The 288,358-nt window shown below is 48.3% G+C and overlaps 1 pseudogene; it reads left to right on the top strand.

Annotated features, from left to right (window-relative positions):
• The first annotated feature begins 163,525 nt into the window (after positions 1-163,525).
• On the top strand, positions 163,526-282,995 carry LOC147111035 (monocarboxylate transporter 2-like; annotated as a pseudogene).
• Positions 282,996-288,358: the final 5,363 nt, after the last annotated feature.

The raw sequence follows: 288,358 nt of genomic DNA, 5'->3' as shown, positions 1-288,358 counted from the left end.
AACTCTATATCCACTGTCACCTGCATTGCTAGTGTAAGATTTGCATAATTTCTGCATTTCCCCGAAGGCTGTTATTAATAAATGGGACCCTGTGTGGATATTTTAAATCAAAAAGGGTACCCAAGATGGCATCCGTGCCTCATGGTAGAAAGCCTGTGGGATTTTAAAATGGACTCTGCAATGCAGACAGCTTGTGGATCGAAACCAAGAGACTTTGTATTTTGAAACCAGACAGGACTCTGAATTATGTATTAGACCGAATTGGAGACAAATCTAAATTCAGTTAGGCCTAAGTTAAGGCCATCAAGCAGTCTACATATATAATCGGAAACAGATTAAGAGAGCCATCGAGGCTGGACAGGCCCATCAAGGAACATTCATGACAATACAAGTCAATTATTGGGCCGGTAGATGCGATTACCGGCCATCTAAAAACAGTTAGTATGGATTGCTACCATTATTTAAAATAGCCCGCCAAGATTAAGACAAAGAACTAACCTGATTTGGCGCGCAGATAAGGGTTTTTCGAAAAGAGTATAATTGAAGGCCCCGGGTAGCAATCTCGCTCTTCTCTCTCTGCTCTTCGGCCACTCGCCCTCGTGGCTGTCGCTCTTTCCCCATCCCGCGCTTAACCCCTGGCCTTTGCCCGTGCCTTTTGCCACTCCATCTGGAAATTGCCCCGGCACTGCATCGGGCGGACACGGACAATTCAGGCCAGGTGAGGCGGGACGCGATGAGGGGAGGAGGGAAGACCACCTGAGGAAGACCAACTGAGGAAGACCAACTGAGGAGATGAACTGAGGGTAGGCTTTGAATCATCGGGCCTTCAGCCTCAGCCAACCTGCGACTATCTTCATGCAAACTCAAACTGTCGGCTGAAGAAGAAGAATCATCCCTGCAAGGTAAAGTACCCAAACAGAGACTTTAACTTTGGGGTACTCGAACCTGGACAACACCCTTGCAGCGCCCGGAGACCACGTGACGACGGCAGGCTCCAGAGAGCACCAAGAGCAAACCCCAAACCCCACCGCTGTTTTGAGTCCAACAAACCCTTTTGATTGGTGAGCATAAATTCTGGCCCCTCATAGCTTAATCTAGTTAGGTATAGGGGGTGGGATAAGGATAAGGGGATTGTTAAGATAGTTGTTTCCCTCGATGTGCCATGTGTTCCCCATTCCCTGTATAAGCATAGTTATTTGTATTTGCCTGTAATGTTATATACTGGTAATTCCTCTAAAGACTGTATTAACTTTTCCTGTTTAATAAAATCCTGAGTTCTGCTTACATCCAAACCACCTGTCTACTCGAGTCTTTTCTGTATCGCTACCTGTACCTAAGTCCGGTGTCGAGAATCTCAGGGGCGTGGGAGCGATTCGAACCACTCACGGGCAGTCAGAGGCATAACCAACTGACCACCACATGCCACCCCCTACAGTAAGTGTATGGTGTTAACTCTATATCCACTGTCACCTGCATTGCTGGACATAAAAGATGCCCTCACCCTTCACTGTGCCACCTGAAATTGTAAGCACACATATGGCAACGATGTCAAACATTCATACCACAGTAATTTATTCCAACAGAATAAAAGAACAGAAACTTAACATTGAATTCTAGCAGAACACCCAAGTGAGTACCCTTGTGATTATTTATAGTCAAATTTCTCTTACGCGTGCTTCTACGTGGTGCTACCCCTGTGGCTTCAGCAGATGTAGAGACAGCCGGCTCACTTCCCTGCTGCACCTGCTTAGACTCCTTTGGCAGTCATACTCTGGGTTTTGGAGCCTGTGAAGGCACGGCAGTCTGCTCCTTTTGCGGCTGCACAGAGGCAGACTCGGTCATTACTGCTTGGGCAGTCATCTGGGGCTCGGACCGACGGGTTGGCAAGGGGATGGAAGTTGGAGCGCTTGGAGAGGAGCCCCCACTTGCATGTCGCCACCCACCATCATCCCTCTCATGGGTCACCCGCACTTCTCTGTTAGCAAGTAGCTGGAGAGGACCTTGCTGCAAATCAGTGGGGCCATGAGGACCCATCTCTGTACTGACAGTCCTCATAACAGGGACCTACATAGACCTCTGGTTCCTCTCCACGATAGATGCCCATCTATCCTCCATAGCTGACCATCTATTTAGAAGAGTCACCATGTTGTTTTGAGTCTGGCGATTTATGTCCTCCATGGAGGTTGCCATCCTTTCCATGGCAGTACCTACATTCGCCATTGCGTGCACCATGGCATTGCTCATGTTTGAGATGGACTCCTCCATTCTCTGCACACTTGCAATCACCATGGTTGCAAACCCAGTCAGAGCCTCCTGCACTTGGTCCTGAAGCTCCAGCACCGCTCTCTTTCTGGATGGCCCCTGAGGCTCAGCGTCTACATGCAGCTGAGCAGAGCTAGGAGCGTCCTGTGGCCTCTGATGCGGACTTTCCAGTGCTGTCCCTGTCTCCACCATCTGCTCTTGCTCACTCGTGAGTTGTGATACACCAGGAAACAACCCACCGAGGTGTGCGTCTCTGCGCTGGTGCAGGGTGCACTCATTTCTGCTGACACTGCTCCCTCAGAGGATGCAGCATCCTCTGAGAAGTCTTCTGGATCTTCCTCCTGGACAGTAGGGAGGGGGGGCTCTTGATGGTCCTATGGGAGAGTAAAGACAGGAGTTAGACATGTGATATGTAGATTGCAGACACACCCCATGTGCACATGTTGAGCATTCAATTTCTATTGACATCAGATTCAATATGTGCAATTCCACAGCAGACCGAGTACTTTTAATAGCAAATATCCATCCACGATTCCCAGATTAACGGAAATTAATCCTGTTATTCTGACTAATATCCAAAGCGAATACCATAAATAAAGGAGCATATTAATATGAAATTCTACTTTGTTTAAAAAAAATTAAATATAACTTTTTCATATCAAACCATGCATGTCCTAATAGAAACATAGAAGATAGGAGCAGGAGTAGGCCATTCGGCCCCTCGAGCCTGTTCCGCCATTTAATGAGATCATGGCTGATCATCCAAATTCAGTACCCTGTCCCTGCTTTCTCCCCATATCCCTTGACCCCTTTAACCTTAAGAAATATATTTAACTCCTTGAATATATTTAATTAATTGGCCTCAACTGCCTTGTGCAGGTTCACCACTCTCTGGGTGAAGAAATTCCTCCTCATCTCAGTCCTTAATGGCTTACCCCTTATCCTTAGACTGTGACCCCTGGACTCTCTCACCATCGGGAACATCCTTCCTGCATCTAGTCTGTCTAGTCCTGTTAGAATTTTCTAAGTTTCAATTAGATCCCCTCCCATTCTTCTAAACTCTAGCGAATATAAGCCTAATCGACCCACTCTCTCCTCATACGTGATTCTTGCCATCCCAGGTATCACTCTGGTGAATCTTCGCTGCACTCCCTCCATGGCAAGAACATCCTTCCTCAGATAAGGTGACCAAAACTGCACACAATACTCAAGGTGTGGTCTCACCAAGGCCCTGTACAACTGCAGCAAGACATCCTTGCTCCTGTACTCGAATCCTCTCGCTATGAAGGCCAACATACCATTTGCCTTCTTAACCGCCTGCTGCACCTGCATGCTTACCTTCAGCAACTGGTGCACAAGGACACCCAGGTCTCGTTGCACTTCCCCTTTTCCCAATCTATTGCCATTCAGATAATAATCTGTCTTCCTGTTTTTGCCACTGAAGTGGATAACCTCACATTTATCCACATTATACTGCGTCTGCCATGCATCTGCCCAATCACCCAACCTGTCCAAATCATACTGGAGTTTCTCGGCATCCACCTCACAGCACACACACCCACCCAGCTTTGTGTCGTCTGCAAACTTGGAGATATTACATCTAGTTCCCTCATCTAGATCATTAATATATATTGTGAAAAGCTGGGGTCCTAGCACCGATCCCTGCGGTACCCCACTAGTCACTGCCTGCCACTCGGAAAAAGACCCATTTATTCCAACTCTTTGCTTCCTGTCTGCCAACCAGTTCTCTATCCAAGTCAGTATCTTACCCCCAATCCCGTGTGCTTTAACTTTGCACGCTAATCTCTTATGCGGGACCTTATCGAAAGCCTTCTGAAAGTCCAAATACACCACATCCACTGGTTCACCCTTATCTATTCTACCAGTTCCATCCACAAAAAATTCCAGTGGATTAGTCAAGCATGATTTACCTTTTGTAAATCGATATTGACTTTGTCCGATCCTGTCACTGTTTTCCAAGTGCTCTGCTATTACATCTTTTATAATGGACTCTAGCATTTTCCCCACTACCGATGTCAGGTTTACCGGTCTATAATTCCCGGTTTCTCTCTACTGCCTTTTTTAAATAGTGGGATTACATTAGCTACCCTCCAATCCATGGGAACTGTTCCAGAATCTATAGAATTTTGGAAGATGACCAGCAATACATCTATTATTTCTAGGGCCACTTCCTTAAGTATCCTAGGATGTAGATTATCAGGCCCTGGGAATTTATCGGCCTTCAATCCCGTCAATTTCCCTAACGCCATTTCCCTACAAATACTGATTTCATTCAATTCCTCCCTCTCATTAGACCCTATGTTCCCCGACATCTCTGGGAGGTTATTTGTGCCCTCCTTTGTGAAGACAGAACCAAAGTATGTATTAATTGGTCTGTCATTTCTTTGTTCCCTGATTTTGACTGCAAGGGACCTATGCTTGCCTTCACCAATCTTTTTCTCTTCACATATCTATAGAAGCTTTTACAGTCAGTTTTTATGTTCCCTGCAAGCTTACTATCATATTCTTTTCCCCCCTCTTAATTAATCCCTTCGTCCTTCTTTGCTGAATCCTAAACTGCTCCCAATCCTCAGGTTTGCTGCTTTTTTTGGCCAATTTATATGCCCTCTCCTTGGATCTTATGCTATCCCTAATTTCCCTTGTTAGCCATGGTTGAGTCACCTTTTTTGTTTTATTTTTATGCCAAACAGGGATGAACAAATTCTGTAGTTCATCCATGTGATCTTTAAATGTTTGCCATTGCCTATCCATCAAAATGGAAAATTCCAGTACTGATTTCAACGGAACCTATTTTCCTCTTCATTGTGTGGGCCTATTCCAGGGCATAATGCACAGGGAAAAGGGGCTAGACTCCTTGTGCCTGGACTCTGCCCCATTTCTGCTTCACGTGCACTTCTGATTGCTGGTTGGGCTGGGGCCGAATCATGGTGCTTCAACCTGGCATTCTAATGCAAATTAAATCTTAAAACACCGAAAAATAGCATCATCAATGTCTGCACATCGATTTCTTCCATTTCTGCTGGTTGCAGATCACAGGGATTTTTAACTTACACCCAATAACTGAGGTTAGCAGAGTGCCCATGCCACCTGCCCAAAGCCAGAATTGACAGGCCCAAATCATTTTCAGGTTCAGGTCTCATCAGCGTAATTTGGACGAGTTGCTGAACCCTTAATGAGCACCAGCGGGCAGCTTGCTGCACCGAGGGCAGGAAAACTGGCAGCTCCATGGGTAGGCCGAGCCAGAAGACAGTTGTAAAAAAAAAAGGAGGAGGTGCACGGTATGTGTGGAGAGGAGGGGGGAGTGGGAAGCCCATCCAGTGGCCGGCAATGGGCCACAATATTTTTGCGGGGGCCAGGAGGAGCTCTCTTTCTCCTCCTGGCCCCACACAAATTCTCCTCCCACAACAACTTCAACACCATTTCTGCAACAGCCTGTAGCTGTACCTTTAAGGACCACTGGCTAGGCTCTCCACCTGGTACAAATGGGCAGAGCATGTGCTGGGTGTTGCTCTATCCATTTGTACTTGAGAATTGCAAACAGGGTCCTAAAATCAGTATAAGACCCCGATAAGCTTTCCGCCCATTTCATTATTGGAATAGAACAATAAGATAAGTTCAAATGAGTAAAAGGTCATATTAGGACTGATATTTGGAAACTCTGACCCAATATGTGATAGAATAGTGGAGGTCAAAACACTGGAATCAATAAAGAAACAATGGAAAAGACATTAGGATCTTTCTGGGTGGATGAATAAGATGAGCTGAATGGTCTTGTACATCCATAATCATCATGTGTGAATTAGTTATGGCTGAATTTGCTATTAAGTCCCAATTAGGTAATTATTAAATGATAATTTTGTATCCTTCTTCAATTCATTGGCTCAACTTTATCAATCTCCTTCACAATTTTGAAACATTCTTTTGCTCAGCCAGTCTCCTCTTTTCCAGTGAGAATACATCCAACTTGTTTGCCTTTCCTCATGGCTTATACCTGTTACCTTCTAGATTGGCCAGTGCTGTGTTCTCTCAAAGTGTAATAATATCCTTCCTACAGAATCCTGATGAGTTAACTCATGCTGCTCTCAGAACAGTGCTCTTGTGCTCCTCTGTGTGGCATTTAGAAGCAGAAAGATTTTATAAAAATACAACCTAGTTCATATCGCTGAGATTGGTAATAATAAAAAATCATTGTATGAAAATGATGGTGGGCTCCATGACCAACAATATGTTGGATACTTTCAATTTGGCCTCGTTGAGCTCTCATCTTCAAGGGTTCTTTTTCAAGATGATACTGTTCCTTTCATTTTGTCAAAAATGACACAATGGCATTGCTGAATTATGCTTGAGATTTGCTTCCAAATCACTATGATAGTGATATTAGTGTAGAGGTCTTTTCCTAAAAGAATGCTTCGTTGAAATGCAGACTATTCTTCCAACTGTCATGAAGCTATGTATTTTTTCAAGCCTACTCTGCTGACCTGTCTCTCAGCACAAGCCATTATTTCTCTCTGAGTTTCATAAAAGCCAAGGTCAGTGCATTAGCATGCATCACGTTCAGTCTGAAACTGAACTACAGTAGTAGGCAGCCAGACCATTAGGACACATACCAATGGATAGCATCACTAAGGATTAACAATTGCTTAGTAGACACAGAGGTAACATAAAACAGTTTACAGCTGAACTGCACAATGCTGGACAAACATTGTCAATTTTTTAACTTTTCCGAGAACATTCAGTTGGAGAAAATATTTGAATAAAGATAACAAAGTCTACTTGTAACATTTGAAAATTAATTGAAATGAAATACATGCATCATGGGTCTCTGTGACATAGTTATATTTTTGCAAAAAATTAGTTATTTCATACATCAACAAAATCAGATTCTAATTGCCCCAATAAATCACTTAGCCTCGGGGTACATAAATGTTATTTTAACTGCTTAGAGACAATACTCTGTATTTTATTTTCAGTAACTATTACCTTCAGCTGATAGGGGAGAGGGCTACAGGAGGACATGAATATTTGCATTTATGTCTGAATAAACACTCAAGTTGGTTTGGCAATGTAATGGCTGCTGTTATTTCAGACTGTTTGGAACATTCTCCTCTTGTTAGAATAAATAATATGAGACCCTGGAGTGTAATTACTGCAGAATGCTTGCTCCCATCTGGTGTTCAGTTACCAAAATGCAAGCACAATACATATCACTTACTCACCAATAACCTGCTCACCGATGCTCAGTTTGGGTTCCATCAGGACCACTCAGCTCCAGACCTCATTACAACCTTGGTCCAAACAAGGACAAAAGAGCTGAATTCCAGAGGTGAGGTGAGAGTGACTGCCCTAGATGCCAAGGCAGCACTTGACCGAGTGTGGCATCAAGGAGCCTTCTTAAAATTGAAGTCAATGGGAATCAGGGGAAAACTCTCCAATTGGCTGGCGTCATACCTAGCACAAAGGAAGATGGTTGTGGTTGTTGGAGGCCAAGCATCACAGCCCCAGGACATCGCTGCAGGAGTTTCTCAGGGCAGTGTCCTAGGCCCAGCCATCTTCAGCTGCTTCATCAATGACCTTCCCTCCATCATAAGGCAGACATGGGGATGTTTGCTGATGATTGCACAGTGTTCAGTTCCATTTGCAATTCCTCCAGATAATGAAGCAGTCCATGTCCACATGCAGCAAGACCTGGACAACATTCAGGCTTGGGCTGATAAGCGGCAGGTAACATTCATGCCACACAAGGGCCAGGCAATGACTATCTCCGACAAGCGAGAGTCTAACCACCGCCCCTTGACATTCAACGGCATTACCATCGCCAAATCCCCCACCATCAATATCCTGGGGGGGTCACCATTGACCAGAAACTTAACTGGGTTCAAGAAGGCAGCTCACCACCACCTTCTCAAGGGCAATTAAAAATGGGCAATAAATTCTGGCCTTGCCAGCAACGCCCACATCCCAGGAACTAATTAAAAAAATTTCCCCCCCACCTGCTCCGCACATCAGAAATTCAAGGTGACAATAATTAACTCCAAAAATATGCCAGTTTAAAAAAACATTGCAACGCGTGGCCCAAAATTTACATCCGTTTCACCAGTGAGCTGCCTGGGGATGCGCAGCAGGCATCTGCAGCTCACCAGTTTGATTTAAATGAGGCCCAAGGCCCAATTTTGAGTGTGCCTTGAGCTTACCCGTTACGTCGCACGGAATATTCCACTTTCAATTTCACCCTCCCCCCCCAGTTTTTTTTTTGCCTATTCCAATGTGTAATGAATCAACCAGCTCCCAGGATGGTGTTCCTGCTCCTAATTCCTGTGGGAATTCTCCCGGATGGTTTCCGAAAGAAGTTGTAAAGTTACCATCTATTGCTCCTGCTGACCCATTGTCAAACCTAATTGAAGATATCCTCAGAGTTAAGGAAACCTCCAAATCATTTGGACTTGTAGATAGTTATGAGTGGTATGGATTATTTTGTTCATCATTTTATTGTATGACATAGTTGTTGAATTTCTTTACTTAATATTAGCCCAGAAATTCGGGTCGGGGGCTTCCCGCAGGTGCAAGCCCCCAACCTGCACTTACCTAGCGCGCCGGCCGTTGAGCTGTGGGCCCGCGTGGGATTCCGATCCTGGGCCTCCTCCAACTGCCGGCGCGCAGTGCTTGCATATCCCAGGGGCGCAGTTAGTTTGATGTGTCCCCTGGGATCATGTGGGCCATGGAGAGCCAATGGTAGCAGGGAATGCTTCATTCATAAGTTTCACAGGAAGAGCTGTCAAACCTATAAATACTATAAGCCCCAAAACATCACTAAAACTTCAAATACATTTTTAAAAAAACATCACATTGTTAAAATAACTATAAATTACATGAAATAACTATTTTAAACAATAATTTAAATTTTTGAAAAAATGTATTACATTTTCTAACGGGGCTAAAAATAAACTTACCTTTCTTTAAAGTATTTAAAAATAATAAACCTGTGGAAAAAATGTTTTAATTTTAATTAATTCACCACTTACCTTGTTAAAAGCAGGCCTTGCGCCTGCTTTTTAAAAGTATAACTCCTGGAGATTTACCCTCCCGGAGAAACCTGCAAAGAAAACGTAAGTTCCATGCGCACGTGCTGCCTCTCCGGCGTATGCGTTCGACCTCTGAACCCTTTCCTTTAAGGGAACAGGAGTTCCGGTTTCCCGCGCAAGTGCAGTGCATGCACGAAACCGGCACTTCCATTGGGCCTACGGGTGAGTACCCCGTGTGTACTCACCCGTGGACACCCGAATTTCTGGGCCGCTGGCAGCAGCCTTCGGGTCGGTACTGGGAGGCGATCGGGAGGGCTGGGAGTGATTGGGGGTCGATCGGGAGGGGAGATGGCGATCGAGTTTGTTATTTGACTTTGATGGTTTAAAGTTGATGTCATGTTGATAAGCTGATAATTGAATAGCCTATCTTTGAATTCTCATTGAAGCTAAAACAGGTTTCCCCTGGTTTTCAGACAATATGAAAGCTTAAAGGATTATGATCAGTATGCAGAACAAAATTACATCTGAATAAATATGTGTGAAATTACTCCACTCCAAATATGATCACAGGGGCCTCATGTTCAATCTGTGAATAATTGGTCTCCGAGGATGTTAGGATATGGCAGGGGAACGCTATCGGTTGTTCGGAGCTATCAGGATATGGGTGGGAAATCACAGCTCCTACTCCCATTTGAGATGCATCAACTGATAAAATCAGTGGCAAATTAGGGTCATAAAGTACACTTGCAATCACGGTCTTCAGTCGTTCAAAACTACTCTGACAGTCCTTCAACCACTCCCATTTCACGTTCTTAAGGAGTCCACTTAACGCGTATGTGACTGTCGACATGTTTGGAATAAAGTTCCAGTAATAATTGACCAGACTTAAATGACTGCAGCTCGTCAACATCAAGTTAGAGTAGGTGCTGAAGTCATTATCTTAACCGTCTTTGCAGATGGTTGAATACCAAACCTGTTAACAATGAAAAAAAATACTCCATGGAGTCTTGAAACAGCAAGAATTTGGATTTATTTAGTCGGAGATCATATTCATGTAAAAGCTTGAAAACCGAATTGTTGGTCACCGCTGGTGAACAGCTATTCACCCTTGGACAGAGAATATTCATGAACATGCAGACTAGGGCACCACAAATTTTTATACCACCATTAGGTTTTACTACAGGCACGATCAGGCTTGCCCAGTCAAGGTGGGCGATTTTCTCGATTTTTGCCCTCTTGCCCCATGTGATCTAATTCTGCTGGCATCCTTTCCTTTAGAGTGGAGTTTAAAATATATATCTGAAATCAATTGGTGCCTGGGAACATAGGAACAGGAGGAAACCATTCAGCCCCTCGAGCCTTATCCATCATTCTATTGAATTGTGGCTAATCTGCATCTCAACTCTATTTTTCTGCCTTTTTTCATATTCTGTGATACCCTTACCTAATTAAAATGTATCTGCCTGCTTTCTGTATGGTGCACTGTGGTGAGAGGAATGGGTTGGTCATTAGTCCATTAAAGTTTGTGCCTCTGCTTCTTGTAAATCTGTCTTCCCTAATTTAATAGTGCCAATTTCTAAAGCAATTTTGTTCAGAGTTCTTGTCTTCCCAGTGTGATTTCAGCTGTTTATGTGTCTCCTAATTGTAGTTACTCAATTGATTAAGAGGATTAGTGTTTCTTCTTTCTCATTGGCTGGTCTGCTGTGTGAGAGCCGTTGCCCACATACTGAAACAGTAAAATCACATGCATGCCATCGGCTTTTTGTATTCCACAAATCCCAAAAGTAACCCATTATTGACCCCTATAAGTTGCACAGCAATTTCTAGGCTTTAATCTTATTTCCATTTGTATCAATTGCACATGTAACCTAACCAGGGGACACACTGGTCAACCAGAGCTCAAAATAACCTGAAACAATGTAGGAAGAAAGGAACAAATTACACAAAGAGAGAGCATTAACACTTTATGATAAATCAACTGAGCTGGCATCTCAATGTAAAGCATGGATTGTGAATAAACATATTTGTGAAAAATAGGTTTTTGGAATACAGACAAGGTAAATGAAGGAAAAACACCTAATTAGATTGAAAGAAAATCTCAAGGAAAGAACAGGTTTAGTGAAAACTGTATTTCTTGTGATTTTGAAAACAGCAGCCCAAAAAGATGGAAATCAGTAACGTTCCTTAAAGAGCACATGCTATTTACAAATCCTTCAGTCAACCTGAATATGAGTTTTCCTACAGAATAACAGGGGTCTCTTCCAGTTAGAGTGACAAAACTGACTCAGGAACAGAGGCTTTCAAATCATATTCTAGACAGGATCAGAAACCTTCTATGAGGCAAAGATTTCTTTCATTCTTATGAATGTTCTTACTGCCTATTAACCTTGTAGACAAGATATTTCAGGCACATATTTATCATAAAACAGTTCAAAATATTGCAGATAACAGATGAAGCAGTGAATTGTTACGATCTGGAATGCACTGCCTGAAAGTGTGGTGGAAGCAGTAACTTTCAAAAGGGTATTGGATAAATACTTGAAAGGGAGAAATTTGCAGGGCTATGGGGAAAGAGCAGGGATTGGGAGTAATTGGATAGCTCTTTCAAAGAGCCAGCAAAGGCACAATGGCTGAATGGCTGCTTTCTTTGTTATAAGACTGAGGGGAATTTTAACCCCCAAAAACGGGTGGGTTTGGGTTGGGTGGGATATGCAAATGTTAAAAGTCTGAAACCCAAACCCAGCATGCCTCGAACTCACCCACTTCCAGTTTTAACGGAGGCGGGATGGGGGGGCGGGCAACTAACGAACTCCCAGGGGGCGGGTTGCTCATTTAAATATTTTAATGAGGCTGCGTGCTTCAAATTTTATCTCCATTTTAAATTTACCCCTGGCTGGCCAGGTTTCCCAGGCCTCGGGAAACCTGGCAGCTTAAGGGAGGCAAAGACTGCTGCGTGGGAGAGGTAAGTGCCTTTCTAACACTGTTTGTGGGCCAGAAGGAGTAGTATTGCTTCCCTCCCCCGTGATTGGAACCCTTCCCCCCCCCGCCAAGATAGGTCCCCCCATGATCACCAACTCCCGGTCTCTGCCCCGATCAGTCTCCGACCCACCATGATCAACCCCCGACCCTACAAGCCACTCTTGTACTCCCCCCTTGCTATCTCTACCCCAGCAGCAATAACTTACCTGCTCCTGGGCTTCCACCTCTGCTGCAGCGTTCCCTGCACGACAAACAGGCTGGCTTCTGAGCGGGGATCACACGCATGCTGTGGAGGAAACCAGGAAATCTGGTTTCCCGACCAGATCTCCACACCATCAGCAACCCCCCTCCCACCGCGCACCCCCCCTCCACCCCAGTAAATATCGGGGCCTATAATTCAGTGATTCTAACAGGGAACTCTTTTTTTTAAACAACAGCTGAAAACCCTTTTTTTTTTTAAAAAACTAAATAATTTCTTTCCAAATAAACCTGTCAAAAATCCTTGTTAAAGAGAGCAACTTGTCACCTTTACGGAAATTTCTTGTTGGTACCACACCTCCCATATCCTGATCAATGATTCTAAAGGAGGTACAACTGATTGTATATCACAGGGAGCTTAACAAGAGAGTAACAGAGGTTACACTTACAAAATTTACTCAAGGGAATTCAGGCACTCCCAAGACCTAACAGTAGCTGTAGCTTCTATATGACATTCAGCAAAGAATGAAGACAGCAGAGAATACAAATAATAGGAAGAGACTGATGGAGATTTAATACATTGCCATGATAGTTGGTGAAGCAGGTTTAACTGACATGAAAAAGAAATTAATAAGTTAGATAAACTGGACCCATCAACATTTCATCTATTAAACTATAGTTTGAATACTCCATTGAAGCACTAAAGATCTCAGAATTTAGTGTTAGGCTAGACTGTTAGATTCTTTTAACCCTGAAACACCATATTACAATATTAAGGAAGCGGAAACATTGAAACTTCCTATTATTTTCTTTAATGACACTAAATCTTGGGACGGGGGCAGAGAAGGGCTCAAACAATAGGAAACAGGCAAACCAAATAAAAAGCAGTTTAGATAGTTTGGGAAGGTGGGCTGATGAGTGACAAATGACATTTAATGCAGATAAATGCAAAGTAGAGAAGGGAAATAAACAGTGTGAATATAACTAAATGGCTCAAGGCTACAGGACACAAAACAGAAGAGGGATCTGGGTTGCTGGTGGATAGCTTACTGAAACCAACAGCATAGCACGTGGCAGCAGTAACGGAAGCTAATGAATCTCGGGTTGTATAGCCAAAGAGAGATAGCAGAAACCTCAAGAGGTGATAATGGTGTAGATTTTTGTTTTTTAATGTCTGGATGTTAAGCATTGCCAAGACGGAGCACAGAAAGGAAAGGAAAATCTGGTGGGAAGGTTTGCACACCCCTAACGGAATCCACCAGATCTTCCTTCTATTACTATCAATGGAAGGAAAATCAGGCGGGTTCTGTTACTGGGGTGCAATCTTCCCCGACGGATATTCCATTCTGCAATGCTTAACACTCAGGCGGTAAAGACAAAAATCTACCCCAATGAATCCACACAAGGCTCTGGTATGGAGTACTGTGTATAATTCTGATCACCATACTAGAACAGGCAGTGCAGAAAAGACAACCAAACTGATACCTAACATAAGGCATCTGAGCTATGAGGAGAGGTCGAAGAGCCTGGGATTATTTACTGTGGGGAAGCGAAGGCTCAGGAGAGATTTTATTATTCAAAGATTCTTAAGGGAACAGATAAATTGAACCCTGATTTGGATTTGGGTGCCGAGCAGGTGCTTCCACTGGGAAGTGAGGCAGGAGGTAGGAAACAACCCCTTCTGCTTCATTTAAATGTTATAGTTTGGGTTATGCCTTATGCAGGTCCTGGCCAGACTCCACCTCCTCCAAGAAAGTTTGGGAATCCCAACACAGCATTAAAAGGACAGAGACACAGCCATTTTGTCTCAACCCCTATTTCGTGGCCCTTGTACACTGGGAACACTCAGTTCTCAGGCTTGTCTGTCTTTTCAGTCAAGGAATGGTGTGTGACACAGAACTACGCAAGGGAATAGAGAAAGTGCTAAATATTTTACAAACACTCCTGCCTCATTACAAGCTTTACATTCTAGTTTTATTGCAGTACTAAGGTTACTAAGCCTTGGATCGCATTACTTTTGGCTACATATGACGAATAAACTTCCAAATAAATATAGATTGCCGATTTAAAATTTTTAAAATACGTCTCCACCAAATCCAAAGTTTGAATATTAAGACACAGTCATAGTAGTGGTTACAGAGTATCAGGGGCTCTGTCGTACATGACCACTAGAACGCCCCAGTCTAGGATGTCTGTAGACTGAGCTTTCAGTTATCAGACACACACAGCTCAATGAGATTTTTCAGAATCACCACGAGCTCAGACAGACATACTGAAGGTTGGCGCTATTGTAAGAATGGAGTATATTTATAATTTTTCCCAAGATGTTTTGATTTCAAGGCGCTCTTTTTCAAATAAACTGGATTTATTTTGCAGTTTGCAGAATATGTGAGCACCTATTTTATTCTTGTATTTCAAATTCTTCAGGCAGTGCTTTTAATCTAATTTGTATTATATCAATATAAAGTGGAAGTGCTACACCTTTTCCTATTCAATAAAGCACATGTTTTTCTGAACAAGCAAGTCTCCTGGAACTACTGGGACTATACTACAGTTCAACACAAAAACTATCATTTTTAACAAGCATCTATGTAGAAGGGTATGGTTCAAGAATCAGGTGACATTATAAACCACCAGCATTTTAAAGTTGTAGTATTTTGTGAATGTGTCCTCAGCCTCAAGGCTGAGTTATGAAATTGCAGTTATGCCAGGATTGTGCCTGGCAGTGTCCTCCCACTGGAGATTGTGGCATCGGTGGGAGGGCACCACAATAGCATGGGAAAGGCTAGCACAAGTGGCACTTTGGGTGCATCTCTTGCTCTCGCTTGTCACATGCTAACTCGGACCTTGTCTTGGCAACCCCTTCCCCAACCACAGAAATTGTCCTGTCAGCCCCCAGAGCAATGGGGGTCGATCTAGTGGAGATTTTTTAATTCTTCAGTGGTCCAGGCTTCTTGCCAGGCCTGAAACCCACTGGTAGGGCCAAGATTCACCCTGGTGGAGGCCAGTACATCTCACCTCACCGAGCACTTCAACCCCAGGTCCTACTGTGGAGGAAACACCGAAATTCCTGGCTTAAGGAGTCTCTACCCCAGCCCCATGCCCTAGTCCATCATTTGCCTTGTAAGGAACAGACGGAAATTCCGCCCCTTAAAAGTCAAGTTGGAAACTGGCAGAGACTCGGCACAACGGGGCCTCCGCCATTTCCCTGGGGCTTCTGCCAGTCTCCTGCTGGAGTTACAGCCATTTTGTAAATGCACACCACTTCTGTTTTTTTTACTAGAATAGAACCATAGAATGGTTACAGCACAGAAGGAGGCCATTTGGCCCATCGAGCCCATGCCGGCTCTCTGCAAGAGCGCTTCAGCTAGTCCCATACCCCCACCCTCTCCTCTTAGCCCTGCAATTTTTTTTCCTACAGGTACTTATCCAATTCCCTTTTGAAAGCCATGATTGAATCTGCCTCCACCACTCTTTCAAGCAGTGCATTCAAGATCATAACCACTCGCTGCGTAAAAAAGTTTTTCCTCATGTTGCCTTTGGTTCTTCTGCCAATCACCTTAAATCTGTGTCCTCTGGTTCTCAACCCTTCCGCCAATGGGAACAGTTTCTCTCTATCTACTCTGTGCGTTGAGCTGTCAGTTGCATTGATGAGGCTGTGCTACGTAAGTCTTAGGGCATTACCGTGGAATGTGATGCAGGGTCTTATGGGATAGCATCAGTGGTATTACAAGTTTTTGCTATGGGAGGATTTTTACCACTGTAACTATATAGCATACATTATCACCACATTTTAATCACAATTCTGCATATTGCCAAACTGTGAATCACAAAAACAATTGAACGAGACAATAGTGCATTTCATGGTTGGTGTTCAGTAATGCAATCTGCAGTACTTGCTAATAAATTTAAAAGCTGTCAGACAAGGTACATTAACTTTATCTTATGTCATTTTATGTGCTCAGTGTTTAATGGTTCATTAGTTTACCCAATTCCATAGAATCATTTTAACTGAATTACTTGCAGGCTGTATTCATAATTCAGTAAGATCTTTATTAAAATCCAGGCAAAGAGTGAGTAAGTGTCTGTAGCACAGGAATTGAAATCTTAGATTTAGTATGAAAGGAGAAGAGGTCTTTATTGTATGGGTCAAGAGATGGAGTTAGTCGTCAAAACTAATTCTTATATTTGGGCCTGTTGTTAAGAATGCTCAGTTTGCAACTAAATTGTTAAGGATCAGGCACTTATCCCAGCAGTAGATCATCAGGGACTGAGACATAAACACCCAAAGGCAGCACTATAGTGAGGGTTGGACAGGACATTCGATACTAAGTGAAAGACTGAAGATACAAAGAATGCAAATTTGTAACCTTTTGTTTTTATGTGTCAGTATAACCTTTGAAGACTCAGGATAGAGTGAACACAAATATAGTGGCCCAGAATTTGCTGTCAAAATAAAGGTGAGGCTAACGGTGCTCACTGTTATTTATGTGCAAATTGCACAGCACCTTCAGGCAAGGGCAGATGTGCAGTTAAACGCAAAAATGCAAGAGTGGCTGTCTGCGATGTGCTGCTCCGTTGTTAGCTTCGTGAAAACGGCATCTTGCTGTCTGGCTCACCATTGAAAGAAAGAAAAGACTAACTTGCACTTATATAGCGCCCTTCAGGGCCACCGGACATCCCAAAGCGCCTCACAGCCAATGAAGTACTTTTTTGAAGTGTAGTCACTGTAATGTAGGATTTCCGGCAGCCAGTTTGCGCACAGCAAGCTACCACAAACAGCAATATGATAAGGACCAGATAATCTGTTTTAGTGATGTTGATTGAGGGATAAATGTTGGTCAGGACACCGGGGATAACTCACCTGCTCTTCTTCAAAATAGTGCCATGGGACCTTTTATGTCCACCTGAGAGAACAGACTGGGCCTCAGTTTAACGTCTCATCCAAAAGACGGCACCTCCGACAGTGCGGCACTCGCTCAGTGCTGCACTGGAGTATCAGCCTAGATTTTTGTGCTGAAGTCTCTGGAGTGGGACTTAAACCCACAACCTCTGACTCAGAGGTGAGGGTGCTACCAACTGAGCCACGGCTGACATGTCTAATGGAATGGCGTAAAGTTGCTGTATTTGCACGGTAGACATGAACTAAACTTGCCATAGAAAGTTAGGGCTTGTCCATTTCAGTTGAAGTACCCTATTAACGCCATGATAAGTGTTAATGACTGCCAACCAAACTTTATGACACTATTACACATATGGAGTCTCATTACTTCAGCTTTTAATTGTTGTTTGAGAATTTTTTAACTTATTTTTTTACTTTATCTGTCTGTCTCTTTCTCTTAATCCAATCTTTCTTTCCCTCCCTTTATTTCTTTTTCTGTACCTGATTTGACATTGAATTCACCATTCTAACTTACACTTCCTTGTTCAGTCCTTGCGCTGTTGATTTCACAATCCTTCAATCTGATTGGTTAAGGAGATACACAGTTGCTTTCCCTGTTCACTCTGATTCCAGATGCTCTGTAGAGGCAACTTACAGAGCAAAATATCGTGGACATTAAACAGGCAAGGGCAAGTCCAACTAACAGCAGGCACCATTCCTTGTCCTGCCACAGCAATTTGTGGGCTTTACTATCCAATTTATCCTTTTTCCATCAAAGAAGAAGGAAGTACAAACAGTGTGGATTTTTCATGCAATAAATGTGATTCCCATTGGTTGTGTGTGACAATATTGTCAGCAGATGAAACTGAGGAGTTTGTGTTCTGTTCTTGTCTCTGACCAGCATCCAGAGCTCCAGAGGATAGGTACAGTTACAGCCCTTGGTGATGAGCAGAATGGGAAGAAATGGGAAACAATGAAGAGAATGAAACTATTTCAAATATATATATATATGTAATACCCACTGGAAATGTTATGTACGCTAAGTATGGTTATCAATCTTTAACTTAGACACTGTATTATCATTGTTATAAATCCCTGGGTTAAAGTTGCCCATGTGAAGGTACGGCAAGAACTTTTAAGGACACAATGTGACTAAGAGCAGACTTTCCATAATTCTGCACCAGTATCAACTGTTGCAGACAGTGAGGCTGCACAGTCTCCAGGCAGAAACCCCAGGAGGAAGGGGTGGAGTCGGGTTTTTCGAGCGGGAAACGGGAGCGACTGGAAGAAAAGAGGGCAGGAGCTCTGAAAAGAGGGCTCAGGAGGCAAATGGCTGCCGCATCCCGTCCCGGGCTTCCAAACTCGGCCGCCGCCCTTCGTATTAGTAGCTCTGCATCCAGAACTCAAAGTGGGATTCAGTGATCGTGAAGAGAATTCAACGAAGGTGTTCGGAGTCGTAAGTCTTGCAGACATTATACATACCATGAGCTCCAACTTAAGCGTGCCAACGAAAGAGTGCACTCGAATTTGGACACAGGGACAGATTCTCCTTTGAATCCATATAAATGGAGAATGTATGTTTATTATGTCTAGATTCATTCTAATGTATGCAAATGTCTAATTTAGGTCATTGACCCGTAATCTTCTTATACTGTCTGACGTTAAAACTATAAAGTAAGATAATTAGAATTAAGCCATTGTAGTAGTTGTTAAGTCTGTGTGTTCTAGTTGTATTTAAGATTAATTACTGACACAGACTACAAGAATAACGTTTCAACAGGTCTTTACTAGTTGGAGGTCAGGGCTATACTAACAGCAATATCACTACACAGTACTTATATACCGGTGGTCACCACCGGTATTACGTATACAGCAGCCAGAGAAAGTAGTACATCTCTTAAGGTGGAACAGGCTTAAGTTCTCTTAAGGTGGAACAGGTTACATACACCACAATCCTCCCTTTTTAGCTTAACAGTCATATCCCCATTTAACATAACATAATAACATATATACATATATAACTTCAGGTATAAACAGTTCAAAGGTTCAGTCTCTCAGGAGGCCTTCTGATTCGGGTTGGATAACGCCTTTCAGTGGTCTCTGATTCTTGTTGCTGAGGTGACTCCTCTAGTTGGTTTCCTATGTATTGGACGTCATCATCAGGTACATTCCCTGCCGAGGTAGATGCTTCAGGTTCATTAACGTCTTCCACAGTTGTCTCTGTCGCAACCATGGGTTCGACCCTTGCTCTTGATTCTACCAGTTGATCCGCATGACGCCTTATCACATTGTTACCAATATCTACTGTGTACATCAGGGGTCCTTGTCTGGCCCGAATTGTTCCGGACTGCCATTTTTTGTTTCCATAGTCCCTTGCCAACACTGGTTGTCCTACGTCGAAACTTCGAGTGGTCTTGTTATTAATATGCCGGAACTGTTTGTTTTCCACTAGCCTCCGCACATTTGGTTTTAACAAGTCCAACCTGGACCGCAACCTCCTGTTATAAAACATCATGGCAGGACTTTGGTTAGTTACTGCATGAGCGGCGTTTCGATATGCCATTAGGAAATTGTCCACCTTGTGTTGTAGCGGAATCTGATCATCGTTCATGGCCTTTATTGCCTTTTTGAATGTTTGGACAAATCTCTCGGCCAACCCATTTGTCGCCGGATGATATGGGGCAGAGGTATAATGTTTCACCCCATTCTTCTTTAAGAATTTTTGGAATTCTTCCGACACGAACTGTGGTCCGTTGTCCGAACATATCTGTTCTGGCAATCCGTTCCTTGCGAATATTGTTCTTAACACCGCAATTGTCTTTTCTGAAGTAGTGGTATTCATCTTGATCACTTCTGGCCATTTGGAATGTGCGTCCACCGCAATTAGGAACATGGAGTCCATGAATGGACCAGCAAAGTCAATATGTACGCGTTGCCATGGGGCTGAAGGCCATTCCCATGGGTGTAGTGGTGCGATCGGAGGTGCATTTTGCACTTTTTTGGCACCCAGCGCAACTTTTCGTCAACTCCTCTATCTGTTGGTCAATACCCGGCCACCATACATAAGCCCTAGCAAGTCTTTTCATCTTAACTCCCCCCAGATGACCTTCATGCAGTTCCTTTAGAACTCTTTCCCTTAACTTGGGAGGAATAATCACTCTTGTCCCGTACATCAAAGTACCATGGCAGATGGACAGCTGGTCTCGCCTTGCCGAGAATGCCGGTAACAGAGGATCACCATGTGTTGGCCATCCCTTCACTGTCACCTCGTAGACTCGGGACAGTGTCAGGTCGTTCCTGGTTTCTCTTTCAATACTTGCATTGGTGACTGGTAAACACTCGATGATGGTCGAATGAAATAACTCAACAGGGTCAACTTTCGTCATCTCTTCTTCTTCAGGTAGTGGCAGGCACGACAGCCCATCAGCATTGCCATGCTGCTTTGTACCTTTGAATTCTATTTGATATTGATGTGCCCCTAGGAAAAGGGACCATCTCTGGAGTCTCTGTGCTGTCATCACCGAAACACCCTTCTTAGGGTTAAAAATGGATACCAACGGCTGATGGTCTGTCAGAAGTATGAATTTATGGCCCTGCAGGTAATGATTAAACTTCTTCACTCCCCATACAAGGCTGAGAGCCTCCCTATCGATCTGCGCATAGTTGCGCTCAGTGGAGGTCAATGATCTGGATGCAAACGCGACTGGCCTTTCCGTGCCATTTGGCAACTTGTGTGAGAGTACTGCCCCAATACCATATGGAGAAGCATCACAAGCCAACCGAATAGGCAGTGTCGGGTTGAAGTGAGCCAACACTTCCTCTGAGGTGATCAATTCTTTGCTTTTGCGAAATGCCTTCTTACAGTTTTCGCTCCATTCCCATGGTACCCCCTTCTGTAAAAGAGCATTCAGCGGGTGCAGTACTGTGGATAGATTCGGTAGAAACTTATGGTAATAGTTAATCAATCCTAGAAACGACCTCAACTGAGAGACATTATCCGGAGCGGGAGCCTTTACAACTGCCTCTATCTTGTCAGGAGACTTATGAAGCCCCCCCCGGTCAATGACATGACCACAGTACGAGATCCGCTTCTGAAAGAACTCACATTTCTGCCGATTAACTCTAAGTCCATACTCTTTCAGTCTGTTGAGCACCAGTTCCAAGTTTGCGAGGTGTTCTTCATCACCATCTCCTGTAATCAGAATATCATCCAGGTAACATTGTGTGCCTGGAACTCCCTGTAATACCTGCTCCATGGCCCTCTGCCAAATTGCTGGAGCCGATGCCACTCCAAAAACCAGCCTATTATACCGGTACAAACCTCTATGCGTGTTGATCGTGAGGTACTGGCGTGACTCTTCTTCAACCTCCATCTGCAAGTACGCCTGCGCCAGGTCTATCTTGGTGAAGTGTTTCCCGCCAGGCAACGAAGCAAAAATATCCTCAATCCGCGGAAGCGGATACTGCACCGTGTGAAGCACCGGATTAACGGTGATCTTGAAGTCTCCACAGATGCGAACCTTCCCTGGTTCTCCTGGCTTGTTGCTCGAAGGACGTTTCATAACAGGAACAATGGGCATAGCCCACTCACTCCAATCTACCTTAGACAGTACATCTGAACGTTCTAGCGCTTCCAGTTCCGCTTCTACAGCAGGTCGTATTGCATAGGGTACCGGTCTGGCTCTGAAAAATTTTGGGTGTGCATGTTCATCAATCTTGATGTTTGCCGTAATTCCTCTCAGTGTTCCCAGTCCCTGCTGGAACACCTCTTTAGCATCATCCAATATTCTGGACAATCGTTTAGGTTTGACATCTGTTTCCCTGGAATCTACCGTTAGTGCCTTTAAGGAGTGCCAGTCCATATTAATTTTCCTAATCCGCTCCCGTCCCAGTAGTGGTGGACCTCCTTCAGGTAGCACATATAAGTCCATTACTTGGCTTTCTTTGCCCTTGTGGACCACTTTTACCTCTATCTTTCCGATGGGGTACACTCTTTGCCCCGTGTATGTTTTCAATATAATCTCCGTATCCCGTAGGGGAATATGTTGGAATAACCTTTTGTAATCTTTCTTATTCATGACCGTCAATGCCGATCCAGCGTCCAATTCCATCTTTACTTGGACTCCTGCTATCTGAAGAGTGACCCAAATTGTCTGGAGATCTGCATCCTTACCAACGTTGTGTACTCTTAAGTTACCCAGTTCATTACTGCTGGCGTCTGAATCTGACTTCTGTTCATTCGAACTGTTCTTTATCACCTTGTGTACATTTATGTATTTTCCTTGCGGGGACTTTTTGTTGCTGGTCTTCTTTCCTGACCGGCATACTTTAGCTATGTGGCCAAGCCTGCCACACGTTCTGCATTCTTGGTTTTTAAACCAACACTGGTTCTGATCGTGCGTTGTCTTTCCACAACGATAACATTTTACAGTACTCAAAACCAATTGATTTGTACTGAGTTCCGGTGACCGTAGCTGCATTACTGCTGTGCCTCTCGCTGCGGCTTCGTGTGATGCTGCCATAGTGACCGCTTTCTCAAGCGTCAGCTCATTCTCCTCGAGCAGTCGCTTTTGTGTATCTTCTTTTAATAATCCACACACAAATTTATCTCTTAGCGCATCTGTTAGTCCCGTTCCAAACTGACAGTACTTTGCTAGCTTACGCAATTCCATTAAATATTCAGCATTGCTTTCATCTTTCAGCTGCTTTCTGCTGTAAAATTTAAATTGTTCCGCTAGCATCAGCGGCGTGGGGTTTAGATGATTTCTCAGGACAGTAACAATCTCCTCGAACGTCTTCTCCGCCGGTTCATCTGGTGATAAAAGGTGTTTCAATTGCCCGTATGTCTTCGCACCCATTAAGTTTAATAAAGTTAGTGCTTTCTCATCATCTGGGATTTTATTTGCTTTACAATAATTTTGTATGCGTTCTGCATACGTGGCCCAATTTTCGATGTCGCTATCAAAGGTATTAATGTTCCCATGTTTAGGCATCATTGCAATTTTTTTTTAGTGATTTCCCTTTTTCCAAGATGGCGGCTTCCTGCTCTTGTCTTCGTCCTCCGCCTACAAAATGGCAGTTTCCTGCGCTTGGCGGTCTTTCCCGCGCTCGCCTTCTTCACCCGCTGGCTGCAATGGCGTTTGGCGTGCCGCTGCTGCTCCCCTTTCCCAGCGGTTAGTAACTCCCCCGACGCTGTCTCCGCTTCACCGCGGCTCCCTCGGGCATTCACGCTTCCCCGATGTTGCGCCTCGCAGCCATTCTTGCAGCCCGGTTATTAGCACCAGCTGCGTTCGCCTTCACCGCGGCTCTCGCGCCTTCAGTCGCCCCAGACGCTGCGCCTTTTTGGCCCGAATGCGGCCCGGCCCTTATCACCAGCCGCGATCGATGTCCCCACACTGCGCCTTTTGGCCCAAATGCGGCCCGGCACTTATCTCCGGTCGCGATCGATCTCACCGCCCTTATTCCTCCGTCTTCCCTCCCCGTCTGTGCAGTCAACGCGGCCGACTTTCTACTCGCGTCGCTGACCGGCTTACCCACCACCGAGGTAGAAGGAAGATAGCTGACTGCCGCTGATGGAGGCTTCGAGTTCAGGATATCTTCTGCACTCCGGGTTCTCGATGCCTGCCGCGCGACGTGTCTTCCAGCAGGGTGATGAGGGTGGATGCCTCTCTTTGACGCCCATTCTGTGGACGAAGCCGCCGTGGATATAAACTGCCGCAGGGTAAGAATCGGACTCGTCACCACTGTTAAGTCTGTGTGTTCTAGTTGTATTTAAGATTAATTACTGACACAGACTACAAGAATAACGTTTCAACAGGTCTTTACTAGTTGGAGGTCAGGGCTATACTAACAGCAATATCACTACACAGTACTTATATACCGGTGGTCACCACCGGTATTACGTATACAGCAGCCAGAGAAAGTAGTACATCTCTTAAGGTGGAACAGGCTTAAGTTCTCTTAAGGTGGAACAGGTTACATACACCACAGTAGTGATCTTCTTACTGGAGTATAGAATACTGTCTACAACAGAGACCACATCTCACATATATCTAGAGAACCGTGAAGGGGTTACATATATAATTAGTTTCCTGATAGCACTGCGCCATACTGAAGAGAAGGTCCCATGTTCGATCCCAGTCTGTACTGAATTTGCTGAATTTATAGGAGTTCAAATAAATCCCAGAAAAATAGCATCCTTCCTAAAGTTTAGTAGGTTTTGGATCTCTTATTAAAAGCCTAGAGTGAGAAATGTTGAATACATACCTCAAATTGTAATGCCAAAATTATGGGTCTAGAATTTTTTTTTTGTCATTAAAGGTGGTCAGGAAGCATGCTCTCATTACGAGCCAGATGTGCCCTGCCTGCCATATTGATAAAGGCCAAAAAATCGGCGTGCAGTGCCCACACCTCAAACAGGCTTTAGGCCCTTTGCACATGCAAATAGGGGTCTTACATCTTTTTGAAGCCCCCAATGCAAGATTGGTTTGTCATGGGGCAGTTGGTGACGGCTGCACTCAGGAAACCCAGGTCTACATGTGGCCTAATGGGCAGTTCTTAAAGGGACTGCCCGTCAGGCCGCAACCAACAAAGTAAGATTTTAAAATATAATTACCTGAATGTGGAGCTGGGAGGAGCAGGGGTGCTCCTCCTGATCCCACAGTCAAAGACTGCGGGCTGCTTTCAACCACCATTCATTCCAACCCCGCCCCCCGCAAATGCTGCTGCTACCTCCCCCACCTAGTGCAGTGTCCTAGGCCCAACCATCTTCAGCTGCTTCATCAATGACCTTCCCTCCAACATAAGCTCAGAAATGGGGATGTTCGCTGATGACTGCACAGTGTTCAGCGCCATTCACAACTCCTCAGATAATGAAGCAGTCCATGCCCGGATGCAACAAGACCTGGACGATGTTCAGGCTTGGGCTGATAAGTGGCAGGTAACATTCACGCCACAGAAGTGCCAGGCAATCGATATCTCCAACAAGTGAGAGTCTAACCACCTCAGCTTGACATTCAATGGCATTACCATCGCCGAATCCCCTACCATCAACATCCTGGGGGTTACCATTGACCAGAAACTTAACTGGGCCAGCCACATAAATACTGTGGCAACAAGAGCAGGTCAAAGGCTAGGTATTCTGCAGTGAGTGTCTCACCTCCTGACTCCCCAAAGCCTTTCCACCATCTACAAGGCTCAAGTAAGGAGTGTGATGGAATACTCTCCACTTGCCTGGATGAGTGCAGCTGCAACAACACTGAAGAAGCCTGACACCATCCAGGACAAAGCAGCCCATTTGATTGGCACCCCCATCCACCACCTTAAACATTCACTCCCTCCACCTCCATTGTACCATGGCTGCAGTGTGCACCATCTACAAGATGCACTTCAGCAACTCGCCAAGGCTTCTTCGGCAGCACCTCCCAAACCCGTGACCTATTCCACCTAGAAGTGTTATGTATTGTGTGTTCTCCTCCCACCTGTGGTGGCGCTGTCACAGCAGATAAATGGTTGGGTGTTCTCTTGGTTAAGTTTAGCTCTCTTTGTTCGGAACTCTCCAGAACTTCCCTTTCCCTTCGAATAAAGCACTTCATGTTTGAATCTCTGAGTTCTGAGTTCTAATTGTGTCTAGGTAAAAAAGGGCACCGACACAACAAAGTGGCGACGAGGAGCGGATGAATCTGCGTACATTACGGGTGCAGTGAGTAAACAGAAATTTAAATTTGAAACGTGAGATGGCTACTATATTAGGAAACATCGGTGATTTTGATGAAAATGTGGAGCAATGGAGCGCATATACGGAACGTTTTGACTATTTTGTCTTGGCGAATGCAATGGCAAACGAAAAGGTCATGCCTACTTTTTTGAGTGTAATGGGATGGAAGACATTCAATTTACTTCGCAGCCTTGTGCAGCCAGATAAGCCAGGAACTAAAACATATAAGCAACTAGTGGAAATTCTTGGAGCACATTTTTCACCAAAACCTCTGGTTATTACTGAGAGATTTAGATTTCACAAATGGAATCAAGAGGAGGGGGAATCAGTGACGATGTTTATTGCTGCTTTAAAAAGGTTGTCGGATATACTGCCAGTTCAAGGAGGTGCTGAATGACACCATTAGAAACAGACTTGTGTGTGGCCTGCAAAGTGCAGCCACACAGAAGCGCCTTCTTATTGAGGACAACCTTACTCTTGAAAAGGCCATTGAAGTTAGTGTCTCCATGGAGATGGCAGAAAAGGAGGCTCACCAGTTGAGTTCAACAGGGAGAGTTCACAAGGTGTTGTCTGAGCCTAAAGGTGCGTGGAACGGCACATGTTATCATTGTGGGAAAACGGGCCATCACGCTAATGACTGCTGGTGTACGGAGCTGGAATGCCGAACTTGTGGCAAAAAGGGTCACATTGAACGCGCCTGTAGAGGTAAAAAAAGAACAGACAGAGCTGGGAAGCATGGAAGCAAAATGTCTGTATTTGAACAAGAGAGGAAAAAGAGTGTTCATTCAGTGCAGTATGATGGAACAAGCAAAACAGAGGGGAGCAACACCTCTGAGGAGGAAGAGGTGCACATACTGACGGTTGCAGGTGGTTCAAATGGCTACTGGGTGTCACCACTGGTGGAGGGACAATCAGTGCGGGTGGAGGTGGACACAGGCGCAGCTGTGTCCCTTGTTTCAGACACTGTCTACAACAAAATGCTAAAGCATCTTACCCTTCAGCCAACAAACATTGTGCTAAAGATGTATACCGGCGAACCTGTGGCCATGAGAGGCGCCATTGAGGTGACAGTTAAATTGAATGGACAGACTGCAAAACTGCCACTATATGTGGTAAAGGGAAATTACCCATCACTACTGGGACGTGCGTGGCTAGAGAAAATCACACTGGACTGGCCTGCAGTCCGCATGATGTCAAAAGGGGAGTCAGGTCTGACTGCAGTGTTAAACAAACATGCAGAACTCTTCAATGGGGAACTTGGGAGCATGAAAAAGATCAGCGTGAGACTAGACATTAAACCTGACAGCAAGCCGAAGTTTCACAAAGCCTGACCTGTACCCTATGCAATTAGGCCAAAAGTTGAAGCTAACTTGGAGGCCTTAGTCGAGAATGGAGTCCTGGAGCCTGTGAGCGTGAGCAAATGGGCCACACCCATTGTTCCTGTCCTGAAAAAGGATGGATCTGTTCGAATCTGCAGGGATTTTAAAGTGACTATTAACCCGGTGCTGTCTGTGGAACAGTATCCTTTTCCCCTCATTGATGATCTTTTTACGGGCCTGGCCGGAGGGCAAAAGTTCAGCAAATTAGACTTATGCCAGGCTTATCTACAAATGCATGTCGATGATAAATCAAAGGAGCTGCTGACAATTGTGACACACAAGGGGCTATACTGGTACTGCCGCCTTCCGTTTGGAATTATGTCGGCCCCTGCTCTATTCCAAAGGGCAATGGATCAGATTTTGAGTGGACTGCCAGGAGTCCAGTGCTACCTGGATGACATCCTTGTCACTGGGACAAATGAGGAGGATCATCTTCTGAACTTGGATGCGACACTACAATGACTGAAAGAGTACGGGCTCAGAGTTTGTAAAGACAAATGTGAATTCTTTCAGTCTTCAGTTGAGTACCTGGGGCATGTGATTGATGCTACTGGCCTGCATAAGGCGCTGTCAAAGGTTAAGGCGATCGTGGAGGCCCCAACACCCCAGAATGTGAGCCAGTTACGTTCATTTCTGGGGCTACTTAACTACTATGGGAAGTTTATTCCAGACTTAGCAACATTGCTGAAGCCGTTACATCAGTTGCTATGTCAAGGCAAAACATGGAAACGGACTGAACTGTGCAACGAATCTTTCGCCCAAGCAAAGAAAGCATTGCTGAAATCGGAGGTCCTGACACACTTCGACCCAAAGCTACCCGTGCAGCTAGCATGTGATGCATCACCATATGGTGTGGGAGCAGTCATATCCCACATCATGCCTTCGGGTGAAGAGAAACCTATCGCCTTCGCATCACGCACCTTGAACAAGGCCGAGAGTAACTATGCGCAGATCGAGCGCGAGGCCTTGGGAATCGTTTTTGGAATTTGAAAATTTCATCAGTACCTGTTTGGGAGAAGGTTCACACTCCTGATGGACCACCGTCCATTGACTTCAATCTTCGGGCCCCACACTGGAATTCCATCTCTCGCTGCAAGCAGGATGCAAAGGTGGGCTTTACTGTTGTCAGGACACACATACGACATCAAATATCGCAAATCAGACTTGCACGGCAATGCAGACGGTCTCTCGAGGCTACCCTTGCCTGGTACTCCCCCAGAGCCTCATCAGATAGACATCTTCTACTTTAGACAAGTGGAGGGAGCTCCTGTCACTGCAGTTCAGGTGCGAAGGTACACCCACAACGATCCAGTCCTGTCTGAGGTAATGGACGATATCATTCGAGGGAGAGCTATAGGAGATTCTCCTAGTTTAAAACCTTACGTTTCAAAAAGAAATGAGCTCTCCGTCCAGGCAGGTTGTCTTCTTTGGGGACGTCGTGTCATCATTCCGCCACCTCTGAGGGAACCTATACTGCAACAACTTCATACAGGCCACAGTGGGATGGTTCGGATGAAGGAAATGGCAAGAAGCTACTTCTGGTGGCCAGGTCTCGATGGGAATATTGAGGAGAAAGCCAAAACATGTTCCCCATGTCAAAGGGTCCGGAATGTTCCACAGCTGGCAACCCTACACCCCTGGGATTGGCCTGTAGAAGTGTGGCAGCGAATACATGTGGACTGCGCCGGTCCTTTCGAAGAGAAGATGTTTATGGAGGTTGTGGACGCTCGTAGCAAGTGGCCGGAGGTCGCTGTGATGAGGTCTACCATGGCAGAGAAAACAATTGAGAAACTTGGTGAGATGTTCAGCCGTTATGGCTCACCTAAACAACTCGTAAGTGACAACGGTCCACGATTTGTATCACAGGAGTTTGCAACCTTCCTGCATGTGAATGGTGTCCAACACATCAGGTCTGCGCCCTATCATCCCTCTACTAATGGCCACGCAGAAAGGTTCGTGCAAACTTTGAAGCACGCCTTGAAGGCATCGCAAGGTCAGGGCTCAATCCACTAACGTCTGAACAGCTTCTTGTTGTCCTACAGGAACGAGCCGCATGCCACAACCAAAACTTCCCCCGCTTCGCTCATGATGAAGAGGCAGTTGCAGACAAGTTTTGACTTACTCAAACCTCCAAGGGCAGAGCAGGTTGTCCATCATCAACAACAAGCCCAAGTTGAAAAGAGAGAGAAAAGAGCCAAGGAGAGACGGTTTCATCCGGGAGAGCACGTCCTAGCTCGAAACTACAACACTGGACCGAAATGGGTTCCTGCTACGGTGATCGCGCAGACGGGCCCTGTGTCTTACATGGTTGAGACTGCTGAGGACGTCGTCTAGAGAAGACACACAGATCAACTGTTGCTAGGAGCAGAGACAGCCACAAAGGCTCCAACGGCTGGTTGGCCTGAACTGTTTCCGGATGATACCGCAAACCAGCATCCTTTGCCACAGTGCTCTTCTCCAACACAGGAAGTCAAAGAGACTGTTCCACCTGTGCAAAGTCCTGACTTTCGACTGACACAGGCACCTTCTCCATCTAGGCCTGTGTCAATGCCTACTTCTGTGGAAGCCAGCGATGACCGCTGGTATCCTGTCAGAGTGCGGTGGCCTCCAAGATGCTTGGATCTGTAGGCTTAGCGACTTACCCACAAGACTGGGACAGAATAAACCCCAGGGTAAAGTCAGGGGTTGAGGCAGTCTACCTCTACCCTAGGTTAGTTGAGTGCATTGAAAGTAACTTACCTGTTGAGGAATAATGTGGACCTTCCATTTAAGAGGGAAGGAATATGTTATGTATTGTGTGTTCTCCTCCCACCTGTGGTGGCGCTGTCACAGCAGATAAATGGTTGGGTGTTCTCTTGGTTAAGTTTAGCTCTCTTTGTTCGGAACTCTCCAGAACTTCCCTTTCCCTTCGAATAAAGCACTTCATGTTTGAATCTCTGAGTTCTGAGTTCTGATTGTGTCTAGGTAAAAAAAGGGTACCGACACAACAAAAGGACAAGGGCAGCAGGTGCATGGGAACACCACCACCCCCAAGTTCCCCTCCAAGTCACACATCATCCTGAGTTAGAAGTATATTGCCGATTCTTCATCGTCGCTGAGTCAAAATCCTGAAACTCCCTAGCTAACAAGTACCTTCACCACATGGATTGCAGTGGTCCAGGAAGGCAGCTCACCACCACCTTCTCAAGGGCAATTAGGGATGGGAAATAAATGCTGGCCTTGCCAGCAATGCCCAGATCCCATAAGTGAATAAAATAAAACCCCGATCGCTGCTGCTACTCCTCCATCCACCAGCCACTGCTACCTCCCTCCCGGCCACTGCTTCCTCCCCAACATGATTGCCCTCTTCTTCCCGGTTGCCCCTTCTTCATCACTTACCTGATGTTAAATCCCGCTTCATTGGCGGGCTGCCTGTTGCTGTCCATAGCTCGCCAGCTCGATGATAATGAGGGTCGGGGCCCAATATCAGGTGCCTCGGGCCTCACCATTCAGGCACAGGAAATGCCCTCTGCAGCCCTTGCGCGCTCAAAAATAGGCACGTCTGAATTTCTAGGCCGTGTTGATTTCCTCTTTCTGCATGAAAAGCTCCACTGAATTATGCCTGGAGTTGACAAGATAATGTAATGACCATAGCTGGGATTCAACCCGTGACATTATTAGTGAAACAATCCATTGAAACTGGATGGTGTAATTTAACATTTAAATTAAATTTGAAAGTATATATTCAGCATTATAAACTACTGAACATCATGTTAATAATGAATTCATATTAGTCAAAATTTTGAAAGTTTCCATTACTATTTAGATTTGAGTTTTAGCCCTGCTAGCTAAAAGTACGATTGTAGTACACTGATTACTATTCATTTTGTGGCCATTTTAGCTTCGCAGTGAAGCAAAATATGGAGGAAGACTGCAGCTGAAACAGTTAGTTAGAGATTTGGTTCCAGGTGTGAGATTGCCTGGAGGAGGTAGTCTTGCATCACTTTTGTTTCTCACTGGCTGCAGTATAACTACAGCTGGCACAGAGCCAACTTTCATAATTTTAAAATTAAAATTTACAAAATTACACAGGTAGTCCACCAGGCTGCCTATGAAAATTTTAAAAAGCTGACAGGGCATTCAGCTCTTTCCAGGCATGAAAAATGTCTCCGCCATTTGGACATTGGGAGGTGGAGCTCTGTGCACTTGCTCTTAAAATAATGTACAGAGCTTTTTCCCAATTTCAGAGCAATGCAAATGGGCTGTATAACTCAGTGCTACTGGCTCTCAGATTTGTAGTGCTGTGTAACTTCACCATGATTGGCCCAGAAATTCGGGTCTCCACGGGTGAGTACGCAGGGGTACTCACCCATAAGCCCAATGGAAGTGCCGGTTTCCTGCATGCACTGCGCATGTGCGGGAAACCGGCACTTCCGTTCCCCTGAAAGCAGGGGTTAAGAGGTCGAATGCGTGCGCAGGAGAGGCTGCGCGTGCACATTGAACTTACGTTTTTTTTGCAGGTTTTCCCGGGAGGGTAAGTCTCCAGAAGTTAGGCATGTAAAAAGCAGTTGCAAGGCCTGCTTTTTACAAGGTAAGTGGTGAATTAATTAAAATTAAAACATTTTTTCCACAGGTTTATTATTTTTAAATACTTTAAAGAAAGGTAAGTTTATTTTTAGCCCCATTAGAAAATAAAATTATTTTTTTCAAAAATTTAAATTATTGTTTAAAATTGTTATTTCATGTAATTTATAGTTTATTTAAAAAAGGTGATTTTTAAAAAAATTAGAAGATTTAGTGATGTTTTGGGGCTTGTAGTATTTATAAGTTTTGACAGCTCTTCCTGTCAAACTTATGAATGGGCATTCCCTGCTCCGATTGGCTCCCCATGGCCCACGTGATCCCAGGGGACGCATCGAACTTACTCCGCCCCTGGGATACGCAAGCACTGCGCGCCGGCAGTTGGAGCAGGCCCAGGATCGGAATCCCATGGGCGCTCACAGCACAACGGCTGGCGCGCAAGGTAAGTGCAGGTCGGAGGCTTGCACCCGCAGGAAGCCCCCGACCCGAATTTCTGGGCCAATGTCTTTACTATAATTGAGTTGAAGAACTCACTCGAGAGGTAGGAAGGATAACTGGTGCAGGCCAAGAAAAGGCTACGCTGGTGCAGAAGTAAATGTATTTCTAAATTGTGGTACATTGTCAGGACAATAGGAATCCAGTCTGGCATCTGAACTATACCTTATCTAATCCATGAAAATCTGAAGCTGTCCATGGCATTGAGCGCAAGTGTTTATTGTGGGGGAATAATGGTTGTCAGACATTCAGGAGAGAATTCACTTAAGCAAAAAAATAAAAGCACACATCTATTCTATTGAATTCTCATTCAATGGTCAGAGTCAGGCGCAATATTTAAGAATATATTTGAATCACACCAGGTATTTCATGTCTGTGTTACAAATCTGAAAGCTAAAGTATAAATAGACCAGCTATGTTCACTATACTGTATATTCCAGGTGTTCACTTATATCTGACCTCCAGAAGTTATTCTGGAACACTTGGACACAATGGGATAAATTTTCATCTGGGTAGTAAGGATTGCCTTGGTGAAGTGTGTAAAGGAACGTTGGACAGCGAGGATGCCACACTTGTTACAGAACTTGCCTGATTATTACATAGAAATACATAGAATATATAGCACAGAAACAGGCCACTCAGCCCAACTAGTCTGTGCTGGTGTGTATACTCGACATGAGTCTCCTCCTATTCTATCTACCTCATCTCAGCCTTTTAGCATATCTTTCTATTCCCTTTTCTCTCATGTAAGAGCCTCAAGCCTGTTCCGCCACTCAATGCGATCATGCCTGATCTGTGGCCTAACTCCATATACGTGCCTTTGCCCCATGTTGTGTAATGCCTTTGGTTAACAGAAATCTATCAATCTATCAAGCTAATCTCCCAACCAGGTCAATAATTTGCCTTCAATTCCATGAGCTTCAACTTTAGCTAACAGTCTGTATTTTTTAGCAAGTAGAGCTCTTGCTCCTTAGGGGTATAAACTGGTGCTGTATCACGTTAAATTCTTTTTTGAACAGCTCCCACTGATCGTCTGTCGATTTACCCATTAACGGATTTGCCTAGTTTACCGTGGACAGTCTCTGTCTCATCCCATTGAAGCTAGCCTTACCTAAATCTAGAATCTTAGCAGCTGTTTCGCATTTCTCCCTTTCAAACACAACATTGAACTCAATCATATTAGGATCGCTATTAGGTAAATGTTCACACACTGTTAGATCGTTAACTAAATCTGGATCATTACTCATTATTAAGTCTAATATGGCTTGCCCCTTGTTTGTCCTAGGACATATTGTTGCAGAAAACGGTTCTGAACACACTCAAGAAATTCGCTACCTTTCTGAGATGAGCTCGTCTGCTTATCCCAAACTATATGAAAGTTAAAATCTCCCATTAAAACCACTCTGCCTTTACTACATGCTTGTCTAATCTCTGCATTTATACAATCTACCACTTCACAGCTGCTACCAGGGGGCCTATACATAACTCCCACTACAGTCTTAAATCCTTTTCTATTTTTTAATTCTACCCATAAAGTCTCCACTGCCTGCCTACCTCTCGTTATATCACCTCTTACCATAGAAGTAATTTCATCCTTGATCCCTAATAATACTCCTCCCCCTCTACCAGATTCCCTATCCTTCCTGTAGACCTTATAACCTAGTATATACAGTTCCCAGTCCTGACCGTCTTGCAGCCATGTCTCAGTAATGGCTTCCATGTCGTACCCTCTAATTTGAATTTGCGCCTGCAATTCATTCAATTTGTTCCTTATACGCAGTGCGTTTGTATAAAGAACACTTATTTGGGACACACCCTAACATGTCCTTCTGCTGTAATGTTGCTTTTCTCACACATTTCTTGTTTCTCTCTCCTGATTTAATTGCTTTACATATTTTAGTTTTCCCTTTACCTGTAGTGCCTAATTTCTGACTATTACTCTACTCTCATCCTTTTCATTTGTTTTAGATTTATTATTTATACTACCTTTTCCACCTGAGCCATCCCCCCATTTACTAGTTTAAAGTCCTTGCGACTGTCCTATTTATCCTTTTCACTAGGACCCTGGTCCCAGCCCGGTTCAGGTGGAGCCCATCCCAACTGTACTGTTCTTTCCTGTCCTGCACTGGTGCAAATGTCCCATGAAATGGAACCCCTTTTTCCCACACCACTCCTTCAGCCACTTGTTAACTTTCCTAATCTAATTATCCTATGCTAATTTGCACATGGCTCCGGTAATAATCCAGACATTATAACCCTTGAGGTCCTGTTCTTTAATTTAGTTCCTGAACAGGACCTCTTGCCTACTCTGTCCTATGTTGTTGGTCCTAACATGGACCACAACTACTGGATCCTCCCCCTCCCTTTCCAATATCCTTTCAAGCTGGTTCAAAATGTCCCTCACCCTGGCACCAGGTAGGCAAAATAACATGTGGGACACTTGATCCTGCTTAAAAAGGATGCTACCTGTCCCCCTAATTATTGAATCCCCTACAACTACCACATTTCGCTTCCCCTCCTCCTCCCTTTGGACAGTCTCCTGCTCCAAGGTGCCATGGTCAGCATTCTGGCAGTCCTTCTAACAGTCTTTCTCCTATCCTCACAGGTAGCAAGTACATTGTAACTTTTGGATAGGAGCAGTTTCTGTGGATCCTCCTTCTCTACCTCCCCTAGGTTCCCCTTACTCAGTAAACTATCAGTCACACCAACCCTGTATGACCAAGATCTGGAGCAAACTGTCCAGGTACTCCTCCCCCTCTCTTATGTATCGGAGTGTCTCCAACTCACACTGTAGTTCAAGGACTCTGAGCCTGTTACATCTGTGTAATAATAAGAAAAGGACTGCAGAGAATGGTACAACAGGTGTTTACTCAACGTGGTTCAAACTGCAACTGAAACAACAGATTACTACTCAGCGTTATATACAGGTGTGGTCACTGCCGGTACTACAGTATACATGATCTGTAAAACATCGTTCCCCCCTTAAAGGTAAATACATTACAATTCCTCCCCTTTTAGATTAACAGTACCATAACACTCATTTAACAATTAAATATCAAACTAATTACAATTAACACTTTTAACATGCAACATTAGCTGAAAATAGTCTATTTATAAATTCAGTCTTTGGGGAGGCTTCCTGATCCTTTCTGGATAGCGCCTTTCCCGAGTGTCTTGCTCTTGGTGCGGAGGCGATTCTGGCCCCCTGTCGTCGGTTGGTTCATCAGCTTCCGATGCAACAGTTTCTGGAGTAGAAGCTACCTGTGCATCGGGTTCATCACCAGGTACGTATGGGCGAGGCATGGGGTTGACTTGTTCCTGTGACTCTAGGGTCTGGTCAGCATGGCGTCTCACGATGCTCTCCACAACGTCCACTGTGTACATTAGTGGGCCCTGCCATGTGCATATCGTTCCTGGCTGCCATTTTTCTGTTCGGTAGTCGCGGGCCAAGACTGGTTGCCCTACATTGAAGCTCCTTGTTGGCTTCTCATGGACGTGCTGGAATTGCTTACTCTCAACATCTCTTCGTACATTTGGTCTGAGCAAATCCAGGCGAGATCTTAACCTTCGGTTAAAGAACATCATGGCTCGGGCCTGGTTGGTGACTGCATGTGTCGCATTCCGGTAGGCGAACAGGAAATTGTCCACCTTGTGCTGCAGCAGAATGTTCTCATTGTACATAGCCTTTATTGCCTTCTTAAAGGTTTATACGAACCTCTCAGCCAATCCATTTGTGGCTGGATGATACGGGGCGGATGTGTAATGCCTTACCCCATTCTTTTTCAAGAACCTCCGGAACTCTTCGGACACAAACTGTGGTCCGTTGTCAGAGCAAATCTGTTCTGGCAAGCCATTCCTGGCAAAAATGGTCCGTAGGACTGCAATAGTTTTCTCCGTGGTGGTGGAGGACATTTTGATGATCTCAGGCCATTTTGAGTGCGCATCCACGGCTATTAAAAACATTGAGTCCATGAATGGACCAGCAAAATCAATATGCACCCATTGCCATGGAGATGAGGGCCACTCCCATGGGTGTAGAGGGGCCTGTGGTGGTGCATTTTGGACTTTCTGGCATCCTGAGCAGCTCTTGGTCAGGTCCTCGATTTGTTTATCGATTCCCGGCCACCACACATAAGCCCTGGCTAGGCTTTTCATTTTTACCCCTCCCAGATGACCCTCATGAAGCTCATTGAGCACTCTCTCCCTTAACTTGGGTGGAATTACCATTCGGGATCCACACATCAAGGTCCCCCGGCACACTGACAGCTGTTCTCTCCTTGTCGAGAATGCTGGCAACAGTGAGTCGCCATATGCTGGCCATCCCTTCACCGTCAAATCATATACCCGAGACAGTGTCGGGTCATTTCGGGTTTCCTTTTCGATACAAGCGTTAGTTACCGGTAGGTATTCAACTATAGTCGAATGGAATATTTCTACAGGATCCACTGCTGGTGCTTCCTCCGCAGTAGGCAGTGGCAGGCATGATAGCCCATCAGCATTTCCATGCTGTTTCGTGCCCTTATATTCAATCTCATAGTGGTGCGCCCCTAGAAAAAGTGGCCATCTTTGTAGTCGCTGTGCAGTCATCACCGGAACGCCCTTCTTCGGATTAAAAATGGAGCCAAGAGGCTGGTGATCAGTCAGCAAGGTGAATTTCTGCCCGTGCAGATAGTGATTGAACTTTTTCACTCCCCACACTAGGCTGAGTGCCTCCCTGTCAATCTGGGCGTAGTTACGCTCGGCTGAGGTTAGTGATCGTGACGCAAAGGTTATTGGCCTCTCTGGGCCGTCCGAGAATTTGTGCGACAGCACCGCTCCAATGCCGTAGGGTGACGCATCACAAGCCAACCGAATTGGTAATGCTGGGTTGTAATGGGCCAATACCTCTTTCGATGTGATTAGTGTTTTGCTCTTCTGGAAAGCTCGTCTACATTCGTCACTCCACTTCCATGGCACCCCAGTTTGCAGTAGGGTGTTCAATGGGTCTAGTATTGTCGACAAATTTGGCAAGAACTTATGGTAGTAGTTTACCAGCCCGAGGAACGACCTCAGTTGTGACGCATTTTCCGGTGCTGGAGCCTTGACTACTGCCTCAATCTTCTCTGGGGACTTATGTAACCCATCTTTATCGATAACGTGGCCACAATACGAGATCTGTTTTCTAAAAAACTTGGATTTGGGGCGGTTAGCTTGGAGCCCATGTTCCTGCAATCTAGTGAGCACCTGCTCCAGGTTAGCAAGGTGATCACTGTCATTTTCGCCCATGACCAGGATGTCGTCCAAATAACACTGGGTCCCTGGGATCCCTTGCAGGACTTGTTCCATTGCCCTCTGCCAAATAGCCGGAGCTGATGCTACCCCGAATACCAGCCGGTTGTATTGGTAGAGACCTTTATGGGTGTTGATTGTGAGGTATTTTTTTGATGCTTCTTCTACCTCCATTTGCAGATACGCCTAGGCCAGATCAATCTTAGTGAAGCATTTCCCTCCCGATAGCGAGGCGAAAATGTCTTCAATCCGCAGAAGTGGATATTGTACGGTGTGAAGGACTGGGTTCACTGTTACCTTAAAGTCCCCACAGATGCGAACCTTCCTTGGTTCCCCAGGCGTGCTGCTCAACGACTTTTTCGTCACAGGGACTGATGTAAGAAAAAGGAGACTTACCATCAAGTAACTTTAAAGTAAGCTTTAAGTAACTTATAAACACACTATATACACAAGAGAGGTCTTTACCATGCCTCTGGTAGAAGCCTCTTACAATACTGAACAGACCAGTATTTATACCAGTCCAACAGGAAGTGACATATGACAGGAAGTGAGGTATGTACACAGTTCATAGTTCATAGTTCATAGTTCACAGGAAGTGATGACATAACTTCCCGGAAGTTATCATTTTTATCACATTCTTCCCTCCTGCAGGATTAGGAGGCTGTGGTCTACCTTTTGGTCCGCAGCCGCCGAACAAGGAAGAGTCGCACCCGTTTGGATTCCCGTCGTAGAGGGTCGCTGGTCCGCTTACATGCGGTTGGCCATTGGTCAGAGTCTGTGTGGCCTGGATTGCCCTGTGAAGGGTCGGGGAGATCATGGCTTCGAGTACGAGCCCCAATAGGTTCAAAGTCGGACTGCCTCTGTTCAGAGGGAGGTGCAGAGCTGGTCTGTGGCGGATCAGTACTTTCATGCGCGGTACTGGGAGGGTCGCAACCTTGAGCACGGGGTTCTACCGGCACCAAGCTAGTTGGTGTCCGATCAGGATCCTGGAGAGGGGTACCCGATAGGTCCCAAGAGTTTCCTGGTGAAATGCCATCACCCGATGTCCCACTAGGTCCTGGTGGGTAGGGAGCCAGATCCCGTAATGATACGGTAGATTCTCGGCCGTCGGAATATCGTATGTTTGCATAGGTGGGGTTGGCATCGGTTAGTTCGACCTCATCTACAAGAGGGTCATTTTTAGACGTCCGAACGTATCTTCAGAGTAATACAGGTCCAAGAGTAGTTAGCCATGATGGGAGTGATGTCCCATGAGATGAGCGACGCTGGAATCCAAAGAACCGCTCATGAGGTGTAGTATTTGTGGCTGTAGAAAGCAGGGACCGTATAGAGTGCAATGCATCCAGAAGCACTGTTTCCCATTGCTGGTCTGGTAGGCCCCGAGATCTTAAAGCGAGACGTACGGAATTCCAGATGATACCGTTATACCTCTCTACCTGCCCATTTCCGATGGGATGGTATGGTGTTGTTTTGCTTGTAGCAATTCCCCGTTCTGAGAGGTAGTCCTTGAGTTCCCTTGACATAAAGGATGGACCCCGATCTGAGTGAATATAAGCCGGCATGCCACAGAGAGAAAATACCTGCTCAAGGCAGCAGATTACTGTGGACGCCAGCATATTGGAGCAGGGGAAGGCAAACGGAAAACATGAATATTCGTCGATCATGGTGAGCAAATATGTGTTCCGAGTTGAAGAGGGCACTGGGCCCTTAAAATCGATGCTAAGTCGTTGCATCGGTTGGGTTGCATGTATGAGTATACCATCTGAGGGGCGGAAGAACTGAGGTTTTAATTCCGCACAAAGCCGGCATTCTGAGCATATTTTCTTTACATCTCCAGTGGAAAAAGGGAGATTCCGTGATCGTACGAAATGTAGCATGCGCGTAACGCCAGGATGACACAAACCATTGTGGACATCCATGAGAGTGGAGGATGACATAGTGGAGCAGAATGCCCGTGTGAGGGTGTCCGGGGCCACATTCTCCTTGCCAGGCCGATAGAGAATGGTATAACCAAAAGAGGCCAGTTCCATCCTCCAAAGTTGTATTTTATTATTCTTAATTTTGGTTCATTTTCGATTATCGAGCATGAAGGCGACTGATCGTTGGTCCGTGATCAATGTAAAGTGCTGGCGAGCTAGAAAATGGTTCCACTTCCGTACTGCCTCTATGATGGCTGTGGCTTCTTTCTCAACCGGAGGATAATGTAGCTCGGCACCTTGTAAGGTCCTGGACATAAATGCTACAGGACGACCTTCCTGATTCAGAGTAGCCGAGATCGCCACCTCCGAGGCATCACATTCAACCACGAAAGGGAGATTCTCATCAATGGAGTGAAGAGCCGCTTTCTCCAACTGTTTTTTGAGAAGGTTAAAGGCTGCAACAGCCGCTGTTCCCAGTGGAAATGATCTAGCATGCAGCAAGGGTTGGATTTTGTCCGAAAAATGAGGAATCCATTTAGCGTAGTATGCAAACAGACCGAGAGCCCGACATAAAGAAGCCGGATTCTTAGGTGACGGGAGCTCTTGGAGCGGGCGAAGTCTTTCTGGGTCTGGCTTAATGATACCATTGCCTACGCAGTAGCCAAGGATGTTGATGGTCGGTTGCGACTCAACAGATTTGGATTCATTCAGGGTCAAATTACGGCGATGGAGGGCATCCCGAAATTTTTGGAGGTTGGAGTCGTGTTCCTGTTGATCGTGACCTGCAATGGTAATGTTATCAAGATAGGGAAAAGTGACCCTTAGGTTTTCCTGCTTAACCAGACCATCCATTGCCCGTTGAAAGACAGCCACTCCATTAGTAACCCCGAATGGGAGGCGACAAAATTGGTACAGCCGTCCATTAGCCTCAAAGGCTGTGTGCTGCTTATCTGAGACCTTCAAGGGTAACTGATGATAGGCACTTTTTAAATCGTAAGTTGAGAACACTTTGTATTCGGCCAGTTTATTAACCATATCATCAATGCGTGGCAATGGGTAGGCGTCCAAGTCGGTATATTGATTGATGGTTTGCGAATAATCGATGCATAGTCGCTGTTTGTGAGGTTTTAGAGGGTTCTTGACAATGACGACTTGAGCCCGCCAGGGCGACGAACATGGTTCAATGATATCCTCTGCTAGAAGTCGAGAGATTTCAGCCGCAATAAAAGATTGGTCTTCCTGATTAAAGCGCCGCGATTTCGTTATTATCGGTTGGCATTGAGGCGGAATACTGGCAAATAATAAGGGTTCATCAAGTGAAGCTGCTGATAATGCACAAAATGGTAATTTAGACGGTATATTAGAAATAGTAAGTCCGGGTTTGGATCCACCAAACTCAATGGTGAGTTTCTTATGCTGTTTTTGGAAGTCCAGCCCTAAGAGGAGATCACTACATAAGTCCTTGAGCACCGAAAGTCGGGTGGAGGGATACATACGACCATGAAGTGTCATACCAACAACACAAAAGCCGGAGATTCTGGTATTAAGTGATGACTGGGCCATCGCAATTGCCTGGTCCGATGGGAAGACATGTAGTTTCAATTTCGCAACAATCTGTTCCTTAATGAAACTATCAGTACTTCCTGAGTCAATTAAGGCATCTAAGGTATGCCCTTTAATTGAAATTTTTGTGGCTGCATGAGACAGGTTCTGTGGGCAAGCAGCTGTAATTGGTGTCGTTGCACAGAGAGTGGCTAAAGCTCTCGGTGTGCTTCTTCGGGAGAGAGCTCGAGAGGAAGCTTGATAGGTCCTAGCTGGAGCATCTTGATAGGCCCTAATTGGGGCAGTTCGGTAGGCCTTAGCTGGATTGGCCCTCGTAGAGGCCCTTGATAGGCAAACTTTAGCAAAGTGTCCTTTTTTCCCGCAATAACTGCAGATTGCATTGCGAGCAGGGCAGGTTTTCCTAGGGTGAAAAGCATCTCCACAAAAGAAGCATTCCTTCCTAGATTGCCAAGAGGCTGCTAAAGTGGGGTCGTCCTCCTCTTCTTCATCAGAATTATCAGAATTAGATTCCCCCATGATAGGGTTCACCTGAGACCGCTTGAATTGTCTGGTTGCAGCTACAGCAGCAGATCGAGATCTGGGCAGCTGATAGAGGTCTGCATTTCTCTTTGCCAAATCCAGTGAACAAGCTAGGTCAAAAGCTTTTTGTAGCTCAAGTGTTTTACTTTCTAGTAGACGCTGGCGTATAAATGGAGAGGCAATCCCGCAGATGAAAGCATCACGAATCATTTCTTGGCGGTACAGCTCAGCTGAGGCTGCCTGAAAGTTACAATCTACGCTGAGCCTGCGAAGTTCTTGCAGGAATTCGTCAATTGATTCCCCTGGCCCTTGTCGGGCTGTGGCCAGTAGATGTCTAGCATAGACCTCATTTGGGGTCTTCGCATACAGTTTCTTAAGTGCCCGAATCACCTCTTCGTAATTATCCCAGTCATCAACATATTTGAACACTTTTGGGGTCACATAATTGACAAGTATCTTCAATTTAGCAGGAGCATCCGCTTTACATTCATCCAGAAAATTCTCAAAAGTACGATACCAATGCTTCCATACCCTGCCAGCTGCTGGTGTATTCGGGTCCAAGTCCAGACGAATAGGTCTAAGGATTTTCTCCATGATGGGTGGTTCCCTGGATCCTTAACTTCCGAGTTTGTCTGAAGGTCTAGTATTTGTCAGTGTAAATATTAAGTTACTTAAATTGATGTAAGAAAAAGGAGACTTACCATCAAGTAACTTTAAAGTAAGCTTTAAGTAACTTATAAACACACTATATACACAAGAGAGGTCTTTACCATGCCTCTGGTAGAAGCCTCTTACAATACTGAACAGACCAGTATTTATACCAGTCCAACAGGAAGTGACATATGACAGGAAGTGAGGTATGTACATAGTTCATAGTTCACAGGAAGTGATGACATAACTTCCCGGAAGTTATCATTTTTATCACAGGGACGATGGGTGTAGCCCACTCGCTCCAGTCTACCTTGGACAGTACACCTGAACATTCCAGACTCTCCAGCTCTGCTTCGACGGCTGGGCGGATTGCATAAGGTACCGGTGTGGCCTTAAAAAATTTTGGGCTTGCGTTTTCTTCAATTTTAATCATCGCTGTCATGCCTTTTAGTGTTCCGAGTCCTTGCTGGAACACTTCTTTCGCGTCAGTTAGGATCTTTGACAGTCGCCCAGGTGTGATGTCGTCATCCTTTTTGTCAGCCACAGTCAGTGCCTGTATGGAATGCCAATCCAGTTGTATTTTCCGGATCCATTCACGTCTCAGTAATGGTGGTCCTCCATCTTGCAATATATACAGGTCTAGTTTTGGTGTTTCCTTACCGTTATATATAACGGTCACCCTTATTTTCCCTTTGGGGTAGACATTTTGCCCGTGTACGCCTTCAAAATAATTTTTGTGTCTCTCAAGGGTATGTGTGAGAATAGCCACTCGTAGTCCCGTCGGTTTATGACTGTTAGAGCTGATCCTGTGTCCAATTCCATCTTTACCTGGACTCCTGCTATCTTGAGAGTGACCCAAATGGTTCGGTGATCCTCCGTTGTGATCACATTATGTAGTTTCAGACAACTCAGTTCCCTGCTTTCGGAGTCATTATCACTCTTTTGTTCATCTGAACTATTCTCCGTTATCTTATGTACCTTCTTGTACTTCCCTTTGGTCGGTTTCTTATTGCTGGTTTTCTTTCCCGACCTGCAGACTCGTGCTATGTGTTTTACTTTTCCACACTGTCTGCACACTTTGTCTTTGAACCAGCAATCATTCTGGTCGTGTGTTGTTCTGCCGCAGCGATAGCATTTCTCTGTTCCAGATGACATTTCGTTTGTGCCATATTCTTGCGGTCTCTGTTGTATCTCTGCAGCGCCCCGTGCTGCTGCTTCATATGATACCGCAATGCTGAAAGCCTTTTCCAGCGTAAGGTCCTTTTCAGATAAAAGCCGTTTCTGGGTTCCTTCACTTTGAAGCCCACACACAAACTTGTCCCTTAAGGTATCTGCTAGTCCCGTTCCAAACTGGCAGTGTTTCGATAGCTTGCGCAGTTCCGTTAAATACTCAGTATTACTTTCATCTTTATGCTGGTTCCTTTTGTGAAACTTAAATCTTTCTGCTATCAGCAGCGGTGTGGGGTTTAAGTGGTCCTGTAGGATTGACACTATGTTTTCAAAATCCTTTTCTACTGGCTTCTCTGGGGTTACTAGGTTTCGTAGTAAGCCATACGTTTTTGCACCCATTGAATTCAACAATACCAGCGCTTTCTTGTCATCTGGCACTTCATTCGCCTTGCAGTATACTTCTATGCGTTCGACATATGTCGTCCAATCTTCGACTTCATTGTCGAACGCTGTGATACTGCCACTCTTCGGCATTTTTGGGTGTGGTTAGACTGGCTTAAAATGACGTCTCCCGCGCTTTCCTTTCTTCCCTGCTGCGGCTTAAAATGGCGTCTCCCGCGCTGCTGCCAACGCCGCTCTCGGCGGTCCTCGTGGCAAATGGCGATGCCCTGTGGGATTCATGCACTGCTCCTTCGCTGCTGCTAATGCCACTCTCTGTGGTCCTCATGGCAATGGCAGCGCCTCCCGTTTTCCTGCGCACCTCTCTCCCCCGTTGATGCTGCTCGGCCCTTGAACACCGGCTGCGCTCTGCTCTCTCTCGTCTCTCTCCCCCGTTGACGCCGCTCGGTCCTGAACACCGGCTGTGCCCTGTGCGCTCTGCCCTCTCTCTCTCCCCTGTCGACGCTGCTCGGCCTTTTTCTGTGCCGCTCGGTCGAGCTCTAGCCCGTCGCTGTCCGGGAAGGGTCTGCGCAGTACCTGTTGCCAGCCCGTTTCGCTGGACCACCGTGACTGGAAAGCCAAGCCTGGCTCTCGACAGCCTCCCCTGCGATGCTCAAATCTCCGCTGGATGACTGGGCGGTTGCCCGTGGTCGACGCCTGTGCTTCTGGACTCGACCTTCTTCCACTGTTCTCCAGGAGCGAATCCCTGGGAGGTGATGCAGAGTTGCAGGTAGGTTCGAACTTGCTCGTCGCCACTGTTACGTCCATGTAATAATAAGAAAAGGACTGCAGAGAACGGTACAACAGGTGTTTACCCAACGTGGTTCAAACTGCAACTGAAACAACAGATTACTTACTACTCAGCGTTATATACAGGTGTGGTCACTGCCGGCACTACAGTATACATGAGCTGTAAAACATAGTTCCCCCCTTAAAGGTATATACATTACAGAGCCGGAGAAATTTGAGGTGGAGTCCAGACACACAACCTGCCCTGCCATACCCTAGTCTATATTTATTTATGGATAAAATTTATATATAGATTCCTTTTAGCTGTAAGGATATTTAACTGTTTAGCTGACACTAAAACACAAACTCTAACCACTAAAGAAAGCAGTAACCACTAAAAACATTAACCAACAAACTACTTACACTAATCACCAAAAACACTAACCAGCAATCTAACTACTTACACTAATCACCAAAAACATGAATCAATAAACTAACTACTTACACTAATCACCAAAAACACTAACCAACAAAGTAACTACTTACACTAATCACCAAAAACACTAACCAATAAACTAACTACTCACACTAATCACCAAAAACACTAATCAATATACTAACCTGCACCGCTGCACACACTGTGCTGACTATGACGGCACTTTTTGCATTTTCCCCTCTGTTTGTCAGGTGTCTGCCACTTTGATTCTCCCAGTAGCCTCTGCTGCTGCGAGCTCTCATGCGCTGTTTAAATCTACCGCTCTGTTTCTCCCAATAGCCTCTGCTGGTACTCGACTAATTTCCTTTTGAAAGCCTCTAAGCTATTTGCCTCAACCACTTCCTAGGATAGCAAGTTCCACATTCTAACCACTCTCTGAGTAAAGACATTTCTCATTTCCCTATTGGATTTATTAGTAACACTCTTGTATTTATGGCCCCTAGTTTTGGATTCTCCCACAAGTGGAAACATTCTCTCCACATCTACCCTGTCCAACCCATTTTAAAGACCTGTATCAGGTCACCTCTAAGTCTTGGGGAACTGGTGAGTGAGCACTTAGAGAGGAATGGTTGGATCACAGTGTTTTAAAGAAACCCATGTGTTCAGCAGGTCTTATAGAACAGGGGTTCCCAACCTTTTTGCTTCTAAGGCCCCCCTCCCATGTTATAAAGATTTCATGTATCCCCTGTAGCACAAACACAAGTATTTTGTCTGTACAAAAATAGTTATACAATTAAACATATATATTTATTATTATTTTTGTTTTACTTAATGTGAGACTTGTTGCTGGTGCTGAGCACCAATTTTGTCAAAACGTGGAGGTATCTTCGACAAAAATGAGTAAAAAGTTGGAGATGATTAACCAAAAAGTCAAAAATAATGTTCAGATACGAAGTCTGAAAGGGAAATGGTTAACCGGTGTGATGAAATATGCCTTCATCAGACCTGCTTGTATTTTACCTGCTTGTATTGTGTGAACCGTACCCTTTTGTTCCTATTGTGTGTATTGGCTACGCCCCTGTCTTTTGCCATATAAAGGTCTCAGGAGCTGTATGAGTCATTCACTACCAGACGAACCTGATGTGGGAAGACCTGCTATGCTGCTATGTTCTTAGTGATTAAAAGCCTTCAGTTGAATCCTTGTCTTTGAGTCATTGATGGCATATCAATTTTAATCACTAAAACACCAAGATGGATCGACTCCTGAAACCAGAGCGCTTGGATCTGGACCCCCATGCCTCAGACGCAGCCACACAGTTCGGACACTGGTTCCAATGCTTTGAATTTTTCATTGCAAACTCATCCACTGCCATAGCCGCAGCCGAAACCGCTACCGGAGACATGAAACTGGGAATCCTGCGAAACTGGGTGAGCCATCGGGTCTCCCCTCTCATCCAAGATGCCACCAGCTATGAGGAGGCCTGCACCATCCTGAAGGCCCACTACGCGCGGCCAATAAACGTGGTGTACGCCAGGCATCTTCTGACTACTCACACGCAGCGGCATGGTGAGTCACTAGAGGACTTTATACTAAACCTAAAAGTACTGGGCAGGGACTGTAACTGTAAGGCCGTGTCTGCCATCGTGTACACGGAGGAGCTGATTCGAGACTCCCTTATTGCGGGCCTCAGTTCAAATTATATTCGGCAGAAACTGTTTGAAAAGGAGGGACTGGACTTAAAACAGGCTATAGATATAGCGCGATCGCTGGATATGGCCCAGAGGAACTCTGAATCCTGTTCCCCAGGCCACGCGGCCCACTTTGCCTCCTGCACGCCATGGGGGCCGCCATCTTGGAAGCCATCTTCACCTCCCAGGTCTCAGGCCAGCCCAGCACCATCGGAGCCCCAGCCTCCACCCAGGAGCCCCACTACTGCCGCGATGCATCGGGGCCCGAAATGCTACTTCTGCGGTCAGGACAAACACTCCAGGCATCTGTGCCCAGCGAAGGGCACCACCTGTTTTAAATGCGGGAAGAAAGGACATTTCAGCAAAGTCTGCAGAGGGAACCCCGCCTCCAACTCCACCACCGCTGCGTGCACGCCGTGGGAGCGGCCATCTTGGAAGCCATCTTGTCCACCCTCATGGAGTCCACCATCTTGCCCCGACTACACGGACCTCCAGGACCCACTGGTGGCCTCGATCACAGTGGATCAATCCAGGCCACATCCGTTGTCTAAATCAATGATGGACATAGAGGTAAATGGGAACAAGGTTAAATGCTTGATTGACTGCGGGAGCACCGAAAGCTTTATTCATCCTAGCCTGGTAAAATGACTTTCTCTAACGATAGTCCCCACACAGGGCAAAATCGCCATGGCCGATAAGACTCATACCTCAAAAATTACAGGTTTCTGCGCGGCTATGTTGTCGGTAAAAGGCAATGATTACAGAGACTTTAAACTATTGATAATGCCAGATCTCTGTGTGAGCGTGATCTTGGGTCTGGATTTCCAGTGCCACCACCAAAGTATCATGCTTACCTACGGTGGGTCCCAGCCGCCCCTCACAGTGTGCGGTCTGGCTACCCTGAAGGTCAAGCCGCCCTCTCTGTTCGCCAACCTCGCACCCAACTGTCGACCCATAGCGACCAAGAGTAGGCGGTACAGCTGGGAGGATAGACGGTTCATTGCGTCGGAAGTAGAAAGACTCAAGCGGGAGGGTATTATCGAATGCAGTACCAGCCCGTGGCACGCCCAGGTAGTAGTAGTTAAGGGTAGCGAAAAGAAGCGGATGGTGATAGATTATAGCCAGACGGTTAATCTATACACCCAGCTAGACGCCTACCCTCTGCCCCGCATAGCGGATATGGTTAACCAAATCGCGCAATACCGGGTGTTTTCCACCATCGACCTAAAATCGGCATACCACCAGCTCCCCATTAGGCCGGAGGACCGTCCATACACCGCCTTCGAGGCGAACGGACGTCTCTACCACTTCCTCAGAGTCCCCTTTGGGGTAACGAACGGGGTCTCGGTCTTCCAGCGGGAGATGGACCGCATGGTCGATGAGAACCAGTTAACAGCCACCTACCCATACCTAGACAACGTCACCATCTGCGGCCACGACCAGCAAGACCACGACTCGAACCTCGCGAGATTTCTGAAAACCGCCCTCAGACTCAATCTCACCTACAACGAGGATAAGTGTGTCTTTAGCACCACGCGCCTCTGTATCCTGGGCTGCGTGGTGGAAAACAGGGAAATTGGTCTGGACCCCGACCGATTGCGCCCCCTATGGGAGCTACCCCTACCAAACACTCCCAAGGCCCTGAAAAGGTGCCTGGGGTTCTTCTCCTATTACGCCCAATGGGTTCCCAATTATTCCGACAAGGCCCGTCCCCTCCTGAAATCAACATCCTTCCCGCTCATAGCCGAGGCCCATGCCGCCTTCAACAGCATTAAACACGACATTGAGAAGGCCGCGCTGCGGGCAGTGGACGAAAACATCCCTTTCCAGGTCGAAAGCAATGCGTCCGACTTCGCTTTAGCAGCCACCCTCAACCAGGATGGGCGGCCCGTAGCCTTTTTCTCAAGAACCCTCCAAGGGCCCGAGATCAGGCACTCCTCGGTAGAGAAGGAGGCCCAGGCCATAGTGGAGGCAGTGCGGCACTGGAGGCACTACCTAGCCGGCAAACGCTTCACCCTGCTTACCGACCAGCGGTCGGTAGCCTTCATGTTTAACAACAAACAGAGGGGGAAGATCAAGAACGACAAAATTCTCAGGTGGCGGATCGAACTCTCCACGTTTGAGTACGACATAATATATAGGCCGGGGGCCCTCAACGAATCCCCCGACGCCCTATCACGAGGGATGTGTGCCAGCATCCAGGGGGACAGGCTACAGGGCCTCCACAATGGCCTCTGCCACCCGGGGGTCACCCGGCTATTCCACTTTATAAAATCCCGTAACCTGCCCTATTCCATCGAGGAGGTCCGGTCTTTGACCAGGGACTGCCGCACCTGTGCGGAATGCAAGCCCCATTTTTTCAGGCCCGACTGAGCCCACCTGATCAAAGCTACACGGCCATTCGAGCGCCTGAGCTTAGATTTCAAGGGACCACTCCCCTCCACCGACCGCAATGTGTACTTTCTCAACATTGTGGATGAGTACTCCCGCTTCCCATTCGCCTACCCCTGCCCAGATATGACCAGTGCCACGGTCATCAAGTGCCTCGGCAACCTGTTTTGCACGTTCGGCATGCCTAACTACATCCACACTGACAGGGGGGCGTCATTCATGAGCGATGAACTGTGCCAATACCTGCTGTCGAAGGGGATAGCCACGAGTCGGACCACTAGTTATAACCCCCAGGGTAATGGGCAAGTGGAGAGGGAGAACGCGACAGTGTGGAAGGCGGTCACCTTAGCACTAAGGTCTAAAGGCCTCCCCACCTCCCGCTGGCAGGAGGTCCTCCCAGACGTACTCCACTCGATAAGGTCGCTACTGTGTACTGCTACTAACGCCACTCCTCATGAGAAGATGTTTGTTTTTCCCCGCAAATCAACCTCAGGAGTATCCCTACCCTCGTGGCTCTCCACCCCAGGGACAGTCCTGTTACGGAAGCATGTGAGGGGCCACAAAATGGATCCCCTCGTGGAGGCAGTACACCTACTCCACGCAAACCCACAGTACGCGTACGTCAAGCACGCCGACGGGCGTGAAGACACCGTGTCCATAAAGGACCTCAGCTCGGCAGGAAGCGACGACGACGACCCATCACCAGCACCCCCAGAAGAACCTCCACCATCCCCAGAGGTATCCTCACCACCCCCAGAAGTACCTGCAACACCCCCAGCACATGGGTATGCCCAGGAGGGCACCACGGACTCCAGGTCGGAACCCGAGGTACTGTTGCGACGTTCAGGAAGGACTATCACACCCCCGGACAGACTATCTGTAGAAGGGGTGAATGTGATGAAATATGCCTTCATCAGACCTGCTTGTATTTTACCTGCTTGTATTGTGTGAACCGCACCCTTTTGTTCCTATTGTGTGTATTGGCTACGCCCCTGTCTTTTGCCATATAAAGGTCTCAGGAGCTGTATGAGTCATTCACTACCAGACGAACCCGATGTGGGAAGACCTGCTATGCTGCTATGTTCTTAGTGATTAAAAGCCTTCAGTTGAATCCTTGTCTTTGAGTCATTGATGGCATATCAACCGGAAAGCAGGGAAACAGTAAACCAAAAACTGCAAAACTTAGTAAATGGTGGGAAATCATTAACTGAAAGTGGAAAAATACCTGCAGAGACCATGTCCGAAATGGGAAATGGTTAACCAAAAAGCGAGGGGAATGATAAAACCACAAAATTTGGCTCCTTAGAGCATGCTGTTTCGGCGCTACAACTGCCGTTTTGGTTCGAAAATGGCATTCACGGCGCACGCGCGCGCTTTTCTGGTGCGAGTCACACCGGACGCCATCTTGGTTAGGGCATTAGCATGAAGGCAGTGCACTTGTGCCGGAAGTATGCAGAGTAGGCAGATCATGACATCAATCAGCTGTCAATTTAGAGCTCAACGCTCCAGCTGATGCCCTCTCTTAAGCTCGCACAGCTGAACACACACTCAGCAGCAGGAAGAACCCCCCACCAGCGCTATTTAAAGTGATCTTTAACTACTTACAGGTTAATTGCTGGTTGATTTCTACTGGCTCCTAGTGTTTATAGAAGTGTTTGGTGGTTTCTAGAGTTCTTTAAATTTGCCAACGTCTACAGGGAGTGGTGTGGCAGGTGCTGAAGGATGTTGTCCTGGCTTCAAGGATTCTGCACAGACCACTTGCTCCCAAACATGGATGCATTAGTAGGCATTCCACTTGGCCTACCGCATGACAGGGAGAATGAGCAGAGATGGCACAGAGAAGGACAAGCTGCTAGAAGAGGAAAAAGTTGGAGAAGGGCTCTCAGCAGGAAGCCATATCTGCCCAGGGTGGTCAGGGAGCCTGAACCTCAGCGAGGAACAGTGTGTCATAGGCCTGCACTTCAGTAAGGACATCCTCACTGAAATCTGCCAACAGCCTCAACTGCAATCTCGGAGCAGGGCGAGGATCGCTTTGCCAGTGGCTGTGAAGGTCATGGTGGCCATGAACTTTTATGCGTCGGGCCCTTTCCACGCTGGAGCAGGAGATATTTGCAACATCTCGCAGTTTGCAGTGCACTGTTGCTTAAGGGAGGGAGCTGAGGCTTTGTATTCCAAGAGAGCTGAATATATTTCATTCCCTCTGGCCAGAGAGCAGCAGGTAGAGCGAGCACACAGTTTAGCGAGGATTGTAGGCTTCCCCATGGTGCAGGGTGCCATTGATTGCATGCATATCGTTTTGCGGGCACCACATGTCAACTCTGAGATGTACCGCAACCGAAAAGGATTCCAGTCCCTCAATGTCCAGCTGGTGTGTGACCATACTCAGCGAATCATGCAGGTCGATGCCTGGTATCCTGGCAGCAGTCGTGATGCCTTCATTCTGAGGCAGTCCACTGTGCTATCTGCATTTGAGCCACCACGACAATCCAGAGGGTGGCTACTGGGTGACAAGCGCTATCTGTTAACAACATGGCTCATGACTATGGTGCGCAACCCATGCACATGTGGGCAGCATGCATACAACGAAAGCCATGCTGCCACACAAAATATCATCAAGCAGACCAATGCTGTGCAGACCATTGGCATGCTGAAGCAATGCTCCCGCTGCCTAAACTGCTCTAGAGGAGCCCTCCAGTACTCGGCAGAGTGAGTGACAAGATTCGCAGTGGTCTGCTGCATGCTGCACAACCTCACCATCATGAGGACACAGCTCTTGCCACCAGCTATATGATGACCAGCTGAGGAGCAGAAGCATAAGGAGGAAGACAAGGAGGAAGAGGAAGGGAGGAGGCAACCCAGAGAGCCCCTTTCTGGCTCGGCAGTCTGTGACCGACTCATCCGGCTGTGATACTAGTAAACGCAACCTTAATTCCACATTCACCAACAAACCCACACCTTACCTTCCCTCTGTTACTGACCATCATAGCATCTTCTTGGCCACAATGCTACAATAAAAGCCAACATAAAAAACCCATTCCAAACCAAATTTATAAAGCAAATCATGCCATATTGCATACAAATATCAACTAATCACCCTTGTGCATTCCCTCAGTGCCTGTCTTCCATGTGCCTTTGCATGTCCTAGTTCTCCTACGCAGTGCTACCCCAGTGGCTGCAGCATTGCTGGTGGAAGGCTGCTGACTTTCAGTGGGGGAGACAGCAGATGGCCTTGGAAACCGACCTCGAGCAGCTCTGAGCCTAGAAAGGCCTGGCTTCAGACTGCACCACCTTGGCCTGGGTGGCAGCAGTCTGGGCTGGCTGACAGGCAACATCAAGGGCACTGGTGGAATGGCGGGGCGGGAGGACGAATGCTGTCATCCTGAGAGGACAGCAGGCTCATGCACCACAGAGCCACTGCCACTCACCCAGGGCTGCGCCTCAACAATCCAGTAATCCATTGGAGGACAGATTGCTGGACTGCTGTGACACCCTGCAAGCCCCTTTGATCACTGGTATCCACAGCAACGATGGCAGCTGTCTGAGCTTGCGTGGCAGTAAGCTGAGCTTGCATGAGAGCAGTCTGAGCTTACATGTCAGCACCCAGCTGTTTGGTGTCTGCTGCTTGTGCTGCAATGGAAGCTGAGACATCGGACATCAGATGCTGCATCGTGGTTGGGTCCACAAGTGTTCTAATGGAGTTGGCCACCGCTGGAAAGGATGGGCTCCAAGCTCTGTGCAAAGCCCTGTGCCAAATTGGTGTCGAACACCTCCATGCTCCTTGACATTTCACGCAGGCTTTCTGGCTGACTTCCCGATGCACCAAGCAGTTCATTGGGCATACCCATCAGTGTTCTTCTGTAGCCCGCCCCATCGAAGTGCTCATCTGAATCCTCTGCAGCAGAACTCATTTGCGACCTCGCCCTCCAGTGAGCTGGCTCCTGCACTACCCTTGTCCCCTGCCCGTGTCTCACCAAGTGCAGATCCCGCCTCTAATCTATCCTCTGAATTATGCGCAGTGTCTGAGCTGGTGACTGCGAGTGAAACTAAGTGACGATGCTGCATTTTCATCATCACTGCCTTCTTCCTCTTCCACCTGTTGCTCTTCCGCTACTGCCAGGCCAGGTTGCAGTTCTTGGGTATCTGAAAGGAGAAAGGCACAAGGATAGTTTAGCGGTGCAGGGAGGGGGGAAAGTAAGAGTTACATGCTTACATCTGCAGCTTTTAAATCAAAAGCTATTGTGGGATGAGCGGGAAGTGGGATGTGAGAAAGAGGATTAGGTATGAGGATACAGTCATCTTCGATGGTTTCAGCCCCCCCCCCCTTTTTATGAAGGGGAAGTCATGTTTGACAAATTTGCTGGAGTTCTTTGAGGAAGTAACATATAGGGTGGATAAAGGGGAACCCGTGGACGTAGTGTATTTAGACTTCCAAAAGGCATTTGACAAGGTGCCACACAAAAGATTATTGCTTAAGATAAAAAAATCACGGGATTGGGGGTAATATTCTGGCATGGATAGAGGATTGGCTATCTAACAGAAGGCAGAGAGTTGGGATAAATGGTTCATTCTCAGACTGGCAATCAGTAACTAGTGGTGTACCGCAGGGGTCAGTGCTGGGTCCCCAACTCTTTACAATCTATATTAGCGATTTGGAGGAGGGGACCGAGTGTAACATATCAAAGTTTGCAGATGATACTAAGATGGGAGGGAAAGTAGTGAGTGAGGAGGACATAAAAAACCTGCAAGGGGACATAGACAGGCTAAGTAAGTGGGCAGAGATTTGGCAGATGGAATACAATACTGGAAAGTGTGAGGTTATGCACTTTGGCAGGAAAAATCGTAGAGCAAGTTATTATCTTAATGCCAAGAAACTGGAAAATACTGAAGTACAAAGGGATCTGGGGGTCCTGGTGCACGAAACTCAAAAGGTTAGTATGCAGGTGCAGCAAGTGATTAAGAAGGCCAATGGAATGTTGGCTTTCATTGCTAGGGGGATAGAATATAAAAATAGGGAGGTATTGCTTCAGTTGTACAAGGTATTGGTGAGACCGCACCTGGAATACTGCGTACAGTTTTGGTGTCCATACTTAAGAAAGGACATACTTGCTCTCGAGTCAGTACAAAGAAGGTTCACTCGGTTAATCCCGGGGATGAGGGGATGGACATATGAGGAGAGGTTGAGTAGATTGGGACTCTACTCATTGGAGTTCAGAAGAATGAGAGGCGATCTTATTGAAACATATAAGATTGTGAAGGGGTTGGATCGGATGGATGCGGGGAGGATGTTCCCGATGATGGGTGAAACTAGAACTAGGGGGCATAGTCTTAGAATAACGGGCTGCTCTTTCAAAACTGAGATGAGGAGGAACTACTTCACTCAGAGGGTGGTAAGTCCATGGAATATGCTGCCCCAAAAAGCTGTAGAAGCTACATCATTACATAAATTTAAAACAGAAATAGACAGTTTCCTAGAAGTAAAGGGAATTAAGGGTTACGGGGAGCGGGCAGGAATTTGGACATGAGTCTAGGTTCGGATCGGTCATGGCCCTGTGGGTAGCGGAGCGGGCCCAGGGGCCGTGTAGCCTGCTCCTGCTCCTATTTCATGTGTCTAATTCAGTTAGATTCAGGAGATGGTTCTGTGATAGTAGATTGGCGGTTAGGATCAGATCAGCCATGATCTTATTGAATGGCGGAGCAGGCTCGAGGGGCCGATTGGCCTACTCCTGCTCCTATTTCTTATGTTCTTATGTTCTTATGACCATGGCCTCAGCGATGGCCACTCCAATGATGGCGACCACCGTCTCCTCCACGGGGTAAGGTTGTGCAGCTGCGCCTGTCCCCCGCTGGTTAGCTCCTGCTGCCTCCGCATATGCGCCAACTTGTCCTGCAAGAGAGAGGGAAGTGTGTCAGTGAATGTGGTACAATGTGTTTGGGTGATGTGCCTGTCATGGTTGAACAGCTGACGGTGTGAGCAAGCTGTGAGATGTGGGTGTGAGGCTTGCAGCAGTGCTAAGTGTGTGAGGGTGAGGTGAAGCTATGAATGTGAGTCATGATTGATAGAGATTGTTGGTCGTTGAGTGATGGGGGTGTGGTGCACCGAGCAGTGTGTGAGGTTAGTGGTGCATATGGCGGGATATGGCATTTGAAGATGAATTCACTGATCTTGACCACTCGTGTGAGGTCAATGAACTTCTTGCGGCACTGGATCCAGGTCCTCGGTGCTTGACTCCTGGCATTGACCATCACGGCTATCTGCTCCCACTGCCTTCACAGTGTTTGTCTGGAGGGCCTCCTGGCCCCCTGTGGAGGACTTCTCTCCTCCTGTCCACCTCCTCCACCAAGGCCTGCAGCGTAGCGTCTGAGAACCTTGGAGCCGCACTCTCCCCTGTTGTGCTATTATTCAGTCTTCTGCTCAGACTCTCTTCCACAAAGAGTTCCAGTACTTGCTCCAGCCAGAATGCACCTCCCCTTTAAAAGGTGCAAGCTGGCTTTATTAGTGCAAGCTAGCTTTAAGTGGTGCTAACCTCGCACAAACTTGGGCCACCTGCTGAGGCACTCAGCTACTCAACAGCACTTTTAGAGTTGGCTGAACACTTCAATCATTCAAATTATCAGGCAGCACGAAGTTTGCATGTTGCCTGCATCGGAAGCAACGAGCACAGCTTAATCGTGCGTTGCCTTCCCCGCACCCGTTTTCGAGTGCTATCGAATTTAGCTCCCTAAGCCTTAAGTGGGAAATGGTTAACCAAGTGCCTTCCTGAAAAAGAGTGCTGCCCTCTGTGGTTAGGTTGCACTGGGCCTGATTGAGCAAGGGAAGAGGGTGAAACGACGACTCCACTGCCGTCTGGGTGTGCCGACCCGGTGTTCTGGTAATAACTTTGGGTCAGAAGATCGCATCTCCGCCAGGTCAACAGCATGTAAAAGGGCTTGCTGAGCTGGGGAGTGCAGGTCCCCCAGGGGCCGTGTAGCCTGATCCTGCTCCTGTTTCGTGTGTCTAACTCTGTTAGATTCAGGAGATAGTCCTGTCATAGTGGATTGGCGGTTGGGATCAGATCAGCCATGATCTTATTGAATGGCAGAGCAGGCTCGAGGGGCCGATTGGCCTACTCCTGCTCCTATTTCTTATGTTCTTATGTTCTTATGTACCAAGTCTGTGTGACTTTGCCGGACGTAATGATAGCCGTAAAGCAGATGACAGCTTTCCGACTGATAAATCCACGGGCCCGTGACCAACAGTCTTGGGTGGATCATTTGGGCTAGCCAGGGTGAAGGAGCACCCAATGATACCGGAACTAACCCAGTCGGTCCCCGAAACCTATCGACGTGGACCTGTTAAAACCACAGGGATCAAGGCTGCCATCTGCGGATGCAGCAGTCATCTTGCCTTGGGTGATTGACTTTCAGTTCACCAGTCGGCACTTCTGGACGCGTTTTGCTCCGGAGTTCCAAGTCTGATTTGGCGGATCCCTTGAAACCTTCTTGCAGAACCCTAGGGGGGCGCAGAACCCGTTATAGAAGCTATCCAATCTCAGACTTAGTACATTATGATAGTCTCCTAAAAAGCAGGATCAAATATTGATGTGGCTTGACCTTTAGCTCTCCAAGGAAGTGATCTATACACTATAAGCAACACAAATGGTGCCAACATATATTTATTAATGAAGTGGAATTGTTCCTAGGGAAATCTGGCCATGCAGTGTGTGGTCATGAGGGACTGTAACTCAAATCACTGGATGAGTCATAGTGAGAACTTCAGCCTTGAAGCTCTGTAAGAGTGAGCCAGGGAAAAATACATAGGCCTTGAAATTATGCGGTGTAATATTAATGTTTGCTAGAATACTGAGAAAACTCTCTGCTCTTCCCTGAAAAGTATCAAGGGATCGTTTATGTCCATTTGAAAAGGCAGATGGGGCCTCAATTTAACATCTTATCCAAAAGACAGCATTCCCTCAGTACTGTGCTGAAGTACCTGCCTAGGTTATGGACCTACGTCCTGGAGTGGGACCTAAACACACAATAGCCTGACTCCGAGGTGAGAGTGTTATCATTGAGCCAAACTAGCACTTAAATTAAACAGCTTAATGCCTTCATTAAAAGAGAGGAGAGAAGAATTTCATGCGCATACATTGGTGCATTAATATCATAGATGGTAATTCCAAGCCCCAAAACAAGAGCACATTCAGCAAAGAGTGGGCTGGATTTTCATTGAGGAAGCATGTAGGAGGCGGGACTACAACTTTCGGGGTTGTAGTCCTGCCTCCATCGAGTTGTGGCCAACCCACGCGATTTTCACTTGATTGACCTTGTTGAGCCCGCCCAGTAAAAGTAAGTAAAACTTCTTTAAACACTTTACACACACCAAACACACTTACCTCTGCACTCATGCACCCATCACTCACCTGAACACCAGACATCTCGACCCCTCCAAGCCCTTCATCCCGATGGCCCGCCTCGCTAACTTGGCATGGTTTGGAGCCGGCGGGAAGCCTACACTTCACCAATAAAAATAGGGATTAGGCTAAAAACTGCCTGTTAACTACCTGTTAACAGGCAGTTAATTGGCACTAACCCCCTTCCCGCCTCAGGGAGGCGGGTCCCAGCACGGGTCGGGTACCCACCTCCTTTGAAAATGGCATGGGGGCGGGTTGGGGGCGGGATGGTTTCGTGCCCCCCCCGATTTCAAGATTTTAACCACCCACATGCCTCCAATCCCGCCTCCATGGCTCAATGAAAATCCTGCCCAGTCTGTTAATTCGTATAGATCAAGAGGGCCGCAGGTTCAGTCCCAGAGTTGTGCTGAGTTAGGTGATCTTAGTCGAGGTAGCAGAAAGGACAAAACTATTGGCCTCAATGTCCTGGAACACAGCAAAGGAAAAAAAAATCATCCAGGGTTCTGAATGTCCAGTGACTCAACTGGAAAGTACCCATGTGAAGGCATCTAATATGAACAGCCTCAATGCCCCCATGATCAAATAGTTTGTGAATATTCAGGAGCTGAAAATCTGCCAGGTTTGCACCTACAAGTGCCCTCCATGGCAGTGTGTAGAATCAGTGGGAGGGCACCTCAGTTGCATGGGGCCAGCTAGCACCCGCACCACTATGGGCACATCAGGGGTGCCATTTACCTATGCTGCTATCTGGCAAATGGGGTGCCCAGACCCTCATGGAGACCCAGCTTTCTGCCCCATTCAGTCCCCTGTGTAAGTTACTTTTGAAAATAAAATGACCATCTTTGGGGGTCCAGGCAACAACCCCAACCCACTTGTGCTCTTCTGGAGGCCAGTATATCTCACCTGACTTAGTGTGCCAGCCCCCAGGGGTACGCTGGTCCTCTTATGGGGCAGGGAAATTGCGAACAAGACCCTTGCCAACCATAAGCTTATTGTGGATGATTGCATCGACATCATGGTCCTGACGGAAACTTGGTTGAGGGGTGATAAGCCTCCCCGCCTGGCTATACCTTCCACCACTTGCCCCGCCCAGACCGCCGTAGTGGCAGTGTGGCTCTCATCACCAAATCACACCTACTCCTCCGGCACTTTCTCATCCTTTGAGTATCTCACCTTATTCCACCCCTCTCACTTAAAATTCTCATTCTCTACTGCCCACCCAAGCACCATAAAATTTTTATTACCGCGATATCTTCACTGCTTTCCTCCCTCAGCCTCTGCACCGAATGACTTCTCATATTCGGTGATTTCAACCTCCGTCTCAATTCATCCTGCAAAGTTAAACTATCCCTCCTCGTCTTTCTTGACATGTCTGCAGCCTTTGACACGGTTGACTACTCCATCCTTCTCCAACGCCTCTCCACCATAAAGCTGGGTGGGACTGCATGCGCCTGGTTCCATTCTTATCTATCTAATCGTAGCCAGGGAATCACCTGCAATGGCTTCTCTTCTTGTCCCTGCATAGTTACCTCTGGTGTCCCCCGAGGATCTATCCTTGGCCCCCTCCTATTTCTCATCTACATGCTGCCCCTTGACACAGCGTCAGTTTCCATATGTACGCAGACGACACTCAGCTCTACCTCACCACCACTTCTCTCGACCCCTCCACGGTCTCTAAATTGTCAGACTGCTTATCCAACATCTAGTTCTGGATGAGCAGAAATTTTCTCCAATTGAATATTGGGAAGACCAAAGCCATTGTTCTCAGTCCCCGCAACAAACTCCGTTCCCTAGCCATTGACTCCATCCCTCTCCCTAACATCCATCTGAGGCTGAACCACACTGCTCACAATCTTGATGTCATATTTGACACTGAAATGAGCTTCCAACCACATATCTGTGGCATAACTAACACTGCCTATTTCTACATCTGTAACATCACCCGTCTCTACCCTTGCCTCAGCTCATCCACTGCTGAAACCTTCATCCATGCCTTTGTTACCTCTAGACATGACTATTCCAACACACTCCTGGCCGGCCTCCCATGTTCTACCCTACGTAAACTTGAGGTCATCCAAAACTTGGCTGCCCGTGTCCTAACTTGCACCAAGTCCCGTTCACCCATCACCCCATGCTCGCTGACCTACATTGGCTCCCGGTTAAGCAACACTTCAATTTCAAAATTCTCAACCTTGTTTTTAAATCCCTCCATGGCCTTGCCCCTCCCTATCTCTGTAATCTTCTTCAGCCCCACAAACCCCCGAGAAATCTGGCTCCTCTAATTCTGCCCTCTTGAGCATCCCTGATTATAATCGCTCAACCATTGGTGACCGTGCCTTCTGTTGACTAGGCTCTAAGCTCTGGAATTCCCTCCCTAAATCTCTCCGCCTCTCTATCTCTCTATCCTCCTTCAAGACACTCCTTAAACCTACCTTTTGAACCAAGCTTTTGGTCATCTGCCCTAATTTCTCCTTCTGTGGCTTGGTGTCAAATTTTTTGTCTTATAATGCTCCTGTAAAGTGCCTTGGGACGTTTTACTACATTAAAGGCGCTATATAAATACAAGTTGTTGTTGTTGGAAATGGCATTTCCCATCAGAGAGAGTCCCTGCCCCGGGCCCCACCCCCATGACTTAGCTGGTCTTATAAGGGGCAGGAAAAGGCTCCACCCCTTACAGTGGGATTTCCCATATCTGGTCAGGACCTGGTGTATCTGAGTCCTGGCCTTTTTTCCAAACCATTTCACTGAACTGTCACCAGAGTTTTGTAAGGAATCTGGTGGAATGGCCAGGAAATTCAAGCCCCCAGTGTTTACGCTCACACGTAAAGCATTGCCACATGGATGAGGTACTGAAGGGTGGCCTGCCCTGTAAGATTTCACAATAATTTCAAAATTTCCTACAGTTCCAAAGATTAATTTTTGATTAAAAAAAATACCTGGGTAGAATATACCTTTAAAAATCCAGGGATCAAAATGGCCATCAGGCCTCGTGGCAGAAGACAAAAGGACAGTCTCTCTTCAAAGCACGGGCTGACAAAGAGGACTGAAAAGGCAGCCTGTGTGTGTCTGTGAAAAAGGATAATCAAAGATGGCTGTCCGACCTCGTGGCAGGAGACACCACACAGACTGTGTGCATATGAAGAGGGAAAATCAAAGATGGCTGACAAAGGATTTAGAAAAAAAAGCAGCCCCTGAAGCAATGGAGTAGTTAAACTGTCAATCAAAGGCAGCTCAGGGAGTTTCCCTCCCTGCAGGACAATCGATGTTTGTTTACACTAAACTGCTACAATGTTGAACCACTTGAGACTGCCAATCAATTGCATTGGGCGTGACCACAGGACAATCAGTTTGTTTACACTAACCTCCAAGGGCTGTTTACTCAGCCATTAAGGAAATAGACATGGTTTTTCAAAATGGGACAGTTTCATTCAACCCATCACAAGAATGGAGATGCATTCAAACACCCATCACAATGAATGGGTGATTCATCCAAAACTCATCACAGTCAATGGGGACAGTTTGGATCCCTTTTGTTTAGCCCAGATGCATCCGGATTTGGGTGGGAAGATTTTGGCCCCAAATGGGGTATATGGTAGCTTCTCAAGAAGCCATCTCTCTCTCTCTCTGCAGCCTCGCCTCCGTGCCCTCTACAACTTGGGAGCCCGCCCAAGGGAGTGGAATACCAGCAGTTACTTTTAAACACTGGGGTATCTCTATCTTTGGGGTGGTGAAGAATCTAAGACCACAAGGGCACGGGGCAGGTGTTCATTGGTGAGCATACTTTTTCTGGCCCATTACAAGGCAACTTAGAATAGGTATAAGGGTGGGAATTAAGGGGAATCTTGTTAAACTATAATTTTAGTCAATTTTCCCTCATTGTGTCCGTTTTCTCCTCCCCTATTTAAGTAACAGTGTTGCATTAAGCAGAAAGGTGCTGTAGTGAACACTTAGTAGTTGTATTAAAAGTGCTATATTTAAGTAACAGTGTTGCACTGAGCAGAAAAGTGCTGTAGTGAACACTAAGGGGTCAATTTTCTGGCCGCCGCCGGGCGGTTTTTCAGGCGGCCGGGGGCCGAAAATCGCTGAAAAAGTGGGTCGGGATCCCCCCCGCCTGATTCCCCACCCCGTCTGACTTTCGGACCGCCGTTTCCCCGCGCCCCGCTTCAGTCCCGGCCGCCGCTGGCGGGACTGTTTGTCGGCATACTAATTACCAATAATCAGCTTGTTGAAGTCGATTTTCGGGGCCTTTGTGACTTTGGGGCTTTCCCCACGTGAAACCCGCCTGCGGGGAACCCCGCTGCTGAGACCAGGTGTGAAGCTGCGATTTAAAGGGACAGCACTTGTATGTTGAAGGACCTTGTTGCTGCAGGTTTGGGGCTACTTCTTCAAGGCTTAGGCACAGCTGTGGAAGGTTGGAGCCTCACACACTTCTCCAATGTGATCTCCTGGGAAGCCCCTCTCGCCACTCTCACTCAGCGCTTCCTCAGCGGAGGCATCTACGAGAAGCATGGGACACCTTTTTTTCCTTCCCTTCTTGCCATTAGAGGATCTCCAGCAGCAGAGGCGGCAGCAGCAGAACCAGAAACAGCATGATGAGCACCAGGAGCACCAGGCTGCTGCTCACTCACCTGAAGCTGCACAGACCAGAAGGGGCCAGTGCTTGGAAGTGGCTTGAGAGCACCTTGCTGCACTTTAGGGGGCCATGGGGACCCATATCTGCACTGGCAGTCCTACTCAGAAGGACTTCCATGAGGATCTGGTTTCTCTGTTCAACAGATGGCCAACGCTCCTCAAGAGATGTCATTCTCTTTTGTGCACTCACCATATTTTCCGTACCCTGGCGAGTTATCTCCTCCATGGAGGTTGCCAACCTTTCCATGGTGATTCATTCATGCACCAATGACTCCACAAAGGGTCTGCTCATGGTCGCTATGGACTCCTCCATTCGCTCCACACTCGCAGCGACACTGGAGACAAAACCTGCCAGAGACTCCTGCATCTGTGCATGGAGATCCATCACCTCTTCTCTTGCGGATGGACCCAGAGGCAGAGGGTCGACATGCAGCACAGCTGAGCTGAGCTGGCAGTGCTCTGTGCCCTCCGACGATGACTCTCCACTGCTGTCCCTGTCTCCAGAATCTGCTGAGGCTCACTTGTGAGCTGTGAAACACCAGGTGACAACACTACTCTATGTCCCGAAGGTCCCCCCGAGGTGTGAGTGTCTGCGCTGGTGCTGGGTGTGCTTACTTCTGCTGACGCTGCACCCTCAGAGGTTGGAGCTTCCTCTGAGGAGTCTGGCTGCACAGCCTCTTCCTCCTCCACAGTGAGGACGGGGGCTCTGGATGGTACTGTGGGGGAGTAAAGGAAGGAGTTAGAGATGTAATGCCAAGGTTCTTCTGATGACTCCCAGCGAGTTGGCATCTGCTGACACCTGCATCCATGCAGCATTGGTCTCAGTGGGAGGCCCCTTCCTCCCTGACCTAGGGAAGAGGACCTCCCTGTGGGCCCTAACCCCATTCAATAATGCCTGCAGTGAAGCCTCGTCGAATTTGAAGGCAGCTCAGGGTCTGGCACTGGCCACAGCTGCTGCAGGCTCCTCTGCTATCCTGTATGGTTCATTTGGAAGCCTCAGAGGATGCAGTGCTTGCTATGGACCTTGAAAGCACCATGAATGATGACATCATACTGTGGTGATTTCTGACTCGAATTGGACAATTAGCAAGGCTTCCCACATGCTGGGAATTAATTGGCCACTTGAGGGAAAATTGCGTGGAGCTGGCTGACACTTTTTTACGTGTGTCAGAAACCCCACATTCGGGGAAACCCGACCATTTCCCACACAAGCCGAAAATCGGGGCCTAAGTAGCTGTATTAAAAGTGCTGTATCTAAGTAACAGTGTTGCATTAAGCAGAAAGGTGCTGTAGTGAACACTAAGTAGCTGTATTAAAAGTGCTGTATCTAAGTAACAGTATTGCACTAAGCAGAAAAGTGCTGTAGTGAACACTAAGTAGCTGTATTAAAAGTGCTGTATCTAAGTAAGAGTGTTGTACTAAGCATAAAAGTGCTGTAGTGAACACTAAGTAGCTGTATTAAAAGTGCTGTATCTAAGTAACAGTGTTGTACGAAGAAGTCGTCGTCGTACGTGTCTTCACACGATTCCCTTTGGGGAACTGTATGAAGTGGTGGAAGGATTTCTGGCCACGTTAACGCTCCTTCCGTGACCGTAACCATCTTCGTACCAGCCATTACGGTGGTTAGTCCTATGGCGGGAGGGTTTTACGGGTTCCCACAACCCATACGAGGGGTGGGAGGCCACCCACACCCACGGACGCAAGTATCCCGCTGGATGTCAACCCAGAATTTAGTGCCGGAGCTCCGACTCCACTTGCTGGGACTGACTGGAGCGGGGTTCGAAACCCTACATCTTCTGGCCCAGCGGCGGGGATGCTACCACTACGCCAAAGGCCCACTCCTACTAAGAAGTAAAGTGCTGCATTTAAGTAACAGTGTTCTATTAAGCAAACGAGTGCTGTAGTAGACACTAAAGTGTACTGTGAGAAGTAAAGTGCTGTATTTCAGCATAGGTGTGCTGTATTGTTTATTTTCAATTTGTTTCTTTTTGTTTCAATAAATACTGGTCTGTTTTGCACCCAACCACGAGTCACGTTTTCTGTCTACATCACTACCGAATAAGTCCGGCGGTCAGAACCAGGAATAGGGGAGCGCTTCAAAACCGCACGGGGGTCCCTGGAGCAGCTCAGAGGCTTCTGACTGGCCAGACAATAACCCCAACCCCGCTTATTAATTCCTACAAAATGACGACCGCAGCAGGATCGTCGGCAACGGTGTGCGATGTAGCAGACGGTGGTTTGGGTCTGGAAAGAGCAGCAGTTATTGGTTTCCTTTTTATCCCACTGGTTTGTTTGTGGTTAGGTGCCCGCAGGCTTGGGGAAGTCACCCGCAGGCTTAGGGAATCTAGAGCAGAGAGTTGGAATCGGGAAAGGGAGGTTGAAGAATACCAGGCCAAGATGGAGCGCCTGGTGGTTCAGTTTAGTGAGGGCAAAAGCCACACGAGGCACGAGTCAGAGTACCTGAAGTGCCTAGTTGCAGAGGCCAAGAGCAATGAGATGAGGGTGCAGGAGGAGAATGCTCGCCTCATACAAGAAATAAAAGAGCAGGAGGAAAAGGTTAGGGAGGTAAAGGCAGCATATAAGCTGGCCTGCGAGCAAGGGTTTGAGGGAGCAGATCATGGCCCCTGTAGGACAGAGATAGAAAGCTTGAATATGGCTTTAAAGAGGGCAAAGGGGATGATATGTCTGATCAGCCTGAAGGCAGGTCAGTCGGATTTGACTGGCAACCCAAGTAAAACCGTCCCACAGGCAACACCCAGGGAAAGGTTGGTCAGGGAATCAGAGGTCCCACGACCGCTACCCACAGCTCCGAGCTTTCAGGAGCTCTGGCAGCAAAGGGGGGTGGAGGATGAGGTGGTAGAGGAAGTACAGCAGGCCCCGCTAGATAGGCCGGGACCAGGACCAGTGTACCCCCTCCGACAACGGAGGTACGGTCCGCCCGTTGATGAAGATGACCCAGGGGCCATCCAGAATCAGTTTCTGGTGCCATATGGCACCCACCAGCTCAGGGACATGGTTAGCCACATCCCCAAGCTCACTAAAAAGGGAGACCCCTCTCTGCACTTCAGGGAGATAGAGTAACCATTTGTGTAAATGACTGCGATGATGCAGAGCAAGCAAAAATGCTGCTGTTTTCCCTGGCAGGTGATCTCCTCCAGTCCCTATCTGGGGAGTGCAAAAGGGGGCAGAGGGATTATGAGGGTCTCAAGAATGAGGTATTGGAGGCCATGGGACTCAATGATGGTAGCCCGTTCGCTCGGGTGGAAAGAACGGTGCAGCTCCCAGGGGAGTCCCCGCAGGCGTTCGCAGACAGGCTGTGGTCAGTCTACTGGAGCGCATGCCCGGGAATGCCAGGGCGGACAGCACTGGGCCTAGTCCAATTGACTCACTGGCTCCGGTGTCTCATGACAAACAGCCTACCCCAGATCTAAGCCCAGGTCATGGCTTGGTTTTACCCCCGAAACCCCCAGACCACCGAAGAAGCGGTGATCCGCTGGCTCACAGTAGCCTTCAGGACCATGAGGGGTATTGAGGCTCCCCAACCCAAGGGAAGAGTCCATGCGGTTAAACCTGGGAGCCAGAGTAAGAAAGAGTGGCACCAGGAGGGGAACCGTCCCTCTCAGGCTAGGTTAAATTGCTACGGGTGCGGGAAAGACGGCCACTGGAGAAAAGGCTGTAAAAATCCTTGGAAGGACAGTGGAAAGGATCCCACAGCCCCAGCCCAAAAGGCAGGGCCAGACCTTCCTCCCGCAGCAATCGAGTCATTTTTGCAGTCCCTATGGTCTCTTCTGACTGGCCAGGGGAGAGTAGCAGCCACCACCGGTGCTTTGACCCCATCTGCCCCACCTCTCTCCCAGCAATGACTAGAGCCAGCGCAGCCTGTTGACCTGTGTCCCCATGAAAATGCTGAGGGGAGCAGGCCCTATGTTGAGATGGGGGTGAAGATGGTGCAGGGGAGATATTCGGTGGACACTGGAGCCTCCAGCACAGTGGTCCACTTGGAAGACCTGACCAATTCACCCCGGTCTAACCAGGTCCCATTTAAATTAATGGGACCCACAGGGAAACAGGCAGCTGGGAGTGAACCTGAGGTCAGAAATCCCCAGCCCGCAGCGGGTACCAGCTCACATGCTGCACAGGCAGGCGCTGTGGCTTGTGTTAGGGGAGGAGCCATTCATGACCAGTGTGAGCTGTTTAAGCAGGGGAACAGGAAAGGAGGGTTCTGGAACCCCTGTAGAGCAGGTCCGGTAGCAACAATCCGGGATAAGGGGGGCACACAGGGGATAGCTTTGGCCCCGGACCAAAAGCGGGTCCAGGCCCAAGACTCCACCTTTAAAGCCGCCCTGGTGAGGGAAAAGGATTTTGAACAGGATTACTGGCAGGCAGCCAGTTAAATCAAACAATGTGGGTTCTTTAAGCAGGGGGCAGGGGAACAGGCAGCTGGGATTGTACCTGAGATTAGAAATCCACAGCCTGCAGCACGTACACACATACAGACTGCTCACGCAGGCGCAGTCGCATGTATGAGAGAAGAAGTCCCCCAGTACTTGGCCCGAGCGATTCCCCCTCTCTTGTGGGACTCAGGGGAGGAGCCTGAACCAGGTGTTAGACCTGAAGGGGAAGGCTCTCGGCCACCGGCAGCCGGTGGCAAAGGATTGCCTGTCCCCAGCCCAGGTTTGGGAAGGGAGGGACCCGAAGGAGGAGGACCCCAGCCAGCAGGGAGTGTGACCCGAGCTAAGGGTCTGCTCGCCGGGGTAGCCCCACCAGCGACACTCCCTAGGAGGTCTCTTCGGGTACCCCAGCCCAAGAAAGTATGGTCACCCACTTCCCAGTGGAGTAGGGTGGCCTCCCGAGTCAGGGAGAAGCCAAAAGGTGGGAGTCCCCAACCAGCAGCCATAAGCTGCGAGGGATTAGAAGGTGGAATCAGTCTAGCCACACCACAGGTTACAGCCTGTGGCAGCCCAAACAGGGATTAGGCTGGCCGCCCGGAGACGGGTGGCGCTTGTATATAGCTTTGTGCAAGTAATGTGCAACTAAAGGATTAAGGTAGTGCGTGTTCATTTTAGATTTTATATTGCAATTATTATTGGTGTATTAGTTTTAAGTATGGTACCGTTCCAGAATTGTATTGTGAATCAAGGTCGCGGGACCTGATTACACTCCCCCCCCCCCGAGCCAGGGGACCTGGCTAGATGTTTTTTTTTAGTCTTTTTCAGAGTTCCGGAAGGCACAGAGGAACAGCGTGTCATTGGATGCTCAAGGAAGGAGCACTCCTAGCCCATGAAGGAAGGGGTCTGCAGGAGGCAGATGCCCACAACATTTAAATTGTTATTGGAAATTCAATTAAGATTAAGAATTTACAAAAGCTTGTTAATTATTTTACTGCTTGTTTGGAGTTAAGGGAACAAATTGCATATGCCTAGGAACTGTTCTGCTTGCAGATGGTGAAAATTCAAAATACATTTATGGCTGAAGAATAGTGCCATTTAATAAAGTGTCAGGCAATTGCATTTTATAAAAAAAGGGGAAGCTCATTTTCTTCCATGTGTATCTTTAGCAGATATGCTGGCTTGGTGATAATCACATTAAAGATGTTGGCCTATAAATTCGGTGACGCCCCGCCAGCACGTTTGCGCCGGAAATTTAGTGCCCGCCGCCGAGCCAGTTGTGCCCGCCCCAATTCACTTTCAGCGCCCCAAAGCGGAAGCGGGCGCTGGTACAGGGTGTGCCCGCCCCGCTTGGGGCGCTGAAAGTGAATTTCAGTGCTGCCGGTCCCGCTGCGCCACCCGATGCGGAGCGGCAGGCTGCTGTACTGCAGGCCTCCCCCTTCTCTTAAGGGGGAGGTGCCTGCAACGGCCGGAGCCCCGTTGAAAGTGCCGGCAAAAGAGCCCGGCACAACGGCGAAGTGCCGGGCTCCACGGAAACCAGCCGGCAATGCCGCGGGGGGGGGCGGAGGAGGCCGGGGAAGGAGGTGCGGGCAGGCGGCCGCCGAAAAAGCGGCCGGCTGCACCTCCGCTTTAAATAGCGCCTCTAAGGCTGCAGCACGGCCAGGTTTTCAAAACGTTGTTAGCGGCCGCCAGGGAAGAGGCGGCCGCTACTGAAGATGGGGATCGGCGTGGTTTCGGGCGGTACCGGGGCGCTGCGCACACCGATGACGTCATCGGTGCCGGCGCAGCACTACCGGCTTATGCTGATTTAAAGGCCCACCTAATTTCAGCGGCGACGCAACTTCTGGCGCAACCCACTCTTGCGCCCCTAAATGGGCGCAAACCCAAGGGAATTTCTAGGCCATTGTATCATGTTAAAAACTATGTTGCAAATGGTGCAGGGGCATTGGACCCCCTCCATGCTTGAATTATAGTGAATACAAGTCATGCAGGGGCATTGGACCCCCTCCGTATATTGATTATTTAATTAATCTTGTTTTTCTGTCAGTAGATGCCTACCGTGTACTGCGATTCTCTCTGGGTAGGGGAGATGGAGGTGTCGGGGGATCGAAGATAGATTTAGATAAGTATTAAGGGAAGGTTGTTTGTGGGGGGGTCAGAAATTATTGCTCACCTTTGGACAGGATACTACAAGCAATTTTAGTACCTGGGTAGAATATACCTTTAAAAATCCAGGGATCAAAATGGCCATCAGACCTCGTGGCAGAAGACAAAAGGACAGTCTCTCTTCAAAGCACGGGCTGACAAAGAGGACTGAAAAGGCAGCCTGTGTGTGTCTGTGAAAAAGGATAATCAAAGATGGCTGTCCGACCTCATGGCAGGAGACACCACACAGACTGTGTGCATATGAAGAGGGAAAATCAAAGATGGCTGACAAAGGATTTAGAAAAAAAAACAGCCCTTGAAGCAATGGAGTAGTTAAACTGCCAATCAAAGGCAGTTCAGGGAGTTTCCCTCCCTGCAGGACAATCGATGTTTGTTTACACTAAACTGCTACAATGTTGAACCACTTGAGACTGCCAATCAATTGCGGTTGGGTGTGACCACAGGACAATCAGTTTGTTTACACTAACCTCCAAGGGCTGTTTACTCAGCCATTAAGGAAATAGACATGGTTTTTCAAACTGGGACTGTTTCATTCAACCCATCACAAGAATGGGGATGCATTCAAAAACCCATCACAATGAATGGGTGATTCATCCAAAACTCATCACAGTCAATGGGGACAGTTTGGATCCCTTTTGTTTAGCCCAGATGCATCCGGATTTGGGCGGGAAGATTTTGGCCCCAAATGGGGTATAAGATAGCTTCTCAAGAAGCCATCTCTTTCTCTCTCTCTGCAGCCTCGCCTCCGTGCCCTCTACAACTTGGGAGCCTGCCCAAGGGAGTGGAATACCAGCAGTTACTTTTAAACACTGGGGTATCTCTATCTTCAGTGTGGTGAAGAATCTAAGACCGCAAGGGCACGGGGCAGGCGTTCATTGGTGAGCATACATTTTCTGGCCCATTACAAGGCAACTTAGAATAGGTATAAGGGTGGGAATTAAGGGGAATCTTGTTAAACTGTAATTTTAGTCAATTTTCCCTCGTTGTGTCCGTTTTCTCCTCCCCTATTTAAGTAACAGTGTTGCATTAAGCAGAAAGGTGCTGTAGCGAACACTAAGTATCTGTATTAAAAGCGCTGTATTTAAGTAAGTGTTGCATTAAGCAGAAAGGTGCTGTAGTGCATACTAAGTACATAAGAACATAAGAACATAAGAAGTAGGAGCAGGAGTAGGCCATACGGCCCCTCGGGCCTGCTCCGCCATTCAATAGGATCATGGCTGATCCGAATCTAGACTCACGTCCACTTCCCTGCCCTCTCCCCGTAACCCCTAATTCCCTTACCTGCTAGGAAACTGTCTATCTCCATTTTAAATTTATTTAATGTTGCAGCTTCCACAGCTCTCTGGGGTAGCAAATTCCATAGATTTACTACCCTCTGAGTGAAGAAGTTTCTCCTCATCTCAGTTTTGAAAGGGCAGCCCCTTATTCTAAGATTATGCCCCCTAGTTCTAGTCTCACCCATCATTGGAAACATCCTCACCGCATCCACCCGATCAAGTCCCCTCACAATCTTATATGTTTCGATAAGGTCGCCTCTCATTCTTCTGAACTCCAATGAGTAGAGTCCCAACCTACTCAACCTTTCCTCATACGTCAACCCCCTCATCTCCGGAATCAACCGAGTGAACCTTCTCTGAACCGCCTCGAGAGCAAGTATATCTTTTCTTAAATATGGAAACCAAAACTGCACGCAGTATTCCAGGTGTGGCCTCACCAATACCCTATATAACTGCAGCAAGACTTCCCTGTTTTTATACTCCATCCCCCTTGCAATAAAAGCCAAGATTCCATTGGCCTTCCTGATCACCTGCTGCACCTTCATACTAACATTTTGTGTTTCATGCACCAGGAGCCCCAGATCCCTTTGTACTGTAGCACTTTGCAGTTTCTCTCCATTTAGATAATAACTTGCTCTTTGATTTTTTTCTGCCAAAGTGCATAACCTCACACTTTCCAACATTATATTGCATCTGCCAAATCTCTGCCCACTCACTTAGCCTGTCTATGTCCTTTTGCAGGTTTTTTATGTCCTCCTCACTCACTGCTTTCCCTCCCATCTTTGTATCGTCGGCAAACTTGGATATGTTGCACTCGGTCCCTTCCTCCAAATCGTTAATATAGATTGTAAAGAGTTGGGGTCCCAGCACTGACCCCTGCGGAACACCACAAGTTAGTGATTGCCAGCCCGAGAATGAACCATTTATCCCAACTCTTTGTTTTCTGTTAGATAGCCAATCTTCCACCCATGCCAGTATATTACCCCCAATCCCGTGATTTCTTATCTTGATCAGTAATCTTTTGTGTGGAACCTTGTCAAATGCCTTTTGGAAGTCCAAATACACTACATCCACTGGTTCCCCTTTATCCACCCTGTATGTTACATCCTCAAAGAATTCGAGCAAATTTGTCAAACATGACTTCCCCTTCATAAAACCATGCTGACTCTGTCCTATTAAATTATGTTTATCCAAATGCTCTGTTACTGTTTCCTTAATAATGGACTCCAACATTTTGCCAACCACAGATGTTAGGCTAACTGGTCTATAGTTTCCAGCTTTTTGTCTACTTCCCTTCTTAAATAAGGGTGTTACATTAGCAGTTTTCCAATCTGCCGGGACCTTTCCTGAGTCCAGGGAGTTCTCGAAAATAATCACCAATGCATCCACAATCCCTACCGCCACTTCTCTCAAGACCCTAGGATGTAGGCCATCAGGTCCGGGGGATTTATCCGCCTTAAGTCCCATTATTTTACTGAGTACCATCTCCTTAGTGATTTTAATCATCTTTAGCTCCTCCTCTCCCCCATTGCCCCCTGTTTGTCCAGTGTTGGGATATTTTTAGTGTCCTCTACTGTAAAGACTGATACAAAATATTTGTTCAGCATCTTTGCCATCTCCATGTTCCCCACCACTAGTTTCCCGGTCCCATCCTCTAAGGGACCAACGTTCACTTTAGCCACCCTTTTTCTTTTTATATAGCTGTAGAAACTCTTGCTATCTGTTTTTATATTTTTTGCTAGTTAACTTTCATAATCTATCTTCCCTTTCTTAATTAATCTTTTAGTTATTGTTTGCTGGCTTTTAAATGCTTCCCAATCTTCTATCCTCCCACTAGATTTGGCTACTTTATATGCCCTTGTTTTCAGTTGGATACTATCCTTTATTACTTTACTAAGCCACGGATGGCTGTCTTTTCTTTTACTCCCCTTTTTGCTCAGTGGAATATATTTATCTTGAAAGATGTGAAATACCTCCTTGAATGTAGACCACTGCTCTTGTACCGTCTTACACTTTAATCTGTTTTCCCAGTCCACTTTAGTCAATTCTACTCTCATACCTTCATAGTCTCCTTTATTTAAGCTCAGTATGCTGGTCTGAGATCCAAATCTCTCACCCTCAAACTGAATTTGGAATTCAACCATATTATGGTCACTCATTCCAAGGGGATCCTTTACTAGGACATTTTTTATTAATCCTGTCTCATTACACAGGACCAGATCTAAGATTGCCTGCCCCCTGGTTGGTTCAGTTACATACTGCACAAGGAACCCGTCCCTAATACACTCTATGAACTCTTCCTCAAGGCTGCCATGCCCAATTTGATTAGTCCAGTCAATATGAAAGTTAAAATCCCCCATGATTATAGCTGTTCCCTTATTACAAGCCCCAACTATTTCCTGATTTATACTCCGACCAACAGAGTTGCAACTGTTAGGAGGCCTATAGACTACGCCCACTAATGACTTTTTCCCCTTCTTATTCCTTATCTCCACCCAAACTATTTCACTATCCTGATCCTTTGACCCAATATCATTTCTGACTATTGCAGTGATTCCATCCTTGATTAACATAGCAACCCCACCTCCCTTTCCTTCCTGTCTGTCCTTCCTAATTGTCAAATACCCTTGTATGTTTAGTTCCCAGTCATGATTATCTTGCAGACATGTTTCCGTAATGGCCACCAGATCATACCCATGTGTAGTTATTTGTACCGTCAACTCGTCAATTTTGTTACGAATGCTGCGTGCATTCAGATAAAGAACTTTCAAATATGTTTTCTGACAATTTATTCCTGCTTTTACCCCTTTTACTACTTTACCTTTATCATTATACATTCTGTCCCTTCTTGACATGCTCTGGTTTTTAATTCCCCCACTGCTACCTTGCTCTATTGCCTTCTCCGCTGTCATTTTTATTTTTAGCTCTCTTAAAACCTCCCCCCCACTAATTAGTTTAAAGCCCTCTCTACAGCCCTAGTTATTCAATTCGCCAGGACTCTAGTCCCAGCACTGGCCAAGTGAAGTCCGTCCCAATGGAACAGCTCTCTCCTGTCCCAGTACTGATGCCAGTGTCCCAGGAAGCAAAACCCATTTCTCCCACACCAGTCTTTGAGCCACGCATTTAACTCTCTAATTTTATTTACCCTAGCCAAATTTGCATGTGGCTCAGGTAGTAATCCAGAGATTATTACCCTTGTGGTTCTGCTTTTTAATTTGGCCCCTAGCTGCTTAAACTCCCTCAGCAGAACCTCCTTCCTTGTCCTATCTATGTCGTTGGTACCAACATGGACCACGACAACTGGATCCTCCCCCTCCCACTCCAAGTTTCTCTCCAGCCCAGAGGAGATGTCCTTAACCCTGGCACCGGGCAGGCAACACAGCCTTCGGGAATCTCGCTCTCGGCTGCAAAGAACTCTATCTATCCCCCTAATGATACTATCCCCTACCACTACAACATTTCTTTTATCTCCCCCCACTTGAATGGCCCCCCGCTCCACGGTGCTGTGGCCGGGTTGCTCATCCTCCCCGCAGTCCCCGTTCCCATCCTCACAGGGAGTAAGAGCCTCAAACCTGTTGGACAAGAGCAAGGGCTGTGGCTCCTCCAACACTACCTCCTGGATCCCCGTACCTGCCTCACTTCTAGTCACACCATCCTGACCCTGGTCACGGACTACATCTGAATTAATTAATCTAATTGGTGTGACTACCTCCTGATACACAGAGTCCAGGTATCTCTCCCCCTCCCTGATGTGTCTCAGTGTTTGAAGCTCGGACTCCAGCTCTTCAACACGGAGCTGGAATTCCTCGAGCAGCCAACACTTACTGCAAATGTGATCACTGTGAGCATCAATGGTGTCCACCAGCTCCCACATATTGCAGCAGCAACACATCACCTGATCTCCCATTCTATGTAATTAATTAAATTTATTAATATTATTCTTAAATACCCTCTGCCCCGATTCTAGATGATGAATATTGCACCTTAGAAACTATAAACCACAGAGTTTAAGCTTAAAAAAGAGAGAAATACTCATCAACCAATCACTTACCCGCTTTCTGGTGACGTCACACTTGGATTACTTTTTACCTCTCTCCTTCCCTCTGAGGTCTGAGACTGGAGACTGGTATGCCTTACCTGGTCTCTGGGGCCTTTTTAAGCTTCCCACTCGCGCCTCCCGCCGACACCCGTGGTCTGAGGCCTTACCTGGGTCTCTGAAGCCTTTTTAAGCTCCCCACTCGCGCCTCCCGCTGATACCCGCGGTCTGAGGCCTTACCTGGGTCTCTGAAGCCTTTTTAAGCTTCCTGCTCGCGCCTCCCACCGATACCCGTGGTCTGAGGCCTTACCTGGGTCTCTGAAGCCTTTTTAAGCTTCCCGCTCGCGCCACCCACCGATACCCGCAGTTTGAGGCCTTACCTGGGTCTCTGAAGCCTTTTTAAGCTTCCCGCTCGCGCCTCCCGCCGATACCCGCGGTCTGAGGCCTTACCTGGGTCTCTGAAGCCTTTTTAAGCTTCCCGCTTGTGCCTCCCGCCGATACCCGCGGTCTGAGGCCTTAATACCCGCGGTCTGTATTAAAAGTGGACACTAAGTAGCTGTATTAAAAGTGCTGTATCTAAGTAACAGTGTTGCACTAAGCAGAAAAGTGCTGTAGTGAACACTAAGTAGCTGTATTAAAAGTGCTGTATCTAAGTAACAGTGTTGTACTAAGAAGTAAAGTGCTCCAGTTAAGTAACAGTGTTCTATTAAGCAAACGAGTGCTGTAGTAGACACTAAAGTGTACTGTGAGAAGTAAAGTGCTGTATTTCAGCATAGGTGTGCTGTATTGTTTATTTTCAATTTGTTTCTTTTTGTTTCAATAAATACTGGTCTGTTTTGCACCCAACCATGAGTCACGTTTTCTGTCAACATCGCTACCAAATAAGTCCGGCGGTCAGAACCAGGAATAGGGGAGCGCTTCGAAACTGCACGGGGGTCCCTGGAGCAGCTCAGAGGCTTCTGATTGGCCAGAGACAATAACCCCAACCCCACTTAGTAATTCCTACAGCCCCCATGGAACCACATTCCAGAGTGATTGAGCACGTTCAGGAAAGGAGAGCAAAACTTACAAAAGTTTAAAAGCTTCTCAAGTCAATTTCACCAGCATGTAGGAGCATCAGTGGGTTAGCACAATTCAGCACTGAAGGAGTCCATAATGGAGTAAGCCAACTTCTCACTTCTCACCTTCAAGTATCGAGCCCATATGTCCTGAATTACCATGATAAATAACTTGTACGCTGTTAATAAAGGTATGGTGGAGCTCCAAATCAAAGCTGTTTTGACACTGTTACTAATTCAAAGGAGCTTAAGAGAAAGAGAGGGGATGGGCGATTAATGATTAATCTAGAACAAAGTGATGGGCCTGAAAGTAATGGTAGAAGTCACTCTGGCTTATCCCATAGGAGGTGTCAGCTACTAAAAAATTCAGAAGAGAAGTCTCTTAGGAGGTCTGATTCTCTGAATGCTCTTCGCATGCCAAACTGAGGGATAACATTGCCAGGCAGGAGGGCTAAATGGCTTGCCAGAGAGAATTAGCAACTAATGTCCCAAAGGATGTTGCAATATTTGTGCAGGATCCCAAATCTCTAATGTAAATTGAACAAACTGGTGAGAGGTAATCTTGGGAAAGGCTTGAGTGAAATCTGTGAAGAAAATTAATGCCAGTTGCAGTAGATGGGATAGGGGATTCTCCAGGAATAATCACTGGCAATCTGGTGGTTTTAAACACCAGATGGTCAAGTGGCAGAGCTGTGATGCCCAGTAATACTGTTAAAAATCCGGCATGTTAAGGCCTCCCTGTTATCTGTAAACTCATTAGCTACAATTCTCAGTCACTTGTGCTCCAGATGAATTAAGTGTAAACATGGTTGCGATCCTTTGAAACAGCTGTCACATACATGAAAGGAATATTTATTTTAATAGAACTAGTGTGATCATACCAAGAGAAGGGAAACAGATTCCATCGCTGGAAATTAGTTGCAAGGTAGATTCAGTTTTTTAAATTTTCTACATGTGTCTAACTGGAGTTTTAATTGGTTTGGTAAGGAGGATAGTTGGGGAAACTAAAAGCTGACATGCCTAACATTTTTTGAATACGTCACTTCAAAAAGTAGTCCTTTATTGGACTTACCTGCCTCATTTGAAATAATCCCACTATCATTCTCCTTACCTATAAAGTAAGTAAATGAGTGTTCTTCCTTTATCCAATGCTCTCCTCATTATTGAATAATTCCTTTAAAATGTTTTCTTTTGTGGACTATAACGATGCTCAATCATTAATTGAATTTATAGCTTTCCACTCAAAGAAATTCCATCTTGCCCCTAATCTTAGGTGTATATATTTCTTTTGATTATTATTAGATCCTCTTTAACAGCAGTACTACATGTATCCTGCTCCAACAGTGTAAGGGGTTTTAGATCGCAGAGGTTTCTCTCTCTAGAGGCCTCTCTCTCTTGCACAGTAAACCGTGAGTGGTTCGACCCACTCGCCCCTTAGATTCTGTACTCTGGACTTTGGGGCAGGAACTACAACGTAGAGAAAACTCTTGTAGACCAAGTTTGATGAAACGAAATGGAATTTTATTGCATAATGTAAAACAAATCAAGATGCAAGCAAATGAGAAGGTACATGGGAGGGGAAAACACAAACAAATCATAATGGGCCAGAAATTCCAGGCCAGAAGCGTGAGTACGGTCGGGTTACTCACGCATCTGGCCGTTGGAAATGCCGGCGTTCAGCAGGAACAGCGCATGCGGGGAACGCCGGCATTTCCAGACCCGAGGTCTATTCACAGCGCGTGCGACTGCACAGGCAGCGCTTGCGCAGTGAACTTTGTAGATTTCACTGATGGATTCAGTGAGGGTAAGTCCCTAGAACTTGCACTTGAAAAAAGCAAGTGTAAAGTTGTTCATTGGCTGGGGAAGGAGATATATTTTATGGAGGAGCTTGTGAAATGCAATATTTAGGTTTGGGAAAGGGAGGGAAGTTATTTTAAGAAATTTCAACTAAGTTTTAAACTTTAATTTTTTTTTTTTAAACGGGTTTTCAGAACGGTAGGTAGAAGGAGCAATTGTGGCTGTGTGAATGGAATGTGAGAATGAGTTATGTATGTATGTCCACATATATTCCTTTACGTATATGTATGTATGTTTTATATTCCTTTACTAATGTGTATGAATGTATATTTTTAATTATGATTTTCCAATAAGTTACTTTCTCTGAAAGTCATAATTAAATAATACATTCATACACATAAGTAAAGGAATATATACATAACACGCAAAGGAATATATACAGACATACATACTTTCAGAAGCTCCACGATAAGAAATATCTTTCTCCGCAGCCTCTGGAGCAACTGTAACCATGCTTTTTTCATGTGTAAGTTGTAATGACTGGACCTCACTGAAAGCATTAATGAAAGCGGCGAATTATACTGCGCACGCGCTGCCTGTGCAGTCGCACGCGTTCTGCCTCTGAACCCCTTCGTTCAGAGGACAGGAAATGCCGGTTTTCCCCACATGCACTGTGCATGCTGAAAACCGGCATTTCATCCGGCCAGATGCGTAAGTACCCCGACCGTACTAGCGCATTTGGAAGGGAATTACTGGGCCAACATTTTACATGTCAATAAAATAAAAAATTTAACAATTGCACAACTTGCCCCCTCGCATCTGCGACTGAGGGTCCAAGGAGGTGCATTGCACAAGAGGTCATCATCGTACGTATCCTCACACTGTTCCCTTTGGGGAACTGTATGAAGTGGTGGAAGGATTTATGGCCGTGATTAACGCTCATTCCGTGACCGTAACCATCTTTGAACCAGCCATTAGGGTGGTTAGTCCTATGGCGGGCGGGTTTTACGGGCTCCCACAACCCATCTGAGGGGGGGGAGGGCCACCAACACCCACGGACGCAAGCATCCCGCTGGATGTCCACCCAGAATTTAAAGTTGGAGCTCCGACTCCACTTGCCGGGACTGTCTGGAGTGGGGTTCAAAACCCTACTCCTACTGGCCCAGCGGCGGGGATGCTTACTGCTAAGCAAAAGGCCCACTCCGCACAAAAGGTGACACCCATACGTTTCCTGCGCCTTTTCCCTCCCCGTGACTGGAGCCCTATGCTGCCATTTCACGTTGCTAATTGGATTGGGCCTTTGTCATAGCGGTCGGATCCCCGCCGCTGGGCCAGATCAAGGTAGGGTTTCGAACCCCGCTCCAGACAGCCCCGGCAAGTGGAGTCGGAGCTCTGGCTCTAAATTCTGGGTTGACATCCAGTGGGATATTTGCGTCCGTGGGTGTGGGTGGCCCCCCCTCCTTGTATAGCTTGTGGGAGCCCGTAAAACCCTCCCGCCATAGGACTAACCGCCCTAATGGCTGGTTCAAAGATAGTTACGGTCACGGAATGAGCGTTAATCATGGCCATAAATCCTTCCACCACTTCATACAGTTCCCCAAAGGGAACAGTGTGAAGACACGTATGACGACGACATTGCTAAATAAATAAATGGAATTAAAAAAATTCTTTTAGGGCTTTTAAAAGTCTTTAAATTGCTTTAATTCTCTTTAAAACTACTTCAGATTACTCAAAATAATGTAAACATTTTAAAAAGTTTATAAAAGTTACCAAAATCTTCAAAAAACTTCCAAAAACCTATTTAAACTGCTGCTTTGCATGTAAAAATCCTTAGCAGCTTGACAGAAACATTGGGGGCGTGTCCAGTGAAACTGAGACCTCAAGGGGCGTGTCTCACTTACACTGCACGCTCCTGGCTTCGCGCTGGCTGCACTCCTGGGCGGCGTGACGTCATACGCTGCCCGGGAATGTGCTTTCTATTTCTGCAAGTTCAGGCGTCCCAGAAGCTGATCGGCACGAGCGCGGGGTAAGTGCAAATACGGGGCTTGCACGCGCTGCAAGCCCCGTTCTGGAATTTCTGGGCCAATGACACAGTACTAACTAAGGCAAATACAGGCATATTATACTCTACAAAGATCATCATGAAATGGGGAAAACACACGGAACATCGAGGGACAACAACTCATGTTAATTATACCCTTAAATGTCCACCGCCTTAAACCTATCTAGATCTGATTATGAAGGGCCAGAAACATGCTCACCAATCCACCTAGGAAGTGCAAGGTTTTGAAACAGGTCTGCGTTTGATCCTTTCAGGCGTCCCGTCTCCATGTGGTTGTTGGAGCCCCCAGCGAACTGCGCCACACCTCTCTCCTGAGGTGGGGGTCGGGGACGGCTGGACACCGGCTGGTCTGGATGTCGGCGGGGTCGGGGATCGTTTGCTCGACCCCGGTCAGAGGAGCCTTGGGCTGGCCCCCATCATCTTTTCTGTAGTTTTTTCTTATCTCTTCTCCCGAGCCGGAGCGGGTCGATGGCCTCTCATTTTGTCAACGGCCCGGGGTTGGTCGATGATCTCCCGATGTTTTACCCCGGGGCGGGACGCCGGCTTGAACCATCTTCTTCTTCTTCCTCTCCGATGATGGCCGCTCCGTTTATGGCTTCCTCCCGTTTTCCACGATGCCTTCTTTCGATGACTTCTTTCTACCTCTGGGTTCCCAGATATACTTCTCATCAGAAGCCCTTATCTCGCGCCAAATCAGGTTAGTCTTTTGTTTTAATTTTGGCGGGCTGGGAGCACAATGGGGTAGTTATTATATTTTAAACTGTTCTTGGATGGCCGGTAATGGGCCATCTCTGGTCTGGAATGACCTTCATTGTTTTTAATGTCCTGGTGATGTCCTTAACGGGCCCTTGATGCTCTTCTCATGAGTATGAAACTGTTCCCTTTTGTCTGGTTAAACATTTAGATGGCCTTTATCTACAGGCCGATCTTGACTGGATCTGCATCCAATCTATATGTATATGTGGGTGTCTGGTTTCGTTCTCTCAGAAACGGCTTCCAGAACTTACTGTGAGCTGAATCCACAAAGCTGTCTGAGGACTGCAGGAACCATTTTAAAGTATCCCAATAAGTTGGTCACGGGGTCTGGCGGCCATTTTGAATGCTCCTTTTTTCTAGGCTTCTTTTAAAACAGTCTTTAAAATCATGGCCTCTTCTGCCATTCGACCCTTTATAATATAAAGTTCAATTTTGTGAATCCTACACTCCCCCCTCATGATATTGTAACTTGCTTGAAGTATCATAATTCTGGGTGAGCAAAATTTTCTGACTTTCCATAATCAAACCATCCCCAGTATTTACCTATCTATGACCCCACGACACATGCATTTCCCATTTCAGAAAACCTAGTGTACATTAAGCATCTATAGATGGCAATACTTCAGATGTGAAATTTGACATACTCACTTCCAGGCGTGGAGGGGGGCCTAATACCCCTACATCACCTGGTGTATACGCACTGGCCTAGAAATTGAGTTTTGGCTTAGCCAGGGCTTTAGCGCCGGAAGTTAGTGCTGGCGCTAAGTCCCCCTGCGCGTGCCAAAAATTCAGCAGGGCCGCGCCCAAACGGCTGCCGGCGCTACTGAAGGGTCTTTGCGGCGGTAAATCGGCGCTAACTGCCGTTTCGCGCCGCAATTCCGGCGCTGCGGCACCCGATGCGGTGCGGCAGGCTCAGGAAGTGCAGGCCTCCTCCTTCCCTTAAGGAGGAGCTGCCTGCACCCGGCCGCGGCCCGCGAAAATCTTTTAAAAAATGAGCCCGGCACCTCGGACAAGTGCCGGGCTTGCTTCTGTTCCGGGGGGGGGGGGGGAAGTCCGGGGAGGGAGCTGCGGCCAGGCGGCCGGCGGGAAAGCGGCCGGCCGCCGCGGGGCCTTTAATGCGCCGGCACAAAGACTTCTAAGACTCTGTTGCCAGAGTCTTAGTTGCGGCTGCCACGGGCGAGGCGGCCGCAACTGAATTTCGGCGCTGGGGCCCGTCGGCATGGCAACCGGGACGCTGCGCACACCGATGACGTCATCGGTGCCGGCGCAGCGCTACCGGTCTACCGCGGCGGAAGGGCCCCAGGCAATTTCGGCGCCGGCGCCAATTGCAGCGCTAGGCCCTCTAGCGCCGCAAAATCGGCGCTAAGGGCACTCAATTTCTAGGCCACTATCTTTTAATAATAACAACACATCTAATAAACTTCAAGAATAAAAAATAAAGTACACACACACACGAAAAATCAAATGCACATGAATACATATCAAAATAATACAGAGGAGGGAGGGACAACTTTAACTTTATACAGAGCAGCAAAAATCTAAACGTGTGTCTCTTCTTCTACCCGCACATAATGCTCCCTCCATTCCCCTCCGTTCTCATACTTTTGCGAATGTTTGACCTTTTTACAGTGTACAAACAGTAAATAAACTACAATGATAACCTGGCACACTACAAGAATGTGGGAGGCTATCCTAATCCAAGAAGGGACTTCTATATTAGTGAACAGGTCCCACCATGATGGGGTCACTATCTCCAATATGTCTGCCCCTATCTCTAAAGTCTTCTGCTCCAGTGTATAGAAATGTTTCTGTGAAACAACAACGGCTTTTAATATCTTGGTGAGGTGTTCAGGGAGAGGGGGAATGATATATCCAAAATGTGCAACGAAGCACTACAGATCAGTGAAATTCTCTTTAACAGTGATGTGAACCATGGAAGGTTCAGGAATGGGGACAATTCACTCTTGGGCCACTTGAACTTCTGCCCTGGGCTTGAAACAGAAGCTGCTGTCACTAACCGGACACCAACCATGCTGTCCATGTTGGTAGTGGGGCACTGCAGTGGTGTCACAGTATGTCCCACCTCCTATATATGCCACCTGCAGGGGTACATGGCCTTGTGCCATTGCCTCCATGGTGCGATTTATAGACTCCGCGCCAGCAGTTCTGAACCCGCACTGTGGTTTTGAATGGGCATTCAAGTGCTGGGGACACAGGATGATGTGTGCTCCCCGGCTCCGGCACCCCGAGAGGTCGGCACCCGTCATTGCATGCTCCCATCGAATGATGTAAGGTGGACCCCCGTGTAGCGAATGTGCGCACCCCCCTGAATGACTCCAATGTTCTCCACCCTGTATACCGGGGTGGGTTTAGCTGTCTTTCCCATCACCGGCATTCTTACCACTATACCCATAATGGTGTGATTAGACCATCCATAGTCCACTGGGACTGGGTAGGCTTCTGAAGCTAGTCTGAGCTGGCACGGACTCAATGCATTCGCAAAAGGGTGGAGGGCTGCGAGGTGCTTGTTGCTGATCCAGGAGGGGACTAAACCTTGTTTCAAATTCTCCAGGTTACTGCGGCCCTTGCCCAGTAACCACGCCCCGTACAGTGCACAAGCTTCGTTCTTCGCAGCCTGATCGGACGCATTCCGATCCTCCCTGATGAGAGCATTTACCGTTCTGGCGTGTTTTTCCAGCTCACCTATAATCTCTTTTAGGTGTAGTGTCATGGCCTGGTCCTCATGTAACTCAGAACCCACTACCTTGGTCTCGTCAGTCAGTATCTTTCTTAACTGTGTTTTCAAACCATTGATCTGGGTTTGCAGCTCCACGTCATCCAGTGTGTTGATAACAGAAGTTCCTGTATTAAAAGCTTTGAAAATATCATTTACTGCACCCCTTCTTTGCCTCCCTATCCTGTCCAAGACCTCATGTGGTGTGGTGTACAATTCGGCTCTGTCGACATCGGCAAAGTCGAATTCGTAAAACTGTTTAAACATGTTTGTTAACAGGACCTGGTACAATTGTTCCGTTTCCTTGGGGCACCACTCAGGCAAACGCACCTCGGTGAGGTTTAAAATCACCGAAGCCACAGCGTAATGTAACCCTTGGTACAGCACCTGACCTGTGGGTGCTAATACCAATCCGTTCCAGGGTCCCTTGGTAGTGGTGGGGCACCCTTCCTTGCGGACTTTGGCTACCGGAATCTGTCACCAGAGCACCCATACACCGTGGAGTCCTTAGTGCGGCCCCGATAGGCCACACTGTACCCGATCACCACGGCCACGACAAGGATCCTGCTCATCTTTCTCCTGGTTCCTGCAACAAAATTAAACAATGCCGCCAGGCTCCTGAGAGATTCTGGCTTAGGTGAAGACGTGATCGGGTCTTCCGACCTCGATCCAAACAAACACATGTACTGGGCAGACTCAGAACTACTTATAACTCTAAACACTTTAATATTTACACAACTTAAACTTAAAACTTAAACTTATGTACAGCGCCGCCCATCCCCGAGCGGCTTGCCTAATCCCTGATTGGACCACAGCTTGCCGCTCCCTGTGGCGGGGCTGCAGTGACCTGTGGCTTGGGTTCCTCGCAGCCTTTTGCTGTCAACTGGGGACTGCGTTCTGCCAGGGGTTTCCCAAGTCTGCGTTTACTGAAGGTGGGGGGATCGGGCCAGGGCTTCCTTGGCTGGGGCGCTCGAGGCGACCTGCGAGGGGGTGCCTTTGGTGAGGCTCCCGTAGCGAGTAGACCTTTGGGTGGGACCTTGGCTCTCACAGCTCGTGGCTCTTCCATGACTGCCGGCTTCGGCTCCCTTCCCTCAGGCTCCGCCCCTTTGGGATTTGGGTCTGTGGCAGACAACTCCTCCTCACCTGTCCTTACAGGTGGAGGATCTCCGCCCCCAATTTCTACCTCCCCCAAACTTGAGTCGAGGGCGGGTCCTCCGACTCCACCTCCTCTAGAATCGTATCAAGGGCGTGGCCCAGCTGTTAGGGCTCCTCGGCTCCGATAGCGTTCGGATCAGGGGGAGGGCCTTGATCTTCGGGCTCCTCCTCGTCCGAGTCCCAGACCATTGGGGAAACCTCCCCCCAGGTAGGCGGGACAGCTTCTCCTTTCAAGCAGGCTACAGTTCCAGCTTGTGTGGCCTGTGACTCACTGCACGCCCCAGGCTGAGGATCTTTACTCTCAGACCTGGCTTCGGTCACTGGTTCTTTTGCACCTGGTTTAAACAGTTTGCACTGATTATAAACCATTTTAAAAACCCTTAGCTGACCCTCTAAACTGCCAGCCCTCGCTGTTAACCTAGCGTTCTCCTCCCTTAAAACCTGCTCAACTAACTGAGCCTCCGCAACCTGGCACCGCAGGTATTCCTCCATTTTACAGGAGGTCTCTTCCTGTGCATGTCTTTCTAGAGGACACAGGTCGACAGGCTGCGCTGGCTCTAGTCATTTGGGCACAGCGGTCGGGGTTTCGGGAACGACAAGACCAGTGGTGACGGCTATCTTGCCCTGCGAAATCATAAGAGACCGCATTGTCTCTAAAATTGATTCAATCGCAGCGGGATCCATAGCTGCACCAACTCCTTGTGCTGGGGCAGGAGCTACAGCTTGGGTTTGGGCTGGTGCTGGGGCAGCGGTCTGGGCTTGGGCTTGGGCTGTGGGAAATTTTCCCTTATTATCCTTCCACGGATTTCTACAGCCCTTGTGCCAATGTCCATCCTTCCCACACCCGTAGCAATTGAGCTTCGCTTGGGCAGGGCGATTCCCCTCCTGACGCCACTCCTTCTTGCTTGGAGCTGCGGGTTTTGCCTCATGCACCTTTTCCTTCTGGGGAGGTGTTTCCTGACCTCTACAATTCTTATACGCAATGTTGAGCTGGCGGAGCACCATCTCCTCCGTGACACCGGGACATTGGGGATCAAACCAAGATCTGGCTAGGGCCCGTATCTGTGGCAAGCTGTTGGTAACCAAGCAACGGAGCCAATGAACACACTGTTCGTCGTTCATTGCAGCCCAGTCAGGCATGCCCGGACAGCTGCGTCGATACACTGGCCACAGCCTTTCTGCGAAAACCTGTGGGGGTTCTCCAGATAGCTGCACAGTCCCTTCCACACGGTCGAATGGACTACCGTCGTCCACTCCCATTACTTCTAAAACTTCCTCCCTGAGATCCGCATACCCTTTCCGTCCGCTCTTACTCTCATCTGAGAGGCACTGAAGGATTGTGCAATCCAGGGAGAAAAGCAACATTTTTGCTTGTTCCTGATCATCACAGTCATTAATGGCTGCTGTCTCCTCTATCTCCCTGAAATGAATCGAGGGATCTCCCTTTACTGTGAGTCTTGCAAGGTGGCTCACCATGGTCCTTAATTGCTGGGTAGCATAGGGCACCACGAGCTGGTTCTGGTGGGGTCCGGCATCGCCATTTGCGGCGTTGGGACCGAACCTCTGGTGCCGAGCCGGACACATTGGTGCCGGCTCCGGCTTTGCTACCAGTGGCTGTTCTTCCTCACATTCCACCTCGGCTACCTCCTCTTTTACCACCCCCTGATTTTCCGACCAAGCCTCACTATAGCTCGGCGGTGCTGAGGGCTCGGTGGCTGGTACCACAACTACTTCGGCTGGAATCGGCTGTTTCAATTCCTTTAAAATGTCCATGTGACTGGCTTTCGGGCTGACGAGACACACCATGCCTTTTGCCTTAACCAGGGCCATTCTTAGGTCCTCTATGGTCTTTTGGCAGGGGCCATGGTCTGTGCTCTCAAACCCGTGCTCGAGGGCTACCTTGTAAGCTGCCTTAACCTCCACTACTCTCTCCTCCTGCGCTCTTAGCTGTTGTGCGAGGCGGGCGTTTTTCTCCCGTATCCTCATTTCATTGATCTTTGCCTCAGTAACCTGGCACTCCAGGTACTCTATTCTAGCCTGATGTTGACTAGCTATTACTTGGTGTTCCTGATTCAGCGCGTGAAGCGCTGTGATGAGTTTTTCCCCACCCATGGCCTTTTCCTCTATCTCTGCTGCCTGTGCAGTGATCCTGGCTGCCTGTGCTGCAACGACCCGGTCCAAGATCTGGACTTGCTTCTTGTAACACATCAGCCACACTGTCTTCTCCACTGACTTCTTATGCTCTTTGCTCTCTGTCCACCTGATGGCTGCATCCACCGGACGCCCATCCAGTAAGAGATCAGAAATCCACTGCTTAGTGAGATTTACCTTGCCAAAGACATAATCTGCTATCCTCTCATCCATTGCATTTCGGCCATTCAAACTTGGATCTACTACATTGCAATCCTGCTGCCAGAGTCCTGCCGCGGTCGCCATTTTCTGTAAGGGGTTTTAGATCGCAGAGGTTTCTCTCTCTAGAGGCCTTTCTCTCTTGCACAGTAAACTGTGAGTGGTTTGACCCACTCACCCCTTAGATTCTGTACTCTGGACTTTGGGGCAGGAACTACAATGTAGAGAAAACTCTTATAGACCAAGTTTGATGAAACGAAATGGAACTTTATTGCATAATGTAAAACAAATCAAGATGCAAGCAAATGAGAAGGTACATGGGAGGGGAAAACACAAACAAATCATAATGACACAGTACTAACTAAGGCAAATACAGGCATATTATACTCTACAAAGATCATCATGAAATGGGGAAAACACACAGAACATCAAGGGACAACAACTCATGTTAATTATACCCTTAAATGTCCACCCCCTTAAACCTATCTAGATCTGATTATGAAGGGCCAGAAACATGCTCACCAATCCACCTAGGAAGTGCAAGGTTTTGAAACAGGTCTGCGTTTGATCCTTTCAGGCGTCCCATCTCCATGTGGTTGTTGGAGCCCCCAGCGAACTGCGCCACACCTCTCTCCTGAGGTGGGGGTCGGGGACGGCTGGACACCGGCTGGTCTGGATGTCGGCGGGGTCGGGGATCGTTTGCTCGACCCCGGTCAGAGGAGCCTTGGGCTGGCCCCCATCATCTTTTCTGTAGTTTTATCTTATCTCTTCTCCCGAGCCGGAGCGGGTCGATGGCCTCTCGTTTCGTCAACGGCCCGGAGTTGGTCGATGATCTCCCGTTGTTTTACCCCGGGACGGGACGCCGGCTCGAACCGTCTTCTTCTTCTTCCTCTCCGATGATGGCCGCTCCGTTTATGGCTTCCTCCCGTTTTCCACGATGCCTTCTTTCGATGACTTCTTTCTACCTCTGGGTTTCCAGATATACTTCTGATCAGAAGCCCTTATCTCGTGCCAAATCAGGTTAGTCTTTTGTTTTAATTTTGGCGGGCTGGGAGCACAACGGGGTAGTTATTATATTTTAAACTGTTCTTGGATGGCCGGTAACGGGCCATCTCTGGTCTGGAATGACCTTCATTGTTTTTAATGTCCTGGTGATGTCCTTAACGGGCCCTTGATGCTCTTCTCATGAATATGAAACTGTTCCCTTTTGTCTGGTTGAACATTTGGATGGCCTTTATCTACAGGCCGATCTTGACTGGATCTGCATCCAATCTATATGTATATGTGGGTGTCTGGTTTCGTTCTCTCAGAAACGGCTTCCAGAACTTACTGTGAGCTGAATCCACAAAGCTGTCTGAGGACTGCAGGAACCATTTTAAAGTATCCCAATAAGTTGGTCACAGGGTCTGGCGGCCATTTTGAATGCCCCTTTTTCCTAGGCTTCTTAAAACAGTCTTTAAAATCATGGCCTCTTCTGCCATTCGACCCTTTATAATATAAAGTTCAATTTTGCGAATCCTACAACAGTGTAACACGTCAATACTATACCAGTGCAGATTTTTTCCCACTTTTTCCGCAATAGCCATCATTGTGGCCTAGCTGTCAATTGAGTAGTGCCCATTAACCCTGAATTGTGTACTTGTACCATCTGAGAACTGAACAGAAATTCTCCAAAACTTCACAAAGGACCTTTGGAGCAAACAGTGAGGAAAATACTATGAACCATTAGACTAAACTGGAGTCAAATCCCAGTTATAATTGTGTAAAGACACTCAATGGATAAGGCGTGGTTCAGATCAGGAGCTCAGTGTGGGGCTGTGGGTCCAAACCCACATCACATCTCTTTTTCACACTCTGGCATGATGTGTTGGTGTTTCAAGATACAGGACCAGTGTGTCATCCTACTACCTTGTTTCTTAACATCTGGCAGTTTCTAGCTGTGCATCATTCATTAGTTGCAATAGTCCTGTGTGAGGTGCAATAAAACAAAATCATGGGTATGGTATCAAAGTGGTTATGTTACTAGACCTGTAATCCAGAGGCCTGGATTAATAATCTGGAGTTCAAATCCCAGCATGGTTGTTTGTGAATGTGAATTCAGTTAATTAAATAAAAACATCTGGAATAAAAAGCTATGAAGATTGCATAAAAACCCAACTGGTTCACTAATGTCCTTTAGGGAAGGAAATCTGTCATCCTTACCTGGTCTGGCCTATATGTGACTCCAGAACCACAGCAATGTGTTTGACTCTTAACTGCCTCTGAAATGGCCTAGCAAGCCACTCAGGTGTATCAAACATCTACAAAAAGGTACAAAATGAATAAAACCGGACAGACCACCTGGCATCGACCTAGGTATCAGATCCGAATGCGACAAAGGCACACCCAGCACAGTCGAACCTGAAAAGTTATCCTCACTAACATCTGGGGACTTGTGCCAAATTTGGGAGAGTTGTTCCACAGACTAGTCAAGCAACAGCCTGACATAGTCATAGTCACTGAATCATACCTTTCAGCCAAAGTCCCAGACTCCTCCATCACCATCCCTGGGTATGTCCTGAGCGGCACTGTGGTATACAATCAGGTGGGAGTTATTATGTCCGTGTGTAATTGAGGCACGGACTGCAGGAGTTGGTTACAACAGGTGTTTACTGAGTGGAGACAAAACTGGAACTACTATGCAAAGTTACTACACAGGCTTATATACAGGGGTGGTCACTACTGGTACTGCAGTATACAGGGGCTGCAGAATATAGTTCCTTCTGCAAAGTACATACACTACAATTCCTCCCCTTTTAGCTAAACAGTACATCACATTCGATTAATAATTAAATAACATATTTACAATTACAGTTGCTATATACATTAGCTGAAGTTAAGCAATTATAAGTTCAGTCTTTGAGGAGGCTTCCTAATTCTGTCTGGATAACGCCTCTTTGGGGTATCAGGTTCTTCTGGCAAAGTTGATTCGGGATCAACGTCGTTGTTTGGGTCGTCTGCTTCCAATATCACCGATTCTGAGGTAGATGCAATTGGTAATTCGGTTTCATCACCAGGTGTACCGGATCGTGGTGTGGATTTGACGTTTTCCAGTGACTCTAGAATCTGGTCAGCATAGCGTCTTACAATGCTCTCTCCAACGTCCACGGTATACATTAGAGGTCCTTGCCGTGTGCAGATCGTTCCTGGCTGCCATTTCTCTGTGCGGTAGTCCCGGGCTAAAACTGGTTGACCTATCTTAAAACTCCTGGTCGGCCTTTCATTCATATTCTGAAACTGCCTGTTCTCCACATCTCTTCTGATGTGTGGCTTAACCAAATCCATGCGGCATCATAGTCTTCGATTGAAGAACAACATGGCTGGAGTTTGGTTGGTAACCGCATGTGTCGCATTCCGGTAGGCAAACAAGAAGTTATCCACCTTGTGTTGCAAGGGTATGTCTTCATTACACATTGCCTTGATAGCCTTCTTAAATGTTTGAACGAACCTCTCAGCCAATCCATTGGTGGCTGGATGATATGGGGCGGATGTGTAATGCTTAACACCATTGTTCTTTAAGAACCTCCGGAACTCTTCAGACACAAACTGTGGTCCATTGTCGGAACAAATCTGTTCAGGCAGCCCATTTCTGGCGAATATGGTTCGTAAGACTGTGATAGTTTTTTCTGTGGTGGTTGAGGACATTTTTATTACCTCTGGCCACTTTGAATGTGCATCCACCGCAATTAAAAACATCGAGTCCATAAATGGACCAGCAAAATCAATGTGCACCCTTTGCCATGGAGATGAGGGCCACTCCCATGGATGTAGAGGGGCTTGTGGTGGGGCGTTTTGGACCTTCTGGCATCCTGTACAGCTCTTGGTCATCTCTTCGATTTCTCTATCGATTCCCGGCCACCACACAAATGCTCTGGCTAAGTTCTTCATTTTTACCCCTCCCAGATGACCCTCATGAAGCTCATTGAGCACTCTATCCTTCAATTTGGGTGGAATTACTACTCTGGAGCCACACATCAAGGTTCCTCGGCACACTGACAGCTGTTCTCTTCTCGGCGAGAATGCTGGCAACAGTGGTTCGGCATGTGCTGGCCATCCCTTCACCGTTATATCATAGACCCTGGAGAGTGTCGGGTCATTTCGTGTTTCCTTTTCTATGTTTGCATTCGTCACAGGTAGACATTCAACTATGGTCGAGTGGAATATCTCCACAGGATCCACTGCAGGTGCTTGTCCACCGTCGGCAACGGTAGGCGCGACAATCGATCAGCATTCCCATGCTGTTTAGTTCCTTTGTACTCGATGTCATATTGGTGTGCCCCTAGGAAAAGGGACCACCTCTGTAGCCGTTGTGCTGTCATTATCGGGACGTCCTTCTGAGGGTTGAAAATGGAGACAAGAGGTTGATGATCAGTTAGTAGAGTAAATTTCTGACCGTGCAGGTAGTGATTGAACTTCTTCACCCCCCACACCAGGCTGAGGGCCTCTCTGTCAATCTGGGCGTAGTTACGCTCGGCTGCAGTTAACGAGCGTGACGCAAAAGCTACCGGCCTCTCTGAACCATCAAGGAATTTATGTGACAGTACCGCTCCAATGCCGTAGGGAGACGCATCACACGCCAGTCTTATCGGTAGTGATGGGTTGTAGTGAGCCAATACTTCTCTTGAAGTGATTAGGTCTTTACTCTTCTGAAAGGCCCGCTTACATTCATCGCTCCATTTCCATGCTACTCCAGTTTGTAGTAGGGTGTTCAGTGGGTGCAGAATTGTGGACAAATTCGGCAAAAACTTATGGTAGTAATTCACCAATCCGAGGAATGACCTCAGTTGTGACACATTTTCAGGCGCTGGAGCCTTAACTACCGCTTCAATTTTGTCAGGGGACTTATGTAACCCCTCTTCATCAATCACGTGGCCACAATATGATATCTGTTTCTTAAAAAACTCGCACTTGGGGCGATTGGTTCGTAGCCCGTGTTCTCTTAGTCTAGTGAGCACCTGCTCTAGGTTGGCAAGGTGTTCACTGTCATTTTCACCTGTCACTAGGATGTCGTCCAAGTAACACTGAGTCCCCGGAATCCCTTGCAGGACTTGTTCCATCGCTCTTTGCCATATCGCCGGAGCTGATGCTACTCCGAATACCAGTCGATTATACTGGTAAAGACCTTTGTGAGTGTTTATCGTGAGATACTTCCCAGAGGATTCTTCAACCTCCATCTGCAAATATGCTTGTGCTAGGTCAATTTTTGTAAAACGCTTCCCTCCAGATAGTGAAGCGAAAATATCTTCTATCCTTGGGAGAGGATACTGTACTGTGTGAAGGATTGGGTTCACAGTCACCTTGAAGTCCCCACAGATGCGAACCTTCCTTGGCTCCTCAGACTTATTGTTTAACGTTTTTTTCATGACAGGAACGATGGGTGTCACCCACTCGCTCCAGTCTACCTTAGATAACACGCCTGCATTCTCCAGATTCTCCAGCTCTGCCTCGACGGCTGGGCGAATTGCATACGGTACCGGTCTTGCTTTGAAAAACTTGGGAATTGCATTCTCTTCTATTTTTATCGAGGTGGTTACGCCTTTAAGAGTTCCCAGTTCTTGTTGAAATACCTCTTTAGCGTTAGCTAAGATTTTTGACAATCGTCCAGGTGTGACGTCGTCATCCTTTTTACCGGCCACAGTCAGTGCCTGAATGGAGTGCCAGTCTAAACTTATCTTTCTGATCCATTCACGTCCCAATAATGGTGGTCCACATCTTGCAGTATGTACAGATACATTTTCTGTATTTCCTTGCCGTTGTATTTGACAGGCACCCTTATTTTCCCTCTGGGGTATACTTTCTGCCCCGTATACGTTTTCAAGACAATGGATGTCTCTTTCAAGGGTATGTGTGAGAATAGCCGCTTGTAGTCTCGTCGATTCATGACGGTCAGGGCTGATCCTGTATCCAATTCCATTTTGACTTGGGACCCTGCTATCGTGAGGGTGACCCAAATGGTTTGGTGATCCAAATGGTTTGGTGATCCTCTTTTGCGATTACGTTGTGAAGTTTGAGACAGCTTAGTCTCTTGTTCCCGGATTCACTATCGCTCTTCTGGTCTTCGGAACTACTGTCCGTCATCTTTTGTACTTTCCTGTACTGTCCCTTAGTAGCCTTTTTGTTGTTGTTAGTCTTCTTCCCAGACCTGCAAACTTGTGCAATGTGTCCCATCTTTCCGCATTGCCTACATATTTTGTCCTTGGACCAGCAGTCCTTCTGGTCATGGGTTGTTCTGCCGCAGCGATAACATTTTTCAAATCCCCGTGTCATTTCATGGGTGCCGTATTCCTGTGGCTTTTGCTGTATTTCCGCAGCTCCCCTTGCTGCTGCTTCGTATGATACTGCCACGCTGAAAGCCTTATCTAGCGTCAGCTCTTTCTCTGAGAGTAACCTCTTCTGGGTTCCTTCACTCAGGAGTCCACAGACAAATTTGTCCCGTAGGGTATCTGCCAGTCCTGCTCCGAACTGGCAGTGCTTTGATAGCTTGCGTAGTTCCGTAAAGTAATCAGCATTGCTCTCATCTTTATGCTGATTTCTTTTGTGGAATTTAAATCTTTCTGCTATCAGCAGCGGTGTAGGATTTAGGTGTTCCTGTAAGATATCAACAATTTTGTTAAAACTCTTCACCATTGGTTTGGCTGGAGTGATCAGGTTCCGCAATAGGCCGTATGTTCTTGCGCCCATTAAGTTTAGTAGTACCGATGCCTTTTTCTCATCGGCTACTTCGTTTGCCTTGCAATATACTTTGACTCTTTCCACATACGTGGTCCAGTCTTCTATTGCATTATCGAAGGCAGTGATATTGCCAGTCTTCGGCATCTTGGAAATCTAAGATGGCGCCTTCCGCGCTTTGCCTTCTTCCCCGATTGAACAAAATGGCGCCTCCCGCGCTTTGCCTTCTTCCCCGTTGGATTAAGATGGCACCTCCCGCGCTTTCTGTCTTCTCCGCTGCTGCTAGCGCTGTTGCTGGTGTTTTTATGCTTTGATGGCGACGCCCTATGTTCTTCGCGCACTTCCCCCCCGCGCTGCTGCTAACGCCGCTCTCCTCGGTCCCCGTGGCAAACTGCAGCTCGTCGCGGCTTTCTGCACTTCTAATTTATTTTATTTTCCCGTCGTCAGAGCAAACCCTACGGGACACTTTCCTCCTTCTTCTCGGGTCTGTACGCTGCCCGGCTTCGTAGCACCGGCCGCGCCCTGTGTGCTCCACCCTCTCTCTCTCTCTCCTCTTCCCAACAACGCTGCTCGGCCCTGTTGAAAAGCCACCCGATCGAGCTCTAGCCCGCCGCAGCCCAGGAAGGATCAGTGTACTACCCGCCACCAGCCCGATTAGCTGGAACACCATAGACAGGATAACCAAGCCCCGCTCTCGACAGCCTCTCCTGCAAATATTCAACTCCGATGAATCAGAGGCGGTTGCCCACGGTCGACGCCCGTTTCTTCTGTTTGTTTGTTTTTTCTTTCTTCCTTCTGGCCTCGACCTCTAACAACTTCGCTTCAGGGATGGATCCCCATGAGGTGGTGCAGAACTGTCGGTAAGTTCGGATCTGCTCGTCGCCAGTATTATGTCCGTGTGTAATTGAGACACGGACTGCAGGAGTTGGTTACAACAGGTGTTTACTGAGTGGAGACAAAACTGGAACTACTATGCAAAGTTACTACACAGGCTTATATACAGGGGTGGTCACTACTGGTACTGCAGTATACAGGGGCTGCAGAATATAGTTGCTTCTGCAAAGTACATACACTACAGGAGTGGCCCTGGGAGTCCTCAGCATTGACTCCGGACCCCATGAAGTTTCAAACATAGGCAAGGAAACCTCCTGCTGATTCTACCTACTGCCTCCTTCATAGAAACATAGTAACATAGAAGTTAGAAGCAGGAGTTGGCCATTCGGTCCTTTGAGCCTGCTCCGCCATTTAATGAGATCATGGCTGATCATTCAAATTCAGTACCCTGTCCCTGCTTTCTCCCCATATCCCTTGATCCCTTTAGCCTTAAGAAAAATATCTAACTCCTTCTTGAGTATATTTAATGAATTGGCCTCAACTGCCTTTTGTGGTAGAGAATTCCATAGGTTCACCACTCTCTGGGTGAAGAAATTCCTCCTCATCTCTGTCCTAAATGGCTTACCCCTTATCTTTAGACTGTGACCCCTGGTTCTGGACTCCCCGCCATTGGGAACATCCTTCCTGCATCTAGTCTGTCTAGTCCTGTTAGAATTTTATAAGTTTCACTGAGATCCCCTGTCATTCTTCTAAACTCCAGTGAATATAAGCCCAATTGACCCAATCTCTACTCATACGTCATTCCTGCCATCCCAGGTATCAGTCTGGTGAATCTTCGCTGCACTCCCTCCATGGTAATAGCATCCTTCCTCAGATAAGGCGACCAAAACTGCACACAATACTCAAGCTGTGGTCCCACCAAGGCCCTCTTTGGCGTACCGGTAGCATCCCCGCCGCTGGGCCAGAAGGAGTAGGGTTTCGAACCCCGCTCCAGACAGTCCCGGCAAGTGGAGTCAGAGCCCCAGCTCTAAATTCTGGGTTGACATCCAGCGGGATACTTGCGTCCGTGGGTGTAGGTGGCCCCCCCCTCATATGGGTTGTGGGAGCCCGTAAAACCCTCCCGCCATAGGACTAACCACCCTAATGGCTGGTACGAAGATGGTTACGGTCACGGAAGGAGCGTTAATCGCGGCCAGAAATCCTTCCACCACTTCATACAGTTCCCCAAAGGGAACAGTGTGAAGACACGTACGACGACGACCAAGGCCCTGTAGAACTGCAGCAAGACATCCTTGCTCCTGTACTCGAATCCTCTCGCTATGAAGGCCAACATACCATTTGCCTTCTTAACTGCCTGCTGCACCTGCATGTTTACCTTCAGCGACTGGTGCACAAGGACACCCAGGTCTCGTTGTACTTCCTCAGCTGATGAATCAGTACTCCTTCATGTTGAACACCACTTGGGTAGCAAGGGCACAGAATGTACTCTGGATGGGGGACTTCAATGTCCATCACCAAGAGTGGCTCTGTAGCACCACTACTGACCAAGCTGCCTGAGTCCTGAAGGACATAGCTGCCAGACTGCACTTGCGGCAAGTGGGGAAAGAGCCAACACGAGGGAAAAATCTACTCGCCCGCACCAATCTACCTGTCGCAGATACATTTGTCCATGACAGTATTGGTATGAGTGACCACCGCACAATCCTTGTGGAGATGAAATCCCGTCTTCATATTGAGGACACCCTCCATCGTGTTGTGTGGCACTACCACTGTGCTAAATGGGATAAATTCAGAACAGATCTAGCAGCTCAAAACTGGGTATTCATGAGGCGCTGTGGGCCACCACAATACCACTTCTGTGGAATTCCACCACAATCTGTAACCTCATGGCCAGGCAAATCCCTCACTCTACCATTACCATCAAGCCAGATGACCAACCCTGGTTCAATGAAGAGTGTAGAAGAGCATGCCAGGAGTAGCAGCAGGCATACCTGAAAATGAGGTGCCAACCTGGTGAAGCTACAACACAGGGCTATATGCATGCTAAATATTGGAAGCAGCATGCTATCGACAGAACTAAGCGATCCTACAACCAACGGATCAGGTTAAAGCTCTGAAGTCCTGCCACATCCAGTCCTGAATGATGGTGGACAGTTAAACAGGAGGAGGAGGAGGCTCCATGAACATCCCCATCCTCAATGATGGTGAAGCCCAGCACGTGAGTGCAAAAGACAAGGCTGAAGTGTTCACAACCATCTTCAGTCAGAAGTGCTGAGTGGATGACACATCTCAGCCTCGTCTTGAGGTCCCCACCATCACAGAAGCCAGTCTTCATCCAATTCAATTCACTTCATATGGTATCAAGAAAAGGCTGAGCGCACTGGATACAGCAAAGGCTATGGGCCCAGAAAACATCCTGGCTATAGGTGCTAAAGACTTGTGCTCAAGAACTATTTGTGCCTCCAGCCAAGCTGTTCCAGTACAACTATAACACTGGCATCTATCCAACAAAGTGGAAAATTGCCCAGGTATGTCCTGTCCACAGAAAGTAGGACAAATCCAATCCAGCCATTCACCGTCCCATCAGTCTACTCTCAATCATCAGCAAAGTGAGGGAAGGTTTTGTCGATGGTGCTATCAAGGGGCACTTACTCACCAATGACCTACTCACCAATGCTCAGTTTGGGTTCTGCCAGCACCGTACAGTCCCAGACCTCATTACAGCCTTGGTACAAACATGAACAAAAGAGCTGAATTCCAGAGGTGAGGTGAGAGTGACAATAAGGCAGCAGTTGACCGAGTGTGGCGTCAAGGAGCCCTAGTAAAACTGAAGTCAATGGGAATCAGGGGGAAAACTCTCCACTGATTTGAGTCATACCTAGCACAAAGGAAGATTGTTGTGGTTGTTGGAGGCCAATCATCTCAGCCCCAGGACATCGCTGCAGGAGTTCCTCAGGGCAGTGTCCTAGGCTCAACCATCTTCAGCTGCTTCATCAATTACCTTCCCGCCATCATAAGGTCAGAAGTGGGGATGTTCACTGATGACTGCACAGTGTTCAGTGCCATTCACATCTCCTCAGATAATGAAGCAGCACATGCCCGCATGCAACAAGACCTGGACAACATCCAGGCTTGGCAGATAAGTGACAAGTAACATTTGCACCGCACAAGTGCCAGGCAATGACTACCTTCAACAAGTGAGAGTCTAACAACCGCCCCTTGACATTCAATGGAATTACCATCGCCGAATCCCCCACCATCAACATTCTGGGGTCACCATTGAGCAGAAACTTAACTGGACCAGCCACATAAATATTGTGGCTACAAGAGCAGGTCAGAGGCTGGGTATTCTGTAATGAGTGTCTCACCTCCTGACTCCCCAAAGCCTTTCCATCATCTACAAGGCACAAGTCAGGAGTGTGATGGAATACTCTCCACTTGCCTGGATGAGTGCAGCTCCAACAACACTCAAGGAGCTTGACACCATGCAGGACAAAGCAGCCCATTTGATTGGGACCCCATCCACCACCTTAAACATTCACGCCCTCCACCACCGGCGCAAGGTGGATGCAGTGTGTACCATCTACAAGATGCAATGCAGCAACTCGCCAAGGTTTCTTTGACAGCATCTCCCAAACCCACAACCTCTACCACCTAGAAGGACAAGGCCATCAGGCACATGGGAACACCGCCACCTCCAAGTTGTCCTCAAAGTACACACCATCCTGACTTGGAAATATATCACCGATCCTTCATCGTTGCTGGGTCAAAATACTGGAGCTCCCTACCTAACAGTACTGTGGGAGTACCTTCACCACACGGACTGCTGTGGCTCAAGGCGGTGGCTCACCACCACCTTTTGAAAGGCAATTAGGATTGAGCAATAAATGCTGGCCTTGCCAGTGATGCCCACATCTCATGAATGAATAAATAAATAAGTAAAAAAATGATACCATGTTTGTAAATTCATAAATCTGTTGAATTGCCTGTCCAGCGTTACACATGAAGAGTAGACACTTGGGCAAGATATTAGAGGGTGTTCAGCACCTGTACAACGATACCATAACAAAAAAAACAGAGGACACGGGGAAAAAGACTGCACACTGTAAACTGTTATCTCAAAATGAGGACAAATCTGTTAATAAATGTAACACTAATTTATGAATGTATACTTTTATCTTTGGTATGAACCAAATACTGATTGAGGAGCAGTGGGATATTAGCCTAGAAATTCGTGATTGCCACAAAAGCTACCAGTGCCACCATGGGTGGATGTTCACACCCACCAAAAATGGTGGTGCTGGCAGGACCGAAAAATTGGCAGTGGGGACTAATTAACATTAGCCCAGCACTAAACTCATAGTGCAACGTCATCCTGGTGGTGTTCATCCAGGCAGGAGGCCCCAATGTAGCGTGGCCATAGAATCATTGCAGCAAGAACAGGCTCTCTGAAAGCGAGGCTCTCATTTCAGAAAGCTTAAAGGGGAACTGCCTTCTGAAATGAAAAAAATAAAAATCGTGCAAAAATAGTCAGTTAACATAGAAACATAGAAAAATAGGAGTAGGAGTGGACCATTCGGCCATTCGAGTCTGCTCCGCCATTCATTATGATCATGGCTGATCCTTTATCTCAATACCATATTCCCGCTCTCTCCCCATACTCCTTGATACCTTTTGTGTCTAGAAATCTATCTATCGCCTTCTTAAATATATTCAGTGACTTGGCCTCCACAGATGTGTAGGGGGTTTTGGTTTGGGGTTTGTGTCTGGTCAGTCAGTCGTGTGTCTGAACTGCCCCAGCCCCGTGCGATTCGAATCGCTTCCCCTTTGGTTCTGACCACCAGACTTATTTACAAGTAGCGATATAGACAAACGAGACCAGTGGTTCGGTGCAAAGAAAACCAATGTTTATTAAAATAGAGAACAATTACTATACAGAGAAAATCACTATGGATGCAGCACAATTACACTTAACGGGGGAGGAGAAATGGACACATCGAGAGAAAATGACAAAAATGACATTTTAGCAATTCCCCTTAACTCCTACCCTTTACACCCATCTAGGTTATCTTGTGATGGGCCAGAAAATTGATGCTCACCAGTCTAGTATGTTGAAATGCCTGCTCCGTGCCCTGTTGCCTGCCGATGTCTTAGGTTTTCACCACCCCAAAGCAGAGATACCCCAGTAATTTAAACATAACTGTGGGTATTCTACTTCTCTGGACGGGCTCTTCGTCGACGGTCCTTTTTGCTGGGTTGATGGTAAGGCAGGGCACCGGAGGCGAGGCAGGAGAGAGAGAGAGAGAGAGAGAGAGAGAGAGAAATGGCCTCCCAAGGGACTAGTTATACCCTACCCAGTAGCCCTTATCTCCCACCAGATCAGCTCATTTCTTTTGTCTAATCTGGACATATTGAAACTCATACAAAAGGTACCGATCTGGGCCCATTGACCTGGATGGCCGGTAATCGGTTTTACTGATCTCATCAGTGTTCCCCTTTGTCTGCCTGGTTTTGTGATGGGGCCATTCCAGACTGAATGTCCCGTTGATCATTTGTAAACAGTGATGATGTTCTCTAAACGAAGGCCTGAATGCAGCTGAACTTGTCCCACTACATTTTCAATAGGCCTTGTCTGCTTTTGATTGTTTGTGCAAACAACCTTGATGACTTTTAATCAGAGGCCCGAATGCCACTGGGTTTGCTTCTAATGCATAAATGCAGAAGGTCTGTCTGCATTCGAGTTCTGGAAAGTTCCTTCTCACAGTCATCAGAATACAAGCTGTCAGTCCAAACTGAAACTTACAGGCCTTTTGCCATGAGGCTGACCGCAGCCTTCTTGTTGTGCCCTGGATTTTCAACTCAGTCCAACCAGGGTTTCTTTAATAAACCAAAAGTAAACCTTCGGGGGAGACATGAAATTTGCAAATCCTTTCAGTCCCCCCTAGGATACTGAAACTTGCTTGAAGTGTCCAATCAAGGTGAGCAACATTTCTGACCCCCCACAAACAACCTTCCCCTATATTTATCTATCCATGATCCCCCGACACATACATTCCCCTTACTTAGAGAGAAAACCGCAATGTGCGGCAAGCATCTATCAATAGAAAATATGATCTGTTACAATAATCCAAGCACGGAGGGTGTCCAATACCCCTGCACTACTTGGGACATCATAAAACTTTATTACAACACACAATCATTAATAAAATTAACATCAGGCCAAAACCATATTTATTAAAAATAACGAACGGAAGGAACGAGCTTTATTAAAAATAACAAACGGATCTGCCATCACTCGGCAGTGATATGACACAAAGCTCACATGGGTGTTTCTTCTTCCACCCGGGCATGCCGGTCCTTCCACAACCTTTTCACTTTAAATTCTACCTCGGGACCCTTTCTCCTACACTGGACACAAACCAGGTAGAGGACGATCCCTAGCTGACAGACTACTAAGATGTGGGATACAATACGAATCCAGGAGGGACCTCTATACTTTCAAAAGCGTCCCACCAGGGTGGGGTCGTAATATCTAAAATGTCAGCCCCTATCTGTACAGTCTTCTGTTCCAAAGTGTAGAAGTGCTTTTGTGATACTAGAATGGCTTTTAATAATTTGGTAAGGTGCTCTGGGAGAGGGGGAATCGGGTAACCGAAGTGGGCGACATATTTCTGGAGGTGGGTAAAACTCTCCTCCACAGTGAGATGAACAGTGGACGGTTCAGGAATGGGCCAATTCATGTCTGTGCCACTTGAACTTCTGCCTCGGGTTTGAAGCAGAAACTGCTGTCACTCACCGCGCACCAGCTGTGCTGTCCGTGCTGGTAGTGAGACGCTCCTGTGGTGACGCAATATGTCCCACCCCCTATATATGCTACCTGTGGGGGGACATGGCCTTATGCCATGGCTTCCATGGTACAATTTATAGGTTTCGCGTCAGCAGCTCTGAACCCGCATTGTGGTTTCGAATAGGCATTCAAGTGCTGGGGGCAAAGGATGATGTGTGCTCCCCGGCTACGGCACCCCGAGAGGTCAGTACCCATCATAGCATGCTCCCACTTTATGACATAGGGTGGGACCGCTGCAAAATGAATGTGTGCACCCCCTTGAATGATTCCAATGTTCTCCACCCTGTATACCGGTGCAGGTCGGGCCGTCCCGCCCATGACCGGCATTCTTACAACTATCCCCATGACGGTGTGGTTGGACCGCCCACAGTCCACTGGGACTGGGTAGGCCTCAGAAGCTAACCAGAGTTGGCACGGGCTTAATGCGTTTTCAAAAGGGTGGAGGGCTGCGAGGTGTTGATCCAGGAGGGGACTAAACCTTGCTTTAAATCCTCCAGATTGCTGCGGCCCTCGCCCAGCAACCATGCCCCATACAGCACGCACACCTCGTTTTGTGCAGCCTGATCAGAAGCATTTCTGTCCTCCCTGATGAGAGCATTTACCGTCTTTGCATGTTTTTCCAGCTCCGCGATGATCTTCAAATGGAGAGTCATGGCCTGGTCTTCATGCAACTCAGAACTCACCACTTTATTCTCATCAGTTAAAATACCCTTTAATTGCGATTTTAGACCATTAATCTGGGTCTGCAGCTCGATGTCATCTAAACTGTTGATGACCGAGGACCCCGTGTTAAAACCAGTTAAAACATCATTAAAAACACCCCTTCTTTGCCTCCCAATCCCGTCCCAAATCTCGTGGTGAGTATACAATTCGGTCTTATTGACCTCCGAAAAGTCAAATTCGCGGAATTTTCGAAACATCTCTGTTAATAGGGCTTGATACAATTTGGCAGTCTCTGCGGGGCACCACGTGGGCAAGTGTACCTCAGTGAGGTTTAAAATCACCGAGGCCACCACGTAATGCACCCCTTGGTACAGCACCTGGTCTGTGGGTACTAGCACCAGGCCGTTCCCTGGTCCCTTGGTGGTGGCGGGGCATCCCTCTGCTGCTGTCCGTGACATCGGAGTCGTGGGCAGGGGCCGTCGGGGGCGGGTCACTAGTTCAGTGGCATTAACCGAGATTGGGGAGTACGGGATCGCGCATGCGTCCAGGTGGGACTCCCAGTCCATCCCCCTCCCGTTATTTTGCCACCGGCTACAGAAATGATGGAAACGCCTGTGGGGCAGACTTTCTCTGATCCCCACACACAGACGTAGATCCCCTGATCCGGTTCCCACCATTTATCCTAGCACACACTTAACCCTGTCTGGGTCCCTGTAATGGTCCTGTGAGTGTCATTCCCTAACCTTTCCCACTCTACCCTGGGGTTCCCCATGTCTTTGCTTAACTTTCTGAGCCACCACCACCTATCCAGGGGAACGTCCCCTTTACACGTCAAACATATTCTTTTGCCCACGGTGACGCTAACCCTTGGGGTGACGATTCGTATCCTCAGGCACTGGAGTGAGGCCTCCCCATACGTGAAGCCGGTCTCACTAGAATACTGGGTTGAATTGGGTCCCAGCCATCCTGGCCAGCTCCCCTCGTGGACATACGAGGTGATTTCATCCGCCTCCCGTAGACCACTTCCATCGTGTGCTAGGGGCGCTCTCTTCCCCGAGCATCCGAAGATATAATGGTCCTCGACATCGCCCCTTCTCGCGAGACTCAGCCCGAAAAGGGCGAGCAGGATTATGCCTCCGCACATTTCGAAATTCTGAAAAAGACATAGAAGCATCTAGCCAGGTTCCCTGGAGGCTCCCTGGCTCGGGGGAAGTGTGATCGGGTCCTGTGAGCTCAGCTCACGTAGACAGCACTCTGGAACAGTTCCATACTTAAAACTTATAGACTACTGGTTCCTTACATAGAATTAAATTAAAACACCCTAACTTAACCTTATACACATTACTAAACTTAAACAAAGCTATGTACATCTGCCGCCCGTCTCCGAGCAGCCAGCCTAATCTCTGTTAGGACTGTTGCAGGCTACTACCTGCGGCGAAGCTGGACTGATCTCCACTTCTGGTCCCTCGCAGCTTATGGCTGCTGGCTGGGGTTCTCTGCCTTTCGGCTTCTCCTTGACTCGGGAGGCCGCCCTTTTGAACTGAAGATCCGGTGACCATATTTTTCTAGGCTGAGGTGGCCGAGGAGACCTCCTAGGGAGTGCTACTGGTGGGGCTACCCTGGCGAGCGGACCCTTGGCTCAGGTCACAGTCCTCGCTGGCTGGGGGCCTTCTCCCTCGGGTCCCTCCCCTCCCAAACCTGAACTGGGGATGGGCAATCCCTCGCCACCGGCTGCCGGTGGCTGAGGGTCTTCCCTTCCAGGTTCAAAACCTGGTTCGGGGGTGGGGCCATCTGGTTCGGGCTCTTTCTCCTCGGAATCCCATAAGAGAGGAGGAGTGGTCTGGACAAAGTGCTGGGGAACTTCTCCCTTGATGCCGCGACTGCGCCTGCGTGTGCGGCCTGCGTGCGCGTACCCACTGCGGGCTGAGGATTTCTAACCTCAGGTTGGATCCCAGCTGCCTGCTTCTTCGCCTCCGGCTTAAACAACTTACATAGATTCACATGGAACCATTTTGTGCGTCGGGGCATTTTTACTGCGTAAACCATGGGGCTGGCTTTATCGACTATGCTATAGGGTCCCATGTACAGTGGCTCTGAACTCCCCACTCGGGCGTAGTTCCTAACCATCACTTGGTCCCCTATCTCCCACTGGTGACTCTTGCTAGGCTCGAGCAGCAACCGGTTGTTCCGATGCTGCTTCCCCATGCTACCTGCTGCCTGTTCGTAAATCTGTTTCAGGCGCTTGAGGAGTGTTCGGGTGAATTTATCCCGATTTACCTCCCGAAGCTGCCCTTCAGTAAGAACTGGGGCTAGGACATGGGTGGGGGTCCTCATAACCCTACCGGTCATGAGTTTGTGCGGGGAATACCCTGTGCTCTTGGACTAGCTGGCCCGGATCCCCATGAGGACTAGAGGCAGGACCTCCGCCCATTTTTGGGGCGAACCCACTCTCTCCTTCCTCAACTTTTCTTTAACGGTGCGGTTCATGCGCTCCACAATCCCTGAGGACTGTGGATTGTGGGCTACGTGCCACTTCCCCTGAATCCTGAGCAGCGTAAGGGTGTTCTGCATGACCTGGCCGGTGAAGTGGCTTCCCTGGTCGGACTCCACAAACTAGGGTAGTCCCCACCGCGAGAACACCTCTCGCACAAAGATCCTTGCAGTCCCCAATGCTGTGGCCGTTTTGCAGGGGAAGGCTTCCACCCACTTGGAAAACACGTCTACCAGGACGAGGCAGTATTTGTAGCCTCCCTGGGCAGTGGGCAAGGGCCCGATGTAGTCGATCTGGATCGACTGCCATGGTCCCTCTACCCTCCTAACGTGTCCCATGGGCACCTTCTTTCTGTGGGGGTCGGGGTTGTTTGCAGCACACACAAGACAGCTAGCATAGAATTCGCGGACGTCTTCCCGGAGTCCTGGCCACCATCCCGCCTGTTCCACCCATTGCCAGGTGGTCTCAGGCCTGGGGTGTCTCGCTCCCGGACCCTCATGGGCCAGTTGAAGGAACTCCCTCCGGTGTTGCTGGGGTACTACCCACTGTTCTTTGAACAGCATGCCTTCCCTTATGGAGAGGGCCGCTGCGCCGTTAGGGCCTTCTACCTTCCTGCCCTCCATTACTGCGCTAATGACGGTTTTCAGGACAGGGTCCTGGGCTTGGACCGTTTTAAGGTCCGGGGCTAACACTACTCCTAAGCTCCCTTGGGTCCCATCCCTGCTTCTAACTGCCGCCACGGGCCCGGACTCATATGGGTCCCAGAAAGTGCCTGTGCGTGCACTCTCTTTGGCCAGCATGTCGGCTTGCTGGTTACCCTGGCTGCGGGGTTCTGTGGAGGAATGGGCCTTCACTTTGTGGATGAAGACCTCGCCTTCCTCCCCCACGGCTGCCAGGATTTTCTCCAGCAGGGGCTTTACTGTTAAGGGCTTCCCATCAGCGGAACCAGATGGCCAGGTATTCCGTACACGAATTGCAAGTGAACATGCTGCCTGAGCAAATCGTGTATGGGGTGGGGAAGATTTCGGGGTGGGTAACCACGTACACCACCACGGACAGTTCAGCCTGTTGGGCGCTCATGGTGCTGGGGCGCTTGATCGCCAGGGCAATGTTTGCCGTTGGGTCATAAACACCACAACCCGTCAGTCGTTCGCCAGCAGATACCATGCTGGAACCGTCTACATAGATTTCGCGGCCTGAGGGATGTATCCCGGCCTGTAAACCTACGTTCACCTCCCATACCCCTTCTATGGAACACCGATGGGCTGTTCCAGGATATACCATATTGGCCGTGAGCTTTGGCTTGCAAAGGCCCCTCACCTTCAGATCCATCTGCGAGAGGAGGAGGGTCCAGCGCGCAATGCGTGCACTGCTGACTGTCCCATCTTTAATCCTCCCGTCCAGAAGCATCTGGGTGGGTGTGTGGTGTGTGAGGAGGGTGTTGGGAGAGGTGCCTGAGAAGATCAAGGATTTTTTCATAGCCCAATACGTGGCCAATAGGTGCCGTTCGCAAATTGAGTAGCTCCTCTCCACATCAGTGAGTACTCTGGAGGAGTAGACCACAGGCCTTAGCCTGACGTGCCGCTCCTGGAGCAGCACAGCACTGAGACTATCCCCGCTGGCCGCTACCTCCAAGAAGAACTCTTTCCCCCCATCTATGGCTCCTAGGGCTGGTGCGGTCTGCAAGTCTCCCTTGAGCTTGACAAATGCTACCTGGCAACCCTCATCCCAAGACCACTCCACTCCTTTGTGTAGGAGTCGGAGCAAAGGGGCTGCTGTGGCTGCATAGTCTTCAATGAAGTCCCTGCAGTGTCCCGTTAACCCTAGGAATGACCTCACACCTCTCACTGTGTTGGGGACCGACAACTCTTGGACCACTTCCCTCCTAGCCTTGTCTATGACTCTCTCCCCTGCGTGGACGGTTAGGCCCAGGAATTTAACTTCCCGCTGGCCAATCTGCGCCTTTCTCGGGTTGACTTTGAACCCTTTATTCTGTAGCAGCTCCAGCAGTTCGGCCAGTAGCGGGCCATGCTCCCCGACTGAGTCGGTGAACAAGAGCAGGTCATCCACATACTGTAGCAACTGGGTGGGCTGACTAAATTCCTTTAAGCTATCCGCCATACACTGGTGGAAGATGCTGGGGCTGTTATGAAAGCCTTGTGGCAAGCAGTTCCAGGTATACTGTTGCCCCTTAAAAGTAAAAGCGAACTTATATTGGTCCACCCTCCTCAAGGGGATGGACCAAAACCCATTTGAAATATCCAGCACCATGAACGTGGTTGCGGATGCTGGAATATTCCCGATGAGGTCGGCCACTGCTGCCACTGTGGGGGCGCACGCGGGGATATTGCTGTTGAGCACCCGATAGTCCACCGTGGCTCTCCATGAATTGTCTGGTTTTCTGACCGGCCAAAGCGGAGAATTAACGTGGGTGGCTATGGGCCTCAACACTCCCTGCTGTACTAAAGAGGACATGGCTGCCTCCATGTCGGGCTCTGCTTCTCTGGGGAAGTTATACTGCTTCTGGGGCCGGGCCATGAGGTCCCCGTCCACACTGACCTCAAACCCGGTGACCCTCCCGCAGTCGTGTTTGTGCGTGGCAAACGCAGCTAGGTTAGCCTGCACAAATGCTTGAAATTCCCCCGGGACACCGTCAACCATGAGCCTGAGGTTGTAACCTTCTTTCGGCTTCACAGTGCATAGGGTCCCCTTCCCTTCCTTGCTTGGGATGACTACTACACCTCCCTCTTTACCCGTGTTGGCTCCCCAAAGGCAATGATTGCAGAGATCCACGAGGATCCCGTGGCCCACGATGAAGTCAGCCCCTAGGATCCCCTTTCCTCCCTCCGCTTCCCACCTTGCCAGAATGCACGTCCACTTGGTCCGGAGCATGCCCAGGCGGATTGAGAGCAGCTTGGAGAATGCTCCCGCCTGTTCCTTACTGGTGAACCCCGATAGAACGTATGGAACCCCGCTAGACAGAGGTGAGGTGGTGGGATTAGCTGCATGGATCACGGTGCATGATGCTCCCGTATCCAGCAGATAAGTCCCTTTAACCTTCTCTACCTCCATCTGCATGAGCAGTCTCTCCCATCCGTCATACCAGATAGCACACAGGTAGACAGGCTGCGCAGGCTCCAGTCATTGTGGTGCGTCAAAGGGGGCCGAGGGAACCACCACACTGGTGGTGGCTGCTATTCTCCCCTGGCTGGTCAGGAGGAGAGACCGTAGGGACTGTATCGACTCCAAGAGTGGCTTGATCGCAGCGGGAGGGATACCTGGCTCTGCCTTTTGGGCTAGGGCTGATGAATTCTTCCCCTTATTCTCCTTCCAGGGATTCTTACAATCCTTTCGCCAGTGGCCGTCCTTCCCGCATCCGTAACAGTTTAACTTAGTCTGGGAGGGACGGTTCCCCTCCTGGTGCCACTCTTTCTTAACCTGGCCCCCAGGTTTAACCTCATGGACCTTTCCCTTTGGTTGGGGCATCTTGATACCCCTCATATTTTTAAACGCTACCGTGAGCTGGTGGATCACCGTTTCTTCGGTGGTCTCGGGGCTTCGGGGGTCAAACCAGGCCGCAGCCTGGGCTCGGATTTGGGGCAGGCAGTTTGTCATTAGACAACGGAACCAGTGGGTCAATTGGACTTGGTTCAGTAATGTCCGCGCTGCCATTCCCGGGCATGCGCTCCGGTAGACTGGCCACAGCCTGTCTGCGAATGCCTGTGGGAACTCCCCTGGGAGCTGTACCGTTTTTTCCGCCAGGGCGAACGGACTACCGTCATTGAGTCCCATGGCCTCCAATATCTTGTTCCTCAAATCCTCATAATCTTTCTGCCCCTTTTTACATTCATCAAATAGGGTCTGGAGGAGATCACTCCCCAGAGAAAACAGCAGCATCTTAGCTTGCTCTGCATCATCGCAGTCATTAATGCACGCTGCCTGTTCTATCTCCCTGAAGTGCAGAGAGGGGTCTACCTTTTTAGTGAGCTTGGGGATGTGGCTAACCATGTCCCTGAGCTGGTGGGTGCCATACGGCACCACAAACTGATTCTGGATGGCCCCTGGGTCATCTTAATCAACGGGCGGGCCGTACCTCAGTTGTCGGAGGGGGTACACCGGTCCTGGTCCCGGCCTATCTAGCGGGGCTATGGGTGGCGGCCGTGGGACCTCTGATTCCCTAGCCAACTTTGTTCTGGGTGCTGCCTGTGGGACGGTTCTGTTTGGGTTGCCGGTAAAGTCCGACTGGCCTGCCTTTGGGCTGATGACGCATACCATGCCCTTCGCCCTCGATAAGGCCATGCCCAAGTTTTCTATCGCCTTCCTACAGGGCCCATGATCTGTCTCGTCGAACCCCCGGTCACAGGCTAGCTTGTATGCTGCCTTTACCTCACTTACTTTCTCCTCCTGCTCTTTTAATTCTTGGGTGAGGTCGCAAATCATGTCCTGCAGCCTTATCTTGCTACCCCTCGCCTCTCTGACCTGGTATTCCAAGTGCTCCATCTTGCGCCTAGCGCTGGCTTTACTTTCAGTGGTCTGGTATTCCAGGCGCTGTACCCTTGCCCGATGATCCCGTTGCACTTCGCCGGCCCGGGCCTCCAGACGCTCTACCTTTGCCTGATGTTCCCATTGCACTTCGCCGGCCCGGGCCTCCAGGCGCTCTACATTTGCTTGGTGTTCCCGTTGCACTACGCCGGCCCAGGCCTCCAGGCTCTCCACCTTTGCCTGGTGTTCCTTTGCTGTCTGCGCTCTTTCTTGGCTTAACGCCTGAAGTGCCACTAGCACTTTCTCTTCCACTAAAACCTTATCCTGCATTTCTAGGGCCAATTACTTGAGTTTGGCAGCCTGTGCTGCTACAACACTGTCCAGCACTAGGACTTGTTTCTTGTAACACATTACCCAGACTGCCTTTTCAATTGCCCTCTTATGCTGTTTACTCGCCGTCCACTGGGCGGCGGTGTCTATGGGACGCTCGGCCTTTAACATAGCGCCCACCCATTTCTTGGCGATATTGACCTTTCTGCACACATAAGTGGACAACCTCACTTCCATTGCAGTTTCATATCGCATACTGTCGCCGATGCTCCTACCTGGCTCGACATTTCTGTAGGGGGTTTTGGTTTGGGGTTTGTGTCCGGTCAGTCAGTCGTGTGTCTGAGCTGCCCCAGCCCCATGCAGTTCGAATCACTTCCCCTTTGGTTCTGACCACCGGACTTATTTACAAGTAGCGATATAGACAAACGAGACCATTGGTTCGGTGCAAAGAAAACCAATGTTTATTAAAATAGAGAACAATTACTATACAGAGAAAATCACTATGGATGCAGCACAATTACACTTAACGGGGGAGGAGAAATGGACACATCGAAGGAAAATGACTAAAATGACACTTTAGCGATTCCCCTTAACTCCCACCCTTTACACCCATCTAGGTTATCTTGTGATGGGGCAGTAAATTGATGCTCACCAGTCTAGGATGTTAAAACGCCTGCTCCGTACCCTGTTGCCTGCCGATGTCTTAGGTTTTCACTGCCCCAAAGCAGAGATACCCCAGTAATTTAAACATAACTGCGGGTATTCTACTTCCCTGGAGGGGCTCTTCGTCGACGGTCCTTTTTGCTGGGTTGATGGTAAGGCAGGGCACCGGAGGCGAGGCAGGAGAGAGAGAGAGAGAGAGAAATGGCCTCCCGAGGGACTAGTTATACCCTTCCCAGTAGCCCTTATCTCCCGCCAGATCAGCTCATTTCTTTTGTCTAATCTGGACGTATTGAAACTCATACAAAAGGTACCGATCTGGGCCCATTGGCCTGGATGGCCGATAACCGGTTTTACTGATCTCATCAGTGTTCCCCTTTGTCTGACTGGTTTCGTGATGGGGCCATTCCAGACTGAATGCCCCGTTGATCGTTTGTAAACAGTGATGATGTTCTCTAAACGAAGGCCTGAATGCAGCTGAACTTCTCCAACTACATTTTCAATAGGCCTTGTCTGCTTTTGATTGTTTGTGCAAACAACCTTGATGGCTTTTAATCAGAGGCCCGAATGCCACTGGGTTTGCTTCTAATGCATAAATGCAGAAGGTCTGTCTGCATTCAAGTTCTGGAAAGTTCTATCTCACAGTCATCAGAATACAAGCTGTCAGTCCAAACTGAAACTTACAGGCCTTTCGCCATGAGGCTGACCGCAGCCATCTTGTTGTGCCCTGGATTTTAAACTCAGTCCAACCAGGGTTTCTTTAATAAACCAAAAGTAAATCTTCGGGGGAGACATGAAATTTGCGAATCCTTTCAGCTGTCTGTGGTAGAGAATTCCACAGGTTCACCATCCTCTGAGTGAAGAAATTTCTCCTCATCTCGGTCCTAAATGTCCTACCCCATATCCTGAGACTGTGACCCCTCGTTCTAGACCCCCACAGCCAGGGGAAACATCCTCCCTTCATTTCCTGTGCTTCTTTAGTCTTGACAAAGGGGTTTTCACCCAAAACGTTGACTCTATTATCTCTCCACAGATGTTGCCTGGCCTGCTGAGCTTTTCCAACATTTTCTGTTGTTATTTCGAAACATCCTCCCTGCCTAGCCCTGTTAGAATTTTATACGTTTCAATGAGATCCCCTCTCATTCCTTTAAACTCTAGTGAATACAGGCCTAGTCGACCCAATCTCTCCTCATACGACAGTCCTGCCATCCCAGGAATCAGTCTGGTGAAACTTCGCTGCACTCCCTCTATGGCAAGTATATCCTTTAAAATGGAGAGTGAAGTAGTTGACTCAGTGACTAGGGTCCTGAATTTAAATAAAGGAAACTACGATGGTATGAGGCACAAGTTGGTTAGGATGGATTGGGGAACGTTACTTAAAGGGTTGACGGTGGATAGGCAATGGCAAACATTTAAAGATCACATAGATGAACCACAGAATTTGTTCATCCCTGTTTGGCATAAAAATAAAACAAAAAAGGTGATTCAACCGTGGCTAACAAGGGAAATTAGGGATAGCATAACATTCAATGAGAGGACATATTTGTGGTAAACCACTGTTTGTATTCCACTGTGTACATGCCTGTACATGTCTCGGCTGACTCCTCCCACGAGTCCAGGTATAAAGGTGACTGCTCCACAGTCCCTCTGTATTCTGGACCGGTCGACCACTCCAGGCACACCTTCATTCTCTTGTTAATAAAAGCCTGTTAATTACTCGCTTAATCTCAGTCTTTTGAGTTATTGATAGCGCATCAATTTTATTAACAAGATTTTTATAATGGAGAAGATCCTCACACCAGCATGCCTGGACTTAGATCATCGGGAGGCGGACTCATCCACCAAGTTTACTCACTGGCTTAGGTGTTTTGAAAAATTTCTGATCGCCTCCGCTGAAACGGTCAAATCGGACGAGGACAAACTGGATGTCCTGACCTCCAAAGTGAACCACCGAGTGTACTCGGTCATCCAGGACACGACCTCGTACGCGGATGCTATCAAGCTCCTCAAGGACCAGTACACGCGCCCAGTGAACGAGATGTACGCTAGGCACCTCCTGGGGAGTCGTAAACAACAACCTGGGGAATCGACCGAGGAATACCTTCAGGCACTGTCTGTGCTTGGCCGGGCCTGTGGTTGTAAGGATGTAAAGGCCGCCGTGTACACAGAGGAACTTATCCGGGACGCTTTTGTAACGGGCCACAGGTCCAATTACACCCGACAGTGACTGTTGGAGCAGAGTGACCTCGATCTCAACAAGGCCTCTGAACTCGCACTATCATTGGACGCAGCCTACCGGGGCATGGACGCCTACTCCTCTGCACCGTGGACGCCGCAGGGAACGACAGCCTGGGACATGGTAGGACCATCTCATAGCGCCGTGCCACCCCAGCCACATCCCAGCAACGGCCCAACTACCACAGCAGTGTCCCAAGGCCAGACAGCAGTGCCCCAAGGCCAGAAATGCTACTTCTGTGGCCAGGCCAAACACCCCAGAGCGCGCTGCCCGGCGAAAAATGCGATCTGCTCGGGCTGCGGGTAGAAAGGACACTACGCCAGTGTCCGCAGGGCCAAAGCCACCCCGAACCCCAGCAGCGCCACGTGTGGGCCGCGCGGGCCGCCATCTTGGGCCTCCCCAGCCATGTGCAAACCACCGGAACAGCAGCCATTTTGGACGCCTCCAGCCACATGGGGATCATGGACGCCGCCATCTTGGACGACAGCCGGGACGCAGCAGGCCCCCAACACCGCCTCATCTGATACCCGCAGCGACACACCGACCCCTACGCTGGCCTCCGTTATGCTGGACCAAGCGAGACCGCACCAGCTGGCTCGGTCCACAATGGACATTAAGGTAAATGGTCACGAAACAATCTGCCTTTTTGACTCTGGGAGCACGGAGAGCTTCATCCACCCCGACACGGTGCGGCGTTGCTCTCTCCCAGTCCTGCCTGCGCACCAGCAGATTTCTATGGCCTCTGAGTCCCAGTCGGCGGACATTGGCGGCTACTGCGTGGTGACACTCGTAGTAGACGGGACTGTGTACGATAATTTTAAACTTCTGGTCCTGCCCCACCTCTGCGCTGCCGTTTTACTGGGGTTAGATTTTCAGTGCCACCTTAAAAGTGTTACGATGGCGTACGGTGGACCCCTCCCCCCACTCACAGTCCGCAGCCAGCAGCTTCCAAATTGCCCGCCGCGCACCAGGTGCAACCTCTCCACACTCAGATTCACCCCCCCCCACTGTTTGCTAACCTCACCCCCGACTGTAAGCCCATCGCCACAAAGAGCAGGCGATACAGTGCCGGGGACAGGGTTTTCATTAAAACCGAAGTGGAGCGGCTCCTGAAGGAGGGGATTATTGAGGGCAGCACCAGCCCCTGGCGAGCCCAGGTTGTGGTCGTTAAGACCGGCGAGAAGCAGCGCCTGGTCATCGACTACAGCCAGACAATAAATCGCTACACCCTGCTGGACGCTTACCCACTCCCCCGTATAGCTGATATGGTCAACCAGATCGCGCAGTACCGCGTCTTCTCGACCATTGACCTGAAATCAGCGTACCACCAGCTCCCTATCCGCCCTGAGGACCGCCAGTATACTGCCTTTGAGGCAAACGGCCGCCTCTATCACTTCCTTAGGGTTCCCTTTGGCGTCACCAACGGGGTCTCCGTCTTCCAAAGGGAGATGGACCGGATGGTCGATCAAAATGCGTTGCAGGCCACCTTCCCATATCTGGACAATGTGACCATCTGCGGCCATGACTTGCAGGACCATGACGCAAACCTCGAAAAATTCCTCTGCACCGCCAAACTCCTCAACCTGACGTATAACAAGGAGAAGTGCATATTCCGCACAACCCGCCTCGCCATCCTTGGCTGTGTTGTGGAACACGGAGTCATCGGTCCCGACCCCGACCGGATGCATCCCCTTATGGAACTCCCACTGCCCCACTGCCTCAAGGCCCTGAAGAGGTGCCTAGGGTTTTTCTCTTATTACGCCCAGTGGGTCCCCTACTATGCGGACAAGGCCCGTCCGCTGATCAAGTCCACCTCTTTTCCCGTGACGGCAGAGGCCCGCTTAGCCTTCCACCGTATCAAGGAAGACATTGCCAAAGCCACCATGCACGCAGTGGACGAATCCATCCCCTTCCAGGTGGAAAGCGACGCGTCCGACTTTGCCCTGGCCGCTACCCTCAATCAGGCGGGGAGACCCGTGGCCTTCTTTTCACGAACCCTCCAGGGCCCGGAGACCAGACACTCCGCTGTTGAGAAGGAGGCCCAGGCTATTGTGGAGGCTGTGCGTCATTGGAGGCACTACCTGGCCGGAAAACGATTTACCCTGCTCACTGACCAGCGTTCAGCTGTGTTTATGTTTAACAACAAGCAGAGGGGCAAAATCAAAAACGACAAGATCTTGAGGTGGAGAATCAAACTTTCCACCTACAATTACGAGATCTTGTACCAGCCCGGGAAGCTCAATGAACCCCCGGATGCTCTATCGCGTGGCACCTGCGCCAGCGCGCAGATCGATAGACTGCGGGCCCTCCACAATGACCTCTGCCACCCGGGGGTCACCAGGTTCTTCCACTTCATCAAGGCCCGCAACCTGCCTTACTCCATTGAGGACGTCAGGACCATGACCAGGAACTGCCAAGTCTGCGCTGAGTGCAAACCGCACTTTTATAGACCAGACAGGGCTCACCTGATAAAAGCCACTCGCCCCTTCAAGCGCCTGAGCGTTGATTTTAAAGGGCCTCTCCCCTCCTCCGACCGCAATGTGTACTTCCTCAACATTATTGATGAGTACTCCCGTTTCCCGTTCGCCATCCCCTGCCCGGACATGACCAGTGCCACGGTCATTAAATGTCTGAACGACCTCTTCACCCTGTTCGGTTTCCCCAGCTATATCCATAGCGACCGGGGCTCATCGTTTATGAGCGACGAACTCCGTCAGTACCTGCTCGCTAGGGGTATTGCCACAAGCAGGACCACCAGTTACAACCCCCGGGGGAACGGACAGGTGGAAAGAGAGAATGCGACAGTTTGGAAGGCCGCCCTGCTAGCCTTAAAGTCTAGGGGCCTTCCGACCTCCCGCTGGCAGGATGTGCTCCCCGATGCGCTCCACTCTATTCGGTCACTGCTCTGCACTGCCACTAACGCCACCCCTCATGAGAAAATGTTTGTCTTCCCAAGGAAGTCCACATCGGGGACATCGCTACCGCCATGGCTGACGTCCCCAGGGCCAGTCCTACTGAGAAGACACGTGAGGACCCATAAAACGGACCCCCTGGTCGAAAGGGTCGACCTCCTCCACGCCAACCCCCAGTATGCTTACATTGCGTACCCGGACGGGCGGGAGGACACAGTCTCCATACGAGACCTCGCACCCTCGGGGGCCGCAGTAACCCACTACCCACTACCACCCCCCCCCCCACGACCCGATATCCAGCCCCAGCAGACGGCGGGCCTGGGCCCTGCGACCCGCTCGACACCTACGAGGACTACACACCAGTGCCCCAGCCTACGCGGAACTCGACGCCGGAAGCTTCACTACCCCTGCCGTCGCCACGTCGATCACAGCGGCAGACAAGACCTCCGGAGAGACTCCAATACACTAACTTTTAATACACTTCACCCCGCCGGACTCATTTTTAAACAAGGGGTGAATGTGGTAAACCACTGTTTGTATTCCACTGTGTACATGCCTGTACATGTCTCGGCTGACTCCTCCCACGAGTCCAGGTATAAAGGTGACTGCTCCACAGTCCCTCTGTATTCTGGACCGGTCGACCACTCCAGGCACACCTTCATTCTCTTGTTAATAAAAGCCTGTTAATTACTCGCTTAATCTCAGTCTTTTGAGTTATTGATAGCGCATCAATATTATTTGGGCAGAAAAAGCAGCAAACCTGAGGATTGGGAGCAGTTTAGGATTCAGCAAAGGAGGACAAAAGGATTAATTAAGAGGGGGCAAATAGATTATGAGAGTAAGCTTGCAGGGAACATAAAAACTGACTGTAAAAGCTTCTATAGATATGTGAAGAGAAAACGATTGGTGAAGTCAAGCATAGGTCCCTTGCAGTCAGAATCAGGGGAATTTATAATAGGGAACAAAGAAATAGCAGACCAATTAAATACATACTTTGGTTCTGTCTTCACAAAGGAGGACACAAATAACCTCCCAGAGATGTCGGGGAACATAGGGTCTAATGAGAGGGAGGAATTGAATGAAATCAGTATTTGTAGGGAAATGGTGTTAGGGAAATTGATGGGATTGAAGGCTGATAAATCCCCAGGGCTGTTGAAGTTTCGACTGTTCAATAAGACTCTGTGAAACAAAGTGATCGTCAAAGGCAGACTTTATTTAATTACTTGCTAGCAAGGGGAGCTTCACGTAGGCAAAGGCTATCGTGACTTCTCCGAATACATGGACAAAAACACCTCTTTTTATACACAAAGATCAAAACCTTTTATCACATGGTATAGTATTGAGAGACACAATTAATAACATTAAAAAGAGATGAGTAAGGAATGTTTAAGGTCAACAAGAAGATGACTAAAGGGTCAGCAGAGCCTCGGTGTCTTAAGATAAGGTTAGCCAATAGATAATCAAAAGTCATGATGCAGGAATACCTTTAGATAAAGTTAATTAATTTTATACAATGGAGACGGTTTGTCTCTCACTTTGGTTCTGGACATTCATATGAATGTTTACAGTACATGTCCTTCGGTTATCATTAATTTGTTCCGCTAAGCTTATCTTGTTTATGGAACTGTCTAGCCTGCAAGCTACAAAGGAGTCACATCCTCTTCCTTAAACCGCTTCCTAATATGGGCCTGCCTGTTTCCCCCTTATTTTGTACTGTGTGAAGCCATTTTGGCCTGCTGAACGTTCCAGACTCCATTTTAATATAACAGAGTATGTGTGCTTATTTTATACTAATATGTGTGGATATATATATCTATGCTGATGCACTTCTACATTCCCCCATTTTGTCCTACCTAGGACAATATAGTCCATATTAATTCTTTCAGTCCCTTTTGTCGGTCCTCGTGCCAAGTTTAAATTTTGGCCTAAGGATACCGACTTCATTTCCGTTTTGACCATCCCCGGGATAATACCTGTATTGATGGCTGACCTTATCTAAGATCGTCTCTCCTCTCTTGTCTATCCTAATTGTTAAAATCGTATTTTGTCCAACCGTATCATCTCTTCACGAAAGGGATTGTCCTGATCCCCCTCCATAAGCGGAAAGCATCGCCAGCCCATAGCGACTTACTGGTTTTATTAAACACCTTGGTCCATTCTAGTAAAAACGTTCCCTGCTTGGTCAGACCAGGAATAGGTGGTTGCCACGTGACTGTTTGATTGCAGGAACTCTCTCCTATTCTCTGTCCAACCTTCCTCCCTACCTTGACCTCCTTTTTAAAGCATAACGACCCTTGCGGTCTGCCAACTCCTGAGGTGTTAGTTAAGGAGAGGAAGGTGTCGCTCGAGTATGGTTATAATTGGGTTGATACCATCCCTGGAAGGTGGTCAGATTATAACCTGCTGATCTCCACTGAATCATATCCATGGTTCTGTCTGGGTTGCCTGAACTATTTCGCCTTATGATCCATTCTGCTGTTTCAGTAATATTAAAGGGAATAGATCTTAGTGGGATTCCTCCTGTGGTGTGAATGGGTATATAGGCACAGACCCAGCAACTAGATCTACCACTATCCTTAGCATGCTCGTAAGCCATATACAGAAAAGTGTTAACATGTAATTCTCGTTTCTTTCGGGGTTCTTCAATATATCTCTGACAGTTTACGTATACCATCTCAATGAGCACATACAGCGTAAACAATAATTTCATCGTCTCAAGTCTTTTTTTTTTAAATGTCCCCGTCTGGTGCTTTCTTGCAATGGGATGCGTGTATCCAGGTCGGTCTTTCCTTGTTTTTAACAGCTGTGTTCGTTGTCAGGAGTACTTGGTATGGCCCTTCAAAGCGTGGTTGTAGTCCGTTCTTTCTTTTGAAGACCTTTACGTATACGTTATCTCCTGGTTCCAAGTTATGGCACCTTCCTTCCGCTGGTTCCGTTTGTGCCTCTTTTACCTGCTGGTGAAAGCTGGAAATACATCTAGTTAATGCAATACAATAGTTTAACATGTTCTCATCCATTTTATGGATGTCCATTTGCTTAACCGTAAGTGACGCTGAAAATGGCAGTCTTAGGGGTCGTCCCATAACAATCTCTTGTGGCGATAGTCCGGTTGTCCTGTTAGTTGCTGCTCACATTATCATCAATGCTAGGGGTAATAGTTCGACCCATTTAAGTCCAGTTTCATTGCAAAGTTTAGAAAGTTTATTCTTCAGCATACCATTATATTTTTCTACCAGTCCCGCTGACTGTGGATGATAGCTGCAGTAGAAGTCCATTGTCACTTGAAAGTTGTGCAGGTATACCAAATCGTGGTACAATTTCTTTTAACAAACATTTTGCAACAGTAACTGCATCATTTTTTTTTTTTTACATGAAAAGGCTTCAATCCATCGTGAAAACACATCTACAATAACTAATACATACTTAAATCCTAAACATACCGGTAATTCAATAAAATCCATCTGTAAATGTACAAAGGGTCCTGTTGGATTTGGGTGGGAGGCAGCCTGTACCTTTTCCGTTTTACCTGGGTTCATTGTTTGGCAGGTAATGCATTGTTCACTAATTTGTTTTGTAATTGTCACTGCCTGGTGAATACCAAGTTTGTGTGATATAGTCTGCCATCCCCCCTTTGCCTGCATGTGAACATGTGGACACATCAGGCAATCCATGGGAGTATTGACTTGGAAGCCACCATGCGGCCGTCATGGTAGACCCATACTCCTTCAGGTGTTTTAAAACAAGAATCATTCACCCAAGCTAACACTTCGTCCGGACTGGCCTGTAATTGATAGGCCAAAACGTCATCAATTGTGGGTGGGGGATTGTCTGGATCTTGATTTCTAAGAACATATGCAGACACTTGTGACCCTGTATCAGAAAGAGCAGCAGCCTTAGCTGCTCGATCCGCCCTATCATTGCCCAAAGAAGCCTGGTCTTGATTGCCTGTATATGCTTTGCATTTAATAACAGCAATTTTTGTAGGACACTGGAGAGCCTTTAAAAGGTTATCAATTTGTTCAGCATTTTTAACTGTAGATCCTGATGAAGTCAGGAATCCTCTAAGTTTCCAAATTTGACCATAATTATGAGTGACTCCAAATGCATACCGAGAGTCAATATAAATATTCACTGATTTTCCTGTAGCTAAAATACATGCTCTTGTAATGGCAAACAGTTCTGCTTGTTGTGCTGAAAAGAAAGATGGTAGTCAGCATACTTGGATAATTGAATAATCATCGGAAATGGCATATGCACTTTTTGCCGAGCCCTTTTCGTCTCTGAGGGCTGATCCATCCACATAAAATATAAAATCGCTATTGTCCAGAGGAGTTTCTACAATGTCTATACGAGGCTTAGTGATAAGCTGAGTCACTGATTCACAATGCCTCTTGGGTAGGTGATGCAATTAGCAGGTCGTCTACTTACTGTATGAGGGTTAACCCATCGGTTAAGACAATGTTCTGTAAATCATGTTTGAGGCACTGCGAAAAGAGAGTTCAGCTTTCTGTATAGCCTTGTGGCAGCCTGGTCCATGTGTATTGGGTTCCTTTGAACGTGAAGGCAAACAGGAACTGGGAATCTTGGTGAATAGGAATGCTGAAGAAGGCTGAGCAGAGATCAATGACCATATAATACCTTGAATTAGGAGGTATACTGGTCAGGATGGTGGCTGGGTTTGGGACCACCGGGTAGGCAGGGAGAACAGACTCGTTAACTGCTCTTAGGTCTTGAACCAACCCTGACTTATTCTCCACTCCTGTTGAACTGCAGCTTTTGATAGGCGTAGGACCATCTGTCCTAGATCAGAAGGTTTGAATTCATGCGCCACTGCTAGTGTACAGTGTGGCTTAGAGTCTTTTACCCTGAATAATTCCCATGCTGTTTGGGTCAACAAGATTGGTGACGCTATTCCTTCTTGCCCAATTAAAATTCTTCGGATTTTAAGTGAATATTTCTGATGCAGAAAGGGCTTGTAATTAATTGCCACTTCTAGATCTTCTCCCGTTTTGTCATAATAGGCTATACAATGCAATTTATCATGCCAATGTCCCAAATTAAACTGCTTCTGGTATTCTGATACTGATCTTGTGGCATACTGCAATGCTCCCACAGCCATCAGTAATTGTTTACTGAGGTTGTCATCATGATTAGTTCAACAATACAAAATAGGAGAATTGTGGACCTGCAATGGGTACATCCCACATCTGTCAGTTGGAACATATACCTTCAGTCCTTTTTCCATACATGATATCACTGCTTTCATTTTACACAACAAATCTCTTCCTAATAAGTTGATGGGAACGTCTTCAGATAATAAGAATGCATGCTGTTCATGAAAGTCTTTCATCTGTACATCCAATGGAATCGGCCATACCATAGTCTGGGTTGTTCCTGAAAGTCCTACACACTTGACACTCTGATTGGTACAAGGTGCTCCTACTGCATATTGTTTAGTCAAGACCGAATTAGTTGCTCCAGTGTCTACCAAAAAATGGAACTTGTGTTCCATTCATATTTAAATTTATAAATGGCTCTTCTTTAGAATTTAATGATACTGCAGGCAATTGTACCACAGCCTGTTGTTCCTGGGCAATGTCTGGGGTGGGCTCTAAGTAACGTCATGCTGAACAATTTGGATTTTGTCCAAACTCTTCGTTTGGGCCACTTTGATTTCCCCAGGGATTGCTAGTTGTCCAATTAGTCTGTGGACGAGTGTTAACCTGGGCTTGGGTATTTCTGTTTCCGGATAAATTTTGTGGACCCTGCCAACCCTGATTTGTTTAACTTTTTGTTGTTTATTCTGTTCCTGATTAATCTCATCCCTCTTTTTTATTATGTTTACTAACTTCTATACTTCGTTCGCGTCGCCTCTCTGCTTCCTTTTTCCAATCTGAGAAGGCTGACCAATTTACTTCTTTTTTTTTTCCTTTTCTCTGCGGGTCTCTAGTTACTAGGCAATTTTCTAGACATGTTATTCTGTCTAAATTAAAGGTTCCGTCTATAGGGAATGGGTATTTGTCATTCTTGGTCCAATTAGACCATTTAGGTAAATCATTTGTGGATGATCGGCCACAATTTTGAAAAATATGGAAAGCTGGGGTTCCCCTCTCGGGGACCTTGCTTTGTGCAGCTCCCACCCTAGTTAGTTTTCAATTTCCACTAGCTGCACTTGTTCTGGGTCGCAAGTTTTACCCTCAACCCTCTTACGACCCCTACAGGCTGACCAAAGTGCTGACAGCGATGAACAATAACATACAATAATAACAATCAAGAAAATACTAAGGAATAACTTGAAGGTCCAAACAGGTACACAAAACAACTCAGACATAAAATAACGTAAGTACAGTTATGCAGGCTTTCTACAAAAGCTAAATTACAATCCGACAGTTTTCTCGATCTGCGTGGTACGCTCTACAGATCGAGGCCTTATTTTACAAGCTTTTAACAACTAATGACTGAGTATCACGATCCTAAGTGCCTTTATGCCTCTCCGCCCACTTCAGGGTCCTGACCTTCGCGTGGGGGATTTCCCCTCTTAACAACCGGTCTAAGGCTGCGCGTTTGAGACAGGCACTTCCTTGTCCTAGTCGATCAACTCAGTCACTAACAGTTTTCCTTTAAATCTTTACAAATTTTACATATGCATATAAGCGTTACTTTACAAAACAGTTGTGTTTTATTTCTGAATCCTTATTCTATACTTATCCTTACTCTAACTGCCTACCTATCCTTCGGGATTACTAGGTAGTCCCTTCACAGATTACGTCACTGTGCACTCTCTGCCTATCCTTCGAGCTAGTCTCTTCACAGGCTCTCTGGTACCCTTATTTCTTTCTTTCTGTGTCTATCCTTCAGGCTAATCCCTTCACAGTACACTCACATATATTCCGGAACTCAACCTGGTCGCGACCTTTCTGTTGTCTCCCTTTGTCCGATAGTTTTGAAACCCGAACCGGCAGTATCCTCCTCCTTTTAATGTCAAAAAGAAGCCAAAGGTTACAACAAGTTAACTCAAGTTCCAAACACACATGAGTCTTAACCGATCGCAGTGCTCCCGTCGGAAGTGACAGACTACACCTACTATGTATCTAAAGAGAAATCCTTTTCTGTGAGAAAACCTCACTTATGGCCATTCAGGATTTGTCGTTAGCAAAGTATGGTGTCCTCGTCCGTGACTTACCAAAAGGCAGCAAGCGATCTCGGTGGAACCTCCAAGAAACTGTCGAAGTTTCGACTGTTCAATAAGACTCTGTGAAACAAAGTGATCGTCAAAGGCAGACTTTATTTAATTACTTGCTAGCAAGGGGAGCTTCACGTAGGCAAAGGCTATCATGACTTCTCCGAATACATGGACAAAAACACCTATTTTTATACACAAAGGTCAAAACCTTTTATCACATGGTATAGTATTGAGAGACACAATTAATAACATTAAAAAGAGATGAGTAAGGAATGTTTAAGGTCAACAAGAAGATGACTAAAGGGTCAGCAGAGCCTCGGTGTCTTAAGATAAGGTTAGCCAATAGATAATCAAAAGTCATGATGCAGGAATACCTTTAGATAAAGTTAATTAATTTTATACAATGGAGACGGTTTGTCTCTCACTTTGGTTCTGGACATTCATATGAATGTTTACAGTACATGTCCTTCGGTTATCATTAATTTGTTCCGCTAAGCTTATCTTGTTTATGGAACTGTCTAGCCTGCAAGCTACAAAGGAGTCACATCCTCTTCCTTAAACCGCTTCCTAATATGGGCCTGCCTGTTTCCCCCTTATTTTGTACTGTGTGAAGCCATTTTGGCCTGCTGAACATTCCAGACTCCATTTTAATATAACAGAGTATGTGTGCTTATTTTATACTAATATGTGTGGATATATATATCTATGCTGATGCACTTCTACAGGGCCTGATAATCTACATCCTAGGGTACTTAAGTAAGTGGCCCTAGAAATAGTAGATGCATTGCTGGTCATCTTCCAAAATTCTATAGATTCTGGAACAGTTCCCATGGATTGGAGGATAGCTAATGTAACCCCACTATTTAAAAAGGTTGGTAGAGAGAAAACGAGGAATTATAGACCGGTAAGCCTGACATCGGTAGTGGGGAAAATGCTAGAGTCCATTAAAAAAGATGTAATAACAGCGCACTTGGAAAACAGTGACAGGATCGGAAAAAGTCAACATGGATTTACAAAAGGTAAATCATGCTTGACTAATCTACTGGAATTTTTTGAGGATGTAACTGGTAGAATAGATAAGGGAGAACCAGTGGATGTGGTGTATTTGGACTTTCAGAAGGGTTTCCATAAGGTCCCGCATAAGAGGTTAGCGTGTAAAGTTAAAGCACATAGAACTGGGGGTAAGGTACTGTCTTGGATAGAGAACTGGTTGGCAGACAGGAAGCAAAGAGTTGGAATAAACGGGTCTTTTTCCGAGTGGCAGGCAGTGACTAGTGGGGTACCGCAGGGATCGGTGCTAGGACCCCAGCTATTCACAATATATATAAATGATCTAGACGAGGGAACTAAATGTAACATCTCCAAGTTTGCAGATGACACAAAGCTGGGTGGGCGTGTGTGCTGTGAGGAGGATGCAGCGAAACTCCAGTATGATTTGGACAGGTTGGGTGATTGGGCAGATGCATGGCAAATGCAGTATAATGTGGATAAATGTGAGGTTAGCCTCTTCGGTGTCAAAAACAGGAAGACAGATTATTATCTGAACGGCAATAGATTGGGAAAAGGGGAAGTGCAACAAGACCTGGGTGTCCTTGTGCACCAATCGCTGAAGGTAAGCATGCAGGTGCAGCAGGCAGTTAAGAAGACAAATGGTATGTTGACCTTCATAGCGAGAGGATTTGAGTACAAGAGCAAGGAAGTCTTGCTGCAGTTGTACAGGGCCTTGGTGAGACCACACCTTGAGTATTGTGTGCAGTTTTGGTCGCCTTATCTGAGGAAGGATGTTCTTGCCATGGAGAGAGTGCAGCGAAGATTCACCAGACTGATACCTGGGATGGCAGGAATGACGTATGAGGAGAGATTGGGTCGATTAGGCTTATACTCGCTGGAGTTTAGAAGAATGAGAGGAGATCTCATTGAAACTTATAAAATTCTAACAGGACTAGACAGACTAGATGCAGGAAGGATGTTCCCGATGGCGGGGAGTCCAGAAATTGGGGTCACAGTCTAAGGATAAGGGGTAAGCCATTTAGGACTGAGATGAGGAGGAATTTCTTCACCCAGAGAGTGGTGAACCTGTGGAATTCTCTGCCACACAGGGCAGTTGAAGCCAATTCATTTTAAATATATTCAAGAAGGAGTTAGATATATTTCTTGAGGTTAAAGGGATCAAGAGATATGGGGAGAAAGCAGGGACAGGGTACTGAATTTGGATGATCAGCCATGATCTTAGTAAATGGCGAAGCGGGCTCGAGGGGCCGAATGGCCTACTCCTGCTCCTATCTTCTCTCCTTTCTTAGGTAAGGAGACCACAACTGCCCACAGTACTCCAGGTGTGGTCTAACCAAGGCCCTGTATAACTGTAGTAAGACATCCTTGCTCCTGTACTCAAATCCTCTTGCAATGAAGGCCAACTTGCCATTTACCTTCCTAACTGCATGTTTGCTTTCAGTGACCGATGTACAAGGACACCCAGGTCACCTTTAAATCAACATTTCCCAATCTATCACCATTTAAATAATAGTCTGCCTTTCTGTTTTTCCTACCGAAGTGAATAACTTCCCATTTATTCACGTTATACTGCATCTGCCATGTATTTGCCCACTCACTCAACTTGTCTAAATCGCCTTGTTTTTGGCCCTTACAGCTCAACTGCCTTCTGAAAAAAAAATTACCTTGAAAAGAATTCCCAAATGGGAGTCTTCGGGGGGAAAATTGGGTATCGCCCATTTTGGGACATTAATATCAGTCAGACGCAAATTTTAGCGCCTGCCGCTCATTATTGCCTCCAACTGCAAAATTCGCCTTTATCGCCCCTGGAGGTGATTTGAGCGCTATATCAAGTGCTACACACCTCTCTTAAGGCACTGACGTCAGGGAGCGAGGCGTTGTCTCAGAACGCTACCAAAGCTCAGGCGATGTCAGTTACCATGGAAGCCAGACAGACTGGCGCCATCCAATTCTTAAAGGGGAGGGGCCATCTTGCTGGGCAGCCACACCCTGCTCATTGCAGCCTTGAATCTCGACCTGGAGAGACCTCTAAAGCAATTGTTTGGAAGCACTAATAGATTGGCCCAGGGAAAGAGCTCAGCGGTTAGGAATCTCAAAAGTGGTGCTGAGGACCAAAGCTCCTTAGGACAGTGTTAAATCTTTCCAGACGTCTCTCTCCCTCTCAACCTGCATGCATCCAAAATTTTGCCGACAAGAAAATGCAGGAAGCGCCCGCCTTTAAATAGCGCTCCCCCAGCCCCTTCCCGACTTGAAAACATTTCCCTCTACCTGTCATTCCTAGCGGCAGGCACTAAGGCAGGGGGCGCAACTCAATATACGGTCTGGGGCGCTATCGGGGTGTTGCACGCTTGCGTGATGTCATGATCTGTGCGTGCAGGAGATCGTGGTGGTAGTATTTAGCACCAGCGCAAAATGACAGGTCAATTTTGCGAGCAGTGCTAAAATTGCCGTGCTTGGGCGCTAAGTTGCTAGCATCCCGTTAGCGCCCCTGGAGGCGCTAACGGGAGGTGCTAACCAAACAAATTTGTCCCCCTTCAGCTCTTAAAGCTGAATTCCCTTCCTCACCTAAAAATACAGGAAAAGTGCTTCAGCACTAACACAAATGGCTCAGCAAGTCAGGGAAGGGGCACCCAGGGTCTCGCACATGAACTCAGACCAGTGGTCAAGGTCAGTGAATGTATCTTCAAGAGGCATCTCCTACCAACTGCAACACTAGCCTCACACATTACTCAATGCATGATCCGCCCCCACCCCCCCCCTCACTCACCTACCAACAATCTGTACCAAACACAGGGCACACCTCCCATTCTTAGCTTCACCTCACCCCCTTGGAGGAGGCGGTGCTGACCATTCTTGGCAGGGGCATAGCTGAGCACTTGGCCAGTGGCAGGGCTGAAAGGATACAAGACATTATCCTCCTTCTCACATGCACTTCTTGTTTTCCCGCCCTCCCCTCACCACAACTCCTCCCTTGTGCCTTCTTCATTCCACACACCCAAGAAATGCACCCTGCCCAGCCAGGGAGTGACCAAAAAGAGGAGGAAGAAGAAGAGGAGGAGGAGGAGGTGGAGGAGGTGGAGGAGGAGGAGAAGGTGGAGGTGGTGGTGACGGTGACTCGATTTCACATTCCCAGCCACCAGCTCCTGAAGGTTGACCTACAAGGCCAATTGCAGTCTTCTGCACTGAAAGTCAGCAGCCTTCCACCAGCCATGCTGTAGCCACTAGGGTAGCACTGCGTGACATCGCTAGGATAGGCAAAGGTACACGTAAGACAGTTACTAAGGGAATGTATAAGGGTGATTAGTTGATTTCTTGATGTCATATTTGATGGATAGATGTATAAAGTTGGACTGGGAAGTTTGCTTTGTGGTGGCTTTTGTTTCAGCATTGTGGCCAAGAGGACGCTGTGATGGTCAGTAACAGAGGGAAGGTAATGTGTGGGATAAATGTTGAAAGGGAAATTGGGGCTGTGTTCACTGATACCGCAGGCGGATGATTCCATCCCGGATATCCTGGCCAGAAAGGGGCTGTCTGGGTTGCACCCTTCCTTCTGCTTCCTCCTCTTCTGCGTCTCCCTTTTCTGCCTCTCCTTCTTCCCTCTGCGAGCGGATGCTGTAACTCTGAAATAAAGCAGAAAATGCTCGGAATACTCAGCAAGTCAGGCAACATCTCAACCTGAGACATGAACTCTGTTTCTCTCTCCATGGATGCTGCCTGACCCGCTGAGTATTTCCAGCATTTTCTGTCTTCTCGGAGGCCTTCCTTGACCATCTGAGGCCTTGCAAGCATCCAGCAGCACTCCCTGAACACTTAAAAACTTTCAACATGTATTGCACCAAGCCATTACTTCAATAAAATTTAAAAAATCCAGTCCAAAATCTTGAACACAAACTTACCTGAAAGATGTGTGTGTTCCTTTAAGAAGTGCTGACAGCACTTCTGTCATTCTGCTGAACGCTCACTTTTCAGAGCGAGCTTAGGACCCAGCGCTAAATTCAGTGCTAAGGTCAAAGTTCGCAGACATTGCACGCCGACTTATGTCATGCTCTCTTCATTTACATTTCCAGGGCCAGCGCTGCTGTCGGCAGCACTAAGGCCCTCACCAAAATGGCAGCCGCCGAGTCCCGTGCCAGAGAAGGGCGCTGGAGTGGCAGCTGCCATTTTTTGACAGGACAGCGGCACAAACGGGTGGTGGTAAGCAGCCCAATTTCTAGGCCACAGTGTTTATTTCATTGATAGGGAACACCTTCAATAACCCATATGTGACTTTAATCCTAAAGTCAAAGGTTATGTTTTCTTAATAATGGAATAAGCTTCATATTCCAGAGGACTCTGATCTATTTTATGAGAATGATTAATTGCTCATTCTTATCAGCCGCTATTTCTCAAGTAACAAATAACAGATTAGAAACTGCACTTTTAGAGAATCTTGTATTTATTTTACATGAATTAGAACTTGTGGCATTTATTTGAGAAAAGCGACCATAGTTGAATATGGAGCTTGAAAAACTGTCCCAAGTTGGTTTGATAGTAGGTTGAGAAATGACCTAAGGTGATTTCACTCAGATTAAACTGAAGCAATTGAAAGGGAAATTTAATATACTCTATTTACTCGACAACCCAGGGTGATGACATCAGCCTGACCTACAATCCTCCCCTTAGATGGTTCCATGCAGCATGTGAAGTAGATTGAATTAATCTGATTTTTGACTCCATGTATAAGTCGGGTTTTACATTATAATTGTTACTCCCATCGGAGGTGTTCTGATGATTAATGATGCATACATTCTACCATTTTATAGTGAAGTAAGGCAGAAAAACTAGAAAATGAACTCCAATGTGAATATGAGGGATCATTGTTTAATCAAGTATATTGGGGGAGAAATTGGCTAACCCCTGGAAACGGGTGAGGGGATCGCGGTGCGTCATTAATCCGTGCCTGTTCATTGAGTTGCAGGTAGAATGGTAGATTTGCTCTGCCTGCTGTTTTGAGTTGCATGTGGCCCGTGCTACCCATGCTGTTCATTGGCTGCACACAGCAGCAGGGGGCTCGATATTGCAAGTGGCTGGCGCTACTTAAAGGTAGCCTGCACCTCTTAAAGGGGAGTGCATTGTGGCTACAAGAAGTGGTGGGAGTCATTTGAAAACTGATTCTGTGCTCTGATACTTTGAGCAATGGTTGAACATACGAGAGAGCGCACACCAAGGTTTTCAGACACTGCAATGGAGGTCTTGGTGGCAGAGGTGGAAATGAGAAGAGATGTTTTGTATCTGCACGGGACAGGAGACCTTCCAGACATATGCTCAGGAGGCAGTGGGAGGTCAATGCTAGGAGCGTTGCTTCAAGAACAAGGATGCAGTGCAGGAAGAAGTTTAGCAATCTCATACAAGTTGTCAAGGTCAGTGAGTTCATCTTCAAATGACATATCCTACCAACTGCACCGCTAGCCTCATCCACTGTTCAATTCGCTACACCCCTATCACCCATCTACCAGCAATCTCTATTAATAAGTACATATGTTACAATCTTCAATTCACATGGTTTACCTCATCCTCATGCACTTAGCACTGCCGCAAGTCTCACACTTACAACTCTCAGCTCGCACACACTGGCAGCTATTCAAGCATGACAGCCACATCACCCAAACATATTGCAGGACACTCACTGAAATACTTCCCTCTTTCTTGCAGGAGAAGTGGTGCAAAACAGCAGGCAGCAGCAAAGAACCGGTGAAGGACAAGTGCGCCTGCATGTTTTAATCTCCATGGAGGAGACAGTGCATGACATCATGGGAAGGGACATCGCTGAGGCTGTGGCCAGTGGCGGGGCTGAAGTGATTGATGATGATGATGAGGGTATCCGCATACCTAATCCTCCTTCTCTCATCCCACTTCTCCCTCATTCCTCCATCTCATCTGAGTGAGAGGCTGCAGAGGATGTAAGCATGCACTTCTTACCTTCTGCTCTCCCCTCACCACAACCCAATCCTTTTCCCTTTTTCATTTCAGATACCCAAGAAAGGAGCCTCCTCAGTCAGTGGAGGAAGGGCAAGAAGGCAGTAAAGATGGAGAGACACCATCACTTGATCTTACAGTCGCAGCCACTAGCTCAGATACTGATACTGTGCGTATTTTAAAGGCTAGGATAGAGAAGGGATCTGCATGTGGTGAGACATCGGACACAAGCAGGAACTGGGGCAGGGGGGAAAGGATATCGAAGGAGCCAGTTCACCAGAGGGCTGCAGAGAACTCAGATGAGAACTTCAATGGACCAGGCTACAGAAGAAGGCTGATGGGTGCACTGGAAAGATCAAATGCTTGGTGAACTGGGAAGACTGCCAGAAAGCTACGTACACTGTCAAGGAAGATGGAGGAGGCCAGCACCAACTTGGCACAGGGCTTTGTGCAGAGCTTGGAGCCCATCCTTTCCAACATGGAACTGGCTGTCACCTCTATCAGTACACCTGTGGAACCCACCATGATGCAGCATCTGATGGCCGATGTCACGGCTTCCATTGCAGCACAAATAGCTTACATCAAAGATCTGACTGCTGCCTTGGAAGCTCAGACTGCTGCCCTCATGGGTCTGGATACCATTGTTCAAAGTGGCTTCTAGGGCCTCACAGCAGTTCATCAATCTGTTCTCCAACAGATCAGTAGGAATGCTGAGGCGCCACCCCGGGAGAGTGGCAGTGGCTCCATGGAGCATGAACCTCCCTTCCTCTTCCTGTTCCTCCACTTCCTGTTGCACTTCCTCCTCCACTTCCTCCTCTTCCTTCTCATGCTCTTGCTCCACAGCTTCTCGTCTGATAGGTGGTGGCAAGGGCTGTTCCCTCATAATGGCCAAGTTGTGCAGCATGCAGCATATTACCACAAATCTTGATACCTGCTCAGCTGAGCACTGCAGGGTTCCTCCAGAGCAGTCCAGGCAGCGGAAGCATTGCTTGAGGATGTCGATAATGTGCTGAATAATGTTCCTTGTGGCAGCATGACTCTCATTGTAGGCCTGGTGTGCACGTATGCATGGGTTCCGGACTTGAGTCATGAGCCATGTCCTGAGTGGCTAACCCTTGTCGCCCTGTAACCAACCTTTGACTTGCCGCAGGAGTCATGACTACTGTCAGGATAACAGGCATTCACCTGCATGATACGTTGCCTGTGGTCACACCCCAGCTGCACATTGAGGGAGTGGAATCCCTTGTGGATCATGAAAATGGACGAGTTCAGACGGGGAGCACACAAGGCAATGTGCGTGCAGTCAATGGCACCCTGCACCATGGTGAAGCCTGCAATCTGTGCAAACCCTCGTGCTCGCTCCGCCTGCATGTCTTTGGCAGGAGGGTACGAAATGAAGCTGTCCCTCTGTGTATAGAGCACCTCAGTGGTGTCCCTTATACAGCAGTGTACTGCAAACTGTGAGGTGTTGCTTATAACTCCAACAGCAGCCATGAACACCTTGACAGCCATAGCCAATGTGATCCTTGACTTGCTTTGAGGTTGCAGTTGAGACTACAGCACTTGGCAGATTACAGTCATGACATCTTTAGTGAAGCAAAGATGTCTCAAGCATTGGTCGTCACTGAAGTTGAGGTAAGAGAATTGCTCCCTAAAGATCCTCTGCAGATATGGTCTCCTGCTGCGAGCCTTTCTCCTCCTCCTCCTCCTCCCTCTTCTAGTAGCTTGTCCTGCTCTGCGTGACCTCTCTTCATTCTCCCAGTCCTGCATCAATTCCAAGAGGAAGGCTTGCCAGGCAGAAGCTTTTAAATCAACTAAAGAATACTTCAGCACCAGCCAGACCACTCCCTGTACACTACTGATATTTTAGACAAGTATAGAAAATCTCCAAAAATGCTTACAATTGCACCGGCAACCAGAAGAAATAATCCAGCAACTAACCTGTAAGTAGTTTATGGTCCCTTTAAGTAGCGCTGGTGGGGGCTCCTTCATGCCGTTTAATGTCGTGTTCAGCTGTGCGAGGTTAAGACAGGGCAGTGGCTGGAGCCTGGCATCGAAAATGGCAGTGCTGGCATCAAATCAGCATTGCACACTGATTAACGTCATAATCTGTCTGCTCCGCATGCTGCCAGCGGTCGTTAGGTGCGTGCGCACAAACTCCTTTATCAAGCCTAAAAAAAAGCCCAATTTTTCCCCCATTTTTTCTGCAAAATGACAAAGGATGGATAACATGCTTGTCAATGCTTCGACTACCCATTTAAAGATGAATCATTAAAGGGCTATTAGTTCCAAAATATACCCTACTTATTAAGCTAGTATAGTTAAAGAAATATTTTCTTCAGATTGACTTAAATGTATGGCATGCAAATCAAAAAGAGTGTTACAGAATAGACATACACAAGTAAAATACTTTTTTCAAATAAATATTTGTGCAGAATGCAATGCAGGCTACTCCACTTAATAGCAAATCTAATCCATGCAAAGATCCCCTTCCCACCACCAATTTGTCTCATTTGTTTAAATTCCTGCTAAGAGCAAGCTTTCTGCATGATGTACTGAAATAAACACTGGTTACTGATGTTAGAAGTGTCTGTGTGATTATGAGATTTATCTTTTGAAAATTAATTTGTGATATAAACAACTTGGTCGTTCTTGTTTTCCTCAAGAACATCCCTCCCCCTAAAAGAAAAGGATCTGAGCATTCATTCCTCCTCTGTCCAAACCGAGAATAGCTACCAGTAAATCATAACCTCTGCATTCTGAAAACGTAATTAAATATGAATCTGAATGCCTATTGGGTGTAGATACCACAAAGTTTGATGATGGATCAGTATTTGTCTTAAATGTGGAATGTAGAAGTAGATCCTTTCAGAAGTACGCTCTTGCATCAGTAAATAATGGGCTGTCCACTACGTAAAACTGGAAGTTCCCAATAGAGACCTGCAGTGAAGTGGTGAGTTTAATTCTTGATTTTAAACCTGCCCACCCGGTGGGAACAGGGCGGGCGGGGGTTAAAATGACAGTCAATGCTACCTGCTGCATTCCATACGCGTTTGCGACCTCTGACATTTTAACTTGCGTTTGCAACCTCTGCCATTTTATCTCTGTGATGAAATAACTCTGTGTTCTGGCATTTGTGTTGTCTGTTGTTGTTGTACTTGCTAATGTCTGGAATGTTCTACAGATGTAACCACTAATGCTCCTCCCTAGCCCCGCCCCTCTGGATCCTCCGGATTGGTGTGAGTCTTACTCATAAGGGCTGGGTCAGTGATGAATGATGGCTGCCTTGTGTTAACTCGATGCCATGTTCTTACTTCATAAAAGCCTTTAGTTTTAAGCTTTAACCTTTTGGATTCAGGCAGTTATTTGGCACATCAATCTCGCAGGTTTTCGGCAGCGTGAGACCACCCACCACAGAGAGCCTCATTAATATTTATATGTCAGGGTCCGGCGACATCAATGTGATCTTAACTGCTGATTGCGACAGCGACGTTCAGTGCCTCAGCCGTCAGTGAAACCTGGTAGCAGGCAAAAGCATGCCCAGAAGAGGCCTGGGTAAGTATTGGCCCAGAAATTCGGGTAAGAGGCTTCCCGCGGGTGTAAGCCCCCGACCTGCACTTACCTTGCGCGCCAGCCGTTGAGCTGTGGGCCCCCGTCGAATTCCGATCCTGGGCCTCCTCCAACTGCCGGCGCGCAGTGCTTGCGTATCCCAGGGGCGCAGTTAGTTCGATGCATCCCCGGGATCACGTGGGCCATGGGGAGCCAATCGGAGCAGGGAATGCTCCATTCATAAGTTTGACAGGAAGAGCTGTCAAAACTTATAAATACTACGGGCCACAAAACATCACTAAATCTTCAAATAAATTTTTTTTAAATCACATTTTTTAAATAAACTATAAATTACATGAAATAACTATTTTCAACAATAATTTTAATTTTTGAAAAAAATAATTTTATTTTCTAATGGGGCTAAAAATAAACTTACCTTTCTTTTTAAAAATAATAAATCTGTGGGAAAAATGTTTTAATTTTAATTAATTCACCACTTACCTTGTAAAAAGCAAGCCTTACGACTGCTTTTTAAATGTGTAACTTCTGGAGACTTACCCTCCCGGGAAAACCTGCAAAAAAAACCTAAGTTCGATGCGCACACGCAGCCTCTCCTGCACACGCGTTCAAACTCTGAACCCCTTCTTTCAGGGGAACGGAAGTGCTGGTTTCCCGCGCATGCAGAGTGCGTGCAGGAAACCGGCACTTCCATTGGGCCTACGGGTGAGTACCCCGTGCGTACTCACCCGTGGAGACCCGAAGTTCTGGGCCATTATGTTTGTAAAGATGTCCTTGTGTGCCAGGAGGAGTAGGAATGTTCCGCCCAGCCCCACAAGGAAACCTTGGGCCTCTCCTGACCCAGGCTTCCTTTTCCCTCCCTCAACCTCGATCGCCTCAGGACCCCACCTTATGCACTTAACTTATTTCGGGAACTGTCCTTTTGGGTCCTTAGTGGGATCCTCCTGCCATCCGCCATCCTGCACCTGACCACCGGCCTCCGCGTCATTTCCACTGACTTCGGGCAGGCGTTTGATGATACTTTCACCATTGCTTCTAAGGAAACATAGAAAATAACCAGTGACCATTGGACATCCAACAGATACCTAGGTACAAAAACACCTAGGGGCCAAAAATCTGCAGGCCCCCTATCCAGTACTTATATCAGGAATCTGGCAGACCTTCTGAGATCAGTGGCATGTTCCCTCACTACCGTGCCCCCTGACAATTGCATCATGGTGCTGGGGAGACTAGAAAGTCCAGCCAACAACTGGACTGGGCACCCCCAGGGAAAGACTGGAGCTGTCCGTCGAGCTATCTCAGGGGGCCTGCCTAAAAATTTGCTGCCCGAGTAAATGGACCCTCCTTATCAGTGGTCCAGGCCATGCCCTGGAACCCCAATGTGGGGCCCACACCTGCCAATTGGGAGGGCCTACTCCTCCAGGTCCCTCAGAGGCTGGTAACGCGGGGACTCCTGATGCAAGCAGTCCCTGCACCAGACGCAGGCCCAGCCCCGCCCCCTCCCGCATCAATGGCCCTGTTTGAGGTAGGGGGAGGCTCCAACCTACCCAGAGAAGGCAGAAGCTCCAGGGTAAGGTATGCACCTGGTGTATCTGGGTCCTGACATAATTTGCAGCCCTTCCACCGCACTCCCATGCTGGAATTTACAGTGGGATTGCACTGGAACGGCTGCAGATTTTTAGCCCCCTTGCCATTAGATCCTGATTATTATTGCATGTAGAAAGTCCACGTTACTTCAAAAGATATTAAAATGTAACATTTTAAAAAGATTTTAAAATGGAACTGTATAAATAGAATCATTTCTTCAACTTGCAGACCTAACATCATAATGCAATCGTGATTTTGTCATTGATGCATTATTCAGTCAGATCCACTCATTGGATACATATCATATTCAGTGGGACCACAGTGTGAGCTGACAAGGGTTTACAGCTAGGTGTGAAGGAACGCCAGAAGATTTTCCACAAGCCCAACTGTTCTAGTTCAAGCAAATGTGGCTTTGCGCAAAGCAAGCAGATGTTCCCACCAGACTAAAAATAAGGTTTTTGAGCACTTCCTGTGGTATGTAAATTATGAGTTACATTATTGGAGCTTTCTTTAAAATGGAAATCTTCTTAATTTCTATGTTTATTAGGCAGTCATGGTACCAATTTAATATCTCCAGCTGCCGGACGATTGACTTTCCCCACCATACTTTCTCCTTAATGTTCACATCTCACCTAGTTCTGTGAAGACATCTTAAGCAAAATGAAAAATAAGTCCACATACTTATTTTCCATAGCATATCTTTTACATAAAACTGCAAAGTACCTAGAACTCTGGAAACAATATAGACTCACTGTAAAATAAAGAGCAGGTAAGTCTTACACATTTAATTTATGACTGGGCAAACATTTAACATAGAAACATAGAAGATAGGAGCAGGAGTAGGCCATTCGGCCCCTCGAGCCTGCTCCGCCATTCAATGAGATCATGGCTGATCATCCAAACTCAGTACCCTGTCCCTGCTTTCTCCCCATATCCCTTGATCCCTTTAGCCTTAAGAAATATATCTAACTCCTTCTTGAATATATTGAATGAATTGGCCTCAACTGCCTTCTGTGGTAGAGAATTCCACAGGTTCAACACTCTCTGGGTGAAGAAATTCCTCCTCATGTCTGTCCTAAATGGCTTACCCCTTATCTTTAGACTGTCACCCCTGGTTCTGGACTCCCCGCCATCGGGAACATCCTTCGTTCACCTAGTCTGTCTAGTCCTGTTAGAATTTTATAAGTTTCAATGAGATCCCCTCTCAATCTTCTAGACTCCAGCGAGTATAAGCCTAATCGACCCAATCTCTCCTCATACGTCATTCATGCCATCCCAGGTATCAGTCTGGTGAATCTTCGCTGCACTCCCTCCATGGCAAAAACATCCTTCCTCAGATAAGGCAAACAAAACTGCACACAATACTCAAGGTGTGGTCTCACCAAGGCCCTGTACAACTGCAGCAAGACATCCTTGTTCCTGTACTCGAATTCTCTCACTACGAAGGCCAACATACCATTTGCCTTCTTAACCGCCTGCTGCACCTGCATGCTTACCTTCAGTGACTGGTGCACAAGGACACCCAGGTCTCGTTGCACTTCCCCTTTTCCCAATCTATTGCCGTTCAGATAATAATCTGCCTTCCTGTTTTTGACACCAAAGTGGATAACCTCACATTTATCCACATTATACTGCATCTGCCATGCATCTGCCCAATCACCCAACCTGTCCAAGTCATACTGGAGTTTCTCGGCATCCTCCTCACAGCACACACGCCCACCCAGCTTTGTGTCATCTGCAAACTTGGAGATATTACATCTAGTTCCCTCGTCTAGATCATTAATATATATTGTGAATAGCTGGGGTCCTAGCACCGATCCCTGCGGTACCCCACTAGTCACTGCCTGCCACTAGGAAAAAGAGCCGTTTATTCAAACTCTTTGCTTCCTGTCTGCCAGCCAGTTCTCTATCCAAGTCAGTACCTTGCCCCCAATCCCATGTGCTTTAACTTTACATGCTAATCTCTTATGCGGGACCTTATCGAAAGCCTTCTGAAAGTCCAAATACACCACATCCACTGGTTCTCCCTTATCTATTCTAACAGTTACATCCTCAAAAAATTCCAGTAGATTAGTCAAGCACGATTTACCTTTTGTAAATCCATGTTGACTTTGTCCGATTCTGTCACTGTTTTCCAAGTACTCTGCTATTACATCTTTTGTAATTGACTCTAGCATTTTCCCCACTACCGATGTCAGGCTTACCGGTCTATAATTCCCCATTTTCTTTCTACCACCTTTTTTGAATAGTGGGGTAACATTAGCTACCCTCCAATCCATGGGAACTGTTACAGAATCTATAGAATTTTGGAAGATGACCAGCAATGCATCTACTATTTCTAGGGCCACTTTGTGCATTGAGTGCTGCTGGAGTTTTGGTAAGTGGGAGAAAAATCATTTAAGTGTATTTTCTGAATTTTAGTGTGTTAAGAAGTCAATTATTTGAAGTAAGTTTCATTTTTTAAGGGTATATTAAACTATTGGGCAGTTTAAACCGGAAGTAGAATCCGGGTATAAAAGGGGAGGGGCTAGTGCTGTGCACGGAGTGCATTGTGCATTGAGTGCTGCTGGAGTTTTGGTAAGTGGGAGAAAAATCATTTAAGTGTATTTTGTGAATTTTAGTGTGTTAAGAAGTCAATTATTTGAAGTAAGTTTAATTTTTTAAGGGTATATTAAACTATTGGGCAGTTTAAACTGGAAGTAGAATCTGGGTATAAAAGGGGAGGGGCCAGTGCTGTGCACGGAGTGCTTTGTGCATTGAGTGCTGCTGGAGTTTTGGTAAGTGGGAGAGAGTTCGGGCAAGTGGGAGGTGAGGGTGTGTTTTTTGCTCTGTTATTCCCCCCACTCCCAGGCTTAGACAGCACTGCGGAGGCGGAGCAGCAAGACGAGTCAACCAAACAGGCCCCACAGTCAGTATTCAAGGAGGAGGTCAGTGATCAGCTAGTTGGTTGGTTTTCTTCCTTCTCTTCTCTTTTATACCTTTAAGTTGGTAAGTCCTATTGAATAGTGGTGTGATATTATCATCTATATTCGGGCAGGGTCTTCATAACTAATAATAAGAAATTTAATTAATTATATAGAATGGAGCAGGTGATGTGTTACTGTTGCGAGATGTGGGAGCCGGTGGACCCCATTGAGGCTCACGGTGATTACATCTGCGACAAGTGTTTGCTGCTAGAGGAACTCAAGTTCCATGTTATAGAGCTTGAGACCGAGCTTCAGACACTGCGACACATCAGGGAGGGGGAGAAGTTCCTGGACTCTATGTTTCAGGAGATGGTCACACCTATGAAGTTAATTACTGCAGATGTAGTCCGTGGTCAGGGTCAGGATGGTGTGACTACGAGTGAGGAAGGTACAGGGATCCAGGAAGTAGTGTTGAAGGAGACGCAGCCCTTGCTCTTGTCCAGCAGGATCGAGGTTCTTACTCCCTGTGAGGGCGGGAGCGGGGACTGCAGGGAGGATGAGCAACCTGGCCACAGCACCGTGGTACAGGGGGCCATTCAAGTGGAGGGAGTAAAAAGAAATGTTGCAGTGGTAGGGGATAGTATCATTAGGGGGATAGATAGGGTTCTCTGCAGTCAAGAGCGGGAGTCCCGAAGGCTGTGTTGCCTGCCCGGTGCCAGGGTTAAGGACATCTCTTCTGGGCTGGAAAGAAACTTGGAGTGGGAGGGGGAGGATCCAGTTGCCATGGTCCATGTTGGTACAAACGACGTAGATAGGACAAGGAAGACGGTTCTGTTAAAGGAGTATGAGCAGCTAGGGGTCAAATTAAAAAACAGAACCTCAAGTTAATAATCTCTGGGCTATTACCTGAGCCACGAGCGAATTTGGCTAGGATAAATAAAATTAAAGAGTTAAATGCGTGGCTCAAAGACTGGTGTGGGAGAAATGGGTTTTGCTTCTTGGGATACTGGCACCAGTACTGGGACAGGAGGGAGCTGTTCCATTGGGACAGACTCCACTTGGCCAGTGCTGGGACTAGAGTCCTGGCGAATCATATAACTAGGGCTGTAGAGAGGGCTTTAAACTAATTAGTGGGGGGGAGGTTTCTAGAGAGCAAATAATAGAAATGACAACAGAGAAGGTCATAGACTTAGGTAGCAGTGGGGGAATTAAAAAACAGAATGTGTCAGGAAGGGACAGAAGGTATGGAGTAAAAAGTCAAGTACTAAAAAGGGAAAAAACAGGAACTAAGTGTTACAAAACATATTTGAAAGTTCTTTATCTGAATGCACATAGCATTCATAACAAAATGAATGAGTTAACGGCACAAATAACGACATATGGGTATGATCTTGTGGCCATTACAGAAACATGGCTGCAGGGTGACCATGACTGGGAATTAAACATACCAGGTTATTTAACAATCAGGAAGGACAGGCAGGAAGGGAGAGGAGGTGGGGTGGCTATGTTAATAAAGGAAGGAATCACTATAATACAGAGAAATGATATTGGGTCAAAGGAGCAGGATAGTGAAACAGTTTGGGTGGAGATAAGGAATAATAAGGGGAAAAAAACACTAGTGGGTGTAGTCTATAGGCCTCCGAACAGTTGCAACTCTGTTGGACGGAGTATTAATCAGGAAATAGTTGAGGCTTGTAATAAGGGAACAGCTATAATTATGGGGGATTTTAATTATCATATCTGGACAAATCAAATTGGGCAGAGCAGCCTTGAGGATGAGTTCATTGAGTGTATTAGGGATGGGTTTCTTGAGCAGTATGTAACTGAACCAACCAGGGGGCAAGCAACCTTAGATTTGGTCCTGTGTAATGAGACAGGATTTATTAAAAATGTCCTAGTAAAGGATCCCCTTGGAATGAGTGACCATAACATGGTTGAATTCCATATTTAATTAGAGGGTGAGAAGGTTGGATCTCAAACAAGCGTGCTGAGCTTGAATAAAGGAGACTATGAAGGTATGAGAGCGGAATTGATTAGAGTGGATTGGGAAAATAGATTAAAGTGTAAGATGGTACATGATCAGTGGTGTACATTTAAGGAGTTATTTTACAACTTCCAAAAAAAATATTCCACTGAGGAAAAAAGGGTGTAAAAGAAAAGATAGCCATCCGTGGCTAAGTAAAGTAATTAAGGATAGTATCCGACTAAAAACAAGGGCATATAAGGTAGCCAAATCTAGTGGGAGGATGGAAGATTGTGAAGTCTTTAAAACAGCAAAAAATAGCTAACAGATTGATTAAGAAAGGGAAGATAGATTATGAAAGTAAATTAGCAAAAAATATAAAAACAGACAGCAAAAGTTTCTATAGTTATATAAAAAGAAAAAGGGTGGCTAAAGTAAATGTTGGTCCCTTAGAGGATGAGACCGGGTAATTAATGGTGGGAAACATGGAGATGGCAAAAACATTGAACAATTATTTTGTATCAGTCTTTACAGTAGAGGACACTAAGAATATCCCAACACTGGACAAACAAGGGGCTCTAGCGGGGGAGGAACTAAATATGATTAAAATCACTAAGGAAGTGGTACTTGGTAAAATAATGGGACTCAAGGCGGATAAATCCCCTGGACCTGATGGCTTGCATCCTAGGGTCTTGGGGGAAGTGGCGGTAGGGATTGTGGATGCATTGGTAATAATTTTCCAAAACTCACTGGACTCAGCAAAGGTCCCGGCAGATTGGAAAACTGCTAATGTAACACCCTTATTTAAAAAGGGTAGTAGGCAGAAGGCTGGAAACTATAGACCTGTTAGCCTAACATCTGTGGTTGGTAAAATGTTAGAGTCCATTATTAAGGAGACAGTGACGGGACATTTGGATAAACATAATTTAATAGGACAAACTCAGCATGGTTTCATGAAGGGGAAGTCATGTTTGACAAATTTGCTTGAGTTTTTTGAGGAAGCAACATACAGGGTGGATAAAGGGGAACCAGTGGACGTAGTGTATTTAGACTTCCAAAAGGCATTTGACAAGGTGCCACACAAAAGATTATTGCTCAAGATAAAAATCACGGGATTGGGGGTAATATTCTGGCATGGGTGGAGGATTGGCTCTCTAACAGAAAGCAGAGAGTTGGGATAAATGGTTCATTCTCAGATTGGCAACCAGTAACTAGTGGTGTTCCGCAGGGGTCAGTGCTGGGTCCCCAACTCTTTACAATCTATATTAACGATTTGGAGGAGGGGACCGAGTGTAACATATCAAAGTTTGCAGATGATACAAAGATGGGACGGAAAGTAGTGAGTGAGGAGGACATAAAAAACCTGCAAAGGGACATAGACAGGCTAAGTAAGTGGGTAGAGATTTGGCAGATGGAATACAATACTGGAAAGTGTGAGGTTATGCACTTTGGCAGGAAAAATCATGGAGCAAGTTATTATCTTAATGGCAAGAAACTGGAAAGTACTGAAGTACAAAGGGATCTGGGGGTCCTGGTGCACGAAACTCAAAAGGTTAGTATGCAGGTGCAGCAAGTGATCAAGAAGGCCAATGGAATGTTGGCTTTTATTACTAGGGGGATGGAATATAAAAACAGGGAGGTATTGCTGCAGTTGTACAAGGTATTGGTGAGACCGCACCTGGAATACTGCATACAGTTTTGGTGTCCATACTTAAGAAAAGACATACTCGCTCTCGAGTCAGTACAAAGAAGGTTCACTCGGTTAATCCCGGGGATGAGGGGATGGACATATGAGGAGAGGTTGAGTAGATTGGGACTCTACTCATTGGAGTTCAGAAGAATGAGAGGCGATCTTATTGAAACATATAAGATTGTGAAGGGGCTTGATCGGGTGGATGCGGTGAGGATGTTCCCAATGAAGGGTGAAACTAGAACTAGGGGGCATAATCTTAAAATAAGGGGCTGCTCTTTCAAAACTGAGATGAGGAGAATCTTCTTCACTCAGAGGGTGGTGGGTTTGTGGAATTTGCTGCCCCAGAAGGCTGTGGAAGCTACACCATTAAATAAATTTAAAACAGAATTAGATAGTTTCCTAGAAGTAAAGGGAATTAAGGGTTACGGGGAGCGGGCAGGAATTTGGACATGAGTCTAGGTTCGGAATGGTCATGGCCCTGTGGGTAGTGGAGTGGGCCCAGGGGCCGTGTAGCCTGGTTCTGCTCCTACTGTGTTCTAATTCTGTGTTAGATTTCAGGAGATGGTTTTATTCCTGTTCCTGGCTGGGGTGGAGATCGCCTTCACAGAAGGTAAGTACTGTAGAAAATATAGGGACAGTGATCTCCTGGAAGAATTTCGATCGCCTAGATGGGTCGGAGAGGAATTTCCCAGATTTCTTTCTCCCAAATTGGCCATTGGGTCTTCATCTGGTTTTTCGCCTCTCCCGGGAGATCACATGGGTTCGGGTGGATGCAGAGTGATAGAAGATTTGAGGTTAGGATCAGATCAGCCATGATCTTATTGAATGGTGGAGCAGGCTCGAGGGGCCGACTGGCCTACTCCTGCTCCTATTTCTTATGTTCTTATGTTCTTATGTTCCTTAAGTACCCTAGGATGTAGACTATCAGGCCCTGGGGATTTATTGGCCTTCAATCCCGTCAATTTCCCTCACACCATTTCTCTACAAATACTGATTTCATTCAGTTCCTCCCTCTCATTAGACCCTATGGGCTAGATTTTCAGTATAGACAGTTTTGGGGCGCTAACCTTAGCGCCCGCCCGAAGTTAGCGCCCGCCCCAAAGTAGCGCCCCGTTGCCGGAAATTCAGTGGCTTCGCCCTAAGAGGTTGGTGGAGCGCTAAAAGAGGTGTTCCACTACTATCTTTAGGCGCTAAGCCGGCGGAGCAGAGCGCAGCGCCCGAGCTCGGGCGCAGCGCACGGCAGACACTCTGGTGCCAGTGAGCTCTTAAAGGGGAAGGGTGCATGTGTTTTTTTAGGAGGAGGAGGAGGAGGAGGAGGAGGAGGAGGAGGAGGAGGAGGAGGAGGAGGAGGTCGGAAACATAAATACACCATTCACAACAACACACTGGATCCTTCCACACAACACATGCAGACTGCCGTTTATAGTGCAGGAGGAGTGCCCTTTAATTTGCGCTCCCCAGGGTGTGTTGCGTTCCATTTTACAAACGCTCTGGACGCCAGCCGCACAACGGGGCGGTCCGACTGAAGTTTGGATTCGGGGCGGCCAAAGGGCGTTGCACGAGGATGTGACGTCATTTTCTGCGCGCGCATCCGGGCGGCCGCTAAACTTTGCGCCGGCGCTAACGGGCAACTTAATTTGGGGCGGGGCGCAAACTGCGCTGCGCCCGGGCGCTACACGAATAGCGCCCGAAAATCACTTCTCTTAAGGCGCTAACTGCTGGCGCAAGCAACTGAAAATCTAGCCCTATGTTCCCTGACATCTCAGGGAGGTTATTTGTGTCCTCCTTTGTGAAGACAGAACCAAAGTATGTATTTAATTGGTCCCTGATATACCTATCAATTCATCCAATGAAAAGCGACGAGTTAAGAAAGTAACTATAGGTTTTTATTGGCTAAATAACAGAGCCCACCCTCGTGGGTGATCGGATCCAACAAGGAGGAATACCAGCCAGTCGACCACCTTTATACCTGGGCAGGTAGGTGGAGCCGTGGGCGGAGTCAGCAGTGGTCAGCCCAGGTATAACAGCGTGACAAGAGGCGACCTCATGTAGTGATACAACAGTGTAACAGTGATAACCATAGTGTAACGATATAACAGTGGAAAACATAGTGTAACGATAGTGAACGATAAAAGTGGTTTACCACAGTCCCCATTATAAATTCCCCTGATTCTGACTGCAAGGGACCTACGCTTGACTTTACCAATCTTTTTCTCTTCACATATCTATAGATATATATCTATAGATATATATATATTTATATGATTCTTTGTTAGTTCTGTCATTTTTAATGGTTCCAGGTTATTTAGTGTCTGTTAAATCTATTCTATCTTCAGATTTCATGTTAATTTGAAGGAGGAGTGTTTCTGTGTATATTTAGCTGACTAAGTGGACCAAATTGTGTAAATTGCATATCTCTCTGGTTACAGGTTTGAATGTACGCAGAAATCATTAAACAACTATTGTTACATAGGATTTGTGTATTGCTGGTAACTTTAAATGAGCCCTTTCAGAAGTACTGTAGCACTTCTGCATAACCCTCATAATAGCTAAAAAAATATAGAGCAGAAAATGTTGCAATTTTAGAATTCCTTTAAATCCACTTACTCAGAATCCACTTACTCAGAATAAGATATTTATGGAAACTAATTTGCATGCATCTGATCAGATGTGTGTTTTAGACAAGATATTCAACGAAAGACAATGAAAATGTACCACTGAGAAATAAAAGCCCGCAAGAAAGCTGAGCCTTTTATAAACCATTGCACCACATCCTGCAGCAGGTTCCCTGGGCAGCAGAATACAAGCACCGGAGGAGAGAAAGTAGATCATTGACAGGCAGACTGATCATACAGCAAGAATGTCAGCCCCTATAGCATAATTGGCTTCTGTAGGATAGGCCAACCATAGATGAAGTATACCACACAGTGCTTCACTAGCTGGATAGCTAAGCTCACAGGCAACCCATGGCCTGAGGGTCACAGGTTGGGAACTCCTGCTGTATCACAGGTGCTGTGGAAACGTGGGATATTCTGAAGTTTCAAGTGAGCTTTTTTCTCCAACAGATTTTACTGGTGCACAGGTGGGTTAGAGTGAATCAGACTGAGAAATAGGCTGCAAAGAGATTGACAACAGACAGCATAGTCAGAATGGACAAAAGAAGGATACCAAAGATATGAGATAAGAAAGAGAATTAATTAATAGAAAGCGAAGATAGGAGTAATTTTTTTAAATTAAATATCCTGATGTCGGAAATTGTTCAAAGTGTCTGAAATTGATTCTGGTCTATTTCCCTCCCACACAGATCTGAAACATTTCAACTGTTACAGAAATCAATTAAGGGTCTGACAATTGTGCCAAATGATATATGAACCATAGTAATCCCAACAGGAAATAAACTACTCTATTCCAGTCCTCGCATCTTGAATTATCTGTCTTTCAAAAATTGATGAAAAGATAGAGGCCTTGAAGCATCAACCTGGAAAACATTCATAGCTCTCAGACAGAGGTGACCACTCATAGGGACCACATGTATTGGGATTGCATTTTTAAGGTGCCACAGTGCAGAATGACTAACTTACTCTCCTCCAGCCTGTACAGGAGAGTGACATTAGAAAAAATATTAATGTTCTGATTCTTTTTGTCATCCAAACTTTTGCATAGCAACTGCTAATATTTTGAAACAATTATATTTTTGTGCCGCAGCTTAAATGTTTAGGTTCCATTCCTTACCTGTTTATACAATGTTTTAGATAGCATCTTCAAAACTGTCCAGAAGTATAATTACAAAAGTAACAGAGGCCGCAATGATGTTGGATACCCCTCATTTGATCCTGTTGAGTTCTCTGCTTGCAAGATTATATAATCCCTTTAAAGTTACAGATTTAAAAAATGAAAATAAAAATGTGATGCTGAAAAGAATTGTTGCCCACTGGTATTGGGATTATGCAGCAGTCTACAATTCAGATCACAACTAGTATGGTGACAATTTGGCAGAACTTCCGGGTGTAGACAACAAGACTGAAATCAAGCCTGGGTTCAAGCTTTTCCCTATTACTGATACCCTGCTGTAGTACAATTAGAAGCATAAGGAAGCTTCTCAAACAGATATCTATATAAGACTATGCAACAATAATAATTAAATAAACAAGAAAGAAAAACAGCTCTTAAAACTACAATTTAATTATCAAATCATGAAAACAACAGTCTAAAGGCAAAAGACCATTCATGTTGAAACATAAGGAATATCTACAAACCCTGCTTGGGTGTGGCTTTCTGGATCTACAGTCCTCTTACAAATTTAAGTAAACACTTCAGGGAAAATATTTCTGGATGGAGGGGTTTAATTAACTGATCCAGTTTCATTCTCACTGTGCCTGAAGGTTTCTGACAGAGGTACCATGCTCCATGTGTACTGCTTGGAAACAACTCAGAGACTAATTACCCCGTTAGCAGAAGATGTGAGGGCAGAAGATGTGAGAAGTAATTGGCACTGAATCTAAGCAGGTGTCTCACTTGCACTTAGATGTCCTGTTAAAGCTGGATTGTGTGTGAAAAGTCATTTGTCCTATTTATTTTTTAGAAACCTTGGCCTAGAAATTCAGTTGGTTGCGCCAGCCGGTAGCGCCTTAGGAGGAGGAGATGTTGGGCGCTAGGCGGCTAGCGGCCGGGCGCAGCGCGATCTGCGCCTCTCCCCAACTTCACTCATGGTTTAGCGGCGGCGCAAAGTCTTTGCGCACGCTCAGCTGCGCGCGCAGGTCCTGACGTCATTTCCTCGTGCAACGCCCTTTGTGCGCCCCAAACCGGAAATTCAGTCGCAACGCCCTATTGTGCGCCTGGCGCCCCTAGCGACTGGTAGAGGGGAACGGTTCTCAGTCGATGCGGGGCGCGGGGGGTGCAAATTAAAGGGCACTCCTCCTGCAGTAGAAAAGGCTGCCATTTCGCAGCACTCCTTTTTGAGAGACGGATCTTTGCAGAGAGACAAAGGTAGAGAGCTTTCTGCTTTGGCTAAACACTCGGACAGGTACTTGTGGCTTCAGGCCACAGCTTTCCACTTGTCTTTGTCTTCAGTGTCATATCATTGTTTGCAAACATATAATGGGGGCTGCAATGGGTGCAAACGCTGGCCTTCTCCATTGCATCCAAAGGGCTCACAGACGCCGTGAGAGAGTGGCAGTCCTGGCTAGACGGAGAGAGGGCAACAGGCGTCGGGGAAGGAGGCCTTACCCACCCAGGGTATACCGCCAGCAGTTCTCCTATCTGAACATGTCTGACGAGCAGTGTGTTCGGAGGCTGCGGTTCTGAAGGGCGGTGGTCACTGAGATCTGCAACCTGCTTGGCGGTGATCTGCAGCCACATCTGAGGAGCAGGACGTCTCTGTCGGTGGCAGTGAAGGTGACGGTGACTCTCAACTTCTATGCCACCGGCTCCTTCCAATCCGCTACTGGGGACATTTCCAACATCTCCCAGTTCGCCGTGCATTGCTGCATCCGCCAGGTGACCAATGCCCTTTTCAAAAGGAGACGTCAGTTCATCTCCTTCTCCATGGCCCTTGTCAAGCAGCAACAGCGTGCAATGGGCTTTGCAGCATTCGCGGGCTTCCCCATGGTGCAGGGCGCCATTGACTGCACGCATGTGGCTTTGCGGGCACCTCTGGAGAATGCCGAGGATTACCGCAACCGGAAGGGCTACCATTCCCTCAACGTTCAGCTGGTGTGTGACCACAGGCAGCTCATCCTAGCTGTCAATGCCCGCTTTCCAAGCAGCAGCCACGATGCCTTCATCCTGTGCCAGACTTCTGTGGCAGACATGTTCCAGGCCCAGCCTCACCCACGAGGATGGCTTCTCGGGGACAAAGGCTATCCTTTGTGTACCTGGCTGATGACCCCGCTCCGTGTGCCCAGCACCCCTGCTGAAGAGGGATACAACGACAGCCATCAAGCGACCAGGAACATCATTGAGCAAACAATCGGCGTCCTGAAGCAACGGTTCCGCTGTCTGGATCGTTCTGGTGGAGCCCTACAATATTCGCCGGAGCGAGTCTCCCATTTCGTGGTCGTGTGCTGCATGCTGCACAACCTGGCTATCCGCAGGACTCAGCCACTGCCACCAGAGATTGGAGGACCATCTGAGGAGGAGGAGGAGGAGGAGGAGGAGGAGGACCAGCACAGGAGGGAGGCAGAAAGTGCAAGGGCCGCCCATCGGTGGCTTATTGAACGTCGGTTCTAGGCCCCCTCTCAGGGAATGGCTTGTGCCAATGTCACCAGATGAATGTAGCCACTCCACAAGCCCTCAGCCGAGCAGGGCAACCAGGACTTGGAAAAAAAAGCATGCACAGTGCGATTTAAGAACATTTATTTATTGGAAAACTCTGCCCTTCCCACATTACAACCTCATGGAGAGAAGTCCCCTCCAAAAACACAAAACGAACAGTCTCGGCCTTACAAAACAAAGAAAGACACCAGTCTCGGCCTTACAAAACAAAGAAAGACACCAGTCTCGGCCTTACAAAACCACAACTACACCAGTCTCGGCCTTTCAACAAACACAAAGCATTTGGCCAGACCTTCTACTTTTTGCCCTGCGAGGGCGATGCCTTTTGCATCCGTGACTGGCCCCTGCCCACCCTGCAGCTCCTCCTCAATGGGACCCCAGTGGCTGCAGCAAGGCTGGGGGAAGGCTGCTGAGGGTCAGATGGCGAGACGCCAGGTGCCCTTGGGGGTCGGCCTGCACCAGCTCTGGCCCTGGAGGGTCCGGCTGCTGACTGCTCCAACTCTGCTTGGGTGGCAGCAGTCTGTCCAGCGGCTCGTGGCAGCTGCAATGGCGGAGTGGCAGTGTCGGCTGCAGGAATGGTGCCAACCTGACAGATCACAGGTGCTCCCTGGTCGCCTGAGACATTGGCACTCGCACGGGCCAGCACTGCAGCATGCGCAGCAAACAGCTGAAGAACAGACTGCTGGGCGGCGAGTGCCCTGGCGATGCCTGGCCGATCCAGCGAGGGTGGCAGCAGTTAGTGCCCGTGTGGCCCTGGTCTGTGTCCGCATGACACCAGCCAGTGAATGAACGGCATGACTGAGCACTTGGCTCGAAGCTGCCTGTGCTGCCGCGAAGTCCTGCAGACTCCTGGCCTGTGCTGCACTGAATCGTTCCAGACTCCTGGCCTGTGCTGCACTGAATTGTTGCAGACTCCTGGCCTGTGCTGATCCGAATTCCTGCACACTCCTTGACAGAGACTCAATGGAGTCAGGCATCCTTGCCACTGCAGCCATGAGCTCATTGTGCCTGCGCTCAGCCTGGACGGCCATTTCCTCCAGGAGCCGCAGCTCCTCTGCGCTCACCATCACAGGACTGGAGGCCGCACTCACCCTCTGGGGAGAAGTCCGCCGAGCTTCCCCACCCCTCCCACATTGCTGCAGGCCGCTGGGCCCCGGAGCTTCACTCTCCTCCGACCCTTCCCCCCGGCTCCCCTCCAGGGAAGACGTGTCCCCTTCATCGCCATGGGCTGGCGCGGCTGAGGGTGGCACTGATGGGCCGGCTTCCTCTTCCTCCTCCTCGAATTCAGAATCGCTGACAGTGGCAGCTTGAGGGCCCGCCTCCTCACCTGGCGATTCACCATCTGAAAGCAGGGAGGCACAAGAGTTGCTTTAGAGTGAGGACAGGGCGGCAGCGAGGGAGGCATGAGTGCTGCCATGCACTGCATTGGTCGGTCAGTGGCAAAGGATGCTGATCTGAGGCGCAAGTGGAAAGAGAGAGGTCAAAAAGGTGATGCCCTCACCATTGCTGCCCAGAACAGGGTCGGCATCTCCACTGGCGACGGGGCCAATCAGCCATCCTGCCATAATGCGCTCCACACGCTGGTCGAGGTCGGAGAACTCTTTGACGTCAGGACGGCCTCCCCCGGTCTCACGTTGCTTCCTCCGGTTGTGCGCCACCTTGGCCTGCAAGAGATAGGACGGCCTCTAAGTACAGTGTGAAGCCCTGACCTTGTCTGCACTGTCTCCCATGGTGGACTGGCCCTGACAGTGTGAAGCCCTGATCTTGGCTGTACTGCCTCCCATGGTCGAATAGCTTGTACAGTGTGTAAAGTGCTGAATGTGCAAGTGGTTTTCATGACAGTCCCATAGCTGCTGGATGAGGGCTGGCCCTTAGGGCTTTCAGGTCCCTTTGCCCATAAACTGAGGTGCACATGCAGGGATGAGGAGGACACTGGAAAGGGTACTCACCCTGACAACCCGAGTGAGGTCGTTGAACTTTTTCCGGCATTGCACAGGAGTCCTGGCAACCACGCTGTTGGAAGTCACCCTGTTTGAGACCTCCCTCCAGGCTTTCCGGTAGGCGCTGGGCAGCGGCCTTCTGCCACCCTCTGGGAACAGAACATGGCACCTGCGCTCCACTCCGCCAACCAGCACCCTCAGGTCACCCTCGCTGAAGCGCTGCGCTCTCTCCCTGGCCTTCTCCATAGCCCTGGGCATTGCGCAGATGAAGCAGAAGTGGTCAGGCCTAGCTTGAGGGCTGCAGTGTGCAGGGCGTTGCAGGCAAACAAACCCACCCTCCCCCTTTAAGAGCTGACCGGCGCCAGAGTGTCTGCCGTCAATCAACAACTCTCCGCACCTGCGCTGCGCCCGGCCTCGGGGGTATCGCTCAGGACCGCCGGCTTAGCGCCTAAAGATAATAGTGCATCACCTGTTTTAGCGCAGCAGCAACCTCTTGGGGCGATGCGACTGAATATCGGCGAAGGTGGCGCGAACTTGCGCCGGGCGCAAACTTTAGCGGCCGCCCGACTTTAGCGCCCCGAACGTGGCTATACTGAATTTCTAGGCCCTTGTTTTTCAGTCAAAGGGAAGTAGCTTTTATATGATTCAGAAAAACAATTAGCTCTATGTTGCAATACAACCAAAATCAGTCAACTTAGAAAGAGTTTGCACCCTCTCTTAGCAGAAAGTAGGCTCAGCACTCCCACTGATCTGTGTGAGAAAAGGTCTTAATTAATAGTTACTGGTTCTTATGCTTTTTGCATCTCCAGCATTAAAGCTTGGTTGGGTTCTGTAGAAGGGTTTCAACCCAAAATGTTGACTCCCTCCACGGATGTTGCCTGGCCTGCTGAGTTTTTCCAACGTTTTCTGTTGTTATTTTGGTTGGGATCTGACAGCTTCAGCACAGTGGTTGACTGAAGTCATTGAATAGTTAAGAATAGCATGTTCTGCAAGCTTCTATCAATGTGCACAATCTTAGCTGTACATCTTATCTTAAGTACAGGTACATGGAAGTTTTTGTAAACAAAGTGGTCTTCTTAGATTTCACTTGAAGTTAAAATGGAAAGGATTATAGAAACAGACACAATCAAGATCCAGCACTAATCATGCCATTGTATATACCTCAGTTTCAAACCCGATAACAGGTTTCCATAGAATCATGAAAGAGTCCATTTAGGGCTAGGGGCTAGGGTCTCGGGGCTAATCTGAATAATCTACTCTAATTCTATTCTCCTGTGATTTTCCTGTACCCTTTTTCAAGTATTTATCTAATTCCTTCTTAAATGTCATCATTGACTTGGTTTTAATGGATGCTTGTGGTGATGCAATCAATTTTCTAATAACTGTTTCAGTGGAAAATAGCATTCTAACCTCCCCCAACTTATGCTTCTATTTTGTAAGAGTGTAGGAATGGCTAGATTCCTAACTAAAGGACTGGGGTCGAGTCAGTCTATCAAACAAACGATGTTTAATACTATTCAACAGAGTTTAACACGAAAACACAGGAGAACTAAATTACAGGTCTGTACTCTTTGCTGGCTCCACGAGGACTGGCTAGGGCGGCTCCCCAGCCTGACGTCATGACGTCATCACGTTTTCACGTTTTCCCGCCGCTGGAGGATCACGTGATCAACGTGATGACGTCATCGCGTTTGATCTCATTCTTAAAGGGACCCCGCTATGTACATGCAATAATATGAACAAAGATACAGATTCATTCTGTAGCTAATAATTTGTTAAAGATAATTATGTACATTAGATCAGAGTCCCCTGGTGGCTCTGCCACATGCGCCCCCCCAGAATTGTCTTTAACAGTAAAAGTCAATCGACTAGGAGGTCTGACAAGCCTGTCAGAGCGACTCCTGTATTCTTAGAGTGGACGTTGTTGAACAGCTGGCAGGCTGGTGGATGGAAGCCTTGGGTCTGGCGTGGATGCAGCGGGAGGTCGACCACGTCGTGATGGCTGTGCGGTCTCTACTGGCCGGTCGATGTCCAGGTGTGCCGGTTTGAGACGGTCAATGGATATGTGGTCGGGTTTACCACCGATGTCTACAGAGAAACTCTTGTCGCCTGTCTCCAGTACGCGAAAAGGGCCTGTGTAAGGGGCCTTGAGTGGATCCCTATGGGCATCATGACGAATGAATACAAATTCAGCATTCTTTAGCTCCGCTGGTACGTGTGAAGATGGAAGGCCGTGATGCGAAGTTGGGATAGGCGCAAAAGCCTTGGCTGTTTCCTGGTGGTTGCTGAGTTGGTCGGCTGTGGACCATAGCTCAGTTGGAAGCAGCACGAAATCTCCCGGTACGCGGAGTGGCTGGCCGTACACGAGCTCCGCGGCGGACGATTGCAGGTCCTCTTTGGGTGCCATGCGAAGACCCAACATGACCCACGGAAGCTTATCCACCCATCCGGCGCCTTGGAGGCTGGCCCTCAGCGATGCCTTTAACGATCTGTGGAAACGTTCACACAAACCGTTTGCCTGCGGGTGATAGGCCGTGGTACGGTGAAGCTTGGTGCTGAGACCCTGGGCCACAGCGTTCCAGAGCTCGGAAGAGAACTGTGGACCGCGGTCTGAAGAAATGTCCGCCGGAACGCCGAAACGTGCGACCCACGAGGAGAGGAATGCTCTGGCGACATCAGCGGACGTAGTAGACACCAAAGGAACTGCCTCTGGCCATCTAGTTGTACGATCGACCATGGTGAGGATGTGTGTGAACCCCTGTGACGGTGGAAGCGGCCCGACGAGGTCCACGTTGACATGGTCAAATCGACGTTCTGGTACTGTGAACGTGGCCACTTTTGACAGACGATGCAGGTGTTAGCCCAGTCGTGGATATCCTTACACATTCCTCTCCAGACGAACTTAGCCGACATTAATTTTTGAGGTGCCTTCACGCCAGGATGGGAAAGCCCATGTATGGCGTCAAAAATTTTGCGGTGCCAGGCAACTGGAACGATCGGGCGGGGATCTCCCATGGAGACATCGCAGAGTAACGAGGTGCCTGCTGCGTGGAATTGCACATCGGCCGGTTGGAGGCTAGAGGTGTCGGTGCGATACGCCTGTGTTTCAGGGTGGGATGCCTGATCGGTGGCCATGAGGGCATAATCGATGCCCAGCTGGACCGCCCGTACGGTCGCGTGAGAAAGGCAATCAGCTACCAAGTTGTCCTTGCCAACTACGTGTTGGATGTCTGTCGTGAATTCTGAAATGAAAGTTAGCTGTCACTGCTGTCGAGCCGACCATGGTTCAGCGGTCTTGGCCACGGCGAAGGTCAGTGGTTTGTGATCTACAAACGCAGTGAATGGACATCCTTCTAACAAAAAACGGAAATGGCGGGTAGCCAGGAACAGCGCCAGTAACTCCCGGTCGAAAGTGCTGTATTTGCGTTCATTGCGCCGGAGTTGGCGGCTGAAAAACGCCATTGGTTGCCACGTCCCGTTGACCCACTGTTCCTGTACGGCGCCTATAGCATAGTCGGAAGCGTCGGTGGTAAGGGCGATGGTGGCACCTGGCAGAGGGTGCGCCAACATAGTTGCACTGGCTAGAGCAGTTTTTGTGTTGTTGAAAGCGTTGTCCATTTCGACCGTCCAGGCTATTGTATCCTTTCCAGCCTTGCCTTTGAGGGCCTCGTAGAGGGGCTGCATGAGTTGTGCTGCCTTCGGTACAAAGCGGCGGTAGAAATTCACCATGCCCAGGAATTCTTGAATAGCTTTGGTGGACTGCGGCCTTGGGAATGCCGTAATTGCTTTGACCTTTGATTGCAGCGGAATTGCGCCCTCCAAAGTAATGCGGTGGCCCAAGAAGTCAATCTGCTGTAGGCCGAACTGACACTTGGCCGGGTTGATTATGAGGCCATGTTGGCTGAGGCGCCGAAAGAGGGTGCGTAGATGGGAGACGTGTTCCTCTTTGGTAGAGCTGGCTATCAGGATGTCGTTGAGGTAGACAAATAAAAACTTAAGATCCTGCAGGACCGAGTCCATTAGTTGCTGAAAAGCCTCTGCAGCGTTCTTGAGCCCAAATGGCATCCATAGAAACTCGAACAGTCCAAAGGGAGTGATGACTGCAGTTTTCTGGATGTCCTGCGGGTGTACGGGAACTTGGTGGTAGCCACGGATGAGGTCAACCTTGGAGAAGATTGAGATTCCCGCCAAATGGGCGGAGAAATCCTGAATATGCGGGATCGGGTACCGATCGGGAGTAGTGGCGTCATTAAGGCGTCGGTAGTCCCTGCATGGCCGCCATCCACCGCCAGGCTTCGGGACGATGTGGAGAGGCGAGGACCAGGGATTATTTGACCGGCGAATAATCCCCAGCCATTCCATCGTGGCAAACTCTGCCTTCGCAGCCACAAGCTTGCCGGGTTCCAGGCGCCGAGCTCGTGCGTAAACTGGAGAGCCAGTCGTAGTAATGTGGTGTTCGACACCATGCTTAGTGGCCGAGGAGGAGAAAGTGGGCTTGGTCAGCTCCGGGAATTCACCTAATAGGCGAGTGAACTCGTCCGGTGAGGGCAACGCGCAGGAGACAGTGTGCGACGTTGCGGATCTGCGGAAGCAAGGGATGGAGTGAAAGGTGGCTGCGTTAATCAATCGACGATTTCTTACATCCACCAAGAGGCTGTTGGTGCATAAGAAATCCACACCGAGGATGGCTTGCAAAACCTTGACTGTGATGAATTCCCACTGAAACCGTTGCCCGCCGAAGCACACCTGGACCCGCCGTTTGCCAAAGGTACGAATGGCTCCGCCATTAGCTGCTTCGAGGGAGAGGCCATGCCTCCCAGACTGAATATCGAGTGCTGAGGCAGGAAGGATGCTACACTGCGCCACGGTGTCGCATAAAAAGCGCCAGCCCGAGAGGGAATCTAGAATGTAGAGGAGCTTCCCGGAATTTCCAATCACCATCGTAGCCACGGAACGTCCCTCAGACTCGGTCCTCCTTTTCTGGAGTTGCTGCTGGTGTTAATGTTGGGTTTTTTTTAGGCGCGAAACTGCAGGGAGGGCGGCAGCCTCTGGCTTTCGCGCCAAAACGGGCGTGGTAAAAGCACAAGCCGGGGGATGGAGGCATCGGGGCAGCATTCGCGGGGGAGGGGTGCCTCATGGCGGCGCAGGATTGCTGCGTGACTGCATAAATCGTATCTGCTTCTGCAGCAAGTGCTGCGCAATCTGCGGCTTCCGATCTGGCGAGGGCAGCCTGAACCTGCTCGGGTAGTTGACTCAGGAATAACTCCCGAAAGAGGAAACATTGTGGTTCGGAGCCAAAGAGTGTGAGCATCTGGCTCATTAACTCAGATGGCTTGGAATCGTCAAGCCCAGGCATAGCGAGCAGTCGGCGAGCACGCCCCGTCTTCGTGAGCCTGAAGACCTGTATTAACCGCGCTTTAAGAGTATCATACTTGCTGTCAACTGAGGGGTTTTCGAGCAGGCTGATGATCCATGAGGCCGTGGAGCTGTCGAGTGCGGAGACCACGTAAAGGTAACGGGTCTGATCCGCAACGATGTTTCTGAGTTCGAATTGTGCTTCTGCTTGTACGAATCAGGAGGCCGCCTGTTGTTCCCAAAACTGTGGGAGCTTCAAAGCCACGGAGTTCGCTTCCATGTTTCGTTTCGCTTCGCTTCCTCCGCGAAAATTGTTCACGAAAATTCGGGGTCACCACTGTAAGAATGGCTAGATTCCTAACTAAAGGACTGAGGTCGAGTCAGTCTATCAAACAAACGATGTTTAATACTATTCAACAGAGTTTAACACGAAAACACAGGAGAACTAAATTACAGGTCTGTACTCTTTGCTGGCTCCACGAGGACTGGCTAGGGCAGCTCCCCAGCCTGACGTCATGACGTCATCACGTTTTCCCGCCGCTGGAGGATCACGCGATCAACGTGATGATGTCATCGCGTTTGGTCTCATTCTTAAAGGGACCGCGCTATGTCACAGAAATCACAGAAACCCCACAGTGCAGATAGAGGCCATTTCGGCCCATCGAGCCTGCACTGACACATATCCCACCCGATCCCCGTAACCCCTACACCAACACATATCCCACCCTATCCCCGTAACCCCACATATTTTAATCCCCCTAACACTAAGGGTCAATTTTTATCATAGCCAATCAACCTAACCTGCACATCTTTGGACTGTGGGAGGAAACCGGAGCACCCGGAGAAAACCCACGCAAACACGGGGAGAATGTGCAAACTCCACACAGACAGTCACCCGAGGCTGGATTCGAACCCGGGTCCCTGGCGCTGTGAGGCAACAGTGCTAACCACTATGCCGCTATGTACATGCAATAATATGAACAAAGATATAGATTCATTCTGTAGCTAATAATTTGTTAAAGATAATTATGTACATTAGATCAGAGTCCCCTGGTGGCTCTGCCACAAGAGGACAGTATGATAGTTAGGGACCATAACTGATTACTGGTTAAATTGAGTCTTTACCTTTTCAAGGATCACAACATAATGGGCTTTGGGAATGTCTGAGTCTAGCTGATGCCTGGATTAAAATTCCTTGTTTTCTGCTTTGGCATTTGCAGACCTCAATAGCTAGGATGATTATTTTTTTGAATTAGAAAAATATATCTCATACTTTCTTTTGAGTTGCAATTCAAGACCTCACTAGAACTACCCTTGTATGAAAGGAGACTCTGAGGCTAGTTAGGGAACTACACCGGGATGCTGAGCTACTTTGTCAAAAACACATACCACTCAGTCATAAGATGGTGAATAAGTACAGCAATGCTCTAAATATAGAATTGTTTATTCACAGACCTGCATTCACTGAATATTGTCTTGGCTCGCTCTGAATAAATAATGATAGAAGTGGGTGAATTACATACTGATATTAACTAGCTGGTTGACTTTTAGGTTAGCCAAAAATGTCCATCAACATCAAACATTGGCATTATTAATTAATCCCCACTGTCCAAATGTATCTTTCAGTTATAGTGTATTTTACCAGTTTATTATTCTGTCAAATAAAAGAAAACATTGCTAAAAAACATTTTATATATGTTTCAGTACGAATATCCAAACACAGTGGGCCAGATTTTGCTGTGAAACTAATGATGAAACTAACAGCGCTCACCGTTATTTATGTACAAATAGGACAGCAATTTTCAGCGACCACACATGTGCAGTTAAACACAAAAATCTGGAAGTTGCTGTCTGAGATGCGACGTTGCTCTGTAAGCTTCCCGAAAATGGCATCTCGCCGTCTAGCTCGCCATTCAAATGTATTGAACGGCATGAAGTTCCTGTACTGACATCATAGATTTGGACTAAACTCGCCACAAAAAGTTAGGGCTTGTCCATTCCAGTCTAAGTACCCCTTTAACGGTGTGATAAGTGTTCATTACTGCCAAACAACCTCTCTGGCACTGAAAATTATCTTTTACAAGTATGGAGTCTCATTCCTTCAGCTTTTAATTATAGTTGGAGATTTTAAAAATGTAAACAATTTTTCTAACTTTTTCTTTCTGTCTCTTTTATCTCTCTCTCATTATCCAATATTTCTTTCCCTCTTTATTTTGCTTTCTGTACCTGATTTGACATTGATTTCACTATTCTAAATGACACTTCCTGGTTCAGACTTCTCTGTGCATTAATGATTCTTCAATATAATTGGTTACGGATATACACAGTTGCTTGTCCTGTTCATCCAGGTTGCAGATCCCCTGTAGAGGGTGTTTGGCTGATTGGGTTACAGCAAGTTGCCATGCAAAACCCCATAGAAAGTCTATGGGCAAATGCAAATCTAATGAACGGCTGGTCCCGTTTGTTCGCCGCTCACATCAAAATCTGGCCCCATGTTTCTTTCTGATGATTAAATGGAGAATTTAAACAGTGCCAGCATTGATCATATGTAAGCAAGGCATAGTAGGGAATGCAGATATCTGGACACACTTCAGCAGCATTGACCTTGATAGAGTTTAGCAATTTAACCTGCATCTCAGAGAACTAAAATCATCCTCTCAGCAGCGGTTCATGGGGAGGAGTCCTCTCTACTAAGAATTAGGTTTGAACTTACGATCCTTGTCATTCATCTATATGTCTTTGATGTTCAGCCTCCATTGGTGTAAGGGACTGTCTGTAATACTCTCAGTCAGTGCTCTTTTCTCAAAATCCTTAGTGTATCTGATATAATGTTACATACTTTCAGATTAAACTGTGTTACTGCGCAGTTCAGGTCTGAGCGTTTAGACCCACACAGTGTAACACACGGCATGCACGTACACTGCCAAAAAGAACATCTTTCATAATTAAAATCAGTAACGTAAGAATTAACTCAAATTTCTCGTTTCATTACAATTCCAAAAAATCCATGATAAATTTAAAATCATGATGAAGGGAGTCTGAAGAGAAACTAAAACCCTGTTTTTGAAACTAGATTCCAATTTCTGGTCACTAATTTCTGATAAGAAAAAAGATCTTATACTTTTTGACACATTTATTGTGCTTTTTTAAAAGTAGCAAGCACCATTGAAGCTGAGAGCCTGAACTGGACCGCATCTAAAGCTTCGGGATATACTCCATGAGTGGGATAAAGCTTCCAAAGGGAAAGATGAAAGTGTACTAGAAGTATTAATTGACTTGCTACTCACTGGAAGTAAAACTCAACATGAGCAGAGGCACAAACAGTCAGTAGCGGATTGGCTGCCCAATATACACCCTACTCGATTTACCTTTCCATTGAGGTGATCACATGCTCCAAGGTTGACTGCAGAGTGTCGATGCCACGTGCGGGAAGCCACAGAAGGTGGTAGTGGACTTCTCCACACTCTTTGATATGTTGCAGAAACTCCATGGCAGTCCAATGCATTCAGCAATTGCTGGTGCACAGAAAGCATTTTTCTTTTAAGTCTGCATCTTTGTCCTCTTCAGCAGAGCTAGGACCTAAGCGTGCCCTCCAGTGAGCTCTTTCCTAGATGTCCTTTTACATGCACTTGCTCCTGTTACCTTGTGCTTGGTGAATCACCCAGTGCAGACCCATCTAGATCACTATGCCACAGGGCCTGCTAACTGCTGTGCTGGTGCTTGGAAGGGTCAGCACAAGTGATGGTGTTCTCCCCCTCTGCCTCTGTGGCTGCCTGGCTCAAGTCATCTGAAGTGTTAGATCCGTGATTCTGAGAGTATGATGTTTTTCAATAACTACACGGATACTGTAACTTAACAATCAACAGGTATATATTGGAGTAGGGTAGTCTCAAGACTGGGGGTACAGAGGCATGCTCAAGGCTTATATACAGGTGTGGTCACTGCCGGTACTACAGTATACAGGAGCTGTAAAAGTAGTTCTCTCTTAAAGGTACATACACTACAATTCCTCCCCTTTTAGATTAGCAGTACCCATAATATTCAAATAACAATTAACACTTTAACATGTACATTAAACAACAATAGTCCATTTATACATTCAGTCTTTGGGGCGGCTTCCTGATCCTTTCGGGATAGCGCCTTTCCTGAGGTTTTTGTTCTTGGTGCGGAGGCGATTCTGGCCCCTTTTCGTCGGTTAGTTCATTGGTTTCCACTGCTACTGGTTCGGAGGTAGATGCTACCGGTATGTCGGGTTCATTCCCAGGTACGCGAGACATGGGGTTGACTCGTTCCTGTGACGCTAAGATCTGATCGACGTGGCGTCTCACAATGTTCTCCCCGACAACCACTGTGTACATTAATGGCCCCTGCCTTGTGCATATCGTTCCGGGTTGCCATTTCTCTGTTCGGTAGTCACGGGCCAAGACTGGTTGTCCTACGTTGAAGCTCCTTGTTGGCTTCTCATTGATGTGCTGGAATTGTTTATCCTCAACATTTCTTCGCACATTTGGTCTGAGCCAGTCCAGACGAGATCTCAACCTTCAGTTAAAGAACATTATGGCCGGGGTCTGGTTGGTAACTGCATGTGTCACGTTTCGGTAGGCTAATAAGAAATTGTCCACCTTATGCTGTAGTGGAATTTCATCGTCGCACATGGCCTTTATCGCCTTCTTAAAGGTTTGTACGAACCTCTCAGCCAATCCATTTGTGGCTGGATGATACGGGGCGGATGTGTAATGCCTTACCCCATTCCTTCTCATAAATTTTCGAAACTCTTCGGACACAAACTGTGGTCCATTATCAGAGCAAATCTGCTCTGGCAAGCTGTTCCTGGCAAATATGTCCGTAGGACTGCAATCGTTTTCTCTGTAGTGGTTGAGGACATTTTTATCACCTCAGGCCATTTCGAATGAGCATCCACTGCTATTAAGAACATTGGCCTAGAAATTCAGTGGGCCTTGTGCCCACTTAGCGCCTAAAGAGGTCTTTTGCGCCGACGGGGTGGTAGCGCGGAAATTGAGTGCAGCGGTATTGGCGGTGGTAGCCGTTAGCGCTGCGCCGGGACCGATGACATCATCGGAGTGCGCGGTGGCCCGTAACGCCCCGAAACCACGCCGATCCCCATATTTATTTGCGGCCGCCTCCTCCGAAGCGGGCGCAAACAGCGACCAGAAAACGGGGCCGTCCTGCTGCCATAGTGGGGCGCTTTAAAGCGGAAGGTGCGGCCGGCCACTTTTTCGGCGGCCGCCTGCCCGCACCTCCTTCCCCGGCCTCCTCCACCCCCCCCCGCGGCATTGCCGGCTGGTTTCCGTGGAGCCCGGCACTTCTCCGTTCTGCCGGGCTCTTTTGCCGGCACTCGCGATCGGGGCTCCGGCCGTTGCAGGCACCTCCCTCTTAAGAGAAGGAGGAGGCCTGCAGTACCGCAGCCTGCTGCACCGCATCGGGTGGCGCTGCGGCAACTAGCGCGCCGATATTCAGTTGCAGCGCCCCAAACGGGGGCGGGCACACCCTGGTATAGCGCCCGCTTCTGAATTGGGGCGCAGAAGACGAATATATGGCGTGCGCTAATGCCTCCCCACCCAGCGCTAACTTTTGGGTGCGAGCGAGCTGCCCGCGCCCAAGTGAATTTCTAGGCCATTGAGTCCATGAATGGACCAGCGAAATCAATATGCACCCGTTGCCATGGAGAGGAGGGTCACTCCCATGGGTGTAGAGGGGCATGTGGTGGTGCATTTTGGACCTTCTGGCATCCTGAGCAGCTCTTGGTTAGGTCTTCGATTTGTTGATCGATTCCCGGCCACCACACAAGCCCTAGCAAGGTTTTTCATTTTCACTCCCCCCAGATGACCTTCATAAAGCTCATTTAGCACTCTCTCCCTTAACTTGGGTGGAATCACCACTCTGGATCCACACATCACTGTCCCCTGGCATACTGACAGCTGTTCTCTTCTGGATGAGAATGTTGGCAACAGTGAGTCGCCATGTGTTGGCCATCCCCTCACCGTCAAATCATATACCCGAGACAGCGTCGGATCATTGCGGGTCTCCTTCTCTATATCCGCGTTCGTTACTGGCAATCGTTCAATTATTGACGAATAAAATATCTCGATAGGGTCCACTGCGGGTGCTTCCTCCACAGTAGGCAGTGGCAGGCGCGATAGCCCATCAGCGTTTCCATGCTGTTTCGTACCTTTATATTCTATTTCATATTGATTCGCCCCTAGAAACAGGGACCATCTTTGTAACCGTTGTGCAGTCATCACTGGAATGCCCTTCTTAGGATTAAAGATGGAGACAAGTGGTTGGTGGTCAGTCAGCAAGGTGAACTACTGCCCATGCAGATAGTGGTTGGATTTTTTTACTCCCCATACTAGGCTGAGGGCCTCCCTGTCAGTCTGGGCGTAGTTGCGCTCGGCTGAGGTTAGTGACCAAGACGCAAAGGCTACTTGCCTCTCCAACCCGTCTGGGAATTTGTGCGACAGCACCACTCCAATACCATAGGGTGATGCATCACATGCCAAGCGAATCGGTAGTGCTGGGTTGAAATGGGCCAACACCTCTTTTGATGTGATCAATTCTTTGCACTTCTGGAAAGCTCGTCTACGTTCATCATTCCACTTCCATGGTACCCCTGTTTGCAGTAGGGTGTTCAGTGGGTGTAATACTGTGGACAAATTTGGTAAGAACTTATGGTGGTAGTTTACCAGCCCGAGGAACGACCTGAGTTGTGACACATTTTCCGGTGCTGGAGCCTTGACTACTGCCTCAATCTTTTCAGGGGACTTATGTAACCCCTCTTCATCGATGACGTGGCCACAATACGAGATCTGTTTCTGGAAAAACTCGCACTTGTGGCGATTAGCTCATAGCCCACATTCCTTTAATCTGGGGAGCACCTTCTCCAGGTTGGCGAGGTGATCACTGTCATTTTCGCCCGTGACCAGGATGTCGTCCAAATAACACTGGGTCCCTGGAATCCCTTGCAGGACTTGATCCATCGCCCTTTGCCAAATAGCCGGAGCTGATGCTACCCCGAACACCAGCCGGTTGTATTGGTAGAGACCTTTATGAGTGTTGATCGTGAGGTATTGTTTCGAGGCTTCTTCTATCTCCATTTGCAAGTACGCCTGGGCTAGATCAATTTTGGTGAAGCATTTACCTCCAGATAGCGAGGCGAAAATATCCTCAATTCGTGGAAGCGGATATTGTACCGTGTGAAGGACTGGGTTCACTGTCACCTTAAAATCCCCACAGATGCGGACCTTCTTTGGTTCCCCAGGCATATTACTCAACGACCTCTTCATTACAGGAATGATGGGTGTAGCCCACTCGCTCCAGTCTACTTTGGACAGTACTCCTGAACGTTCCAACCCTTCCAGCTCTGCTTCGACGGCTGGTCTGATCGCATAAGGCACTGGTCTGGCCTTAAGAAACTTTGGGCTTGCATTTTCCGCTATTTTAATCGTTGCTGTTATGCCTTTTAGTGTTCCGAGTCCCTCCTGGAACACTTCTTTTGCGTCAGTTAGCATTTTTGACAGTCGTCAAGGTGTGACGTCGTCATCCTTTTTGGCCTCAACCTTCAGTGCCTGTATGGAATGCCAATCTAATTGTATCTTCCGGATCCATTCACGTCCTAGCAGTGGTGGTCCTCCATCTGGCAATACATATAAGTCCATTTTAGGTATTTCCTGGCCTTTGCATATCACTTTCACCCTTATTTTTCCTTTGTGGTAGACTTTTTGCCCCGTGTACGTCTTCAAGACAATCTCTGTAGCTTTCAAGGGTATATGTGAAAATAGCCACTTGTAGTCCCTTTGGTTTATGACTGTTAGGGCTGATCCTGTGTCCAATTCCATTTTCACTTGGACTCCGTCTATCTTGAGTGTAACCCAGATAGTCTGGTGATCCTCCATTTTGGTTACCTTATGTAGTTTCAGACAACCCAACTCCTTGCTTCCGGAGTCTGTGTCACTTTTCTGTTCGTCTGAACTACTGTCCATCACATTGTGTACCTTTTTGTACTTCTCCTGTGGAGATTTCTTGCTGTTGGTTTTCTTCCCAGACCTGCAGACTCTTGCTATGTGTCCTGCTTTTCCACACTGTCTGCACACTTGGTCCTTGAGCCAACAATCCTTCTGGTCGTGTGTTGTTCTGCCGCAGCGATAACACTTCCCTGTTCCATAGGACATTTCATTGGTGCCATATTCTTGTGGTCTCCGTTGTATCTATGCAGCGCCCCTTGCGGCTGCTTCATGTGATACTGCCATACTGAAAGACTTGTCCAGCGTAAGATTCTTTTCTGATAGAAGCCGTTTCTGGGTTCCTTCACTTTGAAGCCCACGCACAAACTTGTCCCTTAACGTATCTGCTAGTCCCACTCCAAACTGGCAGTGTTTCGATAGCTTGCGCAGTTCCGTTAAGTACTCAGCATTGCTTTCGTCTTTGTGTTGGTTCCTTTTATGGAACTTAAATCATTCTGCTATCAGCAGCGGTGTGGGGTTTAAGTAGTCCTGTAGGATTTCTACTATGCTTTCGAAATTCTTATTCACAGGCTTCTCTGGGGTTATTAGGTTTCGCAGTAACCCATAAGTTTTTGCACCCATGGAATTTAACAAAACGAGTGCTTTCCTAGCATCTGGCACTTCATTCGCCCTGCAGTACACCTCAATACGTTCCACATATGTCGCCCAATCTTTGACTTCATTGTCGAACGTAGGGATACTGCCACTCTTTGGCATCCCTGGGTGTGATTTAACTGTCAAAAATGGCATCTCCCGCGCTTTCCCTTCTTCTCCGCTGGCACAAAATGGCGTCTCCCGTGCTTTCCTTTCTTCCCGCGCTCACCCTTCTTCTCCGCTGCGGCTTCTAAAAATGGCGTCTCCCATGCTCTTCCTTCTTCTCCGCGGCTCAATGGCGTCTCCCGCGCTCTCCCTTCTTCTCCCCGTGGACACTGTTCAGCCCTTGAGCCCTGGCTGTGCTCTGCGCATTTTTTTTTCTGTGTGCCTTTCCCGTTTCCGCCGCTCGGTCCTGAACCCGGCTGCTGCTTTACCCTCTCTCTCTCCATTATGTTTTTCCTCGATACCGCTCGGTTTTCAACCCCCGGCTGCACCCTGTGCGCTTCACCCTCTATCCTACCCCGTCGACGCTGCTCGGCTTCTTCTCTGCCGTCGGTCGGCTCCAGCCGCCGCTGTCCGGGAAGGGTCTGTGCTGTACCTGTCATCAGTCTGTTGCTGATCGTCGTGGCTGGGGAACCAAGCCCGGCTCTCCACAGCCTCCCCTGCGATGCTCACTCTCTGCCGGACGACTGGGCGGCTGCTCGTGGTCGACGCCCATGCCTCTGGCCTCGACCTTCCTCCACCGCCCTGCCGGAGCGAATCCTCGAAGGGAAATGCAGAGCTGCAAGTAGATTCGAATCGACACTTGTCGCCACTGTTAGATCTGTGATTCTGAGAGTATGATGTTTTTCAATAACTGCACGGATACTGTAACTTAACAATCAACAGGTATTTACTGGAGTAGGGTAGTCTCAAGACTGGGGGTACAGAGGCATGCTCAAGGCTTATATACAGGTGTGGTCACTGCTGGTACTACAGTATACAGGAGCTGTAAAAGTAGTTCTCTCTTAAAGGTACATACACTACATGAAGGACCTAATTCAAAAACACTGCATGCAAGTAATGACAATATGCAAGTAGAGGCTACACTATTTGATGGCAGTGAAATAGAAAAGTTGTTACCATGAGTTAGTAAGACAAATGAAATTGATCGCATCATTTGCATTGTAGTGTTAAGAAATAACATGAAGTGCTTTGCATAGCTTTTAATCTTGCCTTTACCATTTTATTACAGGTTTCAGCCTATCTCTGAATATTCAGCCTGCACTCACCATGTTTGTAATGTATTTTGTAAATTATCGACCAATAGCAAATGGCCTTACCAGGGCAGGAAGTCCAGTTCTTCTCAGCACACTTGCCCCATTCTGCTAGGTCCTATTCAACAATTTTGGCTGGCTGGGTAATTTCTTGATCCTGGGTGAAATATTGCTCAATTGCTACGTGGCTGCAACACTCCAAACCTCTAGGCCTGCTCCTGGCCGCATCAAGAAACAGCAAGACAAGGAGGTCAATGGTTCAGGCAAATCCTCCACTAACAGTGGCTCAGTGGAGATGGTGACTCCAGAGGCTGTGGACCTATTAATTGGAAAGCAAAAGAAAGGCTGCAGTCAAAAATATCACCAGCATCTAGATCTATCATTCTTCAAACACAGGGGTTTCCTCCTCTAGCTCTCAGGAAAAGTTCTCATGTTCTTTGGTACCTTTGCTCCAGTTGTATTTCTGACTGCCTATGAAAAATATATTGGTATTGATGAATATTCAGCAGCATTCCTTCTTTCTGTTCTTGCTATTGTTGATATGATTGCATGACCTAGCACTGGGCTTATTGCAAGTATTGAACCCCTTCACCCCAAATTACACAGGCCTGGTTGTGTATTCCACCTTTTTTGGAATGTCACATGGCATGATCTGTGCAATGTTGTTTGAAACTCTCATGGACCTTGTGGGTGCTCCTTGTTTCTCCACTGCCATACGATTTGTGATCATTGTCAAATGTTGCCCAATGCTACTAGGACCGCCCATTGGAGGTAAGCTATTCTCTGCATCCAGTACAGGAATTCTGTTCTGTGAATACAAAAAAACACATACAAATTATAAGCAATTAGAAAAAAGTAAGACACTGTAATGAGATATCTTACTAGAGTGAGATCTTAAATACTTAGTGGATGAAGAAATTAAGCAGTGTAAGAGCTAATAAACCTAAAATCTACTCAGAAAAATCTAAATTATGGGGAAACTTTCCTCTGTGCATAGGCTGTAGTGAAATTGTAAACTTGTTTTGTAAATAATACATGTACAATTACACTACACCTAACACATAGAAGAAATCTTACCCCATGAGCATATCACTTGATTCCAATCGAAGCAGTATTAACTTATATTTGACTAATTATTTCTGGGAAATCAAACTCAAGTGAACATTATAAATGTTAGATCAAAGTGACTTTAAGGGCTCGATTTTGCCAGGCCCGAGGAGGTGGGATTGGGGGCGTGTGAGGTGGTAAAATTGCAAAAAATGGCAGGCGGGCCCAATCCCGCCTCCGAGCAATTTTCCCAAATGCGTGTTTTCTGACCCCATTTCCAACCCGCCTCCAAGAGGCGGGATAGGCCCTTAAGGCCCTTAACAACCACTTAATTGCCTCTATAAACCCATTTTGAGAGGCCTTTCTGATTTAACCACTTTTCCCACCTGCTGCACATCTCCTCTGGAACACGCCAGTGTAATGATATCAGCAAATAGAGATGGTATTTGCCTGTTCGATTATGATGCCTTAATAGCATGATTGCATGTATTGATTGCTTGTGCCTGACCAGCAGAGGGCATGTGACCGAGAGAAGCAAGGCAGTTAGTTTAGTTTCGGTTTCGTTCTAGATGCATCACAGCATCGTGTCTCCTGTAAAAGCTGTATAAAAGAGTTGAACAGACTTTAGATTAAAACTCATTCTCTTTCATAAATGTCTCATCATTGAACCCACAAAGAAATCAATACATGGTGTCAGAAGTGATTGAAAGAGATGAAGAGAAAATATCTGAAGTTAAATCAGCTCTCCACAAATTAGCAAGCCAAAAGAGAACATCGTTGCTTACCATTGGAGAATAGCTAACGAAGTGAAAAATGGAAGGTTTACACCCACCGGCGACGCTTCAGTTGACAGGTAATGTGGCTGAAAATTGGAGGAGATTCAAACAACGTGTGGGGTTGTATTTATCAGCAATCGGAGCTGACCAGAAAAGTAATAAAGAGAAATCGTCAATGTTCTTACATGTCGTGGGTGATGAAGCACTGGAGGTGTATAATAACTTCACATTCGCTGCTAATGGAGACAAAATGAAACTAGATAAAATAATGGAACAGTTTGAGGCCTACTGCATACCTAAACGTAACGTGACGTTTGAGAGGCACAGATTTTTCACATGTGTACAGAAAACGGGTGAGACTATTGATCAGTATGTGACTGAACTGAGAAACAGATGCAAATCGTGTGAATTTGGGGGACTGGCAGACTCGCTGATAAAAGACAGACTGGTGTGTGGTATTCCGGATAATGGTCTAAGGGAAAGACTGCTAAGAGAGCAAGATCTAGACCTGGGAAAAGCCATAGCACTGTGTAGGGCTACAGAGACTGTGAAGTTGCAGGCAAAGGAGCTGTTCAGTGACAATAGCTGCAACGTGGATGCAGTGAGAAAGAACGGATACAAACCGTTTAACAAAACGAGCGCCAATGTGAAAAAAGAGGCGTGGCCAGCGAACGAAAATGAAAGGGACAATCGAAAGTCATGTAGTCGATGCGGTACACAGCATCCACCAAAAAAGTGTCCAGCATATGCTAAAACATGCAATAGTTGCAACAAAAACAACCATTATGCCCGTTGCTGCAAGAACCAAGTGCAACAAAGCAAGGTCCATGCAGTAGGTGAAAGCGACATAGAGGAGTTCTATGTAGATGTTGTGTCTGAAAACAAACAAGAAGAAAGAGACTGGATGTTGACACTAAAAGTGAATGACATACACATTCCATTTAAATTGGATACTGGAGCACAAGTTAATGTAATATCAGAGATTGATTTTAAGAAAATTAGACCCAGACCAAAGATACATGGAATAAAAGTGAAAGTGACAGGATACTCAGGTACTGATATACCAGTGAAAGGAAGATGCATTGTCAAAGTAACACACAAGGACAGAGAGCATACGCTAGCATTAATCGTGGTGCCAAAGGATGTGCAAGCCATACTAGGTTTAAAAGCCTGTGAGAGACTGAACCTGGTAGAGAGAGTCCTCGTTGTGGAAAGCGAAGGAGAGACAGTCTATGATGAACTGAATGTTGCGTACACACCGGGTAAGCTGATGTATACAGCAGACACGTTGTCCAGAGCTGTTGACCCAGGAGAGCCCGCAAACACAGTGAAAAGACTGAACTACAAGGGAAAAGACAGTGGAACTGACTTCTACCAAAGCATGCTTGTATACCGCACAACGTCGCTCGAGTGTGGTATGTCACCAGCCCAACTCCTGATGGGACGTCGGCTAAGGTCAAACCTACCCATCCCGGAGAACCTCCTGAAAACAAAAGAGGGGGAGAAAGTGAGGAAGTTCAAAGAACAACAGAAAGAAAAGCAAAAGTACTACTATGACAGAGGAACACAAAACCTACCTGAACTCCACACTGGTGACCAAGTAAGGTTCAAAGGCAAAACAAACACATGGACTCAGAAGGGAACTGTCCTGAGTGAAGTTCAACCAAGATCATACACCATTCAGACAGATGAGGGTGCTGTTCTGAGAAGAAATCGTCGAGATCTTCTCATGGGACCAGCCACAGCAGGTCAAGAGACTGATACTGTTGAACAACCTGATCACACAGCTGAGAACACATCATCTGAGGCAACAACTCAGATTCAAGGACAATCAATCAGAAAATCCTCAAGACACGTGAAGCCTCCTGAGAGACTCATTGAGCAAATTTAAGGACTATTGTTATAGAAGGAAGTAATGTTATCTTATTCTTTCTTCAAGTTCTAGTGTATTGACATATTTCATGTGAACACACAAAGCAAGGTTAAAAAACCTTGATCATGATAATGATATGTAAGTTCATTAAGTGTTACAGTTAAAATGCAGATTAATACAAAGAAAACATGTTGTTAGTTAAAAGTAAAATACTTTTGTTTTAAGAAAAGGAGATGTAATGATATCAGCAAATAGAGATGGTATTTGCCTGTTCGATTATGATGCCTTAATAGCATGATTGCATGTATTGATTGCTTGTGCCTGACCAGCAGAGGGCATGTGACCGAGAGAAGCAAGGCAGTTAGTTTAGTTTCGGTTTCGTTCTAGATGCATCACAGCATCGTGTCTCCTGTAAAAGCTGTATAAAAGAGTTGAACAGACTTTAGATTAAAACTCATTCGCTTTCATAAATGTCTCATCATTGAACCCACAAAGAAATCAATACAGCCAGTGAATCCTGGCGGCCTCACAAGTGGACTGCTTACTAACAGCTGCAGCTCCACCAGCAATCATCATTTGCAGGTGGCAGAACTTTGTTGTCCCAGGTCTGGGAAAACTTTTAGCAGGCATACCCATTGTTGTGGAAGTTTGGAGCCTGACACCCATCTCAAGTGTGACCTCCTGGGAACACCTCTCGCCACCTTGACTGTGCGCTTCCTCAACTGAGGCATATAGCAGAAGGAACCATTTATTTCCTTGCCTCCTGGACATCAGATTCGGATGAAAACCAGCCGTGGCGGCAGCAGAACCATCTGCTGATGCTCACTTGTGAGCTGTGGTACACCAGGTGACAACTCTACTCTATGTCCTGAAGGGCCCACCGAGGTGTGAGTGTCTGCACTGGTGATGTGTGTGCTTAATTCTGCTGACGCAGCGCCCTCAGAGGTTGCAGCTTCCTCTGAGGAGTCTGGAAGCTCAGGCTCTTCCTCCTGGACAGTGGGGACGGGGGCTGTCGATGGTCCTGTGGGGGAGTAAAGGAAAGAGTTAGAGATGTGAGGTCAAGGTTACATGCATATTTAATAGTGCAGCTGATCATAAGTTAATCTGTTAGAGCATCAGATTCATTATCAGTGACTCATGCAATGTCAATGAGAGATGCCAAACTATTCTGTCACCAGCTTGCTGTGATGCGCCTGCCTGTCCGTCCCCCACATGGGAATCCTCCTCGTTCCCGGCAATTTCCAGGGCCGCCTCCTTTGAGGTGGTGAGCTGGGCTACTGAGGGTGGCCCTCCTCCTGTCCTCACTCTTTCCCTCTTACTGTGGGCTCTCTTTTCCTGCAATGAGGGACACAAGTGGAGTTTGAGTGAGAATGAAGGAGTGAATGTAGAGATTCCATAGCATAGATGCTTAGAAGGAGACAAAGGGCCCTCCCTGTGTGTTGTAAGTTGTCATTGCATCACAGTGATAGAGAGTGTGAGGGCTGCATGGTCGAATAGTTAAGTGAATGTGACCATAGAGAGGGATGTAAGTGTCAAGTGGGATGTGGAGGAAGAGGTTGGCAAAGCAGAGTGCTGGTGAGGAGAGGCAATGAGGATCAGATTGAGGGTCATGGAAAAGTCATACTCACTTTTCCTTTGCGGAGAAGGTCATGAAACCTCTTCCTGCATAGCAGCCAGGTTCTGCGGCACATAGACATAGAGTTGACCTTCTCGGCCACTTGCAGCCGCACAGCTTTAGCCTGCTGGGGTGGCTTTTTTCTCCCTGAAGAAGGGACGAGCACCTCCTTATTAGATCTTGCTCCCTGCACCAGAGCTTGGAGGGAGGGCTCATCAAAGCGAGGTGCACACTTTTGCTTGATGGTGGACATGGTCGATAAATGAATTCCTTCATACAATGTCCAAAGCGTTCCCAGTCTCCAGAAGAAGCAAGCCTGCTTGCAGGCCTTAAATTCAGCAGCACTGATGATGTCATCGGAGGCGACTTTCAGGATGGAAAGACTAATTGGGCCAGGGGTTCCCACACGCTGGAAATCAAGTGCCCAATTAGGGGAAAATCGCACTTTTGTCCCACTTCACATCGGAGTCGGGTTCCTGACATGAAAACCACCTGACACACCCCCAGCCCGCCCCAATGGCAAAATCCAGCCCTAAGTATATTCTAAAGCCCCCTGGATTTTTTAAATTTACTCTTTTAACATTATTCTACTTCTACAAAATCAAAACAGTCAATGTTGACAATCCTATCTAGCGAATTTTCAGTTACAAGCCATATGCCTGAGGCATCCACTTGCACCAAAGTCAAAAGCATGGCTAACAGTGTCTGCCAAATGTACTGCATGGAACGGCCCAGTGGCATTAATATATTCTTCTCTCCTCTTTCTAATCCTCTTGATTCTGTTTTTCTCTATTTCTCTCTTTTCTGATACAATTTTGACTGTCTTATACAATATTTTCTCTCTTTCTCTCTAGTTTCACATGAATTTATGTAAGTAGATCTAATCCGCTGCGATCTGGAAACTGTAATTTACCCTTGCAGAGTTGTATAACACATTTAGCTTTTAACCCATTCATTCTTTTTAATCAATCATTTGGAACAGATACTGGCCCCAAAATTGCTCCAGCTGTGATGACATAGAACCTACAGCACAGTAACAGGCCATTCGGCCTAACTGGTCCATGTCGATGTTTTCACGCCACACTCCCACTCTAATGACCTTTTCCCACCCTGCCCCCATATCCCTCTATTCCCTTCTCCCTCATGCATTCCCCTTAAATGTGTCAATGCTCTCTGCTTCAATCACTCCATGGGCCCATGAGTTCCACATTCTCACCACTTACTGTATAAAGAACTTTCTCCTAAATTCTTTATTTGATCCGTTAGTGGCTACCTTATATTTATGACCCCTTGTTCTGGACTCACCCACAAGTGGAAACTGTTTCTTCACATCCACCCTATCAAATGCCTTAATCAGGTCTCCTCTGAGTCTTCTCTTTTCCAGAGAAAAAAGCCCCAGCTTGCTCAATTTTCCTTGATAGTTGCATCCTCTCAATTCTGGTAACATCCGTGCAAATCTTTTCTGCACTTTCCCCAGTGTTTCAATAGCCTTTTTGTAGTATGGAGACCAGAACTGCACACAGTGCTCCAGGTGTGGTCTAACCGAGGTTCTATATAAATTGAACATTACCTCCCTGCTGGTTTTGTATTCTATTCCTCTAGAAACGAATGCCAGTACTTTGTTTGCACTCTTTACAGCCTTATCTACTTGCATTGCTACCTTTAATGATTTATGTTTTTGTATTCCCAGATCTCTTTGCTCCTCTACCCTATTTAGTTACTTACCTTACAAAGAATAAGTGGCCTCATTATTCCTCCTATTAAATGAACCACCTCACACTTCGCTACATTGAATTTCTTTTGCCATTTATCCACCTACTCTGCAAGTCTGTTTATGTCTTCCTGTATTTTGGTGCAGTCCTCCACACTATTAGCTATACCCACAATTTGGCATCATCTGCAAATTTCAACACCATTCCTCCAATTCCTGAGTCCAAATTATTTTTTTATATGGTGAACAACCGTGGTCCCAGCACAGATCCCTGCTGGTCACCATTTCCCACTTTCTGCCAGTCTGAGAACCTTCCCGCAACTCCAACCCTCTGTTTTGTAACCATCTCTCAGTCCTTTCTGCTACCTGGCCACTGGAGTATCACTGGCTCCACATGCCATGACTTTTGTTATGAATCTCCTATGTGTCACCTTATGGAAACCTTCTGAAAGTCCATGTGTACTACATCAACTGCAATGCCCTTGTTTACTCTTTCTGTTACTTCTTCAAAGAATTCAATGAGGTTTATTGTGACACTTACATGGGATTGCACCCACATAGTTGGCAGGGTCAGTGGGAGAGCATCTATTTGCAATGGAGAAGGCTCCACTGTGGGCATATCTTCAGTGCTTGCTTGCCCCACGCAGTGGGAAAATCTGGTGCCTGCCACCACATTTACAAGCAGAGGTGCACCTACTTGGCAATTATTTTGGAGAACTGGCTACAGAGGTTCCAAGAGGCACACACAGCTGTGCCATCTGCTGCAGGGACACCTACAGCTAACGTGTCTCCTAGGGCAGGCACTGCCAGTAGCAGTAATGGCAGGTTGTGTCCTCAATTTTGCTTACTCAAACTCCTTCAGGCATGCTGCCATGTTGTCCTATGGGGAGCATGCCCTAAAATAGAAAGCAGTGTCATACTCCTCACTACCACTTCCTTCTGTACCACCCCCACTCCACCAGTCACCAAAAGGTAGGGAGGGGATTAGGATGTTTCACTGCTGCATCACTCAGACTACAGACTCAGCAACCTCCATGCACATTCATTATGCCAGCCACTGGATTTACCATACATTTTGGTACACCAAACAACCTTTACAAAGGCTGAAATACATACTAAAAACATTGGTAGGCTTTGTAATTTCTATCAACTTTTTTTTATCCCCATATGCAATCACCACTTACTTTTAAATGGTCACGCTACTTTAAATTTACCCATCATCTCTTGTACGCTAAGGGCAGGATTTTCATTGGGCTGTGGAGGCGGGATTGGAAGTGTGTGGGGGGTTAAAATCTCAAAATCGAGGGGCACAAATCCATCCCACCCCCAACCCGCCTCCATGCCAGTTTCAAAGGAGGTGGATACCCGACCCGTGATGGGAGCCGCCTCCTCGAGGCGGGAAGGGGATTAGTGCCAATTAACTGCCTGTTAACAGGTAGTTAACAGGCAGTTTTTAGCCTAATCCCTATTTTTATTCCTGAAGTGTGGGATTCCCGAGGGCTCCAAACCATGCCAAGTTAGCGAGGTGGACCGTCGGGCTGAAGGGCTTGGAGGGTTCGAGATGTCCAGTGTTCACGTGAGTGATGGGTGCATGAGTTCAGGGGTAATTGTGTTTGGTCTGTGTAAAGTGTTTAAAGAATTTTTACTTACATTTACTTACCTTTACAGCCTTCCTTCCTTCAGGTCTTGGGAGTCCCTCATCTCACCGGCACAGAAAGCAGAATGGCCGCAAACTGTCAAAAGTTGCAGCATTCAGCTTTCTGTTCTGGAGAGATCTCTAAATCAGCCTGAGAGGAAGGAATTAACTTGGAGTACAGATTGTCAGTGTTTAACAGCTTCAAACAGCTGTCAAACGCTGATATTTCATCTGTCAAAAGCTTTTGACAGATGAAATATCAGTCTGTGATGTCACCTGTTGCCGGGTGGCCCTTAATTGGCCTGCTGAGCCCGCTGGGCGGGCTCAACAAGGTCAATCAAGTGAAAATCGCGTGGGTTGGCCACAATTCGATGGAGGCGGGTCTACAACCCTGAAAGTTGTAGTCCCGCCTCCTACACGCCTCCTCAATGAAAATCCAGCCCTTAAATGTTTCCTACCCAAGTCCTGCACCAAACACCTGTCCCATTATGGACCAAAGGCTTACCAACAGTATGTAAATTAATCTGTCTCTATAAAATCTGGTGTGGTCTGCACACTGACAGTTGAGTGCATGCTGATAATGCATCGCCCCAACTAATACCTAGTCTAAAAATCTGCCCCAACATGTCAGTCCAGAAAGAGAAGTTGAGGGTTTGCTTTCCTTGGTGACTATGTTAAAGAGCTCAAAGTAAATCAACCCTGAGTAGATAAACATGAGAAAATTCATGTAATATGTATTTTCATAGATAACCCCAATGAAGTTCCCAGTGAGCAAGGAACTAGAAAGAAAAATCAAAACACCTTTAACAAGAGTTGTTTGAAAAGCTCAAAAAGGATTTAGGAAACATTTCTCAAGGTTGAGGCGCATTGTCAGTACAATGTATACATGGCACTTTGAACTGTATTCAATTTACGTCACATCAAGAAAATCTTTTTCTCTTCTGCTCAGAGAAATCTGGCTTTAAACCATAAATTTGTGGCGATCAAGTTTTTATCGGGGCTTAACCGTGTTTCTCCATTTTATTAAATGTACGTTTATGGGTTTGCTTCTCAGTGCAAAGTGAAAAATGTGACAATTTGCAACGCTGCCATTGCGAGGGAGAGAGAGAGCCACAGCGCAGCGGGAGGCTATACATTGATTTGCCAATTTAAACTTGCTTCACACTACTAATGATTTCCATTAAACAGCTGCCTATGAAATAGTTGGAAATGGTAAACATCATCAATGGTTCTGAAAGCCTTTCTGCTTTTCACATCACTCCACCTACACACAGTGATTACTGGCAGGAGTGCTTGCATTTTGGAGAATGGAGGCAGGTATCAGACCCAGCTGTGGAAGCAATCTGTGGGCAGAACGCTGTATTAGTGCAAGAGACAAAAAAACAGCACCCAGGCTAAAAATAGCCATGTTCATGAGGAGAATTGTATTATCCTGATTACAATTAATATTTACCATGTGGCTTCATTTTTTTTCTTCATTTCTTGTATAATTAATCTGCACAGTACTGAAAGTAACAGATTAATCACAATTTTGGTCAAAAGCTCCTGGGAGGGAGCGGGTAGGGTCCGGGGCTGGGTAGCCACGACTTTCTTGCAGGGACAGCAGGAGCACTCCTGTTCCTCCTGGCCGCACAAAGGACTGGAGGCCCTCTTTATCCTCCCACCAGCTGCTGGCCTGCCTCACCCTGCCATCATATTGACATCATAGGACCCCAATGTGCATTTTTGTATCAGGCTCCCACCTGAGTCCGACCAAAACCTCATCCGCCGGGTGAGGCATTACAATCAGAATCATTAACGGCAAAGGCTTCCATTCCATTGATGCACAGCTGGTATGTGATCATCAGTCACATAGAAACATAGAAGATAGGAGCAGGAGTAGGCCATTCGGCCCCTCGAGCCTGCTCCGCCATTCAATGAGATCATGGCTGATCATCCAAACTCAGTACCCTGACCCTGCCTTCTCCCCATATCCCTTGACCCCTTTAACATTAAGAAATATATCTAACTCCTTCTTGAATATATTTAATGAATTGGCCTCAACTGCCTTCTGTGGTAGAGAGTTCCACAGGTTCACCACTCTCTGGGTGAAGAAATTCCTCATCATCTCTGTCCTAAATGGCTTACCCCTTATCTTTAGACTGTGACCCCTGGTTCTGGACTCTCCCACCATCGGGAACATCCTTCCTGCATCTAGTCTGTCTAGTCCTGTTAGAATTTTATAAGCTTCAATGAGATCCCCTCTCATTCTTCTAAACTCCAGCGAGTATAAGCCCAATTGACCCAATCTCTCCTCATACGTCATTCCTGCCATCCCAGGTATCAGTCTGGTGAATCTTCGCTGCACTCCCTCCATGGCAAGAACATCCTTCCTCAGATAAGGCGACCAAAACTGCACACAATACTCAAGGTGTTGTCTCAACAAGGCCCTGTACAACTGCAGCAAGACATCCTTGTTCCTGTACATGAATCCTCTCGCTATGAAGGCCAACATACCATTTGCCTTCTTAACCGCCTGCTGCACCTGCATGCTTACCTTCAGCCACTGGTGCACACGGACACCCAGGTCTCGTTGCACTTCCCTTTCTCCGAATCTATTGCCATTCAGATAATAATCTGCCTTCCTGTTTTTGACACCAAAGTGGTTAACCTCGCATTTATCCACATTATACTGCATCTGCCATACATCTGCCCAATCACCCAACCTGTCCAAATCATACTGGAGTTTCTCGGCATCCTCCTCACAGCACACACGCCCACCCAGCTTTGTGTCGTCTGCAAACTTGGAGATATTACATCTAGTTCCCTCGTCTAGATCATTAATATATATATTGTGAATAGCTGGGGTCCTAGCACCGATCCCTGCGGTACCCCACTAGTCACTGCCTGCCACTCGGAAAAAGAGCCGTTTATTCAAACTCTTTGCTTCCTGTCTGCCAGCCAGTTCTCTATCCAAGTCAGTACCTTGCCCCCAATCCCATGTGCTTTAACTTTACACGCTAATCTCTTATGCGGGACCTTATCGAAAGCCTTCCGAAAGTCCAAATACACCACATCCACTGGTTCTCCCTTATCTATTCTAACAGTTACATCCTCAAAAAATTCCAGTAGATTAGTCAAGCACGATTTACCTTTTGTAAATCCATGTTGACTTTGTCCGATCCTGTCACTGTTTTCCAAGTACTCTGCTATTACATCTTTTATAATGGACTCCAGCATTTTTCCCATTACCGATGTCAGGCTTACGGTCTATAATTCCCCGTTTTCTTTCTACCACCTTTTTTGAAAAGTGGGGTAACATTAGCTACCCTCCAATCCATGGGAACTGTTCCAGAATCTATAGAATCATCTACTATTTCTAGGGCCACTTCCTTAAGTACCCTAGGATGTAGATTATCAGGCCCTGGGGATTTATCGGCCTTCAATGCCATCAATTTCCCGAACACCATTTCCCTACAAATACTGATTTCATTCAGTTCCTCCGTCTCATTAGACCCTATGTTCCCTGACATCTCAGGGAGGTTATTTGTGTCCTCCTTTGTGAAGACAGAACCAAAGTATGTATTTAATTGGTCTGCCATTTCTTTGTTCCCCATTATAAATTCCCCTGATTCTGACAGCAAGGGACCTACGCTTGTCTTCACCAATCTTTTTCTCTTCACATACCTATAGAAGCTTTTACAGTCAGTTTTTATGTTCTCATAGAGTCATAGAGTCATAGAGTAATACAGCACGGATAGAGGCCCTTCGGCCCATCGTGTCCGCGCCGGCCATCAAGCCCTGTCTAATCTAATCCCATATTCCAGCATTTGGCCCGTAGCCTTGTATGCTATGGCATTTCAAGTGCTCATCCAAATGCTTCTTAAATGTTGTGAGGGTTTCTGTCTCCACAACCCTTTCAGGCAGTGAGTTCCAGACTCCAACCACCCTCTGGGTGAAAAAGTTCTTTCTCAAATCCCCTCTAAACCTCCCACCCTTTACCTTGAATCTATGCCCCCTAGTTATTGACCCCTCTACTAAGGGAAAAAGCTCCTCAGCATCCATCCTATCTATGCCCCTCATAATTTTGTACACCTCAATCATGTCCCCCCTCAGCCTCCACTGCTCCAAGGAAAACAAACCCAATCTGCCCAGTCTCTCTTCATAGTTGAAGCGCTCCAGCCCTGGTAACATCCTAGTGAACCTCCTCTGCACCCTCTCTAACGCGATCACATCCTTCCTGTAGTGTGGCGACCAGAACTGCACACAGTATTCCAGCTGTGGCCTGACCAGTGTTTTATACAGCTCCATCATAACCTCCTTGCTCTTATATTCAATGCCTCGGCTAATGAAGGCAAGTATCCCATATGCTTTTTTTACCACCTTATCCACCTGTTCCGCCGCCTTCAGGGATCTGTGTACTTGCACACCCAGATCCCTCTGACCCTCCGTCTTGCCTAGGGTCTTTCCATTCATTGTGTATTCCCTTGCCTTGTTAGTCCCCCCAAAGTGCATCACCTCGCACTTTTCCGGGTTAAATTCCATTTGCCACTGTTCCGCCCATCTGACCAACCCATCTATATCGTCCTGCAGACTGAGGCTACCCTCCTCGCTATTTACCACCCTACCAATTTTTGTATCATCCGCGAACTTACTGATCATACCTTTTACATTCATATCCAAGTCATTAATGTAGACCACAAACAGCAAGGGACCCAGCACCGATCCCTGTGGTACCCCACTGGCCACAGGCTTCCAGTCACAAAAACAACCTTCGACCATCACCCTCTGCCTTCTGCCACTAAGCCAGTTTTGTATCCAATGTGCCAAGGCACCCTGGATTCCATGGGCTCTTACCTTCTTGACCAGTCTCCTGTGCGGGACTTTATCGAAGGCCTTACTGAAATCCATGTATACCACATCCACTGCGTTACCCTCATCCACACACCTAGTCACCCCCTCAAAAAATTCAATCAAATTAGTCAGACATGATCTTCCCTTGACAAAGCCATGTTGACTATCCCTGATTAATCCTTGCCTCTCCAAGTGGAGACAAATTTTGTCCCTCAGAATTTTTCCAATAATTTTCCTACCACTGATGTTAGGCTCACTGGCCTGTAGTTCCCCGGTTTTTCCCTACTACCCTTCTTGAATAATGGTACTACATTAGCAGTTCTCCAGTCCTCTGGCACATCCCCTGTGGCCAGAGAGGTCCTGAATATATGTGTTAGAGCCCCCGCAATCTCTTCCTTTGCCTCACACAGCAGCCTGGGATACATTTCATCCGGGCCTGGGGATTTATCCATTTTTAGGCCAGCTAAAACCGCCAATACCTCCTCCCTCTCGATGTTAATATGTTCGAGCATATCACAGTCCCCCCGCCCTATTTCTATGTCTACATCGTCCTTCTCCATAGTGAAAACAGATGCAAAAAATTCATTTAGAACCCCTCCTACATCTTCCGGCTCCACACACAGATTGCCACTTTTGTCCCTAATGGGCCCTATTTTTTCCCTAGTTATCCTCTTACCCTTAATATACTTATAAAACATCTTCGGATTTTCCTTTATTTTGCTCGCCAGTGTTATTTCATGGCCCCTCCTTGATCTCCTAATTTCTTTTTTAAGTATCCCCCTGCACTTTTTGTACTCCTCTAGGGCTTCCTCCGTCTTTAGCCTTTTGTATCTACCAAAAGCCCTCCTTTTTTTCCTAATCCATTCTCGTATATCCCCTGACATCCAAGATTCCCTGTGGTTTTTGGAACCACTCTTGACCTTTACGGGAACATGTTGCCATTGTATGATCTCAATCTCCCTTCTGAAAGCCTCCCATTGCTCCGATGCGGATTTTCCTACAAGTAGCTGATCCCAGTCCATTTTGGCCAGATCCTGCCTTATCCTATTAAAATCGGCCTTCCCCCAATTTAGAACCTTTATTTCCGGCCCATCCCTGTCCTTTTCCATGACCACCTTAAATCTTACCATATTATGGTCACTATCACCAAAGTGCTCACCTACTAGCACTTTTTCCACTTGGCCGGCCACATTCCCTAGAATTAGGTCCAGTACCGCCCCCTCTCTTGTAGGACTTTCTACATGCTGGCTCAAAAAGCTCTCCTGGATGCACTTTAAGAATTCTACACCCTCTGAGCCTTTCACACTCTGACTATCCCAGTTAATATTGGGGAAGTTGAAATCCCCCATTATTATTACCCTATTATTTGCACATTTCTCTGAGATTTGCCTACATATCTGTTCCTCTATCTCCCCCTGACTGTTTGGAGGCCTATAGTACACTCCCAGCAAAGTGCTTGCCCCCTTTTTGTTTTTAAGCTCCACCCATATGGCCTCATTAGAGGACCCTGCTAATATATCATCCCTCCTTACTGCAGTAATTGACTCCTTAATTAATATTGCGACACCCCCTCCTCTTATACCTCCCCCTCTGTCTCGCCTGAAGATTCTGTACCCCAGAATATTGAGCTGCCAGTTTTGCCCCTCCCTCAACCATGTCTCCGTGATAGCAACAATATCATACTCCCATGTGTTTATCAACACCTTCAGTTCATCCACCTTATTTGCAAGACTCCTTGCATTAAAATAGATGCCATCCAGCCTTGCCCTTATATATTTGCCCTGTCTACCAAGCTGACTTGTTTTATTCTCTATAATTGGCAGCACATCACCCCCTATTTCAGCTCCCCTCTGTATCCCATCCCCCTGCCAAGTTAGTTTAAACCCCCCCCCAACAGTGCTAGCAAACCTCCCCGCAAGGATATTTGTCCCGTTCTGGTTCAGGTGCAACCCGTCCGACCTGTACAAGTCCCACCTTTCCCAGAAGCAGGCCCAGTGATCCAGGAAAATAAAACCCTCCCCCCTACACCAACTCTTTAGCCACGCATTCATCTGCTCTATCCTCCCATTCCTATACTTACTAGCACGTGGCATTGGGAGTAATCCAGAGATTACAACCTTTGAGGTCCTGCTTCTCTGCAAGCTTACTCTCATACTCTATTTTCCCCCTCTTAATTAATCCCTTTGTCCTCATTTGCTGAATCCTAAACTGCTCCCAATCCTCAGGTTTGCTGCTTTTTCTGTCCAATTTATATGTCCTTTCCTTGGATCTTATGCTATCCCTAATTTCCCTTGTTAACCACGGTTGAGTCACCTTTTTTGTTTTATTTTTATGCCAAACAGGGATGAACAAATTCTGTAGTTCATCCATGCTATCTTTAAATGTTTGCCATTGCCTATTCACCGTCAACCATTTAAGTAACATTCCCAAATCCATCCTAGCCAACTCGCGCCTCAGACCATCGTAATTTCCTTTATTTAAATTCAGGATCCTAGTCTCTGAGTCAAATACTTCACTCTCCATCTTAATGAAGAATTCTATCATGTTATGATCGCTCCGCCCCAAGGGGCCTCACACAACAAGTTTGCTAATTAATCCTTTCTCATTACATAATACCCAGTCTAAGATGGCCTGATCTCTAGTTGGTTCCTCAACATATTGGTCCAGGAAACCATCCTGTATACACTCCAGGAATTCCTCCTCCACAGTATTGTTACTTATTTGGTTCACCCAATCTATATGTAGATTAAAGTCACCCATGACAGCTGCTGTGCCCTTAATGCATGCGTCTCTAATTCCCTGTTTAATGCCATCCCCAACCTTGGCATTACTGTTTGGGGGTCTGTATACAACTCCCACCAACATTTTCTGCCCCTTGGTATTTCTCCACTCTACCCATACAGATTCCACATCATCAGAGCTAATATCCTTCCTTACTATTGTGTTAATCTCCTCTTTAACCAGCAATGCTACCCCACCTCCTTTTCCTTTTTGCCTGTCTTTCCTGAATGTTGAATACCCCTGAATGTTGAGTTCCCAGCCTTGGTCACCCTGGAGCCATGTCCCATAATCCCAATCATATCATATCCATTTACATCTATTTGCGCAACTAATTCATCCACCTTATTATGAATGCTCCTTGCATTAAGACACAAAGCCTTCAGGCTTGTTTTTTTAACACTCTTAGAACTTTTAGAACTATTACTTACTGTGGCCATGTTTGATTTAAACCCTTGACTTCTCTGCCTGCCACTTTTGCTTTTCTCCTTCCTGTCTTTTGCTTCTATCCTTGTTTGCCATTCCTCTGTCTCCCTGCACAGGTTCCCAACCTCCTGCCATTTTATTTTAAACCCTCCCCAACAGCACTAGCAAACACTGCCCCTAGGACGTCGGTCCCAGTCCTGCCCAGGTGCAAACCATCCAGTTTGTACTGGTCCCACCTCCCCAGAACCAGTACCAATGTCCCAGTAATTTGAATCCCTCCCCCCTTGCACCGTTCCTCTAGCCATGTATTCATCTGAAATATCCTTCTATTTCTACTCTGACTAGCACGTGGCACTGGTAGCAATCCTGAGATTACTACCTTTGAGGTCCTATTTTTTAATTTACCTCCTAACTCCCTATATTCAGCTTTTAGGGCCTCGTCCTGGTTTTTACCTATATCGTTGGTACCTATATGCACCACGACAACTGGCTGCTCACCCTCCCCCTCTAGAATTCTCTGCAGCCGCTCCGAGACATCCTTGACCCTTGCACCAGGGAGGCAACATACCAGCCTGGAGTCTCGTTTGCGGCCGCAGAAACACCTATCTATTCCCCTTACAATAGAATCCCCTATTACTATAGCTCTCCCACTCTTTTTCCTCCTGTCCTGTGCAGCAGAACCACCATGGTGCCAGGAAGTTGGCTGCTGCTGTCTTCCCCCGATAAGCCATCCCATCCAACAATATCCAAAGCAGTATATCTGTTTGAGAGGGGGATGGCCACAGGGGACCCATTCCCTTCCTGCCTGTTCAGCCTTTACCTGTGGTGTGACCAACTCCCTAAACGTGCTTTCCACAACATCCTCAGCATCGCGAATGCTCCAGTATGTATCCATTCGCAGCTCCAGCGCCGCAATGCGGTCTGCCAGTAGCTGCAGCTGGATACACTTCCTGCACACATGGTCGTCAGAGACACAGGAAGTGTCCCTGAATACCCACATAGTGCAGGAGGAGCATACCATGGCACCGAGCTGTCCTGCCATGACTTACCCTTCAATTAATTTAAATTAACTTAAATCAAATCAATACCACCAATTACACTACAATTAAATGATATACTCAAGGGCCCTTGGTTACTAGCACTAGAAAGTATAACCACAAAAAAATGAAGACCTTCTAAACTTTATAAACTATGAACATTCACTGTCAAACTATAGAGTAGTATAAATACTCTCTGGCTGTACTCACCCAATCAGCTGCTCCCTCCTGCTCGCATCACATTTTGAATCGTGATGTGCTCTGGAATGCCGCCGCCGGTTTGAGATTGGTAAGCCTCTGAAAAGAAAGCCTGCGAAAGTGAGTTTAAATATTCACTGGGTCTCCGGTCTCACTGCTCCCGACACCAGCCTCTGTAAAGAAAGCCCGTGAAAGTGAGTTTAAATACTCACTGGGTCTCCGGTCTCACTGCTCCCGACACCAGCCTCTGTAAAGAAAGCCCGCGAAAGTGAGTTTACATACATACTTACTGGGTCTCTGGTCTCACTGCTCCCGACACCAGCCTCTGTAATAAAAGCCCGTGAAAGCGAGTTTAAATACTCACTGGGTCTCCGGTCTCACTGCTCCCGACACCAGCCTCTGTAATAAAAGCCCGCGAAAGCGAGTTTAAATACTCACCTGGTCTCGGGTCTCACTGCTCCCAACACCAGACTCTGTAAAAAAAAAAGCCCGGGAAAGTGAGTTTAACTACTCACTGGGTCTCGGGTCTCACTGCTCCCAACACCAGCCTCTGTAATAAAAGCTCGGGAAAGTGAGTTTAACTACTCACTGGGTCTCGGGTCTCACTGCTCCCAACACCAGCCTCTGTAATAAAAGCCCGGGAAAGTGAGTTTAAATACTCACTGGGTCTCCGGTCTCACTGCTCCCAACACCAGCCTCTGTAAAAAAAGCCCGCAAAAGTGAGTTTAAATACTCACTGGGTCTCCGGTCTCACTGCTCCCGACACCAGTCTCTGTAAAGAAATGGTGTGGAGATGCCGGAGTTGGACTGGGGTGGACAAATGTAAGAAGTCACACAACACCAGGTTATAGTCCAACAGTTTTATTTGAAATCACAAGCTTTCGGAGCGCTGCTCCTTCATCAGGTGAAGTGGAGAGATGCATAAAGACACAGCTTATATAGTCAGAGAATAAGGCCAGATGATTACAGGTAATCTTTTTAACTGCCGAGGTGTGATAAATGGCAGTTAGAAAGATTACCTGTAATCATCTGGCCTTATTCTCTGACTATATAAGCTGTGTCTTTATGCATCTCTCCACTTCACCTGACGAAAGAGCAGCGCTCCGAAAGCTTGTGATTTCAAATAAAACTGTTGGGCTATAACCTGGTGTTGTGTGACTTCTTACATCTGTAAAGAAAGCCGGCGAAAGTGAGTTTAAATACTCACTGGGTCTCTGGTCTCACTGCTCCCGACACCAGCCTCTGTAAAGAAAGCCCGTGAAAGTGAGTTTAAATACTCACTGGGTCTCCGGTCTCACTGCTCCCGACACCAGCCTCTGTAAAGAAGGCCCGTGAAAGTGAATTTAAATACTCACTGGGTCTCCGGTCTCACTGCTCCTGACACCAGCCTCTGTAAAGAAAGCCCGTGAAAGTGAGTTTAAATACTCACTGGGTCTCCGGTCTCACTGCTCCCGACACCAGCCTCTGTAAAGAAAGCCCGTGAAAGTGAATTTAAATACTCACTGGGTCTCCGGTCTCACTGCTCCCGACACCAGCCTCTGTAAAGAAAGCCGGCGAAAGTGAGTTTAAATACTCACCGGGTCTCCGGTCTCACTGCTCCTGACACCAGCCTCTGTAAAGAAAGCCCGTGAAAGTGAGTTTAAATAGTCACTGGGTCTCCGGTCTCACTGCTCCTGACACCAGCCTCTGTAAAGAAAGCCCACGAAAGTGAGTTTAAATACTCATTGGGTCTCCGGTCTCACTGCTCCCGACACCAGCCCCTGTAAAGAAAGCCCGTGAAAGTGAGTTTAAATACTCACTGGGTCTCCGGTCTCACTGCTCCCGACACCAGCCTCTGTAAAGAAAGCCCACGAAAGTGAGTTTAAATACTCACTGGGTCTCCGGTCTCACTGCTCCCGACACCAGCCTCTGTAAAGAAAGCCTGTGAAAGTGAGTTTAAATACTCACTGGGTCTCCGGTGTCACTGCTCCAGACACCAGCCTCTGTAAAGAAAGCCCGCAAAAGTGAGTTTAAATACTCACTGGGTCTCCGGTCTCACTGCTCCCGACACCAGCCTCTGTAAAGAAAGCCCGCGAAAGTGATTTTAAATACTCACTGGATCTCCAGTATCACTGCTCCCGACACCAGCCTCTGAAAGAATGCCCACGAAATTGAGTTTAAATACTCACTGGGTCTCCGGTCTCACTGCTGCCGACACCAGCCTCACGTATCATGCAGGTCTGTGGCGCCTTTTCTCACCGCTGCCATGATACTTTTATCCTGCAACAATCCTTTACCCCAATAACTGTTTGCCCCTGCTCAGCAAGTAAGGGACTGGCAGCTCTGGGACAAGAGGTATCCCTTGCATATTTGACTCATGACTCCTCTCAGAAACCTGTAGTGTCCGAGAATATAAATAATACACGGACTGCAGGAGAACAATAATAACAGGTATTTACTGAACAGAGGGTACTCTTTTTGTTTGGACCCAAAAAAAAACCAATTGGACTGTAAATTTACAAAAGTTCAACTAAAACTTAACAAATCAAATTAAAATTTGGTTTTCCGGGTTGATAATGCACTCCAGTCCCCACGGCGCCCACCGGTTGTGGAAATACTCAAGCGTGCCTGTAAAGTCTGTGGGTTGTTTAGTTAATTAATACACAGACTACCAGAGTAACTTAAAACAGGACTTTACTATTCGAAGGTCAGGGCGAATCTGCCAAATAAATCCTGACACAGCACTTATATACCGGTGTGGTCACCGTCGGTATTACAGTATACAGAAGCCAACAAAGTAGTGCCACACCTAAAATAGTTCTCTTAAAGGTGAACGGTTACATACAATGGTTTTCTTAAAGGTAGACGGATACATACACTACAATCCTCCCTTTTTAGCTTACAACATACTTAGCCCCCCATTAAACATAACATATATTCAACTTCATGTAAAACAATTCACAGGTATAATCTATGCAGGAAACAGTTTACAGATTCAGTCTCTGCGGGAACAGTTCACAGATTCAGTCTCTGGTCTTGACTCGGTCCGAACAACATCTCTGTGGTGTAGCCGGTTCACATTGCTAGCGTGACTCATCCAATAGTCTTTCCCTTGACTTAACAGCTTGAACTTCCGTCCTGCTGAACCAGCAGTGCTGACTTTTACAAACAGCTGGACTGCCTTGGTAATGTTTCCTACTTGCCAACTGATTTGGCTCCCTTCGTAGGGCCCACGTACATGATCTGGTAGAAGTGATAATGATTTAGATGGTTATCACCTTCTGCTTCGTCTTTTTCTTTTCTGCTTCTTGGAGACTCTCTGGGCTCCCTTATCAGCTGCCAGCTGTAGCGCCGCCATCTCCCTATGTTCCTTAGACTTTAAGTGCTTCATCCTGATTTCTGCACCTTGGGAGTTTTCATCACAAGCTGGGCAGACCAAGTCCTCGTAATATTCCGTGTCACTCAACAGGTCATGGTAATATTCGGTGTCGTCCTGAACTAGTCTAGCGAGAGGGCCTGCTACTTCTTCCTTACCCAACTGGACGTTAGCCGACGGTTGTTCCCTCCCTAGACATCTTTCCTGAAGAGACTTCTTCATGCGTTCATATTCATCCCGCTCTTCCTGGGTTTCCTGCAAATCCTTCACTAATGACCTCATTTGTGATTTCAATACTTCCCCTTCCATCGGGGATTGATTGATCGGGCTATTCAATCCTTCTACTGGAGCAGCTGTTTCAACATTCTGTTGTTCACATAGACATGATTCAGCGTACTTTTGGCATCCCAGTAAAATCTGTGTTGCAACCTCAGCTATTTCCATAACTTTTGAGAGCTCCGAACTCCTTCCCTTTGAAGATTGAAGCTTGTGTTCAGATTGTTCCCATTGCAGAGTCTTTTCCCTCAGCATATGAAGGAGTTGGCTGACCATTAACTCTTCCACGGGAACACTGTGGATCAGAGTCTTCTCCATTTCATCCACCTTTTCCTCCAATGCTTTCACCTTCTTTTCCTCTTGTACTTTGGCTTTCAGCGCTCGGAGAAGTTGCGCCTTGATGCTCTCTAGCTCATGTTCAGGGGCCATTCTTACAGTCTCTGTGTTTCTTACAGTTTCCTTTTCTTCCACTGAAAGGATTCCCAGTTGAATCTGTTCTTCAAGTTGTTGAACCTCGGTCATTGCCGCCTCATATTTGTCTTGGGTTTCCTTCAATATTTTTATGAGTTCTTGGACATCTTGTCTTTCATGTTCTGCCTTGTCTTTCACCTCTAATTTCTCATCTATGGATGGAACTTCTACCGATGAGTCTGTCTTGGCCTTGAGCTCATCAAGAATTTCCTGCAGCCTTTGGACTTCTTGCTCATGTTCAACTTTTAGTTGCTCATATGCTTCTACTGAAACTAGCTTTTCGGAGGTTGCCGAGTTAATCCCCTCCAGGATTGTAGCCTGGGCCTGTTCATACTGTTCCTTCAACTTCTCAAACTCTGCTTGTAAGGAGTCGTAGAGAAGAATGGGAATAAAATCCTGGCTTCCTGAAGATTCCTCTTCATTTGCTCCTTCCTGCAAATATTCTAACTCCTGAACAGCATAAGGGAGATGTGATCGGTAATTGGTCACAATGGCTCTATGGTCGCTCTCTGCTTGAGCTAGCTGCTTCTGTTGTCTTTCCAGATTCTCCCATTCGGTGTCATAGAACTTTTTCATTGTTTTCATCTCTTGTTCGAGACGGTAACTCACTTGTTCTACTTGCTGTCGTAATTCGAAATAAAGTTGAGTCTGAGCTCGGTGTTCGTCAGTCATGGATATGTCCGTAAACTGAACAGACTCAGAATTCTCTGTCAAACTATGTTGTCGTTGTTCGGTGGAGTTCTGTTCTGAAACTTTGTTCTTCTCTGGAGCATAAGCCTTTGTGCATGCCTTCGTTCTTCCAACCTTAGTCGGCCAGTCCATTTTAGCCTTGTCTTTCATATTTGGGTTGGTCTTATCGTCATCCGTTTCAGAATCTGAGCTGATTGTCTGCACCGAGTCCTCACTCGTTATGGCTTTTAGATAGTGCCATTCCATGTCTATTTTCTTGATCCACTCCCGTCCCAGAAGTGGTGGTCCTCCCTCAGGTAGTACGTATAAGTTCATTCTTGGGTGTTCTTTATCCCCATCTCTCACCTTGACTCTTATCTTCCCCATGGGGTATACTTTATGCCCCGTGTATGTCTGCAATACGAACTTGGTATCTCTTAAGGGTATATGTGAGAATAGCCGGTGGTAATCCCTTCGATTTATGACTGATAGAGCTGATCCAGTGTCCAACTCCATTTTCACTTGGACTCCAGCTATTTTTAGCATGACCCAGATAGTTTGTAGGTCAGCTTCCTTACTCACATTGTGAATTCTCAGACTGCCCAGCTCCTGGCCGTTTGGGTCTGAGTCCGAATTCTGTTCGTCTGAACTCTTCTCAGCCACCTTGTGTACCTTGTTGTACTTTTCCTGTGATGGCTTCCTTTGGTTGTTGGTCTTCTTCCCTGACCGGCATACCTTAGCTATGTGACCCAGTTTGCCACATTTCCTACATTCCTGGTTCTTAAACCAGCATTGGTTCTGGTCGTGTGTTGTCTTCCCACAACGATAGCATTTTGTTGTACTCGAGGTAATTTGATCCACACTGAGTGCAGCTGCCTTTAGCTGCATTTCCGCAGTTCCCTTCGCTGCGGCTTCGTGCGATGCTGCAATAAGGACAGCCCTGTCAAGTGTAAGGTCGTTCTCTTCGAGTAGTCGCTTTTGCGTTCCTTCCTTTGACAACCCACACACGAACTTGTCTCGCAATGCCTCTGTCAGATTCCCTCCAAACTGGCAGTGTTTCGCTAGTCTACCCAGTTCGACCAAGTATTCTGCGTTGCTTTCGTCTTTCCTTTGCGTTCTCGCATAGAATTTGAATCGTTCCGCCAACATCAACGGTGTGGGGTTCAAGTGATCCTTCAGAACAGTCACAATATCATCGAACGTCTGATCCGCCGGTTTAGCTGGTGCTAGTAGATGCTTCAAGAGCCCGTATGTCTTTGCGCCCATCGAGTTTAGCAAGGTTATAGCTTTGTCATCTTCTTCTATTTTATTGGCCTCACAATAGATCTCAATGCGTTCCACATACGTGGCCCAGTCTTCTACCTCGGAATTAAAATCGTTGATGTTACCATGCTTAGGCATCTTCCTCTCTTCCTGATAACACCACGAATTATTTCTTCAAATTTTCTTTTCTTTTTTTTCCCAAGATGGCGGTTCCCGCGAAAATGGCGGTTTCCCGCGCTTATCTTCTCTCCCCGCCCACTTCAATGGCGGTTTCCCGCTTCTGTCTTCTTCCCCGCCTAATGGCGACTTCCCGCATTTCTTCCCTAGCGGGAGGGGTACACTTTCCCCACGGGCGACGGCCGCTGGCTTTCAGGTTCACAGCCTGCGCGTCGGCTTCAGGGCTTTCCCTTTTCTCGGCAGGGCAACCGGCGCTGGGTACACCCCGTTGACGGCGAACAGTTTCAGCCGCTGGGCTGGCTCTCGCTCAGTTCCCCTTGCTTGGGCTCTGTCTCTCTCCCGCTCGCTCGGCTCTACCGGCGCTGGGTACACCCCGTTGACGGAGAACAGTTTCAGCCGCTGGACTGGCTCTCGCTCAGTTCCCCCTTGGTCGGCTCTGCCTCTCCCGCTCACTCGGCTCGCAATCGCGCCTCCCAGCCCTCTCGCAGTCCGGTGCTTCCCTCCCCGGCTGCGGCTGAGTTTATCTCTTCCCGCGCCTACGCTCCCGGTCGCAGCGCTTCGTGGCTTCGGTCGCTGCCCGGCCTTTTTCGCCGGTCGCGGTCTAGCTGTCTCACGACGCCGTTGCATCCCCCAGCCTGTCTGTACCGCGGCTTCCTTGCTCCACGCGGCCCCAGTCTCAGCGCCTCTGGACCCGACTTCTGTCCGGCTCCTTTCCCCCTCGACCGTGGTCGAGTGCACCGCCCTTATCCTCCGGTTATTCTTTTTACTTTCCCTTACTCACAGTCACCATGGCCGCCTTGCTTCTCGTGCTGATCGGCTCACTCCTCACCGTGGCAGAAGGGACAGTCAGTGCCTGTTGCTGATGGAAGTCTTTGTCTCTAACTTCTTCTTCCTTTCTAGTTCTGCAGCCTCGAGTTTTCTCCCAGCAGAACGACGAGGGTGGTTGCCTCTTCTCGACGCTCGTTAACTGCTTCGGAAGTATTGTTGCCGCAGGGTACGATCGGACTCGTCGCCACTGTAAAGTCTGTGGGTTGTTTAGTTAATTAATACACAGACTACCAGAGTAACTTAAAACAGGACTTTACTATTCGAAGGTCAGGGCGAATCTGCCAAATAAATCCTGACACAGCACTTATATACCGGTGTGGTCACCGTCGGTATTACAGTATACAGAAGCCAACAAAGTAGTGCCACACCTAAAATAGTTCTCTTAAAGGTGAACGGTTACATACAATGGTTTTCTTAAAGGTAGGCAGATACATACACTACAGTGCCGGCGGACACCGCGTGCTCCAACTCCAGGGCCACCCGGGCGCGAACATGGCCGCGGAAGAGAGGCAGGCAATCCGGCTGGACGACCCCCTCGACCGCCCGCTGCCTGGACCAATTGATAGCTCTTTTAGCCAGGCCCAGGAGCAGGCCCACAAGGAGGTCCTCCAGCCTGTCCGCTCCCCTCCGCACCGGGTTACCGTAGATCAAGAGCGTGGGACTGAAGTGCAACCAAAAATCGAGGAGCAGCCCCTTCAAGTAGTGAAAGAGGGGCTGCAACCTCTCACACTCCATATAAACGTGAAACACGGACTCCTCCAGGCCGCAAAACATGCAGGCGGCCTGGGAGTCCGTGAACCTACTTAAAACCTTACTGCACGGGACCGCTCCGTGCAACACCCTCCAGGCCAAGTTCCCGATGGAACAAGGGAGGACTCCCGCATAGAGAGCCCTCCATTGGGGACCTCCGCCACCGCCAGTCGGCAAGACGCCACGCCAAGGCGTGTCTGGAAGGTAGACGAAGATGGCAAAGTGGAGAGTGTGCAGGAGCAGCCCGTACAGGAAACCCCTCCGCACAGAATGAAAAGGCACGGAGGGTATTTCCTCGAGACGGCTCAAGTTGTGAGGCGCCGGTTCCCGAGGGGAGTTTCGGGGCCGGGCGCCGATGAGGAATTCCGTCCGAACGGGGGTAAGCTCGGACGGGATCGCCCCACGTGCTTGAGCCGCCTCGATACACCTAGTGGAGTCGGGGCCCAGTGCCGCTTTCACCGATTCGATGGCTTCGACCGCGAGCCGGACGTTGGCCCAGGACAGGCGCTGCGCCAGCTCCTCCGGTGCCATCCAGCCCACTCCTCCGCCATCGAGCAGGTCCCCGACTCTGGTCACCTTGCCAGGCACAGCCCTGCCCTCCGCCAGCCGCCCGAACCTGCGTTCGTGGAGGTGCGGATTCCTGAGCAGCGGCTCCCGAAGGAGAGCCGCCACTCCTGACGGGGGAGAGCTCCGCCTGGAAGCGACGTAGTTCCAAACCCATAGTAGTTCCTGTTAGAAGACAGGCAGCTCCCGCAGGCCGGCATGCCTGCCGCCCACTTTCGCAAACAGGAGCTGCGTGTCGTATTTGAGGCCGTGCAGCTGGCGGAAGAAAAACGTCGCCAGCGCACACCATCTCGGAGGATTCTCGACGTACAGGTATCTCTGCAGCGTCTGAAGATGGAAAGTCGCAGCCTGGGTGCGAAGGCACACCACCGCCTGACCGCCCTCCCTAAGCGGGAGACACAGAACCGCGGCAGAGACCCAGTGCTTCCTTTTATCCCAGAAGAAGTCGATGAGCTTCTTCTGCATCTTGGCGACAAACGCAGGGGGAGGGATCAAAGTGACCAACCGGTACCACAACATGGCGGCCACCAGCTGGTTTATGACCAGCGCTCGACCCCTGTAGGACAACACTCGGAGCAGTCCTGTCCAGCGTCCTAGGCGAGCGGTGACTTTGGCCTCCAGCTCTTGCCAGTTCGCCGGCCAGGCGTCCTCGGCAGGGCTAAGGTAGACTCCCAAATAGAGGAGGTGCGTGGTGCTCCAGGCAAAAGGCCTGAACTCCTCCGGCAGGGAGTCCACCCGCCACTGACCCACCAGGAGTCCAGAACATTTCTCCCAGTTGATCTTGGCGGAGGATGCGTCCGAGTAAATCTGCTGGCATTCCCGCATCCTCCGCAAGTCAGCGGGATCCGTGACCGTGAGGAGCACGTCATCGGCGTAAGCCGAGAGGACCACCTCCACGCCCGGCCCTTGCAGAGCCAGTCCCGTCAACCTCTTCCGCAAGAGGCGCAGGAATGGCTCCATGCAAACGGCGTATAACTGACCAGACATGGGGCATCCCTGACGCACCCCCCTCCCAAAGCGAAGGGGCGCTGTCAAGGACCCATTAACTTTAATCAGACACTCCGCGGCGGCGTACAGAAGTCGGATCCGGGCGACGAAATGCGTCCCGAACCCGAATGCTCGCAGCGTCCCGAAGAGATGCTTGTGATCCACCCTGTCGAACGCCTTCTCCTGATCCAGGGAAAGGAAGGGGACCGACAGACCAGCCCTCTGGGAGTGGTGGACCAGGTCCTGGACCAGGTGAATGTTATCGTGGATGGTCCGGCCCGGGACCGTGTAGGACTGGTCGGGGTGGATCATGTGGGCCAGCACGGTGCCAAGGCGAGCAGACATGGCCCTGGCAAAGATTTTATAGTCCGTGCTGAGGAGGGAGACCGGGCATCAGTTCTTAAGGAGGCGGAGATCGCCCTTCTTAGGCAGCAGGACAATGACCGCCCTGCGCCAAGAGAGGGGCATCTCCACGGTCGCCAAACTTTCCCCCAGGACCCGCGCGTAGTCGCCCCCCAAGACATCCCAGAACGTCCTGTGGAACTCCACGGTCAGCCCGTCCAGCCCCGGGGACTTTCCCCTAGAGAGCTGGCGGAGGGCGCCGGTCAGCTCCGCCAGGCTTAGCGGAGCGTCCAATTTTTCGGCGCCCTCCGGGCCGACCTTCGGCAGGTCCTCCCACAAAACTCTGCGTGCATCCTCGCTGGACGGATCCGGAGAGAACAGAGCCCCGTAGTAGGCGCGGGTCTCCGCGCTGATTCCCTCCGGATCCGAGACCAGAGATCTGTCGTCGGCCAGCAGCCCCAAGAGCTGCTTACGGACCCCCCGTCTTTTTTCCAGCGAGTAGAAGGGGGAGCCGTGGTCCAGGTCCCGCAGGAGCTGGATCCGCGATCTCACGTACGCGCCTCGGGACCCGACGAGCTGCAGGTCCTTCAGCGTGCCCTTCTTCTCTTCGTACACCTTCCGCAGGGCCGGGTCCTCGACGACCTGACCGAGACGGGACTCTAGGTCGAGCACCTCCTTCTCCAACCGCCCGACCCGGGCCTCCCGCCTCTTGGTCGACCCCTTCGCGTACTCCTGACAGAAGAGACGGATGTGAGCCTTGCCCACGTCCCACCATAGCCTCAAGGAGGGGAAGCCCCCCCGCTTCCTTCTCCAGTCGGCCCAGAACCGACGAAACGAACCCCAGAACCGCGCGTCCTCCAGCAGCAGGTTGTTAAAATGCTAGTACGCGGACCCCCCCACGTGCGCAGCGGAGCGAGCTCCGCCCACACCAGGTGGTGGTCCGTGCACGGCACCGGCCGCATGGAAGCCGCCGGAATGCAGCAGACGTACGCCCGGGAAATGTAAAGGCGGTCGATTCTGGACCTAACTCCCCCAGACCTCACGCTAGTGAAGGCGCTGGAGTCGGGGTGGAGATTTTGCCAGACGTCCACCAAGTGGAAGGACCCGACCAGGTCCCTCAACTTCTCCATCGGCGCCGGGCTTCGTGGGGGACCCGTACGGTCCCTTGTCTTGAGGGTGCAGTTAAAATCCCCCTGAGGATGACGCACTCGCCCACGTCGACGGAGCCCAAAAGAGCGGACACTTCTTCGAAGAAGCGCACTTGCTGAGGGGCGTACACGTTCACTAGATGGAGCGGCACACCCCCCAGGCGAACAGTGACCTGGAGCAAGCAGCCCGGCACGTGCTCCTTGACCCCCAAGATCTCCGGCTGAAAATACGGTGCCAGCAAGATAGCCACCCCGCTGGAATTGTTGGAGAGGCGACTCATGTTGACCCCTCCTTGCCACTCCAGGAGCCACGTGGCTTCGCCTCCCGGAACGGTGTGGGTTTCTTGCAGGAAGCACACTGCATACTGTGGTGTATGTGCCTTTAAGAGCAATTATGGTGTATGTGCCTTTGAGAGCCCCAGGTGTGCGTAATGCCGGTAATTGCCACTTGGGCTATATAAGCCTGTGTATTGTGTATATCCTTTAGAAACCCCCCCCAGACTTGCTTAGTAAATACCTATGAACCAACTCCTGTCTTCAGTGTCTTTATCTACACACGGACACTACAGTGGCGACGAAGTGGAAACGGACTTACCTGCAATTTGGCAGCACCTCAAGGACATCGATTCCTCCCGCGTCCAGAAGACTCAAGGAAGTAAGAGAAACTGTGGTTTCACCAGCTGGCCAAGCTGGTGACAGGTACTGCGCTAATCCTTCCTGGGCGTCAGGCTGGAGCTCCAGCAGCGGGCTCTACAGCTGAGACAGGCAGCGAAATCGGAGGCAAGCAATAACGGACTGGGAGGGTGCACTCGAGAGACGGCCGGCGCGGCAAGCAGGTCAGCGTTTAGACCTCCGTCGGGAACGAGTCTCCAACAGTGAATAAACGGAAACCACAGTAAAACAGCGTTGTTATCGGTAGCAGCGGCGGGAAAGCGCGGGAAGCGCCATATCGTTGCTACAGAAAAAACCACAGGGAAATCCATCGTCAACCTGTCCGACCACACCCTTCAACCAGACGAAATTGAAGTTCTCAGCCGAGGGCTCAATATCTGCCCCACCACCAAAATGGACCCCATCGGTCTCGCGGCAGACACAGAGGAATTCATCAGGAGAATGAGGCTCCGGGAATTCTTCCACAAATCCTAAGATGTCAGCAGCGAACCCAATGAGACAATCAATGATCCAGAACAGCAGACAGAGGGATCCGCAGTGCAGCAACCGAAGAAGAAAGAATCAAATTGGACCCCTCCGGAGGGTCGCTGCCCTAAGCTTGACATGTATGCTCAAGCTGTCAGGAGATGCATCAACGCCAGATTCATTAGCCGCACTCACAAGACAGTCCAGAATGTCACCCGAGCACAACGCAACGCCATCCACGCTCTCAAGACCAACCGCAACATCATCATCAAACCAGCAGACAAAGGAGGTGGCATCATCATACAGAACAGAACGGACTATTGCAAAGAAGTATACCGACAACTGGACAACCAGGAACACTACAGACAGTTACCCGCAGATCCGACCAAAGAACACACCCGCCAACTCAACAGACTGATCAAAACCTTCGATCCAGACCTTCAAAGCATCCTACATGCTCTCATCCCACGTACTCCCCGCGTGGGAGACTTCTACTGCCTCCCAAAGATACACAAAGCCAACACACCTGGACGTCCTATCGCATCAGGCAGCGGAACCTTGTGTGAGAACCTCTCTGGATATGTCGAGGGCATCCTGAAACCCATCGTACAGGGAGCCCCCAGCTTCTGTCGCGACACTACAGACTTCTTACAGAAGCTCAGCACCCACGGACCAGTTGAACCAGGAACACTCCTCGCCACGATGGACGTCTCGGCACTCTACACCAGTATCCCCCACGATGACGGCATCGCTGCGACAGCCTCAGTACTCAACACCAACAACAGCCAATCTCCAGACGCCATCCTACAACTCATCCGCTTCATCCTTGACCACAATGTCTTCACCTTCGATAACCAGTTCTTTACCCAAACACACGGAACAGCCATGGGGACCAAATTCGCACCCCAATACGCAAACATCTTCATGCACAAGTTCGAGCAAGACTTCTTCGCTGCACAGGATCTCCAACCAACGCTATACACCAGATACATCGACGACATTTTCTTCCTATGGACCCACGGCGAAGAATCACTGAAAAGACTACACGATAACATCAACAAGTTCCATCTCATCATCAAACTCACCATGGACTACTCCTCAGAATCAGTCTCATTCCTGGACACACGAATCTCCATCAAAGACGGACACCTCAGCACTTCACTCTACCGCAAGCCCACGGACAACCTCACGATGCTTCACTTCTCCAGCTTCCACCCTAACCACGTTAAAGAAGCCATCCCCTATGGACAAGCCCTGCGAATACACAGGATCTGCTCAGACGAGGAGGAACGCGATGGACACCTACAGACACTGAAAGACGCCCTTGTAAGAACGGGATATGACGCTCGACTCGTCGATCGACAGTTCCGACGGGCCACAGCGAAAAATCGCATAGACCTCCTCAGAAGACAAACACGGGACACAACCAACAGAGTACCATTCGTCGTCCAGTACTTCCCCGGAGCGGAGAAACTACGCCATGTTCTTCGCAGCCTTCAACATGTCATCGATGACGACGAACACCTCGCTAAGGCCATCCCCACGCCTCCACTACTCGCTTTCAAACAGCCGCCTAACCTCAAACAGACCATCGTTCGCAGCAAATTACCCAGCTTTCAGGAGAACAGCGACCACGACACCACACAACCCTGCCACAGCAACCTCTGCAAGACATGCCAGATCATCAACACAGATACCATCATCACACGTGAGGACACCACCCACCAGATACATGGTACATACTCATGTGACTCGGCCAACGTTGTCTACCTCATACGTTGCAGGAAAGGATGCCCCGGAGCATGGTACATCGGCGAGACCATGCAGACACTGCGACAACGGATGAACGGACACCGTGCAACAATCACCAGGCAGGAGTGTTCCCTCCCAGTCGGGGAACACTTCAGCAGTCAAGGACATTCAGCCTCCGATCTTCGGGTAAGCATTCTCCAAGGTGGCCTTCGAGACACACGACAACGCAAAATCGTCGAGCAGAAACTGATAGCCAAGTTCCGCACTCATGAGGACGGCCTCAACCGAGATCTTGGGTTCATGTCACGCTACATGTAACCCCACCTGATGCAGGGTCATCCAGACTCGAGTCGACATTGGCTTGTTCTCTCTACACAGATGCGGCCGGACCTGCTGTGATTTCCAGCCAAAAAAAATGTTTTTTGTCTGTTTTTTTGTTTTTCATACAGACCCCAGCATCTGCAATATTTGACCCCTTGTGACCCCACCTCATTGTTCTTTGATGTAATGTTTCCCTGACTGACCTGTTTGGACACCATTCACACCTTTGACTGCTGTGATTATCTCTCTGCCGAGGTGCGATAAATGGCAGTTGGAAAGGTTACCTGTAAACATCTGACATGATTCTCTGACTATATAAGCTGTGTCTTTATGCATTTCTCCACTTCACCTGAAGAAGGAGCAGCGCTCCGAAAGCTTGTGATTTCAAATAAAGCTGTTGGACTATAACCTGGTGTTGTGTGACTTCTTACAGAAAAAAAAAAACGCGAGAAGCGCCATATCTTTTCTGAAATGCCTAAATCTGGTAATATTGAGGCTTTTGATGACGAAATAGAAGATTGGACCACATACGTGGAAAGAGTAGAGGTTTATTGCACTGCAAATGGAATAACAGATGAAAAAAAAGCTTCAGTACTTCTGAACTTAATGGGCGCGAAGACATACGGGCTGTTATGAAATTTAATCACTCCAGCCAAACCAAAGGACAAGACTTTTAAAGAAATTGTTGATACCCTGCAGGAGCATTTAAACCCAACACCGCTGCTGATAGCGGAACGATTCAAGTTCTTCAAGAGAAATCAACACAAGAATGAAAGTAACGCTGATTACCTAACCGAATTAAGAAAGTTATCAAAGTACTGCCAATTCGGAGCAGGACTATCGGATTATCTTCGAGACAAATTTGTTTGCGGTCTCTTAAGTGAAGGAACACAAAAAAGACTGCTTTCTGAAAAAGATTTAACATTGGACAAAGCTTTCAGTATGGCTGTATCATACGAAGCAGCAGCAAAAGGAGCTGCAGAGATACAACAAGAGACACAGGACTTCGGCACCCATAAAATGACACAGGAGTTTGGAAGATGTTATCGCTGCGGCAGATCCACCCATAACCAGAGGGACTGCTGGTTCAAGGGCAAAGCATGCAGGCAATGTGGTAAGATTGGACACATTGCACGGGTATGCCAATCTGGACAAAATAAATCCACTGACAGAAAACAAAAAATCAATAAAAAAAAGTACAGGAAGGTACAAATGATGACGGACAATAGCTCCGAAGACCAGAATAGCGATAGCGACTCCGGAAACAAGAGACTAAGCTGTCTCAAATTACATAATGTACTTGCCAAAGAGGATTACCAAACCATTTGGGTTACCCTCACAATAGCAGGATCCCCAGTTAAAATGGAGCTAGATACAGGATCAGCTCTAACCGTAATAAATCGACGAGATTACGAGAGGCTATTTTTGCATATACCTCTAAAAGACACATCCATTATCTTAAAAACATATACGGGGCAGAAAGTCTACCCCAAAGGAAAAATAAGGGTGCCTGTGGTATACAACGGCAAAGAAATACAAAAGTTGTATTTATACATTCTACAAGATGGTGGTCCACCGTTGTTGGGACGTGAATGGATAAGGAAGATACGTTTAGACTGGCACTCCATTCAGGCACTGACGGTGACCAGTAAGGAAAAAAACAATGATGACATCATACCTGAACGATTAAAAGACATCTTGGCCAACGCCAAAGAAGTGTTTCAAGAGAAACTAGGAACCTTGAAAGGCATCACCGCCTCAATAAAAGTGGAAGATACAGCAATTCCAAAAAATTTTAAGGCAAGACCGGTGCCATACGCAATACATCCGGCAGTCGAGGCAGAGCTGAAGAATTTGGAAAAGGCAGGCGTATTATCCAAAATAGATTGGAGCGAATGGGCAACACCCATCGTTCCAGTCATGAAAAAAACATTGAAAAATAACTCTGAGGAACAGAAAAAAATTCGCATCTGTGGGGACTTTAAGGTGACTGTAAACCCGGTCCTTCACACGGTACAGCATCCTCTTCCGAGGATAGAAGGTATTTTCGCCTCACTATCCGGAGGGAAACGTTTCACAAAAATTGACTTGGCACAGGCATATCTACAGATGGAGGTTGAGGAGACCTCTAAAAAGTATCTCACAATAAACACACACAAAGGCCTGTACCAGTACAATCGACTGGTTTTTGGAATAGCATCAGCTCCAGCTATCTGGCAAAGAGCTATGGAGCAAGTCCTGCAAGGGATTCCGGGGACTCAATGCTGCCTAGACGACATCCTTATAACAGGAGAAAACGACAACGAGCACCTTGCCAATTTGGAGCAGGTGCTCACTAGGCTGAAAGAACGGGGCCTACGAGCAAATCGCCCCAAGTGCGAATTTTTCCAAAATCAGATATCATATTGTGGCCACATAATTAATAAGGAAGGGTTGCATAAGTCACCTGAAAAAATTGAAGCAGTTATAAAAGCCCCAGCACCTGAAAATGTTTCACAATTAAGGTCATTCCTGGGATTAATAAATTACTATCATAAATTTTTACCGAACTTATCAACTATTCTACACCCTCTTAATGATCTTCTACAGACAGGAGTGATTTGGAAATGGAACGAAGACTGTAAACGTGCCTTCCATAAATGTAAAGACTTAACCACATCCGAGGAAAATTTTGGCTCATTACAACCCATCACTACCAATCAGACTGGCGTGCGATGCATCCCCTTACGGCATAGGAGCGGTATTGTCCCATAGATTCCCTGATGGCTCGGAACGGCCAATAGCTTTTGCGTCACGCTCATTGAACTCAGCTGAGCGTAACTATGCCCAGATAGACAGGGAAGCACTCAGCCTGGTATGGGGAGTGAAGAAATTCAACCATTACCTACACGGACAAAAATTTACCTTGCTGACTGACCATCAACCCCTCATCTCCATATTCAACCCTAAAAAAAGGTGTCCCCATTATGACGGCACAAAGACTACAGAGGTGGTCCCTTTTTCTAGGGGCACACCAATACAACATTGAATACAAAGGGTCAAAACAGCATGGGAATGCTGACGGTTTATCACGCCTACCGTTGCCAGCGATAGAAGAGGCACCTACAGTAGACCCAGTAGAGATATTCCACTCTACCATAGTGGAATGTCTACCGGTGACAAATTCTGCCATTGAAAGGGAGACAAGAAATGACCCTACTCTCTCACGGGTGTACGATTTAACAGTGAAGGGATGGCCAGCACATGGCGAACCACTGTTGCCAGCATTCTCGCAAAGAAGAGAACAGCTGTCAGTGTGCCGAGGAACCTTGATGTGTGGATCCAGAGTGGTGATTCCACCCAAACTCCAGGATAAAGTGCTAAAGGAGCTTCACGAGGGGCATCTGGGTGGAGTGAAAATGAAGAACCTAGCTAGGGCGTTTGTATGGTGGCCAGGTATTGATGGAGACATCGAAGACATGACCAAGAGCTGCCTAGGATGCCAGAAGGTCCAAAATGCTCCGCCACAGGCCCCTCAACATCCATGGGAGTGGCCCTCATCTCCCTGGCAAAGGGTGCACATCGACTTTGCTGGTCCATTCATGGACTCAATGTTCTTAATCACAGTTGATGCACACTCCAAGTGGCCGGAGGTAATAAAGATGTCCTCCACCACCACGGAAAAAACCATCACAGTATTAAGGACCATATTTGCCAGGAATGGGCTGCCGGAGCAGATATGTTCTGATAATGGACCGCAATTTGTGTCCGAAGAATTCAGAAAGTTCTTAAAGAACAATGGGGTAAAGCACTACACGTCCGCCCCATACCATCCCGCCACCAATGGATTGGCTGAAAGGTTTGTCCAGACCTTCAAGAAGGCCATCAAGGCCATGGGTAATGAAGACATAAAACTTCAGCACAAGGTGAATAACTTCTTATTTGCCTATAGGAATGCAACGCATATGGTTACTAACCAAACTCCCGCCATGATGCCGGCTGGATTTGGTCAAGCCCAACATCCGAAGGGACGTGGAGAACCGGCAGTTTCAGGGCATGAATGAAAGGCCAACTAGGGCCTTCCAGATAGGCCAACCGGTTTTGGCCCGGGACTACCGTACCGAGAAATGGCAGCCTGGAACTATCTGCACACGATTAGGACCACTGATGTATACCGTGGACATCGGAGACAGCATAATAAGGCGCCATGCTGACCAAATCATCAAGTCATCCGAAAAGGGACAACCTACACCACCACTCTATACATCGAACGACGAAGTAGAGATACCCATATCTACCTCCGATCCGGTGATACTGGAGCCCGATGAACCCGACACTGACCTTCAAGCCGAATCAGCCTTGCCAGAAGAACCTACTACACCACCAGAAACTACTACACCCCCGAGGCGTTATCTGGACCGAGTCAGGAAGCCTCCTGAGAGACTAACTTATAATTAATTAATACAGCAATGTATATTATTTTGCATATAACATGTAATTAATAATTACTTAAAATATGATGTACTAGTTAGCTAGAAGGGGAGGAATTGTGGTGTATGTGCCTTTAAGAGCAATTGTGGTGTATGTGCCTTTAAGAGCCCCAGGTGTGCGTAATGCCGGTAATTGCCACTTGGGCTATATAAGCCTGTGTATTGTGTATATCCTTTAGAAACCCCCCAGACTTGCTTAGTAAATACCTATGAACCAACTCCTGTCTTCAGTGTCTTTATCTACACACGGACACTACACATACTTCCCGTCCCGAAGGACCGAGAAGTTATTGAATCTGCGGCGCGCCTCCCTGCTGCCGTTGATGTTGAGGCTGGCTATGGTTATCTTCATGTCAGAAGCATAGTGCAACCTCTACCTACACCTAACGGGGGGAGGAAGCGCAGCCGCTGGTCAGCCGCCACCTCCTCAGCAGCCCAGTGAGGAACGTTCTGAGCAGACGCAGCTCGAGCGGGCTCACGCCCTCGTCCGCGCCCATGATCTTAACGGCGGCGCCCACGGACACGATGAGCAGCGCCAGCTCCGACCACCTGTCGAGGGCCAGCCGGACCTTAATGCGCCGACCCAGGCACTTGGCCATTAAATCCCGGAGTTTCCTTACGGGAATGAGGGGAGACTCGGCAAGGGGCACGAGGTCATCCATTGCCTCGTCGGCGCTGGAGTCCAAATCGTCCTCCGTGCCCATCACCAAGTCCCCATCCTCCTCCAGGGGGTCGTCTCAAGCGGCCGACCCGTCCGCCGCGCAGTGCGCAGCGAACGGTTCGGCCACACCAGCCAGCCCCACCTCCGCCCGGAACCCACCCCCAGGATCGGCGGCAGAGGATTCCTCCCTGGGCTCCTCCAGGGGTGCTGGGCCAGAAGACGGCGGCGGTTCAGAGCTCCCCTCCGCCCAGACGCCGGACTGACTGGAGAAACCGGGGAGAGAACAATCCCCAGCTCCTCCAGCATGTCCGGCACCAGAGACGCAGCCAGGGGGCCATCCTCCTCCCCGCCACCAACCTCCGACCCAGCGGATGGGGTGTTCTGAATTAAAACCCCCACCAGGTCAAGCAGCCCCTGGGAGATGTCCGGGTCGCATTGGGCGAGCTCATTTTCCTCGAGCTCACCCGACCCAGACCCCAGGCCGCCCGACCCGGCGAGGGGTAGCGGCACCAATAAGATGTCAATTTCTGCCACAGGTTGTTCCGCGACCCCCCCCACGGGCAGGGTCTTGTCCCCATCCCCGGGAGGCACGCGCTGGACAGACACATCTGCCTCAGCCTCCCGAGGGACAGGTGACCCCTGCCGATCGCTGGTGATGACGTCAGCGGGGGGGGGCGCAGTACCCGCAGCGGGCGACGACTCCCCCTGCTCGGAGGGACTTTCCTCCTCCCGGTCCTCCTCCTCTTCCAGGGGGTTGCGCCTTCTTTTTAGCACGGAGGGAGCGAGGGAGACCTCCATGTCTGCAGAGGCCTCCTCCTCAGCTCCCTCCGGCGGAGCAGGTTTGTCGGGTTCCTCGGGCCCGAGCCCGGCCGCAGGTATTGGCGTTTCCGCAACGGCGGTTGCGACCACAAGCTCGGGCACGAGGCCCCTCCCACTCACGCCCGCCCCGATTAACTCCGCGAGGAGCGCGGGTGTAAGGGGCTCAAGGGGCAAGGGCTGGCCCTCCATGGGGGGACCCGCCCTAAGGTGTTTTGATTTTATCCGCGCCTTCTTTCCAGCCGGACGCGCTCCCTCCCCCCCGCGTGGAGGCCTTGGTGGCATCGGCCCCTGACGTCAACCGCGCATCAGATGTTCTCGACGCGCGGGCAGATCCGGGGGGAGGAGCAGCGTCGGCGCCAGCCTCGGCCGCACGAGATGATCCGGCGGCCTTGGAGGCGGGGCAGTTTTTCCTGATGTGCCCCACCTCTTTGCAGGTGTGGCACCACACACCGTCCGACGTCCAAAAGACGCGATAGCTGGTCCCCTCGTGGAGGACGACGAATGCCCCGTCGGTGTCCTCCTCCCGCGCCAGCTGGGTAAACAGCTGGCGCCGGAAGGAGAAAACGTGGCAAAGGCTGGCCTCCCGGAAGCCGAGCGGGATGGGCGTGATCCCCGACCTCACCTCCCCAAGTTGGCATAAATGGGGAAGGAGGAGCTCACCAGGAACATAGGGCGGGACGTTGGAAATGACGATCCTCTGCGCGGTGGCCTCAAGAGGATCCACCGGCAGGAAGGTCCCGCCCAAGGTGAGCCCCTTGGCTCCGACCCCAGGAAGAACACAGCCTTCCCATACATTTTTGAGGCCGTGACGATGGCTGAGGGGCCGACAACCCCAGCCATGGCTTTAACGCAGGCCTCAATGGTCATAGTGGGGTGAGTGTAGCTCTTCACCCCAAGCTTTTTTGTTACCAATCTGAATGGTGACGGGGCAGCAGAAGCAGCGGGAGCAGCTGTGGCTGTGGCTGCCACTCCCGCATAAGTCCTGGCAGCCCCACCACCGGCGAAGATGCAGTTGCCATTCTGGGGTGTTTTCTAAAAAGGGCTACACTCACCCCAAGTCACAGGCCTGAAGGTGTTAATTGTGGCCTCAGGTAATTTTTTGGTCCTCAATTGAGCAGAGGGAGCTGTTTAAATTGAAGGCACACCTCTCCCCTAATTGATTGAAATTGGGAGAGGGGCCTTCTCCCCTCTGCTCAATAGGCAATTATTAAATAAAGATGAAATGAGGTGCCTCAGAGAGAGGCAGAGAAAGACAAAGAGAGAGAGAGAGAGGGGGTGGGAAGGAGGGAGGCTGCAAAGGCAGGGTCGCCACTCAGGATGGTGGGTGGGTGGGTGTCGGCAGGGGTGCACTCTCCGATGAAAAATTAAAGTCTTTGAAGGTGGTCTTCTAGCAGGGGGAGAAGATGTCTTCACCTGGGAAAGCTGGAGATGCCCCAGGCTCAGTCCCACACCAGGTCTTAACGATGTACAATTGGGCTGTTCACCTAGGCAGCTCCAGCTATCCCAGGTCAGGCAATAAGAAGGAGTGCTTAATTAGTGGTGTGTGTGGCCTAGTGTTTTACAAGAGCCACACACACACACACACACACCCCTTGATGATCCGGCCATTTTTTCTTCTTTTCTCCCCCCACCTAAAATACAAAGTCTTTGGGAGAGTGCACCAAATAACACCCACCTGAAAGATGATGTTGTTCTTCCCTCCTTCCAAACAGTTGGTGGTTGTTGGTTGTTTCTCTCCCCTCTCTCCTGGAATGGAGGCCAATTTGAGGAGGCAGTAATGGGAAAGGCCTCTCCCCTGGTTGGTGTTGTTGCTGGCCTCCTTTCTCCTTCTCCTCCTCCATCCTCTCTCTCCAGGCACCTCAGTTGATATTATGATGATGGTGGAGTTGGTGGTGGTGGTGGTCCAGCGTTCTCCTCCTCTTCCTGGTCAGGGGACCACCACTTTAGTCCACTCTCCACTCTCCTAGTCTGGCTGCTCCTTCTCCTTCTGCTTGCTGCTGCACAGCCAGCAATGCTGTGAGTGAGGTACTGAACAGAGGGTCACTTAAGACTGACGTACAGAGGCCTGCTATGGCTTTATATACAGGGGTGGTCACTGCCGGTACTGCAGTATAGAATCAGTTCTTCTCTTAAAGGTACATACACAACAATTCCTCCCCTTTTAGATAAACAGTACATAACATTCATTTAACAACTAAATAATAACTAATTACATTTACAATTTTCTCTGTACTATATACATCAACTGAAATAATCATTTATAAGTTCAGTCTTTGAGGAGGCTTCCTGATCCTGACTGGATAGCGCCTTTCTCGAGTATCCTGTTCTTGCGGCGGAGTTGATTCTGGCTCATTGTCATTGGTTGGTTCGTCAGCTTCCAATACCACTGCTTCTGAGGTAGACACAATCTGTACTTCGGGTTGATTACCAGGTACGCGTGCTTGTGGTATGGGTTTGGCTTGTTCCTGTGACTCTAGAATCTGGTCAGCATGGCGTCTCACGATGCTCTCTCCAACGTCCACTGTGTACATTAGTGGTCCCTGCTGTGTGCATATCGTTCCTGGCTGCCATTTTTCTGTTCGGTAGCCGCGGGCCAAGACTAGTTGCCCTATCTTGAAGCTCCTGGTTGGCTTCTCATTTATGTGCTGGAATTGATTATCCTCAACACCTCGTCTTATATTTGGTTTGAGCAAATCCAGGTGACATCTTAGCCTTCGGTTGAAGAACATTACGGCTGGAGCTTGGTTGGTGACTGCATGTGTCGCAATCCGGTAAGCAAACAAGAAGTTATCCACCTTGTGCTGTAGTGGTATGTCGTCATTATACTTTGCCTTTATGGCCTTTTTAAAGGTCTGAACAAACCTCTCAGCCAATCCATTTGTGGCTGGATGATATGGGGCAGATGTGTAATGTTTCACCCCATTATTCCTCAGAAACCTCCGGAAATCCTCGGACACAAACTGTGGCCCATTGTCGGAGCAAATCTGTTCTGGCAAGCCATTCCTGGCGAAGATGGTCCGTAGGACTGCAATAGTTTTCTCTGTGGTGGTGGAGGACATTTTGATGACCTCTGGCCATTTCGAATGGGCATCCACAGCGATTAGGAACATTGAGTCCATAAATGGACCAGCAAAATCAATGTGTACCCGTTGCCATGGAGATGAGGGCCACTCCCACGGATGTAGCGGGGCCTGTGGTGGAGCGTTTTGGAACTTCTGGCATCCTGTGCATCTCTTGGTCATATCCTCGATTTCTTGATCGATTCCCGGCCACCACACAAACGCCCTGGCTAGGCTCTTCATTTTTACCCCTCCCAGATGACCCTCATGAAGCTCATTGAGCACTCTATCTCTCAACTTGGGTGGAATTACCACTCGGGATCCACACATCAAGGTCCCCCGGCACACTGACAGCTGTTCTCTCCTTGGCGAGAATGCTGGCAACAGTGAGTCGCCATGTGCTGGCCATCCCTTCACCGTCAAATCATAGACCTGAGAGAGTGTCGGGTCATTTCAGGTTTCCTTCTCTATACTTGAATTTGTAACAGGTAGACATTCGACTATGGTCGCATGGAATATCTCAACAGGGTCCACTGCAGGTGCTTCCTCTACCGTAGGCAACGGTAGGCGCGACAGCCCATCAGTGTTTCCATGCTGTTTCATACCCTTGTACTCTATGTCGTACTATTGTGCCCCTAGAAAAAGTGACCATCTTTGCAGCCGTTGCGCCGTCATCACCGGAACGCCCTTCTTTGGGTTAAAAATGGAGACCAGGGGCTGATGATCAGTCAGTAGGGTGAATTTCTGCCCGTGCAGATAGTGATTGAACTTCTTCACCCCCCACACCAGGCTGAGGGCCTCCCTGTCAATTTGGGCGTAGTTACACTCGGCTGAGGTTAACGAGCGCGACGCAAAGGCTATTGGCCTCTCTGAACCGTCAAGGAATTTGTGTGACAGCACCGCTCCGATGCCATAGGGAGATGCATCACATGCTAACCGAATTGGTAGTGTTGGATTGTAGTGGGCCAATACTTCTTTTGAAGTGATTAGGCATTTACATTTCTGAAAGGCACGCTTACACTCACCACTCCATTTCCATGTTACTCCAGTTTGCAGTAGGGCATTCAGTGGGTGCAGAATTGTAGATAAATTCGGCAAGAACTTATGGTAGTAGTTCACCAACCCGAGGAACGACCTCAGTTGCGACACATTTTCCGGTGCTGGAGCCTTGACTACAGCCTCAATCTTGTCCGGCGACTTATGCAACCCTTCCTCATCAATCATGTGGCCACAATATGAGATTTGTCTCCTGAAGAACTCGCATTTGGGGCGGTTGGCTCGTAGCCCATATTCCTGTAATCTCGTGAGCACCTGCTCCAGGTTGGCAAGGTGTTCACTGTCATTTTTGCCCGTAACCAGGATGTCATCCAAATAACACTGGGTCCCCGGGATCCCTTGCAGGACTTGTTCCATTGCCCTCTTCCAAATAGCCGGGGCTGATGCTACCCCGAATACCAGTCAATTGTACTGGTAAAGGCCTTTGTGAGTGTTTATCGTGAGGTATTTCCTAGATGCTTCTTCCACCTCCATTTGTAGATACGCTTGGGCCAGATCAATCTTTGTAAAGCGTTTCCCTCCAGATAGTGAGGCAAAAATATCTTCTATCCGTGGAAGTGGATATTGTACTGTGTGCAGGACTGGGTTCACAGTTACCTTGAAGTCCCCACAGATGCGAACCTTCTTCGGTTCCCCAGGCGTGCTGCTCAATGATTTCTTCATTACAGGAATGATGGGTGTGGCCCACTCGCTCCAGTCCACCTTGGACAGCACACCCAAATGCTCCAGACTCTCCAGCTCTGCTTCAATGGCTGGGCGGATCGCGTAAGGTACCGGTCTGGCCTTAAAAAAATTTGGGTTTGCGTTATCTTCGATTTTTATCATTGCCGTTACTCCTTTTAGAGTCCCAAGACCTTGTTGGAACACCTCTTTCGCGTCAGTTAGAATCTTTGACAGTCATCCAGGTGTGACGTCATCATCCTTTTTATCGGTCACAGTTAGCGCCTGAATGGAATGCCAATCCAATTGTATTTTTCGGATCCATTCACGTCCCAATAATGGTGGTCCTCCATCTGGTAGTATATATAGATACAGTTTCTGTGTTTCCTTGCCGTTGTATTTAACTGGCACCCTTATTTTTCCTCTGGGGTAGACTTTTTGCCCCGTGTATGTCTTCAATACAATGGACGTGTCCTTCAAGGGTATGTGTGAGAATAGCCGCTCATAGTCTCGTCGATTCATGACAGTTAGGGCTGATCCTGTGTCCAATTCCATCTTTGCTGGGGACCCTGCTATCATGAGGGTGACCCAAATGGTTCGGTGATCCTCCTTTGCGATCACATTGTGTATCTTTAGACAACTTAGTCTCCTGCTCCCGGAGTCCTTATCACTCTCCTGATCTTCCGAACTACTGTCTGTCAATTTCTTTACTTTCTTGTACTTTTCCTTAGTAGTTCTTGTAGTGTTGGTTTTCTTTCCCGACCTGCAGACTCTTGCTATATGTCCCATTTTCCCACATTGCCTGCATACTTTGTCCTTAAACCAGCAGTCCTTCTGATCATGGGTTGTTCTGCCGCAGCGATAGCACTTTTCTGCTCCATACGCCATTTCGTTAGCGCTGTATTCCGGTGGTTTCTGTTATATTTCTGCAGCTCCCCGTGCTGCTGTTTTGTAGGATACTGCCACGCTGAAAGCCTGTTCTAGCGTCAGGTCCTTTTCTGAAAGTAGTCGTTTCTGGGTTCCTTCACTCTGGAGCCCGCAGACAAACTTATCCCCTAAGGTGTCTGCCAGTCCTGCTCCGAACTGGCAGTGCTTTGATAACATGCGTAGTTCCGTAAGATAGTCAGCTTTGCTCTCATCTTTGTGTTGGTTTCTTTTATGGAACTTGAATCTTTCTGCTATCAGCAGCGGTGTAGGGTTTAGGTGTTCCTGTAAGACATTAACAATCTCTTCAAAACTTTTCTCCATTGGTTTAGCTGGGGTCATTAAATTCCGCAATAGGCCGTATGTTCTCGCGCCCATCAAATTTAACAATACCGCCGCCTTCTTTCCATCGGCCACCTCATTTGCCTTGCAGTACACTTCAATTCTTTCCACATACGTGGTCCAGTCTTCTACCTCATTGTCGAAAGCAGTGATACTGCCACTTTTCGGCATCTTGGGTGATTTAAAATGGCGCCTCCCGCGCTTTTTCTTCTTCACCAATGGATTAAAATGGCACCTCCCGCACTTTTCCTTCTTCCCCAATGGAATAAAATGGTGCCTCCCCGCTTTTCCTTCTTCCCCTTGCTGCCACGCTGCTCCTAGCGTTCTGCAGGGTAATGGCGGCGACCCGCGGCTTCGGCGTTTCTCACTTTTCCTTCCCCTTGTTTTATTTTCGCTACGCTGCCCGGTTCTTGAGCACCGACCACGCCCTGTGCACTCCACCCTCTCTCTCTTTTCCTCCCGACGACGCTGCACGGCCCCTTTGCAGAGCCGCTTGATCGAGCTCGAGCCCGCCGCAGTCCGGAAGGGTCAGCGCACTACCTGCTACCAGCATGATTTGCTGGAACACCTTGACTGGGGAGCCAAGCCCAGCTCTCCACAGCCTCTCCTGCAACTCTCCGAACTCCGATGGATCCTTGGGCAGTTGCCCGCGGTCGACGCCTGTTGTTCTGACTTCGACCTCCAAAAGCTTCTTCTCGGGGAAAGATCCCCGTGAGGTGATGCAGTACTGCAGGTGAGTTTGAACCTGTTCGTCGCCAATGCTGTGTCCGAGTATAAATATTACACGGACTGCAGGAGAACAATAATAACAGGTATTTACTGAACAGAGGGTACTCTTTTTGTTTGTACCAAAAAAAAAACAACAAAAAAAAAACAAAATTGGACTGTAAACAAAAGTTCAACTAAAACTTAACAAATCAAATTAAAATTTGGTTTTCCGGGTTGATGATGCACTCCAGTCCCCGCGGCACCCACCGGTCGTGGAAATACTCAAGCGCACCGGCGGACACCACGTGCTCCATCTCCAGGGCCACCCGGGCGCGAACATGGCCGCGGAAGAGAGGCAGGCAATCCGGCTGGCCGACCCCCTCGACCGCCCGCTGCCTGGACCAACTGATGGCTCTTTTAGCCAGGCCCAGGAGCAGGCCCACAAGGAGGTCCTCCAGCCTGTCTGCTCCCCTCCGCACCGGGTGACCGTAGATCAAGAGCGTGGGACTGAAGTGCAACCAAAAAACGAGGAGCAGCCCCTTCAAGTACTGAAAGAGGGGCTGCAACCTCTCACACTCCATATAAACGTGAAACACGGACTCCTCCAGGCCGCAAAAAATGCAGGCGGCCTGGGAGTCCGTGAACCTACTTAAAACGTTATTGCACGGGACCGCTCCGTGCAACACCCTCCAGGCCAAGTCCCCAATGGAACAAGGGAGGACCCCCACGTAGAGAGCCCTCCATTGGGGACCTCCACCACCGCCAGTCGGCAAGTGGAGAGTGTGCAGGAGCAGCCCATACAGGAAACCCCTCCGCGCGGAATGAAAAGTCAAGGAGGGTATTTCCTCGAGACGGCTCAAGTTGTGAGGCGCCGGTTCCCGAGGGGAGTTTCGGGGCCGGGCGCCGATGAGGAATTCCATCATAACGGGGGTAAGCTCGGACGGGATCGCCCCATGTGCTTGAGCCGCCTCGATACACCTAGTGGAGTCGGGGCCCAGTGCCGCTTTCACCGATTCGATGGCTTCGACCGCGAGCCGGACGTTGGCCCAGGACAGGTGCCGCGCCAGCTCGTCCGGCGCCATCCAGCCCGCTCCTCCACCATCGAGCAGGTCCCCGACTCTGGTCACCTTGCCAAGCACAGCCCTGCCCTCCGCCAGCCGCCCGAACCCGCATTCGTGGAGGTGCGGATTCCTGAGCAGCGGCTCCCAAAGGAGAGCCGCCGCTCCTGACGGGGGAGAGCTCCGCCTGGAAGTGACGTAGTTCCAAACCCATAGCAGTTCCTGGTAGAAGACAGGCAGCTCCCGCAGGCCGGCACGTCTGCCGCCCACTTTCGCGAACATGAGTTGCGTGTCGTAATTGAGGCTGTGCAGCTGGCGGAAGAAAAACGTCGCCAGCGCACACCATCTCGGAGGATTCTCGACGTACAGGTATCTCTGCAGCGTCTGAAGACGGAAAGTCGCAGCCTGGGTGCGAAGGCACACCAGCGCCTGACCGCCCTCCCTAAGCGGGAGACACAGAACCGCGGCAGAGACCCAGTGCTTCCTTTTGTCCCAGAAGAAGTCGATGAGCTTCTTCTGCATCTTGGCGACAAACGCAGGGGGAGGGATCAAAGTGACCAACCGGTACCACAACATGGCAGCCACCAGCTGGTTTATGACCAGCGCTCAACCCCTGTAGGACAACACTCGGAGCAGTCCTGTCCAGCGTCCTAGGCGAGCGGTGACTTTGGCCTCCAGCTCTTGCCAGTTCGCCGGCCAGGCGTCCTCGGCAGGGCTAAGGTAGACTCCCAAATAGAGGAGGTGCGTGGTGCTCCAGGCAAAAGGCCTGAACTCCTCCGGCAGGGAGTCCACCCGCCACTGACCCACCAGGAGTCTGGAACATTTCTCCCAGTTGATCTTGGCGGAGGATGCGTCCGAGTAAATCTGGTGGCATTCCCGCATCCTCCGCAAGTCAGCGGAATCCGTGACCGTGAGGAGCACGTCATCGGCGTAAGCCGAGAGGACCACCTCCACGCCCAGCCCTTGCAGAGCCAGTCCCATCAACCTCTTCCGCAAGAGGCACAGGAATGGCTCCACGCAAACGGCGTATAACTGACCGGACATGGGGCATCCCTGACGCTCCCCCCTCCCGAAGCGAAGGGGCACCGTCAAGGACCCGTTAAATTTAATCAGACACTCCGCGGCGGCGTACAGAAGTCGGATCTGGGCGACGAAATGCGTCCCGAACCCGAATGCGCGCAGAGTCCCGAAGAGATACTCATGATCCACCCTGTCGAACGCCTTCTCCTGATCCAGGGAAAGGAAGGCGACCGACAGACCAGCCCTCTGGGAGTGGTGGACCAGGTCCCGGACCAGATGGATGTTATCGTGGATGGTCCGGCCCGGGACCGTGTAGGACTGGTCGGGGTGGATCATGTGGGCCAGCACGGTGTCAAGGCGAGCAGATATAGCCCTGGCAAAGATTTTATAGTCCGTGCTGAGGAGGGAGACCGGGCGCCAGTTCTTAAGGAGGCGGAGATCGCCCTTCTTAGGCAGCAGGACAATGACCGCCCTGCGCCAAGAGAGGGGCATCTCCCCGGTCGCCAAACTTTCCCCCAGGACCCGCGTGTAGTCGCCCCCCTAGACGCCCCAGAACGTCCTGTGGAACTCCACGGTCAGCCCGTCCAGCCCCGGGGACTTTCCCCTAGAGAGCTGGCGGAGGGCACCGGTCAGCTCCGCCAGGCTTAGCGGAGCGTCCAATTTTTCGGCGCCCTCCGGGCTGACCTTCGGCAGGTCCTCCCACAAAACTCTGTGCGCATCCTCGCTGGACGGATCCGGAGAGAAAAGAGCCCCGTAGTAGGCACGGATCTCCACGCTGATTTCCTCCGGATCCGAGACCAGAGATCCGTTGTCGGCCAGCAGCCCCAAGAGCTGCTTACGGACCCCCCGTCTTTATTCCAGCGAGTAGAAGAAGGGGGAGCCGCGGTCCAGGTCCCGCAGGAGCTGGATCCGCGACCTCACGTACGCGCCTCGGGACGCGACGAGCTGCAGGTCCTTCAGCGCGCCCTTCTTCTCTTCGTACACCTTCCGCAGGGCCGGGTCCTCGACGACCTGACCGAGACGGGACTCCAGGTCGAGCACCTCCTTCTCCAACCGCCCGACCCGGGCCTCCCGCCTCTTGGTCGACCCCTTCGCGTACTCCTGACAGAAGAGACGGATGTGAGCCTTTCCCACATCCCACCATAGCCTCAAGGAAGGGAAGCCCCCCGCTTCCTTCTCCAGTCGGCCCAGAACCGACAAAACGAATCCTGGAACCACGCGTCCTCCAGCAGCAGGTTGTTAAAATGCCAGTACGCGGACCCCCCGCGCACGCAGCGGAGCAAGCTCCGCCCACACCAGGCGGTGGTCCGTGGACGGCACCGGCCGCATGGAAGCCGCCTGAACGCAGGAGACGTACGCCCGGGAAATGTAAAGGCGGTCGATTCTGGACCTAACTCCCCCAGACCTCATGCTAGTGAAGGCGCTGGAGTCGGGGTGGAGATTTCGCCAGACGTCCACCAAGTCGAAGGACCCGACCAGGTCCCTCAACCTCTCCATCGCCGCCGGGCTTCGCGGGGGACCCGAACGGTCCCTCGCCTCGAGGGTGCAGTTAAAATCCCCCCCGAGGATGACGCACTCGCCCACGTCGACGGAGCCCAAAAAAGCGGACACTTCTTCGAAGAAGCGCACTTGCTGCGCACCGTTCTGAAGGGCGTACACGTTCACTAGATGGAGCGGCACGCCCCCCAGGCGAACAGTGACCTGGAGCAAGCGGCCCGGCACGTGCTCCTTGACCCCCAAGATCTCCGGCTGAAAATGCGGGGCCAGCAAGATAGCCAACCCGCTGGAATTGTTGGAGAGGTGACTCATGCTGACCCCTCCTTGCCATGCCAGGAGCCACGTGGCTTCATCTCCTGGAACGGTGTGCGTTTCTTGCAGGAAGCACACCGCATACTTCCCGTCCCGAAGGACCGAGAAGTTATTGAATCTGCGGCGCGCCTCCCTGCTGCCGTTGATGTTGAGGCTGGCTATGGTTATCTTCATGTCAGAAGCATAGTGCAACCTCTACCTCCACCTAACTGGGGGAGGAAGCGCAGCCGCTGGTCAGCCGCCACTTCCTCAGCAGCCCAGTGAGAAACGTTCTGAGCAGACGCAGCTCGAGCGGGTTCACACCCTCATCCGCGCCCATGATCTTAACGGCGGCGCGGACCGATACGATGAGCAGTGCCAGCTCCGACAACCTGTCGAGGGCCAGCCGGACCTTATTGCGCCGACCCAGGCACGTGGACATAAAATCCCGGAGTTCCCTTACGGGAATGAAGGGAGACTCGGCAAGGGGCATGAGGTCATCCATTGCCTCGTCGGCGCTGGAGTCCGAATCGTCCTCCGTGCCCATCACCGAGTCCCCATCCTCCTCCAGGGGGTCGTCACCAGCGGCTGACCCGTACGCCGCGCAGTGCGAAGCGAACGGCTCGGCCGCACCAGCCAGCCCCGCCTCCGCCCGGAACCCACCCCCAGGATCGGCGGCAGAGGATTCCTCCCTGGGCTCCTCTAGGGGTGCTGGGCCAGAAGACGGTGGCGGTTCAGAGCTCCCCTCCGCCCCAGACGCCGGAACGACCGGAGAAACCGGGGAGAGAACAATTCCCAGCTCCTCCAGCACGTCCGGCACCAGAGACGCAGCCAGGGGGCCATCCTCCTCCCCGCCACCAACCTCTGACCCAGCGGATGGGGTGTTTTGAATTAAAAGCTCTACCAGGACGAGCAGCCCCTGGGAGATGTCCGGGTCACATTGGGCGAGCTCATTATCCTCGAGCTCGCCCGACCCAGACCCCAGGCCGCCCGACCCGGCGAGGGGTAACGGCACCGATAGAATGTCTATTTCCACCGCGGGTTGTTCCGCGACCCCCCCCACGGGCAGGGTCTCGTCCCCATCCCCGGGAGGCACGTGCTGGACAGACACATCTGCCTCAGCCTCCCGAGGGACAGGCGACCCCTGCCGATCGCTGGTGATGGTGACAGCGGGGGGGGGGGCGCATTACCTGCGGCGGGCGACGACTCCCCCTGCTCGGAGGGACCTTCCTCCTCCCGGTCCTCCTCCTCTTCCAGGGGATCGCGCCTTCTTTTTAGCACGGAGGGAGCGAGGGAGGCCTCCATGTCTGCAGAGGCCTCCTCCTCAGCTCCCTCCGGTGGAGCAGGTTTGTCGGGTTCCTCGGGCCCGAGCCTGGCCGCAGGTATCAGCGTTACCGTTGCGGCGGTTGCGGCCACAGGCTCGGGCATGAGGCCCCTCCCGCTCGCGTCTGCCCCGATCAACTCCGCGAGGAGCGCGGGTGTAAGGGGCTCAAGGGGCAAGGGCTGGCCATCCACGGGGGGACCCACCCTAAGGTGTTTATTTTTTCACCGCGCCTTCTTTCCGGCCGGACACGCTCCCTCCCCACTGCCGGAGGCCTTGGTGGCATTGGCCCCCGACGTCGACCGCGCATCAGACGTTCCCGACGCGCGGGCAGATCCGGGGAGAGGAGCGGCGGCGGCGCCAGCCTCGGTCGCACAAGATGATCCGGTGGCCTTGGAGGCGGGGCAGTTTTTCCGGATGTGCCCCACCTCCTTGCAGGCGTGGCACCGCATACCGTCCGACGTCCAGAAGACGCGATAGGCGGTCCCCTCGTGGTGGACGACGAATGCCCCGTCACTGTCCTCCTCCCGCGCCAGCTGGATAAACAGCTGGCGCCGGAAGAAGACGTGGCGAAGGCTGGCCTCCCGGAAGCCGAGCGGGATGGGTGTGATCCCCGACATCACCTCCCCAAGTTGACGTAGATGGGGAAGGAGGAGCTCACCAGGAACATAGGGCGGGACGTTGGAAATGACGATCCTCTGCGCGGTGGCCTTGAGAGGATCCACCGGCAGGAAGGTCCCACCCACGGTGAGCCCCTTGGCGATGGCCAGGGACACCGCCCGCTCCGACCCCAGCAAGAACACAGCCTTCCCATACATTTTTGAGGCCGCGACGATGGCTGAGGGGCCGACAACCCCAGCCATGGCTTTAACGCAGGCCTCAATAGTCATAGTGGGGTGAGTGTAGCTCTTCACCCCAAGCTTTTTTGTCATCAGTCTGAATGGTGACGGGGCAGCAGAAGCAGCGGGGGCAGCTGTGGCTGTGGCTGCCACTCCCGCATACGTCTTGGCTGGCCCCGTCACCGGCGAAGATGCAGTTGCCATTCTGGGGTGGTATTATAGAGGGCTACACTCACCCCAAGTCACAGGCCTGAAGGTGGAAATGGCCTCAGGTATTTTTTGGTCCTCTATTGAGCAGAGGGAGCTGTTTAAAATGAAGGCACACCTCTCCCCCTATTGACTGAGATTGGGGGAGGGGCCTTCTCTCCTCTGCTCAATAGGCAATTAATTAATAGAGTCAATTGAGGTGCCTTGGAGAAAGAGGCAGAGAGAGACAAAGAGAGAGAGAGAGGGGCGGTGGGAAGGAGGGAGGCCGCAAAGGCGGGGTCGCCACTCAGGATGACGGGTGGGTGGGTGTTGGCAGGGGTGCACTCTCCTGATGGAAATTTAAAGTCTCTGATAGTGGTGGTCTTCTGGCAGGGGGAGTCCTGCACCAGGTCTTAACGATGTAATTAATGGAATTAACCACTTCACCTAGGCAGCTCCAGCTGGCCCAGGTCAGGCAATAGAAGGGATGCTTATTTGTGGTGCGTGTGGCCTAGTTTTGGCAAGAGCCACACACACACACAGCCACCCCTTGATGTTCCGGCCTTGTTTCTTCTTTTCTCCCCCCACCTAAAATACAAAGGCTTTGGGAGAGTGCCCCAAATAACACCCACCTGTAGATATTTTGAAAGATGATATTCCTCCCTCCTTCCGAACAGTTGGTGTTGGTTGATAGTGGTTTCTCTCCCCTCTCTCCTTCTCCTGAAGTGGAGGCCAATTTGGGGAGGCAGTAATGGGAAAGGCCTCTCCCCTGGTTGGTGTTGTTGCTGGCCTCCCTTCTCCTTCTCCTCCTCTGTCCTCTCCCTCCAGGCACCTCAGTTGCTGTGATGATGGTGGAGGTGGAGGTGGTGGTGGTCCAGCGTTCTCCTCCTCTGCCTGGTCAGGGGACCACCACTTTAGTCCACTCTCCAAGTCTGGCTGCTCCCTCTGCTTGTGCTTGCAGCTGCACAGCCAGCAATGCTGTGAATGAGGTACAGAGGGTACTCTTTTGTTCGTACCAAAAAAAAAAACAAATTGACTGTAAACAAAAGTTCAACTAAAACTTAACAAATCATATTAAAATTGGTTATCCGGGCTGATGATGCACTCCAGTCCCCGCGGCGCCCACCGGTCGCGGAAATACTCAAGCGCACCGGCGGACACCGCGTGCTTAATCTCCAGGGCCACCCGGGCGCGAACATGGCCGCAGAAGAGAGGCAGGCAATCCGGCTGGACGACCTGAACAGAGGTTACTCTTTTATTTGGACGCCAAAAAAAAAACCAATTCGACTGTAAATAAACAAAAGTTCAACTAAAGCTTAACAAATCAAATTAAAATTTGGTTTTCCGTGTTGATGATGCACTCCAGTCCCCGCGGCGCCCACCGGTCGCGGAAATACTCAAGCGCACCGGCGGACACCGTGTGCTCCATCTCCAGGGCCACCCGGGCGCGAACATGGCCGCGGAAGAGAGGCAGGCAATCTGGCTGGACGACCCCCTCAACCGCCCGCTGCCTGGACCAATTGATGGCTCTTTTAGCCAGGCCCAGGAGCAGGCCCACAAGGAGGTCCTCCAACCTGTCCGCTCCCCTCCGCACCGGGTGACCGTAGATCAAGAGCGTGGGACTGAAGTGCAACCAAAAATCGAGGAGCAGCCCCTTCAAGTAGTGAAAGAGGGGCTGCAACCTCTCACATTCCATATAAATGTGAAACACGGACTCCTCCAGGCCGCAAAAAATGCAGGCGGCCTGGGAGTCCGTGAACCAACTTAAAACCGTATTGCACGGGACCGCTCCGTGCAACACGCTCCAGGCCAAGTCCCTGATGGAACAAGGGAGGACTCCCGCGTAGAGAGCCCTCCATTGGGGACCTCCGCCATCGCCAGTCGGCAAGACGCCACGCCAAGACGTGTCCGGAAGGTAGACGAAGATGGCAAAGTGGAGAGTGTGCAGGAGCAGCCTGTACAGGAAACCCCTCCGCGCGGAATGAAAAGGCATGGAGGGTATTTCCTCGAGACGGCTCAAGTTGTGAGGCGCCAGTTCCCGAGGGGAGTTTCGGGGCCAGGCGCCGATGAGGAATTCCTTCCAAACGGGGGTAAGCTCGGACGGGATCGCCCCACGTGCTTGAGCCGCCTCAATACACCTAGTGGAGTCGGGGCCCAGTGCTGCTTTCACCGATTCGATGGCTTCGACCGCGAGCCGGACGTTGGCCCAGGACAGGCGCCGCGCCAGCTCCTCTGGCGCCATCCAGCCCGCTCCTCCACCATCGAGCAGGTCCCCGACTCTGGTCACCTTGCCAAGCACAGCCCTGGCCTCCGCCAGCCGCCCGAACCCGCGTTCGTGGATGTGCGGATTCCTGAGCAGCGGCTCCCGAAGGAGAGCCGCCGCTCCTGACGGGGGAGAGCTCCGCCTGGAAGCGACGTAGTTCCAAACCCATAGCAGTTCCTGGTAGAAGACAGGCAGCTCCCGCAGGCCGGCACGCCTGCCGCCCACTTTCGCGAACAGGAGCTGCGTGTCGTAATTGAGGCCGTGCAGCTGGCGGAAGAAAAACGTTGCCAGCGCACACCATCTCGGAGGATTCTCGACATACAGGTATCTCTGCAGCGTCTGAAGACGGAAAGTCGCACCCTGGGTGCAAAGGCACACCAGCGCCTGACCGCCCTCCCTAAGCGAGAGACACAGAACCGTGGCAGAGACCCAGTGCTTCCTTTTGTCCCAGAAGAAGTCGATGAGCTTCTTCTGCATCTTGGCGACAAACGCAGGGGGAGGGATCAAAGTGACCAACCGGTACCACAACATGGCGGCCACCAGCTGGTTTATGACCAGCGCTCGACCCCTCTAGGACAACACTCGGAGCAGTCCTGTCCAGCATCCTAGGCGAGCGGTGACTTTGGCATCCAGCTCTTGCCAGTTCGCCGGCCAGGCGTCCTCGGCAGGGCTAAGGTAGACTCCCAAATAGAGGAGGTGCGTGGTGCTCCAGGCGAAAGGCCTGAACTCCTCCGGCAGGGAGTCCACCTGCCACTGACCCACCAGGAGTCCGGAACATTTCTCCCAGTTGATCTTGGCGGAGGATGCGTCCGAGTAAATCTGGTGTTATTCCCGCATCCTCCCCAAGTCAGCGGGATCCGTGACCGTGAGGAGCACGTCATCGGCGTAAGCTGAGAGGACCACCTCCACGCCCGGCCCTTGCAGAGCCAGTCCCATCAACCTCTTCCGCAAGAGGCGCAGGAATGGCTCCACGCAAACGGCGTATAACTGACCGGACATGGGGCATCCCTGACGCACCCCCCTCCCGAAGCGAAGGGGCGCCGTCAAGGACCCGTTAACTTTAATCAGACACTCTGCGGCGGCGTACAAAAGTCGGATCCGGGCGACGAAATGCGTCCCGAACCCGAATGCGCGCAGAGTCCCGAAGAGATACTCGTGATCCACCCGGTCGAACGCCTTCTCCTGATCCAGGGAGAGGAAGGCGACCAACAGACCAGCCCTCTGGGAGTGGTGGACCAGGTCCCGGACCAGATGGATGTTATCATGGATGGTCCGGCCCGGGACCGTGTAGGACTGGTCAGGGTGGATCATGTGGGCCAGCACGGTGCCAAGGCGAGCACACATGGCCCTGGCAAAGATTTTATAGTCCGTGCTGAGGAGGGAGACCGGGCGCCAGTTCTTAAGGAGGCGGAGATCGCCCTTCTTAGGCAGCAGGACAATGACCGCCCTACGCCAAGAGAGGGGCATCTCCCCGGTCGCCAAACTTTCCCCCAGGACCCGCGCGTAGTCACCCCCCAAGACGTCCCAGAACGTCCTGTGGAACTCCATGGTCAGCCCGTCCAACCCCGGGGACTTTCCCCTAGAGAGCTGGCGGAGGGCGCCGGTCAGCTCCGCCAGGCTTAGCGGAGCGTCCAGTTTTTCGGCACCCTCCGGGCTGACCTTCGGCAGGTCCTCCCACAAAACTCTGCGTGCATCCTCGCTGGACGGATCTGGAGAGAAAAGAGCCCCGTAGTAGGCGCGGGTCTCCGCGCTGATTCCCTCCGGATCTGAGACCAGAGATCCGTCATCGGCCAGCAGCCCCAAGAGCTGCTTACGGACCCCCCGTCTTTTTTCCAGCGAGTAGAATAAGGGGGAGCCGCGGTCCAGGTCCCGCAGGAGCTGGATCCGTGACCTCACGTACGCGCCTCGGGACCCGACGAGCTGCAGGTCCTTCAGCGCGCCCTTCTTCTCTTCGTACACCTTCCGCAGGGCCGGGTCCTCGACGACCTGACCGAGACGGGACTCCAGGTCGAGCACCTCCTTCTCCAACCGCCCGACCCGGTCCTCCCGCCTCTTGGTCGACCCCTTCACGTACTCCTGACAGAAGAGACGGATGTGAGCCTTGCCCACATCCCACCATAGCCTCAAGGAGGGGAAGCCCCCCTGCTTCCTTCTCCAGTCGGCCCAGAATCGACGAAATGAATCCCGGAACCGTGCGTCTTCCAGCAGCAGGTTGTTAAAATGCCAGTACGCGGACCCCCCCCACGCACGCAGCGGAGCGAGCTCCGCCCATACCAGGTGGTGGTCCGTGCACGGCACCGGCCGCATGGAAGCCGCCGGAACGCAGGAGACGTACGCCCGGGAAATGTAAAGGCGGTCGATTCTGGACCTTCCTCCCCCAGACCTCACGCTAGTGAAGGCGCTGGAGTCGGGGTGGAGATTTCGCCAGACGTCCACCAAGTCGAAGGACCTAACCAGGTCCCTCAACTTCTCCATCGCCGCCGGGCTTCGCGGGGGACCCGAACGGTCCCTCGCCTCGAGGGTGCAGTTAAAATCCCCCCCCGAGGATGACGCACTCGCCCACGTCAATGGAGCCCAAAAGAGCGGACACTTCTTCGAAGAAGCGCACTTGCTGCGCACTGGTCTGAGGGGCGTACACGTTCACTAGATGGAGCGGCACGCCCCCCAGGCGAACAGTGACCTGGAGCAAGCGGCCGGGCACGTGCTCCTTGACCCCCAAGATCTCCGGCTGAAAATGCGGGGCCAGCAAGATAGCCACCCCGCTGGAATTGTTGGAGAGGTGACTCATGCTGACCCCTCCTTGCCACTCCAGGAGCCACGTGGCTTCGTCTCCCGGAACGGTGTGGGTTTCTTGCAGGAAGCACACCGCATACTTCCCATCCCGAAGGACCGAGAAGTTATTGAATCTGCGGCGCGCCTCCCTGCTGCCGTTGATGTTGAGGCTGGCTATGGTTATCTTCATGTCAGAAGCATAGTGCAACCTCTACCTACACCTAACGGGGGGAGGAAGCGCAGCCGCTGGTCAGCCGCCACTTCCTCAGCAGCCCAGTGAGAAACGTTGTGAGCCGACGCAGCTCGAGCGGGTTCACACCCTCGTCCGCGCCCATGATCTTAACGGCGGCGTGGACGGATACGATGAGCAGCGCCAGCTCCGACCACCTGTCGAGGGCCAGCTGGACCTTATTGCGCCGACCCAGGCACGTGGCCATAAAATCCCAGAGTTCCCTTACGGGAATGATGGGAGACTCGGCAAGGGGCACGAGGTCATCCATCGCCTCGTCGGCGCTGGAGTCCGAATTGTCCTCCGTGCCCATCACCGAGTCCCCATCCTCCTCCAGGGGGCTGTCACCAGCGGCCGACCCATCCGCCGCGCAGTGCGAAGTGAACGGCTCGGCCGCGCCAGCCAGCCCCGCCTCCGCCCGGATCCCACCCCCAGGATCGGCGGCAGAGGATTTCTCCCTGGGCTCCTCTAGGGGTGCTGGGCCAGAAGACGGCGGCGGTTCAGATCTCCCCTCCGCCTCAGACGCCGGAACGACCGGAGAAACCGGGGAGAAAACAATTCCCAACTCCTCCAGTACATCCGGCACCAGAGACGCAGCCAGGGGGCCATCCTCATCCCCGCCACCAACCTCCGACCCAGCGGATGGGGGGTTTTGAATTAAAAGCTCTACCAGGATGAGCATCCCCTGGGAGATGTATGGGTCGCATTGGGTGAGCTCATTATCCTCGAGCTCGCCCGACCCAGACCCCAGGCCGCCCGACCCGGCGAGAGGTAACGGCACTGATAGAAGGTCAATTTCAATTACCGTCGCGGGTTGTTCCGCGACCCCCCCCACAGGCAGGGTCTCGTCCCCATCCCCGGGAGGCACGCGTCGGACAGACACATCTGCCTCAGCCTCCCGAGGAACAGGCGACCTCTGCTGATCGCTGGTGATGACGACAGCGGGGAGGGGGGGCGCAGTACCCGCGGCGGGCGACGACTCCCCCTGCTCGGAGGGACCGTCCTCCTCCCGGTCCTCCTCCTCTTCCAGGGGGTCGTGCCTTCTTTTTAGCACAGAGGGAGCGAGGGAGACCTCCATGACTGCAGAGGCCTCCTCCTCAGCTCCCTCCGGCGGAGCAGGTTTGTTGGGCTCCTCGGGCCCGAGCCCGGCCGCAGGTAATGGCGTTTCCGCTACGGCGGTTGCGGCCACAGGCTCGGGCACGAGGCCCCTCCCGCTCGCGTCTGCCCCGATTAACTCTGCGAGGAGCGCGTGTGTAAGGGGCTCAAGGGGCAAGGGTTGGCCATCCACGGGGGGACCCGCCCTAAGGTGTTTATTTTTCCGCCGCGCCTTCTTTCCGGCTGGACACGCTCCCTCCCCCCCGCCGGAGGCCTTGGTGGCATCGGCCCCCGACGTCGACCGCGCATCAGACGTTCCCGACGCGCGGGCAGATCCGGGGGGAGGAGCGTCGGCGGCGCCAGCCTCGGCCGCACGAGATGATCCGGCGGCCTTGGAGGCGGGGCAGTTTTTCCGGATGTGCCCCACCTCCTTGCAGGCGTGGCACCGCACACCGTCCGACGTCCAGAAGACGCGATATGCAGTCCCCTCGTGGTGGACGACGAATGCCCCGTCAGTGTCCTCCTCCCGCGCCAGCTGGATAAACAGCTGGCGCCGGAAGGAGAAGACGTGGCGAAGGCTGGCCTCCCGGAAGCCGAGCGGGATGGGTGTGATCCCCGACATCACCTCCCCAAGTTGACGTAGATGGGGAAGGAGGAGCTCACCAGGAACATAGGGCGGGACGTTGGAAATGACGATCCCCTGCGCGGTGGCCTCGAGAGGATCCACCGGCAGGAAGGTCCCGCCCATGGTGAGCCCCTTGGCGACGGCCAGGGACACCGCCCGCTCCGACCCCAGGAAGAACACAGCCTTCCTATACATTTTTGAGGCCGCGACGATGGCTGAGGGGCCGACAACCCCAGCCATGGCTTTAACGCAGGCCTCAATAGTCATAGCGGGGTGAGTGTAGCTCTTCACCCCAAGCTTTTTTGTCATCAGTCTGAATGGTGACGGGGCAGCAGAAGCAGCGGGGGCAGCTGTGGCTGTGGCTGCCACTCCCGCATACGTCTTGGCTGGCCCCGCCACCGGCGAAGATGCAGTTGCCATTCTGGGGTGGTATTATAGAGGGCTACACTCACCCCAAGTCACAGGCCTGAAGGTGGAAATGGCCTCAGGTATTTTTTGGTCCTCTATTGAGCAGAGGGAGCTGTTTAAAATGAAGGCACACCTCTCCCCCTATTGACTGAGATTGGGGGAGGGGCCTTCTCTCCTCTGCTCAATAGGCAATTAATTAATAGAGTCAATTGAGGTGCCTTAGAGAAAGAGGCAGAGAGAGACAAAGAGAGAGAGAGAGGGGCGGTGGGAAGGAGGGAGGCCGCAAAGGCAGGGTCGCCACTCAGGATGGCGGGTGGGTGGGTGTTGGCAGGGGTGCACTCTCCTGATGGAAATTTAAAGTCTCTGATAGTGGTGGTCTTCTGGCAGGGGGAGAAGATGTCTTCACCTGGGAAAACTGGAGATGCCCAGGCTCAGTCCTGCACCAGGTCTTAACGATGTAATTAATGGAATTAACCACTTCACCTAGGCAGCTCCAGCTGGCCCAGGTCAGGCAATAGAAGGGATGCTTATTTGTGGTGCGTGTGGCCTAGTTTTGGCAAGAGCCACACACACACACACAGCCATCCCTTGATGTTCCGGCCTTGTTTCTTCTTTTCTCCCCCCACCTAAAATACAAAGGCTTTGGGAGAGTGCCCCAAATAACACCCACCTGTAGATAATTTGAAAGATGATATTCCTCCCTCCTTCCGAACAGTTGGTGTTGGTTGATAGTGGTTTCTCTCCCCTCTCTCCTTCTCCTGAAGTGGAGGCCAATTTGGGGAGGCAGTAATGGGAAAGGCCTCTCCCCTGGTTGGTGTTGTTGCTGGCCTCCCTTCTCCTTCTCCTCCTCTGTCCTCTCCCTCCAGGCACCTCAGTTGCTGTGATGATGGTGGAGGTGGAGGTGGTGGTGGTCCAGCATTCTCCTCCTCTGCCTGGTCAGGGGACCACCACTTTAGTCCACTCTCCAAGTCTGGCTGCTCCCTCTGCTTGTGCTTGCAGCTGCACAGCCAGCAATGCTGTGAATGAGGTACAGAGGGTACCTTAAGACTGACGTACAGAAGCCTGCTATGGCTTTATATACAGGGGTGGTCACTGCCGGTACTGCAGTATAGAATCAGTTCTTCTCTTAAAGGTACATACACAACAAAACCCATGCTTAGTCAGTCAAACTGCGGTACAACCAAATGAACTAGGTCACCTATGGATCTCATCAAACACAGCACTGGTGTGCTCAGCTCTTTTGGCAGCAGCTTTGTGAACAGTGCTTCAGCTGAATAATTTCTAGTCCCCACTCCACATTAACAGTCATGTCCCAACATCTGTCTCAGTCCTTCCACCCTCCATTAAATTACTTCCGCCCAAAGACCGATTATTGATATACTTGTCGCCTAACATTGCAGGGTCACCAGCTACTGTAGGAACACTGCATGCAAAGATTTCAAAATAGATTACAATTTGACTGGCTTACATGAATGGCTACAGCCAGCTCTCGTGCAGATCAGCAGGATTCCAGTGTCGCAGCCCCATAGTAGGGCCAATCTTGCGTTGGGATTGGAATACATTACTCTCTCTCAGGATGACAGCACACCTAATTCTCACTCAGGTGTGAGCTCATTTCTTACCTACTCTACTACTTCTACAAAGTGCTCACCCAGCGGCTTCAGCATGGGAGGTGGAAGGCTGCTGTGGCTTACATGAGGGATCTTGAGATGCTTGTGGTCAGTGACCTCTCGGAGCTGAGGCCTGAGGGGACCCCACTGCAAACTGTAGCAGCCTAGCGACTTCTGGGGCAGTCTGGCCATTTCAGAGTTTGCAGATCGTAGCTCATGGAAGCAATCTCTCGCTTGCTTTGAAAAATCATGCTGACAAATGCCACATAAACTGCTTAAGCTTTTTTAACTTTGAAAGGAGGTGCACAAGTCAGCGTTACCATTAATGTACAATTACAAACATACATTCTAATACTTTGAGCTCATGTCACTTAGAATATTATAAATAAGTAAATAAAATATTGAACAAATAACATATTTGCCACATCAGGAACCATTGCATTTTGAGCCAATTTATACTTTGGGCTCAATTTTGCCAGTGTGGGTGGGCTGGGGCGTGTCAGGTGGCATTCATGTCAGGACCCTGACTCTGAAGTGAAGTTGGGGAAAAGTGTGATTTTCCCCTAATTGGGCAATTGATTTCCAGCGTGTAGGAACCCCTGGCCCAATGAGTCTTTTCATACAGAAAGTCGCCTCCGATTACGTCATCAATGCTTTAAGGCCTGCAAGCAGCCTTGCTTCTTCTGGAGACTGCAAACTTTATGGTGATTGTAGTAAGGAATTCATTGATCGGCTATGTCCACCAGCAGGCAAAAGTGTGCTCCACGCTTCGATAAGCCCTTCCTCCAAGCTCTGGTGGAGGGAGCAAGATCGAATAAGGAGGTGCTCTTCCCTTCCTCAGGGAGAAAAAAGCCACCCCAGCAGACTAAAGCTGTGTGGCTGCAAGTGGCCCAGGAGGTCAACTCCATATCGATGAGCCGCAGAACTTGGCTGCAGTGCAGGAAGAGGTTTCATGACCTTCTCCGCACAGGAAAAGTGAGTATGACTTTCCCATCACCCACAATCCCCATTGCCTCTCCTCACCAGCACTCTGCTTTGCTAACCTCTTCCTCCACATCCCACTTGACACTTACATCCCTGCACCCTCACCCATTGCCTCTCTCTCTATGGTCACATTCACTTAACTATTCGCCCATGTAGCCTTCACACTCCCTATCACTGTCTTGCAACAGCAACAACAACTTACAATACACAGGGAGGGCCCTTTGTCTCCTTCTAAGCATCTATGCTATGCATTCTCTACACTCACTCCTTCATTCTCACTCAAACTCCACTTGTGTCCCTCATTGCAGGAAAAGAGAACCCACAATAAGAGGGAAAGAGCCATGACAGGAGGAGGGCCACCTTCAGTAGCCCAGCTCACCACCTGGGAGGAGGCGGCCCTGGAAATCGCCGGGATCGAGGACGATTCCCAAGTGGGGGATGGATAGATGGGCGCATCACAGCAAGTTGGTGACAGAATAGTTTGGCATCTCTCTCATTGATATTGCATGAGTCTCTGATAATGATTCTGATGCTCTAACAGATTGACTTATGATCATCTGCACTATTCAATGTGCATGTAACCTTGACGTCACATCTCTAACCCTTTCCTTTACTCCCATACAGGACCATCCAAAGCCCCCATCCCACCATCCAAAGCCCCCATCCCCACTGTCCAGGAGGAAGAACCTGAGCTTCCAGACTCCTCAGAGGAAGCTGCAACCTCTGAGGGCGCAGCGTCAGCAGAATTCAGTGCACCCAGCACCAGTGCAGACACTCACACCTCGGTGGAACCTTCGCGAGATAGAGTAGTGTTGGCACCTGGTGTATCACAGCTCACAAGTGAGTATCAGCAGATGGTGGAGGCAGGGACAGCAGTGGAGAGTCCTCATCGGAGGGCGCAGGACTGCCAGCTCGGGTCCATTGCATGTCGACCCTGTGCCTCCAGGTCCATCCAGAAGGAGAGCGGTGCTGGAACTTCAGGAACAGGTGCAGGAGTCTCTGGCAGCTTTTGTCTCCAGGGTTGCTGCGAGTGTGGAGCGAATGGAGGAGTCCATCTCGAACATGAGCAGAGCCTTTGTGGAGGCGTTGGCGCATGAACGCATCACCGTGGAAAGGACGGCAAACTCTGTGGAAAGGATGGCTACCTCCATGGTAAGGCTGGCTACCGTAGAGGAGAGGATGGCTTCGGTAGAGGAGAGGATGGCTACGGCCATGGAGGAGCTCAGTCACCAGGGTCTTGAAAACATGGTCTTTGTTCAGAATGGAATGACATCTCTTGAGGAGCGCTGGTGAACTATTGAGCATACAAACCAGACCTTCATGGAAGTCCTCTGGAGTAGGACTTCCAGTGCAGAAATGGGTCCTCATGGCCTCCCTGAAGTGCAGCAAGGTACTGTCAAGCCACTTGCTAGCTCTGAAGTGGGGCTGACCCATGAGAGGGATGTTGGTGGCAGACAACAAGGAAGTGGGGGCTCCTCTCCAAGTGCTCACATGACCATGCCATTGCAAAGCCCTCGGTCAGAGCTCCACCAGAGTCCCCACCCAACTGAGATCGGCGTCTCAACCCTTGCACAGCCGCAGGAGCAGCAGACTGTTGCCGAGCCCTCACAGGCTTGCAACCCCAGAGGACGCCCGCCAAAGGTGTCGAGACAGGAGCAGCAAGAAAGTGAGCAAGGGGCCTCCACATCGGCTGAAGCCACAGGGGAAGCACCATGTAGGAGCACGCGTAAGAGGAAGATAAAGCACAAGTAGTCACAAGGGTAGTCACTTGGGTGCTGTGATGTATTGTATTTGGACCAGCCATCCTTGTCATGGCATCATAAACAGATTTGATGGCAAACTGTTGAAGTTGTGGCCTGTGTCATTTCGCAAATGGGACTTTCACATTGAGGGCTTAGGGCGACTTGCAATTGTCAGTATGGTGGTCAGAGTGATAGGAATCTGCAGGTTCTTGTCCATTGTTGATGCTCTGGTAAGAAGGTGCGAGACAAAAGTGTTTGATTGTGCAGGCTAAGCAAATCTGGCCAACATGAGTGCATCCCTTGCATCCCGGGCAGCAATGTGGTCGCGCGCTGGCGCCTTCTGGCCTGTGCATCTTCAGGTGGGTGAGCAGCAGCTTGGCACTCTTGTTGTTGCTCCTGCTGTTGGTGGTGCTGTTGTTCATGGTTCTGCTGCTGCCACGGCTGGTCTTCGTCCAAATCTGATGTCCAGGAGGATAGGAAATAAATGGTTCCCATGCTTCTGCTATATACCTCAGTTGAGGAAGCGCTCAGTCAAGGTGGGGAGATGGGTTTCCCAGGAAGTCACACTGGAGATGGGTGTCAGGCTCCAAACTTCCACAACAATGAGTAGGCCTGTTAAAAGTTCCCCCAGACCTGAGACAACAAAGTTCTGCCACCTGCAAATGATGATTGCTGAAAACTTCTTTTTAATGGTGGAGCTGCAGCTGTTAGTAAGCAATCCACTTGTGAGGCCGCCAGGATTACCTGGCATGCTCCAGAGGAGGCGTGTAGGATGGGGGAAATGTCTAAAAATCAGAAAGGCTTCTCAAAATTGGATTATAGAGGCAATTAAGTGGTTGTTAAGGGCCTTAAGGGCCTTAAGGGCCTCTCCCGCGTCTTGGAGGCGGGATGGAAATGGGGTCTGAAACCCCGATTCTGGGAAAATTGCTCGGAGGTGGGATGGAGGCGGGATCGGGCCCGCATACCATTTTTGCGATTTTAACACCTCACACGCCTGCAAACCCGCCTCCTCGTGCTTGGCAAAATCGGGCCCTTTAATTCTGTGAACACCTTATACTTTGTAAATTTGTTGCACAGGTATTTTTCTTTTTTAATTGAATTGAATTAACAAGGGATTTCTGGCCATTCTTATGTACTCATTTAGAAGATGTTCCATGTAAATTGGTGTAAATTTCATCTAATACTAATCAACTTGTACTTAATTTCAGCAACTGGAAGTAATTCCACAGGAGTAGATAATTACTGCATGCATTTAATTACTGCCTGTCCACATTTACAATGACTATAGAGCATTTTTTATCAGATTGAATACTGTTTCATGCATAATTTAGCAATTGTGTTTTTTCACACTATGATTACATTCCAAAATGTACCTTGTAAAAATTTCCAAATTATATTGTCAACTGAACAGGAGATAATCAGATATATAATTTTTAATTTACTGAATCAAGATATAATTTCTTGCACTTTCAATTGAGTCTGCAGATGCAAAGCATTTCAAGATGCATTATGGCTGAATCAGCTCACTCTGAAAGCAAAACTATCAAATATACTAACAATAATGAACAGATAAACAGAGTTAGATGTCATTGTACCTCTCTTAAAATGTATGATCTTTAATAGTAGCTGTTTTGAACATTGTTTTACTGTATTAGGAATTGGCCCCATGTGACTCCCTCCTGTGTTGTTTCATCAGGTTCCCCACCCGCTTCCCCAGCTTCTTGTACATGCATAAACTTCACTGTTTTACAGGCATTATGACTATGGTGTTTACAGTGATCTATTCCTTTATTTTTATTTATGTATTTTTTAAATAATCCTGAAATAGTCTTCAGAGCTTATTTGAGTTGTCTTTCAATGCTGAAACCTCAATGGGCCAGAAATTCGCGGCCAAAGGCGTGAGTGCGCTCGGGGTACTCACGCATCTGGCCATTGGAAATGCCGGCGTTCAGCATGAACAGCGCATGCGGGGAACGCCGGCATTTCCAGACCTCGAGCGCGTGCGACTGCACAGGCAGCGCTTGCGCAGTGAACTTCGTAGATTTCATTCATGAAATCCGTGAGGGTAAGTCCTCAGAAGTTACACTTGAAAAAAACAAGTGTAAAGTGGTTCATTGGCTGCGGAGGAAGAAACATTTTATCGTGGAGCTTCTGAAATGCAATATTTTTGTTTGGGAAAGGGAGGGAAGTTATTTTAAGAAATTTTAAGTAAGTTTTAAAGTTAAAATTTTTTTTTTTTAAAAGGGTTTTCAGAACGGTAGGTAGAAGGAGCAATTGTGGCTGTGTGAATGGAATGTGAGAATGAGTTATGTATGTATGTCCACATATATTCCTTTACGTATATGTATGTATGTTTTATATTCCTTTACTAATGTGTATGAATGTATGTTTTTAATTATGATTTTCAAATAAGTTACTTTCTCTGAAAGTCATAATTAAATAATACATTCATACACATAAGTAAAGGAATATATACATAACACGCAAAGGAATATATACAGACATACATACTTTCAGAAGCTCCACGATAAGAAATATCTTCCTCCGCAGCCTCTGGAGCAACTGTACCCATGCTTTTTTCATGTGTAAGTTGTAAGGACTTGACCTCACTGAAAGCAGTAATGAAAGCGGCGAATTATACTGCGCACGCGCTGCCTGTGCAGTCGCACGCGTTCTGCCTCTGAACCCCTTCGTTCAGAGGACAGGAAATGCCGGTTTTCCCCAAAAGCACTGTGCATGCTGAAAACCGGCATTTCATCCGGCCAGATGCGTAAGTACCCCGACTGTACTCGCGCAGTTGGAAGGGAATTACTGGGCCAACATTTTACATGTCAATAAAATGAAAAATTTAACAATTGCACGACTTGCCCCCTCGCATCTGCGACTGAGGGTCCAAGGAGGTGCATTGCGCAAGAGGTCATCATTGTACGTATCCTCACACTGTTCCCTTTGGGGAACTGTATGAAGTGGTGGAAGGATTTATGGCCGTGATTAACGCTCATTCCGTGACCGTAACCATCTTTGAACCAGCCATTAGGGTGGTTAGTCCTATGGCGGGAGGGTTTTACGGGCTCCCACAACTCATCTGATGGGGGGGGGGCCACCAACACCCACGGACGCAAGTATCCCGCTGGATGTCCACCCAGAATTTAAAGTTGGAACTCCGACTCCACTTGCCGGGACTGTCTGGAGTGGGGTTCAAAACCCTACTCCTTCTGGCCCAGCGGCGGGGATGCTTACTGCTACGCAAAAGGCCCACTCCGCACAAAAGGTGACACCCATACGTTTCCTGCGCCTTTTCCCTCCCCGTGACTGGAGCCCTATGCTGCCATTTCACGTTGCTAATCGGATTGGGCCTTTGTCATAGCGGTAGGAACCCCGCCGCTGGGCCAGATCAGGGTAGGGTTTCGAACCCCGCTCCAGACAGTCCCGGCAAGTGGAGTCGGAGCTCCGGCTCTAAATTCTGGGTTGACATCCAGTGGGATATTTGCGTCCGTGGGTGTGGGTGGCCCCCCCTCCTTGTATAGCTTGTGGGAGCCCGTAAAACCCTCCCGCCATAGGACTAACCGCCCTAATGGCTGGTTCAAAGATGGTTACGGTCACGGAATGAGCGTTAATCACGGCCATAAATCCTTCCACCACTTCATACAGTTCCCCAAAGGGAACAGTGTGAAGACACGTATGACGACGACATTGCTAAATAAATAAATGGAATTAAAAAAATTCTTTTAGGGCTTTTAAAAGTCTTTAAATTGCTTTAATTCTCTTTAAAACTACTTCAGATTACTCAAAATAATGTAAACATTTTAAAAAGTTTATAAAAGTTACCAAAATCTTCAAAAAACGTCCAAAAACCTATTTAAACTGCTGCTTTGCATGTAAAAATGATTAGCAGCTTGACAGAAACATTGGGGGCGTGTCCAGTGAAACTGAGACCTCAAGCGGCGTGTCTCACTTACACTGCACGCTCCTGGCTTCGCGCTGGCTGCACTCCTGGGCGGCGTGACGTCATACGCTGCCCGGGATTCTTCTTTTTCATTCACCAAGTCCAGGCGTCCCTGGAGCTGATCGTCAGTAGCGCGGGGTAAGTGTAAATACGGGGCTTGCACGCGCTGCAAGCCCCGTTCTGGAATTTCTGGGCCAATATTAGATCCATAACTTTTGCTGAAAGGTGTAAATGAGTGAGCTTTTGCCATTTACTAACCTGTTCAAGGGCTTCTGTTAATGCATCAAAAATGAATTGCATCTTTTATGTCTAAAACTTTACCTTTCCAGATTCTCATTGATTAAGGGACCAAATATTCTACCATCATGTGTACCTGAAAAGGAGTCTCATTATAACCTTTGATGAGGCATGCTTACTAGACCTTTAGGTCAGTCTAATTAGTGTAACGAGAGAGAATTGTGGTAATTAGCCTTTACTTAGGTCTTAATGAGTGAAATCTGTAAATGAAGTTCATTAAGATTATTCGCTGTGTGACTCTATGCCCGAGAGCGATTTAAAAGTAAGTAGTGCTACTGGTTTACCCTAATTACTGCCCCAATCAGCCATTTTTGTGGCAATAAAATCCTCAGTTAACATTGGTGATTGAGGGACTAATCAAGCATTGGTCTGAGGGAATTGTTGGAAACAGTTACCTTTTTCAATTTTACTGTTGAAACCAGCACATTGTGCCATAGCTTTGCTCCCTGTGCCCATAAGGATTTGTTTTGTGAGACTACTAGCAAACCAAAACATAGAAAGCAGTCACGTGATCCTGAACAAACACCTGAGACAACTTTCTGCACAAAGCATTTCTTCATGGCCACACGCTCTGAGACAATTTCATCTGCCCTGCACTGTAGCCCACTAAATGTATCTCCCCCTTTATTATCAATCATTTTTCTCTGCCCATAGCCATCTTGCTCTCCAATACAATAACGCTTCACTCACACCCCCAGAACTGCTTCTGTGATTCCCATGGCACAACTTTCATCGTACAAAGAGCATAGCAGACTTTAATTGAGACAGAATTTGCCCAACCATATGAAGTGATCGTGTCACACCAAGTTACCAACACCATCTGTCCCTCAGTATTGAAGTAATATACAGCATCTCATAGAATAAACAGTGTTTCCATTAAATGTATTTACGTGATTTGTGGAACAAACAAAATGCTTTTTTGCTCTTGTGTTATTCTGTTGATTCCACTCACTATATAAATATAATAACATCCACTGGAACCCGGTTATGTCTTCGCCATATAATTAACCCGTTCAGTATTGAAAACAGTTTTTAAAAATGAGCACCTACTATCCAATATCACCACCACAAAATGCTGAAGCTTTATTAACTGCAGTGCAAACTTCTAAATTCAGTTTTACCATGTTTAAAAAAAAAAAAAAATTGGCTATGTGATTTTATTGCATCATCAATTATTTCTATGGAACCCGTACAATCCATATAAGGTATCCTGTAAGATGCTTTACAAGGTGACAGTGGCCTTTTAAAGCTCCATGACCTACAATTTTAACCGGATAACCTGAGTTAATCACTAAAATAGTGAGCTCTTGAAAACATCATGACAAAAGTCATTTTTTTCAGGCGCTAAAGGATTTTGAGATAATAAAATGTGATTGCAGTTTTGCCCTATTGATCATTGCTGTCAATCTTAACATTTTAATTATTTTCCCTTCAGAGTATCATTTTTAATGACTTCATTTCCTGAAATTGTTGTTTAATGATTTCTCCAGAAATAAACCATTCCAGTTGCGGGATGATGCTGTTTAATGCAGTTCATCTATTGGAATAAAGAGGACCTGTATGTCTAGAGCTATGTTGTAGTCACAACAGTAAGAGACAATTTATTGCTGTATTAATGGTGAATAATAGGAAAAAACAGTGTAGCTCCTCAGTTGGTGCGTGCACTGTGGTTAGTATTATTCTACGTGTTACACGGTGCAGAAGTATAAAGGGTAAGTTTAAATGTTCTCACTGGTGTTATTTAATGCCAGTAGTAACCCATTTATTTTAATAGGATATCACTGGCATTAAAATAGAATAAATGAAAACTCTGCTTCCCATGTCCTATCCCAAACCAATCTCGCTATCCTTGCAGACCCACATTGGCTCCTTTCCCCAATGCCTCAAATCTAAAATTTTTATCCTTGTGTTTAAGTTAAAGAAATTGAGTTTAAAATGGAACAGAAAACAGAGGCTTATGATAAATGTCATGTTCATAATACAGTTGAGAATCAAGCAGAGAGGAGAACTGAAAAAGCAAATAAAAGTGAAAAAGAGTGTATGAGAAAAGATTAATGGGTAACAGAAGAAGGAACACTAAAGTCTTTTATAAACATATAACGAGTAAAAGGATAGTCAAAGGAAAGGTGGGGTCAAGTAGGGACAAAAAATGAAATCTTCTTGTGGAGACAGAAGGCATGGCTGAGGTACCAAATGAATACTTTGCATTTGTCTTGGCAAAAAGAAAAGGATGCTGACAATATCACAGTGAAGGATGACGGGGTAGCGATATTAGATAGGATAAACATAGATAAAGAGGAGGTACTTAAAGGCACTGCTTCAAGATACTTAAGATGTGTTTGATTGCCATTCTAGTAGATTCATGCACCTCTATCCATGTTCGGCTGTTTGCAACTATCATGGAAGTGTCATGAATCATGAATCATGAATCATGCTATTCTTGGTCTTCTAGAAGTCAACCGAGTACTCTTATTTATGTGTCAAATAATGGGGAATGGTGGATTGCCATTGTCTGTAATGATTACAGATGAGGTTAATGTTGATAGAGCAGTAGTCTTTGCAGTTCATGAATGTGCAGCCATTATATGCAAGAGCCCATAGGGGTATAGAGGTATCTTTGATGATGTCCAGCATTTAAGGAAATCCCGCCATTTGGAAAAGTGTAGTATGCTCTAATGCCATTGTCCATGGGTAATATGATGTAGTTGTTTATTCTGAGAAGCAAGGCATCAGTCACCCGCTTGATACAACTGTTCATTACATATTGCCTGATGTTCCCTGTGGCAACCTGGAATGAGCCTGAGGCCTATGATTTGAGTACTGTAGTGACGTTCACATCTGCTGCTAGTGGTGCACCCATGGTGAAGTTTGGCTTAAGGTTCTAGGTGTCAGCCTTGGCTCAGTGTAGGACTCTCACTTCTGAGACAGAAAACTGTGGGTTCAAACTCCACTCCAGGCACATGAGCACATAATCTAGGATGATACATCAGTGCAATATGTAGGGAGTGCTACACAGTTGGAGATGCCGTCTTTCAGATGAGATGCCCCATCTGCCCTCTCAGGTGGACATAAAAGATTCCATGGCACTATTTGAAGAAGAGCAGGGGAATTCCCCTGGTATCTTGGCCAGTATTTATCCTTCAACCAACATCACTCAAACATATTGGCCTAGAAATTGGAGTAGGCGGAAACCTGCCGGTATCAGCGCCGGCCAAGGCCAAAGGCCGCCCACAGAATGAGCGCAGGTAGCATCTGCATTTTGGTGCTGCTTGCTACGTTACATCAGCGGAGTGGAGAATCTGTGGTGCAACGTGCTCTTTCTGGTACAAAGCTCAGCAGGAGGCCGAAGGTCGCGTCTGTTACCATTTAAGGAGAACAAGGAACAAATGAGTTAACCTGTAATCCATTTATGGAACAATTGCCATATTTACTTTAGCAATTTACCTGCCACCCGCTCACCAATCTGTCACTGTTACAGTATTGCATTCAGCTCTTGTGGAGAAAGCTCTTGTCATTTAAAGCACATTAAAGTAACACATGCAAAGCTCCAGAACCTACCTTTTTTAAACTTAATTTATGGGATGTGGGCATCGCTGGCAAGGCCAGCATTTATTGCCCATCCCTAATTGCCCTTGAGAAGGTGGTGGTGAGCCGCCTTCTTGAACCGCTGCAGTCCGTATGGTGAAGGTACTCCCACAGTGCTGTTAGGTAGGGAGTTCCAGGATTTTGACCCAGTGATGATGAAGGATCGGCGATATATTTCCAAGTCAGGGTGGTGTGTGACTTGGAGGGGAACTTGGATGTGGTGGTGTTCCCATGCATCTGCTGCCCTTGTCCATCTAGGTGGAAGAGGTCGTGGGTTTGGGAGGTGCTGCCGAAGAAGCCTTGGCGAGTTGCTGCAGTGCATCTTGTAGATGGTACACACTGCAGCCACGGTATGCCGGTGGTGGAGGGAGTGAATGTTTAAGGTGGTGGATGGGGTGCCAATCAAGCGGGTTGCTTTGTCCTGGATGGTGTTGAGCTTCTTGAGTGTTGTTGCAGCTGCACTCATCCAGGCAAGTGGAGAGTATTCCATCACACTCTTTACTCGTCGTGCCTTGTAGATGGTGGAAAGGTTTTGGGGCGTCAAGAGGTGAGACACTCGCCGCAGAATACTTAGCCTCTGACCTGCTCTTGTTGCCACAGTATTTATGTGGCTGGTCAATGGTGACCCTCAGGATGTTGATAGTGAGGGATTCAGCAATGGTAATGCTGTTGAATGTCAAGGGGCGGTGGTTAGACTCTCGCTTGTTGGTGATAGTCATTTCCTGGCACTTCTGTGGTGCAAATGTTACCTGCCACTTATCAGCCCAAGCCTGAACATCATCCAGGTCTTGTTGCATGCGGGCATGGACTGCTTTATTATCTGAGGAGTTGCGAATGGAACTGAACACTGTGCAGTCATCAGCAAACATCCCCATTCCTGACCTTATGTTGGAGGGGAGATCATTGATGAAGCAGCTGAAGATGGTTGGGCCTAGGACACTGCCCTGAGGAACTCCTGCAGTGATGTCCTGGGGCTGTGATGATTGACCTTCAACCACCACAACCATCTTCCTTTGTGCTAGTTATGACTCCAGCCAGTGGAGAGTGTTCCCCCTGATTCCCATTGACTTCAGTTTTACTAGGGCTCCTTGATGCCACACCCGGTCAAATGCTGCCTTAATGTCAAGGGCAGTCACTCTCACCTCACCTCTGGAATTCAGCTCCTTTGTCCACGTTTGAACCAAGGCTGTAATGAGGTCGGGAGCAGAGTGGTCTTGGCGGAACCCAAACTGGGCATCAGTAAGCAGGTTGTTGATGAGTAAGTGCTGCTTAATAGCACTGTTGATGACACCTTCCATCACTTTGCTGATGATTGAGAGTAGACTGATGGGGTGGTAATTGGCCGGGTTGGATTTGTCCTGCTTTTTGTGGACAGGACATACCTGGGCAGTTTTCCACATTGTCAGATAGATGCCAGTGTTATAGCTGTACTGGAACAGCTTGGCTAGAGGCGCAGCTTGTTCTGGAGCACAAGTCTTCAGCACGATAGTCGGGATGTTGTCAGGGCCCATAGCCTTTGCTGTACCCAGTGCACCCTATTATCCTTTAAATCAGCTCAGGCTCCGGCTCGCAAAATTTCTACAGATCGAAAAAGAGTTCGGCAACTTGTTTATTCATTTGTGGGGAGTCTGTCGACTGCACCGGGAAAGTCTGTCGGTTGATCGATCTTCGATGGAGGTGATGAATTATTCGGTAATGATAATTTATAATGACCTGTCGGCATTGGCTGTTCGCTTCATGTAACAATGACCGTTTTGGTTCCATTCCCAAACTGTTACGGATAAGTCTGCTCTCGCCTCCCCCACCTGCAATCATCTGTGTACCATTATAACCAGAGGAGCCTCTTGTGGACTTTGTCATCAGAACTAGATCCTTTGCATCAAATGAAACACCCACAGCCATGTGTACCTGAGAAAAGGTATAGCATGTGTATGATGGTCAAGCGCTGTCAACAGCTGCACGCACAGGTGTGCTTTGGAGAGGGCGGTAAGAGGAGCAGGCGTCAATTTGGTGTTGCACGCCGATTGACATCACGTGCCTACTAATTTAAATACTTTCCGCAAGCGCAGGCAATGGCAGCACTGCCGACCGGCCAAAAATGGTGACTGTCGCGGGACCCTCCGACAGCAGGCGACAGTGAGGCGGCCACCATTTTTTCCCAAAACAGGCCTAAACGGCCAGCGCTAACACTTCCAATTTCTAGGCCATTATTTGTGTCGTGTATGTACCCGTCTATCTTTAAGGGAACTATTGAATGTAACCGTTCACCTTTAAGGGAACTACTTTAGGTGTGGCACTATTTGTTTGGCTTCTGTATACTGTAATACCGATAGTGACCACACCAGTATATAAGTGTTGTGCCAGGAGTTATTGGGCAGATTCGCCCGGACCTTCGAATAGTAAAGACCTGTTTTGTTTGTTACTTCTGAAGTCTGTGTATTTATTAACTGCACAACCCACAGACTTTACAGTGGCGACGAGTCCGATCGTACCCTGCGGCAAGATTACCAAAGCAAGAAGAGCGTTGAAGAGAGGCAACCGCCCTCGTCGTGCTGCTGGAAGAAAACACGAGGCTGCAGCAGGAGAAAGGTGGAAGACTTTAGCAACAAAAGCTTCCATTAGCAACAGGCACTGACTACTCTTCTACCACGGTGCGGAGTGAGCCGATCAGCAGGGAACAAGGCGGCCGAAGAGACTGTGAGTAGGGGAAGGTGTAGAAGTATCCGGAGGATAAGGGCAGAGCACTCGACCTCGGTCGAGGGGGAGCTGTGCCGGCCAAAAGTCGGGTCCAACGGCGTCGGGTGACAGCCGGACCGCGATCGGCGGGAAAAATCCGGGCAGCGACCGCAGCCACGAAGCGCTGAGCCTGCGAGTAGGCGCGGGAAGAGAAACCCAGCCGCAGCCGGGGAGGGAAACACTGGTCTGCGAGAGGGCTGGGGAGGCGAACGGGAACCGTGCGGGTGAGAGCCGGGGGCGGAGAGAGAGACTGCGAGGAGCCAGTCCAGCGGCTGAGCTGTTCTCCACCAACGGGGTACTCAGAGCCGGCAAAACCGAACGTGCAGGAGTGGGTGAGAGACACAGCTGAAAACGGGGTGAGAGACTGCGCGAGAGCCAGTCCAGCGGCTGAACTGTTCTCCACCAACGGGGTACCCAGGGCCGGTAGCACCGAACGTGCGGGTGAGAGAGCGACAGAGCCGGGTACGGAGAGAGAGACTGCGCGAGAGCCAGTCCAGCGGCTGAACTGTCCTCCGTTAACGGGGTGTACCCAGCGCCGGTTGGGCCGTGCGGGCGGGAGGAAAAGACATAGCCGAGTAAGGGGAGCTGTGCGGAAGCCAGCCAGCGGCTGAACCTGTCCACTGTGGGGGAAGCGTACCCCTTCCACCGGGAAGAAACGCGGGAAGCCGCCATTAGGCGGAGAAGACGCCAGAAACGGGGAACCGCCATTGAAGTGGGCGGGGCGAGAAAGGAAGAGCGGGAAACCGCCATTTTCACGGGAAAACCGCCATCTTGATTGACATACCGCCATTGAAGTGGGCGGGTTGAGAAGGAAAGAGCGGGAAACCGCCGATTTTAGAAACAAACAAATAAATAAGAATACTTAAAGATATACTGGTGCTGCTCCCAAGGGAAGAAAAATGCCTAAGCGAGGGAATATTAACGACTTTAATTCGGAAATAGAAGACTGGGCCACGTACGTGGAACGCATAGAGATCTATTGCAAAGCCAACAAAATAGAGGAAGACGACAAGGTGATAACATTGCTAAACTCGATGGGGGCAAAAACATACGGGCTCTTGAAGCATCTAATAGCACCAAATAAACCAGCGGATCAGACCTTCGAAGAGATTGTGGCTGTGCTGAAGGACCATTTGAACCCCACACCGCTGATGCTGGCTGAACGATTCAAATTCTACGCAAGAACGCAGAAGAAAGACGAAAGCAATGCGGAATACTTGGTCGAACTGCGTAGGCTAGCGAAATACTGCCAGTTCGGAGGGAATCTGACAGAAGCGCTGCGGGACAAGTTCGTATGCGGATTGTCCAAAGAAGGGACGCAGAAGCGACTACTGGAAGAGAACGACCTCACACTGGACAGGGCTGTCCTTATAGCTGCATCGCACGAAGCCGCAGCGAAAGGAACGGCGGAAATGCAACTAAAGGCGGCGGCACTTGGGGTGGACCAAATTACTTCAAGCACAACAAAATGCTACCGTTGTGGGAAGACCACGCATGACCAGAATCAATGCTGGTTTAAGAACCAAGAGTGTAGGAAATGTGGCAAACTGGGTCACATCGCGAAGGTATGCCGGTCCGGGAAAAAGACCAATAATCAAAGGAAGCCACCACAAGAAAAGTACAACAAGGTACACAAGGTGGCTGAGAAGAGTTCAGACGAACAGAATTCAGACTCAGACCCAAACAACCAGAAGCTGGGTAGGCTGAGAATCCACAATGTGGGTAAAGAAACGGATCTACAGGCCATCTGGGTCATACTAAAAATAGCTGGAGTCCAAGTAAGAATGGAGCTGGACACTGGATCAGCTCTATCAGTCATCAACCGAAGGGACTACCACCGGCTATTCTCTCACATGCCTTTAAGAAATACCAAGTTCGTATTACAGACATACACGGGGCATAACGTATACCCCGTGGGGAAAATAAGAGTCAAGGTGAGAGATAGGGGTAAAGAACACCCAAGAATGAACTTGTACGTATTACCTGAGGGAGGACCACCACTTCTAGGACGGGAGTGGATTAAGAAAATAGACATGGAATGGCATTACCTAAAAGCCATAATGAGGGAGGACTCGGTGCAAGCTATTAGCTCAGATTCTGAAATGGATGATGATAAGACCAAGTCGAATATGGAAGACAAGGCTAAAAGGGACTTGCCGACGATGGGAAAGAAAACGAAGACATGCAGAAGGACTTATGGTACCAAGAAGAATAAAGCTGCAGAGCAGAACTCCAGGTTGACAGAGAATTCTGAGCCTGTCCATGACGGAAGAACACCGAGCTCGGACGCAAACTTATGTCAAAGTACGACAACAATTAGAACAGTTGAGTGACCGTCTCGTACAAGAGATGAAAAATATGGAAAGGTTCTGGGACACCGAATGGGAGAACCTGGAAAGACTACAGAGACAGCTAGCTCAAGCAGAGAGCAACCATAGAGCCATCGTGGTCAAATACCAATCACATTCCCCTGATGCTGTTCAGGAACTAGAATATTTACAGAATGAACCAAAGGAAGAGGAATCTTCAGGGAGCCAGGATTTTATTCCAGTTCTTCTCTACGACTCCTTACAAGCAGAGTGTGAGAAGTTGAAAGAACAGTATGAACAGGCCCAGGCTACAATTCTGGAGGGGGTTAACTCGGCAGCCTCCGAAAAGCTAGTTTCAGTAGAAGCATATGAACAACTAAAGGTTGAACATGAGCAAGAAGTCCAAAGGCTGCAGGAAATTCTTGATGAGCTCAAGGCCAAGACAGACTCATCGGTAGGAGATCCATCCATAGATGAGAAATTAGAGGTGAAAATCATGGCAGAGCATGAAAGACAGGATGTCCAAGAACTTATAAAAACATTGAAGGACACCCAAGACAAATATGAGGCGGCAATGACCGAGGTTCAACAACTTGAAGAACAGATTCAACTGGGAATCCTTTCAGTGGAAGAACAGGACACTGTAAGAATGGTCCCTGAACATGAACTAGAGAGCATCAGGGCGCAACTTTTCCGAGCGCTGAAAGCCAAAGTTCAAGAGGAACGTAAGGTGGAAGTATTGGAGAAAGAGGTGGAGGAAATGGAGAAGACTCTGATCCATCGTGTTCCCAGGGAAGAGTTAACGGTCAGCCAACTCCTTCATATGCTGAAGGACAAGACTCTGCAAGGGGAACAATCTGAACACGAGCTTCAATCTTCAGGGGGAACGAGTTCGGAGCTCTCAAAAGTCACGGAGATAGCTGAGGTGGCAACGCAAATTTTACAAGGATGCCAAAAGTACGTTGAATCACGTCAAGGTGAACAGAAGAATGTGGAAACTGTTACTTCAGTAGAAGGGTTAAATAGCCTGATAACGCAATTACCGATGGAAAGGAAGGTATTGAACTCACAAATGAGGTCCGTCGTGAAGGAATGGCAGATAACCCAGGAAGAGCGGGATGAATATGAATGCATGAAGAAGGCTTTTCAAGAAAGATGTTTAGGGAAGGAACCACCGTCAGCTAACGTCCAGACGGGTGAGGAGGAAGAAGTCTCTCTCGCTGGCCTAACTCAGGACGAACCCGAATATTACCATGACCTGTTGAGTGACACTGAATATTACGAGGATGTGGTCTGCCCAGCTTGTGATGAGAACTCTCAAAGTGCTGAAATCCGGAGGAAGCACTTAAGGTCTAAGGAACATAGAGAGTTGGTGGCGCTACAGCTGGCAGCCGAGAAAGGAGCTCCGAGAGTTTCAAAAAGGCAGAAAAGAAAAAGAAGAAGCAGAAGATAATGGCCTAGAAATTCAGTTCGGACGCTATTGCAGCGCTAAAGTCGGGCGCTCGGCAAATTTAGCGGCCGCCGGAAAGTGCAGGCGAGCTCGCCGAAATTCAGTAGATTTGGCCAACTTTTTGGCCGAGCGCTGCAAAAGGCGTTGGAACCCTGTGTTCAGGCGCTAATCCGGCGATGCAGCCTGATAACGCCGATTCCGGGCGCAGCGCAGGTGCGATTATGTGGTGAGTGTCAGCAGACACCCTGACGCCGGCCAGCTCTTAAAGGGGGAAGGGTCCACTTTGACTGCAGCCACGCCCCGCATGCTGTAGCCCTGCAACTAGGCCTCAGGACTGGTTGTGTACCAAATCAACGCCTGGAGGTCATGGAGAGGGCCCGTGAAAGAGCCCAGCGGTTCTCTGAGCATGCGCTGGGTGTGCTCCTTCATGGGGTACGCAAGAGAAGACGGGTCGTGTGCCCGGCTAGTGGCAGGAAGGCTCCCAGGAGCCAGTTCAGGGAGGCGTGGACCAAAATTGCCCGGAGGGTCTCCTCCAACTCCGATGTTCCCAGGAGTGCGGACCAGTGCCGCAAGAAATACAATGACCTATGTCGGCTGGTCAAGGTGAGTACCCTTTCCAGTGTCCCCCTCATCCTTGCATGTGCACCTCCCATTAGGGCCAAAGGGACATCCAAGGTCTAATGCCCAGCCCTGCTGCCGCTGCAATGGCACTTGCATGTTAATCAATAGCTCTTTCTGCACTTATCACACTGTGCAAGCTATTCCACCATGGGAGGCCTCACACACAGCAACAGGGCACCACACTGTGCAAGCTATTCCACCATGGGAGGCCTCACACACAGCAATGGGGCACCACACTGTGCAAGCTATTCCACCATGGGAGGCCTCACACACAACAACGGGGCACCACACTGTACTTAGACGCCCTCCTTTCTCTTGCAGGCCAAGCTGGCGAGGAACGCCAGGAGCCTGCGTGTCACTGGTGGAGGCCCTCGCGATTACCAGGAGCTAACGGTTCTGGAAGAGAGGGTGGCCCGACTGCTGCGTCACCCGGTGATTGGGCCTGTGGCGCTCGGCGACGCCGACCCTATACTGGAACCCACTGGTAAGGACAGGACCGGGTGCACCTCTCTCCTTGCCCTCGCGCATCAGATCTACATCCTTCCCCACTGGCCGAAAAATGCGCATAATGCACCAGTGCGGCCTCCCTCGCTGTCGGCCTGTCCTCACTCTAAAGCTACACTTGTGCCTTCCTGCTTTCAGCTGGTGAGGAGGAGGTGCTCCCTGAAGCCCAGACAGCCAGGCCCTCGGAGGAGGAGGACGTCGAGGAGCAGCAGGAAGGCGCCACCTCGGGGGAACCCTCCTCCGCTCCAGGAGATGGCAATGAAGGGGAGACGTCTGGCGTGCCGGAGAGCCAGGGGGAGGCGGGGGAGGGGAGCCCCGAACCTGGTCCCAGTGGCATGGACGCACGCGGCAAGGCTCCGGCGGCACGCCAGCCTTCTGGCCAGAGGGTGGAGGCGCCCTCCAGTCCGGACTCGGACGTCGCCCAGGAGGTGCGCCTCCTGGACGAGATGTCGGCGGCGTCGGAGCGGCGGCACGTCGAAATCATGGAGGTGGTGGCACAGATGCCTCACGCCATCGAAAGCCTCGCACAAAGTGTGGTGGCTTTCGGCCAATCCCAGGCCAGGGGCCTAGTGCAATTCGCAGCAGCGCACGCCAGGGGGGTGGAGCTCCTTGTGGCAGCGCATGAGAGGGGGGTGCAACAACTCGAGGCAGCGCAGCACGCCAGTCGCCAGCTGAGAGGTGCTGTGCAGACAATGGCACTGCAGATGCGGGCACATGCCGGCGCAGTTGGGGCACTGACTTCTGCCACCCTCGCACTGGCACGGAGGCGTCGCCAGGCCAGCCACCGCCCTGCTGCCGCACACCGGTCTGGCGACCAACAGTTTGGCGCGCTTGCTCCCCGGCCAGGCCGCCCGAGTGCACGTGTGTCTGGCGACCAGCGCGCGCCTGGCATCACCCACCTTGTCCCCATTGGTGCAGGCGAGCCTGCCACTCCCCCAGCCAGGGTGCAAGGAGCTGCTGCAGGCAGTGAAGAGGGCCACCCACAGCTGCAGCAGCCACCAGCCGGCCCCTCCCGGGCCCGCCCTTGTGTAGGCCGACCCCCAAGGGCATCTGGCGAGACGCCTTGTCGCCCTGAAGATCCTTCCCCCAGCCTCGCCACAGCCTCACGGCCCAGCTTGAGGTGCAGCAGCAGGACGGGCCGGGGCAAAAGACGGCTGTCGACAGACTCGCCCTCTCGCCACACCGAATAGAGTGTGTTGAGCGAGGGTTTGGGTGATGCGGGGGCTTCTGTTCTGGGGGGCATTATGTGGTTTGCTTTTATGGGGGTGTTTGTGTTGTGGGGGGGGCTTGTTTTTGTTAGGCCAGTGAGGAAGGCCATTTGGATGGTGATGTTTTGTTAGTCCTCCCCAGGTTTTGGGAGTGACAGACGTTTGTGACTGTTTTTTGGGGGTCTTCTCTGTTTTGCTCTTCCATGTGGGAAGGGCCCTGAGTTTTTGAAATAAGAACATAAGAACATAAGAACATATGTTCTTATGTTCTTATGAAGGGCCCTGAGTTTTTGAAATAAAGATGTTTATTTATTCACCATGTGCAGGTGTCATGTTTCAAGTGGTTGTTGGGTTAACCGGCTGAGGGCTTGCGGAGCGGCTGCGTTCAGTGGCCCAGGCCATTCCCTGACAGGGGGCCTAGAAGTGTCGAGCAATAAGCCCCCGGCGGACGGCCCTTGGACCTTGTCGCTCCCTCCTGGCCTGGTGCTCCTCCTCCTCAGGGTCCTCCTGCTCGTCCTCCTGAGGTGGTGGGGCAATGTCAGGTGGCAGTGCCTGAGTCCTGCGGATAGCCAGGTTGTGGAGCATGCAGCACACCACGACGAACTGGGAGACTCTATCCGGCGAATACTGAAGAGACCCGCCCGAACGATCCAGGCAACGGAACCGTTGCTTGAGGATGCCTATCGTTTGCTCTATTAGGTTCCTTGTGGCTTGATGGCTTTCGTTGTATGCCAGCTCCGCTGGGGTCCTGGGCGCGCGGAGCGGGGTCATGAGCCATCTGCACAAAGGGTAGCCCTTGTCCCCGATAAGCCATCCCCTTGGTGGAGGCTGTGCCTGGAACATGTCAGCCACAGTAGTCTGGCGCAGGATAAAGGCATCGTGGCTGCTTCCTGGGAAGCGGGCATTGACAGCTAGGATGCGCTGCCTGTGGTCACACACCAGCTGCACATTTAGGGAATGGTAGCCCTTCCGGTTGCGGTATTGCTCGGCATTGTGGATAGGTGCCCGCATAGCCACATGCATGCAGTCAATGGCGCCCTGCACCATGGGGAAGCCCGCGATCCTGGCAAATCCGACTGCACGCTGCTCCTGCTTGTGTTGGGTCATGGGGAAGGAGATGAATTGGTGCCTCCTCGCGAAAAGTGCTTCGGTGACCTGTCGGATGCAGCGATGCGTGGCGAACTGGGAGATGTTCGCAATGTCCCCAGCAGCGGCTTGGAAGGAGCCGCTTGCATAAAAGCTGAGAGCCACCGTGACCTTCACTTCCACCGAGAGAGACGCCCTGGACATGAGCTGTGGCTGCAAATCTGCATGAAGCAGCTGGCAGATCTCTCCAACCACCTCCCTTCTGAAGGGCAGCCTCTTAACACAATGCGCCGCAGTCATGGTGAGATATGAGACCTGCTCCCGGTATTGCCTGACTGGGTAAGGCCTACGTTGGCGACGCCTAATGGCCCCTCTGCGTCTAGGCATGTCTGGCCCTCTCTCAAAGCATCTGCGAGCCCTTCGCACAAAATGTAGCAACTGAGGGTTGGCCCCCCATGCAGCCCCCATTACAAAGTTCCAAACAGCAAAATCACAAGGATGCAAATGTCAAAGCACTGGCTAGAAGCCAAAAATACCTCTCCTATGGTGTCCGAAATCAGTAATCTCTGTGCCTTGCTCTCTGTGCAGAAATCCAAACCAGTCAAGTCATTGCAGCGAAATGGCTGGCTTTTATGGGTGAGTGGATGTGCCCTTTAATTAGCGCTCCCCGAATCCCACAGGGCCTCTGTTGAGTTCCATTTCACAGTTTTTAGCAGCGCCACGCCCACATCGGCCGGGCGCCACTGAATTTCCGGTTTGGGGCGCACAAACGGCGTTGCACGACGGAATGACGTCATAAGATGCGCGCGCAGCTGAGCGGGCGCTAACACTTTGCGCCGGCGCTAAAGCCCAGCTGAATTTCGGCGTAGGCGCAGATCCGGCGGTGCCCGGGCGCTAAGTGGATAGCGCCGGAAATCTGGCGCTAACGGCTGGCGCAAACAGCTGAATTTCTAGGCCAATAACTGTCTAAAATATTAGCACTTCTACCATTCCAGGCGGGACATTACGAAAGGAGCTAAATTAGTTGAAAAACGGGAAAATGTCAAGACAGCCAGTTGGTTGTAAAAGTCCGCACTGCTGGTTCAACAGGACGAAGGTTCAAGCTGTTACGTCAAGAAAAAGGCTATGGAGGAGTCACGCTAGCCAGGTAATCCGGCTACACCAAAGAAATGTTGTTCGGAACGAGTCAAGATCAGAGGCTGAATCTATGGACTGTTTCCGCAGAGACTGAACCTGTGAACTGTTTCCACCGAGATTATATTTGTAAATTGTTTTATATGACATTGACTCCACCGAGATTATATCTGTAATTTGTTTTATAGGAAGTTGAAGATATGTATGTTTAACGGGGACTCTGTAAGTAATAAGCTAAAAAGGGAGGATTGTAGTGTATGTACCCGTCTATCTTTAAGGGAACTATTGAATGTAACCGTTCACCTTTAAGGGAACTACTTTAGGTGTGGCACTATTTGTTTGGCTTCTGTATACTGTAATACCGATAGTGACCACACCAGTATATAAGTGTTGTGCCAGGAGTTATTGGGCAGATTCGCCCGGACCTTCGAATAGTAAAGACCTGTTTTGTTTGTTACTTCTGAAGTCTGTGTATTTATTAACTGCACAACCCACAGACTTTACAATTTGGTCATTTATTTCATTGCTGTTTGTGGGACCTTGCTGTGCGCAAATTGCCTGCCACATTTCCTTACACTGCAAAAGTAACTAAGCTTCAAAAGTATTTAATTGGCTGTAAAATGCTTTGGGACATCCTGGGGTCGTGAAAGGCGCGATACAAATGCAAGTTCTTTAATTTGTATACAATATCACCTGTCAAAGCCTCTCTCACAAACGCAGTCTATGAAGACAGAATTCCTCAGACAAATCCATAGGTGCGCCTATTGCTTGTATATTTGGATACTAGGGTAATGGGTTCAGACTGTTCACATCTGTTGGAACCTCTGTATCCCTCTTTGCTCCTCCTCTTCCTTAAATAAACAGAAATATAGGCATTTGCATAAGAATCCTCATGGCACAAATTTCAATTGCACCAGCTGAAAATGTCAGTGCAAAATATATGAAAATATAGTGAGGGCAAATAAAACAATTGAAAAAAATGCACCTACAATATTGTTGTCCCACAGGCTCCACAAATCCAAATGAAAACAGTCAGCTCTGCCTTAAGTACAAAATCGTCAACACTTGCCACATATAAGTGCACAATGGCTCGGATTTTCCGATCGGAGGCTTCCGACGTGCGGAGGCCTCCGATCTGGAAAAATCTACAGACTCACCTGAGGGCTCCCGAGGTCCGGACACTTCCGCTCCTGGGCCTCTCCAAACTCGAAATGCGCAGGGCCCACGTATCCCAGAGGCGCGTGCGGTTTGCAAGCGTCCCTGGGATCACGTGGGCCATGGGGAGCCAATAGTGAATAATGAAACAGTTTGGGTGGAGGTAAGGAATAATAAGGGGAAAAAAACACTAGTGGGCATAGCCTATAGGCCTCCGAACGGTTGCAACTCTGTTGGACGGAGTATCAATCAGGAAATAGTTGAGGCTTGTAATAAGGGAGCATCTATAATTATGGGGGATTTTAACTATCATATTAATTGGACAAATCAAATTGGGCAGGGCTGCCTTGAGGATGAGTTCATTGAGTGTATTAGGGATGGGTTTCTTGAGCAGTATGTAACTGAACCGACCAGGGGGCAAGCAACCTTAGATCTGGTCCTGTGTAACGAGACAGGATTAATTAAAATTGTCCTAGTAAAGGATCCCCTTGGAATGAGTGACCATAACATGGTTGAATTCCATATTCAATTAGAGGGTGAGAAGGTTGGATCTCAAACAAGCGTGCTAAGCTTGAATAAAGGAGACTATGAAGGTATGAGAGTGGAATTGAGTAGAGTGGATTGGGAAAATAGATTAAAGGGTAAGACGATACATGATCGGTGGTGTACATTTAAGGAGTTATTTTACAACTTCCAAAAAATATATATTCCACTGAGAAGAAAAGGGTGTAAAAGAAAAGACAGCCATCCGTGGCTAAGTAAAGAAATTAAGGATAGTATTCGACTAAAAACAAGGGCATATAAGGTAGCCAAATCTAGTGGGAGGATAGAGGATTGGGAAAACTTTAAAAGACAGCAAAAAATAACAAAAAGATTGATTAAGAAAGGGAAGATAGATTATGAAAGTAAATTAGCAAAAAATATAAAAACAGATAGTAAGAGTTTTTATAGTTATATAAAAAGAAAAAGGGTGGCTAAAGTAAATGTTGGTCCCTTAGAGGATGAGACCGGGAAATTAGTGGTGGGAAATATGGAGATGGCAAAAACACTGAATGAATATTTTGTATCAGTCTTTACAGTAGAAGACACTAAGAATATCCCAACACTGGACAAACGGGGCTATGGGGGGGAGGAGCTAAACACGATCAAAATCACTAAGGAAGTGGTACTCGGTAAAATAATGGGACTCAAGGCGGATAAATCACCTGGACCTGATGGCTTACATCCTAGGGTCTTGAGGGAAGTGGCGGTAGGGATTGTGGATGCATTGGTAATAATTTTCCAAAACTCCCTGGACTCAGCAAAGGTCCTGGCAGACTGGAAAACTGCTAATGTAACGTCCTTATTTAAAAAGGGCAGTAGACAGAAGGCTGGAAACTAAAGACCGGTTAGCCTAATATCTGTGGTAGGTAAAATATTGGAGTCCATTATTAAGGAGACAGTAACAGGACATTTGGATAATCATAATTTAATAGGACAAAGTCAGCATGGTTTTATGAAGGGGAAGTCATGTTTGACAAATTTGCTGGAGTTCTTTGAGGAAGTAACATATAGGGTGGATAAAGGGGAACCAGTGGACGTAGTGTATTTAGACTTCCAAATGGCATTTGACAAGGTGCCACACAAAAGATTATTGCTTAAGATAAAAAATCACGGGATTGGGGGTAATATTCTGGCATGGATAGAGGATTGGCTATCTAACAGAAGGCAGAGAGTTGGGATAAATGGTTCATTCTCGGACTGGCAATCAGTAACTAGTGGTGCTCCACAGGGGTCAGTGCTGGGTCCCCAACTCTTTACAATCTATATTAACGATTTGGAGGAGGGGACCGAGTGTAACATATCAAAGTTTACAGATGATACTAAGATGGGAGGGAAAGTAGTGAGTGAGGAGGACATTAAAAACCTGCAAGGGGACATAGACAGGCTAAGTAAGTGGGCAGAGGTTTGGCAGATGGAATACAATACTGGAAAGTGTGAGGTTATGCACTTTGGCAGGAAAAATCGTAGAGCAAGTTATTATCTTAATGGCAAGAAACTGGAAAGTACTGTAGTACAAAGGGATCTGGGGGTCCTGGTGCACGAAACTCAAAAGGTTAGTATGCAGGTGCCGCAAGTGATTAAGAAGGCCAATGGAATGTTGGCTTTCATTGCTAGGGGGATAGAATATAAAAATAGCGAGGTATTGCTTCAGTTGTACAAGGTATTGGTGAGATCGCACCTGGAATATTGCATACAGTTTTGGTGTCCATACTTAAGAAAGGACATACTTGCTCTCGAGTCAGTACAAAGAAGGTTCACTCGGTTAATCCCGGGGATGAGGGGATGGACATATGAGGAGAGGTTGAGTAGATTGGGACTCTACTCATTGGAGTTCAGAAGAATGAGAGGCGATCTTATTGAAACATATAAGATTGTGAAGGGGTTGGATTGGGTGGATGCGGGGAGGATATTCCTGATGATGGGTGAAACTAGAACTAGGGGGCATAGTCTTAGAATAAGGGACTGCTCTTTCAAAACTGAGATGAGGAGGAACTACTTCACTCAGAGGGTGGTAGGTCCATGGAATATGCTGCCCCAAAAAGCTGTAGAAGCTACATCATTACATAAATTTAAAACAGAAATAGACAGTTTCCTAGAAGTAAAGGGAATAAAGGGTTATGGGGAGCGGGCAGGAATTTGGACATGAGTCTAGGTTCGGATCGGTCATGGCCCTGTGGGTAGCGGAGCGGGCCCAGGGGCCGTGTAGCCTGATCCTGCTCCTATTTCGTGTGTCTAATTCTGTTAGATTCAGGAGATGGTTCTGTGATAGTAGATTGGCGGTTAGGATCAGATCAGCCATGATCTTATTGAATGGCGGAGCAGGCTCGAGGGGCCGATTGGCCTACTCCTGCTCCTATTTCTTATGTTCTCATGTTCTTATAATAGGAGAAGGGAACCTCCCTTCATACACTTGACAGATAGACCTGTCCATATGAATGGAGATCACCCCCAAAACACAGTAAAACATTAAATAATTTTTTTTTTAAACCATCACATTTTTAAATGAGTTGAAATTACAATAAATTAAATATTTTAAACAATAATTTAATTTAAAAAAATAATAATGTTTTTTTACAGGGCTAAAAATAAACTTACCTTTTTTTAAAGTATTTTTAAATGATAAATGAATGGAATTTTTTTTTTTACTTTTTCCAACTTTTATGCTGGTAAAAGCAGGCCTTACGTCTGCTTTTACCAGGCGTAAGATTTCTAAGGGTTTTCTGCGGGCGGAGGTTCTACAGAAAACAGAACTATTCGCCCGCAGAGGCCCTTCTCCAGGGCAGGCATCCGATCTGTCAAGAGCATTCTTGACAGATCGGAAATATCGGTTTTCACCGCATGTGCTTCACATGCCTGAAACCGGCATTTCCGATGTCCCTACGGGTGTGTACACAACTCGTACACACCCCTAGGCATTGGAATATACGGCCCATAGTATTCCAAGTGGGAATCACAGGAAATTGCTTCCACATTTAGTTGTACAAATTTCTGTTTTGTTGTGGCAGGAGCTTCCTGGTCCCAAGTCACACCTGATCAAACTGCATCCTGGGCGGAGATTTGGCGAGTGCCATCTCCACCATGACTCCTGTGTTCCCGTCATCATGGGAGAAATAAATGATTGGAAAATCACATCTAATATGGAAGAAAAAAGAAGCGTATTTTGATACAAAGTAAGACATTTCATTTATACAGCACTTTATCGCATCTCTACCAAATGTCCCAAAGTATTTCACATACAATAGATTGTTTTTTGAAGTGTGGTCACTCTTGCTGTGCATGCAAATGTAGCCACCAGATGGCATAGGCAAGGTCCTGTGATGAATGATCAGTTCATCTCTTTTCAGTAATGTTAGTTGAGGTAACAACATTGGCCACAACAATTCCTTGCTTTTCTTCAAACAGCGCTACATTCATTTTTAGCATCTCCTTGAACCACAACAACAAAAATGGATGGAGCCTCAAGTCGAACATTTCATTCAAATATGCAGCATTTCCTCAGTACTACACTGAGGTGTGCAGTCCTGGAGTGAGCTTAAACCCACAACCTTCTGATTCAGAGTCTACCCGACTGGGCCAAGCTGTCACTTTGCGGGGATGGGGAAGCAGTGCAAGGTTAAAGCTGCAGCATCGCTTTCCGTGCTCCTGAACAAACAATACACATTCAAAATCATCCAGTTGTGTTATAATTAAACTTTTTTTTTATTGTAAATTAGATCCTTTTTAATAATTCAAGAATTTAAGGACAAAAATAGCATAAAAATACAAGCATTATGCACTACATGAGAAACTGCGCACTAATTCAACTGCTAGGTTTAAATGAGAAAGAAGACTAATCTGTGTTATCTTGTGAGGCAGAAACCTGATACAAAATGCAGCCGGCTTCATCAATATTAATTAGGCTCTGGCCTATTTTAGTATTCTGAGTACATATGTATGCCACTGAAGTATATTAATAGCTTTTACAGTATGATAGGCTTGCAGATGTCAGAAAAATTGCTGCAAGATGATGGAACTACTTAGTAAGTGATTGACATTTGGAAGGTAGTCACTCCTACAGTGTAATTGGCCATTCTTTTCAACCTAACAAATTTCCCCTTTGGGTAAACGTATACCAATAAATCAAAGGAAGTATTGCATGTAATACAGCTTAAATGCAGCATTTTCCTGGCATCTTTTTTTCCTGGGGATTCTCCCTCATGAATAAGTAGGTAATTTTCCAACTTCATGCTACTAGCCAGAGATATTACCCACTGGCAATGCATATCAGAAAATCAGGCGTGCACTTTGATGAAAATTTGCCAATGTGTGTTACTAGTCTCGGCTCTGCACTCGATATTCTCTCAGGTTCAACATCAGGGGTCTCTCCCGTAAGCGGACCCCATGTTGTCTATAACCAAGAGGTTAGCTTACATGCAAAATATCTAGTATTCCAATAGCGTAACAATGAAACTCCCCTATTGTGTGCACTGGATACTGTAATCTCGCACGTGCCCCAAAGTGCATTTCTCCGATCTTCTGGAAGGCGGGCTGATAAATGCTATCGTGAGACAAGGGCAATTGTAAACTAACAAGCTGGTTTATTTTACACATAACATATCAAGAAACAGAACACAATTTCATTGAAATTCAAGCTAACCCTTATTGGTCCCCATAATGCCAAAAATAGCAAACTACCATAGATTAGGTGCTGATGCAAGGCTAGCTTCATTATTCCAAGTCAGTATTTGTTGAACTGATTGGAATCGATTTTAACTGCCCTCATCTGGTGTTAACGGGGCAGTAACAGCTTCAAACGGGGGTTGGTAGCCTTACTGTCTCGTTGACACCAGCAATGCAGCCAGCTCCATTTTAAAAGAGGCCTACTGCTGGGTGTACAAAGCTCCTGCCTGCTTCAGGCAATAAACCCTTTTTAATATGGAAATCGGGGTCCTATGACGTAAATAATATCTCGATTGTCATTTTAGGTAGGAATTGGTCGGAGCTTGCGCAGTGCATGGGCGATGGAAGAGATGAGGCCCTCTAAAGGTACATCTTGAATTATTTTTGTGAGCCCCAGAGGACTAGGAGTGCACATGACCACGACCCACCCTCTGCAACTTACCTTGCCGGTGGCAACTCCGTCCTAATTTGCAGAGTTCAATCCAGTGAGCTGTGTTGGGACACCTGTTTGGTGCCCTGCAGCTCATCTGGCGCATTTAAATGAGTCCAGAGCCTCAAACTCACGAGGTGAGGAGCTGACATTGGGAGGGGGCATCTTCGCTTCACCGGTCGGCTGCCCATAAAGTCAAAATAGACCCCATTGGCTCTAAACTGAGGAGTAAAGATATCTTCCTCTGCAACTGTTTCCAAGTTTCAGTAAAATATCTTCTTTGTAGCTGGACAGGAAGCCAAAGACTTGACCTTTGTACCTCCTCAGCTCTGTGTCAGGGATTGGCTAGTTTGGCTACTTCGAATCCAAAATCTCCCTGATGGCATCTATATGGCCTATTTAGCTCAAATCCCACTCTGTGCTCTGTGAGGAGAGGTCATTCTAATATTACACCCAATTTCCTCTCTGGAATGTGTTAACAAACTTCACTGTCTCAAAGTGATATGGTATGCAAAAGCTTAATTCTGTTCAGATGCCTTGCTGGATCTGCCGATTGGATTGAATGTGTATTTCCATATAGCTGGTATGTTATAAAAACAGAAATGCTGGAATTACTCAGCAGCTCAGGTTGCATCTGTGGAGAGAGAAACAGAGTTAATGTTTCAGGTCAATGACCTCTGACGAAAGGTTATCGACCTGAAACGTTAACTCTGTTTCTCTCTCCACAGATGCTGCCTGACCTAAGAACATAAGAACATGAGAATTAAGAGCAGGATATATTCTGATGAAGGTTCCCAGACCTGAAACGTTAACTCTGTTTCTCTCTCCACGGATGCTGACTGGCCTGCTGAGTTTTTCCAGCGTTTTCTGTTGTTAATTAAGAGCAGGAGTTGGTTATACAGCTCCTTGAGCCTTCAATAAGATCATGGCTTATCTTCAACCTCAACTCCACTTTCCCGCCCGATCTCCATTTTCCTTGATTCCCCTAGAGTCCAAAAATCTATCGATCTCAGCTTTGAATATATTCAATGACTCAGCATCCATAGCCCTATGTGGTTAAGAATGCCAAAGATTCACAACCCTCAGAGTGAAGGAATTCCTCCTCATCTCAGTCTTAAATGGCCGACCCCTTATCCTGAGACTATGCCCCCTAGTGCTAGACACTTCAGCCAGGGGAAACAACCTCTCAGCATCTACCCTGTCAATCTCCCTCAGAATCTTGTATGTTTCAATGAGATCACCTCTCATTCTTCTAAATGCCAGAGAGTGTAGACCTGCTGAGTATTTCTAGCTTTTTCTGTTTTTATTTCAAATTTCCAGCATCCACAGTGTTTTGCTTTTGTATTATTTGGTTGTTATGTGGATTTAATTCCTTGTGAACTGAATTTCACTTATAGTAAGATCTTAATATAAATTTACCTGAAATTTCTCTGAGACTATATAGTCAAATGTTCCAAAATGTGATAATGTGCTTCTGGTGGGATCCACGATCCGTAATACAAGGTCAGAATACCTGGGGACTTTGTAACATTGCTAAAGGTAGACTGAAAATGATTCTGTTTGAAATTGAAGGTTTGAAATTTCCTGGCTTCATTACTTTCTCATTAATTACATTTGCATTCACTGGTCATTTTCATGCTATGAGAAGATTATACAATTAAATATTTTGCATTATTTACAACTGAAATGTAACCATATTGCAAAATTACATCAATGGGGGGAATTTTAACCTCAAAAAACGGGTCGGTTGGAGTCAGGTGGGAGGTTAAAGTGTTAAAAATGTGAATCCCAACCCCAACCTGCCCACTTCCGGTTTTAACGGAGGCGGGACGGGGCGGGCAGCCAACCCACTCCCAGGAGGCAGGTTGGCACTTTACATAGGATTACATAGGATTACATTGGATATACGGCCCAACCAGTCCATGCCGGCGTTTATGCTCCACACGAGCCTCCTCCCGTCTTTCCTCATCTAAATCTATCAGCATAATCCTCTCCCTCATATGCTTGTCTAGCCTCCCCTTAAATGCATCTATACTATTCGCTTCAACCACTTCCTGTGGTAGCGAGTTCCACATTCTCTCCAATCTTTGGGTAAAGAAGTTTCTTCTGAGTTCCCTATTGGATTTCTTGGTGACTATCTTATATTGATGGCCTCTAGTTATGCTCTTCCCCACAAGTGGAAACATTCTCTCTGTATCCACTCTAACAAAATTTTCAATAATTTTAAAGACTTCTATTAGGTCACCCCTCAGCCTTATTTTTTTCAAGAGAAAAGAGACCCAGCCTGTTCATCCTTCCCCGATATGTATACCCTCGCATTTCTGGTATTATCCTTGTAAATTCTCTCTGCACCCTCTCCTGTGTCTCTATATCCTTTTTATAATATGGCAACCAGAACTGTACGTAGTACTCTAAGTGTGGTCTAACCAAGGCTCAATACAGGTTTAGCATAACTTCCCTACTTTTCAATTCTATCCCTCTAGAAATAAACCCTAGTGCTTGGTTTGCTTTTTTTTATGGCCTTGCTAACTTGTGTCGCAACTTTGTGATTTGTGTATTTGTACTCCTAGATCCTTTGTTCCTCTACCCCACCTAGACTTGCACCCTCTCAGTGATAAGTGACCTCCCTATTCTTCCTACCAAATGTAATACCTCACATTTACCTGTGTTGAACTTCATTTGCCAATTATATGCCTATTCTGCAAGTTTATTAATGTCCTCATGTAATTTGTTGCAGTCCTCCTCAGTATTGACTATCTCCCCCAATTTGGTGTCATCTGCAAATTTAGAAATTGTGCTTTTGATTCCAAAGTCTAAATTGTTAATGTAAATTGTGAACAGCAATGGTCCCAGCACTGATGCTTGTGGAACACCACTACCCACCTTCTGCCACAGTGAAGAGCTATCCTTTACCCCTACTCTCTGCTTTCTGTTCTGAAGCCATTCAGCAATCCATTCTGCTACTTGTCCCCTGACTCCACATTCTCTGACCTTGTTCATCAGTCTATTATGGGGTACCTTATCGAAGGCCTTTTGAAAATCCAGATAAATTACATCTACTGCATTACCATTGTCTACTCTCCCTGTTAACACTTCAAAAAATTCAATAAGGTTGGTCAAGCAAGACTTTCCCTTTTGAAATCAACTTTAAATATTATAATGAGGCTGCGTGCCTCATGGTGATCCACCATTTTAAATTAAACTGTGGGCGGGCAGGTTTGCCTGACCTCGGGGAACCCAGCAGCTAAAGTGAGGCGAGAACTGCTGGATCCAGGAGTTAAGTGCCTTTTCACTTATCTGCTGGATCCAGCGTTCCTGCCTCGCCAACCCCCCATGATTGGACACCCTCCCAGCCTTCCGATCTGCCCCCCGAGGCCTCCGAATCCCCCCCCACTGTCCTCCGATCTCCTCCATGGACCGATACCCAACGCCCACCCACCCCACCCCCAGTGATCCCGACCACGACAATCCTGGCCTTCCTCCTCCTCTGACGATCCCGGTCTTCCTCCTCCAATGATCCCGGCCTTCCTCCTCCTCTGACAATCCCGGTCTTCCTCCTCCAATGATCCCGGCCTTCCTCCTCCTCTGATGATCCTGGTCTTCCTCCTCCAATGATCCCAGCCTTCCTCCTCCTCTGACAATCCCGGTCTTCCTCCTCCGATGATCCCGGCCTTCCACCACCTTCAATGATTCTGGTCTGCTTCCTCCTCCTCCGAAGATCTCAGCCTTCCTCCTCATTGCTCCCCAGGCCTACCCGCCCGACAGCCAGACAGCCTCTTAATCTGGCCGACTCAGGGCGGGAACAAGATAAATTCAGCAGGGCCTGATTAACTTTTTTTTAACAACAAGGCCTGAGGGAAATCCGCATTACAGCGGTAATTATGAATAGTATTGACTGGAGATGTTACACTCCCGTTTAATGAGGACATTATAAATAGTGTTAAAGGGGATGGTGCACTCAGTGTTAGTAAGGATGTTGTGATCGGTATCAGAAAAAGATGTTACCCACAGGGTTAATGAGGATGTAATAAACAATTTCAGAGGGGATGTTACACTCACGGTTAGTGAGAATGCAACAAACAGTATCCGAGAGGATGTAATAACCAATATCAAAGATACTGATTTCATGCAAAGTGTTACTGAGGATCTCACGTATAGGATGAGTGAGGATGTTATGAACAGTGTCAGAGAGGATATTATAAATATTATCAGTGGGATGGTATATTCAGGGTTAGTGGGGATTGTAGTGTATGTAACTGTTCTACCTTTAAGAGAACTATTGTATGTAACCGTTCACCTTTAAGAGAACTATTTTAGGTGTGGCACTACTTTATCTTGGCTGCTGTATACTGTAATACCGACGGTGACCACACCGGTATATAAGTGCTGTGTCAGGATTTATTGGGCAGATACGCCCTGACCTTCGAATAGCAAAGTCCTGTTAAAGTTACTCTTGTAGTCTGTGTATTAATTCGCCATAATACCTACAGAATTTACAGTGGCGACGAGTTCGATCTTACCCTGCGGCAACAATACTTCCGAAGCAGTCAACGAGCGTCGAGAAGAGGCACCCGCCCTCGTCGTTCTGCTGAGAGAAAACTCGAGTCTGCAGAGCAAGGAAGAAGGAAGAATTCAGACACGAAGCCTTCCATCAGCAACAGGCACTGATTGTCCCTTCTGCCACGGTGGTGAGTGAGCCGATCAGCACGAGAAGCAAGTCGGCCACGGTGACTGTGAGTAAAGGGAAAATAAAAAAAATAAACGGAGGATAAGGGCGGTGAACTCGACCACGGTCGGGGGAAAGGAGCCGGACAGAAGTCGGGCCCAGAGGCGCTGAGACTGGGGCAGCGTGGAGCACGGAAGCCGCGGTACAAGCGGGCTGGGAGACGCAACGGCGTCGTGAGACAGCTAGACCGCGACCGGCAAAAAAGGCCGGGCAGCTACCGAGGCCACGAGGCGCTGCGACCGGGATCGTAAGGCGCGGGAAGATATAAAAATAAATAAACCGCGGGGAACTCAGCCGCAGCCGGGGAGGAAAGCACCGGACTGCGAGAGGGCTGGGAGGCGCGATTGGAAGCCGCTGAGGGAGAGACAGAGCCCGAGCGAGCGGGAGAGACAGAGCCCGAGCGAGGGAGACTGAGCGAGATCCAGCCAGCGGCTGAAACTGTTCGCCGTCAACGGGTTGTACCCAGCGCCGGTTGCCCTGCCGAGAAAAGGGAACAACAGAGCCCGAGCGAGGGAGACTGAGCGAGATCCAGCCCAGCGGCTGAAACTGTTCGCCGTCAATGGGTTGTACCCAGCGCCGGTTGCCCTGCCGAGAAAAGGGAACAAGGAACGCACTGAAGCTGACGCGCAGGCTGCGAACCCCGAAAGCCAGCGGTCGTCGCCCGAGGGAAAAGCTTACCCCTCCCGCCAGGGGAAGAAACGCGGGAAGCCGCCAGTAGGCGGGGAAGACGACAGAAGCGGGAAACCGCCATTTTGAAAGTGGGCGGGGGAAGAAGACAAGCGCGGGAAACCGCCATTTTGAAAAAAAATGTTAAAGAAAAATTTCGTGTTTGTTTCGCAGAAAGATAGTGAGAGATAGTGAAGATGCCTAAGCATGGTAACATCAACAACTTCGATTCCGAGGTGGAAGATTGGGCCACGTACGTAGAACGTATTGAGATATATTGTGAGGCCAATAAGATAGCAGATGATGATAAAGCTCTCACCTTATTAAACGCAATGGGGGCAAAGACATACGGGCTATTGAAGCATCTTCTATCACCAGCTAAACCGGCGGATCAGACTTTCGCTAATATTGTTGCTGTCCTGAAGGATCATTTGAACCCCACACCACTGATGTTGGCAGAACGATTCAAATTCTATGCGAGAACGCAACGGAAAGAGGAAAGCAACGCGGAGTACTTGGTCGAACTGCGTAGACTAGCGAAATACTGCCAGTTTGGGGAAAATCTGACAGAGGCATTGAGAGACAAGTTCGTGTGCGGGTTGTCGAAGGAAGGAACACAAAAGCGTCTGCTAGAAGAGAACGATCTCACACTTGATAAGGCTGTCCTTATTGCAGCATCGCACGAAGCCGCAGCGAGAGGCACAGTGGAAATGCAGCTGAAGGCAGCGGTACTCAGTGTGGATCAAATTACTTCGGGTACATCGAAATGTTATCGTTGTGGGAAGACAACACACGACCAGAACCAATGCTGGTTTAAAAACCAGGAATGTAGAAAATGTGGCAAACTTGGTCACATAGCTAAGGTATGCCGGTCAGGAAAGAAGACCAACAACAACAACAAAAAGTCACCGCAGGAAAAGTACAATAAGGTACACAAGGTGGCTGAGAAGAGTTCAGATGAACAGAATTTGGATTCAGACCCAACCGTTCAGGAACTGTGTAGTCTGAGAATTCACAATGTGAGTAAGGAAGCTGACCTGCAAACTATCTGGGTCACGCTAAAAATAGCCGGAGTCCAAGTGAAAATGGAATTGGACACAGGATCAGCCCTATCAGTCATAAATCGAAGGGATAACAACCGGCTATTCTCACACATACCCTTGAGAGATACCAAGATCGTATTGCAGACATACATGGGGCAGAAAGCATACCCCATGGGAAAGATAAAAGTCAAGGTGAGAGACAGGGGCAAAGAACACCAAGGAATGTATTTATATGTACTACCTGAGGGAGGTCCACCACTTCTGGGACGGGAGTGGATCTGGGAAATAAACATGGAATGGCACTATTTAAAAGCAATAATGAGTGAGAACTCGGTGAAGACAATCAGCTCAGACTCTGAAACGGATGATGATAAGACCAGCCCAGGTGCGAAAGACAAGTTTAAAATGGACTTGCTGACTAAGGTTGGAAAAACGAAGGAGTGCATAAATGCTTATGCTTCAGAGGAGAACAAAGTTTCAGAACAGAATTTCACTGAACAACAACAACATAGTTTGACAGAGAATTCTGAGTCTGTCCAGTTTACAGATATGCACAATTTTGAGGAACACCGGGCTCGAACTCAACTCCATTTCAAATTACAACAGCAATTAGAACAATTGAGTTGCCGTCTCGAACAAGAGATGAAAGCAATGAAAAAGTTCTGTGACACAGAGTGGGAGAACCTGGAAAGACAACAGAAACAGCTGATGGAGAAAAAGGAGCAGGAGCACACAAACCGTCGGGGCAAGGAGGCCAAACGAATCAAAGCTGATTCGGTTTCAGAAGGTGCGTGCTTTAATCTGGTGGAGCAAGCGGTTCAGCAACTGAAAGCGCTTGTTAGCGGATTGCAGGCAGAAAAGACTGATTTGGTCGCCATGAACTCCGAGCTCCTACTAAAGTTGGGTGCAGCATCACCGGACGATTCAAGTGGGGAAATTCGAATGGTGGAGGCTGCGGATGATGGCGAAGTAGAAACAGCAAAGGAGCCCCAGGGCAAGGTTATAAACAGCCCTGCAGCTACTGGGAAACGTATGAGGTCAGAAGAGTTAACGGTCAGCCAACTCCTTCATATGCTGAAGGACAAGACTCTGAAATGGGAACAAATTGAACAGGAGTTTAAATCTTCAAAGGAGAGGGGTTTGGAGCTCCCAAAAGTTATTGAAATAGCTGAGGTTGCAACACAGACGGAGAAGATGGCAGCAGAGCAACCCTTGGATGCCAAAAGTACGCTGACTCACGTCAATGTTGAGCAACAGAAGGTTGAAACAGCTGCTGCAGTAGAGGGATTGAATAGTCCGATCAACCAATCTCCGAATGAAGTCGAAGTATTGAAATCACAAATGACGTCATTAGTAAAAGACTTGCAGGAAGCCCAGAAAAAGCTGGATGAAGCTGAACGCCTGAAGAAGTCTCTTCAGGAAAGATGTCTGGATTTGGAACAAAAGCTGGCTAATGTCCAGCTGGGTATGGAGGAAATAGAAGACCCTCTCACTGGCCTAGCTCAAGATGACACTGAATATTACCATGACCTGTTGGACGACATTGAATATTACGATGACCTGTTCTGCCCAGCTTGTGATGAAAACTCCCAAAGTGCAGAAACCATGAAGAATCACAAAAAGTCTAAGGAACATCAGGAGATGGTGGCGCTACTACGGAAAAAGGAGGACGAGAAGGAGGAACTGTGCATGCAGCTGGCAGCTGACAGTGGAGCCCAGAGAGTCTCCAAGAAGCAGAAAAGGAAAAGACGAAGCAGAAGATGATGATCATCTGGACCATCATCATCACTACTAGATCACGCACGGGGTCCCTTCGAACAGAGCCAAATCAGTTTGGAAGTAGAAAAACTTCCCAAGGTACTCCAGTTTTTACAAGCCAACAATGCTGGTTCAGAAGGACGGAAGTTCAAGCTGTTAAGTCCAGTGAAGGACTATTGGATGAGTCACTCCAGCAACGTGAACCGACTACACCACAGGGAACTGCTACACCACTGAGGTGTTGTCAGGACCGAGTCAAGAAGCACGGAAGGCGCATCCACCGAGATTGAATCTGTGAACTGTTTTCCGCAGAGACTGAATCTATGAACTGTTTCCCGCAGAGACTGAATCTGTGAACTGTTTCCGCAGAGACTACATCTGTGAACTGTTTTAACATGAAGTTGGATATATGTTATGATGTTATGTTTAATGGGGAATAAGTATGTTGTAAGCTAAAAAGGGAGGATTGTAGTGTATGTAACTGTTCTACCTTTAAGAGAACTATTGTATGTAACCGTTCACCTTTAAGAGAACTATTTTAGGTGTGGCACTACTTTATCTTGGCTGCTGTATACTGTAATACCGACGGTGACCACACCGGTATATAAGTGCTGTGTCAGGATTTATTGGGCAGATTCGCCCTGACCTTCGAATAGTAAAGTCCTGTTAAAGTTACTCTTGTAGTCTGTGTATTAATTCGCCATAATACCTACAGACTTTACAGGGATGCTATGGAAAATGTTATACATTGGATAAATGAGGAATTTATAACAGCATTACTGAGGATATTATAAACCATATCGGGGGGTGTTACATGAAATGCTATGAACACTGTCAAAGAGAACGCACAATCTGTGTGAGAGAGCACTTTATACACTGGATCCAAGAGGATGTTGTCAACAGTATCGGTGTAGATTCTCTGAACAATGTCAGTGAGGATGTTAAACACAGCATAAGCATCAGCTTGGCTCAATTGGTAGTATTCTTGCTTCAGAGTCAGAAGGTTGTGGGTTCAAGCTCCACTATGGACATGAGTATACAATCTAGGTGGACACTTCAGTACAGTACTGAGCAAGTGATGCATTGTCAGAGGAGCTGTCTTTTGGATGAGATGCTAAACTGAGGCCCATCTGCCTGCTCAGTAGATGTAAAAGAGCCTGTGTCACTATTTGAAGATGAGGAGGGGAGGTCTTCCAGTGTTATAACCCACATTCTACCCTCCACCACCAAAAACTGGTTATATGGTCATTTTTTTGCTATTTCTAGGACTTTGCTGAGTGCAGATTGCCTGCATTATAACAGTGACAGAACTCGCTATGTAAATGTAAGTTCTTTCTTTCATTCATTTCAATGAAACGAAATTGCGAGCAATACACCTACAATTTCCCAATCTATATTTGCGGTATGCCAGGTACCTCACCATGGTTAGGACTCAGAAAATCTGCCTTCATATAAACACTCTGGGACAGCTTTCTGATGTGAGAGCATTATTGTTGCGTCCGTGTATAATAAGACACAGACTGCGGAGAACGGTACAACAGGTGTTTACTCAATGTGGCTCACACTGCAACTGATCTGTACAGATAGTTACTACTCAGTGCTATATACAGGTGTGGTCACTGCCGGTACTGCAGTATACATGAGCTGTAAAACATAGTTCCCCCCTTAAAGGTATATACATTACAATTCCTCCCCTTTTAGATTAACAGTACCATAACACTCATTTAACAATTAAATATCAAACTAATTACAATTAACACTTTTAACATGCAACATTAGCTGAAAATAGTCTATTTATATATTCAGTCTTTGGGGAGGCTTCCTGATCCTTTCTGGATAGCGCCTTTCCCGAGTGTCTTGCTCTTGGTGCGGAGGCGATTCTGGCCCCCTGTCGTCGGTTGGTTCATCAGCTTCCGATGCTACTGTTTCTCGGGTAGATGCGACCTGTACGTCGGGTTCATCACCAGGTACGTATGGGCGAGGCATGGGGTTGACTTGTTCCTGTGACTCTAGGATCTGGTCAGCATGGCGTCTCACGATGCTCTCCCCAACGTCCACTGTGTACATTAGTGGGCCATGCCGTGTGCATATCGTTCCTGGCTGCCATTTTTCTGTTCAGTAGTCGCGGGCCAAGACTGGTTGCCCTACATTGAAGCTCCTTGTTGGCTTCTCATGGATGTGCTGGAATTGTTTACTCTCAACATCTCTTCGTACGTTTGGTCTAAACAAATCCAGTCGAGATCTTAACCTTCGGCTAAAGAACACCATGGCTGGGGCCTGGTTGGTGACTGCATGTGTCGCATTCCGGTAGGCGGACAGGAAATTGTCCACCTTGTGCTGCAGCAGAATGTTGTCATCGTACATAGCCTTTATTGCCTTCTTAAAGGTTTGTACGAACCTCTCAGCCAATCCATTTGTGGCTGGATGATACGGGGCGGATGTGTAATGCCTTACCCCATTCTTTTTCAAGAACCTCCGGAACTCTTCGGACACAAACTGTGGTCCGTTGTCGGAGCAAATCTGTTCTGGCAAGCCATTCCTGGCAAAAATGGTCTGTAGGACTGCAATAGTTTTCTCCGTGGTGGTGGAGGACATTTTGATGACCTCAGGCCATTTCGAGTGCGCATCCACGGCTATTAAAAACATTGAGTCCATGAATGGACCAGCAAAATCAATATGCACCCGTTGCCATGGAGATGAGGGCCACTCTCATGGGTGTAGAGGGGCATGTGGTGGTGCATTTTGTACTTTCTGGCATCCTGAGCAGCTCTTGGTCAGGTCCTCGATTTGTTTATCGATTCCTGGCCACCACACATAAGCCCTGGCTAGGCTTTTCATTTTTACCCCTCTCAGATGACCCTCATGAAGCTCATTGAGCACTCTATCCCTTAACTTGGGTGGAATTACCAATCGGGATCCACACATCAAGGTCCCCCGGCACACTGACAGCTGTTCTCTCCTTGTCGAGAATGCTGGCAACAGTGAGTCGCCATGTGCTGGCCATCCCTTCACCGTCAAATCATATACCCGAGACAGTGTCAGGTCATTTCGGGTTTCCTTTTTGATACAAGCGTTAGTTACTGGTAGGTATTCAACTATAGTCGAATGGAATATTTCGACAGGATCCACTGCTGGTGCTTCCTCCGCAGTAGGCAGTGGCAGGTGTGATAGCCCATCAGCATTTCCATGCTGTTTCGTGCCCTTATATTCAATCTCATAGTGGTGCGCCCCTAGAAAAAGTGACTATCTTTGTAGTCGTTGCGCAGTCATCACAGGAAGGCCCTTCTTCAGATTAAAAATGGAGACAAGAGGCTGGTGATCAGTCAGCAAGGTGAATTTCTGCCCGTGCAGATAGTGATTGAACTTTTTCACTCCCCACACTAGGCTGAGGGCCTCCCTGTCAATCTGGGTGTAGTTACGCTCGGCTGAGGTTAGTGATCGTGACGCAAAGGCTATTGGCCTCTCTGAGCCGTCCGAGAATTTGTGCAACAGCACCGCTTCAATGCCGTAGGGTGACGCATCACATGCCAACCGAATTGGTAATGCCGGGTTGTAATGGGCCAATACCTCTTTCGATGTGATTAGTGGTTTGCTCTTCTGGAAAGCTTGTCTACATTCATCACTCCACTTCCATGGCACCCCAGTTTGCAGTTAGGGTGTTCAGTGGGTGTAGTATTGTTGACAAATTTGGCAAGAACTTATGGTAGTAGTTTACCAGCCCGAGGAACGACCTCAGTTGTGAAACATTTTCCGGTGCTGGTGCCTTGACTACTGCCTCAATCTTCTCTGGGGACTTATGTAACCCCTCTTTATCGATAACGTGGCCACAATACGAGATCTGTTTTCTAAAAAACTCGCATTTGGGGCGGTTAGCTCGGAGCCCATATTCCTGCAATCCAGTGAGCACCTGCTCCAGGTTGGCAAGGTGATCACTGTCATTTTCGCCCGTGACCAGGATGTCGTCCAAATAACACTTGGTCCCTGGGACCCCTTGCAGGACTTGTTCCATTGCCCTCTGCCAAATAGCCGGAGCTGATGCTACCCCGAATACCAGCCGGTTGTATTGGTAGAGACCTTTATGGGTGTTGATTGTGAGGTATTTTTTTGATGCTTCTTCTACCTCCATTTGCAGATACGCCTGGGCCAGATCAATCTTAGTGAAGCGTTTCCCTTCAGATAGCGAGGCGAAAATATCTTCAATCCGCAGAAGTGGATATTGTACGGTGTGAAGGACCGGGTTCACTTTTACCTTAAAGTCCCCACAGATGCGAACCTTCCTTGGTTCCCCAGGCGTGCTGCTCAACGACTTTTTCATCACAGGGACGATGGGTGTAGCCCACTCGCTCCAGTCTACCTTCGACAGTACACCTGAACGTTCCAGACTCTCCAGCTCTGCTTTGACGGCTGGGCGGATCGCATAAGGTATCGGCCTGGCCTTAAAAAATTTTGGGCTTGCGTTTTCTTCTATTTTAATCGTCGCTGTCCTGCCTTTTAGTGTTCCGAGTCCTTGCTGGAACACTTCTTTCACGTCAGTTAGGATCTTTGACAGTCGCCCAGGTGTGACGTCGTCATCCTTTTTGTCAGCCACAGTCAGTGCCTGTATGGAATGCCAATCCAGTTGTATTTTCTGGATCCATTCACGTCCCAGTAATGGTGGTCCTCCATCTTGCAATACATACAGGTCTAGTTTTGGTGTTTCCTTACCGTTATATGTAACGGTCACCCTTATTTTTGTTTTGGGGTAGACTTTTTGCCCCGTGTACGTCTTCAAAATAATTTTTGTGTCTCTCAAGGGTATGTGTGAGAATAGCCGCTCGTAGTCCCGTCGGTTTATAACTGTTAGGGCTGATCCTGTGTCCAATTCCATCTTTACCTGGACTCCTGCTAACTTGAGAGTGACCCAAATGGTTCGGTGATCCTCCGTTGTGATCACATTATGTAGTTTCAGACAACTCAGTTCCCTGCTTTCGGAGTCGCTATCACTCTTTTGTTCGTCTGAACTATTCTCCGTTATCTTATGTACCTTCTTGTACTTTCCTTTGGTAGGTTTCTTATTGCTGGTTTTCTTTCCCGACCTGCAGACTCGTGCTATGTGTCCTACTTTTCCACACTGTCTGCACACTTTGTCTTTGAACCAGCAATCATTCTGGTCATGTGTTGTTCTGCCGCAGCGATAGCACTTCTCTGTTCCATATAACATTTTGTTTGTGCCATATTCTTGCGGTCTCTGTTGTATCTCTGCAGCGCCCCGTGCTGCTGCTTCATATGATACCGCAATGCTGAAAGCCTTTTCCAGCGTAAGGTCCTTTTCAGATAAAAGCCGTTCCTGGGTTCCTTCACTTTGAAGCCCACACACAAACTTGTCCCTTAAGGTATCTGCCAGTTCCGCTCCAAACTGGCAGTGTTTCGATAGTTTGCGCAGTTCTGTTAAATAATCAGCATTGCTTTCATCCTTATGCTGGTTCCGTTTGTGAAACTTGAATCTTTCTGCTATCAGCAGCAGTGTGGGGTTTAAATGTTCCTTTAGTATCGTTACTATGTCTTCAAAACTCTTTTCCATTGGCTTCGTTGGGGTTACTAGATTTCGTAATAAACCATACGTCTTTGCAGCCATTGAATTTAACAATACCGACGCTTTCTTGTCATCTGACACCTCATTTGCCTTGCAGTACACCTCTATTCGTTCGACATATGTAGTCCAATCTTCGACTTCATTGTCAAATGCGGTGATACTGCCACTCTTCGGCATTTTGGGTGTGGTTTAAATTGGCCTCTCCCAATGGCTTAAAATGGCATCTTCCGTGCTTTCCTTCCTCCCCCGCTGCTGCCAACGCTGCTCCCAGCGGTTCTCGTGGCAATGGAGGCGCCCTGTAGGTTTCGCGTGCTTCTCCTGCGCTGCTGCCAATGCTGCTCCCGCCGGTTCTCGTGGCAATGGCGGCACCCTGTAGGTTTCACGCGCTTCTCCTGCACTGCTGCCAACGCCGCTCTCGGCGGTCCTCGTGGCAATGGCGGCGCCTCGCGGGTTTCTGCGCGTCACTCTCTCCCTCTCTCTGACGCTGCTCGGCCCCTGAACACCGGCTGCGCCCTGTGCACTCTGCCCTCTCTCTCTCTCCCCCGTCGACACTGCTCGGCCCTTTGCTGTGCCACTCGGTCGGGCTCTAGCCCGCCGCTGTCCGGGAAGGGTCTGCGCACTACCTGTTGCCAGCCCGTTTCGCTGGACCACCTCGACTGGAAAGCCAAGCCTGGCTATCGACAGCCTGCCCCGCAATTCTCGAGTCTCTGCTGGATGACTGGACGGTTGCCCGTGGTCGACGCCCGAGTCTCTGGCCTTGACCGCCAATCCACTGATCTCCAGGAACGAATCCCTGGGAGGTGATGCAGAGTTGCAGGTAGGTTCGAACCTGCCCCGTCGCCAATGTTGTGTCCGTGTATAATAAGACACAGACTGCGGAGAACGGTACAACAGATGTTTACTCAACGTGGCTCACACTGCAACTAATCTGTACAGATTACTACTCAGTGCTATATACAGGTGTGGTCACTGCCGGTACTGCAGTATACATGAGCTGTAAAACATAGTTCCCCCCTTAAAGGTATATACATTACAATTATACAAATGTAAGTTGTTATATATACACCATAAAATTTCCCACATTGTAAATAATACGCTATTTTATAAAACAGGAGTATTAAACCAGACAATGCATAAGTATTATTCTGCTGCTAAGTTGGGGCTGTGCTTAACTTGGCTCCTCCTTTTAAGATCAGGAATTCTACACTCTATTCTTCTTAATTCAAAGTTGTTTAATTTAAATGTGTGCATGTTGCATTCTGTTTTGAAAATCTGCTTCACTGAGATAACCAATGTGATTTAATCCTTGAATATATTTCAGTAACTTGGAGACTTCTGTTGTAGAAACTTTCAAAAATGTGTGAAGCAGTTACTGATTCTGCAATGCGGTTGCAGTGTTGACAAGCTACTCACCCAGAATTTGATGGGAAAATAACAAGTTTAATGTGCATGACGTTATTAATGTGTAAAAAAGCACAGCAATTTGTGGTGAGGAAGAGATATGCCATGAGTTGCGAATTGCCAGAAATTGCTGGACGATTTTTACATTCTTTTCTTACTTTTCTTTTCTGTCTCTTTTCTCTCTCTCTCTTAATCCATTCTTTCTTTCAATAACAACAATAGCTTGTATTTATATAGTGCCTTTAATGTAGTAAAATGTCCCAAGGTGCTTCACAGGAGCATGACCAAACAAAAGTTGACACCGAGCCACATAAGGAGGTATTAGGGCAAATGACGAGGTAGGTTTTAAGGAGTATCTTAAAGGAGGAAAGAGCGGTAGAGAGGCAGAGAGGTTTAGGGAGGGAATTCCAGAGCTTAGGGCCTTGGCAACTGAAGGCATGGCTGCCAATGGTAGATCGATTAAAATCGGGGATGCTCAAGAGGCCAGAATTGCAGGAGCGCAGATATTTCAGAGGGTTGTAGGGCTGGAGGAGATTACAGAGATAAGGAGGGGCGAGGCCACAGAGGGATTTGAAAACAAGGATGAGAATTTTAAAATCGAGGTGTTGCTTAAACAGGAGCCAGTGTAGGTCAGCGAGCACAGGGCTGCTGGGTAAACGGGACTTGGTGCGAGTTAGGACACGGGCAGCAGAGTTTTGGATGACCTCGAGTTTATGGAGGGTAGAAAGTGGGAGGCAGGCCCAATTTGACGCTAATTCACCATATTTCCTTCTCCGTCGCTCCTCTATTTCTTTCTCTATCTCGTGCCAGTATTTAGCCTTAGATGGAGTTTACCACCTGCTTTGGGCTGCATTCACAAGCAACCCGACTCCAAGAAGACTCGATCCTGACGATCCGGGGGCCGACCTCTTAACGGTTTCATGCCCTCTTGAACTCTCTCTTCAAAGTTCTTTTCAACTTTCCCTTACGGCTGTTGGAATAAACGGGTCGTTTTCCGAGTGGCAGGCAGTGACTAGTGGGGTACCGCAAGGATCGGTCCTAGGACCCCAGCTGTTCACAATATATATTAATAATCTGGACGAGGGAATTGGATGTAATATCTCCAAATTTGCAGACGACACAAAGCTGGGTGGGAGGGTAGGCTGTGAGGAGGATGTCATGAAACTCCAGTACGATTTGGACAGGTTGGGTGATTGGGCAGAAACATGGCAAATGCACTATAATGTGGATAAATGTGAGGTTATCCACTTTGGTGGCAAAAACAGGAAGGCAGATTATTATTTGAATGGCAATAGATTGGGAGAGGGGGAAGTGCAAAGAGACCTGGGTGTTCTTGTGCACCAGTCGCTGAAGGTAAGCATGCAGGAGCAGCAGGCGGTTAAGAAGGCAAATGGTATGTTGGCCTTCGTAGCAAGAGGGTTCGAGTACAGGAACAAGGATGTCTTGCTCCAGTTGTACAGGGCCTTAGTGAGACCGCACCTTGAGTATTCTGTGCAGTTTTGGTCGCCTTACCTGAGGAAGGACGTTCTTGCCATGGAGGGAGTGCAGCAAAGATTCACCAGGCTGATACCTGGGATGGCAGGAATGACGTATGAGGAGAGATTGTGTCGATTGGGCTTATACTCACTGGAGTTTCGAAGATTGAGAGGGGATCTCATCGAAACCTATAAAATTCTGTCAGGCCTGGACAGACTAGATGCAGAAAGGATGTTTCTGATGGCCGGGGAGTCCAGAACCAAGGGTCATAGTCTAAGGGTAAGGGGTAAGCCATTTAGGACTGAAATGAGGAGGAATTTCTTCACCCAGAGAGTGGTGAACCTGTGGAATTCTCTGCCACAGAGGGCGGTGGAGGCCAGTTCATTAAATATATTCAGGAAAGAGTTGGATATATTTCTTAAGGCTAAAGGGATCAAGGGATATGGGGAGAAGGTGTGAGGGTACTGGTTAGTTCCCTCAGTAACCCCTAGATGGCACCTTCACTTGTTTTTTTCCCTTTGCTAATTGTTACTAGTTTCTCCTGTGTTTATTACTTAACTGCCTTTTATCAGGTTTATTGGTTTCACCTGTTTTTGCTTGTATTTAAGTTCTGTGGTTTCTTCCCTCTGTGCTCAGTCTTGACAAGCCATTTGCCTAATGGTAGCTTGTCTTGAGCTCCTATGTTTGTAACTGTTTACCTGTGTGATTCTAGTAAAGTACTTTTATTTAAGACTGCATACCTGCTTCTCACCTCATCTGTCTGCACTTGGGTCCAGAACCAGCCTTGCCCTGACAGCAAGACTGAGCCAGTATGGACCCAGCAGTGATGGAGGAATTTCATTCTATTCTCTCCCATCAAGGTGCTTTCCTCGGCCGCCTTGAGCAACTTCTCCAAAGCATTTCGGACAAGGTAAATACGTGGACTCAGACCATTCAACACCCAGCCGCTGTGGCTTCTGCTCAGGATGTTCCTCCTCAGTCAGTTCCTTTGGGTACTACCCCACCAGTCGCTGACCTCCAGACTCACCGAGAGCCTCGCCTACCCACGCCAGAGCGCTATGACGGTCATCCGGGCAAGTGTCGCGGCTTCTTGACCCAGTGCTTCCTAGCTTTTGAACTCCAACACTCCATGTTCCTATCACCCCGCTCTAAGGTAGCGTTCATCATATCACTACTCTCAGGAAAAGCTCTCGCCTGGGCTACCGCTATCTGGGAGCAGCAATTTTTCGTCTGCTCGGACATTCTCCTTTTCGCCGAAGAGATGAGCAAAGTCTTTGACCATCCTGTGAGTGGACGGGAGGCAGCTAAGAGACTTTTGAATCTCCGCCAGGGCAACTGCAGCGTAGCCGACTTCGCCATTGAGTTCCGCACACTCGCTGCGGAAAGCCGCTGGAACACCGAGGCCCTTCTCTCCACGTTTCTTCATGGCCTTTCCGAATCTATCAAAAATGAACTGGCATCCAGAGAGGTTCCGGAGGACCTTGACACGCTCATCTCCCTTGCCATCAGAGTGGATAACCACCTCCGGGTGCATGGTAGAGAGAGGAGATTCACTACTTCCACAGAGGTGAGATCTTCCGGTGTTTTGAATCTGACCAAGAGTTTCCAAGTACCCCCGAGTCCACCTGTTAACACCGAAGAAGAACCTATGCAACTCAACAGAACTCGGCTCTCCCAGTTTGAGAGACAGAGGAGATTGAGAGAGGGGCGTTGTCTTTACTGTGGCCTGTCTGGCCATCTCAGAGCCACATGCCCTGAGCTTCAGGAAAAAGCCAGGAGGATTGGGAAAATACTGACAGATCAAATCCCTTGTCCTACCCCTTCTGTCTTCCAAACCCTGCTTCCCGCTCGTCTCTCTTGGGAGGGACAACAGTACAACCTCCAGGCGTTATCGATGCCACTCTTGTGCACAGCCTGAAAATTCCTTTCTCCCGCCTTGACAAGCCTTTACAAGTCACTGCCCTCAACGGCAGGCCCCTTGGTTCTGGGCGCATTCATCACGTCATCGGAGTATTACATGTCCAAGTAGGGGAGAGACATCAAGAATTGCTGTCAGGGCGAGGCTGGTTCTGGACCCAAGTGCAGACAGACGAGGCGAGAAGCAGGTATGCAGTCTTAAATAAAAGTACTTTACTAGAATCACACAGGTAAACAGTTACAAACATAGGAGCTCAAGGCAAGCTACCACTAGGCAAACAGCTTGTCAAGACTGAGCACAGAGGGAAGAAACCACAGAACTTAAATACAAGCAAAAACAGGTGAAACCAATAAACCTGATAAAAGGCAGTTAAGTAATAAACACAGGAGAAACTAGTAACAATTAGCAAAGGGAAAAAAACAAGTGAAGGTGCCATCTAGGGGTTACTGAGGGAACTAACCGGCACCCTCACAGAAGGCAGGGACAGGGTACTGAATTTGGATGATCAGCCATGATCTCATTGAATGGCGGAGCAGGCTCGAAGGGCCGAATGGCCTACTCCTGCTCCTATCTTCTATGTTTCTATCTCATTGTTTGAGGAGATAGACTTGGTCCCATCGGTCATCAAGGTCCCAGATGCCCTATTGATCTCATGGCGCCATTACCAACTTGCCCTTCCAGCAATTTATGATGCAAAAGTGTTTTGAACTGGAGGGTGAGGAAAAAAATCTAACTAACGGCATTTGCCACAAGATGCTCTGCTCCAGCAAATTCTGGGCCAATATGTCAGTTACAAACCTATCTACAAGGTACAAGTCAGGAGTGTGATGGAATACTCTCCACTTGCCTGGATGAGTGCAGCTCCAACAACACTCAAGAAGCTCGACACCATTCAGGATAAAGCAGCCCGCTTGATTGGCACTCCATCCACCACCTTCAACATTCACTCCCTCCTCCACTGGGCGCACTGTGACTGCAGTGTGTACCATCTACAAGATGCACTGCAGCAACTCGCCAAAGTTCCTTCAACAGCACCTTCCAAACCCGCGACCTCTACCACTTAGAAGGACAAGGGCAGCAGACGCATGGGAACATCAACACCTACACGTTCCCCTCCAAGCCACACACCATCCTGACTTGGACCTGTATCACCATTCCTTCACTGTCACTGGGCCAAAATCCTGGAACTCCCTTCCTAACAGCATTGTGGGTGTACCTACACCATATGGACTGCAGCGGTTCAAGAAGGCGGCTCACCACCATCGTCTCAAGGGCAATTAGGGATGGGCACTAAATGCAGGCTTAGCCAGTGACGCCCACATCCCATCAATGAATAAAAAAAATTAAAAAATATGCAGATATCAAAACCTTATAGTACATTTGTAACTTACAATATTAATTAACTATCCTTTGTTCACATGAATTGGTTTTCAGAACTTGAACTGTTCTCCAGAACTACTGGGCACCACCATTCCCTCTGCTTAGTCTGTATAAAACTGTATATCTTCTGCTCTGTCCTGCTCTTATTCTTACAACCTCCCCTTATCTCTCTTGGCCGCCATTCATCATTGCTGCTTTCCATTCCTAGTTTATTATACAGAGTTCCTCAACATGAATTATAGGGGGAGAAATTCGATACCTTAGTCCCTCCAGTTAGCGCCTGGTGGGGGCACTGACAGGGCACTGAGGCAGTAGCACCACGACGAGGCAAATCCAGCAATGCACGCCAAATCTGGTACCCCAGTAGCGCCGCTGCTATGAATTAGCACCGGGGACTTCAACACCAGGCAGATTGTAACATTAGTGAGCATGCAACGCTCACTGGTCGGCTGATCTGCAAAATTGATTATCGCCCCCCTATCTTAGCGCCTCACCCCAACAGCGACAGAGAGAGGAGGCGTGAAACAGTCAGTAGCCGGCTCCAGGGGTGCTACTTAAAGGGATCATGAGTAATGAGTCGCAGCGCTCAGGTTAGTGCTGTTTCACTGCTTCCTTGTCAGTTTCACATTGTGCAACAGTTTAAATCATTCATTTAAAGGTTGTTTAGCCTCTGGAGTGTTGTGGCTACAAAAAATTAGTTACATTTATTCTCACAACATATCAAAGTGCTACATTTCATTACATCAATGGGGGCTGTACTGGCAGTCGATCTCGAGGGTCTTCCGACAGCATTTCTCCTACCTTCAATTAAGCGAGGAGCAGTGTATTAGAAGGCTCCACTTCAGCAAGGAGGTGGTCACAGGACTCTGCCACCTCCTGCAACCAGACCTCCAATCTCAGACCTGGATGACCACGGCTCTCCCAGTGGCAGTCAAGGTCACCATCGTCCTCAATTTCTTTGCCAGCAGACTCTTCCAGTCTGCAACAGGAGATATAGCTAACATCTCGCAGTTCGCCGTCCATTGCTGCATCCGGGAGGATACAGAGGCTCTCTACAGTAGGAGAAGGGACTACATTTCCTTCCTCATCACCAGAGAGAAGCAGGATGAACGTGCATGTGGTTTTTCCAAGATATCAGGATTCCCCATGGTGCAGGGTGCCATTGACTGCACCCATGTAGCTTTGCAGGCATCACATAACAATCCTGAGATCTTCCATTAGCACAAAGGCTACCACTCACTTAATGTGCAGTTGGCGAGCACACATTACGAATTCTCAATGTGAATGGCCGCTATCCTGGCAGCAGCCACGATGCCTTCATCCTGCACCAGGTCATTGTGCCAGCACTCTTCCAGCCCAGCTGTCGACTGCACCACCTCAGCATGGGCAGCAGCAGTCTGGGCTGGCTGGGTGACAGGCAGCGACAAGGGCAATGGCAGAGTGGCAGTGGTGGGAGCAGGCATGCTCTCATCCTGAGAGAGGACAGCAGGTTCCTGCTCCACTGACCCACTGCCACTCCCCCGGGGCAGCACCTCAGCATCCCTACCAATCTGTTGGAGCACAGATTGCTGGCCTGCTGCGACACCGTGAAAGCCTCGGTCAATGGTGGTCGACCCAACCACAATGGCAGCAGTCAGAGCTTGTGTGGCATCAAGCTGAGACTGCATGAGAGCAGGCTGAGATTGAATGGCACCAACCATAGACTGCATTACAGCACTAAGACATTGTGTCGTTTCTGCCTGTGCTGCAATGGAAGCTGCCAGAATACCCATCAAACGTGGCATCAGGTCTGGGTCGCCACGGTCTCTCTGGGAGTTCACCATCCTTTCCAGACTGGAAATGATGGGCTCCATGGTGTGTGCAGAGACTTGTGCAATATTGGAGGCGGACTCCTCCATGCTCCTTACCATTGCTGACAGGCTCTCGGGCACCCTTGCCATTGCACCTATCATCTCTGTGTGCACGCTCATCACCCTTCTTCTAAAGGCCTCCCCATCGAGGTCCTCATCTGAGTCCTATGCAGCAGAAATTGTGCATCAACTCGCCCTCCAGGGAGCTGGCCCCCGAGCTACCCTTTCCCCCTGGCCTTGCTGCAGCCCACTCAATCCCAGTGCATCACCCTGTGCAGATCCCGCTACTATACTAGCTTCTAAAGAATGGGTAGTGCCAGTATCTGAGCTGGTGCCTGCGGGTGAGACATGCAGTGATGCGGTGTGTTCTTCCTTCTCCTCTTCTCCCGCCTCGCTCTCTACGGTGCCCTCAGGGACAGGCTGCTCAGGTGCTTGCTGATTATCTGAAAGCATAAAGGCACAAGAGATGGGTTAAGGTGAGGGGAGCAGGCAGGAAGGGAGAAAGGCATGCATACAGCATGATTAGCTGGAAAGTCAAAAAGGCTTGTGGAGCGAAGGGGAAGTGGGATGTGAGAAGAAGGAGTAGGGATAAACATACTGTTGTTATCCCCAAGGGGGTCAATGTTACCGGTGGCCATGGCACCCACCACCTGGCGCCCAATAATTTGCAGCACTCGATTCTCCAGCGCAGACAGTGGTTGGATGTCGGCTTGTCCCCCGCTTTTGTGCTCCTGCTCCCTCCTGTTGTGAGTCACTTTGGCCTGCAAGAGAAAGGAAAGTGTGTGAGTGAGTGTGGAGCAATGTGTTTGGGTGACGTGCCTGCCATTGTTGAATAGCTGTCATTGTGTGCAAGTTGTGAGATGTGGGTGTGAGTGTTGGTAGGTAGAGATTGTTGGTGGGTGAGTGCTGGGGGTGTGGTGCTTTGGGCAGTGTGTGAAGGTTGTGGCTCAGACGGTGTTATGTAGCATTTGTTGAGGTATTGACTCAGCCTGACCACCCGAGTGAGGTCATTAAATTTCTTCCTGCACTGTGTGTGGGTCCTGGGGACCACAGTGCTGCTCGCGACCTGATGGGCAACCTCCCTCCACATGGTACGGAAGACTTGCGGCGAGGGCCTCCTGCCACTTGCCGGGTAGAGCACCACCCTCCACAGTCACCATCTGAGCTCCCAGTACTACTGACCTCTGATACACCATAATACCAACATGTCGAAGTAGCTATGGCTAACCTAACTCTATAGAGTTAATTTCTTTACATGATTTTGTTACCATTGGGGAAGCTGGTACTTGAATAAATTTGAACCTTGTAGAGATGGGTGCAATGAAATCATACGAAGAAGAGTTTTTTTTCTCATAGTTAGCCATATTGGAACTTGAGATAGTTGATCAATAATAACCTCATTAATTTATAATTAAGTAAAAATGTGAATCATTGGTACAAATCAGAAAGTCAGACAATGGATGGTGTGCTGTTTTAACCTTGTCTTCCTGATCCCAGAGAAGTACTGTTAAGCAAATACTGTTAAGCAAATAAGGAATGTATTGTTGTATGTGTCTGCTTGGCTCAATGGTAGCACTCTCATCTCTGAGTTAGAAGCTCACGGGTTCAAGCCACTACTCCAGTACTTGAGCACATGGTCTAGGTTGATGCTTCAATGTGGTACTGAGCGAGTACTACTGTACATTGTCAGACGTGCTACCTTTCAAATGAAATGTTGAACCAAGTTCAGGTGGATGTAAAAGATAGTAAGGCATTATTTGAAGAAGAGCAAAGGCGCTCTCCTGATGTTCTGGCTAACATTCATCCTTCAACTAACTCCACCAAAACAGATTATCTGGTCATTTTATCTCATTTGCTGTTTGAGAGACCTTACTGTGTGCAATTGGTTGCCACACATTCGCCTACAAAACAACAGCGAATACACTTCAAAGGCAATTCAATAGCTGTAATGTACTTTGGCACAATCCAATGACACGAATGGAATAGAAATACTGAAGGCTTTGAGACAGTTTAAGGGTAACACAAATGTTATTAACTCTTATTTAAGTACAGATATGTTTGTAAAATTTAAATGTTTAGGCTGTAGAATCCTTAATTTAGCGGAATGTAGCTGATTGATCAGATTATCTGAAGTAATATTTAAATTATGAAAATCTATATAAATGCAAGTTGTTGTTTTATGTTTAAAGGGGAAGTTTTGCTTCAGATTTTAAAAGTATGGAAACTATAGAGAGGAATTGTACAATGGTCAGAGTGTATTTTACAGCATTTACAAATATAAGTGTGTAATGCAGAATACAATAGAAACCAGACCATGAGGTATAAACAAAGTTACATATCTGTGAATAATTCAGTTGAGATAATTCGATGTTTATTTTCCAGAAAATGTCCCTGTCTGATGTGTTTTCGTTTTATATACATATACACATACATACACAGATAGGCTGATTCAAAAGATTAAGGCCTAGAAATTCAGTGGCCTGCGCCACCAGTTTGCACCCAAAGAGGGCTTTTGCGCCTCTGGCCACAACCACCGCGATATTTAGCGGGGCGCTAATGGCGGCGTTAGCCTGTAGCGCTGCGCCGCCACCGATGATGTCATCGGTGTGCGCAGCGCCCCGCTGGCCATATTTGGTCGCAGCCGCCTCCTCCGCGCCGGCCGCAAACAGCGGCCTACCTGTGGCGGTAGTGGGGCGAGTTAAGGTGGAGGTGCGGTCGGCCGCTTTTTCGGCGGCCGCCTGCCCGCACCTCCGTCCCCGGCCTCCTACACCCCCCCCCCCCCGCGGCATTGCCGGCTGTTTCCCGAGAGGCCGGCACTTCTCCTTGGTGCCGGGCTCATTTGCCGGCACTCGCGAGTGGGGATCGCGCTGTTGCAGGCACCTCCCCCTTAAGAGTGGGAGGAAGGCCTGCAGTACCGCAGGCTGCCGTGCCGCAGCGGGTGGCGCTGCGGCACTTTGCGCGCCGATATTCAGTTTCAGCGCCCCAAGCGAGGCGCCGAAACCCTTGTTTAGCGGCCGGCTTCCACTTGGGGCGCTGAAACTGAATATCCCGCTGGCGCAAGTGGCTCCGCGCGCAGCGGTAATTCCGGCGCCCAGCCGAGCTGGGCGCCCCAAACTGAATTTCTAGGCCTAAGACTCCTACAATAAAATGCGGTGTCTTTTTTAACTGGAATTAATCACTTGCAGAAATGCAAACAAGAAGTTGTGTACTTTATGTTGTAGATATTTCTGGCCTACACTAGTCTCTGGGAAAGAGCTACAATAACATTCAAAAAGTTCCTAGTTACAGTTGTCATCTTGTCATTTGTTGGCAGGAACAGCAACACTTGCCTTTCAGCTTTTTAAAAAGCTCAACTTTATCGAACCAGCATCTGTTCATAATTTCCACTTGTGTGCCTGTGCTATTCCTCTTTACAGCAGTGGTAAAGCCTGCATTTAAATTGGTCAATTATTGCTACATTGATGAGGTTGCAAATGAAACTGTGGTGCAGTCATGGCAAAAAGTAGTTATTAAACCTCTGCTGAGTTTACATTAAAGATTAAATTTAATAAGAGTTCAATTTCTGCACTTCAATCTGCCTAAAGCATACCTGGTGTCCTGGCTTTGCATGCCAGCTATTCATTAGTATAATACGTGCTCTCCTTCAGGCAGATGGCTTTGAGTACTTTCAAATACAATTCCCATTTGCAAAAGTATGTTCCCATTAACATTTTATGAATTTGAAAAGGAAGCAGATTGACAGAGTCAAGGTATATTTGTGTATGTATAAACAGAAATGAAATGAATGGCACAGGATGGACTTGGCTTTCAAAGCTACATGTGATCTAATGTTGCTTATGTTCCGCCTGGACTTTTCATCTCCTGGGTTCATAAAAGGTTCTTTTGATATATGGTGCAATATCAAATTATTTTGAAAATATGCGAGCACAGATCCATTCTGACTTTCATGTACAGTCTGCCTTTGGTTGAGATATAGATTTGTTTGTTTGCTTTTTGTGCCATTACTTTTGTAGAAACCTTAACCAACTTTTCTGGGTTGCAGGATTTTCCAGAGAGGGGCTGTTACTGATACATTACTTAAAACATTCTAAAATCAAAACATAAGAGGTGCTATCTCTTTCCATTTTTCATGGTTGTATGTTAAGTACTCGCCAATCTTTTGAACTGTTTTTATTTCTTTGCTCTTATATTCAATAGTCGTAAGAGTTTCATGAAGTGAGTTCATCTTGTTGCAGTTGCTCAGTCTAAGCTATTTAGAATGAGTACCATATTAAATGTGGTCTGACCTGGGGTAATACGGTATTGGAATGATAGTCGTATTCAGACCTCTGAGGTTCAGTGGTGCCATTGTGTACTTTTTCCTTCCCAAGTGTTTATATTTTTGCGAAGCAAGGAATTGTCCACAGTGCCCTTTGTCTGCAGTGGCTGTGTTGATTATGTTTTTTTTTATGGCGGTGATGGTTACATGGACATGGTTGTTTTCAGTGTTGACCTAGACGATAGCCTTCTGTCCAAATTCCTGACAGTCTACAGAAATAGTAGGATGTGTATCTTATTCCATGATAATCTAATTCCCTGGTTGTCCAGTTGAGATCTGCATTCAATTCTTTGCTGGTCTACTGGAAGCTGTGCATCCTATTTTCCTAGCGATTTTGTTTTGGAGGTGGTGAAAGGAAGATATAGCTGATTGCTCTGAGATTCTGCTGGATAAGCATTCAATTCTATAGTGGTCTAGGATTGGTTACAAACCAGCTTTGACTCAGTGGGCTGGATTTTCATTCAGGTGCGGGTTGGTGTCGTGTAATCCGCATTTCGTGTTATCCACACGAATCTAAATGGATGTGGGAGATTGATGCAATTTTAACTTAATTGTCCAATTGATTTCCAATGTGCGGGAACCCTTGGCAAATGAGTTTCTCCTGACTGAAAGTTGCCTCCAATGACGTCATCACTGCTGCTGCATTTAAGGTCTACAGCAAGCCTTGCTTCTTCTGCAGACTGCCAAGCTTTTTGACTGTGGAGTGAGAAGGATCTGGAGGCACCATGAGCAGCGGGAGACCCAAATCAGCTCCTCGTTTTGACAAGGTGGCCTTGCAGGCTTTAGTAGATGGGGCTGCAGGCTTTAGTAGATGGGGCTGCAGCCAACAGGGAGGTGCTCTTCCCTTCTACAGGGAGGAAGAGGCCTCCCAAGCAGACCAAGGCAGTGTTGATGCAGGTGGCTGAGGAGGTCAACTCCTTGGGAGTCACCTGCAGAACTTGGATTCAGTGCCGCAAGAGATTTCATGACCTTCTCCGCACTGGAAAAGTGAGTATGATTTTCCCATCACCCTCAATCTGATCCCCATTGCCTTTCCTCACCAGCACTCAGCTTCAGCAATCTCTTCCTCCACATCCCACTTGACACTGACATCCATGCACCCTTACCCATTCCCTTTCTCTCTATGGTCACATTCACATAACTATTCGACTATGCAGCCCTCACACTCCCTATCACTCTGATGCTTTGCAAACAACTGACAACACACAGGGCGGGCCCTTGGTCTTGCCACCTCACTCCAGCTTTGTCTCCTTCTAAGTATCGATGCTATGGAATCTCTACACTCACTCCTTCATTCTCACTTTGTTGCAGCATTGTGCAGATGTCACTCACTACCTCTCGCGAAAGTCGGAGCCGCCTTTGGCACTGCTGCTCAGACATGTTGAGGTGGCTGACCCTGTGTCTGTAGATCCTGTTTGGGGGGTATCTCCTGCGCTGACGGGCTTCCAAGCACTGGCCCCTTCTGGCCTGTGCAGCTTCAGGTGGGTGAGCGTCAGCCTGGCGCTCCTGTTGCTGCTGCTGCTGTTGGTGCTGCTGTTGCTCCTGGTTCTGCTGGTGCCGCAGCTGGTGCTCGAGCTCATCTAATGCCCAGAATGGAAGGAAATAAATGGCTCCCATGCTTCTGGTATATGCCTCAGTTGAGGAAGCGCTCAGTGAGGGTGGCGAGAGGGGTTTCCCAGGAGGTCACACTGGAGATGGGTGTCAGGCTCCAAACTTCCACAGGTGTGGTTATACCTTCTAAAAGTTCCCCCAGACCTGAGACAACAAAGTCCTACCACCTGCAAATGATGGCTGATCAAATCTCCTCTTTAATGGTTGACCTGCAGCTGATAGTCAGCAATCCAATAGTGCTCCCGCCAGGTTTCACCATCGTTTTTCCCACCAGGCGTGTTTCACGTGGGAAAAGGGTTAAATTCACAAGGGCCTTTCAAAATAGGATATAAAGGCTAGTCAGTGCTTGTTAAGGGCCTTAACGACCTATCCCGCCTGTTGGAAGCGGGATGGAGTCGGGACCATTAGACACGACTGAGTTAAATTTGCTCGGAGTCGGGAACCAGGCCGGGGGGGGTCCCGACCGCCAGTTTTCACAATTGTAACCCCCTGCACGCCTCCAATCACGCCTCCACGGCCCAATGAAAATCCTGGCCAGACTGTCTGAATTTTGAATAGCCGCAATCCGGTGTCTAAATTAATCCAAATCCATTCCAATCCATTCTCTGCTGAATTTGGGTTTCTTCAGACATTGAGTTTGAGTTCTGTTTTAAAGTTCCAAAATTTGAATTCAGTATTGAAACAGCAACACTGGGGCAATGAAGCTTATAATGGTGACTGTTTCTCAGCCTTGTTATTAGTATGGAGTTAAACACTCTTAATAAGGCCTAATAAAGGAGTTTCAATTGCATCAAGGAAGAGTCTCACTACATTGTGTTCCATTTTCTGATCAGACAGATGCACTACTTACTGAAGTTCTCCTCTACCACCTCTACTTGACTTCCAAAAGAGTCTCTGGAATTAAATACTTTAATTCATCTTAGTGCTAATATTCATACTAAATGCTTGTGTTGTCATACTAAAAATATCTTAAATCTAGTTGCCCCATGTTGCCACATCTGAGTTTCCATGGTAATAATTTTAACTCCCAAGAACAGGTGGGTTTGGGTTGGGTGAGAAGTTAAAAAATTTTAAATTTCAAACCCGCCTCGAACCCGCCCACTTCCGGTTTTAATGGAGGCGGGATTGGGGCGGGGTGACCAGTGTTTATATTCGTAGTGAATTGAAAGTAATTCTCATGAGGCTGGACTGAAGGAAGGCAATCAAATGGTGATAGTAAGGATGGTGGTGATAAGGATTGCAGGACTGTTGGTGTATTGGGGATGCGAGGGGTGGTTTAGGTGAAGTGCTCTTCAATGAGCTGCTCTCTGAGAGCTCAGGCGGCGAGAGGCACTGATAGTCGATGCTGCTCCTCCTCCTCTTGCTGCACTTCTTCCTGCCCAGATGGTGCTACGTACTTCAGTTACTGGTATAAAATGCTTCAGATGAATGCTGAATATTACATATTTACTATCCAAATATGATGTAACTTTACATGAAATTCTTTCCTGTTCAAATTCATCCCCCCCAAAAACGAATCTTCACACATCATCAGACGGACTTCAAATAAATCCTTAATGTACAGTGTGCCCTGTAGTCTCCCAGAGCTGTAAATTCATAAATCAGGATGTTGGCAAAGCTCTTAGGATCTAAGGACTAAGTTTCCCAATGAATGTATAAGTGGAACATTAGCTTTGATGAGCCATGTCTAGTCTCACTCTAAAGGACATTATTTTAGATTGCAAGCTTTTTTTCCAATAAATTTCCATCTGATATCTTGAATGAGCAATTTGCTGATACTGCTAACTGCCTTCCATAAAGTACTCCAGGTTAAGATCTATGCTAGTAGCTGTAGACCAATTCCCTGCAACATTAGTCACCTCTTTTTCCGATACATTGATGACTGTATCGGTGCCGTTTCCTGCTCTCGCCCCGAACTTGACAATTTCATTCACTTTGCCTCCAATTTCCACCCTTCCCTCACCTTCACATGGTCCATCTCTGACTCTTCCCTTCCCTTCCTCGACTTCTCCGTCTCCATCTCTGGGGATAGGTTATCGACCAATATTTACTACAAGCCCACTGACTCCCACAGCTACCTGGACTACACTTCCTCCCACCCCGCTTCCTGTAAGGACTCTATTCCATTCTCCCAGTTTCTCCGCCTCCGCCGTATCTGCTCCGACGATGCCACCTTCCACACCAGTGCTTCAGACATGTCTTCCTTTTTCCGCAACCGAGGATTCCCCTCTACCGTGGTTGACACTGCCCTCGACCGTGTCAGTTCTATCTCCCGCACCTCTGCCCTCACCCCTGCCCCTCCCTCCCGGAACCACGATAGGGTTCCCCTTGTCCTCACCTTTCACCCCACCAGCCTCCACATTCAACGGATCATCCTCCGGCATTTCCGCTACCTCCAAAGTGATCCCACCACCAAACGTATCTTCCCCTCCCCTCCCCTTTCAGCATTCCGCAGGGACCGCTCTCTCCGAGACACCCTAGTCCACTCCTCTATCACCCCAAACAGCCCTTCCCCTTCGCCTGGCACCTTCCCGTGCAAGCGGAGGAGATGTAACACCTGCCCCTATACCTCCCCCCTCCCCACTGTCCAGGGCCCCAAACACCCCTTCCAGGTGAAACAGCGATTTACTTGTACTTCTCGCAATCTAGTATACTGTATTCGCTGCTCACGATGCGGTCTCCTCTACATTGGGGAGACCAAACGCAGATTGGGTGACCGCTTTGCGGAACACCTCCGTTCAGTCCGTAAGGGTGACCCCGAGCTTCCGGTCGCCTGTCATTTCAATTCACCGCTCCATTCCCACTCGGACCTCACCGTCCTTGGCCTCTTGTACTGTTCCACGGAAGCTCAACGTAAACTCGAGGAACAGCACCTCATCTTCCGATTAGGCAGTCTGCAGCCTTCCGGTCTCAATATCGAGTTCAACAATTTCAGATCATAACCTCGGCCCCTATTTCATTTTCACTTATATTTTTCCACTCCTTTCCTTTCCCCCCCCCCCTTTCCTTTTGTTTCTCTCTCACACCTGGCAGCTATCTTTTGCCCTGCCAGTACACTTTACACCTAATCACAGCCTATTACCATCTCGTCTAGCTTCTAATCTCTTTTACTTCTTTTGGTTCTTTTATTCTTTTGTCCGATCGCAGCCCTACCTTCGATCTAGTTCCTTTTCTCTCCAGTTTTGAAGAAGGGTCAAACCCGAAACGTCAACTCAAATTTCTCTCCACGGATGTTGCCTGACTTGCTGAGTTTTTCCAGCATTTTCTGTTGTTATTCCCTGTCTCTTTGTTGCCAGGAGCTATTGTGGATATCTTTGGAGAGTACAAGTACATGTACTATGCCTGTGGAGATCTCATGATGTTTGTTGGCATTTACCGTTTCATCTTGAACTATATTAACTATTGGCTCCTAAAAGAGAGGCAAAGCAACAGCAAGAAAAAGGAGTTGAAATGAAGGATACAACTTATTTGAAGAATGTGGAAAGAAAAAATGGTAAGAGTGATGAAGAAAGAGATGAAGAGAAACCTGAACCTCTTCAGTTGACAGCAAAAGCAACAGAGATGGAGGAGACTGAGCAGGAAGAACAAGAAACAGGCCAGCCAAAGGATAGTGACAAACTACCTTTCAGCAGTCCAGAAAGAAATTAATTTGAAACTAGTTTGCCAGAGTTTTTAATGCTACTATCCTTTTCCTAACTGTAAAATTGCAATAATACAAGGTTGCTGCCCAATAAATGCATTCCAATGTAGGGGTTCGCAAAAATCCCCTCAGCACCGAAGATCGGGAAACATTAATACGAAGAATTGTGTGATTTAAATTGTCTCTGGGTTGGACAATGCTTTAAAACATACCCAGAACTGCAAAAAGACTGCATTGAAAAGCTCATAGGCAGAGCGGCACTTGGACACTGGAATCAAAGAACTGTGTGAAAATCGCACACTTTGAGAGGAAATCATTTTATTAAAAGATGGAGTTTTGGACTGTTTTAATATTCCAGGGCTTAAAATGGCTGTCGGACCGCATGGCAGGAGAAAATAGCAGCTTGTAAATGTGTCTGTGATAAAGACCTGCCAATCAAAGGGGGGTTTCTGTTAACATTTGAATGGAGCCGGGCTGTCAGTCACCCTGTAGCATGGGCGGGTCCAGTTGGGGGGGGGGAGTTCCCCCGCCCTGCCAATACAATCGATGTGTTTACAGAAACTGATCAAACCACTTAAAGCTGTCCACAGGAAATGGCTTTGTTTACAATAGCCTCCCAAGCTGTTTACACAGTAATCCAACTCCATTCAAAGCCCAGCACACAATGAAAAAAAGACACTCAAACTGAGGAAGGGAACAGTTTAAACTGAATGGGTTTGAATCACCCATTCCAGACAATGGGAGCAGTTTGGCCTCTGGGAAATAGCCCGTTTGAATCAGCCAATCATGGCCTTTCTCTTGTGTATTCGAACTTTTTGGCGCGAATTTGCACACAGACCTTTTCAGCGCCAAAACAGCAGGAGCTCCCAGGATATAAAGATAGCTTCTCAGAAGCATCTCTCTCTTATTTCCCTTGGACTGCAGGTGAGCTCTTCTCTCTCTTTGGACCACAGGTGAGCAGGTTTCTGACTCCTCAGCAAGGCAATCTAGTAAGGAGTTAGAGGGGTGGTAATTTAAGGGAAATTGCTAAGATTGTAAGACTTACATTGTAGCCATTTATCCCTCGTTTTTGCCGTCTGCCTTCCCCTGTTAAGAAATTTTACATTGATCGTGTGGTGTAGTTTCTTTATTGCTTTGCTCGTGTGGTGTAGTTTTCTTTAGTTAATAAAGTTTGATTTTCTCGCATCCAAACCATTTTGTCCGCTTTAATATATCATTAATTATAAGTTCCTCCAGTCAGAACTGGAAGGGTGGGTTTAGCGATTCGAAACCGCTGTTTTTTATTGGTCTCAGTGCAGTGGAAAAAAAGGCTGCTTGACCAGGTAAATTACCGTAAACCAGGTAAAGGAAGGTAAATTACCGTAAATCAGGTAAAAGATGCCCCCCTACATCACTATTATCCATTTCATCAACAGTCACTATATTATATGAAGGAACAGTAGAGCCCCATAATAATCAACATATTTTGAAGATCACTGTTGGTAGTTTCTAGCTGTTTTGCTCCATACGATTCGCAGTAGCACACAACAGCGTACCTCCAGACCGAGATTTAAAGAGACACAATAGGGTAAAAATTCCAGCTGATGAAGTTCACTTCAGAATGCTTAAAGCACTCATTCTCCATTCCAGTATATGTGATTTTTATATTGGTATTAACTCTTTTAAATAAATGGGTTAATGCCTGCATCACAATAGACACATAAGGATCAATGATCCCTTTAAGCTGTGCAGTACTGCAGGGATCCCGCGTTCCGGCTTGCTGGCTTTTCAATGCAATAACCACGCATGCGCAGTATTTTGAATGGCCCTTGCAGCCCCATAAAGGGGCCGCGCGGCACCAAAAATAATGACAGTGAACATTGATAAGGATGCAGCATGAGTGTTTTAAAAATTGGTATCTGATAAATTCTATTTTTATACCTCTGCCGTTGATCCACATTTACTCTCTTTGGGGGCAATAACCCGCCTGTCGAGAAACCTACAGGATTCGAGTTTACGCTGGTTTTACACCCCGTCCAATTTTATAATATTGTAAAACCGGAATTCCACCCGATCCTGTGGGTTTCCAGCCCGGAGGTTAAAATTACCTCCATTGTTAAAATATTTCAGTCTTTCCAAGCCCCAAATGTGATGTTTACAGTTGCAGAGTATTTTTCACCTGACCTGTGAAAACTGATATTCAAAGAATCAAAACTGAAAGATTCACTTACCCGTTCATACTGGAGAGTTTGTAATATCCGAGGGTAAAAAAAAGAGGACAGCTGAATTTTGCAGGATTTGTCAAGTGATTTTCCATATGACCCAGAGATGTTACAATTTACTGATAATAATTAAGCTATATTCACAGAATATAAATGCTAAAGCTTATAGTTTAGGAATAATAAATAAAACTTGGATGAAGGTGTATTCCATTGCTGGCTAACAAGTTTCTGTAATAGCTGTAGGGTTTAGATTTGCTCACCACATGGGTCCTAATGTAATGTAACTTTGGTAGAAGTGGAACTAACCTCATAACACACATGCACTAAGTCATGAATGATAAACATGTCTGTTGAACAGTGTGATGTGTGGGAGGTCTTGTATTTATCTATAGCTTAAAAGTTACCACTTGTGTCCATGAGTGGTACGAATGTCATATCACAATGGGCGACGTGTTAGTGTTAAAACTTTTTTATGGAAGTCTTTTTGTCTCTGGTGAGCACCATTGCGAATGGATCTGTTGCCAAGACAATGTGACACATTAAACTGACATTCGGATAGTCATCAGTGGAAGTTTAAAGAAAAGAAAAAGAGACGAGTACAACACAAATCAGGTCAGAAAGAAACAAGATAACAAGATGGGTGTGTAGAAGAGATGAGGAAATGCATAAAGTGAAATACAACTGTTGAATCCGTGATTCTTAAAGTATGATGTTTTCCAATAACTAGATGGAGGCTGTAACTTAACAATCAACAGGTGTTTACTGGAGGAGGGTAGCCTAAAGACTAACAGTACAGAGACATGCTCAAGGCTTATATACAGGTGTGGTCACTGCCAGTACTAAATAAAGGAAACTACGATGGTCTGAGGAGTGAGTTGGGTAGGATTGAGTGGGGAATGGCGCTCAAAGGGTTGACGGTGGATAGGCAATGGCAAACATTCAAAGACCGAATGGATGAGCTACAGAATTTGTTCATCTCAGTTTGGCATAAAAATAAAACAAAAAAGGTGACTCAACCGTGGCTAACAAGGGAAATTAGAGATAGCATAAGATCCAAGGAGAGGACATATAAATTGGCTAGAAAAAGCAATAATCCTGAGGATTGGGAGCAGTTTAGGAGTCAACAAAGGAGGACAAAGGGATTAATTAAGAAAGGGAAAATAGAATATGAGAGTAAGCTATCAGGGAACATAAAAACTGACTGTAAAAGCTTTTATAGATATATGAAGAGAAAAAGATTGGTGAAGTCAAGTGTAGGTCCCCTGCAGTCAGAATCAGGGGAATTTATAATGGGAAACAAGGAAATGGCAGACCAACTAAACACATACTTTGGTTCTGTCTTTACAAAGGAGGACACAAATAACCTCCCAGAGATGCCGGGGAACATAGGGTCTGATGAAAGAGAGGAGCTGAAAGAAATCAGTATTTGTAGGAAAATGGTGTTAGGAAAATTGATGGGACTGAAGGCCGATAAATCCCCAGGGCCTGATGGTCTACATCCCAGGGTACTTAAGGAAGTGGCCCTAGAGATAGTAGATGCATTACTGGTCATCTTCCAGAACTCGATAGACTCTGGAATGGTACCCATGGATTGGAGGGTAGCTAATGTTACCCCACTATTCAAAAAAGGTGGTAGAAAAAAAGCGGGGAATTATAGACCGGTAAGCCTGACATTGGTAGTGGGGAAAATGCTAGAGTCTATTATAAAAGATGTAGTAGCAGAGCACTTGGAAAGCAGTGACAGGATCGGACAAAGTCAACATGGATTTACAAAAGGTAAATCATGCTTGACTAATCTACTGGAATTTTTTGAGGATGTAACTGGTAAAATAGATAAGGGAGAACCAGTGGATGTGGTGTATTTGGACTTTCAGAAAGCTTTCGATAAGGTCCCACATAAGAGATTAGCATGCATAATTAAGGCACATGGGATTGGGGGCAAGGTATTGACTTGGATAGAGAACTGGTTGGCGGACAGAAAGCAAAGAGTTGGAATAAACGGGTCATTTTCCGAGTGGCAGGCAGTGACTAGTGGGCTACCGCAATGATCGGTCCTAGGACCCCAGCTGTTCACAATATATATTAATGATCTGGACAAGGGAATTGGATGCAGACGACACAAAGCTGGGTGGGAGGGTAAGCTGCGAGGGGGATGTCGGGAAACTCCAGTACGATTTGGACAGGTTGGGTGGTTGGGCAGAAACATGGCAAATGCACTATAATGTGGATAAATGTGAGGTTATCCACTTTGGTGGCAAAAACAGGGAGGCAGATTATTATTTGAATGGCAATAGATTGGGAGAAGGGGAAGTGCAAAGAGACCTGGGTGTCCTTGTGCGCCAGTCGCTGAAGGTAAGCATGCAGGTGCAGCAGGCGGTTAAGAAGGCAAATGGTATGTTGGCCTTCGTAGCAAGAGGGTTCGAGTACAGGAACAAGGATGTCTTGCTACAGTTGTACAGGGCCTTGGTGAGACCGTACCTTGAGTATTCTGTGCAGTTTTGGTCACCTTACCTGAGGAAGGACGTTCTTGCCATGGAGGGAGTGCAGCGAAGATTCACCAGGCTGATACCTGGGATGGCAGGAATGACGTATGAGGAGAGATTGTGTCGATTGGGCTTATACTCACAGGAGTTTAGAAGATTGAGATGGGATCTCATCGAAACCTATAAAATTCTGTCAGGTCTGGACAGACTAGATGCAGGAAGGATGTTTCTGATGGCCGGGGAGTCCAGAACCAGGGGTCACAGTCTAAGGATAAGGGGTAAGCCATTTAGGACTGAAATGCGGAGGAATTTCTTCACCCAGAGAGTGGTGAACCTGTGGAATTCTCTGCCACAGAGGGCGGTGGAGGCTAGTTCATTAAATATATTCAAGAAAGAGTTGGATATATTTCTTGAGGCTAAAGGGATCAAGGGATATGGGGAAAAGGCAGGGACAGAGTACTGAATTTGGATGATCAGCCATGATCACATTGAA

This window comes from Somniosus microcephalus, chromosome 11 (genome assembly GCF_052327205.1).
Source record: "Somniosus microcephalus isolate GS21.2 chromosome 11, FLI_Smic_1.0, whole genome shotgun sequence".
Classification (NCBI taxonomy): Eukaryota; Metazoa; Chordata; class Chondrichthyes; order Squaliformes; family Somniosidae; genus Somniosus; species Somniosus microcephalus.
Note: the sequence above shows the minus strand (reverse complement) of the source record. Positions and strands in the feature narration are given on the sequence as shown.